The sequence below is a fragment of the Anomaloglossus baeobatrachus genome, chromosome 1, assembly GCF_048569485.1.
Source record: "Anomaloglossus baeobatrachus isolate aAnoBae1 chromosome 1, aAnoBae1.hap1, whole genome shotgun sequence".
Lineage (NCBI taxonomy): Eukaryota > Metazoa > Chordata > Amphibia > Anura > Aromobatidae > Anomaloglossus > Anomaloglossus baeobatrachus.
Window position 1 is genome coordinate 758,444,622 of NC_134353.1, and position 288,358 is coordinate 758,732,979.

The window sequence follows — 288,358 nt, forward strand, 5'->3', positions numbered from 1 at the left end:
TTAACTTTCCAAAAACAATCCAACTTTCCTAATACCCACTGGTATAATACACAATCCTAGCAGAAAATTGAGACTACTTACATACCTTCACAGCACTAATATTCTACTGAAAGGAAAAAAATTACTTTGCTATAAAACCTTCGTCTCCATTTGGAGGGGAAGAAATATATGATATCTCACTATAAGGACAGATCCCAGGACCACTTGTCCACTTATTCATTAATTCCAGAAACATATGTAACAATACACCTTCCAAGGATCAGTGAACCTCACATGTAAATAAAATTATCTAAACCGCTCTTGACACTGATGGGAAAAAAATTCATATGTCAGGTATCCACTCAAATACTCTATATGGCTATGCCCTGTGACATTTCACAACCAGAACATTTTTTCACAGTCCACAGTATGACCTATAACCATTAACTTATACATACATATTATTTCACCAAGTCTCTTATCTCAATTACTCGTCACTTTTATGTTGTTCAGAGGCTTCTATCAACAACTTACTGCCTGCCTACTTTATCTAGGCATTAGTATGAAACCACTTATGAACACATACCCCTAGACCAGTGTATTGACGAGTGTATTGCCCATAAAAGATGCAAAGATGGCCAAAGCAAAACACAGCAAATGTAATTATACAGAGACTGTCCCAATTCCGTACTATGCAATCTATGCAATCAGTTAATGGACGGACAACAGATTATCTTATTACTCTATATTTTAACTCACATTCAGACATGCATGAAAAAACAATACTCACTGGTGATGCCAGAGTTCTTGAACCGTGTGTACAGCCTTACCCAGAATATTCGGGAAGTCAGAGAGAGTGAAATAAAGTGTAAGAATAAAGCTTCTCACCTTGCTGTAGCTGAAATTTCACTGTCTCAAGAGTCCCCAAACCTACTTCCGAATAGGCTTCTTCCAAATAGGCCCACGGCTCCACGTTGGGCACCAGAAACTGTTGTAGCTGTTCTGTTTTGTCGCAAAAGTCAGCTAATGGGATCACCAGTGAGGTCCTGCTGACGTAGGCCTCTTTGACTACGTCAATATCGAGCGCTCGGAGAAAAGACCTGCATTCAAGTGAGCATGATCAGTTTTTCTGTTTATTCAGCCAAGGTATAGATTATTTATACCATTTACAGATCAATGTGATATTGCAAAAAAGGCTTCTAGCTGGAAATTTACAAGTTGATCACATGACCTTTAAGTTTGAGGAAAACAAAAATGTAGAGTCATGCATATGAGATAAGAAGAACATTTAGCAGACAATAATAATCCTTGAGCATATTTCTTATTATGAAGGCTACACAATAACTACGAACTTACACCAGATATACTAATGGAACAATGAGATATTTAAAATGAAGAAATATAGAAACTATTAACCCTTCTATATCAGGGACATGTCCAGGCATGTATGGCCAAATCAGCTTACAGTTGGTACTTTGCAGAGTATACATCTTCAGTTTACCCCATGCAACAATGAGGAGAAGATTAGATGCAAGCCAAATTCTGGATTATATCTTGGATGATAATGAATCAGAGGACACACAGCAGCAAACTGATACAGATGAACAGGTTTCTGGGGAGGAAGATGATGTGGAGTATCAACCTGAAGACACAGACAGTTCTGATCAGTCTGATGAGGAGGTCACCGGTGCTGAAGCTGCTCCCGCTGAAAGATTCAAATCCAAAAGTGGCAAGATCAGTTGGAGCTCAGTACCTTCAGATGTACATGGCAGGGCAGATGCTGCAAATGTCATAAAAATGACACCTGGGATCACAAGGTTTGCTGTGACAAGAGTAAGTGACATCAAGACATGTTTTGATCTGTTTATGCCATTGTCAATAAAAAAAGTCATTATTGATATGACAAACCTTGAAGGAAGTCCACGGCAACATGTGGAATGACCTTCATGATGATGACCTGGATGCCTACATTGGTGTTCTTCTCCTTGCTGGAGTGTACAAATCCTGCAATGAGGCCACTGATAGTCTCTGGGATGCATCGACAGGCAGGAATATTTTCCGGGCAACAATGTCACTTCAAAAGTTTCAAATGATATCAAGAGTCCTCAGATTTGACAACAGAGACACCAGAACCAAATCTGACAAACTTGCTCCAATCAGGGATGTTTGGGAGAAATGGGTACAGCTCCTTCCACTAATGTTCAACCCAGGGCCAGAGGTGACAGTAGACGAACGTTTTCTCCCTTTCCGCAGAAAATGCCCCTTCCGACAATACATGCCAAGTAAGCCAGACAATATGGCATAAAAATCTGGGCAGCCTGTGATGCAAAAACTAGCTATGCATGGAATCTACAGATTTACACAGGCAAGTCTGCAAGCGGCATCCCTGAAAAAAAACAAGGAAAACGTGTAGTCCTCGATATGACTACTGGACGGCAGGGTCACAACATTACTTGTGACAATTTTTTTACCAGCTATGACCTTGGACAAGAACTTCTCAGGAGGAAAATCACCATGGTGGGCACAGTGAAAAAAACCAAACCTGAGCTGCCCGCTGAATTGTTGCAGATGAAGGACAGGGCTCCACTTTCCTCAAAGTTTGCTTTTACAGACACCACCACTGCTGTTTCATACTGCCCCAAAAAATGACAGAATGTGGTACTGATGTCCACACTTCACAAGATGCAGCTGTGTCATCAGGAAGTGACAAAAAGCCCAGAATCATCCTGGACTATAACAAAAACAAAGGAGGAGTGGACAACCTGGACAAGCTGACTGCCACCTACACTTGCCAGCGAATGACTAGGAGATGGCCAATGTTGTATTCAAACATCCTTGATGTGTCAGCATACAATGCATTTGTGTTGTGGACCCACATTCACCAAGGATGGAATTCAAAGAAAAAAAAACAAGCGGAGGATGTTTCTTGAGGAACTAGAAAGATCCCTTGTCAAGGGACACATTGACCAAAGAGAACGAGTGCCCGAGACCCAGCCGCTGCAGCCTTGTTCCGACAACTCCTGAGCTCAACAAGTGCTTCGCCCACACCCACAGCAACACAAAGAGCATCATGACCAGCATCCTCCTCAACCAGCCCTGCCTCAACATTAACCACAACAGCCACAACCCCAGTGAGACCACCTGATTCTAAAAGAAAGAGGTGTCAGGTCTGCCCTAGCAATAAGGACAGAAAGACAAACACATCGTGCTTCGTCTGCAAAAAATATCTCTGCAAAGAACACACAAAAAGTGTCACTTTTTGCCACACATGCATCTAAATACTAATGCATCTAAAAACTAGTACTTGATTTCTGTTGATTTGATTTGCTTGATTGATTGTTGTTTGTTTGTTTGACCTGGAAAAGCTACTTTTTATTATTATTGCTATTAATGTTAAAATAATTTTCATCTTTTATTTGTATTAAAGTTCTATAAAAAAAATCTGTTTCTTGCCTTGTTCATAAAGTAGTTAGATATGGGTCAAAATTGACCTGTAACACCATAGATGTTACTAGAGTTAATAATATAAAATATATATATTTTTTTTACATTTAAGAAATGTGTTCTAAAACCCTTCAGTAATAGTCAGATAATATAACAAACTTTTTTAAGTTTATATTATTCTCTTGAGGTTCATTTGACAATATTTTTATATTGAAAATGAAGGGTATGCTCTTAAATGAAAGGCCCAGGGGGCCACAACAAAAATATTAAAATCAATCCTTCCATGGATGAGAAACCCTAACAAGGTAACTAAGAGGTAAGAAACAAATTGGATCATAAATAACTGTTTTTAGGGTATTCTAGGGGTGATTTAAGACACGGGTCAAAACCGACCCGTTAACATAAGAAAGAGTAACAGAAAGCTAACACAAGAGGAAGGTTAAGTCAAATCTAATGGGCTCAAAATCGAAGGGCTCAAAAACACTGAAAAAAACGCAAAAAGAATTGACATGCTGCATCTTCAAAAACGCAGCCAAGATGTAGTCAACAAAAGATGCCCAGTGTGGACAGCAACATAGAAATCTCATAGACTTTGTGGGGAAGGAAATGCATGCATTTTGGTGCATCTTTGTGACCTCAAAAATGCACCAAAAACGCAGAAAAAGTTGCTCGGTGTGAACTTAGCCTAAAGGCGACTTTACACACAGAGATAAATCTGCGGCAGATCTGTGGTTGCAGTGAAATTGTGGACAATCAGTGCCAGGTTTGTGGCTGTGTACAAATGGAACAATATGTCCATGATTTCACTGCAACCACAGATCTGCCAAAGATTTATCTCTATGTGTAAAGTAGCCTTAAGGGTTTGTGCACAAGTTAAGTAATTGGTGCAGAAAATTGTACACCATTTCTGCCTCTCTTGGTAAAAAAAAAAATGCAGCACAAAATACTTGCGTTTTTGACGTGCATTTTTGGTGCAGATTTTTTACCTGTCTGAAATTTTAAGCAAAAATGCTGAAAGAATTAACATGCTGCAGATTTAAATGTGCACCAAATCTTCAAGGAAAAAATAGTCAACGTCATGAGATTTCAGGATTCTTATTCATTTTGCTTACATCAGGAAACCTTTTGGGTTTTGTGACAAATCTGCACTGAAAAAAACGCATAAAAAACTAGTCAAACACAATTTGTGCATACAGCCTTAGGCCTCTTTCACACGTCCGTGTAAAACCACGCACGTTTTTCACGGAGGTGTCAAAGGTGCGTTTTTCCCTCCGTGACCTGTGTTTATGGGCTACGTGTGTTCTCCGTGTGTTATCCGTGATAACACATGGAGAACGGGAACTTTCTGCTCACCTGTCCCTGGCGTCGCTGTCCGTGGTGCTAATCTTCGGTCTCCAGCCCTGCAGACTTCTCGCTGCTGCTGCTGCTGTGAAGTGAATATTCAATTAGCATAATGAGCGGCGGTCAGCAGCAAGTGACAGCAGCAGCAGAGACTGCAGGGCTGGAGAAGGTGAGTAATGTTTTGTTTTTTTTCTCACAGACACATGTCTTCTCTCCGGTGCGTGTCACATGGAACACATCCGTGTGGTCTGTGTGTGTTACGTGTGGCACATTTGCGTTCTGTGTGACACCCGTGATGCTGGAGAGAAAACGGACATGTCGGTGTGAGAAACATACGTACACACGTAAGTATGGAATGGACACACGTTCCGTTCGCAAATACTTACGTGTGTCCGCCACCATAGGAATATCTAGGTTTATGTGTGTACATTTCTCCGATACGTGAGAAAACTGTCAAACACGTACCGGAGGTAGGTGCGTATGAAGAGGGCCTTAGGCTGGTTTCAGATGTCCGTGTTTAATTAGGTAGCAGCCACACGCATGGTTATGGTCATACGTGTGTTATACATGTATCACACGTGGGACATCTGTGTTTGCATATGTGTGACACATACCAGAGAAAACACAGGTCTTTTAACTAAAAAGATTTTCTATATTCACCTGTATCCAGCGCTGTTTTCTTCGGCTCTGCTGTCTTCCGCTCCTGACCGCCGCTCATTATATTCATTGATCATTCACTGCACTGAGGACCTGGAAGCCGGAGCATTGCAGGGACAGCGCTGAGTACAGCACCGCTGAGGACAGCATCGTGGAGACAGGTGAGTATTCAGCAAGCAGTGTGTGTGCAGTGACGTCCAGGAGGTCATTGGAGTTCCCAATTAACTCTAATGATATCCTGATGACACCCCCGTGACACCCGCGCTAAAGCGGGTGTCACCATGGTGACTTCATGGGTTCAAAAGAGTTCATTGGGACCTCCTGGATGTCCCTGCACACACGCTGCTTGCTGAATACTCACCTGTCACTGGCGATGGCGATGCTGTCCTCTGGGATGCTGTCCCTGGCACTGTCCTTGGCATGCTCCGGCTTCTAGCTTCTCACCACACACACACACAGACACACACACACACAGACACACACACAGACACGCACACACACACTGCTGGATACTCACCTGTCCCCGCGGTGCTGTCCTGGCACTGAAGTCCCCAGCACTGCTCCTGCTTCCAGGTCCTCAGTGCAGTGAATATTTACTGAGTATAAATAGCGGCGGTCACTAGTGGAAGGAAGCAGAGCTGGAGACATCAGTGCTGGATACAGGTGAATATAGAAAAACTTTTTATTTAAGAGACCCGTGTTTTCTCTGGTACATGTCACACGAATGCAAACACAGATCACATCAGTGTGCGATCGGTATGACACCCGTGCTGCCAGAGAAAAAACGGACATGTCTTTGTGTGTGCGTGCGGGGCCACGAGCGGTCACACGGTCCGTGTAACAATACGGCCGTGTGAGTAACTCCAGAGAATAACATGGGTACGTGTGGCATCCGTGTTAAAAACGGATGTCACACGTACAGTACAGACCAAAACTTTGGACACATCGTTACATTCAAAGAATTTTCTTTATTTTCATGACTCTGAAAATTGTAGATTCACATTGAAGGCATCAAAACTATGAATTAACACATGTGGAATACTTAACAAAAAAGTGTGAAACAACTGAAAATACTCGTATGTCTTATATTCTAGGTTCTTCAAAGTAGCCACCTTTTGCTTTGATTACTGCTTTGCACACTCTTGGCATTCTATTGATGAGCTTCAAAAGGTAGTCACCGGAAATGGTCTTCCAACAGTCTTGAAGGAGTTCCCAGAGATGCTTAGCACTTGTTCCCACTTTTGCCTTCACTCTGCGGTCCAGCTCACCCGAAACCATCTTGATTGGGTTCAGGTCTGGTGACTGTGGAGGCCAGGTCATCTGGCGTGGTACTTCATCACTCTCCTTCTTATTCAAATAGCCCTTACACAGCCTGGAGGTGTGTTTGGGGTCATTGTCCTGTTGAAAAATAAATAATAGTCCAACTAAACGCAAACTGGATTAAATAGCATGCTGCTGCAAGATGTTGTGGTAGCCATGCTGGTTCAATATGCCTTCAATTTTGAATAAATCCCCAACAGTGTCATCAGCAAAGCACCCCCACACCATCACACTTCTTCCTCCATGCTTCACGGTGGGAACCAGGCATGTAGAGTCAATCCGTTCACTTCTCTGTGTTGCACAAAGACACGGTGGTTGGATCCAAAGATCTTAAATTTGGACTCATCAGACCAAACCACAGATTTCCACTGCTCTAATGTCCATTCCTTGTGTTCTTTAGCCCAAACAAGTCTCTTCTGCTTGTTGCCTGTCCTTAGCAGTGGTTTCCTAGCAGATATTTTACCATGAAGGCCTGCTGCACAAAGTCTCCTCTTAACAGTTGTTCTAGAGATGTGTCTGCTGCTAGAACTCTGTGTGGCATTGACCTGGTCTCTAATCTGAGCTGCTCTTAACCTGTATTTTCTGAGGCTGGTGACTCGGATAAACGTATCCTCTGCAGCAGAGGTGACTCTTGGGCTTTCTATCCTGAGGCGGTCCTCATGTGAACCAGTTTCTTGGTAGCATTTGATGGTTTTTGCCACTGCACTTGGGGACACTTTTAAAGTTTTCCCAATTTTTCGGACTGACTGACCTTCATTTCTTAAAGTAATGATGGCCACTCGTTTTTCTTTACTTAGCTGCTTTTTTCTTGCCAAAATACAAATTCTAACAGTCTATTCAGTAGGACTATCAGCTGTGTATCCACCAGACTTCTGCACAACACAACTGATGATCGCAACCCCATTTATAAGGCAAGAAATCCCACTTATTAAACCTGACAGGGCACACCTGTGAAGTGAAAACCATTTCCGGTGACTACCTCTTGACTCTCATCAAGAGAATGCCAAGAGTGTGCAAAGCAGTAATCAAAGCAAAAGGTGGCTACATTGAAGAACCTAGAATAGAAGACATATTTTCAGTTGTTTCACACTTTTTTGTTAAGTATTTCATTCCACCTGTGTTAATTCATAGTTTTGATGCCTTCAATGTGAATCTACAATTTTCAGAGTCATGAAAATAAAGAAAACTCTTTGAATGAGAAGGTGTGTCCAAACTTTTGGTCTGTACTGTACCTGAAACACGGATGTCTGAAACCAGCCTTATACTCACCTCCTGTGCCAGCACTGTTCTCAGTGGCGTTGGCGCTCACTTTCCTGCGGCTCTTGTTAGATTGGGCGCAGGACTCACATGACATAACAATCAGCGCTGATTTCACTTTTCCCGCTTTATGGACATAACAAACATCAATAGGAAGTGACCGGCTGCAGCTCTGACTGCCTCTTGATTTTCGATTTGTCTGAAGACGGAAAGAGGGAAACCAGTGGTGAATGAGCACAGGGATCGTCTGACAGACTCACACGTCTGGACCTCGAGAGCATCATAGGCTATGTTGTGAGCCGAAATTTTAACCCCGCGCGTTCCAATTTACCAATCAATTTTACCCCTATCTACATAATGGGGGAAAAGTGAAATGAAAAGTGTATCCACAACGTCACATTTACAATCACAAAATTTTGCACACTCACACGTCTGGACCCCGAGAGCATCATAGGCTATGTTGTGAGGCAACATTAGAACCCCGCGCGTTCCAATTTACCAATCAATTTTGCCCCTATCTACATAATGGGGAAAAAGTGAAACGAAAAGTGTATCCGGACTGTCACATTTACAATCACGAAATTTTGTACAGACACCACATGTGACCCAGGGAATGTCGTAGACTATGTTTTGACAGGAAAATTTAACCCCGCGCTTTACAGTACCTCTCCAAAAAAACTTGCCTCCACTAAAGTAAATAGAGCCTGGAACTACAGGTTATCAGTAGGAGCTGTGATTGGTTGCTATAGGAACAAAGGACATTCATAGTATAAGAAGCTTATATGTGAGGTAATAAGATGTTGATGGGGAGACGGATATAGAGAGACAGAGAGAGACAGACAGAGAGAGACAGAGAGAGACAGACAGAGACAGACAGGGAAAGAGAAAGACAGACAAACAGTGAAAGAGACAGAAAGAGACAGACCTGGAAAGAGACAGACCTGGAAAGAGACAGATGGGGAAAGAGACAGATGGGGAAAGAGACAGGCAGACAGGGAAGGAGACAGCCAGAGAGACAGACAAAGACAGATGGGGAAAGACACAGACCTTAATAGAGAAAGACGGGGAAAGAGACAGAGAAATAGAGACAGAAAAGGAAACAGACAGATTGAGATAGGCAGACAGGGAAAGAGAAAGACAGGAAAAGACACAGACAAAGAGACGGGGAGACAGACGGGGAAAGAGACAGACCTGGGAAAGAGACAGACCTGGAAAGAGACAGATGGGGAAAGAAACAGAGAGATACAGACAAAGAAAAGACAGACAGAGACAGGCAGACAGGGAAAGAGACAGACGGAGAAAGAGACAGATGGGGAAGGAGACAGATGGGGAAAGAGACAGATGGGGAAAGAGACAGATGGGGAAATAGACAGACAGGGAAAGAGGCAGACCTGGAAAGTGGCAGACCTGGAAAGAGACACCTGAAAAGAGACAGACGGGGAAAGAGACAGATGGGGAAAGAGACAGACAAGGAAAGAGACAGACGGGGAAAGAGACAGACAGGGAAAGAGACAGACGAGGAAAGAGACAGACCGGGAAAGAGACAGACCGGGAAAGAGACAGACGGAGCACATTACTTGGCCAATTTAGTTAAATCTGTGTGGAATATCTGTAATGTTGAAATATATGTTGTGAAATGCTTCTTTAAGCTTAGTTTTTGCCTTTTAATAATTACATTTCTATTTATTTGTTTTGTGGTTTTTGTGTGCAGAATACATTTTTGTTAAAACATTCTATTTTGTTAACAGAAGTTATTAACCCGGGCGAAGCCGGGTAGTACAACTAGTATATATATAATAGATATATCTGTAAACCATTAGGCTGCATGATCACGTCGCTATTGAAAGTGCATTGTTGGTTGCAGCATGTTTCCTCATATCCTCGTTTTGTATAGTAACATATACTGTATATTTTGAGTGGGAAGGAACACATATTTTAGCCTGTGCTGTCCTGCAGCTGGGCCATATCAGTGCCTCATTGATCCTGTCCAGTCCTGTGTGTGATTCTGAGGCATAAGAAGATTTATGACAGCTGCTGGAAGTCTCATACAGATCGGGTGATGCTCGGATGATTTGCACTTAGTGTGACCAGATTGTTTGAAAGTTCAAGCAGCCGCCATAAATCTCATCCTACTGCAGACACCTCCTGACTGGCCACAATAGAAGCCCCTCCCACCTCCCCACCCCGGCCCTAGGTACAGGCACAAATCTTGCTTGCAGTTGATGAAGTGTCCGTTCCCGCCTACAAGCTCCTCTCTAGTGGGTAGAAGAAAGGCCAAGAGCTCTGCTTGACAGCAGGCTGTTTGTACATTACAGTGCATGGATCTAAATAGGACGCCAGGGCAGGGAGCTGCATGTGCCTCCTTGGAGTGAGCGAGCGGCCCACTGTAGGCACCGGCACCTCTGGCATTTGCCAGAACTGCCCTATAGCCAATCCGGCCCTGTCCTCCTGTGATCCTACAGTAATCCACCACAAGCACTCCCAGGAGGTTATTGTGTGCTTCACAGTGGTTATACCCTGATTCCAGTTAGCACTCACTCACACACACATCAGATCGCAGTAACATCACACATGCACAAACATCCGGTGGTACTGTACTGCTTGCTGTCTGCAGGGGTGACCTGGGATGCTGTGCAACGCGAGAAGCTGTAATGGAACTCACCGATGGGTTCCACCTCAGGTCCTCGATGCGATTCACCTTAGGTCCTCATTAGAGTTGAGCGCGGTTCGTGGTTCTCCAGTTCGCGGTTCGAGTGATTTTGGGGGATGTTCTAGATCGAACTAGAACTCGAGCTTTTTGCTAAAGCTTGATAGTTCTAGTTACGTTCGAGAACGGATCTAGCAGCAAAAAGCCAAGCTAATTACTAGCTGGCTTTCCGCTGTAATAGTGTAAGTCACTCTGTGACTCACACTATTATGAAATTTCAGCGTATAGTCTGCAGGAACAGCGCGTTCAGATCACCGCTGCTGGGATAATGGTGATCGCCATTTTGTTTTGTTTTTTCTGTTCTTCCTTCCCTCCCTAAGCACGCGTGTAGTGAGGCGGGCCAGCATGTCAGCCAATCCCAGACACACACACAGCTAAGTGGACTTTTAGCCAGAGAAGCAACGACATGTGTGATAGGATGTCCATGTTACATGTCCCTGCATTATAAAAACGGGTATCTGCCCGTCTGGACGCCATTATCTGCCTTCTGCGTTTGGGTGTCAGTCACTGCAGGTGCAGCTCCTGTCTCCAATACTGCTGTGTACGCTCTACACACAGCGCTATACAGAATAGGGATAGAAGTTTCTTTCAGCCCTTGTAAGGGCTAATAACAGCAGGCTCAGAGCCATAGGTGACAGTCAGGTCTGTGGAAAGAGTTTTTAACAGCTACAGATAAGAGCGTCTGTGTAGCTAAGGTCAGGGAGTTCCTTGCTGCATTTCACCACTAGGAGGGATAGAAAGTGAGGCTTCCTTTCCTCTACACTGACCCACAACCCGGTCACTGTACCCTCCTGCCCTTTGCACACTCAAGCTCAATGTTACTAATCCATTATAATAGCAAACACTGAGGAAACGTAGTGGCATCCTAAAAGTGGCTGTTGGACTTCCATTAGTGTCCCACTAGTGCAAATCTATTTGCAGCACCTCTGCATTGCACACTCAAGCTCATTGTTACTAAGCCATTATACTAGCAAACACTGAGGAAACTTAGTGGCATCCTAAAAGTGGCTGTTGGACTTCCATTAGTGTCCCACTAGTGCAAATCTATTTGCAGCACCTCTGCATTGCACACTCAAGCTCATTGTTACTAAGCCATTATACTAGCAAACACTGAGGAAACTTAGTGGCATCCTAAAAGTGGCTGTTGGACTTCCATTAGTGTCCCACTAGTGCAAAGCTATTTGCAGCAAATCTGCATTGCACACTCAAGCTCATTGTTACTAAGCTATTATACTAGCAAACACTGAGGAAACTTAGTGGCATCCTAAAAGTGTCTGTTGGACTTCCATTAGTGTTCCACTAGTGCAAATCTATTTGCAGCACCTCTGCATTCCACACTCAACCTCATTGTTACTAAGCCAGTATACTAGCAAACACTGAGGAAACTTAGTGGCATCCTAAAAGTGGATGTTGGACTTCCATTAGTGTCCCACTAGTGCAAATCTATTTGCAGCACCTCTGCATTGCACACTCAAGCTCATTGTTACTAAGCCATTATACTAGCAAACACTGAGGAAACTTAGTGGCCTCCTAAAAGTGGCTGTTGGACTTCCATTAGTGTCCCACTAGTGCAAATCTATTTGCAGCACCTCTGCATTGCACACTCAAGCTCATTGTTACTAAGCCATTATAATACCAAACACTGAGGAAACTTAGTGGCATCCTAAAAGTGGCTGTCGGACTTCATTAGTGTCCCACTGGTGCAAATCTATTTGCAGCACTTCTGCATTGCACACTCAAACTCATTTTTACTAAGCTATTATACTAGCAAACTGTGCTGCCATTTTAAGGGCCATTGTTTCATTGTCCGGGATAGTTATTGTTGTTTATTCTGCTGTCAATAAAGGTAGACAACCGCTGCAATCTACACCACCTCTCAATTTTTATTACCACATTTTAAGTGGACATTCTTGTCGCTAGCAAAATGAGTGGCAAAATGACAGATGCTGGTGGAAAGGGGAACAGGCGTGTTGGAAAAGGAAAAAAAGTTTGTGTCCGTGGAGAAGGTGGCAAAGCTCCATTAACATCTGCTGAAGATAGGCCATCTTCCAGCAAAAGTAAGATGTCTACTACTTTCCATGGACAATCGGATGTGCTCCCTTTTTTACGAACACGAACAACTGGAACAAAGATAGATGTTGCCCAAAAAAAGAAAATGCTTGAATGGAACTCAAGTGGTCCAACAAGTGCCCTCTCCTCCACCTCAACTACCGCATCCAAAAAACACCAGTCCTCTGAGTTGTCATACCAATCACACTTGCTTTCTCCCAGCTCTCAAGTCTCCATCCGCCCTGCACAGTATGGTGGACCAGAGATGGCTGAGTCTGCCGAGCTGTTCAGTCACACTGTAGCCTGGGAATCAGAGGTCTGCTCCCAAGCTACAGTGAGTACAGACCAGAAAATGGTCTGCAGTGATGCCCAGAACCTTTGTGACTTAGATTCAGGCCGTGATGACCAAGTTCATGAGCATAATGTTGACCCTTATTCACAAACTGAAACACCTGTTGTAATAGACAATGAGGAACATACTGATGATGATGAGACGCAGATACCAGATTGGGATGACAACTTAAATATTCGTTCAGGGCAGGAAGAGGCTCAGTCTAAGGGGGAGGGGAGTGCAAACACAACGCTTGATGAGGAACTTCTAGATCCCACCTACTGTCAACCCACAGTCAGGCACTCGAGGAGGTCAACAGAGGCGGTGGAGGAGGATGCTACTGATGACGAAGTTACCTTGTGCCTTCCTGGACAGAGGAGGAGTACTGGTAGCACGTCTACAACTGCATCCTCAGCCACCACTCTGCCTCTGAGCACTAGTCGGGGTGGCTCAGCAGGTCACATGCCCTCTAAGCCTTGCCTAGCCTGGTCCTTTTTTGACATAGAAAAAGATCGCCCAAATCATGTGATATGTAAAATTTGTCATGATTCTGTTAGTAGAGGGCAAAACCTGAGCAGTTTGGCAACTTCTTCCATGAATCGTCACATGAATAAATATCATATGTCCCAGTGGGAAGCTCACCGTGCTGCAATGCGGCCTAGCGGAGCGGACAATCCACCGCCTGCCCCTTCCAGTGCATCCGCGCGCTCTTCATCTTCTAGGACTGTGGGGACAGCTGTCACACCTGGTTTTCCACGCACAACTTCCACCAGTGTAACCAAAACATGCAGTTTGCTTGGTAGGTCGTCAGTTGGTTTGGAAGGGGAAACAAGTGCGTGTGTACAGGTCTCTCAGACATCAATAGCATTAACGTTGGATGAAGGCAACATCATGTCTACGCCTGCACTTTCCTCACAAACCTGCATTTTTTCAGGGACACCCTACTCGCCAATGTCCACACACAGCAGCCAGATCTCTGTCCCTCAGATGTAGACAAATAAAAGGCCATTTCCTGCGACCCATGACAAAGAGGTTGACTTTATCCCTCTGTAAGCTCTGGCCACCAAAATGCTGCTTTTCCGCCTGGTGGACACACAGGATTTTAGAGACCTTATGTCTGTTGCTGTGCCCCAGTACCAGATGTCCAGTCGCCACTACTTCTCTAAGAAAGGTGTGCCTGCGCTACACCAGCATATCGCACACAACATCACCGCTTCCTTGAGAAACTCTGTGTGTGAACGGGTGCATTTCACCACAGATACTTGGACCAGTAAGCATGGACAGGGACGTTACATGTCGCTGACTGGGCACTGGGTAACTATGGTGATAGATGGTGAAGGGTCTGCTGCACAAGTCTTGCCATCCCCACGACTTGTGTGTCAATCCTCTGTCTGTCCAAGTTCCTTCACTGCTTCTGCCTCCTCAACCTCATCTGGGTCCTCCACCTCTGCCCCAAGCCTGCCTGGTCAGGCCACCAGCGTTGTAACTGCGCAGAAGGAATCACGCACACCTCATTACTATGCTGGCAGCAGAGCGCAATGGCATCAGGCGGTCTTTCTCTTGAAATGTCTTGGAACAAAGAGTCACACAGCGGGTGAGTTGCGGGCAGCTCTGGAGACTGAGTTTGGTAAATGGTTGTCTCCACTCAACCTGCAGACTGGTAAGGCCGTGTGTGACAATGCTGCAAACCTGGGTGCGGCCCTTCGCCTGGGCAAGGTAACACACGTGCCTTGTATGGCTCACGTGTTGAGCCTTGTTGTCCAGCAATTTTTAACACACTATCCCGGCCTAGATGGCCTTCCGAACAGGGCTCGAAAACACTCTGCTCACTTCCGCCGTTCAACCGCCGCAGCTGAGCGACTTGCATCGCTCCAGAAGTATTTCGGCCTGCCGGTTTTTCGCCTGAAATGCGATGTGCCGACACGCTGGAATTCGACTCTCCACATGTTACAGCGACTGTGGCAGCACCGCCGAGCCCTGGTGCAATACGTCATGACGTATAGCCTGGGCCAACAAGATGCAGAGGTGGGGCAGATCACCCTGATGGAGTGGTCTCAGATCAAGGACCTATGCACCCTTCTGCACAGTTTCAACATGGCGACGAATATGTTTAGCGCTGACAATGCCATTATTAGCATGACAATTCCAGTCATTTACATGCTGGAGCACATGCTAAACACTATTCGGTGTCAGGGGGTGGGACAACAGGAAGGGGAGGAACTACAGGAGGATTCATATGCGCAAAAGACAACAACATCACCAAGGTCCAGACGTTCATCATCACCAAGGCGGCAGGCATGGGACCATGGGGGACAGGGATCAACAAGGGCACATGGTAGCAGGCGAAATGTTGAGGAAGGTGCAGGAGAACATGAAGAAATGGAGGACGAACTGTCCATGGAAATGGAAGACTCAGCGGATGAGGGAGACCTTGGTCAAATTTCAGTTGAAAGAGGTTGGGGGGAGATGTCAGAGGAAGAAAGAACGGTTAGCACCTCTATGCCACAAACACAGCGTGGACTTGGTCCGCATGGCTGCGCCGGACATATGAGCGCCTTCTTGCTGCACTACCTCCAATATGACCCTCGTATTGTCAAAATTAGAAGTGATGAGTAGTACTGGCTTGCCACACTATTAGATCCCCGGTACAAGTCCAAATTTTGTGACATAATTCCAGCCATAGAAAGGGACGCAGGTATGCAGGAGTATCAGCAAAAGCTGTTACTCGATCTTAACTCGGCTTTTCCACAAAACACCTGTGGTGCACAGTGTGAATCTCCTAGGAGTATCTCCAAATGAACATCGATGCCATGACTTTGCAACTGGAGCCTTGCTCATTTTGGGCTTCAAATCTTGAAAAATGGCCAGAGCTCTCCACTTACGCCTTGGAGATCTTGTCGTGTCCAGCTGCCAGCGTTGTCTCTGAACATGTCTTCAGTGCTGCTGGGTGTGTGCTGAAAGATAAGCGCACGCGTCTCTCCAGTGACAATGTGGACAGACTAACGTTCATCAAAATGAACAATTCATGGATCCACAAGGAATTTACTACCCCTGTGTCATCCTGGGGAGCGTAAATGCTTGTGTATTTTGAATGTGCTTGATGCAAATCTACCTGTGAAGTGTACAACTTGGGCACAAGTGCTGCCACTGCAGGGGTGGGTGTCTGTGTGGCCCAATTTTTGGAAAAAAGGGAGACTTCGCTTGGAGTAACCCTTGCTTGCAGTGTTTCTAAAAATGATCCAAGATGAACAGATCTGGGATCAGCAAAAACTTTGCTACCTACCCCAGGGTCATCATGGGAAGAGTTATCGATGGCGTAATTTTGAATGTTGTTGATGCAAATCTACCTGTCAAGTGTACAACTAGGGCACAAGTGCTGCCACTGAAGGGTTGGGTGTCTGTGTGGCCCAATTTTTGGAAAAAAGGGAGACTCCGCTTGGAGTAACCCTTGCTTACAGTGATTTTTAAAAGGAGCCAAGATGAACAAGTCATGGTTCAGCAAAGACTTAGCTACCTGCCCCGGTGCAATCCTGGGGACGGTTAAGGATGGCGTATTTTTAAATATGCTTGATGCAAATCTACCTGTGAAGTGTACAACTAGGGCACAAGTGCTGCCACTGATGGGGTGTCTGTGTGGCCTAATTTTTGGAAAAAAGGGAGACTCCGCTTGGAGTAACCCTTGCTTACAGTGTTTCTAAAAATGATCCAAGATGAACAGAGCTGGGATCAGCAAAGACTTTGCTACCTACCCCGGGGTGATCCTGGGAAGGGTTAAGGATGGCGTCATTTTGAATGTTGTTGATGCAAATCTACCTGTGAAGTGTACAACTAGGGCACAAATCCTGCCACTTATGGGGTAGGTGTCTGTGTGGCCCAATTTATGGAAAAAAGGGAGACTCCGCTTGGAGTAACCCTTGCTTACAGTGTTTTTTAAAAGGAGCCAAGATTAACAAGTCATGGTTCAGCAAAGACTTAGCTACCTGCCCCGGTGCAATCCTGGGGACGGTTAAGGATGGCGTATTTTTGAATGTGCTTGATGCAAATCTACCTGTCCAGTTTGCAACTGGGGCACAAGTGCTGCTACTGAAGTGGTGTCTGTGGGGCCCAATTTTTGGAAAAAAGGGAGACTCTGCTTGGAGTCCCCTTGCGGTGTTATACATGATTTTAGAAGGGCATGCCATGCCTATATCTGTGTCTCGTCCTCTTTTTCCTCGTAACGCTGTTTTGTTTTCGCATGAGAATTTGTTCTTGTCACTTTCCCATGTGTTTGTGTTGTGTTGTGAGTTGTTTGTCACCTTTTGGACACCTTTGAGGTTGTTTTCTAGGTGTTTTTATGTGTTTGTGATTGCCTCCCATTGTTTCCTATGCGGTTCGAGTGGTTCGCCGAACCAGTTCGCCGAACCGAACTCGAACGAGCCCTCGGTTCGGCGAACCGAACTCGAGCCGAACCACGACCGGTTCGCTCATCTCTAGTCCTCATGTTACATTTTGTCCCAGGTCCTTGGAGCAATACGCTATCATCAAATGTGTATGTTTGCTTGCGTTTCACTGGAGGTGCTTGATGCATTCCACCACAGGTTCTCGCATTCCAAAGCATCCAGCTCAGGGTTTGGTGAGTATGATTCCAGGATCTGTCTTCTCTCTTTTGGGAGTGTCTGCTTTCTTTAATCAAGTGTCCTGCAATATTCTTTATCTTTTTAACTGCAGAAACACTTCATTATTGAACTGCAACTGGGGCTTATTTTTGGGGTAAAGGCTGCTTTACACACTGCGATATCGGTACCGACATCGCCATCGTGCGTACCCACCCCCATCGGTTGTGCGACACGGGCAAATCTCTGCCCGTGTCACACAACATTGCCCGGACCCGTCACACGGATTTACTTTCCTGCGACGTCGCTGTGACCAGCGAACTGCCTCTTTTCTAAGGGGGCGGTTCGTTCAGCGTCACAGCGACGTCACAGCAGCGTCACTGAACCGCCGCCCAATAGAAGTGGAGGGGCGGAGATGAGCGGGACGAACATCCCGCCCACCTCCTTCCTTCCGACAGTGGCCGGGAGGCAGGTAAGGAGAGCTTCCTCGTTCCTGCGGTGTCACACGGAGTGATGTGTGCTGCCACAGGAACGAGGAGCAACTTTGTTACTGCTGCAGTAACGATATTTGAGAATGGACCCCCATGTCACCGATGAGCGATTTTGCACGTTTTTGCGACGATGCAAAATCGCTCATAGGTGTCACATGCAACGGCATCGCTACAGCGGCCGGATGTGCGTCACAAAATCCGTGACCCTAACGAGATCGCTGTAGTGATCTCGTATCGTTTAAAGCCCGCTTAAGGCTTATATTTAATCCTTAATCCAAAAGGCCAAAAAATCCTGCTAGGGCTTATTTTCAGAGTAGAGCTTATTTTCGGAGTAGAGCTTATTTTCGGGGAAACACAGTAACATAATGTGTTGTAAGAACTCCAAGGAAGCAAAATGAACAATAAACAGCCAGATTCTGGGGGGGGCGCCATCTACAGCAGCAACCTCTTAAATGTGGGTGTTTTTGCAGGCCACTGTTGCAGGATCATATTATAATATGTAAGCATGTATAAGCATATTTTAATTATGTGAAAACATTTCAACTAAAAATAGTGCATGCAATCTTTATCTATATAAAATGCGAAAACAATGTATTTTCTGCTGGGTATTAGCTTGAGGAAAATGTGCTAAATTTTTCCATGCCATGAGCATACTAGTAATTCATATCAGATGGTGATAAAACATAACTAGGGCAATTAAACTCCATAAGTATATTGCAACAAAAGACAGTAGTGCCAGCAAAAGCAGCCTAAACTAATATTATGCCCATATATGTAAATCTTTATTAATCATAAAGTATGGACAGTACAAAACAACTTATTCAAAGGTGTTTAATTCATAATAGAAAGTGCTAAAGCTACTGTATATATCAGTGGACACTACAGCATACACTCTCACTAATCACAGGTAGCCAATGAATCACAGTAAATTATACTATGCTTGAAAGTTTGAATGTTTTAAACTAAACATACAGTAATAAAAATGTGTATCTGGCAAAAATATATATTGAATTGATATGTAGCTTACCAGGATAGGAGTGTTCTGCGTATCCCACTCGCCCCAATGCACATTTCGCCCTTCTTCATCAGGGGTCAAACATAGTCCCAGCATAGTGCCAGCTTAATGTATGAGAGTTTAAAAATCTTGTATACATTCATTATACATTTACAGAAGCTGCAGCTGCATACCAATTTTTGCAGTGAACATAACATTTTCTAATGCAGAAGGTGAAATATGTAGCTATCCTGTTCTTTTTGTTCTTTTTTCAATGATATCCAAAGCTGACAATGCTACTGGAGATATTTCTGTGACTGCTCCATGGAGAGTGGAGTCTGTAGTCAGCTTGCTCATGTTGGCTGTAAACAGCCCTGACATGCTAAACACACATTTTAACATTATACTTGCCGCAGGGCAGGCCAGCCCCTCAAAGGTGTAAAAGTTAAGCTCAGGCCATGTGTGCAATTTGGATACCCAGAAATTGAATGGAGCAGACCCATCACTCAGTACGTGTGGATGAGTGGACACATACTCTTCTGCCATGTTGTTGAAGCGCTGCCTCCTGTTAATATGGACCGTATTGGATGATGGTGTCAGATGCTGTGGCGTGCGGAGGAAGGTTTTCTTCATTACGGCAAAGCTATCCCTTCCTTACAAGGTGGTACTGGTTCCCTAGCTGCGTTCGTGGCTTCCTCCTTCTCTTCCACCTTTGGCTTCCACTAAGCCCCCGTTGCCAGGTAGGAATGTTATCAGTAGTGTGTTTACAAGCATGCTCATATATTATAACATTTTAAAATCATGGTCTAGAGATGTAAGTAAAGATGGCACATTGTCCTTGTATCAGAGATCCAGTAGGGTGGCCATCCAGTAATCAGCACTTGTAAGAATGTGAGCAACTCAGATGTCGTTGCATAGGCACTGCAGGATGTATTTACTCATATGTGCCAGGCTTCCCAGAGGCAACAACAATTTGTCCTTAGTGGGAAGTGTATCTTCTGTGTCTCTTCCCCCCCCCCCAGCCATACTCTAGTGATACCCATGAGTTGATTTGGGTGCCACCCTGCTGTGAACACAGCACCTCTCTTCAATTCCCTTCTCCTCATCCTCAAAAACTGTTCCCTGCTGTGTACCTGTTCACTGTTGGCACAGGAATTAACCAAACCATGTGCGGATGGCTGGCCTAATAATTATTTGAATGGTCCCTGTTCCTCCTCCTATTCCACCTGTGCCACAACCTCATTCATCATCCCCTGAAGCATTTTTTTGAGGAGGCATATAAATGGGATAGTAACGCCGATGAAGAAGTAATCAGCACTGGCCATGTTCTTGGAGTACTCAAAGCAGTGCAACATGGCACACAAAGCCCTCAAGGAGGCCAACTTATTCTTGAAGTGTTGTTGTTCTGCTGAACGACTAACCCATGAGTGCTGTAGCTGAAACTCTACTATCACCTGCTGCTGCTCACACAGTTTCTACAGCATATGCAAGGTGGAGTTCCATGTTGTGAGTACGTCGCATATAAGGCGGTGAGTGTGAAGGCAGTGCATGCAGGCGAGCACCAGTAGTGTGGAAATGCCAAAAGCACATAGACAGCCTGCACTTTCTGCAGCAGCTCTGACATCTCGGAGTAATTTTTTAGGAACCTCTGTACCACCAAATTCAGCACATGTACCAGATAAGGGATGTGCTTCAAACCGGCTAGGCCAGAGCTGCTATGAGATTTTGCCCATTATTGCACACCACCAGGATGGTTTGTTTGTCTGTTATTTGATCCCCATCCACAGCTCCTGGACGGTGTGGGATTTTTCCCCAAATAAAAGAGTTTCAGGACAGCCTGCTGTCGTTTTCCTCTGGTTGTGCTCAAGTTAGTGGTGCAGGTGTTACGCTTCCCACATGAGGAGGCAGCAGAAGTGGAGTTGGAGTAGGCAACATGGACAGAGAAACATCCATTGGTGGTGACAGGATATGCTCCTGAAAAGAATAATAAGAAACAACCAAAAAGAGGGACAGAGTATATGTAGATGAATATGAAAACAATAATACAATCTGAAATAATTTTTAATAAGTAAGACCATATGTTAGGTTGAATCCACACATCGGTAGCAGTATAACCGATTACTAGTTACATATATCTATTGCATTGATCTCCTAAGAGGGCCCAAAGCTGCTAATGAGAATATTTCAGAGCAAGCTTTAAATGTCGGAATAATGTTATGAATAAGTCCAATCTGTATATAATGTAATAGCTGTAGATTTTACTAGGAGACTATCTCTTGCCCAAAAGAAATGTAGGCGGAATAAGTCAAGGCTAGATAAAGCATTATATTGAATGCAAAATTCTGTGGTTAATTATCTGACTGTCCTGTTTATGAAGGGCTAAAAGCCAGGAGGGGTAATTAGATACAATATCCCAAAACCGGTCATCTGACAGGTGGTATGGTTGAAACATCGGAAGAACTCAAAATGTTATATAAAAAGATTCCTGTGAAACCATAATAAAGAATGAGTACGTTTTAGAAAAACTTCATAATTGAAAAATCAGAGCATTTAGCAGCCATCCTTAAATATAGAGCACAGTCGTAAGATTGTGCATAAATTTGTGTTCTTGCTTTGCCCCAGGCTTATTCTATGTTTAATCCTAATTTCCATTTTGCTAATTCAAACCCTAAATCCACTTATCAAGTTTAGCGTATATACAGTCCAATCAACTTTTGAAAATTCATTAAATACCATCTCTCAATAGAGGCTTGCCCTTGAGTTACGTCCAGCCTTCTTCATTTTTCAATCCACCTCTGTCAAAGTGTGCATGCATAGCAGGCACCTTGAGCACCCCTTCATGATTTATGGCGGAGGGGAGAACACGCGCATGCGCCAACACCCCAGCATTCAAGTGCCATGGTATGTACGCCTGCCTCCCGTTCCATGGCCCAGAAACTGGAAGCGATCATTTCACCTCTCTGTGTTTTAGGTTTGCTAAGAGCCAAATATGTGACTGTAGATTTTGTGCCACACCTACTAGAGGTGATTAAATTATCACAGTTCCATACTGTGCATACACCCTATTGGGCACCAGCAATTGCAAAAGACTACATGGTGTTTTTTCCCCCCAGAGAAATAGCGCTGTGAAGAAATGTGACCTACGTGGCTGTGAGGCTGAGTGCACAGCCTCACAGAAACACAGGACGCATGTCTCCACAGCGCTATTTACAATATCCTCTCCCAGACATGGTTCGTCTCCAGGAGTATGTTTGATAAAGGTCTATATCTGAAATATCACATCTCAACACATTTTCTATTTGAACCACTATTAAAAATTCACCATCGCAACATATCAAGAGAGCCGGTTTCTCTTTTATATTAGTATACAGAGTGGGATCCTATCCGGGGACCTATATTTGACAGGAGTGCTACATTTCAATTCTTTATTTTCTTTTTTCCCCAAATCCCTGAGGAACTAGGATGAAACACGCTTTGGGACATAGGCCAACACCATTCAGATCATCAGAGTGCAGGTATATTTATGTTTCTTTACTCTTCTTACTTGCTAATAGTCTTTTAGGTAATGTGCAGTAGTCATTCCTTATATTACTGCACCATGCTAAGACTCTGAAGTGCATTGTGGTTATTTTTTTTAATCTATCATATTATGTTACTTGTGTATATTCGTACTGTTTCTAAACATAACAAACTGTAATTGATACTAAGTGCATCAGCAAACCTGAATATACATATTTTGTGCTACTTATTATAAGAACCTCAGTATTTTTTGCCAATTAAGAATCATTTTCTTACCTGATATGGTTATACCTTCTCTTTGGATAGCTTTGCTTTTTAGATATTGTATTTTAATATATTTAATAAAACTAATTTTTATCATAATTGTGATTTATTGCAATAAACTTAATGTCTCGGGTCTCCACCCTTGAGTTTTTGTTTTATAAGATCATTAGAGAGTGTGTTGAGTTTTTCCAAAAATTCAACACTAAAGGATATATGAAAAATGAGGAAATATTTAATATTGGGAGTCAAACCCATGGTTAGATATGGATGCACAAATACACCCTCTACAATCACCTACAGTAACATTGACCATACACCTCAAGAGAGCTGTAGGCTGACAGTTCTGTCTCCCAACTTCCCTGAAAATTTAGGTGTTTTCAATGGGGAGAGAGGATAAAAATGATGACAGAAAGCTATGGCAGTGATGTATCTTCCGTAGAACAAAAGTAGTTAATCCTGTAGAATAAAATTCAGATTTCAGTAATAAAATATTTAGACACTTCTATCAGACATGTGATGAGTGAGGATAACCATCTACTGTAACTGTCAAGCTATCATGGTAATTGAGACAGCCTAGAGCCCTAATATGTTTAGTAATAATGTCCAATGACAATGCTGCTACGGCTTAGCTTAGGTATAATACTATGCATATGAATATGTAAAATTGAAGAAAAAAACATACAGATTAGAAAAAAAAAAGTTAAAACCAGCATATAAAAAAAAAATCGCTAATTCTTTCTTCAAGCAAAACAGCAGTCAAGACTATAGAATCTGCAAAAGAATACGAAAAACCAAATTGACACTATAAGATAATACCACTCATCGCTTTGTACCCAGGTGCTCATCATTCCTTGTTCTACTTAGAAAAATGATTACACCAATACAATTTCCGGTATAGACTCAGCAAACTGAGAATTTCTATCATGTTTGCCTGAGATAAATATTCCAGAATGATTTTAATAATGGAATCCAAGCATTGTCTGATTGTGTGTAAATGGAAGTAATAAAAGATTGGAGCCAATTTGAGGCAATGGACTTTTTTTTCTCCTTTTAGAATGATCTTGTTAGTACATTGTTTAGGTGGTTACATATTAATGCAGTAGTGAAAAATCATCATCTTTATATTCATGGGGTAATTATTAGTGATGAGCGAACCCGTGGATATTAAGCAGTAGGGGGCTGTGGTGGAAGTTAAATGGTAGTAATAGTTATGCATACTGTGTTTCTTGGTGTTTCCAGGAGGATCAGCTGCAGTCAGACTCTCTTCCAGACCCGCTAATTAACGTTCATCAATACACACTGCTTCCCCCACCCTCTGTGTTAGTGTTCTTGATTGGTTGCAGACTGTTATCAATGCCTCCCACTTTGTGTCCACATCTGTGATTGGTTACGGTCAGTTTGCTGTATAGTGGTGTAAAAAGTAATAAATGAATAAATAAATAAAATGTATGCTCCCACCATATTTTGATAGCTAGGGATACTGATAATACCAGGCCCCCACCTGTGAACTTTACTGTGGCCTGATGTCAAAATACAGGGTATAACAACATAATTAAAACAACGTAGGGTCGTCCCCAGTTTTGATATCCAGCCACAGTAAAGCAGACAGGTGGGGACTGGTATTATCAGGATGGGAGGCACCATGGATATTCCCCCCCAGCCTACAAATACCAGCCCCCAGCTGCTCAGAATTGGCACATCACATTAACTGTGCCAATCATAGTGCTTTACCCGGCTCATCCTGATTGCCCTATTGCAGAGGCAATTGGGGTAATATAAGAAGTTAATGGCAGCTGTGATTTGTCAGCTGGCATCAAGTGGTAGATTAGTAATGGGGGGCATCTATAAGACCCCTCCATTACTAATCCCGTAAGTAAAAAGAAATAATTACACAAACATCAAGAAAATCCTTTATTTGGAATATAATAAACACACCCTCTTTCACCCCTTTACTAACTCCAAAAACTACCTTGAAGATCTAATGTGATCTATACAAGGTCCCCCGACGATCCCAGCACTGCTACATCTAGAGCCTGTAGAGACCAAAAACACATCTGCTCTCAACAGGCTCTAGGAATTAATGAAACGGGAGCACAGCTGTGAGCAGTGACGTCACTGAGTTCACTGGAGGTCATACCCAGTTTCTTCATTCAAATAACAGCTAGTTCTGCAGAAAAGAAAACAGTGATTGTTCCTCTCAGTTTTCAACAAAAGGCTTAAAACTGGCACATCAGGAGGCATTGCACAATCATCCAACAAAACAATCTAATTTTGCTAATTTCTTGTGCATTAAAATCTATGTAAATACTTTTAAGCCCCAAACAGATAAAAGTATTCATGTGGTTCAAAAAAGCTTTGCATTTAAATCTGGCTTTTATGCCCCTTTCACATTCCACACATTTTCATAACAAATTAATTCAAGACAATGTTGCTAGAATGAATGCACCCCAATGAAAGTCTTAGGCCCGTTTCACACGTCAGTGAAAAACACTGACGTTTTTCACTGGCGTGTAAAACACACACATGTCCCTCCGTGTGCCGTGAATCACGGCACACGTGGGTTGTCTAAGTGCAATCCGGGCTCCGTTCTCCGTGGCCCGTGATTGCACTAAGAGATTAACTCACCTGTGCGCGCTCCTGCTCTCCATGGTGCTGATCGCTCCCGCGGTGCAGCATCCGGCCGGCGCTGACCCCCACAACAGCTGCTTCCGGGTCGGCTGTGTCGTGCATCATGAATATGCGCGACAGTAATGAGCCGGCTCAGAAGCAGCAGGCTGCACGGGCTGCAGAGGACATCGCTGGAGCCGGGTGAGTAAAAATGATTTTTATTTTAAAAGCACGTTTTTTTCTGCCATGTGTTTTACGGACCACACCACTGCGTGGTCCGTGGGACATCAGTGATGCCAGAAAAAAATGGACATGTCTCCGTGCGGCAATCATGGACACGCGGGTACGCCGCACGGAGACACGTGCAGTGAAAAATCACTGATGTGTGAGCAGACCCATTCATTATAATGGATCTGCGTATGTCAGTGATTCTGGTACGTTTAAAAAAATGCACAAACATACCAGAATCACTGACGTGTGAAACAGGCCTTAGGTGTACTTTACACGCTGCGACATCGCTGCCGATATATCGTCGGGGTCACGTCGTTAGTGACGCACATCCAGTGCTGGTAGCGACATTGCTGCGTGTAACACAAATGACGTTGTTGATTTAAATAATATCGGTGCTGCTGCAGGTAGGATGTTGTTTATCGTTCCTGCGGCAGCACACATTGCTATGTGTGATGCCGCTGGAACGACAAACATCTCCTTACCACCAGAAAAGGAGGAAGGAAGGAGGTGGGCAACATGTTCCAGCCGCTCATCTCCTCCCCTCCTTTTCTATTGCGTGGCGGTTCAGTGACGCTGTTGTGATGTCGCTGTGATGCTGAACGAACTGCCCCCTTAGAAAGGAGGCGGTTCGCCGGTCACAGCGATGTTGCAGAGCAGGAATGTGCGTGTGACGCTGCCGTACCGCCAACATTTGCTACGGCAGCAATCACCACATATCGGCCGTGCGACAGGGGCAGGTGCAATCGCGCTCGACATTGCTAGCAAATGCTAGCGATGTCGCAGTGTGTAAAGTACCCCTTAGGCTATGTTCACATTTCCGTTTTTTTGCATCAGTCACCTGCGTTGTTTGAGGCTTGTGACTGATGCGCTGTACAACAGGTGACAAGAATTGTCATAAGAAAGCGGATTCCGTTGGTGAAATGCTTTCAGTATAAAAAAAGAGCCGGCCGCTGGGAGATCAGCTGATCTCAAAGCCGGCGGACAGCTATTGTGAACGATCAGCTGATCTCCTGGTGGCCGGCGGCCAGCTTTTCAGAGCGATCAGCTGATCTTCCGGCAGCCGGCTTTTGAGAGCGATCAACTGATCTCCCATCAGACGGCTTTTATAAGAGCAATCGTTCACAATAGCCGGCCACCGGGTGATCAGCTGATCATTCACAGAAGCCGGCCACCGGGTGATCAGCTGATCGCTCACAGAAGCCGGCCGCCGGACGATCAGCTGATCATTCGGCTGTCGAGAGAGAGAGAGAGACATTGATTTGAATGATTAAACACAAGATCTGAGCACGCGCAGTGAAAAGAAAAGGATTCCGCTGCTCAAAAAATGTTACATGCTGCATTCCTGCCGCCCGACAGTCAGTCGTTCCACGACTGATCAGTCGGGTGGTGAATGCAACGCAAGGGCATCAGTCGCAATCCGCTGCTCATACAAGTCTATGGGAACAACAGAATCCGCTAAACAGATTGCGTTGTTTATCAGAGCGGCGGATTGTGACTGATCCTAAACAACGGAAATGTGAACATAGCCTTACGAGTACAGCTAGAGTTACATAGTTACATAGGTTGAAAAAACACCTAGGTCCATCTAGTTCAACCTTCCTCAACCAATTATACATTTTGTCACTAAGTCACTTATAACCAACAATGTTGTGTGTACTGAGGAAATTATCCAGCCCTTTTTTATAAGTTGTTATAGTATCTGCCATTACTACCTCTTGTGGTAGGGCATTCCACAGTCTGGCTGCTCTAACTGTAAAGAACCCTTTCCTATTTAGCTGCCGGAATTGCTTTTCTTCCACTCGCAGTGAATGCCCCCTGGTCCTTAGTATTGTCTTTAGAAGGAATAAGTCATGTGCCAGTCCTTTCTATTGACCACACATGTATTTGTACATATAAATGAGATCTCCTCTGAGATGTCTGTTTTCTAAGCTAAACATATCTAACTTTTCAACCTCTCATCATATGGGAGGCCTTCCATTCCTTGTAGTAGTCTAGTTAGACGCCTTTGAACTGACTCTAACTTCTGAATGTCCTTTCTAAAATGGGGAGCCCAAAACTGGAATCCATATTCTAAATGTGGCTTTACAATTAATCTATGGTGGAGTAACAATACGTTGTGATCCCGGGATCTAATCTCTCTTTTTATACACCTTAAAATCTTGTTTTCTTTAGCAGCTGCTGCTTGACATTGCGTACTGCTGCTCAGCTTATTTGTAATTGTAGCACCCCTGAAGTATCAGGTGCCACAAAATATGTAACCTGTGGACAACCCAAACCTTGGAATACCAGTGCCGGTGACAACTCAATACACAAACACACAACCCCTTTTTCCTGCCTGGAGACAGCTTGGAGACGGGCCTGATGGAAGCCGCCTATTGGAAGGGGGCTCATCCAATCGGTAAGCTAGAAACTCGGGAAGGGGAAGGGCTGAACTTAAACAGAGAGCGGGAACTGAAGTCAGTTAAGAGCGAGGAGGACGTCAGTTAGGAATGAGGAGGACGTGAGAGAAAGTGAGGAGAAAGGTGTTAAAACCTGAAAAAAGAACTGGAGCTGAAAGGAGGAGAGTTGCTGTGGAGTAAGGAACCAGTGCTTAAGGAACACAAGGTTGCCAGAGGAGTGCGGGACCAGGAATCACAGCATCCAGCACAGGCGGGGTGCAAAACACTTGAATGGTAGTACACTTCAAGCTACCTGTTAAATCTGCCAGGTGAGGAGATCATCAGGGTCCCTCACCATCCTGAGTGTCCAGAGCAAAGCAGCAAAGAGGGGACCTGGGGACCAGGACAGGAGTCCAACCCATTAAAATTGTCCAGGCCGCCTGCTATACAGGCCAAGACTATGAAACGGTGGGGATCCTAAGATGCTTTAGGCCACGGGGACTGCTTAAAAACTAAAGTTTGCACAGAGGACAGCTCACCAGGTCGCCAACTGGCACTAGGAATAAAGGGTGAGGGAACACCTGAAAACCAGCACCACTAGGGCACTGGTACCAGAACAGTGAGTAAAAACCAGTTTAAACTGCAGTCCCTGTGTGGCTTGAATCCTTTCTACATTAATACATCATCAGCTCACACTGCACACTACAACCACCATCATCCTCTTCCGGGGCCTAGCCCTACTTGCGGAGGGCCAGAACACCTGAGCTGCATTATACTACCCGCCCCAGGAAGATCACGCAGCGGCGGCTCCTACAAAATAGCCGCAACCCGCAAGTGGCGTAGTCAAAAACTCTTTTATTTATTTTACTTTTACTTTTCCACTTTTTCACCCTTTTTCCAGATAAACCCCCGGGGTCACGGAATCAGGCATCGGCCACGACCACGACTTCCCTGTTCACCACACGCCTGGGACAGAGTATCCCACTGCCCTGGGGCGTCACATAATCAGAATCACCAAGTCCTTCTCCTGTTCTGTAGTCCCGAGTTTACTTCCATTTAATGTATACGCAGCTATAGGATTACTCTGTCCTAGGTGCATTACTTTACATTTATCAACATTAAATCTCATTTGTCAAGTATCTGCCCATTCTAACATCTTATCCAGATCGTTTTGTAATATTGTACTATCAAAGTCAGTTTTTAATATCCTACATAGTTTGGTGTCATCAGCAAAGACTGCCACTTTACTATCTATCCCACCCACAAGGTCATTAATAAAGAGATTAAAAAGAATCAGTTATAGCATAGATCCTGCGGTATCCGACTGCTGACTATAGCCCATTTAGAAAATGTACCATTTATGACAACTTTGTTTCCTATTTTTTAGCCAATTCCTTAACCAGCTGCATATAGTTTCCCCTAGTCCTTGCTTCTGGAGCTTTAGTATAAGGCTAATATGTGGTACAGTATCAAATGCCTTTGCAAAGTTTAGACTATAAAATTCTAATTAACAGAATTTAACCACTATTAAGTCTATTTGTTGTGCCCCTGGGCTTCAGGCACCCCAGGGTATTACACTATTGTTCAGGGGTAATATCTATCCCGGGTCAGGAGGGGGTTAACTGCCGGTGTCTTCACAAAACACGCACAAATAACAGTAAGGTGCTCTCCCACAGGGGGTTGGACTAGGGCAGACAGGGTAGCTAGCCATCACGAAATATGGTACTTTCCCCAGTCGCTAGGACAACCACCGGGGGTGGGCACCATATGGGGTAGAAGTAGGCGCAACCCTCACACTTACAGCAGACCTTTCCTGGGCACAGCTTGGGATAACATCTAGCACTGATGACTGGAGTTAATGTTTTTCTCTCTTTGTGGGCCCATGGCTTGGAGCAGGAGGCTTGGCCTGGGTTCCAAATAGCAACTGAGGAACACTTCACTAAAAGACTTACACGGGCACCAGCGGTGACCGACAACTATCCGGGATCGGCTGGAGCCCATTGTGGCAGAGACCAGTACACTGGGGCAGTGCCTGAACTACTTGTGAGTAAAAGACCTGGAACCAGAGCCCCTGCCTCTGCCTCTCATTTGCTGCCGCCATGGCCCAGCGCTGCGGCGCCAACGCGGACTACCATCACCTCTGTCCATCCTCTATCATCCACCCCGGGGTAATCACGCTCCGCCTGTGGGGAGCGACACCATCCCGGATGTGACCCTCACCATCATCCCCGGAGAGCAGCACCCGCAGCGAAGGCCCATTCCTGTCCGCGTACCACAGGTGGCGCCACAATCGTAAAAAGACTTTCCTAACTGTCACTACCACCTCCATCCTTCATCCAGCCTCCCGTCCACTGCCTTCCTTCCCTTCTGTATGTCTCAGAGTCATGAAACCGGACCAGGCCAGCCCATGACGACACAGAGGATCTGCACCCCCGGCTCAGCAACGTGTTGCGTGAAAACCCCCTTGACCCCGGGGTGGTACATATTCATTAATGAAGTGTCTAGCAAACAGTTGAATATACAAGCATGTCACTTAATAAAGACCCCTTCCTATTACATTCTGTCAGAAATGACACCATATGGAAGAGAAATGTCACAAAAACTGTTATACAAGAAAGGTGAAAGATACAAGAAGGTGAGCAAAGTTTTACTTATCAGCCAGAATAATGTAGCAAAAGTGATACAAAAATGTAACAAAGATGAAACTGCAACCATCTTGTAGGAGGGGGGCTAATAGCGCCCACTCCTACGAGATAGTGCTATTATATGGTAATTATACTCTATGTCAAATGGGTGCGGAATTTGGTTCCACTTAGCACACGCATGATATATATGTGTTGTAGCAGAGAAATGTATTTGCTTATAAACTGTAAATAATGTGTAATGTGGAGTACTGGCCCCTTGTGCTGTGTTAGGCAGGAGACATAGTGTGAGGTGTCAGGAGTGCTATAGATATATGGGGTAAGGATAGATAGCATGTTTTAGTTGTAACTAGGGAAAGAAGCAGAGCAGGAGTTGGAAGTCAGTGATAGCTAGTTAGTTAATAGAAAAGAACAGGAAGAGGGGTGAGCAGCAGATTGGTTACTGGGGAGATGAAGACAGGTTAGAGGAGTGAATAGAGAGGGTTTTAGAAACTCAGAGGAAAGACTTCAGTGAGTGGCTAAAGCATACAGGCAGGACCCAGAGATAGGGCATGTGTAGGAAGGGAGGAATCCTCCCGCGTACCAAGAACTCACCATGTGGATGGGCAGTGGAGTGTCCTGAGACTGGTGGGACGTTGGGGTACAAAGACTGCCAGCGTGGCCCTGAACTGGTCAGAAGCTGTCACATGTCTGAGAGCCCGAGTGAGGTATGGCAGCAACACGGAAAGGATACCGGGGGAGAAAGTTTGCATAGGACTGGGCACTATCCTCCAGCAGCCTACATAGGTAAGGATGGTTGACCTCGGGGAGATCAACATCCAACACCGCGGAGACACCATCGTGTTTCTCAACGCAGTGACACTAGAACAAGGCCCCCTGGGAAAATATGGAAACACACACTGATGAGGGGCAAATACCCCGAAAAAGCTTTCTGTGGATGGATACCATGTGGTTGTTCCTTCCCAGTGAAAGACCTGGCTAGTTTCCTGCCAGTGTTGAGAAACATGTGATGGTGTCTCCGCGGCATTCTTATTTTGCATATTTTCCCAGGGGGCCTTGTTCTAGTGTCACTGCGTTGAGAAACACGTGATGGTTTCTCCGCGGCGTTGGATGTTGATCTCCCCAAGGTCAACCATCCTTACCTATATAGTCTTCTACTAGGCATTGCTCCCACTAGCCAGTTTCTTACTCCACACTGATGAGGGGCAAATACCCCGAAACAGCTGTCTGTGGATGGATACCATGTTTGGCATAGGTGGTCTCCTTGACTGGAGACTGCCCTTCCCGTGGTTGTTCCTTCCCGGGGAAAGACCTGGCTAGTTTCCTGCCAGCGTTGAGAAACATGTGATGGTGTCTCCACGGCATTTTCCTTTAGTTATATGCAGCTCTCAGATTAAAAAATACAGATTCTCTTTAAATGTTAAGTGAGCACTTAAGAGAAATTATTACTTTATAGACTCAGAGTATTAAAATTATAAAAGATGTGCATAAGATGATTATTACTTTTAGGAGGCAAAATTTGGGCAATATTACTTTCTAAGGTACTTACAATATGCATCAATGTTTTCTAAGGGACAGTTTATCATCTTACTGTGTGAGGAGCTGTGAGGACTATCATACTGTTGAGGGTCTGTGGGGGCATTATACTTCGTGGGGGGTATCATAATGTGTGGGGTTGTGAGGCTCATAATATTATGTGGGTTCCTGTCGGGGCATCAGAAGACATTATTACTTTTTATGCGCACTCATTACACAATATTAAATGCTAATTGGGCATTTAGGAGGTATTATTACATTTTAGGTGTACTTAGGATTAGAGATGAGCGAACCGGTCGTGGTTCGGCTCGAGTTCGGTTCGCCGAACAGAGGTCTCGTTCGAGTTCAAACCGCATAGGAAACAATGGGAGGCAATCACAAACACATAAAAACACCTAGAAAACACCCTCAAAGGTGTCCAAAAGGTGACAAAAAACTCACAACACAACACAAACACATGGGAAAGTGACAAGAACAAATTCTCATGCTTAAACAAAACAGCGTTACAAGGAAAAGAGGATGAGACACAGATATAGGCATGGCATGCCCTTCTAAAATCATGTAAAACACCGCAAGGTGACTCCAAGCGGAGTCTCCCTTTTTTCCAAAAATTGGGCCACGCAGACACCCACCCCTTTAGTGGCAGCACTTGTGCCCCAGTTGTACACTTCACAGCTAGATTTTCATCAACCACATTCAAAATTACGCCATCCTTAACCGTTCCCAGGATTACCCCGGGGTAGGTAGCAAAGTCTTTCCTGATCCCAGCTTTGTTCATCTTGGATGTAGGTAGCAAAGTCTTTGCTGAACCATGAATTGTTCATCTTGGCTCCTTTTAAAAAACACAGCAAGCAAGGGTTACTCCAAGCGGAGTCTCCCTTTTTTCCAAAAATTGGGCAACACAGACACACACCCCTTCAGTGGCAGCACTTGTGCCCCAGTTGTACACGTCACAGGTAGATTTGCATCAAGCAAATTCAAAAATACGCCATACTTAACCGTCCCCAGGATGACACCGGGGAAGATAGCAAAGTCTTTGCTGAACCATGAATTGTTCATCTTGGCTCCTTTTAAAAAACACAGCAAGCAAGGGTTACTCCAAGCGGAGTCTCCCTTTTTTCCAAAAATTGGGTCACACAGACACCCCATCAGTGGCAGCACTTGTGCCCCAGTTGTACACTTCACAGGTAGATTTGCATCAAGCACATTCAAAAATACACCATACTTAACCGTCCCCAGGATGACACCAGGGTAGGTAGCAAAGTCTTTGCTGAACCATGAATTGTTCATCTTGGCTGCTTTTAAAAAACACAGCAAGCAAGGGTTACTCCAAGCGGAGTCTCCTTTTTTTCCAAAAATTTGGCCACACAGACACCCCATCAGTGGCAGCACTTGTGCTCCAGTTGTACACTTCACAGGTAGATTTGCATCAAGCACATTCAAAAATACGCCATACTTAACTGTCCCCAGGATGACAACAGGGTAGGTAGCAAAGTCTTTGCTGAACCATGAATTGTTCATTTTGGCTCCTTTTAAAAAACACAGCAAGCAAGGGTTACTCCAAGCGGAGTCTCCCTTTTTTCCAAAAATTGGGCCACACAGACACTTACCCTTTCAGTGGCAGCACTTGTGCCCTAGTTGCAAACAGTATGTTTTGATTTGCATCAAGCACATTCCAAATCCACAAGCATTTACTCTCCCCAGGATGACACAGGGGTAGTAAATTCCTTGTGGATCCATGACTTGTTCATTTTGATGAACGTTAGTCTGTCCACATTGTCACTGGACAGACGCGTGCGCTTATCTGTCAGCACACACCCAGCAGCACTGAAGACACGTTCAGAGACAACGCTGGCAGCTGGACACGACAAAATCTCCAAGGCGTAAGTGGAGAGCTCTGGCCATTTTTCAAGATTTGAAGTCCAAAATGAGCAAGGCTCCAGTTGCAAAGTCATGGCATCGATGTTCATTTGGAGATACTCCTGTATCATCCTCTCCAGCCGTTGACTATGTGTCAGACTTGTTGTCTCTGGTGGCCTTGCAAAGGATAGTCTACAAAAATTATGAAAAGATTCAATAAAATTGCTGTTACCAGCAACAGATACGGTGCTACTGGTACGGGTAGACTGTTGAAGATGACGAGACCGTCCCATGTTTTTCAAGTTACAACTGGGAGATTCACTCCCTGCACCACGGTTGCTTGGTGGAAAAGCCGAGTTAAGATTGAGTAACAGCTTTTGCTGATACTCCTGCATATGTGCGTCTCTTACTATGGCTGGAATTATGTCACAAAATTTGGACTTGTACCGGGGATCTAATAGTGTGTCCAGCCAGTACTCATCATCACTTCTAATTTTGACAATACGAGGGTCATGTTGGAGGTAGTGCAGCAAGAAGGCACTCATGTGCCTTGCGCAGCCATGCGGACCAAGTTTACGCTGTGTTTGTGGCATAGAGGTGCTAACCGTTCTTTCTTCCTCTGACATCTCCCCCCAACCTCTTTCAACTGAAATTTGACCAAGGTCTCCCTCATCCGCTGAGTCTTCTATGTCCATGGACAGTTTGTACTCCATTTCTTCATGTTCTCCTGCACCTTCCTCAACATTTCGGCTTCTACCATGTGCCCTTGTTGATCCCTGTCCCCCATGGTCCCATGCCTTCCGCCTTGGTCATGATGAATGTCTGGACCTTGGTGATGTTGTTAACTCTTGCGCATATGAATCCTCCTGTAGTTCTTCCCCTTCCTGTTGTCCCACCCCCTGACTCCGAATAGAGTTTAGCGTGTGCTCCAGTATGTAAATGACTGGAATTGTCATGCTGATAATGGCATTGTCAGCGCTAAACATATTCGTTGCCTTGTCGAAACTGTGCAGAACGGTGCATAGGTCCTTGATCTGAGACCACTCCATCAGGGTGATCTGCCCCACCTCTGCATCTCGTTGGCCCAGTCTATACATCATGACGTATTGCACCAGGGCTCGACGGGGCTGCCACAGTCACTGTAACATGTGGAGAGTTGAATTCCAGCATGTCGGCACATCGCATTTCAGGCGATGAACCGCAGGCCGAAAGACTTCTGGAGCGATGCAAGTCGCTCAGCTGCGGTGGTTGAACGGCGGAAGTGAGCAGACAGTTTTCATGCCCTGTTCAGAAAGCTATCTAGGCCGGGATAGTGTGTTAAAAATTGCTGTATAACAAGGTTCAACACGTGAGCCATACAAGGCACGTGTGTCTCTTTGCCCAGGCAAAGGCCGCACCCAGGTTTGCAGCATTGTCGCACACGGCCTTACCAGGCTGCAGGTTGAGTGGAGACAACCATTTACCAAACTCAGTCTCCAGAGGTGCCCACAACTCAGCCGCTGTGTGACTCTTATTTCCAAGACATTTCAAGCTAAAGACCGCCTGATGCCATTGCGCTCTGCTGTCAGCATAGTAATGAGGGGTGCATGATTCCTTCTGCATAGTTAGAACGCTGGTGGCCTGACCAGGCAGGCGTGGGGTGGAGTTGGAGGACCCAGACGAGGTGGAGGAGGCAGAAGCAGTGGCGGAACTTGTACAGACAGAGGATTGACACACAAGTTGTGGGGACGACAAGACTTGTGCAGCAGACCCTTCACCATCTATCACCATAGTTACCCAGTGCCCAGTCAGCGACATGTAACTTCCCTGTCCATGCTTACTGGTCCAAGTATCGGTGGTGAAATGCACCCGTTCACACACAGACTTTCTCAAACAAGCGGTGATGTGTGCGATATGCTGGTGTAGCGCAAGCACGCCTTTCTTAGAGAGGTAGTGGCGACTGGGCATCTGGTACTGGGGCACAGCAACAGACATAAGGTCTCTAAAATCCTGTGTGTCCACCAGGCGGAAAGGCAGCATTTCGGTAGCCAAGAGCTTACAGAGGGATAAAGTCAACCTCTTAGCTTTGTCATGGGTTGCAGGAAATGGCCTTTTATTTGACCACATCTGAGGGACAGAGATCTGGCTGCTGTGTGTAGATGGTGGTGAGTAGAGTGTCCCTGAAAAAATGTAGGTTTGTGAGAAAAGTGCAGGCATAGACATGATGTTGCCTTCATCCAACGTTGATGCTATCGATGTCTGAGAGAGCTGTACACACGCACTTGTTTCCCCTTCCAAACCAACTGACGACCTACCAAGCAAACTGCCTGTTGCGGTTACAGTGGTGGAAGTTGTGCGTGGAAAACCAGGTGTGACAGCTGTCCCCACAGTCCTAGAAGATGAAGAGCGTGCGGATGCACTGGAAGGGGCAGGCGGTGGATGGTCCGCTCCGCTAGGCCGCATTGCAGCACGGTGAGCTTCCCACTGGGACATATGATATTTAGTCATGTGACGATTCATGGAAGAAGTTGTCAAACTGCTGAGGTTTTGCCCTCTACTAACAGAATCATGACAAATTTTACTTATCACATGATTTGGGCGATCTTTTACTATGTCAAAAAAGGACCAGGCTAGGCAAGGCTTAGAGGGCATGCGACCTGCTGAGCCACCCCGACTAGTGCTCAGAGGCAGAGTGGTGGCTGAGGATGCAGTTGTAGACGTGCTACCAGTACTCCTCCTCTGTCCAGGAAGGCGCAAGGTAACTTCGTTGTCAGTAGCATCCTCCTCCACCGCCTCTGTTGACCTCCTCGAGTGCCTGACTGTGGGTTGACAGTAGGTGGGATCTAGAAGTACCTCATCAAGTGTTCTGTTTGCACTCCCCTCCCCCTCAGACCGAGCCTCTTCCTGCCCTGAATGAATATTTAAGTTGTCATCCCAATCTGGTATCTGCGTCTCATCATCATCAGTATGTTCCTCATTGTCTATTACAACAGGTGTTTCAGTTTGTGAATAAGGGTCAACATTATGCTCATGAACTTGGTCATCACGGCCTGAATCTGAGTCACAAAGGTTCTGGGCATCACTGCAGACCATTTCCTGGTCTGTACTCACTGTAGCTTGGGAGCAGACCTCTGATTCCCAGGCTACAGTGTGACTGAACAGCTCTGCAGACTCAGCCATCTCTGTTCCACCATACTGTTCAGGGCGGATGGAGACTTGAGAGCTGGGAGAAAGCAAGTGTGATTGGGATGACAACTCAGAGGACTGGTCTTTTTTGGATGCGGTAGTTGAGGTGGCGGAGAGGGCACTTGTTGGACCACTTGAGACCCATTCAAGCATTTTCTTTTTTTGGCCATCATCTACCTTTGTTCCAGTTGTTCGTGTCCGTAAAAAAGGGAGCACATCGGATTGTCCACGGTAAGTAGTAGACATCTTACTTTTGCTGGAAGATGGGCTATCTTCTGCAGATGTTAATGGAGCTTTGCCAACTTCCCCACGGACAAACCCTTTTTTTCCTTTTCCAACATGCCTGTTCCCCTTTCCACCAGCATCTGTCATTTTGCCACTCATTTTGATTGCGACAAGATTGTGCACTTAAAATGTGGTAGTAAAAATTGAGAGGTGGTGTAGATTGCAGCGGTGGTCTAGCTTTATTGACAGCAGAATAAACAACAATAACTATCCCTGACAATGCAACTACAGCCCTTAAACTGGCAGCACAGTTTGCTATTAGAATGGCTTAGTAACAATGAGCTTGAGCGTGCAATGCAGAGGTGCTGCAATAATGAAGTCCAACAGCCACTTTTAAGATGCCTCTAAGTTTCCTCAGTGTTTGCTAGTATAATAGCTTAGTAAAAATGAGTTTGAGTGTGCAATGCAGAGGTGCCGCAAATATCTTTGCACCAGTGGGACAATAATGAAGTCCAACAGCCACTTTTAGGATGCCACTAAGTTTCCTCAGTGTTTGCTAGTATAATAGCTTAGTAACAATGAGCTTGAGTGTGCAATGCAGAGGTGCTGCAAATAGATTTGCACTAGTATGACACTAATGGAAGTCCAACAGCCACTTTTAGGATGCCACTAAGTTTCCTCAGTGTTTGCTAGTATAATGGCTTAGTAACAATGAGCTTGAGTGTGCAATGCAGAGGTGCTGCAAATAGATTTGCACTAGTGGGACACTAATGGAAGTCCAACAGCCACTTTTAGGATGCCACTAAGTTTCCTCAGTGTTTGCTAGTATAATGGCTTAGTAACAATGAGCTTGAGTGTGCAATGCAGAGGTGCTGCAAATATCTTTGCACTAGTGGGACACTAATGGAAGTCCAACAGCCACTTTTAGGATGCCACTAAGTTTCCTCAGTGTTTGCTAGTATAATGGCTTAGTAACAATGAGCTTGAGTGTGCAAAGGGCAGGAGGGTACAGTGGCCGGGTTGTGGGTCAGTGTAGAGGAAAGGAAGCCTCACTTTCTATCCCTTCAAATGGTGAAATGCAGCAAAGAACTCCCTGACCTTAGGTACACAGACGCTCTTATCTGTAGCTGTTAAAACCTCTTTCCACGGATCTGACTGTCACCTATGGCTCTGAGCCTGCTGTTATTAGCCCTTACAAGGGCTGAAAGAAACTTCTATCCCTATTCTGTATAGCGCTGTGTGTTGAGCGTACACAGCAGTATCGGAGACAGGAGCTGCACCTGCGGTGACTGACACCCAAACGCAGAAGGCAGATAATGGCGTCCAGACGGGCAGATGCCCGTATTGATAATGCAGGGACATGTGACATGGACATTCTATCACACATGCCGTTGCTTCTCTGGCTAAAAGTCCACTTAGCTGTGTGTGTGTCTGGGATTGGTTGACATGCTGGCCCGCCCCACTACGCGCGCGCTTAGGGAAGGAAGACAAGGGAAAAAAAAAAATGGCGATCGCCATTATCCCAGCAGCAGTGATCTGAATGTGCAGTCCCCGCACACTATACGCTGAAATTTCATAACAGTGTGAGTCACAGAGTGACTTACACTATTACAGCGAAGAGCCAGCTAGTAATTAGCTTGGCTTTTTGCTGCTAGAACCGTTCTCGAACGTAACTAGAACTATCGAGCTTTTAGCAAAAAGCTCGAGTTCTAGTTCGATCTAGAACAGCCCCCAAAATCACTTGAACCGCGAACTGGAGAACCACAAACCGCGCTCAACTCTACTTAGGATATTATAACTCAAAGAGGCAAATAGGAGGCAATATTACTTTTTAGCAAGCAAAATACAGGCATAGAGGGGGCATTTTAATATTTACAGGGAACAGTAGCATACATTATTATGTGAGGCTCTAAGGGGAGTACTGTTACCTTGCCACTAGAGATGAGCGAACCGGTCCCGGTTCGGCTCGAGGCGGTTCGCCGAACGGGGGGTCTGGCTCGAGTTCGGCTCGTCGAACGTTCGACGAACCGAACTCGAGCCCATAGGAAACAATGGCAGGCAATCACAAACACAGTAAAACACCTAGAAAACACCCTCAAAGGTGTCCAAAAGGTGACAAACAACTCACAACACAACACAAACACATGGGAAAGTGACAAGGACATGTACTCATGCGAAAACAAAACAGCTGGACAAGGAAAAAGAGGAGGACACACAGATATAGGCATGGCACGCCCTTCTAAAGTCATGTAAAACACCGCAAGGTGACTCCAAGCGGAGTCTCCCTTTTTTCCAAAAATTGGGCCCCACACACCCACCCCTTCAGTGGCAGCAGTTGTGCCCCAGTTGTACACTTCACAGCTAGATTTGCATCAAGCACATTCAAAAATACGCCATTCTTATCCGTCCCCAGGATGACACCGGGGTAGGTAGCAAAGTCTTTCCTGATCCCAGCTCTGTTCATCTTGGCTTCTTTTAAAAACACAGCAAGCAAGGGTTACTCCAAGCGGAGTCTCCCTTTTTTCCAAAAATTGGGCCCCACACACACCCACCCCTTCAGTGGCAGCACTTGGGCCCCAGTTGTACACTTCACAGCTAGATTTGCATCAAGCACATTCAAAAATACGCTATTCTTAACCGTCCCCAGGATGACACCGGGGTAGGTAGCAAAGTCTTTCCTGATCCCAGCTCTGTTCATCTTGGCTTCTTTTAAAAACACAGCAAGCAAGGGTTACTCCAAGCGGAGTCTCCCTTTTTTCCAAAAATTGGGCCACACAGACACCCACCCCATCAGTGGCAGCACTTGGGCCCTAGTTGCAAACAGGATGTTTTGATTTGCATCAAGCACATTCAAAAATACGCTATTCTTAGCCGTCCCCAGGATGACACCGGGGTAGGTAGCAAAGTCTTTGCTGACCCATGACTTGTTCATCTTGGCTTCTTTTAAAAACAATGTAAGCAAGGGTTACTCCAAGCGGAGTCTCCCTTTTTTCCAAAAATTGGGCCACACAGACACCCACCCCATCAGTGGCAGCACTTGGGCCCTAGTTGCAAACAGGATGTTTTGATTTGCATCAAGCACATTCAAAAATACGCTATTCTTAGCCGTCCACAGGATGACACCGGGGTAGGTAGCAAAGTCTTTCCTGATCCCAGCTCTGTTCATCTTGGCTTCTTTTAAAAACACAGCAAGCAAGGGTTACTCCAAGCGGAGTCTCCCTTTTTTCCAAAAATTGGGCCACACAGACACCCACCACATCAGTGGCAGCACTTGGGCCCTAGTTGCAAACAGGATGTTTTGATTTGCATCAAGCACATTCAAAAATACGCTATTCTTAGCCGTCCCCAGGATGACACCGGGGTAGGTAGCAAAGTCTTTGCTGACCCATGACTTGTTCATCTTGGCTTCTTTTAAAAACAATGTAAGCAAGGGTTACTCCAAGCGGAGTCTCCCTTTTTTCCAAAAATTGGGCCACACAGACACCCACCCCATCAGTGGCAGCACTTGGGCCCTAGTTGCAAACAGGATGTTTTGATTTGCATCAAGCACATTCAAAAATACGCTATTCTTAGCCGTCCCCAGGATGACACCGGGGTAGGTAGCAAAGTCTTTCCTGATCCCAGCTCTGTTCATCTTGGCTTCTTTTAAAAACACAGCAAGCAAGGGTTACTCCAAGCGGAGTCTCCCTTTTTTCCAAAAATTGGGCCACACAGACACCCACCCCATCAGTGGCAGCACTTGGGCCCTAGTTGCAAACAGGATGTTTTGATTTGCATCAAGCACATTCAAAAATACGCTATTCTTAGCCGTCCCCAGGATGACACCGGGGTAGGTAGCAAAGTCTTTCCTGATCCCAGCTCTGTTCATCTTGGCTTCTTTTAAAAACACAGCAAGCAAGGGTTACTCCAAGCGGAGTCTCCCTTTTTTCCAAAAATTGGGCCACACAGACACCCACCCCATCAGTGGCAGCACTTGGGCCCTAGTTGCAAACAGGATGTTTTGATTTGCATCAAGCACATTCAAAAATACGCTATTCTTAGCCGTCCCCAGGATGACACCGGGGTAGGTAGCAAAGTCTTTGCTGACCCATGACTTGTTCATCTTGGCTTCTTTTAAAAACAATGTAAGCAAGGGTTACTCCAAGCGGAGTCTCCCTTTTTTCCAAAAATTGGGCCACACAGACACCCACCCCATCAGTGGCAGCACTTGGGCCCTAGTTGCAAACAGGATGTTTTGATTTGCATCAAGCACATTCAAAAATACGCTATTCTTAGCCGTCCACAGGATGACACCGGGGTAGGTAGCAAAGTCTTTCCTGATCCCAGCTCTGTTCATCTTGGCTTCTTTTAAAAACACAGCAAGCAAGGGTTACTCCAAGCGGAGTCTCCCTTTTTTCCAAAAATTGGGCCACACAGACACCCACCCCATCAGTGGCAGCACTTGGGCCCTAGTTGCAAACAGGATGTTTTGATTTGCATCAAGCACATTCAAAAATACGCTATTCTTAGCCGTCCCCAGGATGACACTGGGGTAGGTAGCAAAGTCTTTGCTGACCCATGACTTGTTCATCTTGGCTTCTTTTAAAAACAATGTAAGCAAGGGTTACTCCAAGCGGAGTCTCCCCTTTTTTCCAAAAATTGGGCCCCACACACACCCACCCATTCAGTGGCAGCAGTTGTGCCCCAGTTGTACACTTCACAGCTAGATTTGCATCAAGCACATTCAAAAATACGCCATTCTTATCCGTCCCCAGGATGACACCGGGGTAGGTAGCAAAGTCTTTCCTGATCCCAGCTCTGTTCATCTTGGCTTCTTTTAAAAACACAGCAAGCAAGGGTTACTCCAAGCGGAGTCTCCCTTTTTTCCAAAAATTGGGCCACACAGACACCCACCCCATCAGTGGCAGCACTTGGGCCCTAGTTGCAAACAGGATGTTTTGATTTGCATCAAGCACATTCAAAAATACGCTATTCTTAGCCGTCCCCAGGATGACACCGGGGTAGGTAGCAAAGTCTTTCCTGATCCCAGCTCTGTTCATCTTGGCTTCTTTTAAAAACACAGCAAGCAAGGGTTACTCCAAGCGGAGTCTCCCTTTTTTCCAAAAATTGGGCCACACAGACACCCACCCCATCAGTGGCAGCACTTGGGCCCTAGTTGCAAACAGGATGTTTTGATTTGCATCAAGCACATTCAAAAATACGCTATTCTTAGCCGTCCCCAGGATGACACTGGGGTAGGTAGCAAAGTCTTTGCTGACCCATGACTTGTTCATCTTGGCTTCTTTTAAAAACAATGTAAGCAAGGGTTACTCCAAGCGGAGTCTCCCCTTTTTTCCAAAAATTGGGCCCCACACACACCCACCCATTCAGTGGCAGCAGTTGTGCCCCAGTTGTACACTTCACAGCTAGATTTGCATCAAGCACATTCAAAAATACGCCATTCTTATCCGTCCCCAGGATGACACCGGGGTAGGTAGCAAAGTCTTTCCTGATCCCAGCTCTGTTCATCTTGGCTTCTTTTAAAAACACAGCAAGCAAGGGTTACTCCAAGCGGAGTCTCCCTTTTTTCCAAAAATTGGGCCACACAGACACCCACCACATCAGTGGCAGCACTTGGGCCCTAGTTGCAAACAGGATGTTTTGATTTGCATCAAGCACATTCAAAAATACGCTATTCTTAGCCGTCCCCAGGATGACACCGGGGTAGGTAGCAAAGTCTTTCCTGATCCCAGCTCTGTTCATCTTGGCTTCTTTTAAAAACACAGCAAGCAAGGGTTACTCCAAGCGGAGTCTCCCTTTTTTCCAAAAATTGGGCCACACAGACACCCACCCCATCAGTGGCAGCACTTGGGCCCTAGTTGCAAACAGGATGTTTTGATTTGCATCAAGCACATTCAAAAATACGCTATTCTTAGCCGTCCCCAGGATGACACCGGGGTAGGTAGCAAAGTCTTTCCTGATCCCAGCTCTGTTCATCTTGGCTTCTTTTAAAAACACAGCAAGCAAGGGTTACTCCAAGCGGAGTCTCCCTTTTTTCCAAAAATTGGGCCACACAGACACCCACCCCATCAGTGGCAGCACTTGGGCCCTAGTTGCAAACAGGATGTTTTGATTTGCATCAAGCACATTCAAAAATACGCTATTCTTAGCCGTCCACAGGATGACACCGGGGTAGGTAGCAAAGTCTTTCCTGATCCCAGCTCTGTTCATCTTGGCTTCTTTTAAAAACACAGCAAGCAAGGGTTACTCCAAGCGGAGTCTCCCTTTTTTCCAAAAATTGGGCCACACAGACACCCACCCCATCAGTGGCAGCACTTGGGCCCTAGTTGCAAACAGGATGTTTTGATTTGCATCAAGCACATTCCAAATCCACAAGCATTTACTCTCCCCAGGATGACACAGGGGTAGTAAATTCCTTCTGGATCCATGACTTGTTCATTTTGATGAACGTCAGTCTGTCCACATTGTCACTGGACAGACGCGTGCGCTTATCTGTCAGCACACACCCAGCAGCACTGAATACACGTTCAGAGACAACGCTGGCAGCTGGACACGACAAAATCTCCAAGGCGTAAGTTGCGAGCTCTGGCCATTTTTGTAGGTTTGAAGCCCAAAAGGAGCAAGGCTCCAGTTGCACAGTCATGGCATCGATGTTCATTTGGAGATACTCCTGTATCATCCTCTCCAGCCGTTGACTATGTGTCAGACTTGTTGTCTCTGGTGGCCTTGCAAAAGAGGGTCTAAAAAAATTATGAAAAGATTCCATAAAATTGCTGTTACCGGCACCAGAAAAGGTCCTACTGGTACGGGTAGACTGTTGAAGATGACGAGACCGTCCCATGTTTGTCAAGTTACAACTGGGAGCTTCACTCCCTGCACCTGCACGGTTGTTTGGTGGAAAAGCCGAGCTAAGATCTAGTAACAGCTTCTGCTGATACTCCTGCATACGTGCGTCCCTTTCTATGGCTGGAATTATGTCACAAAATTTGGACTTGTACCGGGGATCTAATAGTGTGGCAATCCAGTAGTCATCATCACTTCTAATTTTGACAATACGACTGTCATGTTGGAGGTAGTGCAACAAAAAGGCACTCATGTGTCTTGCGCAGCCATGCGGACCAAGTCCATGCTGTGTTTGTGGCATAGAGGTGCTACCCGTTCTTTCTTCCTCTGACATCTGACCCCAACCTCTTTCAACTGAAATTTGACCAAGGTCTCCCTCATCCGCTGAGTCTTCCATGTCCATGGACAGTTCGTCCTCCATTTCTTCATGTTCTCCTGCACCTTGCTCAACATTTCGCCTGCTACTATGCGCCCTTGTCGATCCCTGTCCCCCATGGTCCCATGCCTGCTGCGTTGGTGATGATGAACGTCTGGACCTTCGTGATGTTGTTGTCCCTTGCGCATATGAATCCTCCTGTAGTTCCTCCCCTTCATGTTGTCCCACCCCCTGACTCCGAATAGTGTTTAGCGTGTGCTCCAGCATGTAAATGACTGGAATCGTCATGCTGATAATGGCATTGTCGGAGCTAAACATATTCGTCGCCATGTCGAAACTGTGCAGAAGGGTGCATAGGTCCTTGATCTGAGACCACTCCATCAGGGTGATCTGCCCCACCTCTGCATCTCGTTGGCCCAGGCTATACGTCATGACGTATTGCACCAGGGCTCTGCGGTGCTGCCACAGCCGCTGTAACATGTGGAGAGTTGAATTCCAGCGTGTCGCCACATCGCATTTCAGGCGATGAACCGGCAGGCCGAAAGACTTCTGGAGCGATGCAAGTCGCTCTGCTGCGGCGCTTGAACGGCGGAAGTGAGCTGACAGTTTTCGTGCCCTGTTCAGAAGGCCATCTAGGCCGGGATAGTGTGTTAAAAATTGCTGCACGACAAGGTTCAACACGTGAGCCATACAAGGTACGTGTGTCACCTTGCCCAGGCGAAGTGCCGCACCCAGGTTTGCAGCATTGTCGCACACGGCCTTACCAGGCTGCAGTTTGAGTGGAGACAACCATTTATTAAACTCGGACCGCAAAGCTGACCACAACTCCTCAGCTGTGTGACTCTTATTACCAAGACATGTCAAGCTAAAGACCGCCTGATGCCGTTGCGCTCTGCTGCCAGCATAGTAATGAGGGGTGCGTGATTCCTTCTGCGCAGTGAGAACGCTGGTGGCCTGACCAGGCAGGCTTGGGGCGGAGGTGGAGGACCCAGATGAGGTGGAGGATGCAGAAGCAGTGGCGGAACTTGGACAGACAGAGGATTGACACACAAGTCGTGGGGACGGCAAGACTTGTGCAGCAGACCCTTCACCATCTATCACCATAGTTACCCAGTGCCCAGTCAGCGACATGTAACGTCCCTGTCCATGCTTACTGGTCCAAGTATCGGTGGTGAAATGCACCCGTTCACACACAGAGTTTCTCAAGGAAGCGGTGATGTTGTGTGCGACATGCTGGTGTAGCGCGGGCACACCTTTCTTAGAGAAGTAGTGGCGACTAGGCATCTGGTACTGGGGCACAGCGACAGACATAAGGTCTCTAAAATCCTGTGTGTCCACTAGGCGGAAAGGCAGCATTTCGGTAGCCAACAGCTTACAGAGGGATAGAGTCAACCTCTTAGCTTTGTCATGGGTCGGAGGAAGTGGCCTTTTATTTGACCACATCTGAGGGACAGAGATCTGGCTGCTGTGTGTAGACGGTGTTGAGTAGGGTGTCCCTTGAAAAATGCAGGTTTGTGAGGAAAGTGCAGGCGGAGACATGATGTTGCCTTCATCCAACGTTGGTGCTATCGATGTCTGAGAGAGCTGTACACACTCACTTGTTTCCCCTTCCAAACCAACTGACGACCTTACAAGCAAACTGCCTGTTGCGGTTACAGTGGTGGAAGTTTTGCGTGGAAAAACAGGTGTGGCAGCTGTCCCCACAGTCCTAGAAGATGAAGAGCGCGCGGATGCAGTGGAAGGGGCGGGCGGTGGATGGTTCGCTCCACTAGGCCGCATTGCAGCACGGTGAGCTTCCCACCGGGACTTATGATATTTAGTCATGTGACGATTCATGGAAGAAGTTGTCAAACTGCTGAGGTTTTGACCTCTACTAACAGAATCATGACAAATGTTACATATCACATGAGTTGGGCGATCTTTTTCGATGTGAAAAAAGGACCAGGCTAGGCAAGGCTTAGAGGCCATGCGACCTGTTGATCCACCCCGAATAATGCTCATAGGCAGAGTGGTGGCTGAGGATGCAGTTGTAGACGTGCTACCAGTGCTCCGACTCTGTCCAGGAAGGCGCAAGGTAACTTCGTCGTCGGTTGCATCCTCCTCCACCGCCTCTGTTGACCTCCTCGAGTGCCTGACTGGGGGTTGACAGTAGGTGGGATCTAGAACGTCATCATCAATTGTTGTGTTTGCACTCCCCTCCCCCTCAGACCGAGCCTCTTCTTGCCCTGACGGAATATTTAAGTTGTCATCCCAATCGGGTATCTGCGTCTCATCTTCATCAGTATGTTCCTCATTGTCTATAACCACAGGTGTTACAGTTTGTGACAAAGGGTCAACATTATGCTCAGAAACTTGGTCCTCACGGCCTGAATCTGAGTCACAAAGGTTCTGGGCATCACTGCAGACCATTTCCTGTTCTGTACTCACTGTAGCTTGGGAGCAGACCTCTGATTCCCAGGCTATAGTGTGACTGAACAGCTCTGCAGACTCAGCCATCTCAGTTCCACCATACTGTGCAGGGCTGATGGAGACTTCAGAGCTGGGAGAAAGCAAGTTTGATTGGGATGACAACTCAGAGGACTGGTGTTTTTTGGATGCGGTACTTGAAGTGGCAGAGAGGGCACTTGTTGGACCACTTGAGATCCATTCAAGCATTTTCCTTTTTTGCCCATCATCTACCTTTGTTCCTGTTGTTCGTGTCCGTAACAAAGGGAGCACATCGGATTGTCCACGGTAAGTAGTAGACATCTTACTTTTGCTGGTAGATGGTCTATCTTCAGCAGATGATAATGGAGCTTTGCCACCTTCCCCACGGACAAAACCTTTTTTGCCTTTTCCACCACGCCTCTTCCCCTTTCCACCAGCATCTGTCATTTTGCCACTCATGTTGATTGCGACAAGATTGTGGACTGAAAATGTGGTAGTAAAAATTGAGAGGTGGTGAAGATTGCAGTGGTGGTCTAGCTTTATTAACAGCAGAATAATAAAGAATAAATATCCCTGACAATGCAACTTAGTTATAATTAGTTGGAGTGTGCAACGCAGGCAGACGTGCTGCAAATGTCTTTGCACTAGTGGGACTATAGCAAAGTCCAATAGCCACGTATAGGATGCCACTAGGTACACTGAGTGTTTGCTAGTATAATGGCTTGGTTAGAATGAGTTGTAGTGTGCAACGCAGGCAGACGCGCTCTGCAAATGTCTTTGCACTAGTGGGACTATAGCAAAGTCCAATAGCCACGTATAGGATGCCACTAGGTACACTGAGTGTTTGCTAGTATAATGGCTTGGTTAGAATGAGTTGTAGTGTGCAACGCAGGCAGACGCGCTCTGCAAATGTCTTTGCACTAGTGGGACTATAGCAAAGTCCAATAGCCACGTATAGGATGCCACTAGGTACACTGAGTGTTTGCTAGTATAATGGCTTGGTTAGAATGAGTTGTAGTGTGCAACGCAGGCAGACGCGCTCTGCAAATGTCTTTGCACTAGTGGGACTATAGCAAAGTCCAATAGCCACGTATAGGATGCCACTAGGTACACTGAGTGTTTGCTAGTATAATGGCTTGGTTAGAATGAGTTGTAGTGTGCAACGCAGGCAGACGCGCTCTGCAAATGTCTTTGCACTAGTGGGACTATAGCAAAGTCCAATAGCCACGTATAGGATGCCACTAGGTACACTGAGTGTTTGCTAGTATAATGGCTTGGTTAGAATGAGTTGTAGTGTGCAACGCAGGCAGACGCGCTCTGCAAATGTCTTTGCACTAGTGGGACTATAGCAAAGTCCAATAGCCACGTATAGGATGCCACTAGGTACACTGAGTGTTTGCTAGTATAATGGCTTGGTTAGAATGAGTTGTAGTGTGCAACGCAGGCAGACGCGCTCTGCAAATGTCTTTGCACTAGTGGGACTATAGCAAAGTCCAATAGCCACGTATAGGATGCCACTAGGTACACTGAGTGTTTGCTAGTATAATGGCTTGGTTAGAATGAGTTGTAGTGTGCAACGCAGGCAGACGCGCTCTGCAAATGTCTTTGCACTAGTGGGACTATAGCAAAGTCCAATAGCCACGTATAGGATGCCACTAGGTACACTGAGTGTTTGCTAGTATAATGGCTTGGTTAGAATGAGTTGTAGTGTGCAACGCAGGCAGACGCGCTCTGCAAATGTCTTTGCACTAGTGGGACTATAGCAAAGTCCAATAGCCACGTATAGGATGCCACTAGGTACACTGAGTGTTTGCTAGTATAATGGCTTGGTTAGAATGAGTTGTAGTGTGCAACGCAGGCAGACGCGCTCTGCAAATGTCTTTGCACTAGTGGGACTATAGCAAAGTCCAATAGCCACGTATAGGATGCCACTAGGTACACTGAGTGTTTGCTAGTATAATGGCTTGGTTAGAATGAGTTGTAGTGTGCAACGCAGGCAGACGCGCTCTGCAAATGTCTTTGCACTAGTGGGACTATAGCAAAGTCCAATAGCCACGTATAGGATGCCACTAGGTACACTGAGTGTTTGCTAGTATAATGGCTTGGTTAGAATGAGTTGTAGTGTGCAACGCAGGCAGACGCGCTCTGCAAATGTCTTTGCACTAGTGGGACTATAGCAAAGTCCAATAGCCACGTATAGGATGCCACTAGGTACACTGAGTGTTTGCTAGTATAATGGCTTGGTTAGAATGAGTTGTAGTGTGCAACGCAGGCAGACGCGCTCTGCAAATGTCTTTGCACTAGTGGGACTATAGCAAAGTCCAATAGCCACGTATAGGATGCCACTAGGTACACTGAGTGTTTGCTAGTATAATGGCTTGGTTAGAATGAGTTGTAGTGTGCAACGCAGGCAGACGCGCTCTGCAAATGTCTTTGCACTAGTGGGACTATAGCAAAGTCCAATAGCCACGTATAGGATGCCACTAGGTACACTGAGTGTTTGCTAGTATAATGGCTTGGTTAGAATGAGTTGTAGTGTGCAACGCAGGCAGACGCGCTCTGCAAATGTCTTTGCACTAGTGGGACTATAGCAAAGTCCAATAGCCACGTATAGGATGCCACTAGGTACACTGAGTGTTTGCTAGTATAATGGCTTGGTTAGAATGAGTTGTAGTGTGCAACGCAGGCAGACGCGCTCTGCAAATGTCTTTGCACTAGTGGGACTATAGCAAAGTCCAATAGCCACGTATAGGATGCCACTAGGTACACTGAGTGTTTGCTAGTATAATGGCTTGGTTAGAATGAGTTGTAGTGTGCAACGCAGGCAGACGCGCTCTGCAAATGTCTTTGCACTAGTGGGACTATAGCAAAGTCCAATAGCCACGTATAGGATGCCACTAGGTACACTGAGTGTTTGCTAGTATAATGGCTTGGTTAGAATGAGTTGTAGTGTGCAACGCAGGCAGACGCGCTCTGCAAATGTCTTTGCACTAGTGGGACTATAGCAAAGTCCAATAGCCACGTATAGGATGCCACTAGGTACACTGAGTGTTTGCTAGTATAATGGCTTGGTTAGAATGAGTTGTAGTGTGCAACGCAGGCAGACGCGCTCTGCAAATGTCTTTGCACTAGTGGGACTATAGCAAAGTCCAATAGCCACGTATAGGATGCCACTAGGTACACTGAGTGTTTGCTAGTATAATGGCTTGGTTAGAATGAGTTGTAGTGTGCAACGCAGGCAGACGCGCTCTGCAAATGTCTTTGCACTAGTGGGACTATAGCAAAGTCCAATAGCCACGTATAGGATGCCACTAGGTACACTGAGTGTTTGCTAGTATAATGGCTTGGTTAGAATGAGTTGTAGTGTGCAACGCAGGCAGACGCGCTCTGCAAATGTCTTTGCACTAGTGGGACTATAGCAAAGTCCAATAGCCACGTATAGGATGCCACTAGGTACACTGAGTGTTTGCTAGTATAATGGCTTGGTTAGAATGAGTTGTAGTGTGCAACGCAGGCAGACGCGCTCTGCAAATGTCTTTGCACTAGTGGGACTATAGCAAAGTCCAATAGCCACGTATAGGATGCCACTAGGTACACTGAGTGTTTGCTAGTATAATGGCTTGGTTAGAATGAGTTGTAGTGTGCAATGCAGGCAGACGCGCTCTGCAAATGTCTTTGCACTAGTGGGACTATAGCAAAGTCCAATAGCCACGTATAGGATGCCACTAGGTACACTGTGTGTTTGCTAGTATAATGGCTGAGTTTAAAAAACTTGGAGTGTGCAATGCAGGCAGATGTGCTCTGCTAATGTCTTTGCACTAGTGGGACTATAGCAAAGTCCAATAGCCACGTATAGGATGCCACTAGGTACACTGAATGTTTGCTAGTATAATGGCTTACTTAGAATGAGTTGGAGTGTGCAGAGGACAAGAGGGTACAGTGGCAGGATTGTGGTGCTCTGGGTAGAGGAATGGAAGCCTGCCTTTCTATTCCCTCATAATGGTGAAATGCAGGTAGGAAATCCCTGACCTGGGCTACACAGACGCTGTTGCTGTTTGCAGGACCTGTCACCTATGGCTCTCTGACCCTGCCGGTTGGAGCCCTTAAAAGGACTGCTATAAAGTGCTCTCCCTAAGCTGTCTAACGCTGTGTATGCAGCGCATACAGCTGTATCGGCTATAGGACTCAGGAAGACGGAGCTGCGACAGTGATGTCTGACACCAAAGACGCAGAAGGCAGATAATGGCGTCCGTGAAGAAAATGTCCGGTTTTATAATGCAGGGACATGTGACATGCAGATCCTATCACACATGCCGTTGCTTCTCTGGCTCAAAGTCCACTTAGCTGTGTGTGTGTCTGGGATTGGCTGACATGCTGGCCCGCCCCACAAGACGCGCGCGCTTAGGGAAGGAAGACAAGAAAAAAAAAAAAAAAAAATGGCGATCGCCATTATAGAAACAGCAGTGATCTGAAGGCGCTGTTCACGCACACTATACACTGAAATGTGATAATAGTTTGATTCACAGAGTGACTTACACTATTACAGCAGAAACCAAGCTATGATTTAGCTGTTTTTTGGCTGCTAGAACCGTTCTCGAACGTTTCTAGAACTACCGAGCTTTTGCAAAAAGCTCGAGTTCTAGTTCGATCTAGAACATGCCCCAAAATCACTCGAGCCGCGAACTGGAGAACCACGAACCACGAACCGCGCTCAACTCTACTTGCCACACAGCAGGGCAAATAATAGGGACAAATATAACAGGAGCCGGCTTAACATTGAGGTATAAGAAGAATGGGGATTTCTTGTAGACTGGGAATAAGATGGGGACAGTGTTGGAAATATGAAAATTCAAATGTGCCTTTATTTTTTTTTTGTAAATTCTACAGACTCATTGGAGAAGTTTTCATGGCAGTCTGGGCCCACCAGAAGAAAAAGAATATTCTGTGTTGCTGGTGACGATGCCACAAACCGCTTGCTCCAATTACTGGCTTCAGCTGCATAAGTTATGAGACTGCTGAGACAAGAGATTGGCTGTATCATGTATCAGTCATGTGGGGTATATGGGATTTGATGTCTGTAGCAAAAATAAATGGAAGACCAGCAGGAATCATCATAGTTATGGAGATGGAACATGGAGTACAGATGAGAGGAATAAAAGAATTGAATGACAATGTGGCTAATTCATGTACTGATCCACTGACACATCCACTGCCGAAAGCCATGCTGGGGACCTTCCTTTATGATGTCCATTTGCACTAACAGGGTGTAAGCAACAATATTTAATCTCTAGGGATGATCAAATACATCGATTATTTGGCTTCGCGAATATTTTCCGAATACCTCGCCGCTATTTGACTATTCGATGCACAATGTAAGTCTATGGGAAGCCCGAATAGTTCCGAATAGTTGTTATTCAGGTTTCCTATAGACTTACATTGCGCATCGAATATTCGTGAATAGTCGAATAGCGGGGAGGTATTCGGAAAATATTCGCAAAGCCGAATAATCGAAGTATTCTATCATCTCTAGTCATCTCTTTTTCTTATACATAATTAGGACAAACTTTATTACACCACAATCCTTCACAACTTTCTTACTTTATGAATTCTTCAAACTCAAAGATTTTTTACAGTTCCCTGACGATTTTACAGTCAGAGGAGCTTTTAGTATCACATTTACTTTTCCCCTTATTTTTATGTTCTCCTTTCTTTGTTGACACAGCTGTTGTTTGTCCGCTATTACATCCTTTTATAAAATAAGAATACAAAAGGAAATGGCATTGATACATACAGCCGGCTGCATGGCTTCCTTTAAGCACCCCAGGGCAAACATCTTTCCTTTCCAACCTGTGACTAGATTTGGCTAAATCTATACTCTGTACAAAATCTGGTCCAATCCTGCAAAATTCTTGGCCAGCTGATGTACAGTATATAATGTGCAGTTACACAAAGAACTCAAAGAACTTAACAACTAATAGCCAAGATAAATGATTTCTGTCTCCAAATGACTTACACTCTGGAGTCCTACAGAGAACTTCACAACCTTTGAATATCCAGTGGAGAATTCATTACAAGCAGCAGGCTTCTTAATTGGCTTTATGAACGAGCTGATCAAGAGATAAAATGACCTTCTTTTTGGGAAGCAGACTAGTTACAATCTGAATTTCAGCATTTAGATGCTGAGAATGTGGCAATATGGCTACAAGACTGACAAGATATGCAATCAACTTAACTATACAACTACATGCTAATTGGATAGAAGCACATGCAGCTTATATGCCACAAGCATAATGAACTTTATGGGGCCGATTCATTAAGTCTTGCTTTGCGCATGCCAGGCTTAAAGAGCAACCATCGTTAAAATTTATTTTTCATAACTCAATAGTATAGGTGAAAATATGAAACTTGGCAACATATCTTATTAGAGAAATGTGTATCTTTTCATCCCACTGTGATCAATCTCAAGTTCTTGCAGCAGAATGTGGATCACGCAGTAGTCCTCTGCTTCTATTTCCTTCCTTTCCCATCTCCTAGCTCATTAATGGGAAAATCTGTCTTCACTGAATACAGATTTTTCCCATGAATTAAGAGTACATCATCAATCCAGGAGAAGAAAGAAGCGTATTTCTCTGAAAAGATATAATACAAAGTTGCTTCTTTTCATGTAGGGGCCTTTTAGAAATGTGTTGCTCTGTGGGGGAACTCGGCCAATCTTGGCAGTGTGCATAGTCTGAAAACAGGCACTGTAGGTGCCATTTTGAAAATGATTGCTCTATGGAAGAACTATTTCAATCTTGGCTGTGTGGGTCAACTCTGAAAACATGCTCTTTATGGGTCTTTATTTCATTGTTGCTCTGTGGAACAATGTGACGGGATATGCAACAGAGCAGTAAGGGATGCTAGGCCAAGGAACAATCCAAAGGGCTTTATTGGAACCACAAAGATAAAGCACCAAAAATGAATAAAAAACCTTAAAGTCTGCAAGGAGTCCACAACAAAACGACAGATCCGGGGGCGCCTCCCGGTATTGAGACGCCAGGGAAAATATGGCAATGGTCCTTATATGAGTTCCTTGAGCAACAGGGTGAACAATAAAACACAATCCCACGTGGCCACTGATCTCCAATCTGTAACAGTCCATACACAGGCAATAGGATCCAGCCTCAGCCATAGATCCTAATACTTCTCCAGCCGAGATCCAACTAACTAACTAACATTTGTCTCCTCTCATGGGATCATCCCCTTAGGTGGGCAGAAGGGCACACCTCCCTGGACATTTGATACATGAAAGGATTCTAGATGTCCTGGCTCTGTTCTGTTTACCAAGTTGTGGATTGAAGGTGTCCCATGCTGAGAAGAACAAACAATCTCCCACCAGAAGCAGTACATACAGGACAGTCAAGGAGGGACAGACTATTACACCATAAGCACAGGCAGGGGAGTGACACGCTGTTACAACCCCTTCCCCCTTCAATTTGTGTACGGACTAGTGACCTCTACAGGTCGCTTGTCCAGTACACAATCATGGCTGACCAGAGTCAGGGCTCCTCCTGCCTGGACAATCCATTGGTATTTTGTGTTGCCTCCATCTTCTTCAGTGTATGGTGGAGGTGTGAAGTTGAAGGGTCGAGCTCCACTTTGTATCCTCCTTGACTTAAACTCTGTTTTCTGCACCCACAAATCAGCATTGTAGACTTCCCACATAATTGCCTAGGAGAATATGTGCAGGCAGGCCGCTCATCACCCCAACCACACAGTGCTTGACCCCAAAGCCAAAGTCCAGTTCTATACTTGCTTTTGGGATATTTCTCCTTTGTCCTCCAGCCAAATCAATAACAATCCCTGGTCCATGATGTATCGCCTCTGGCCGAACCACTCGGGGATCAACTATTGTGAGAAATGCCCCAGAATCACAAAATCCAATAACTCTCTGTCGATCCAGCATAACCTCTGGTAAGTGCTTACTTTGATGGTAAGATGACCTCGAGGCTCTGGCTCACACCCCATAAACACCTAGTGGTCGAACATGAGTGTCTGAGTCATTAGGCAAGTCAACTTGAAGGGGTGACACCCCTTCCCTCATTGTACTTGGCTGTAGATAGTTAACAGGTCAATTTGGTACAGGGTCATTCCTCAGTTAACTAGCCAGGCAAGTGTCTTGTAGATGGACAGGCTGCCCACATCGATAACATCTGCGCTGCGTCTTACTCCTTCTAGTTTGCATTCTAGAGAAGTAGGTAGGAGAACTTGGTGACTGATATGGATGTGCAGGTGCTGGAGGTGGTTGTCGATTTGGAGGATGACTCCACTGGATAGATGGCATGTGGCCTGCAGATGCCCTGGATGCCCACAGTTATAACATCTTCACTCTTCTACTTTCTTTCCTCATCGCATTCCAGAAAATGTGATAGCAGCAACTGGAGGCACAGTCACACGGGTATCCGCATGAGGTGGTGACCTAGGAGGTCGAGGAATATTGGATACTGAAGGACATGGAACCTCTGATGTTGGAGTGCTGGTCATTTTTTCTCCCTCCATTAGCAGCTTCTTCCACTGAGGCTTGATAGTGAGAACCTCAGCACCTAGAGCAGCAGCTTGTTCCACTGTCTCTGGTCTCCTCTCACGCACCCATTCTGGATCTCAGCAGGGCACTTGGCATAGAACTGTTCTTTTAGGATGACCTGGAAGAAGGTCTCCCAAGTTAAGGCCCCTTCTCCCTCCAGCCAGCGATTACATACTTGTTTGAGTCTATGGGCACACATTTTGAAAGACCCTTCCCCATCACAGGCTAAAGTATGGAACTGAGTCCTGTATGTATCTGGGGTCACAGTATAATGTTCTAATATGGTTTCTTTAATGGTTTCATAATCGCAGTTCCACCAAGGGTCTATAGTTCTATAAGCTTCAGCAGCTTCACCCTCTAAGAGCCCAACCAGGTGTCTAACCCGCTCCCTTTCTGGGACTTCCATTAATCGGCATTGATGCTCAAAGTCCTGTAAGAAGCCCTCAATGTCACCTACAGCCTCATTAAATGGTTTAAAGTCATTACGGGACACTCTGGGGAATTAACTCACAGTGGGTGCTGTGAGTACAGTCTGTCTTGAGATTCTAGCTGCTTCCACAGCAAGCCTTCTTTCCAGCAATGCCCTCTCCTTAGCTCCACGAATAGCCTCCCTCTTATCTTCTATGGTGGCCTCATCTCCCAGCAGTGCCATCTTCTCCTCATACCACACAACCCACTGACTTTTTTGGGTATTTACCTCCAGCTCCCGTCTTTCCTCCCCTTGCTGTGGAAATCCTTCCTCGGTGCCATCTTGCAGGCAAGCTCCTTCCAAAGCCTCAATTAGTTGCTCCTTGGAGAGTCCTTTGAAGCCAACTCCTAATTCACAGGCCTTTGTTTTGAGGTTCAACATAGTCCAGTTCCTGTATCCTGAGATTCTGGTTTCAGACGTTGATGGGCTGTTGTCCTCTATTTCTTTTGCTCTGATCCCACCGCTGCCACCAGTTTGTGATGGGGTATGCAACAGAGCAGTAAGGGATGCTAGGCCAAGGAACAATCCAAAGGGCTTTATTGGAACCACAAAGATAAAGCACCAAAAATGAATATAAATCCTTAAAGTCTGCAAGGAGTCCACAACAAAACAACAGATCCGGGAGGGCCTCCCGGTATTGCGACGCCAGGGAAAATATGGCAATGGTCCTTATTTGAGTTCCTTGAGCAACAGGGTGAACAACAAAATACGATCCTAAGTGGCCACTGATCTCCAATCTGTAACAGTCCATACACAGGCAATAGGATCCACCCTCAGCCATAGATCCTAATACGTCTCCATCCGAGATCAAACTAACTAACTAACATTTGTCTCATTGTTCTCCTCTCATGGGATCATCCCCTTAGGTGGGCAGAAGGGCACACCTCCCCTAGACATTTGATACATGAAAGGATTCTAGATGTCCTGGCTCTGATCTGTTTACCAAGTTGTGGATCGGAGGAGTCCCATGCTGAGAAGAACAAACAATCTCCCACCAGAAGCAGTACATACAGGACAGTCAAGGAGAGACGGACTATTACACCGTGAGCACAGGCGGGGGAGGGACACGCTGTTACAAACAACTCTGCCACTCTTGGCTATGTGGGTCAACTGGGAAAACAGGCAATGTAATGGCCTTTTTGAAAGTTGTTGCTTTGTGGGGAAACTCTGCCAATCTTGGTTATGTGGGTCAACTCTGAAAACAAGCTTGGAAGTGACATTTTTAAAAATTGTTGCTCCCTGGGGGAACTTTGGACATCTTGGCTGTGTGGGTCAACTGAGAAAATAGGCTATTTAGAGGCCTTTTAGAAAATTGCTGTATTGTGGGGAACTTGGCTAATCTTGGCTGTGTGGGTCAATGATAAAAACAGGCTATAAAGAGGCCGTTTTTAAAAGTTGTTGCTCTGTGGGGGCACTCTGCCAAACTTGGTTATATGGGTCAACTCTGAAAACAAGCTTGGGAGGGAGATTGTTAAAAAATTGTTGCTCCTCGGGGGAACTTTTGACATCTTGGATGTGTGGGTCAATGATTAAAACAGGCTATATAGAGGCATTTTTTGAAAGTTGTTGCTCTGTGGGGGAACTCTGGCAATCTTGGCTGTGTGGGTCAACTCTGAAAACAAACTATGTAGGGGATTTTTTGAAAATTGTTGCTCTGGGGGCATGGCTGGACATGGCTGAATGAGTACGTACTTCTCTCGAGCTCTGTAGCACTATCAGTGATTCCACCAACATCCGAATCTCACCATGGGCTGGTTCACCTCCAAGAAGACCAGGGCTCGCTTCACCTACTGCCTTGCATCACCACTGGGCAGCATAGACACCTACCTCTCTGGCTCTCGGAGGATGCCGCTGGCGGCCTCCATGCAGTTTGTACAGGAGGCAGAGGGTGCTGCTTCGGATCTCGCGGCGGGAAGAACAGGAGATGGCCACCCACCGGAAAGAGCGCAAGACACGTGCTGCAGGCTCCAATGGGTGAGTGCCGGCCTGTCGCGCCAGATGCTCCAGCCTCAGGTCCTGAGAAGTGCTGTGGCTCTGCAGCGCCATTCCAAGATAAGTGCCGTGTCGGGCTGCAGCATAGACTCCCGAAGATGCGGGGACCCCACTGAGTGGCCTGACTGTTGCTTCTCCCCTGCCGCTGCTGACCTGTACTGGTGAGGCTCTGCACAGGGAAGGAGGGAGCTCGCCTGGAGTGTCACACCCCTGGCAATCCCCGGAGCCGACCCCGGAGCTGCGGATTAGGGGAGAATGGGGACTCCCTGGGCCTCCTCCTGCCCCTGATTTTGGCTGGCCCCATGATGACCTGGACTGACAATGGTGCCCCCCTGTGAGGACATAGAGGCAGCATCCTGGGTATTACCAAGAAGGACCCCCACATCCAGCCCTCCACCGCAGTGCTCCTTGGGCTCCCCCTGGGCAAATAGCCCCCTCTTTGGTTCTTCTGCAGTGCCAGAAGCACTGCAGCCTCCTAAACAGGCAAGCACCAGTGCTCAGGTGATCCTTTCCCCAGTAGTCTGCTGTTGTTCCTCTGGGGAAAGGGATTCTGCTATCCTGCAGACTGCAATGGACTTATCATGCAACTTTATATTGGTCAAATTAGGTGCCCCCCCTTCCCTGCCTCTCCCTGCTGCTTTGGTGGGGAATGACAGGCCAGCCTCTCTTCGCACTGTCCTCCAGGCGATACCTACCAAAAGTGATATAATGGCCTTGGCAAATCAGGTCGTTGCAGAGTGCAAGCAAGAATATGCTCAATTCAAATCAGATCTCCCCTCCCTCACCTACAGAGTTGACGGTATCTCCACTGTTCAAGCCACCAGTCCCACAACAAATCCAGCTTGTGATGTCTAGCTTAATTGTTAGTAGAGTAGGGCTTCATGAGCATAGTCATGTGCCGCCACCGCGTCAGCAGCCTGCCGCTGCCGCTCGGATCCAGATCCGCAGTGGCTCGAGAGCTCTCCGGACCTGGGGGTCGGAGTCGCGCGGCCACTCGGAATAAAAGGGGGGAATATTTACAAAAGAAGATGTGGAAAGTTCGTGACGCCACCCGTGGTGTGTGGTAAGGTGGAGTACCACCGCTGCAGTTGGGAGTACCCGGTGGCGATGGTGGGGTCAGCCTGGTGTTTAACCCCTCCACGGGTAGGGGGAATGCCCCGGGACTCGATGAGGACTGCAGGGAGGTGCTGTTGGGGACGGTAAGGATCACTTCTGTACTCACTCAGTCCAATAACGCTGAAACCGACAACTGTGGTAAATCGAAGTTCTTGACACCGCTGACGCTTGGAGGGAGCACGCCTGGATCCCGTGCCCGTTGGTGTTGCCTGTTAGTCTGTGACCTTTTACTTGGAACCTTTTCTTCTAACTGGTCCATTTAGCATAAAACTAGTCAGGTCCTGCTCACCAGTAGGCTAATTGGTTGCCCTTGCTCTCAGGGTTCACGCTTGGGATTTTCTGGACTATGCATTGGGAAAGTCCTATCCCACTCTTTGCGCTAGTACCCCGATTTTGGAGTGGGTGGAGAACGGATCTTGAAGGCTCCATCCTCGTTGGGTAAATTACCAGGACGCCTGAAGCTACTTCCTGGCCTAGGGTCCACGTACCCCGTCGTGCCCTGGCCCCTGCCCGGTGATGGCACAAGGCCACCGGCTGTCCTCCTCAACTGTCTGTGTCCCTTGTCACAATCCCCTGCGACCGGGGTCCAGCTCCTAGCAGGCCCAGACCAATGTCTGACATCTAGTAGACTCAAGGAATCCAGCTCCTGACTTCTCCTCTCGAGAGTCACTTCTCAACTGCCTACTCCTGACACTCCTGACCTCCCCTCAACCAACCCCCCAGTAGGTGACCCTATTCCCTTCAGGCTGTCCACTGGTGTGTCTGGTGCAGAGTGTTCCAAGGATTTTGATTAGCTTGTTCTTTGCAACACCAAAGGCCAGGAACCCATAACCACGGAGGAGGTGGATATTGTGCAGAAGGGCAGATTGCACAATATCCTTTGATGACCTGATAGGCCAGGGCGTCACATTCCCCGTTGGTTAAACGTAGCTCGTCCCCGAGCTACAGGATATCAGAGGTTTATTTTTTTTTTTTTCAAAACTGCAGAAAAAAGGTAAGAAAAGATTAACATTTTTATTTGCATTTTCATCCCACGCAAGGGAGGCTTGTCACTTAAATGTTACTAAATTTTTTAAAGAGTTCATCTCCTCAATGATGGGACACTACCGGTTTCAATGGTAGCGGAGACTCAACCTGCTCCGTTGCAGCCTTACCTACGACAGTCCAGTCCCAGATCCCGTTGACGCGCCACCCAAACAACCTGACCCGCTGCATACCTATGATGGGTCCGTGACCAGGTTAAGGTCTCGGGCGTTGTGTTAGACGACTCAGGTGGGCACAGGAGGTGCAACTATGTACAATACACAAGTTCATGTTGGTCACACCAGTCCTGTGACCGTGGTCCATTTTTATTAAATATAAAATTTAACGGAGTCCATGTACCATGTGTACACATCTTAGCAATTTTCTAGCAAATCTGGTAACTGCAGTCTGTTCATTAAAATTGGTTAATTAAGCACTTATTTACTAACATTTTCTATATGGAAAATAACAAACTATTAAAAATAATGAACGAAAACACCGATACCTAACAATTCTATGGCATCATTAAACCTCTGGAATTTTCAACATTTTTCAACACTTTTTTCAAACTACTGGTACCGCTCACTGGGAGGCTGGTAGTCAACAGTGGCAGCTGGCACAACTTGCTCATTCACCATAGCGAGCCGTTTCACATCTAGGGCGTACCAGCCCTGCTCGCTCCAGTGCCGTGTGTAAGTGACCACCTCCCTTGGCTCCAGATTACGTCCAGGGTGATCCCTCGGGAGATGCTGCTTGATATCTCTTCGGGCTACAAAGACTTCATCGGGGAGACTTTCTTCCCAGAGGAAACCCCACCACTTCTCATGGTTGAAGCGCCACACGAGGCCCCTTCGTTGCGGCCCTCGAACACGAATGGTGGTTTTCCTCAGATTTTCTTTCTCCCTCCGTTTACAGGCAACGATCTCCCGTTGCTGCTGGTCTGGAGTTGTCATCGCTGGTGTCAGCTTTCGCTGGTTTCAGGTTGCTATTTCTGCTTGCAACTGCTGGTGATGTCATTCCCAGTAGGGGACATCAGCATCCGTCCTCAGCTCCCTAGCTGGCTCTGGTTTCATGTGGACTCTTGCGGCCCCAACAGCCGTCGGGATGCCGAGCGGCAGTGGAACCGGTGGATCTTTAGGTTTCACTATCACATCTGCAGATGGAAAGACCGACTGCTCCGCCTCTGAGGATGGGACCAGCGATGCGGCCGGGTCTGGTCTGTCCGGATGACTGCTGTCCAGATTTTCCTGCACAGACCCTTCCTGGCCTAGGGTCCACGTACCCCGTTGTGCCCTGGCCCCTGCCCGGTGATGACACAAGGCCGCCGGCTGTCCTCCTCGACAGTCCGTGCCCCTTGTCACGATCCCCGGTGACTGGGGTCCAGCTCCTACCAGGCCCAGACCAAAATCTGCCACCTAGTAGTCTAAAGGAGCCCAGCTCCTGACCTCTCCTCTCGAGAGTGACTTCTCAACTGCCTAATCCTGACACTCCTGACCTCCCCTCAACCAACCCCGCAATGGGCGACCCTATTCCCTTCAGGCTATCCACTGGTGACTGGTGTGTCTGGTGGGTGTGGTGCAGAGTGTTCCTAGGATTTTGATTAGCTTGTTTTTGGCAACACCAAAGGTCAGGGACCCATAACTAAGGAGGAAGTGGATACTGTGCAGAAGGGCAGATTGCACAATATCCTGTGATGACCTGATAGGCCAGGGCATCACAGTCATATTCCACACTCATATTGCATGGATCCCAAACATGGCACCAATTTGTATGTTACAGTATATAAATCAATGTCTTAGGAAACTGCTCCTTTATCCATCATTGGAATATCTTTAAAATAGTACCACTTTTGAAAAATTGTTAGCCATCTCTATGGTTGATCTATTTATTTTTACCAATGTCATTTTGTATTATAGAGGTATTCAAATATACCTTAAATATATACAAAGGAGGAGAAGAAACGAGTATATATGCAATACAAAAACTTTATTGATCACACGCAAAGACAGCACAAAGTTAAAAAGCTACCGAAATATCAATACATCAAGGGGAGTGCATGGTGTATAATTAATAATGTAATATCAAAATTTCCTATTAATCTCAGATAGCTGTGGGAGAGGCGAATTTGATCAAAACAAATCAATTTCAAATAGCCGTGAGAGAGGTAACCTTGATCAACTAAGTCAATCTCAAATAGCCGTGGGAGAGGTAATATTGATCAGGAAACACACTCTCAGATAGCCGTGGGAGAGGTAGTTTTGCTCAAATAGGCAGAACAATGTAGGACAGTATAGAGAAAACAATAATAATAGTAGCATGAGTCAAACTTCATAATATAGTTCGATGGAGCTGCTAACATCAACTACGCAGTACCGAGGGGAGTATGACCCACGCTACAGGTAACATGAGATGGATTTAAGATAATAACAGAAATACACTATTTAAAATACTTATCAGTCTACCTGGCCCAAGGTGTACCACAGGGGGCAGGGGAAAGAAAGCCTGGAGGAGTCACAATGCAATTGAAATAGATAAAGTGCAAGTGCACATACCCATATTAACATCACAAATGCGATAAAACACTATGAAAGGTTAAAAGGCATTACCCCAAACATCAAGGAGATTGAGATAGGAAAAAGAAAATGCTGAAGTCCTAAGCCAGGGAAGCACCTATGCACACATACCCAATGAATAGGGATCACCGCCGACGCGCGTTTCGCCGAGGTACTCTTGCTTTCTCAAGGAGGAAGACCCTAATGGGGGTATAGACCCAGTGAGTATAAATAGTCACTCCATTAAATGCCATGACCGTCAGGTGTGAAAGAATGTGTGATGCAACAGACAACAACGCCCATATGTCAGCTGATAGGATGTTAGTAAAAAAGTGGGCAGGTGCCAAAGGACGTAAGTTACAATATGATCACATATAGAAAAGAATAACAGTGAAAAAATAGTATGTCCTATTCACAGATGTTGCTATTAGAAGTGGTAGCCTCAGCGGTGAAATGCACCGCTAATAATAGAGAGCAGAAGGTCTAAAAAAAAACCCTGAATGTTTATTATAAGATAAAAAGCCAGGAAGTGTCCCACAGTGCCCGGATGTCCCGCCCTCTAGTCAAGCCAGGGAGGTATGCACGGTGTCTGGGACGCGTTACCCCGGCAACAATGCGATCCAGCCCGGCATTGAACATAACAGGGCGGGGGACATCACGTGGAAGGCACGGAGTCGGAAGTCCAACCCCCACTCATCACTGTGTGAGGATGAAAAGCATCAGCAGCGCGTTACCACAGTGACAGCTCAACCAATCACAATTGGACAACAGGTAAGGGAGGTGTATATGGATACCGGTGAATGCATTATACATCAGCGAATAAAATCGCAAGATAAAGACCTCTGCCCCCAAAAGCGCATCATTGCCAAGGCTAACACACTGGAGCGTAAATTCAAAGCAGTATGCTAAGGACAGTCGCACATATATTATAAAAGCATTGGGATAGGACCGCATGATTGCTACACAGGATGATAATATAACCAAGGAAGATCATAAGACAAAGATGTCAAGGGATGTGCCACATATCCAAAACAGAGGCCCGCCCTCCAGTCTAATCAGGATGCAAGTATGGTGCCACAGACGCATAACCCCGGCAACCATGCAGTTGAACCCGGCATCAGTCATAACAGGGCACGGGACAAGGTTTGAACGACACATCCCTGACCATTCAAGTCTTTCAAAAAGCAATCAAATGTAAAGCCTGAAAGGTTTTTTTTATCAAGATGGACCAGAAAAGGACATTAAAAGTAGTATAAATAGATAAGAAAAAAGAATTAACTACAGGCTAATCATTTAGGTCTCATATAATCATTGCAACATTGTGAGTCAAAGAGTGTGATGATCATGATTTATGCCAAGTACAAATCATACATTAACAACAAGTATATATATATATATATATATATATATATATATATATCAAGAAATATATAAGAAACAAAAAGCAAAAAGCAAAAAACAAAAAATGTCCAATAAAGTAGCATGAAGTCGAGTCCGGTGATGTCAGCACAGGTGTGTATAATAGCCGAAAAACTAGGATTACATGTAAAACGTCCGAGGAGAAGATGGCACATAGGGTTGCATCAGAAACGGTTCTAAATAAAAAGTGTAAAAAGGAGAGCAATGAATAGACATGACAAATAACACTAGGAAAGATATTGCCAAGAATACAAGGTTGATGAACGATAGAAATTTAAAAACAAAATTAAAAACAACTTGATAAAAGGAAAGACCAGGTGATAAACACTGGAGGGGGGAAAAAATATGCTGGAAAAGATGACAAAGGGCCCTATAAAAAGAACATGAAACTGATGTTTTCATTAAGCCCTCCCAGTGTGAGGGTTCCAAGAGTGGTGATCCAACGAGCCTCAACTTGGGCTAGTCGTTTCTTAAGGTCACCACCCCTAGAGCCCCCACGAACAACGTCTATACCTCGTACCTTGAGGCCAAGAGGGTCACATCCGTGAAACCTTCTGAAATGCCGTGGTAATGTTTTGAGTAGAGTAATATCCATAACATCGGAGGCAGCACGGATATCTTGTACATGCTCCCTGGTACGTACCCGCAACTCTCGCGATGTGAGACCAACATATACCAGGGAGCATGGACAAGTAGCATAATAAATCACGTGCGTAGTTGCACATTTAATATGATATCGTATATTCATTGTCCGCGTGCCATCCGATGATGAAAAAGTCGTGGCACGGAGGATGTTGGGATACGTGACACACCGCCCACAGGGAAAACATCCTTGTGTCGGGCGACGTGTACCAAACTGGTTGGAGGGTGGAGGTATATAATGACTCCTTACCAGGATGTCACGGAGATTTTTTGCATGACGGGCCGTCATGAGGGGGCCAGGAGGGAGTATGTCTGCCAGTATTAGATCAGTGCATAGAACAGGCCAGTGTCTATCAAGGATGCTCCGCATCATCTGCCATTGATTGTTAAAGGTTCCTATAAAACGAATAGGAGAATCAGCATATGTTTGTTGTTGCTTACGGTTATATTGAAGCAGTTGTATACGTGGAGTTCTTTTAGCCCGTAGATATCCCTTCTTGATACAGCGAGTGCTATATCCGCGATCCTGGAAGCAGCACCTGAGCCCGGCAGCCTGTTTCTCAAATGAGTGATCCGAGGAGCAGATCCGCCTGATCCTCAAAAATTGGCCGGTCGGGATGACGCGTATAGTGGCGGGAGTGTGAGCTGAAGATGCATGCAGCAGGGCATTGACAGAGGTGGATTTCCGATACATACTAGTTTGTATAAACAATAAAGGATCCACCTCGATGTTAATATCCAGAAAGTCAATGCTCCTGCTGCTATGCTTGTATGTCAGCTATGTATTAAGCTCATTGACATTCAATTGACCCATAAAAGCGTCAAGCTGCTCCACTGTGCCCTGCCAAAAAAATAAAACATCGTCAATATATCTGAGCCAGCACTGCACATGGGAGCTGGCACTGATGCCCCCGTCGCCAAATGCCAACCTCTCCCACATGCCGAGGAAGAGATTGGCATACGAAGGAGCACAGGCTGCCCCCATAGCAGTGCTACGCCGTAGCAGATAGAAAAGATCTTTAAAAGTAAAAAAATGATGCGTAAGGGCAAAGTGGAGCAGCTCAAGGATGAATAGGTTCAATTCGCCATAACGACCGCCCATCTCAAGGAAAAGGCGGACCGCCCTCAGACCATCAGAATGTGATATGCATGTATAGAGGCTCTCCATATCTGCTGTTACAATCAACATATCCTGATCCATAAAGATGCCATCAATCCTCCCGAGGACGTCCGTCGTGTCCCGGACATAAGAGGGCAGGGTTTCCACCAAAGGTTTTAAATGGTAATCGATAAATTTACAAATTGGATTACACATGCCCTCCATGCCGGACACAATGGGGCGTCCCTGGGGACTGAGGGCATCTTTATGGATCTTTGGCAATAGATAGAATGTTGGCACCTTTGGATATTTAGTGGAGAGCCCCTCCATCATTTTTTTATCAATAATGCCGCTCTCACAAGCCGCCTCCAGGATCACCATGAGATCAGAAGAGAACCGCTGTAAGGGATTAGAGGGCAGCCTCATATAGGTGTCCTTATCACGGAGCTGCTGCAATGCCTCTTTCTCGTAATTGTCCACTGCCCAGATCACTATATTACCCCCCTTGTCCGCTGGTTTTATAACGATGTCATTATAATTGCTCAGTTCAACAAGAGCAGTTCTTTGTGAGTTAGATTGTCATGATGTCGCTTGACCGTAATATGTTTAAACTCATCCACCACCAATTTGGTGAAAACCTCAACAGCAGGGCAAAGGGACAAGGGGGGAAATCTAGTAGATCTGGGCAGTAGCGATTTTGGAAACACACCTGTAGAGACACTGGCCTGTTCAAGCAAAAGGTCCTCAAGGGTCTGTAACGCCTCCCTCTCAGCCGGGCTATCCAATCCACAACTGTCTCGTTTATGATGAAGTTTTTTCAGGACTATCTTGCGCGCAAAAAGATGCATGTCCTTTAGTGCTGAAAAAAAGTCAAAAGGGTTAGTTGGTGAAAATGTTAAGCCTCTGGATAGCACGTCCAACTGAGCGTCAGAGAGGGTGTGTTGGGAGAGGTTAATCCCCTGTAGTTTATTTTTGCCTTGTTTATCATTATATTTGGCTTGTGCTTGCTTATTTCGAATAGACTTAATGTGAGCCCTCACACTTTGTTCGGACTCGCATGCTCCACTAGACGCCCTGGAGGATGAACTGCCAACAGAGACCAATGAAGATATAGAAACTGATTGACCGCGAGACAAAGTTTTAGTTCGGTAGCCCGGACGAGACCTGGACTGCCATCTATACACCGTCATGTTGGTATAATCCAGCTGGTCCCTATTATATTTTTTTAGTTTTAGACCGCTGATCTCCTTTTCAAGTTTGGAGAGGTCTTTTTCAATCTCCGTATCCATCCTGGTGAGCCGCTCAGCTGAGCAGTTGTTTTTGATAGATTTCTACAATTCCTCCAATTCCGTTTCCATCATGGCAAGGGAGGCACTATTATGATCCCTGAGAAGGGACAGGAAACCCCTAGAGCAGGCGTGAGCCAGAGACTCCCACTTCTCCCGGAAGGAGGTGTCCTCCACCGGGAACGAGGGGAGTATCTGAACACGCAGTCCACGGGGGATCATGTCCCTCTCAAGGTATCGGGTTAGAAGGGCACGGTTCCAGCATATTTTCAACCTTTTTTTAAGGAATTCTTTATATTTTAAAATGGTAGCTTCGTAATTAAAAGGATCAGCATCACTGGTCGTGCTGTTGCGGTGATCGTTCAATACATCGTCAAAACGTGCGTGCCACGCCCGGTCATGGGCACGGAAGTCCATACTCAATTGAGAAAACTCTGTGAACAACACAGAAAAACATATTATGAATACAATTCCCAATAGACGAGCCATAGGGTGGACACGCTGCCAGCATAATATACTGGCAACGCGTCTGCACTACTCAAATTGATTCAAAGGAGGAGAAGAAACGAGTATATATGCAATTCAAAAACTTTATTGATCACACGCAAAGACAGCACAAAGTTAAAAAACTACCGAAATATCAATACATCAAGGGGAGTGCATGGTGTATAATTAATAATGTAATATCAAAATTTCCTATTAATCTCAGATAGCCGTGGGAGAGGCGAATTTGATCAAAACAAATCAGTCTCAAATTGCCGTGAGAGAGGTAACCTTGATCAAATAAGTCAATCTCAAATAGCCATGGGAGACATAACCTTTATCAACTAAGTTAATCTCAAATAGCCATGGGAGAGGTAATATTGATCAGGAAACACACTCTAAGATAGCCGTGGGAGAGGTAGTTTTGCTCAAATAGGCAGATATAGGACAGTATAGAGAAAACAATAATAATAGTAGCATGAGTCAAACTCCATAATATAGTTCGATGGAGCTGCTAACATCAACTACGCAGTACCGAGGGGAGTATGACCCACGCTACAGGTAAACATAGCCTCTCCCACGGCTATCTGAGATTAATAGGAAATTTTGATATTACATTATTAATTATACACCATGCACTCCCCTTGATGTATTGATATTTCGGTAGTTTTTTAACTTTGTGCTGTCTTTGCGTGTGATCAATAAAGTTTTTGTATTGCATATATACTCGTTTCTTCTCCTCCTTTGAATCAATTTGAGTAGTGCAGACGCGGTGCCAGTATATTATGCTGGCACCGTGTCCACCCTATGGCTCGTCTATTGGGATTTGTATTCTTAAATATATACAGTAATAGATGAACGCTTTAGAATGGGGTCCCTTGACCCATGGTAATATAAAGATGGGATAAAGCTTTCGGTAGCCAGACATGTTGAGTATGTCCACATGAGACATAGATCAAGTAAAAAAATCTGCAATGGATCTCAAAAAGATTTCTTACGGATGTTTAAAGCAGCTTTCATCTTATGCATTGCAAAGGATGAAATATCAGGTGAAAATCTGCAGCATAGACTGAGAAATAATAAACTAGGTAAAAGGTCCTTTATAATTTTTTATTAATGTAGATGTCTGGTGTAAAACTTACTGTATGTGTTAGATACATAGGCAAGTTGAATTGCTCCATAAAATGTATGCATACTTAAAGTATTTTAAAAATAACAATACATGTTATTGACTAGAGAAACGCATATCTGACCAGTCTCGAGTCGTGTGTATTTTACTGGGAAATTCGATTTGCAGTGAATACATTTTTTTATGCCCTGAAGTCTGGAGAGACTCTGGGTTATAATAAATATAAAATGAAGAAAAGATCAACTAATACCCATCTCATAGCTCACCTCCACGGCTCACTGTCACGAGAACTGTCATGGGCGCCTCTTCTATCCACCACCATGTGCTCAAACTCTCTTAACAAAACAAGGAAAGGTTACCATATTTTTCACATAGTCTTAAGGTATGTGCACACTTTGTTTTTTTATCTGCTTCTTTTCTGCACACTGAAAAGTATATTTTGGCAGGAAAAATGCAGCAGAAAAAAACTCGTTTTTTTATTGCATTTGCGCGTTTTTTCATATGAGTATTTCCATGCGTCTTTTTTGCTTTTTTAAGCCATGGCGACCACGTGGGTTCAGGGGCTATACCCCCGCAATCGCTGCAGGGTCTCCAGCTAATGTTACAGCCATACCAGTCTCACACTGCCTAGAGCAGTGCAGGTGCTGCTTCCGGCAATTTGACCCCCTGAATGCTGCAATCAATGCGATCTCAGAATTTAGAAGGCAGGGAGAGGGATCGCTTACCTCTCCCTGGTGATCGAGTGCCTGTAGTGCCATCACAGGGACATGAATTCTGCCATAGTAACCCTGGGTCGTCCCCATGACGACACCAGGTTACTAAGCTACGGAAAGCCTCGCACACCATGCTGTATGCTTTCTGCGATATAATCCACTGTAGTGATAAAGCATTGCAGGGGATTATAGAACCACAGGAAATAAACGCAGAAACAATTGACATGCTGCTTCTTTTTTTAGCAACAAAATCTGCAAGGAAAAAAGAAGCAGCATGTGCACAGCAAGTCACGATTCTCATAGACTTTGCTGGAATGATTTTTCCGTGCTTTTATTGATTCTGCAAAGAAAAACACAAACAAACACCACATGGGCACATAGCCTTATAGTCTATCCTTTCTACAGATTTTAAGTCTCCGATCCCTTCTTATACAAATCAGCCTTCATCTCTCCCTTCATAATGCATTACACACCACCAAGCTATTTTCCCACTCCTGGTCCCTATGAACTCCGATAAACTCTTCACCTTTGTATACAATACATTGCACTTATTGCTACCAGTACAGTTTTTTGCCCTTTACAGCCTGTGGGCCTGGTGTCAGTATAATAAAGTGGCCTCCGCACTAGTTTCTTCCCTATATTAGAGACAGTGGTGTTTTATCAGCTCTTTTTATATCGTATACTCCATCAGTAACTTTACACTCGGCTAGTTTTTTCCCACCCATTTTATTTCTTACACACACAATTTATCTTCATAACCATGCAATTATATGCAGCTCTTTGTTGCATATACATGTTACTTTTTAGTTTATTTTTACTTTTATTTTCCCACAAATATGAATTAATAATATACAAATATTACATTTCATCATCATACTATTTATTTTGTTTTGTTATAAACTTATTTCCTCTTTCTTGTCAAGATCTCACATACCTTATTTTACAACATTTTTTAATGTTCTATGTTAACACACATAATAAAATATTACTAAAATCTAGGGTATCGCATTAGCAACACTGCTAATTCCTCAACAACTAGACAACTCATTGTGTGCCGCCCCCGGGGAAGCAGCCGAACTGCTCAGATCCGGGTTCGCTGTGGCTCGAAGGTCTCTGGACCCTCGGAACGCACTTTCCGTTTTTGCGTTTTTGTTTTTTGCTCCCCTTCTTTCGAGAGCCGTAACTTTTATATTTTTCCGTCAATCTTGTCATATGAGGGCTTGTTTTTTGCGGGACAAGTTGTACTTTTAAATGAAACCATAAGTTTTACCATATGGTGTACTGGAAAATAGCAAAAAAATTCCAAATTCGGAAAAATTGCAAAAAAAGTGTGATGGCACAATAGTTTTTGGGATGTTTTCTTCACGGTGTTCACTATATGGTAAAACTGATGTGTGGGTATGATGCCTGAGGTCGGTGCGAGTTTGTAAACACCAAACATGTATAGGTTTACTTGTATCTAAGTGGTTAATTTTTTTTTACAAGTTTGTCCAATAAAAGTGGCACACGTTTTGCGCCATTTTCCGAAACACGTAGCGTTCTTACTTTTTGGGATCTATGGCTCAGTGATGGCTTATTTTTTGCGTCTCGAGCTGACGTTTCTAATGGTACCATTTTTGCACAGATGCTACATTTTGATCGCCTGTTATTGCATTTTGCGTAAAACTTGCGACGACCAAAAAACGTAATTTTGGCGTTTGGAATTTTTTTGCCACTATGCTGTTTACCAATCAGATTAATTGATTTTATATTTTAATAGATCGGGCATTTCTGAACGCGTCGATACCAAATATGTGTATATTTATTTATTTTTTAACCCTTTAATTTTCAATGGGGGGAAAGGGGGTGATTTGAACTTTTAGGTTTTTTTTTTTTATTTTTATTTTTTAAAACTTTTTTTTTACTTTTTTTTATTTTACTAGTCCCCCTAGGGGGCTATAACAATCAGCAATCCGATTGCTCTTATCTATCTGCTGATCACAGCTATACAGCTGTAAACAGCAGATTCAGTCACTTTCTGTTTCTCTCTGCTCGCGGCCGAGGGAAAACGAAAGTGAAACTTCATAGCTGCAGGCGTCATCACATGACCCTGTCCTACGATGGCAATCACCGATAGTAACGTCATCACGCACGTGACTTTTGGTGGGTGCGGCGGTAAGTAAAAAACATGGCCGCGCGCATATAGATCTTGCTGCCAGACTTTGGCAGCAAGATTTAAGGGGTTAATGGCCGCGGGTGGAAGCGATTCCACCCGTGGCTAGCAGGCACACATGTCAGCTGTTGAAAATAGCTGATATGTGTGCCGACCGCCGCCGCCTGCCCGCGGCAGGGGGAGGGGCTTAACGGGACACGCTCCATGACGGATATATCCGTCCATGGTCGTGAAGGGGTTAAACGTAGCTCGTCCTCGAGCTACAGGACATCCAGAGGTTTATTTTTGTAACTGAAAGGAAAAAGGGATAACATTTTATTTACAGTTTACGTCCCATATTAGGGAGGCACATTACTTAAACGTTACTTTAAACTTTTGGAGTTCCTCTTTTACCATTGAACGCTACCAGTTATGCTGGGTCTGTTACCAGGTTAAGGTCCTGGGTGTTGAAAAGACAACGCTGTTGGACACAGGAGGTGCAACTATTTACAATAACACAAGTCCGTGCTGGCCGCAACCAGTCCCGCAGCCATGGTCCATTTTTACTGCTAAAATATATATTAATGAAACGAGGTCCATGCACCTGGTGCAAACATTATATAAACTTTTTCTTAATCTGGTGAGATTCTCTGTTGATTAAACCCGGTATGATTATTCAGCATTTTTTTTCTTTTTTAACCTCATAACGACGGCCGTACGACTTAAAGCGGCGGCAAAACAGGGTACTTATTCTGTTCCGCCGCTTTAAAGCGGCGGCCCAAAAAAAACCCTGTAGCGCCCCCCAGCGACCGAAAATCTCGGGGGTTTCAGCTACCGGGGGTAGCTGAGACCCCCCAGATTATGAATCGGGGTGTTTTTTTTGGACCCCGATAATGTGATCGCCGGTATATACCGTATACCGACGGTCACATAAAAAAAAAAGAAATGGCCGGTAAAACTGATTTCTTTTTCATCTGACATAATCAAGCATGTCAGATGAGAAAGAAATCTAAACCCCTAGTGCCCCCAAAGCCCCCGGTACCGGAGAGTCCCCACCCCCACCCCTACCCCCCTCCGGAGCAGTCAAAATGGCGCCGAAGCGCACAGAAAACTGCCGCCGCCGCCGGCTCTGCATTCATTTCCCTCCGATCTGAAATGATCAAACATTTCAGATCGGAGGGAAATGTCCTCCCCCTGACCTCTCCTCCGGTACACCGGAGCTCTCTGGTCACCGGAGCCCCCTCCGGTTCTCCAGAGCCTCCCCCCCACCCCACTCCGGAGCGTGGAAGATGGCGGCGCGCAGCGCACAGTAGCGCACGGCCGCATTCATCCTGCTCTTTCTGCCGCATTTGACACGTCACATGCGACAGAAAGTTGTCCCCAGGTCCCGCTAGGTCTCCCGCTGTCCCCCCGCGTCCGCCCCCGGTCTTACGTTACCTGGCTGGTGATCCGTCCCGCGATCACGCCGCCTCCTTCTTGAATGCTGGCGGCGCATGCGCAGACAGCGGCTGTTAGCTGGATCCCTGCAAGCAGGGACGCTGACGTCGCTGCTGCACAGGCTGCTCCACTGTGGACCGGGGGAGAGTGAGTGCAGTAATCTGCAGCCACACTCCTCACATGGAGAGACTGCTGTTCCAGAAAATGGGGGGTACGTTCTGTGAGCGTGCCCCTCATATTCTGGAATGAGGTTACTGCAGGTCACTCTGCCCTAAGTTGGATCAGGGCAGTGTGAGTGCAGTATTCTCAGATTACTGCACCCACACTGCTCATGGAGAGCTTGCTCTTCCAGAAAATGGGGGATACATTCCCTGAACGTGCCCCCCATATTCTAGAAGGGCCAGAGTCGGCCTGGGACCTCCAAAATAGATTACAGCGGCGACCGAAATTTGTTTATTTTCAATAAATTGGTGAAAGAGGAATGTTTCGGGGAGTGTTTTTTCAAATAAATTTTTTTTTTGTCTTTATTTTTTTCTATTACTGACTGGGTTAGTAATGTCGGGTATCTGTTCAGATGCCGTGACATCACTAACCCCAGGGCTTGATGCCAGGTGATATTACAGCTGGTATCAACCCCATATATTACCCCGTCTGCCACCGCACCAGGGCGCGGGATGAGCTGGGGCGAAGCGCCAGGATTGGCGCATCTAATGGATGCGCCACTTCTGGGGCGGCTGCGGCCTGCTATTTTTAGGCTGGGAAGAGTCCAATAACCATGGCTCTTCCCACCCTAAGAATACCAGACCCCAGCTGTCCGCTTCACCTTGGCTGGTGATCTAATTTGGGGGGACCCCACATTTTTTTTTTTTTTTTAAAAAAACGCCTGGGGAGCCCTCCAAATTGATCACCAGACAAGGTGAAGCTGTCAGCTGTGGTTTGCAAGCTAAAGCTGTCTGCTTTACCCTAGCTGGCTATCAAAAATAGGGGGGACCCCACGTCGTTTATTTTAATTATTAATTTTTTGGGGGGCTAAATACAAGGCTAGGCACCCTTTAGTGCCACATGAAAAGCACTAAAGGGCGCCAGCTTAGAATATGCAGGGGGTGGGACGTTATATATGTTTGACATCTATCCATTCATCCACTGTAGCATTTTAGGCTGTGCGCCCACAATCGGGATTTGCAGCGTTTTGGGCGCAGAGTGTTTTCCCTGCGTCCATAGCGCTGCATTGTGCAGTAGAAGCACAGTGGAAGGATTCTTAGAAATCCCATGCCCAATGTGCTTGCCCAATGTGCTTCTTTTCTCCGCAGCATACACTGACCTGTGGTGCAGCTTCCCGAGCCTCAGCATGTCAATTTATGCTGCGGAGACAAGAGTGTTCTCTGCAGGTAGCATAGAGCTCCACAGTGGCCTGAACCCAAATCGTGGGCATGGGCAGCTGTGTTCTCCCGTGGACAACACTCACATCTCTGCAGGAGGCTGACACTGTGTACTAGACGCCGGATCATGGCCACATAGCCTAACAGTGAGACATTTGCTGCTACAGCAACATTTTTGTGAAGTACCTGTGGATTCAAAATGCTTACTATACTCCTGAATAAAATCCAGTTTCCAAAATGGGGTCACTTGTGGGGGGTTTCTGCTGTATAGGTACCCAAGGGGCCCTGCAAATGTGACATGGTGCCCGAAATTTATTTCAACTTTTCCAGAATTCAAATGGTGCTCCTTCCATTCCAAGCCCTCCCATTTATCCAAACAGAGGTTTTTGGCCACATGTGGGGTATCCCTGTGCTCATAAGACATTGGATAACAACCTGTTGGGTCCACGGTTTGTTGTTGTCTCTTGAAAAAGTAAGAAATTTGATGCTGAAGCAACATTTTTGTGAAAAAAATGAACATTTTCAATATGGCAACCTAAGCTTATCAAATTCTGTGAAGTACTCGTGGATTCAAACTGCTCACTATACATCTAGATAAAAGCCTTGAGGTGTCTTGTTTCCAGAATGGAGTCACTTGTGGGGGACCGCCACTGTTGAGGCACCTCAGGGGCTCTCCAAATGCAACCTGGCGTCCGCTATTGATTCCAGCCAATTTTGCAGTCAAATGGCACTCCTTCCCTTCCGAGCCCTGTCATGCGCCCAAACAGTTGATTTCCACCACATATAAGGTATCGCCAAACTCAGGAGAAATTGGACAATAAATGTTATGCTGATTTTTTTCCTTTTACTCTTGTAAAAAAAAAAGCTACCTGGTTGAAATAACAATTTTGTGGTAAAATTTTATTTTTTGTTTTCATGGCTCAACGTTATAAAATTCTGTGAAGCACCTGGGGGTTCAGGGTACTCACCAAACATCTAGATAAATTCCTTGAGGGGCCTAGTTTCCAAAATGGGGTCACTTGTGCGGGGTTTCTGCTGTTTAGGTACCTTAGGGGTCCTCCAAATGTGACATGGTGCCCGCAATCTTTTTCAGCCAAATTTCCTTTCCAAAATTCAAATATTGCTCCTTTCGTTCCAAGCCCTCCCATTTGTCCAAACAAAGGTTTCAGACCACATGTGAGGTATCACCGCGCTCATAAAAAAGTGGTTAACAAACCTTGAGGTCAAATTTTTGGAATTACCTCTTGAAAAAGTGAGAAAATTGATGCTAAAGCAACATTTTTGAGAAAATTATTAAAATTTTCAATATGACAACGTAACGTTAACAAAATCTGTGAAGTACCTGTGGATCTAAAATGCTCACTATACCCCTAGATAGAAGCCTTGAGGAGTCTAGTTTCCAAAATGGTGTCACTTGTGAGGGGTTTCTTCTGTTTAGGTACCTTAGCGGACCTGTAAATGCAACATGGTGCTCGCAATCTATTTCAGCCAAATTTGCTTTCCAAAATTCAAATATTGCTCCTTCTGTTCCGAGCCCTCCCATTTGTCCAAACAGAGGTTTCTGACCACATGTGGGGTATCGGCATGCTCATAAGAAAGTGGGGAACAAGTTTTGGGGTCCATTTTGTTGTGTTATTTCTTCTAAAAGTGAATACATTTGGGTTAGAGCAACATTTTTAGGTAAAATTTAATTTTTGCTTTTTTTCATTCCACATTGCTTTTGTTCATGTGAAGCACCTGAAGGGTTAATAAACTTCTTGAATGTGGTTTTGAGTACTTTGGGGGGTGCAGTTTTTAGAATGGTGTCACTTTTGGGTATTTTCTGTCATCTAGGCCTAATGAAGTCACTTCAAATGTGATGTGGTCCCTAAAAAAATGGTTTTGTAAATTTTGATGTAAAAATGAGAAATCGCTGATAAACTTTGAACCCCTCTAACTTCCTAACAAAAAAAAATGTTGTTTCCAAAATTGTGCTTATGTAAATTAGACATGTGGGAAATGTTATTTATTAACTATTTTGTGTCACAGAAATCTCTGGTTTAACGGGTATAAAAATTCAAAAGTTGAAAATTGCTAAATTTTCAAAATTTTTGCCAATATTACATTTTTTCCATAAATAAACGCAAAAAATATTGTCCTAAATTTGGTACGAACATGAAGTCCAATATGTGATGAAAAAACAATCTCAGAATCACCAGGATCCGTTGAAGCGTTCCAGAGTTATAACCTCATGAAGTGACACTGGTCAGAATTGCAAAATTTGGTCTGGTCATTAAGGTGAAAATTAGCTCCGTCACTAAGGGGTTAAACACCACTATTTATTATTATTCAAGAAAAATAGCAAACTAGGGAAAATAATAAAGGAAAACACAGATTTTTCTTAACATTCCTAACTTTAAATAGCAAGGTTCTGTTAACATTCTTCCCTATATCTCAGTGGGGGCTGACCAAAATTAACCTGGTTCAACCTTCTCAATGCTGGACCCTCTTCCTCCCCCTGTGATATGGCAATGCTTCCTACAGGTCCCTCAACCTCAGTGGCAGGTGTGGCTGGTAGGACTCTGTGTGTGCATGGTAAGGGTATAGGTGCTACTCTAGGTGCTGGAGTGGGTGAAGTGTCAGTAAGCCTTTCCTGTTCTGGTTCTGGTTCCGGATCATCCTCTTCTTTCTTTCCACTACTTGAGGTTGGGGCTGGGGTTCATCTGCCACTCTTAAGGGCTCTGGACATTTCTTCAGGTGGTCTCGGGAGACAGTAGCCGTGGTTCTCCCCTGATCCTTGCTGATAAGGCAAGTCTTTTGGTTGTCGAAGTTGGATGGTTGCCCCACATAAGGGGTACTTTGCACACTACGACATCGCAAGCCGATGCTGCGATTCCAAGCGCGATAGTCCCCGCCCCCGTGGCAGCTGCGATATCATTGTGATAGCTGCCGTAGCGAATATTATCGCTACGCCAGCTTCACATACACTCACCTGCCGTGCGATGTCACTCTGGCCGGCGAACCGCCTCCTTATTAAAGGGGCGGGTCGTGCGGCGTCACTGCGACGTCACACGGCAGGCGGCCAATAGGAGCAGAGGGGCAGATATGAGCGGGACATAAACATCCCGCCCACCTCCTTCCTTCCGCATTGCAGCCGGGATGCAGGTAGGAGATGTTCCTCGCTCCTGCGACTTCACACACAGCGATGTGTGCTGCCGCAGGAACGAGGAACAATATCGTACCGTCGCTGCAGCATAATTATGGAATTCGCCGACGCTACACCGATGATACGATTACGACGCTTTTGCGCTCGTTAATCGTATCATCTAGGATTTACACACTACGATGTCGAGAGCGACGCAGGAAGTGCGTCACTTTCGACATGACCCCACCGACATCGCAACTGCGATGTCGTAGTGTGCAAAGTACCCCTAAGGCTCCTTTTCCCATTGATCGTCCAATTTGTGCAGCTTCCTCTTCCTCTTCAGTACCACCTCACCTGGTGAGAAAGGGACTGCTTTTGCCTGCTTGTTAACGTTTCTCTCTTGCCTTTCTCTATTCTGATTCAAATTCTCTTCAACACATTTTTGAATCTGCTTATACTGGATCTGGCGACATCAGTCCCAATCCGCCTCGGGCAAGTAGGCTTCAGGCAATTTGACCTCCATCTCTAAGTCCACTGGGAGTCTTCTAGGTCTGGCTCTCATCAGGTAAGCGGACTTGGTGGATCCCACAGGAATATTGTTGTAGATATCTACAAGGTCTGGAAGTTTTTCAGGCCACTGGTTTTGCTCCTCAAGTGGAAGAGTCTTCATCAGATTGATCCCCAAATGGTTCATCTTCTCGCACATCTCATTCGTCTGCGCATGGTAGGGTGTAGTGCGTATCTTCTTGCACCCGTAGAGACTACAGAATTCCTGGAAGATTTCAGCCTCAAACGCTGGACCTTGATCAGTGAGGACTCGATCAGGATATCCATGCGGCCTGCAGAAGTGCGCTTGTAACACCTTCGCCGCTGTGCTGGCAGTTAAATCCTTGACGGGTACCCCCACCAGGAATCGAGAGTAGTGGTCTACCATCGTGAGTGCATAAGTATAACCACTTCTGCTGGGGGTTAGCTTGACGTGATCCAAAGCTACAATCTCCAGGGGCTGCTTAGTGATTATCGGTTGGAGTGGTGCCCGTTGACTGGTTTCATCTTGCCTCCTCAAGGCGCAGTGATCGCAGTTCCTACACCAGGCTTCTATGGAATCTCTAATCCCTATCCAGTAAAAGCAACTTCTCAGAAGCATCTCCAACTTCTTCCATCCAAAGTGCCCTGCTCCATCGTGGTACGCTTCCAGGACCAGCTTGGGGTATCACAATCTGGCAGATTCTTTCATGTGTCTTGGGATTGGTTAGACTCCTGCACAATTTGCCTCGGTGAAGATATAGCTGACTCCTGTCCTGCCAAAGCATCTTTGCTTCTGCTGGGGCTCCCGGCTCGAGGCGGGAACCGGCCCGGGCTAGCAATGCTTTAACCAGCCCTATTGCAGGGTCACCATCCTGGGCCTCTTGCCATCCGTGATGGGGCAATGGATCAAAGGCTGCTTCTTGCTGATGGCTCCAGGGCCGAGACCGTTCCATGTGAGTGGGCCGGTGAAAAGCAGGCAATTCAATTTCCTCCAGGTCATCCTCATCCCTCCCATCGTCAGACAAATGGGGCATCCTGGACAGGGCATCTGCATTAGTGTTCTTGCTTCCAGCCCTGTATTTTATGATGAAATAATAGTTCGCCAACCTTGCAACCCAGCATTGTTCCAATGTTCCAAGCTTCGCCAAGTCCAGATGGGTCAATGGATTATTATCCATGTACACGTTAAACTTCGTGGCAGCAAGGTAGTGCTTAAACCTCTCCGTCACGGCCCATACAAGTGCCGGGAACTCCAGCTTGAAAAAACTATAGTTCTCTGGGTTCCTTTCGGTGGGCCTCAGCTTCCAGCTGGCGTAGGCGATTACCTTTTCTTTGCCTTTTTCACTTATGACAGGGCTGCTCCCAGTCCTACATTGCTAGCATCCGTATACAGTATAAACGGGAGACCGTAGTCGGGATATGCAAGGATCTCATACCCCGTCAGAACTGGCTTCACCTGCTCAAAGGAATCTTCCTGTTCCTTACCTCACTTAAACGGAGGGCCAGAGGACTTGCCGTGCATGGGTTGTCCCACCAGGAGGTCTTGTAAGGGGGCCGCCATCTGATTGTAAGCCTTGTCAAACCTTCGGTAGTACCCCATCAGGCCTAGGAACTGCCGCACTTCCCTGACAGTATTGGGCCTTGGCCAGTTCTGGATGGTGGTGATCTTCTCAGGATCTGGTGCCACACCCTCAGCGCTGACCACATGTCCCAGATACTGCACCTTAGGCTTCAGTAGATGACACTTGGATGGTTTGAGCTTCATCCCGTACTTGGATCCCTCCATGAGCCTCTGGAACGTCCCCGGTGCATTGCACAGCCCGAATGGCATGCTATTGAATTCACACAATCCCATCGGGGTAGCAAACACGGTCTTCTCACGGTCCTCTTCAGCAACAGCCACTTGCCAGTATCCACTAGTGAGATCAAAAGTAGAGAAATAAGTAGCAGACTTTAGGGCAGCCAATGATTCCTCAATGCGAGGTAAGGGGTAGACATCTTTATGTGTGATCTTATTGATTTGTCTGTAATCCACACACATCCTCAAAGTGCCATCCTTCTTCTTCCCCAGTACCAGAGGGGCTGCCCAGGGGCAGCAACTATCATGGATTACCCTAGCTTCCTTCATGCTTCTGAGCATATCCTTAGTAGAGATGAGCGAACTGGTCCCGGTTCGGCTCGAGGCGGTTCGCCGAACGGAGGTCCCGTTCGAGTTCAGTTCGTCGAACGTTCGACGAACCGAACTCGAACGTATAGGCTATAATGGGAGGCAATAACAAACACATAAAAATGCATGATAAATGTACACAAACAGGTAATAAACATTGCCATAACACTTACCGGTCCCCGCGATCCCTTCTGCACTCTGTCTCCTGCCGCTATTCCATCCGATGATCGCTGAATCCTCCCGGCGACCGGCACTGCCAGCAGAGATGCAGGACCTATCGTGACGTCAAAATAGCCATGTGACCAGTCACGTGGCTATTATCTCATTGGCTACAGACTGGTCACATGACTATGACACGTCATGTAGGACCTGCGAGTGCATCTCTCCGGTACACGGTGCACATATGTGTATCGCCGTGTACCGGCGACATGCTCTACCACACGGTCGACTCCCCATTCCGTTAGGGACCGGCTGACAGAGCCGGTCATTAACGGAGATCACCGTTGCCATAGCAATGCAGTTAGCGGTGACGTCACCGCTAACCGCGGCTCCGAGAGCACCATTGCTATGGTAACGCGTCTGTCAGCGGTACCGCTGTTACCGCTGACAGCCAGCACTGTTCACTCACGGAGTGAAGGCTGCACGATTGTAGTGAGCATTGTAGTGAGGATGAGGTTCCCCAGCCCCAAGTGATGAGCTGGTGAACCTCATCCTTCCTCACTACAATCGTCACTACTACTACACTAGAAAGAAGACAGAAGAGCAGGATCGTGGAGGGCTGACAGGGGGTAATAAAGATGGAGTCTCTAATGTGTCTGTGTATTTATTTCTATTAAAGTATTTTTTCTCTGTGTGGTGTTTTTTTTTAACCCTTTATTGGAGATTCTTAATGGCCGGGTCAAACGTGCCTGACATTAAGAATCTCTGGCTTAATACTGGCTAGTAAAACAAAGCCAGTATTAACTCATGATTACCCAACAAGCCACCCGGCTCCAGGGCTGTTGGAAAAGTTGGATACAGCGCCAGATGATGGCGCTTCTATGAGAGCGCCATTTTCTGGGACGGCTGCGGACTGAAATCCGCAGCAGAGGCGCCCAGAAACCTCGGGTTAGCCTGTGCTGCGGATTCCAATCCCCAGCTGCCTAGTTGTACCCGGCTGGACACAAAAATGGGGCGAAGCCCACGTCATTTTGTTTTTTAATTATTTCATGAAATAAGTGAAATAATTAAAAAAAAACGGGTTTCCCTATATTTTTGGTTCCCAGCCGGGTACAAATAGGCAACTTGGGGTTGGAGGCAGCCCGTGGCTGCCTGCTGTACCTGGCTAGCATACAAAAATATGGCGAAGCCCACTTCATTTTTTTGTAGTTTTTTGGCAAAAAAAATAAAAAATGCTTCCCTGGATTTTCCATTGCCAGTGAAGGTAACACCAAGCAGTGGGGGTTAGCAGCCAGTAGCTGCTTGGATTACCCTTAGCTAGCAATACAAAAAATGCAGCAGGAGCCCATATATATTTTTTTTAATTATTTATTTAAATAACTAAAAACAAAATGGGCTTCCCTGTATTTTGATTGCTGGACATCACAGTGCTGTAAAAATAAATCTTTAAAAAAATGACGTAGCGCTCCGCGGTATTTTTGATTCTCAGCGCAGATAAAGCAGACAGCTATGGGTTGCCACCCACATCTGCCTGCTGTTACCTTGGTTGGCAATCAAAATACAGGGAAGCCCATTAATTTTTTCTATTTAAAAAATAGTAAAAAAAAAAAATGACGTTGGGTCCCCCCATTTTTGATAGCCAGCTAGGGTAAAGCAGACGGCTGTAGCCTGAAAACCACAGCTGGCAGCTTTACCGTGGTTGGGGATCCAATGTGGAGGTCCCCTCAGGCTCTTTTTTATAATTATTTTATAAATATTAATAATTACACAATAAAAGTAGGGTCCCCCCCAAATTGGATCACCAGCCAAGGTAAAGCGGACAGCTGTGGTCTGGTATTCTCAGGGTGGGAAGGTCCATAGTTATTGGGCCTTCACAGCCTAAAAATAGCAGGCCGCAGGCACCCCAGACGTGGCGCATCCACTAGATGCGCCAATCCTGGCGCTTCACCCCAGCTCATCCCGTGCCCTGGTGCAGTGGCAAACGGGGTAATAAATCGGGTTGATACTAGCTGTAAAGTCACCTGAGATCAAGCCCAGCAGTTTGTGATGTCATGGCGTCTATTAGATACCCAACATCATAAACTGTCAGTACTAACAAAAAAAAAAAAATCGACAAAAGAAATTTATTTGAAAAAACAGTCCCCAAAACATTTCCTCTCTCACCAATTTATTGTAAGAAAAAAAATAAAGGGGTCCCACGACGACTCTGGACCGTCTAGAATATGGGGGGGAGACACTCAGGGAACGTATCCCCCATTTTCTAGGAGTGCGGACCCTTCATGTGAGGAGTGTGGGTGCAATGAATCTGCACTCACTCTTCTCGGGTCCACAGCAGCAGAGTCCATGTCGTAATGGTTGCCACCAAAGCTGCAATGCCCTGCTCATGAGGTAAGGGCATGCCTAATCAGGAGAACTACTGTAGAGGAAGCTCTGCTCACTGGTATATAGGTGCTCAGAGGTAATAATAGATAAAATTAGTGAGTAACCTCGGCACTCTAAATCTCCCAGACTAAGTCAGTAAGTCACAACGGATAGTAATGCAAAATCACTCTTTATTGGTCCGTATTAAGAAAAACATTTTTTTTCATAAGCATATATGTTTTTGTCCAAAACAAGTTACAAATGACGTTTCGGCCTGAGCCTTCGTCAGATTGGACTTATCTGCATGTAATCATGAAAAATGACAATAATCAGTATCACATAAGAGTGAGAGAACAATAACATAAACTCGAACAATGTAGAGGTACAATTGGGATGCAGCAAAAAAATTGCAACACAGCAAGAAATGAAACACATGATACAAATGTCATAATACAGTACAAGGACAATATAGTAATGACAAATATGGGGTCAGAGTAGGCTTAGACAGCTCTGGTACAAAAGAGATGTCAATCATAAAGTAACATGTGCAGTAGGTGTAGAGCTACACTATGCATGGCAGAGCTAATGGGTAGACCGACCATAGAAAAAGTAGAGAAAAAGTGGAGAAAAAATGTAGAAAAAGTGGAGAAAAAGTGGAGAAAAAATGGAGAAAAAGTGGAGAAAAAATGGAGAAAAAGTGGAGAAAAAGTGGAGAAAAAGTGGAGAATAAGTGGAGAAAAAATGGAGAAAAAGTGGAGAAAAAGTGGAGAAAAAGTGGAGAATAAGTGGAGAAAAAATGGAGAAAAAATGGAGAAAAAGTGGAGAAAAAATGAAGAAAAAGTGGAGAAAAAGTGGAGAAAAAGTGGAGAATAAGTGGAGAAAAAATGTAGAAAAAGTGGAGAAAAAGTGGAGAAAAAGTGGAGTAAAAATGTAGAAAAAGTGGAGACAAAATGTAGAAAAAGTGGAGAAAAAGTGGAGAAAAAGTGGAGAATAAGTGGAGAAAAAATGGAGGAAAAAGTGGAGAAAAAGTGGAGGAAAAAGTGGAGAATAAGTGGAGAAAAAGTGGAGAAAAAGTGGAGAATAAGTGGAGAAAAAATGGAGGAAAAAGTGGAGAAAAAGTGGAGGAAAAAGTGGAGAATAAGTGGAGAATAAGTGGAGAAAAAGTGGAGAATAAGTGGAGAAAAGATGGAGGAAAAAGTGGAGAAAAAGTGGAGGAAAAAGTGGAGAATAAGTGGAGAATAAGTGGAGAAAAAGTGGAGAATAAGTGGAGAAAAAGTGGAGAATAAGTGGAGAAAAAGTGGAGAAAAAGTGGAGAAAAAATGGAGAAAAAAATGAAGAAAAAGTGGAGAAAAAGTGGAGAAAAAGTGGAGAAAAAGTGGAGAATAAGTGGAGAAAAAATGGAGAAAAAGTGGAGAAAAAATGTAGAAAAAGTGGAGAAAAAGTGGAGAAAAAATGTAGAAAAAGTGGAGAAAAAGTGGAGAAAAAAATGTAGAAAAAGTGGAGAAAAAGTGGAGAAAAAGTGGAGAAAAAATGGATAAAAAGTGGAGAATAAGTGGAGAATAAGTGGAGAAAAAATGGAGAAAAAGTGGAGAAAAAGTGGAGAAAAAGTGGAGAATAAGTGGAGAAAAAAATGGAGAAAAAAATGAAGAAAAAGTGGAGAAAAAGTGGAGAAAAAGTGGAGAATAAGTGGAGAAAAAAATGTAGAAAAAGTGGAGAAAAAGTGGAGAAAAAGTGGAGTAAAAATGTAGAAAAAGTGGAGAAAAAATGTAGAAAAAGTGGAGAAAAAGTGGAGAAAAAGTGGAGAATAAGTGGAGAAAAAATGGAGAAAAAAATGGAGAAAGAGTGGAGAAAAAGTGGAGGAAAAAGTGGAGAATAAGTGGAGAAAAAGTGGAGAAAAAGTGGAGAAAAAGTGGAGTAAAAATGTAGAAAAAGTGGAGAAAAAATGTAGAAAAAGTGGAGAAAAAGTGGAGAAAAAGTGGAGAAAAAGTGGAGAATAAGTGGAGAAAAAATGGAGAAAAAAATGGAGAAAAAGTGGAGAAAAAGTGGAGGAAAAAGTGGAGAATAAGTGGAGAAAAAGTGGAGAAAAAGTGGAGAATAAGTGGAGAAAAAGTGGAGAAAAAGTGGAGAAAAAGTGGAGAAAAAATGGAGAAAAAGTGGAGAAAAAAATGTAGAAAAAGTGGAGAAAAAGTGGAGAAAAAATGTAGAAAAAGTGGAGAAAAAGTGGAGAAAAAGTGGTGAAAAAGTGGAGAAAAAATGTAGAAAAAGTGGAGAAAAAGTGGAGAAAAAGTGGAGAAAAAAATGTAGAAAAAGTGGAGAAAAAGTGGAGAAAAAGTGGAGAAGAAGTGGAGAAAAAATGGAGAAAAAAATGGAGAAAAAGTGGAGAAAAAGTGGAGAGAAAGTGGAGAATAAGTGGAGAAAAAATGTAGAAAAAGTGGAGAAAAAGTGGAGAAAAAGTGGAGTAAAAATGTAGAAAAAGTGGAGAAAAAATGTAGAAAAAGTGGAGAAAAAGTGGAGAAAAAGTGGAGAAAAAATGGAGAAAAAATGGAGAAAAAGTGGAGAAAAAGTGGAGGAAAAAGTGGAGAATAAGTGGAGAATAAGTGGAGAAAAAGTGGAGAAAAAGTGGAGAAAAAGTGGAGAAAAAGTGGAGTAAAAATGTAGAAAAAGTGGAGAAAAAAATGTAGAAAAAGTGGAGAAAAAGTGGAGAAAAAGTGGAGAAAAAATGGAGGAAAAAGTGGAGAAAAAGTGGAGAATAAGTGGAGAAAAAGTGGAGAATAAGTGGAGAAAAAGTGGAGAATAAGTGGAGAAAAAGTGGAGAATAAGTGGAGAAAAAGTGGAGAAAAAGTGGAGAAAAAGTGGAGAAAAAATGGAGAAAAAATGGAGAAAAAAATGAAGAAAAAGTGGAGAAAAAGTGGAGAAAAGTGGAGAAAAGTGGAGAATAAGTGGAGAAAAAATGGAGAAAAAGTGGAGTAAAAATGTAGAAAAAGTGGAGAAAAATGTAGAAAAAGTGGAGAAAAAGTGGAGAAAAAGTGGAGAATAAGTGGAGAAAAAATGGAGAAAAAAATGGAGAAAAAGTGGAGAAAAAGTGGAGAAAAAGTGGAGAAGAAGTGGAGAAAAAGTGGAGAAAAAAATGGAGAAAAAGTGGAGAATAAGTGGAGAAAAAGTGGAGAAAAAGTGGAGAATAAGTGGAGAAAAAATGGAGAAAAAAGTGGAGAAAAAGTGGAGAAAAAGTGGAGGAAAAAGTGGAGAATAAGTGGAGAAAAAGTGGAGAATAAGTGGAGAAAAAGTGGAGAATAAGTGGAGAAAAAGTGGAGAAAAAGTGGAGAATAAGTGGAGAAAAAATGGAGAAAAAATGGAGAAAAAAATGGAGAAAAAGTGGAGAAAAAGTGGAGAAAAAGTGGAGAAGAAGTGGAGAAAAAATGGAGAAAAAAATGGAGAAAAAGTGGAGAAAAAGTGGAGAAAAAAATGGAGAAAAAGTGGAGAATAAGTGGAGAATAAGTGGAGAATAAGTGGAGAATAAGTGGAGAAAAAGTGGAGAAAAAGTGGAGAAAAAGTGGAGAATAAGTGGAGAAAAAATGGAGAATAAGTGGAGAAAAAATGGAGAAAAAAATGGAGAAAAAGTGGAGAATAAGTGGAGAAAAAGTGGAGAAAAAGTGGAGAAAAAGTGGAGAATAAGTGGAGAAAAAATGGAGAATAAGTGGAGAAAAAATGGAGAAAAAAATGGAGAAAAAGTGGAGAATAAGTGGAGAATAAGTGGAGAATAAGTGGAGAAAAAGTGGAGAAAAAAATGGAGAAAAAGTGGAGAAAAAGTGGAGCATCCTTTGGTGCCTTTCATGTGACACTAAGGGGTGCTTAGCTTTGTATTTAGCCAAAAAAAAATGAAAAAAAAAATGACGTAGGATTCCCCCTAGTTTTGTAGCCAGCTAGGGTAAAGCAGACGGCTGCAGCCTGCAGACCACAGCTGGCAACCTCACCTTGGCTGGTAATCCAAAACTGAGGGCACCCCACGCTTTTATTTTAAATTAAATAAATAATTTTAAAAAAAAACACGTAGGGGTCCCCCCAAAATTGGATCACCAGCCAAGGTAAAGCAGACAGCTGGGGCCTGATATTCTCAGACTAGGGAGGTCCATGGTTATTGGACTCTCCCCAGCCTAAAAATAGCAGGCCGCAGCCGCCCCAGAAGTGGCGCATCCATTAGATGCGCCAATCCTGGTGCTTCGCCCCAGCTCATCCCGCGCCCTGGTGCGGTGGCAAACGGGGTAATATATGGGGTTAATACCAGATGTGTAAGTCACCTGGCATCAAGCCCTGGGGTTGGTGAGGTCAGTCGTCTATCAGATACCCGACATCACCAACCCAGTCAGTAATAAAAAAAAATAGACGACAAACACATTTTTATTTGAAAAAACACTCCCCAAAACATTCCCTCTTTAACCAATTTATTAGAAAAAAAAACAAATCCAGGTCTGGTGTAATCCAAGGGGTTGCCATGACGATCCACACTGTCCCAGTCAATGAAGAGCAGGATGTTCCCCATTGGCTGGGAGAGCAGTGCAGTGACCTGAGCTAACATCAATGGGTCAGCCCAGGTCACTGCAGGGGATGACAAGTGCTGCTGTCAGCGAGGTACATTACCTGCGCTGATCTCCAGCACTGCCGACAGCCCCTGTCACTGAGTTCAATGACCGGAGCCTTCACACCAAGTCTCGCGAGAGGCCCGTGACGTCACCGCTAGTCAGTCTCGGGTCGGAAGCGAGAGGTGGTGTGACAAGCGGCGGCCATGGAGGACAGTGACAGCGCTGAGGTCGGGATGGCGGGACTTCATCACCGCAGGTAAGCCAAGCGGGACCATGTGTGCAGAGTGTGTGTGTGTGTGTATGTATGTGTACAATACATGCCGCAGGCAGGAGGGGGCGGAGCGAGCTGAGCGGGGAAGTGTGGGCTTCCTGCACGTAACTAGGATAAACATCGGGTTACTAACCAAAGCGCTTTGGTTGGATACCCGATGTTTATCTTGGTTACCAGCTTCTGGCAGGCTGCCAGCGATGGCTCCTGCACACTGTAGCTGTAAAAAGCCCTGCTTTTTGCTGCTAGAACCGTTCTCGAACGTTTCTAGAACTATCGAGCTCTTGCAAAAAAGCTCGAGTTCTAGTTCGATCTAGAACACCCCCAAAAATCACTCGAGCCTCGAACTGGAGAACCACGAACCGCGAACCGCGCTCAACTCTAATCCTTAGCACACTGATAATGAGCAGGTGGTATGGGCCTATACCTCTCTTTGATAGGTGGGTGAGCGCCTGTGGGTATGTGATGTTGTACTCCCCTTATCCGCCCGAAATCCAGTGGATGCTTACTAAAGACCTGATCGTTCTCTTGTACAACCCTATAAACCCCTTGTTTGTGGTGTGCAGGTGTAGAGTCAGTGCCCACATGTAACTCCTGGCACCACTTTTCTAATGGTCCCTGGGGCTGTCGCTGGGGGACTGATCTGACAGGTTTGGGGAACTTGCCACCTGGATGGCATCTGTGTTTACTACAAACAGCTTGGCAATGGTGGCATACCTGGGCAACGTAATTTCCTCTTTCCCACAATTCAACACTCTTACGGGCACCCTCCGCTTCCGGACATCGACTACCCCTCTGGCCGTTAACACTGTGGGCCAATGCTCTGAAGGCAGGGGCACCATATCATCATCATCACTTCACGGGGACACTATTAGAGGGGCCACATCCATAACCCGCACACCACCTATTTCACCTCCAGAAAGATTTACCTGTTGCCGCTGCAGGAGATCTCGGATTTCACGTTGCAGGACTCTCTGCTGCCCTGCCCCTGCAGTTTCAGATAGCTGTTGACGCAAAAACAACACTTCCCCCATACAGTTTTCAATAACATTTGTGCCTAAAATGATCTTAGGGTTCCGATCACTAGGATCATTCTGTACAACTATGAGGCCTTGCCTTGCCAACTCTACCCGGCCCATCTTAATGGTCACCTCTTTGAACCCAATTTGAGTCACTGGTAACCCGTTGACGGCGTAGATGGTAATGCTGTCATCTGGTGGGGTGAGTTCATCATTCAGCCAAAACTTCTTATACAGTACAGGAGTGCAGAGGTCGGGATACCATCCAGGGTGAGGGAAACGATGGGCCGTCCCCCTACATACCGCTCTCGCCAGTCTGCTGGGCCTTGAGAGTTTATTACTGGGGATTGGCCCTTGGCCCCAGGTGTTGCCTGTTTAAAGGACAGCTCCGTGCATAATGGCCAGTCTTGTTACACTTATAACAAACAGGATGTCCATACCGGTCGCTGTTCCGTCCTTTATACGCCAGGGTCTTTTTCCTCATCCAGGGGACATCCTCCGGGCAGTCAGCTAGTTGGATCTCTCTTGATGGGGTGACCTTTGACTTGTGTTGCATCACCTCTAAGATCCTTGCGATGTCACTACTCAGCTGCTGTACCTGTGAAGACAAATCTCTGGTTCCGCCTACGGGCACCACCGGAGGGGTTGGCTCCGGCAGTGCTAAGTCAGGGGGCTTTACATGCAACGGAGAGGTGCCAGCTTGCCAGGACAGGAGTGGAGAGTCAGGAGTCTCTGAGGGCTGCAGGGCTTTGATCGCCCGCTCCTTCAGAATAGCAAAGTCTAAGGTAGGATGTTTCAGGGCCCACAGCCGGAGCTGCTTACGGTCTTCCACTGATCCCAGGCCCTGCAGGAACTGCTCCAAAAGCATCTTGTTCCCCTCTCGCTCACTGATGTCATTGACCAGTTTTAGAGTCCGTAACGCCGCTTGCAGGCTCAGGGCATAATCTCTAATGCTGTCTTGGGGGCACTGTTTACAGCTGTAGAATCTCATCCTCAGCTCAGCTTCGGTGCGGGTCTCAAATGCAGCTCCCAGCCGTTTAAAGATGGTGGGTATCGAGACCTGGTCCTCTTCAGTCCAGTCTTTACTTCTAACTCAGCAGCGCCTGTCAGCTGACCGAGTACCCCAGACGCCCGTTGCCAACCGGTCAGGGCGTACATGTCAAGGATGTTGCAGATGTTCTGCTTGAACCCCTGTAGCGCATCGGGTTGGCCATAATACTGTGGGAGCCAGGCAGCGCCAGGCATGTAAGGTAAGGTGATCGGCAGGATGGGTGCGACTGCATCAGACCCAGGTGCCGCCGCTCCTGTGGCCGGAGCAGGGCCCGCCACACCTGCATTACCCTGGTCGGGTGGAGGTAGCGCCACAACGCTTCTATCGTCTGGCGCGGACATTCTCGCGTTTCCCCTTGGATTTCGCCCACCACTCACGGCTGTGCTTTGGCCCTCTGAGAACTTCCGGTTCTGGGCTGACTCTCAGGACAAAGGGCGGGGCTTCTGCTTCGAGCGCTTTTGGTCGAAAAGACAGTATTTTTGGCGCTAAAGATGGCGGAAGATGGCGGAAATGGCGGGAAACGGGATTTTTGACTCGTGGTTTGGACTTTCAAGGCGCAATGTCACCCAGGTAAGTGGGTCCTGCTCGTATCCTGTTCGTGATGCCAGGAAATTGAGGTGTGCCACCCCCGGGGAAGCAGCCGAGCTGCTTGAATCTGGGTAGGCTGTGGCTCGAGGGTCATTGGACCCGGGGTCGTGCGGCAACTCAAATGAAAAGTGAGTATGTACAAGGGAATTTAGATATAGTTTGTGACGCCACCCGTGGTGTACGGTAATTGGGAGTACCACCGCTGCCGTTGGGAGTACCCGGGGTGATGAAGTGGGGCAGCAAGGTGTCATAGCCCTCCACGGGTAGGGGGTGTGCCCCGGGACTCAGTGTGGGATGCCGTGAGATGCAGGGGTCACTCTCGTACTCACTCAGTCCATAAGCAGACGCTGTGCCTTTCGGTCCTGGACCGGTGACAATGCTAGGCTGCTGGCCGTCCTCCTCGACAGGTCCAGGCACCTTGCCGCAATCAAGAAAAAACAAAAAGCCAGCACCAAATGTGCACTTCAGCACTAAACATTCCAAACTGTACTTATTATAAAAAAAATTTGAGATTTTTGGCAAAAAATTGCAATTTCTTGAGCTGCCTCGCCACGTCACGGCAAATCTCATTTGAGGCAGTCCTACACTAAAATATTTTTATAAAATGTGCCATACGGCCTCACATATGAATAGTAGAACTGCTCTTAGCAGCACTCACCTGGTCTATTTCAATCCCGTACCCATGACTGAGTCATGGCTGTGGGCGGGACAGGTCCAAGCAAATGCTGCATGAAGTGAATAGCCCGTGGGCAAAGCCTGATGACTCAATGTGAACAGTCACCAACCGCCAAAATCTAGACAGATGGAATACATCCCAAATTGGGGTGCATAGCAAGGTGGAGGTCAACCAACGACCAATTCAATGCAGAAAAAACAAAAAGCCAGCACCAAATGTGCACTTCAGCACTAAACATTCCAAACTGTACTTATTATAAAAAAAATTTGAGATTTTTGGCAAAAAATTGCAATTTCTTGAGCTGCCTCGCCACGTCACGGCAAATCTCATTTGAGGCAGTCCTACACTAAAATATTTTTATAAAATGTGCCATACGGCCTCACATATGAATAGTAGAACTGCTCTTAGCAGCACTCACCTGGTCTATTTCAATCCCGTACCCATGACTGAGTCATGGCTGTGGGCGGGACAGGTCCAAGCAAATGCTGCATGAAGTGAATAGCCCGTGGGCAAAGCCTGATGACTCAATGTGAACAGTCACCAACCGCCAAAATCTAGACAGATGGAATACATCCCAAATTGGGGTGCATAGCAAGGTGGAGGTCAACCAACGACCAATTCAATGCAGAAAAAACAAAAAGCCAGCACCAAATGTGCACTTCAGCACTAAACATTCCAAACTGTACTTATTATAAAAAAATTTTGAGATTTTTGGCAAAAAATTGCAATTTCTTGAGCTGCCTCGCCACGTCACGGCAAATCTCATTTGAGGCAGTCCTACACTAAAATATTTTTATAAAATGTGCCATACGGCCTCACATATGAATAGTAGAACTGCTCTTAGCAGCACTCACCTGGTCTATTTCAATCCCGTACCCATGACTGAGTCATGGCTGTGGGCGGGACAGGTCCAAGCAAATGCTGCATGAAGTAAATAGCCCGTGGACAAAGCCTGATGACTCAATGTGAACAGTCACCAACCGCCAAAATCTAGACAGATGGAATACATCCCAAATTGGGGTGCATAGCAAGGTGGAGGTCAACCACCGACCAATTCAATGAAGAAAAAACAAAAAGCCAGCACCAAATGTGCACTTCAGCACTAAACATTCCAAACTGTACTTATTATAAAAAAATTTTGAGATTTTTGGCAAAAAATTGCAATTTCTTGAGCTGCCTCGCCACGTCACGGCAAATCTCATTTGAGGCAGTCCTACACTAAAATATTTTTATAAAATGTGCCATACGGCCTCAAATATGAATAGTAGAACTGCTCTTAGCAGCACTCACCTGGTCTATTTCAATCCCGTACCCATGACTGAGTCATGGCTGTGGGCGGGACAGGTCCAAGCAAATGCTGCATGAAGTAAATAACCCGTGGACAAAGCCTGATGACTCAATGTGAACAGTCACCAACTGCCAAAATCTAGACAGATGGAATACATCCCAAATTGGGGTGCATAGCAAGGTGGAGGTCAACCACCGACCAATTCAATGAAGAAAAAACAAAAAGCCAGCACCAAATGTGCACTTCAGCACTAAACATTCCAAACTGTACTTATTATAAAAAAAATTTGAGATTTTTGGCAAAAAATTGCAATTTCTTGAGCTGCCTCGCCACGTCACGGCAAATCTCATTTGAGGCAGTCCTACACTAAAATATTTTTATAAAATGTGCCATACGGCCTCACATATGAATAGTAGAACTGCTCTTAGCAGCACTCACCTGGTCTATTTCAATCACGTACCCATGACTGAGTCATGGCTGTGGGCGGGACAGGTCCAAGCAAATGCTGCATGAAGTAAATAGCCCGTGGACAAAGCCTGATGACTCAATGTGAACAGTCACCAACCGCCAAAATCTAGACAGATGGAATACATCCCAAATTGGGGTGCATAGCAAGGTGGAGGTCAACCACCGACCAATTCAATGAAGAAAAAACAAAAAGCCAGCAACAAATGTGCACTTCAGCACTAAACATTCCAAACTGTACTTATTATAAAAAAAATTTGAGATTTTTGGCAAAAAATTGCAATTTCTTGAGCTGCCTCGCCACGTCACGGCAAATCTCATTTGAGGCAGTCCTACACTAAAATATTTTTATAAAATGTGCCATACGGCCTCACATATGAATAGTAGAACTGCTCTTAGCAGCACTCACCTGGTCTATTTCAATCCCGTACCCATGACTGAGTCATGGCTGTGGGCGGGACAGGTCCAAGCTAATGCTGCATGAAGTAAATAGCCCGTGGACAAAGCCTGATGACTCAATGTGAACAGTCACCAACCGCCAAAATCTAGACAGATGGAATACATCCCAAATTGGGGTGCATAGCAAGGTGGAGGTCAACCACCGACCAATTCAATGAAGAAAAAACAAAAAGCCAGCACCAAATGTGCACTTCAGCACTAAACATTCCAAACTGTACTTATTATAAAAAAAATTTGAGATTTTTGGCAAAAAATTGCAATTTCTTGAGCTGCCTCGCCACGTCACGGCAAATCTCATTTGAGGCAGTCCTACACTAAAATATTTTTATAAAATGTGCCATACGGCCTCACATATGAATAGTAGAACTGCTCTTAGCAGCACTCACCTGGTCTATTTCAATCCCGTACCCATGACTGAGTCATGGCTGTGGGCGGGACAGGTCCAAGCAAATGCTGCATGAAGTAAATAGCCCGTGGACAAAGCCTGATGACTCAATGTGAACAGTCACCAACCGCCAAAATCTAGACAGATGGAATACATCCCAAATTGGGGTGCATAGCAAGGTGGAGGTCAACCACCGACCAATTCAATGAAGAAAAAACAAAAAGCCAGCACCAAATGTGCACTTCAGCACTAAACATTCCAAACTGTACTTATTATAAAAAAAATTTGAGATTTTTGGCAAAAAATTGCAATTTCTTGAGCTGCCTCGCCACGTCACGGCAAATCTCATTTGAGGCAGTCCTACACTAAAATATTTTTATAAAATGTGCCATACGGCCTCACATATGAATAGTAGAACTGCTCTTAGCAGCACTCACCTGGTCTATTTCAATCCCGTACCCATGACTGAGTCATGGCTGTGGGCGGGACAGGTCCAAGCAAATGCTGCATGAAGTAAATAGCCCGTGGACAAAGCCTGATGACTCAATGTGAACAGTCACCAACCGCCAAAATCTAGACAAATGGAAAATATCCCAAATTGGGGTGCATAGCAAGGTGGAGGTCAACCACCGACCAATTCAATGAAGAAAAAACAAAAAGCCAGCACAATTTTTTGCCAAAAATCTCAAAATTTTTTATAATAAGTACAGTTTGGAATTTTTAGTGCTGAAGTGCACATTTAGTGCTGGCTTTTTGTTTTTCTTCATTGAATTGGTCGGTGGCTGACCCCCACCAAGCTATGCACCCCAATTTGGGATGTATTCCATCTGTCTAGATTTTGGCGGTTGGTGACTGTTCACATTGTCATCAGGCCTTGTCCACAGGCTATTTACTTCATGCAGCATTTGCTTGGACCTGTCCCGCCCACAGCCATGACTCAGTCATGGGTACGGGATTGAAATAGACCAGGTGAGTGCTGCTAAGAGCAGTTCTACTATTCATATGTGAGGCCGTATGGCACATTTTCTAAAAATATTTTAGTGTAGGACTGCCTCAAATGAGATTTGCCGTGACGTGGCGAGGCAGCTCAAGAAATTGCAATTTTTTGCCAAAAATCTCAAAATTTTTTATAATAAGTACAGTTTGGAATTTTTAGTGCTGAAGTGCACATTTAGTGCTGGCTTTTTGTTTTTCTTCATTGAATTGGTCGGTGGCTGACCCCCACCAAGCTATGCACCCCAATTTGGGATGTATTCCATCTGTCTAGATATTGGCGGTTGGTGACTGTTCACATTGTCATCAGGCCTTGTCCACAGGCTATTTACTTCATGCAGCATTTGCTTGGACCTGTCCCGCCCACAGCCATGACTCAGTCATGGGTACGGGATTGAAATAGACCAGGTGAGTGCTGCTAAGAGCAGTTCTACTATTCATATGTGAGGCCGTATGGCACATTTTCTAAAAATATTTTAGTGTAGGACTGCCTCAAATGAGATTTGCCGTGACGTGGCGAGGCAGCTCAAGAAATTGCAATTTTTTGCCAAAAATCTCAAAATTTTTTATAATAAGTACAGTTTGGAATTTTTAGTGCTGAAGTGCACATTTAGTGCTGGCTTTTTGTTTTTCTTCATTGAATTGGTCGGTGGCTGACCCCCACCAAGCTATGCACCCCAATTTGGGATGTATTCCATCTGTCTAGATTTTGGCGGTTGGTGACTGTTCACATTGTCATCAGGCCTTGTCCACAGTCTATTTACTTCATGCAGCATTTGCTTGGACCTGTCCCGCCCACAGCCATGACTCAGTCATGGGTACGGGATTGAAATAGACCAGGTGAGTGCTGCTAAGAGCAGTTCTACTATTCATATGTGAGGCCGTATGGCACATTTTCTAAAAATATTTTAGTGTAGGACTGCCTCAAATGAGATTTGCCATGACGTGGCGAGGCAGCTCAAGAAATTGCAATTTTTTGCCAAAAATCTCAAAATTTTTTATAATAAGTACAGTTTGGAATTTTTAGTGCTGAAGTGCACATTTAGTGCTGGCTTTTTGTTTTTCTTCATTGAATTGGTCGGTGGCTGACCCCCACCAAGCTATGCACCCCAATTTGGGATGTATTCCATCTGTCTAGATTTTGGCGGTTGGTGACTGTTCACATTGTCATCAGGCCTTGTCCACAGGCTATTTACTTCATGCAGCATTTGCTTGGACCTGTCCCGCCCACAGCCATGACTCAGTCATGGGTACGGGATTGAAATAGACCAGGTGAGTGCTGCTAAGAGCAGTTCTACTATTCATATGTGAGGCCGTATGGCACATTTTCTAAAAATATTTTAGTGTAGGACTGCCTCAAATGAGATTTGCCGTGACGTGGCGAGGCAGCTCAAGAAATTGCAATTTTTTGCCAAAAATCTCAAAATTTTTTATAATAAGTACAGTTTGGAATTTTTAGTGCTGAAGTGCACATTTAGTGCTGGCTTTTTGTTTTTCTTCATTGAATTGGTCGGTGGCTGACCCCCACCAAGCTATGCACCCCAATTTGGGATGTATTCCATCTGTCTAGATTTTGGCGGTTGGTGACTGTTCACATTGTCATCAGGCCTTGTCCACAGGCTATTTACTTCATGCAGCATTTGCTTGGACCTGTCCCGCCCACAGCCATGACTCAGTCATGGGTACGGGATTGAAATAGACCAGGTGAGTGCTGCTAAGAGCAGTTCTACTATTCATATGTGAGGCCGTATGGCACATTTTCTAAAAATATTTTAGTGTAGGACTGCCTCAAATGAGATTTGCCGTGACGTGGCGAGGCAGCTCAAGAAATTGCAATTTTTTGCCAAAAATCTCAAAATTTTTTATAATAAGTACAGTTTGGAATTTTTAGTGCTGAAGTGCACATTTAGTGCTGGCTTTTTGTTTTTCTTCATTGAATTGGTCGGTGGCTGACCCCCACCAAGCTATGCACCCCAATTTGGGATGTATTCCATCTGTCTAGATTTTGGCGGTTGGTGACTGTTCACATTGTCATCAGGCCTTGTCCACAGGCTATTTACTTCATGCAGCATTTGCTTGGACCTGTCCCGCCCACAGCCATGACTCAGTCATGGGTACGGGATTGAAATAGACCAGGTGAGTGCTGCTAAGAGCAGTTCTACTATTCATATGTGAGGCCGTATGGCACATTTTCTAAAAATATTTTAGTGTAGGACTGCCTCAAATGAGATTTGCCGTGACGTGGCGAGGCAGCTCAAGAAATTGCAATTTTTTGCCAAAAATCTCAAAATTTTTTATAATAAGTACAGTTTGGAATTTTTAGTGCTGAAGTGCACATTTAGTGCTGGCTTTTTGTTTTTCTTCATTGAATTGGTCGGTGGCTGACCCCCACCAAGCTATGCACCCCAATTTGGGATGTATTCCATCTGTCTAGATTTTGGCGGTTGGTGACTGTTCACATTGTCATCAGGCCTTGTCCACAGGCTATTTACTTCATGCAGCATTTGCTTGGACCTGTCCCGCCCACAGCCATGACTCAGTCATGGGTACGGGATTGAAATAGACCAGGTGAGTGCTGCTAAGAGCAGTTCTACTATTCATATGTGAGGCCGTATGGCACATTTTCTAAAAATATTTTAGTGTAGGACTGCCTCAAATGAGATTTGCCGTGACGTGGCGAGGCAGCTCAAGAAATTGCAATTTTTTGCCAAAAATCTCAAAATTTTTTATAATAAGTACAGTTTGGAATTTTTAGTGCTGAAGTGCACATTTAGTGCTGGCTTTTTGTTTTTCTTCATTGAATTGGTCGGTGGCTGACCCCCACCAAGCTATGCACCCCAATTTGGGATGTATTCCATCTGTCTAGATTTTGGCGGTTGGTGACTGTTCACATTGTCATCAGGCCTTGTCCACAGGCTATTTACTTCATGCAGCATTTGCTTGGACCTGTCCCGCCCACAGCCATAACTCAGTCATGGGTACGGGATTGAAATAGACCAGGTGAGTGCTGCTAAGAGCAGTTCTACTATTCATATGTGAGGCCGTATGGCACATTTTCTAAAAATATTTTAGTGTAGGACTGCCTCAAATGAGATTTGCCGTGACGTGGCGAGGCAGCTCAAGAAATTGCAATTTTTTGCCAAAAATCTCAAAATTTTTTATAATAAGTACAGTTTGGAATTTTTAGTGCTGAAGTGCACATTTGGTGCTGGCTTTTTGTTTTTCTTCATTGAATTGGTCGGTGGCTGACTCCCACCAAGCTATGCACCCCAATTTGGGATGTATTCCATCTGTCTAGATTTTGGCGGTTGGTGACTGTTCACATTGTCATCAGGCCTTGTCCACAGGCTATTTACTTCATGCAGCATTTGCTTGGACCTGTCCCGCCCACAGCCATGACTCAGTCATGGGTACGGGATTGAAATAGACCAGGTGAGTGCTGCTAAGAGCAGTTCTACTATTCATATGTGAGGCCGTATGGCACATTTTCTAAAAATATTTTAGTGTAGGACTGCCTCAAATGAGATTTGCCGTGACGTGGCGAGGCAGCTCAAGAAATTGCAATTTTTTGCCAAAAATCTCAAAATTTTTTATAATAAGTACAGTTTGGAATTTTTAGTGCTGAAGTGCACATTTGGTGCTGGCTTTTTGTTTTTCTTCATTGAATTGGTCGGTGGCTGACTCCCACCAAGCTATGCACCCCAATTTGGGATGTATTCCATCTGTCTAGATTTTGGCGGTTGGTGACTGTTCACATTGTCATCAGGCCTTGTCCACAGGCTATTTACTTCATGCAGCATTTGCTTGGACCTGTCCCGCCCACAGCCATGACTCAGTCATGGGTACGGGATTGAAATAGACCAGGTGAGTGCTGCTAAGAGCAGTTCTACTATTCATATGTGAGGCCGTATGGCACATTTTCTAAAAATATTTTAGTGTAGGACTGCCTCAAATGAGATTTGCCGTGACGTGGCGAGGCAGCTCAAGAAATTGCAATTTTTTGCCAAAAATCTCAAAATTTTTTATAATAAGTACAGTTTGGAATTTTTAGTGCTGAAGTGCACATTTGGTGCTGGCTTTTTGTTTTTCTTCATTGAATTGGTCGGTGGCTGACTCCCACCAAGCTATGCACCCCAATTTGGGATGTATTCCATCTGTCTAGATTTTGGCGGTTGGTGACTGTTCACATTGTCATCAGGCCTTGTCCACAGGCTATTTACTTCATGCAGCATTTGCTTGGACCTGTCCCGCCCACAGCCATGACTCAGTCATGGGTACGGGATTGAAATAGACCAGGTGAGTGCTGCTAAGAGCAGTTCTACTATTCATATGTGAGGCCGTATGGCACATTTTCTAAAAATATTTTAGTGTAGGACTGCCTCAAATGAGATTTGCCGTGACGTGGCGAGGCAGCTCAAGAAATTGCAATTTTTTGCCAAAAATCTCAAAATTTTTTATAATAAGTACAGTTTGGAATTTTTAGTGCTGAAGTGCACATTTAGTGCTGGCTTTTTGTTTTTCTTCATTGAATTGGTCGGTGGCTGACCCCCACCAAGCTATGCACCCCAATTTGGGATGTATTCCATCTGTCTAGATTTTGGCGGTTGGTGACTGTTCACATTGTCATCAGGCCTTGTCCACAGGCTATTTACTTCATGCAGCATTTGCTTGGACCTGTCCCGCCCACAGCCATGACTCAGTCATGGGTACGGGATTGAAATAGACCAGGTGAGTGCTGCTAAGAGCAGTTCTACTATTCATATGTGAGGCCGTATGGCACATTTTCTAAAAATATTTTAGTGTAGGACTGCCTCAAATGAGATTTGCCGTGACGTGGCGAGGCAGCTCAAGAAATTGCAATTTTTTGCCAAAAATCTCAAAATTTTTTATAATAAGTACAGTTTGGAATTTTTAGTGCTGAAGTGCACATTTAGTGCTGGCTTTTTGTTTTTCTTCATTGAATTGGTCGGTGGCTGACCCCCACCAAGCTATGCACCCCAATTTGGGATGTATTCCATCTGTCTAGATTTTGGCGGTTGGTGACTGTTCACATTGTCATCAGGCCTTGTCCACAGGCTATTTACTTCATGCAGCATTTGCTTGGACCTGTCCCGCCCACAGCCATAACTCAGTCATGGGTACGGGATTGAAATAGACCAGGTGAGTGCTGCTAAGAGCAGTTCTACTATTCATATGTGAGGCCGTATGGCACATTTTCTAAAAATATTTTAGTGTAGGACTGCCTCAAATGAGATTTGCCGTGACGTGGCGAGGCAGCTCAAGAAATTGCAATTTTTTGCCAAAAATCTCAAAATTTTTTATAATAAGTACAGTTTGGAATTTTTAGTGCTGAAGTGCACATTTGGTGCTGGCTTTTTGTTTTTCTTCATTGAATTGGTCGGTGGCTGACTCCCACCAAGCTATGCACCCCAATTTGGGATGTATTCCATCTGTCTAGATTTTGGCGGTTGGTGACTGTTCACATTGTCATCAGGCCTTGTCCACAGGCTATTTACTTCATGCAGCATTTGCTTGGACCTGTCCCGCCCACAGCCATGACTCAGTCATGGGTACGGGATTGAAATAGACCAGGTGAGTGCTGCTAAGAGCAGTTCTACTATTCATATGTGAGGCCGTATGGCACATTTTCTAAAAATATTTTAGTGTAGGACTGCCTCAAATGAGATTTGCCGTGACGTGGCGAGGCAGCTCAAGAAATTGCAATTTTTTGCCAAAAATCTCAAAATTTTTTATAATAAGTACAGTTTGGAATTTTTAGTGCTGAAGTGCACATTTAGTGCTGGCTTTTTGTTTTTCTTCATTGAATTGGTCGGTGGCTGACCCCCACCAAGCTATGCACCCCAATTTGGGATGTATTCCATCTGTCTAGATTTTGGCGGTTGGTGACTGTTCACATTGTCATCAGGCCTTGTCCACAGTCTATTTACTTCATGCAGCATTTGCTTGGACCTGTCCCGCCCACAGCCATGACTCAGTCATGGGTACGGGATTGAAATAGACCAGGTGAGTGCTGCTAAGAGCAGTTCTACTATTCATATGTGAGGCCGTATGGCACATTTTCTAAAAATATTTTAGTGTAGGACTGCCTCAAATGAGATTTGCCATGACGTGGCGAGGCAGCTCAAGAAATTGCAATTTTTTGCCAAAAATCTCAAAATTTTTTATAATAAGTACAGTTTGGAATTTTTAGTGCTGAAGTGCACATTTAGTGCTGGCTTTTTGTTTTTCTTCATTGAATTGGTCGGTGGCTGACCCCCACCAAGCTATGCACCCCAATTTGGGATGTATTCCATCTGTCTAGATTTTGGCGGTTGGTGACTGTTCACATTGTCATCAGGCCTTGTCCACAGGCTATTTACTTCATGCAGCATTTGCTTGGACCTGTCCCGCCCACAGCCATGACTCAGTCATGGGTACGGGATTGAAATAGACCAGGTGAGTGCTGCTAAGAGCAGTTCTACTATTCATATGTGAGGCCGTATGGCACATTTTCTAAAAATATTTTAGTGTAGGACTGCCTCAAATGAGATTTGCCGTGACGTGGCGAGGCAGCTCAAGAAATTGCAATTTTTTGCCAAAAATCTCAAAATTTTTTATAATAAGTACAGTTTGGAATTTTTAGTGCTGAAGTGCACATTTAGTGCTGGCTTTTTGTTTTTCTTCATTGAATTGGTCGGTGGCTGACCCCCACCAAGCTATGCACCCCAATTTGGGATGTATTCCATCTGTCTAGATTTTGGCGGTTGGTGACTGTTCACATTGTCATCAGGCCTTGTCCACAGGCTATTTACTTCATGCAGCATTTGCTTGGACCTGTCCCGCCCACAGCCATAACTCAGTCATGGGTACGGGATTGAAATAGACCAGGTGAGTGCTGCTAAGAGCAGTTCTACTATTCATATGTGAGGCCGTATGGCACATTTTCTAAAAATATTTTAGTGTAGGACTGCCTCAAATGAGATTTGCCGTGACGTGGCGAGGCAGCTCAAGAAATTGCAATTTTTTGCCAAAAATCTCAAAATTTTTTATAATAAGTACAGTTTGGAATTTTTAGTGCTGAAGTGCACATTTAGTGCTGGCTTTTTGTTTTTCTTCATTGAATTGGTCGGTGGCTGACCCCCACCAAGCTATGCACCCCAATTTGGGATGTATTCCATCTGTCTAGATTTTGGCGGTTGGTGACTGTTCACATTGTCATCAGGCCTTGTCCACAGGCTATTTACTTCATGCAGCATTTGCTTGGACCTGTCCCGCCCACAGCCATGACTCAGTCATGGGTACGGGATTGAAATAGACCAGGTGAGTGCTGCTAAGAGCAGTTCTACTATTCATATGTGAGGCCGTATGGCACATTTTCTAAAAATATTTTAGTGTAGGACTGCCTCAAATGAGATTTGCCGTGACGTGGCGAGGCAGCTCAAGAAATTGCAATTTTTTGCCAAAAATCTCAAAATTTTTTATAATAAGTACAGTTTGGAATTTTTAGTGCTGAAGTGCACATTTAGTGCTGGCTTTTTGTTTTTCTTCATTGAATTGGTCGGTGGCTGACCCCCACCAAGCTATGCACCCCAATTTGGGATGTATTCCATCTGTCTAGATTTTGGCGGTTGGTGACTGTTCACATTGTCATCAGGCCTTGTCCACAGGCTATTTACTTCATGCAGCATTTGCTTGGACCTGTCCCGCCCACAGCCATGACTCAGTCATGGGTACGGGATTGAAATAGACCAGGTGAGTGCTGCTAAGAGCAGTTCTACTATTCATATGTGAGGCCGTATGGCACATTTTCTAAAAATATTTTAGTGTAGGACTGCCTCAAATGAGATTTGCCGTGACGTGGCGAGGCAGCTCAAGAAATTGCAATTTTTTGCCAAAAATCTCAAAATTTTTTATAATAAGTACAGTTTGGAATTTTTAGTGCTGAAGTGCACATTTAGTGCTGGCTTTTTGTTTTTCTACCTTGCCGCAATCCCCTGAGACCGGGGGTCCGACTCCTCCAGGTCTAGACCACCGTCTGCAACCTAGACAGCTTCTCTTGAGAGCCACTACTCCCAGCCTCCTCTGAGCTCCTCACAGTTCAAGTCGAGGGGTTCCTCATTCCTCACTCCTCACTCTTCACTTCTCACTGACCACACTCCTCTCCTCACCTCCCCTCCCTGACCCCCCAGGGTGGCCACTCTATTCCACTCAAGCCGTCCACTTGTGTGCCTGATGGGTGTGGTGCAGTGTATCTAAGATTTGACTTGCTGTTGGAGGCAACACTATTAAGATAGGGACCCAGAACCAAGAGGGAGGTGGAATACTGCACGAGATGATAGATTGTGCAGTACCCTGTGACGACCTGATAGTCCAGGGGCGTCACAATTGCATTCAACACTTCCCACCACAAGTTCTAATCCGATCCTTATGTATTCATAAACACTTTTACATAAAAATGTCCTTTTCTCCGCATTATATCACCCACGGCAGTAACTTGCACATCATAAGTAGAAATAGTAACATGGTTTTGGCACCTGTCTTCCAGACATTTATACATCCATTATCATGAGTTTGCATACCGGTGTGTCCAATTATTTTTTAGATATACTTCTCCTTTCTCGACTCCTACCACAACTTTTATTACTATTTTGTTTTCATCCTTTTCTTACTTTTTGAGTTTTTTTAAGCAATAAATTGTTTATTAGTTTATTTTAGCATTTTTTTTTCATATGTTTTTTCCTTAAACTTTGACACAGCAAGTCATGTGTTTCTTTGGCATTACTGTTTTAAAAATCTTTGTAGTGTATAAGCTGTGAAACTGACACCACATTGTAACCTGGTGGCTTTACTGAACAAGAAGTGAGGATCACTTTGAAACGCATTGAGAAATAATCCATCTTTCATCTACATCCAAGTTTGGCTATTTCATCACTCTCCAGAAGCGCAGAGATAACCACATTGCTTTCTTTGTCCATTTGGATCTTTCTCAGCCTTAGAGCTTGTGACTTCGGCAATATATTTTCCTAGGCTTTATAATATCCCATTACTAATACATGGCTTAGTAGCAGCTGTGAGCTGACATTAACCCCCTTATACTACCTTGATTGCCACCTCTCCAGGGGAATCGGCAACAGCCGGGTAAAGTGCTGGGATTGTAAGCATCTAATGAGTGCGAGAATTCTGGGCAGCTGCAGGCTGCTATTTCTAGTCGGGAGGGGGCAATAAGAATGGGTCTCAGCAGCTTGAGAATAACAGTCCCCAACTGTCGGGCTTTATCCGTGCATATGCATGAGCCTAATGCGTGGCCCCGGAGGAGAATGTGCAGCCGTGGAAGCAGTTACAGCTGTGCCGGAGGCTCAGTACATTTAGCACCGCTTGCTTTATTATTTTTTCCTTATTTTTCCTTTACTTTTTGTATTACCCAAGAGCCAGACCCGGATCATTAGCCGGAGTTCCCTGAGAACTCCGGGTCTGGCACCAAAATACTTTTGAAATTGTGCCAATACAGACTTTTACAGTTCGGATCTGCCCATCACTATTTCTAACATGTTGTGTTAGGCACGACCACATAAGGTGAGTGACCCTCATATTTTATTGCTTCATAATTTTCATCAAGTAAGACCATCTTATGCTCATTTTGTCCACAGCTCACTCTCTTCTGAACTATTCTTAGCATATTCATGTTAAGGCTGCCAGTAGCCCTGGAATGCATGTGCAGAAATATCCCAAACCTAGTTACGGCTGGAAAATGCCAGGGGTTTTAGCACAGATCAAAGGTAAGAAAGGGCTCTGAGGATCATAAGAGAAAAGCAAGCAGTGGAGGTTACTGAAGATGTGAGCAGTGATGTATTAGATTTTTTTTTGCTTTTTTAATATTTTTCCAGTCGTGTAGGGTTCATCAAAATGGAAGCTAGTTGACTGGGATTTTGCTGAATTCTCACATAGCGAATTACTAAAAATCTGCATCTGGAGAATAGAGATTTTTCTAAAAAAAAATTCAAGTAGAATTCAATGCCACTCGAATAATTTCATCCAACTCTACTACTAGCATATCTGAAATTTAAAGGGCACTGTACTTTCAAAATTCTTTGCATAAATCAAAATTACTGGCACATCTGAAATTTTGTAATATATCTTAATAGAGTACTCTGCTTCCTTCTCTCTTTAAAAACAACTTCTTCCCTTCAACCCATCTTCCTGAACTTATCATGCACTCTTAAAAAGTGGCAGTACACCATCATGCTCAACACTGTCAAGGTAACGAGATGTCAGATTGCACCTCTAATTCTACTCAATGGAGGGAGGAGTCGTGAGGAACAGAGTGAAAAAAGAATCAAAGGGAGACACAGAAAGATCATAATGACTGCTCTAACAAGCTGGATTGACAGCTACACTGTTCAGCACTGCTGTATAGTTCCCTCTGTATTGCTACTTCTTCTGTCTTTGTGCTAACTATGGAATAAAATGCAGGAATCCATCTCTGTATGCTGTGTATGGGAAACTTAATAGAAGGCAGTCTCATCCCACCAGCTTAGCGTCAATTGAAAATTAGAAAAGTAACAACAAACAATGAAATAATGAGAAAAAAAAATTACTTGCTTTCCGAATTTACTTGTTATTTGTCAGGTTACAAAAACTTTTTTGTGAAGTAAAGTATAATTATACATGGAAATTACTTACAGCAACAAGAGACAACAGTTTGTACCTGCCCTGGCCAAAGAATCTAATGCACTAACAGGATGCAGAAAAGCCCTCCAATAAAGATGGTGGCAACACAGGTGCAAACCACGGATGGAGCAACAACTCACAGACTGTCAATCCATAGAGAAGAAGTGGTGTTAATGCTGTGCGATCACCAAAAAGGAGGAAAATTGTTGATTCAATAAATAAAAGTATTTTATTTCAAAGGCTAATGCGTTTCAGGGATCGTGTCCCCTTCTTCAGGACCAAAAGAAGAAGAGGACATGATCCCTGAAATGCATTGAACTATGAGATAAAACACTTTTATTTATTGAATCAACAATTTTCCTCCTTTTTGGTGACAGCACAGCATAAACCCCACTTCTCCTTCCCAACACTGAAGATCTCTTCACGTGGGGCTGCGACAGCTGCCATTATCTTTATACATGCTTGGTGGTTGTGACTTACACAACACTATAAGGTGAATGTAATCTCTTGCACACCGCATTTTTAATATCTGGTAAGACCTTATTTGTGCTCTTTGTCCTCAGCTTTTAAATCCATAGAGGAGGTGATTGCTTAGTATTAAAATTACACACAAGAAGACTGTATGGAGGCCATTCACAAATGTAGATGCACAGTGTCTGGCTTACAGCCTATTGATGACACCCATACTATTAGACTAGATGGGTTGGCTAGCGCTATATACGTGCACCACAGAGGAACAGAGACTCCAGTTTACAAGGCCTACATTAAAGGGCCTGGCTGAATCCTTTAAAAAAATATAATGAGCAGAAAAATATATCTAAAATATATATAAGGTCTTGGTTAATATTTTGGCCAAAATGCACAATTTTGCAACCCGAAATGTCAAGGGTCCTCAAATCGATTTTTTGGGGGAAATTATATCCCTCTTTTTGTTGCTTTTTATATATCAGTATAGGGACTCACAAGACATGAGGACCTTTGACAGTCTGGACATGGTGATCCATACTTGAACTGTAAAAGGAGAATGTATGAAACTGGTTTTTACTAGTAAGAAATACAGTGGGTATGGAAAGTATTCAGACCCCTTCAAACTTTTCACTTTTTGTTTCATTGCAGCCATTTGGTAAATTCAAAAAAGTTCATTTTATTCTCATTAATGTACACTCTGCACCCCATATTGATGGAAAAAAACAAAAATGTAGACATTTTTTCAAATTTTTTAAACAAGAAAAACTGAAATATCCCATGGTCATAAGTATTCAGACCCTTTGCTCAGTATTGAGTAGAAGCACCCTTTTGAGCTAGTACATCCATGAGCCTTCTTAGGAATGATGCAACAAGTTTTTCACACCTGGATTTGGGGATCATCTGCCATTCTTCCTTGCAGATCCTCTCCAGTTCTGTCAGGTTGGATGGTGAACATTGGTGGACAGCCATTTCCAGGTGTCTCCAAAGATGCTCAATTGGGTTTAGGTCAGGGCTCTGGCCGGGCCAGTCAAGAATACTCAAAGTTGTTCTGAAGCCACTCCTTTGTTATTTTAGCTGTATGCTTAGGGTCATTGTCTTGTTGGAAGGTGAACTTTCAGCCAGGTCAAGAGCACTCTGGAAAAGATTTTCTTCCAGGACATCTCTGTAGTTGGCTCCATTCATCTTTCCTTCAATTGCAACCAGTCGTCCTGTCCCTGCAGCTGAAAAACACCCCATAGCAAGATGCTGCCACCACCATGTTTCACTGTTGGAATTGTATTGGGTAGGTGATGAGCAGTGCCTGGTTTTCTCCACACATACCACTTAGAATTATCGCCAAAAAGTTCTATCTTCGTCTCATCAGACCAGAGAATCTTATTTCTCATAGTCTGGGAGTCCTTCATGTGTGTTTTTGCAAACTCTATGCCGCCTTTGATATGTCTTGCACTGAGGAGAGCTTTTCTTGGGGCCATTCTGCCATAAAGGCCCAACTGGTGGAGGGCTACAGTGATAGTTTACTTTGTGGAACTTTCTCCCATCTCCCTACTGCATCTCTTGAGCTCAGCCACAGTGATCTTGGGGTTCTTCTTTGCCTCTCTCACCAAAGCTCTTCTACCACAATTGTTCAGTTTGGCTGGACAGCCAGGTCTAGTTAGAGTTCTGGTGCTCCCAAACTTCTTCCATTTAAGGACTATGGAGGTCACTGTGCCCTTAAAAATCTTGAGTACTGCAGAAATTAATTTGTAACCTTGGCCATATCTGTACCTTAACACAATTCTGTCTCTGAGCTCTTTGGGTAGTTCCTTTGACCTCATGATTCTCATTTGGTCTGACATGCACTGTGAGCTGTGATGTCTTATATAGATAGGTGCGTGCCTTTCCAAATCAAGTCCTAGTAGTTTAATTAAACACAGCTGGACTCTAATGAAGGAGTAAAACCATCTCAAAGAGGATTACAAGGAAATGGACAGCATGTGACTTAAATATGAGTGTCTGAGCAAAGGGTCTGAATACTTATGACCATGTGATATTTCAGTTTTTCTTGCTTAAAAACATTGAAAAAAATTCTACATTTCTGTTTTTTTCTGTCAAGATGAGGTGCAGAGTGTACGTTAATGAGAAAAAAATGAACTTTTTTGAATTTACCAAATGGCTGCAATGAAACAAAGTGAAAAATTTAAAGGGGTCTAATTACTTTCCATACCCACTGTATATTCATGTGCTTTATCTTAAAGTTGACTTTTTAGGTTCAAAAGCATTTATTATATTTTGGAAGATGGAAATGGAAAAAAATATCAAATATATTCCTCACACAATACAATATAACTGGGAAACAAAAAATGAACAAAGGTTATTAAGACTTTCTGCTTAGTCCTTTGTTACTTCTAATAAACATCAAAAATGTTTCTGGTCATTGTGATCAGTCATCATTTATCCATCCGTCCATAGAGTAAAATTATCAGAACCTTATGCTCATATGAATAAAACAGAAAAACATAAAGTAATAATCATGTGAACAAGCATCCAGGTGTCTGTTGACTAAAACAGAAATTGTTTTTTCTTATAATCATTTGCAGGACATTAGACTATAATCAGAGAGTTTGTCGGAGATTAGTTTTCTAACTCTCAATGCAATAAACAAGAATAAAAAAAGTCACATTATCAAAGTTTTGAGTGTCAATAAAATTACGATCGATGAACAGAAATGTATTGAAAGCTTAGCAGCCACAGCCTTGATTAAGGATAGATTGCTGAAGAGGAAACAGTCCTGCATCCCACAGACTAGACACATATTTATGACTCTATTGAGACACACAGCACTTCATTAATCCACATTTCTTCCATTAAATATTAATAGACTTGTGGGTTTTCAAAGTGGAAATACGAGATATTAAACCTAAATTAAATTAAAATATATGAACAGGCAGAGAATCAGCTGGGTTATATAGAAGACATACAATACACAATAATGGAGCCCGTCCATACAAACAACTGCAGATAATGGAAAAAATTACAATAGGAATTGTAGATACCGCTACGCCCACTAGAAGCAAACTAAGACTAAATAAACTAAACAGGTATAAAAACAATAAATGTAAGCTGTATGTTAACAAACCAAAATAATCTTGCGAAGATCACCTGGTTGTGGCCGATTTATGGGGAAATTATGTTTTTTCCACTTCTGGATTATTGTACTAACAGTACTCACTAGAAGGTTCAGTAGTTTAGAAATTCTATTAAATCAGTGATGTTTTCAATACTTATTTCATCCTCTCTATATATAAAGGATAGGCTATTGCAGCTCTATCTGTAGAGTGAAATGGGAAGTGTAAAAGAAAAATATTTAAAATAAAAATAAAAAAATTGGAATCAGCTCGAATTTAACACTTTCACAACTGCAGGACGTGACGGTACCTGCTATTTTATCGTGACTTAACGACCAAGGGACAGCCGAGCCCCTGCCCCCGCAGCCGGGCCTGTGATATGGGCGAGTGCAAGCTTTTTCTGACGAGCTGCGATCATGTGATATGGGTGGCGCGAGAGGTCTCTTAACATGACGTTGCCTCTGACATGTCATGATCACATGACCAAGTGTTTACACAATGCACCCCGCAGTCAGCTTGTTGAGGATGAACTCTTACAAATGTTCACAAGTTGCCTGCCCCCTATGTCAAGAGGTTAATTAAGTATTTGATGAAATGCCCTTCACAACAAGTTGACTATTATGATTTAATATGGGCACAGTAGCTCTATATATGATTATGAAACTGCCATTATTAGATAGTTCCTATATGGAATCTACGCTATGATTGGCTGGTAGTGAAGGGGTGGTATAGAAGCCTGAGGTTTTTCTAATGTCCTATACAGCTACTAATGAGATCACATGGTACAATACTCTGTAAGAGGACTCCTCCCCAAAGATTTGTCCATATGGGTTAGAAATTGTTTGAGGCCATGGATGTGAGAATGATGTAATGTCTGATTGATTTGACACTATTATCCAGGTTGGATTTATGATAACAAGATGAATTAAGTGATACAGGTTACATAATTTATATGTTTTTATTAAAATACTTAATGTGATGTTATGTTCAATGTCTAATGTTGTGTGTTTTTACTTTAATTTGTATATAGTGTTGCTATGGTTGCAGATACCAACCCTGTGGGAGGAAGGAAGGTAGTGGTCTGCAATCAAACCTCCATATAAGAACACCAAGTTTTGTAATATGTGTGTATGTAATTTTTATGGCTTGAAAAAGACCCTTTGTCAACCGAAACTTTGTTTTTTTCACTTTTTCCATTTGTATGCTGGGACAAATAAAGATTTGTAAATGGAGAGGAGCTTCTCAGTGCCATGGAATTTTTTGGATTCTCTACAAAATTACAGCTGGTGGAGTTGTGGATGGGGTACTGTTGATTCAAGTTTGATAAAATCACTGTTATCAGCAGGAGATTAGTACAAGTTGTCTAGTAAATCTGCTGCCAGGTAGTCCTGCATATTCATCATTTCTGTATAACCCTGACCCCACCACTGGCTGGCATCTTTCTGTGTTCACAGTACAGGGTGGGCCATTTATATGTATACACCTAAGTAAAATAGGAATGGTTGGTGATATCAACTTCCTGTTTGTTGCTAATTAGTATATGGGAGGGGAGAAACTTTTCAAGATGGGTAGTGACATGGTAGCCGTTTTGAAGTTGGCCATTTTGGATCCAACTTTATTTTTTCCAATGGGAAGAGGGTCATATAACACATCAAACTTATTGCGAATTTCACAAGAAAAACAATGGTTTTAATGTATCTTTATTCGTTCATTAGTTATTTACAATTTTATGATCATTTATAAAATGTGTTCAAAGTGCTGCCCATTGTATTGGATTATCAATGCAACCCACTTCTCCCACTCTTGAAATACTGATAGCAACACTGCAGAAGAAATGCTAGCACAGGCTCCCAGTATCCGTTGTTTCAAATGCTGCACAATGTGTATCTTCACAGCATAGAAAATTGCTTTCAGATGACCCCAAAGATAAAAGTCTAAGGGGTTCAGATCAGGAGACCTTGGTGGCCATTCAAATGGCCCATGATGACAATCTACTTTCCAGGACACTTTTCATGTAGAAATGCTCGGACCTCACACCCATAATGTGGAGGTTCATCTTGTCCAACAAAAACCAAGCTGCCATACAGCTCTGTCAGCCAAAAAATAAAAAGGTTATAGCTGTTAAAATGCAACAATGCAAAAATTGTTTTTTATTCTATAAAATTGTTTTTATGATGTAAATGCGGCCAAACAAAGAATCTATATATATAATTGCCTTATTCTGTCTGTCTGTCTGTCTTGCTCCAAAATTGTGTCCTTACCGTGACATGTCCTTACGGTGACAAACAGCGGATTGGCCGCTGGCCTCGCCATGTCCCCGCCCCCCCGCACGGATTGGCCGCTCGCCTCGCCCGGCTCCTCCCCCCGCACGGATTGGACGCTCGCCTCGCCTCGGGTCCGCCCCCCCCCGCACGGATTGGCCATGTCCTTACGGTGACAAACAGCGTATTGGCCGCTGGGCTCGCCATGGCCCCGCCCCCCCCGCACGGATTGGCCGCTTGGCTTCACGGATTCACCATGGCCCCGCCCCCCCGCATGGATTGGCCACTCGCCTCGGCTCCTCCCCCTGCACAGATTGGCCGCTCGCCCAGGCTCCGCCCCCCACACGGAATGGCCTCTCGCCCCGAGGTGAGTGCATCAAGGTCCTGCAGCGGCGGAACACACACACACGCACACACATAAGAACAGATACACACACACACATTAGATCACACTCACTCTCACACACACCTCACACACACATCAGATCGCATCCACGTCCTGCAGCGGCGGAACACACACACACGCACACACATAAGAACAGACACACACACATCAGATCACACTCACTCTCACACACACCTCACACACACATCAGATCGCATCCACATACTCACAACATCCCGTGATATCGCTTGCTTCTCGGCGGCGATACTGTGCAGTGACCTTCCAGGCCCTGCCGGAGGATCACATGGCCGGAAGCATGTGGTATCTCCGGATGTTGTGATTGTGTCAGTGATATCGTCAGTGTGTGTGTGTGTGTGTGTGTGTATGCGATCGGATGTGCGTGAGTGTGTTCTGATGTGTGAGTGTGTGTGTGTGAGTGTATGCGATCGGATCTGTGAGTGTCGGCAGAGGAGCACGGTGTGCAGCACAGCTGCTAGGACCGCACACCGGTGGGCACAGGGAGAAGTGGGGTGTGTGTGTGTGTATGCGATCAGATGTGTGCGTGTTTACTGTCTGATGTGTGACTGTGGAGCACGATGGGGGGTGCGCAGCATGGGGGATGGAGCACGATGGGGGGTGCGCAGCATGGGGGATGGAGCACGATGGGGATGGAGCACGATGGGGGGTGCGCAGCATGGGGGATGGAGCACGATTGGGAGTGTGCAGCATGGGGGATGGAGCACGATGGGGGGTGCGCAGCATGGGGGATGGAGCACGATGGGGGGTGCGCAGCATGGGGGATGGAGCACGATGGGGAGTGCGCAGCATGGGTGATGGAGCACGTTTGGGAGTGCGCAGCATGGGTGATAGAGCACGATGGGGAGTGTGCAGCATGGGGGATGGAGCATGTTTGGGACTGCGCAGCATGGGGGATGGAGCACGATGGGGAATGCGCAGCATGGGGGATGGAGCACAATGGGGAGTGCGCAGCATGGGGGATGGAGCACGATGGGGGGTGCGCAGCATGGGGGATGGAGCACAATGGGGAGTGCGCAGCATGGGGGATGGAGCACGTTTGAGAGTGCGCAGCTTGGGGGAGAGAGCACGATGGGGAGTGTGCAGCATGGGGGATGGAGCACGATGGGGAGTTCGCAGCATGGGGGATGGAACACATTTGGGAGTGCGCAGCATGGGGGATGGAGCACGATGGGGAATGCGCAGCATGGGGGATGGAGCACGATGGGGAGTACGCAGCATGGGGGATGGAGCACAATGGGGAGTGGGGATGGAGCACGATGGGAGGTGCACACCTCCCCCCAAAACACACACACACACTGCCACACACGTACTGCACCGCACACCACACACACACGGGGAACCACAAACACTGCCCTACACAGACACCCACACACACAGACAACGCCGCACACACACAACACCTAACACACAAACACCGCGGCACACACAAATATACGCACATACCGCACAACACACACATTGCACAAAACATACCTCCCCCCAAAACACACACCCCACACCCACACAAACCGCGCAACACACATACACAACGATACAGACACACAGCGCTCCACAAATAACGACACACAACGCAACACACAAACACCGCTCTCACCCCCCGCCACACCCAGACAACACCCAGAACATGTACAGCCCCTACACAAACACTTGGTAACTACAGACAACAACATCTATATATATATATATAACAAAAATCATACATTAACTACACAATACGTAAATTCTAGAATACCCGATGCGTAGAATCGGGCCACCTTCTAGTAAACTATATAAATGTGGTATTGCTGTAATCTTACTGACCTGAATAAGACAACTATCATCATTTCTATGTCATGGTTAATGGTGTAAAAAAAACTATTCCTAAATTGCTGTTTCTTCTCGATTCTGCCTCACAAAAAGTGAAATAGAAAGCGATCACAAATTATTATGTGACCAAAAATGGTACATATAAAACTCCAACTTATCCCACGAAAAAAAAAGGCCTCACATGACTCTTTTGGCAAAAAAATAAAAAAACTATAATCCTGTGATGCAAAAAACCTTTATTTTGTAAAAAGTGTTTTTAGTGTAATAAGCACGAAACCTAAAAAAATATATAACCCTGGAATCGCTGTAATCATACTGACCAGAGGAACAAGCCCACCTAATCACTTATACTGCAAGATGAATGGCATAATAAATAAATAAATAAATAAAGCCAAATCTTCAACCGCTATTGAATTGTTTATTCTGCCTCTAAAATCTGTGCGTCACGGCTCATATTTATCCTGCGCTCCACGCTGATTACATGTAAGGGTGCATGCCCACAATCAGTAATAGCAGCACACTGGACTCAGCATCTTTTTGCTGCATCCAAATCGCTGCATTGCGCGGTACAAGCACAGTGAAAGGATTGATAGAGATCACATGCCCTCTGTGCTTCATTTCTCCTCAGCGTAAACTGACATGCAGTGCGACTACCCTACATGCAGCATGTCAATTTATGCTGCAGAAATGTACAGGGTGCAGGTACAGAAGCATGAGCTGGGCACAATGTACGGGCACTACAATGTACTAGGCACAAAGGCTTATTTGAAATGATTATTTATGCAACATTCACTGTGTTTGACACCATGGGTGTTTTCCAGAGATGAAATACTCACTACACCCATAGATTAATTCCCAGAGGAGTGTAATTTCCAAAATTTGGTCACTTGAGACGGATTTCTTCTGTTCTGACACTTAAGGGCTCTGCAAATGGAGTCCGGAAACTATTCTAGGAAAATCCCAAATGACACTCCTTCCCTTCCAAGCCCTATGGTGTGGCCAAACAGTACTGTATGGTCACATGTGGGGTATTGCCATGTTCAAGAGAAACTGTGTAATTCATTATGGGGCCTTTTTTACCTACTTCCCTTGTGAACATTGAAAAACATGTGTTAAAACAATATTTTAGTGGGAAAAATGTAATTATTTTTTGTTCACCACCCATAATAGTATAACATTTTGTGACACACTTGTAGTGTTAATATGCTCACTGCACCACTGAATGAAATCATTGAAGGGTGCAGTTTGTAAAATGGGCTCACTTGTGGGGGTTTCTGCTGTTCTGGCACCTCAGGGGCTCTGCCAATGTGACAAGGCACGCCCACACCTTTCCAACTAAATCTGCACTCCCATATGGCGCTCTTTTCCTTCATTACTGTACTGTGCCTCAAAAGTAGTTTTCGACCACAAATGGGGTACTGGTGTACTCAGGAGAAATTGCACAGAAAATTGTATGGTTCATTATCACCTTTTTGGCAGTAACACAACATTTTTGTGGTTAAAAATTTATTTTTTCATTTTCACAGCAGAAGGAAATCCAGCGGTGTTCCTCAGTAACCAGAAGATGTGAGTAAAATCATGTAATTTTTATTGAAAAAATATAAAAAAAAATCCAGCAAGAATAGCAGTGACAAAACGGGAGATTAGTCAGAGACTAGTTTCGGCATACAAGCCTTCGTCCTGTCTGACAGTATACCTATACTATCTGACAGTATATGACCAAAAATGGACCAAAAATGGAATGAAAGTTGGAAATAAGAAAATCGTAAATTATGGATCATGCTGATTTCCTTGGATCTGTCCAGTTTTCTGGACCTTCAGAAACAAAGAAACTTTAGACAAAGACCTCTTTAAAGATTTCAAGAAACACCCAGTGTTATTGCTTTTATGAATAACACTTTTAAAGCTAATCCAAAAATATCTAACTTAATTATATATATATGTGTGTGTATATATATATATATATATATATATATATATATATATACACACATATATATAATTAATTTAGATATTTTTGGATTTATTATTTAAGCAATTTATCTCTCTCTCTCTCTCTCTCTATATATATATATATAGAGAGAGAGAGAGAGAGAGAGTGTGAGAGAGAGAGAGAGAGAGATAAATTGCTTAAATAATAAACAACATAAGGTGTAAAATATTTACCATGACAATGACAAATAGAATAATATTCAATATATATGCTACTGCAATGCAATATGAGAGTGATCTACACTGTTATCATGTGGAAAAGTTCAAGGGGTTGTCAGGCCAATCTCTTTTTTGTTTAGGAGTCTGATTGGCATAAAAACAAAAATTTAGAGACACCATACTGACGTGTACTGATCACTCCATGTCCGAACTGTGATACTTCTTCGATCGCTGCTCTTTTCTACTATCTGGTCTCTCTCAACACATGAAATGCCAATCAACTCATAAAACTCTGTTCACCAGAAATTATAGTGATCAGCTATATGGTGTTTCATAGCATTTTCTATGTGTTGAAATGAGGTAAAGAATCAGGGTAGTTGGTCATTAAACTATGGATCAGTGAAGTTGAATATTCTTGTAAAATTTAACAGCTGGAAAATTCCTTTAATTTTTCCATTAACATTCTTATTTTTCTTGTTTGTGCACATGCACTGCAAAAAAATATGATTTACCAAACATAAAGTATCAGCAATAAAAGAACAGTACAAGACTGCATTTTGTGACCCCAGCAAGCCCTTATATCTCAAGTTATAGCGCAGGATTTATGAACAGTCATTAGAGCCATTGGTTCAGCGTCCCAGACATTGCGCACAGTGAAGAATTGTCACTCCGGTGCATGGTAAGCCAGAACTTCGATAAGCATTGACAGTGATTGGTGGTCACTATAAAACGTGATTTAACCTTTTGGCACCTGATAATGTGTGATATTCTTCTTTTTAGTGATATTGGTACATTAAAAAGAACAACCATGCTTTATTTTTATATTGTGAGCTTTTAGTGCAAGGATTTTAGAGAGAAAATTTAACACATTCTTCAAGAAGCCCTGCTACTCACCCAGAACATTAACATAGAGATTTATTGAGCATTTAACAATCAGTCGATCCACAGCTTTAGACACAGGAGTGACAGAGTCATAAGGAAAGCTCTTTCCTCCATTAACACCGGAGGCTTATAGTAGGATAAATGTGATTGTTCGCACATGACATATGGTAGCCATTACTTCTTATAGTGGTAAGTACAACTAATAGTACACTGTAATTGATTGGCAGACTACAGTGGAAATAAGGGATTTCTTGACTGAATGTGGCAAGTGAGATTCACACATCCATATAAGCTATATGATTCACAGTGAGAAATACTAGCTATCAGAGACTTTGCTTAAGAAGTTTTGCCACTTACATCAAGGGATTTGGTTAGAAAAACTTTATACACTATTTTTACTATGGTGCTGATATAAGATCTTACAGTAAATGAAAAACTATATTGATATACATAGAGACTATCCACTGTTATATATTTAAAGAAGATCTTTCACAAAATTTTACATGCTGAACTAGACACACAATATAATAGTGGCTACAGAGTGAAGTAAAACATTATATTTTCTCACCTCTCCATACAAAGATATTAGCAATCAAAATATTTGCCACGTATAAAGTTAATTTTTGTTAACTCCTTCAGATAGTTTTCAGTTGGGTCCTGTACTTTCCCCCCTGTATGATACTGACCAATCATAAGCAGGCAGCAACACTAAAAGGAAGAAGAGCATACCTTACCATAACTTAGAGTAAGTTTGCCAGTATGTTAGATGTAACCACACTTAGGTGGGCTTTACACGTTGCGACATCGCCACCGATATATCGTCCAGGTCACGTCGTTAGTGACGCACATCCGGCACCGGTAGCAACATCACAACGTGTAATTCCTAGGTGCGACGATGAACGAGCACAGAAGCGTACAATATCGCTGATCTGTGTAACGTCGTTCATTTCCATAATGTTGGTTCGACCGCAGGTACGATGTTGTTTGTCGCTCCTGCAGCTCAACACATCGCGCTGTGTGTAAACCCGCAGGAGCGACAAACATCTCCTTACCTGCGTCCCGACAGCCATGGGGAAGGGAGAAGGTGGGCGGGATGTTATGTTTCGCTCATCTCCGCCCCTCCACTTCTATTGGCCGGCCAATTAGTGACGTTGCGGTGACGTCGCTGTGAGGCCGAATGCATCTCCCCCTTGAAGAAGGGATTGTTCAGCAGTCACAGCGACGTTGTGCGTGTAAGGCTGCCGTCGCGATAATGTTTGCTACGGCAGCAATCACCACATATTGCATGTGCGACGGGGGCGGGTGCTATCGCGCTGGACATCGCTAGAAATGGCTAGCAATGTCGCAACGTGTAAAGCACCCTTACAGTTAGGTCCAGAAATATTTGAACATTGACCAAATATTTGTAATTTGAACTTGAATTGAACTTGATTTGAAAAAATTTTTTTTGAAATGTTTAGAAATTGCAAACATTTTTCTACAAAGCCTCCTCATTTCAATAGCTCAAAAGTAATTGGACAAATAAACTTCACTATAAATAAAATGTTCATTTTTAATATTTTTCAAGAATCCTTTACAAGGACTTTGGCGTGTGGGACTGGAGGACACTGGAGTACCCAGAGAAAACCCCCACAAACATGAGGAGAACATACACACTCCTTGCAGATATTGTCCTTGGTGAGATATATTTTCTTATGGCATTAAGAGAAAAAAAAACAATACACAGAGCAGATTTATTTCAATAATATCTAAACCAGTGTTGACTTTAAGGTTGTGTGCGCACGTTGCGTTTTTTTCCCCGTTAATGCTACGTTTTCCACTGCAGCGTTTCAGTGCCAAATTGCACGCGTTCTTCTGCCCCAGCAAAGTCAATGAGAAGTCCGAAAACTCAATGCACACGCTGCATTTAAACGCAGCATTTTGGATGCCAAAAATCGCTGCGGAAAAAAAAGCAGCATGTCACTTCTTTTGTGCGTTGTAGCTGTGTTCTCCACCCATTGAAATTAATGATGTGGGTCAAAATGCATCCAAAATGCACTTGGACTGCATTTTTGTTGCGTTCCGCATGCTTTTTTGACAAACAAAGGGCAGTTCTTTCAGTCTCTCCCTGTCGATGTCGGTCAATCTCTCTCTGTCTGTCGATGTCAGTCAATCTCTCTCTATCTGTCGGTCAGTCTCTTTCTGTCAGTTGGTTGCTCTGTCTCTCCCTCTCTCTTTCATACTCACTGTTCACCGATCACCAGCATGGCGCTGCACAGCTGTCACACTGCTCCAGTGGCATTTCCTCTTTTGAAAATGACGGTCGCTCATTATTCTATCTCATATTCACTGCTTTCCTCGCCCACTGACGCCTATGATTGGTTGCAGTCAGACACGTCCCCACGCTGAGTAACAGCTGTCTCACTGCAACCAATCACAGCCGCCAGCGGGCGGGTCTATATCGTGCAGTAAAATAAATAAATAAATAATTAACAAAAAATGTGCGGTTCCCCCCAATTTTGATACTAACCAAGATAAAGCAACATGGCTGAAGGCTGGTATTCTCAGGATGGGGACTCCCACGTTATGGGAAGCCCCCCAGCCTAACAATATCAGCCATCAGCCACCCGGAATAGCCGCATCCATTAGATGCAACAGGCCCGGGACTCTACCTGGCTTATTCTGAATTGGCCTGGTGCGGTGGCAATTGAGGTAATAAGGAGTTAATGGCAGCCCATAGCTGTCACTAAGTTCTAAGTTAATCATGGCAGGGGTCTCCCCGAGATACCTTCCATGATTAATCTGTAAGTTAAAGAAGATAAACACACACATCCAAAAAATCCTTTATTTGGAATAAAAAACAAAAAAATCACCCTCTTTCACCACTTTATTAAATTCCCCAAACAGCCCTTCAGGTCCGGCGTAATCCACATGAGGTTCCCCAACACTTTCAGCTCTGCTACATGAAGCTGACAGGAGTGGCCATAGAACACCGCCGCTCACTGTCAGCTTTACACAACAACTGAAGTGATTCACGCTATCAGCGATGACGTCAGTCAGGTTACCCATGGCCACCGCTGGATCCTCCAACTGTGACAGCAAGTCGCCCGAGTGACTGAAGTGAGCTGCGCGATCAGCGATGACGTCACTCAGGTTACCCGTGGCCACTGCTCTCAGGTGGAGGACTTCAGCTGTGGCCGCGGGTAACCTGAGTGATGGCACCGCTGATCACGCTGCTCACTTCAGTCACTCAGGGGATTAGCGGTCACCGGTGAGTCCTTCACGGGTGACCTCTAATCAAGATGCGACACACAGACAGAGCTGCGGGATAACAATGAAGTCGGGTGAAGTTCATCCGAGTTCATTCTCATCACGTAACTGTCTGTGTCTGCTGACAGCGGGCATGTAGCAGAGCTGAATTGCTGTGGGACCGCACTATCAAAAAATGCATGAAAAACGTATCCAAAATGTATACAAAACGCATGCAAAATGCATGCATTTTGGATGCATTTTTTTGACAAATGCAGTGTTTACAGTTGTCCAGTCTGCCAGAGGGTGCGTTTTTTTCTGCACTTGACAGAACGCAGCGTGCGCACATACCCTAATAAGAATGTCTTAAATTGTGATAAATTTATCGGAGTGGTTTACAATGAATGATAAATTTGTCATGTGTTTAAACACAAGTTTTCACCACCTCTAGGTTGACTTACTTTTAGGTTAATTTGCTTCCAAAAAGGTTGGCATAAGTTTGTGCATCTTACAGTGCCCCCTGTCCAGTAAAGCCAAGTCAACTTCCTGAGAAGTCATTCTCCTGATCTACTGTTTAAAACAATTAAAGGGAATTGGGGGCAGCATGAATCAGAGACCAACTTTATCCTTCTAAACATCTATGTTCACTCTGTTGTGGTTCAGCAAAAAAATATAGTTGAAAGTGCAGTCGCCGATGATATGACAAAAGCTGGCTTTACACGCTGCAATGTATCTTACGATGTGTCGGCGGGGTCACGTCGTAAGTGATGCACATCCGGCATCGTAAGGTACATTGAAGTGTGTGACAGGTACGTGCGATTGAACGGTAAAACAATCATCGCACGCACGTCGTTCATTCCTCATGGATTGAACGTCAGGTTGTTCAATGTTCCCGAGGTAGCACACATTGCAGTGTGTGACACCCCAGGAATGATGAACAGATCTTACCTGCGTCCTGCGGCTCCCAGCCGGTAATGCAGAAGGAAGGAGGTGGGCGGTATGTTTACGTCCCGCTCAGCTCCGCCCCTCCACATCTATTGGCCGCCTGCCGCATGACGTCGATGTGACGCCGAATGTCCCTCCCACTCCAGGAAGTGGACTTTCCCCGCCCACATCGAGGTCGCATGGAAGGTAAGTATTAGTGATGAGCGAGTACTAAAAAGCTCGGGTGCTCGAAGCTCGGGCCGAGCCTCCCAAGATACTCGTGTACTCGGCCCGAGCAACGAGCCCAATATTATCCTATGGGAGACCCGAGTATTTTTGTGAAATGACCCCCCAGCAGCATGGAGAAACCCTAAAAATGTCACAAAAGTCTCAGAAGAGTGCTCAAATGACATGGCAACAGCATGGGGAAGACCCCTTGAAGCATTTATCACTCAAAAGTCACAGCTGTGAACAATTTTGTCCGCGTTTCACGCCATTTTTACGGACTCACCAGAAAACCTTCCAAAATGACCCCAAAATGATTTTTCATGGCAGAAATGTTAAGGGCACATACCCAACAGTGAGATAGAGCTGGTGTATGTTACTTTTTGAGATTAATACATGAAAGATTTTACGTGAAAACATTGTGTGGCACTCCGATGTCCCTGAGAAGAGACGTACATGAAGGCCTCTTGAGTCTAATGTGCCCATTTTGAGGAAGTGAGTCTTTGTAGTATTTTCCTTTGCCAGGGCAGTCCAAAATTGTGAGGTTCACCAATGCCCCTGCATACAGACGTGCATGAGGGCCTGTAAACCTGAAGTGCCCATTGTAAGGAAGTGGGTCTATTGTAGTATAGCCCTTAGGCAGGGCAGCCAAAAATTGGGAGGCTCCACGTTGTCCCTGGATAGAGACGTGCATGAGGGCCTCAAAACATTAAGTGTCCATTGTCAGGAAGTTTGTGTATTATATAGTATAGCCCTTAGGCAGGGCAGCCAAAAATTGGGAGGCTCCACATTGTCCCTGGATAGAGACGTGCATGATGGCCTGTAAACCTGAAGTGCCCATTGTAAGGAAGTGGGTCTATTTCAGTATAGCCCTTTGCCAGGGCAGCCAAAAATTGGGAGGCTCCACGTTGTCCCTGGGTAGAGACGTGCATGAGGGCCTCAAAACATTAAGTGTCCATTTTAAGGAAGTGGGTGTATTATAGTATAGCCCTTAGGCAGGGCAGCCAAAAATTGGGAGGCTCCACGTTGTCCCTGGGTAGAGACGTGCATGAGGGCCTCAAAACATTAAGTGTCCATTTTAAGGAAGTGGGTGTATTATAGTATAGCCCTTAGGCAGGGCAGCCAAAAATTGGGAGGCTCCACGTTGTCCCTGGGTAGAGACGTGCATGAGGGCCTCAAAACATTAAGTGTCCATTTTAAGGAAGTGGGTGTATTATAGTATAGCCCTTAGGCAGGGCAGCCAAAAATTGGGAGGCTCCACGTTGTCCCTGGGTAGAGACGTGCATGAGGGCCTCAAAACATTAAGTGTCCATTTTAAGGAAGTGGGTGTATTATAGTATAGCCCTTAGGCAGGGCAGCCAAAAATTGGGAGGCTCCACGTTGTCCCTGGGTAGAGACGTGCATGAGGGCCTCAAAACATTGTTCCCATTGCAAAGGAGCGGGTCTCCTGTCGTTGTAATGTCCATTCTGCAAAGAATGGGCGAAAAAATTTACCACTGGGGGTATACCTGAAACAAAGGCCTAAGTATTGCAATTTGTAACGGTCATCATCATGGTAGCGCATGAGGAGAAGGAGGAGCAGTCCAGCGATTATCCAAAGTCCAGAAGTGTGTACCCATGGGTGAGTAGAGGTACATGGCAAACTTTAAATTCCGCTCTCATTTGCTGGTGGTGTGGTGAAGTCTGGCCCAATCCAACCCTTGTTCATCTTGATCAGAGTCAGCCTGTCAGCATTTTCAGTTGACAGGCGGGTGCGTTTATCTGTAATGATTCCACCTGCGGCACTAAAAACACGCTCTGACAAAACGCTAGCAGCAGGGCAGGCCAGGACTTCCAAGGCGTAGAGAGCCAATTCATGCCACGTGTCCAGCTTGGATACCCAATAATTGTAAGGCACAGAGGAATGTCGGAGTACAGTTGTTCGATCTGCAAGGTACTCCTTCAGCATCTGGGCAAACTTAGGATTTCTTGTGGCACTACCCCGCACCTCAGGGGCTGTGGTACGTGAGGGGCTGAGAAAACTGTCCCACATCTTAAAGACTGTTCCCCTACCTCTGGCGGATTGGACTTGTGCCTCTCTCGGCTGTACGCCTCGGTTGTCCACTGATTCCTGACCTATGCCGCTAGCGTTTTGTGAGGGGAATGCTTTGCCTACTTCCGTGAGTATGGCCTTCCGGAACTGCTGCATTTTGGTTGACCTCTCCTCCACGGGAATAAGAGACAAAAAGTTCTCCTTGTAGCGTGGGTCTAACAGTGTTACCAACCAGTAATGATTGTCGGCCAAGATGTTCTTAACGCGAGGGTCACGAGACAGGCAGCTTACCATAAAGTCAGCCATGTGCGCCAGACTCTTAACAGCCAGGACTTCAGTAGCCTGACCAACAAGATGACTGAACATGCTGTCCTCCTCCTCCTCCTCCTCCTCCTCCTCCTCATCTACCCTGTCCTCTGGCCAGCCACGCTGAACCAAGGATATGACTGGTGTGCATGTCATATCCTCAATTTGGCCGGAGAGTTGCTCCATGTCTTCATCCTCCTCCTCGTCATAGTCCTCCACTGCACGTTGTGATAAGACGAGGCTGGGCTGTGTGTTATCACCCACACCCACTACTGTTTCTTGCTGCAACTCATCGCGCTCCGCCTGCAATGCATCATGTTTGTTTTTCAGCAGAGACCGTTTTAGAAGGCAGAGTAGCGGTATGGTGACGCTAATAATGGCGTCATCACCACTCACCATCTTGGTGGAGTCCTCAAAGTTTTGGAGGATGGTACATAGGTCTGACATCCATCTCCACTCCTCAGGTGTTATGTGTGGAGTTTGACCCATTTCCCGACGGCTTAGGTGATGCAGGTACTCAACAACTGCCCTCTTCTGCTCACATATCCTGACCAACATGTGCAGAGTTGAATTCCAACGCGTGGGGACATCACACACCAGTCTGTGAGCCGGAAGATGCAAACGGCGCTGAAAGCCGGCAAGGCCGGCTGAAGCAGTAGGTGACTTTCGAAAATGTGCAGACAGGCGGCGAACTTTTACCAGCAGATCAGACAGCTCTGGGTATGACTTTATAAACCGCTGAACCACGAGGTTGAGCACATGGGCCACGCATGGAACATGTGTCAGCTGGCCTCGCCTCAAAGCCGCCACCAGGTTCCGGCCATTGTCACACACGACCTTTCCTGGCTTTAGGTTCAGAGGTGTGAGCCAGTGATCTGCCTGCTGTTTCAGAGCTGTCCACAGCTCTTCTGCATTGTGGGGTTTGTCACCTATGCAGATTAGCTTCAGCACAGCCTGTTGCCGCTTCGCCGAGGCAGTGCTGCAGTGCTTCCAGCTTGTGACTGGTGTGGAGGGCACAGTGGATGAGGATGCGCAGAAGGAGGAGGAGGCTGAAGAGCATGACATTCCGGAGCTGTAGAGTGTGGGTGACACACTGACTGAGGTAGGGCCTGCAAACCTTGGTGTGGGAAGGACGTGTTCCGTCCCTTGCTCAGACTGGGTCCCAGCTTCCACAATATTAACCCAGTGTGCCGTCAACGAGATGTAGCGGCCTTGCCCACAAGCACTTGTCCACGTGTCTGTGGTTAGGTGGACCTTGGGTGAAACAGCGTTGTTCAGGGCACGTGTGATGTTTTGTGACACGTGGTTATGCAACGCGGGGACGGCACACCGGGAGAAATAGTGGCGGCTGGGGACCGAGTAACATGGGACAGCTGCCGCCATCAGGTCACGGAATGCTTCTGTCTCCACCAGCCTAAAAGGCAACATTTCCAGCGCAAGCAGTCGCGAAATGTTAGCATTTAGAACTGTGGCATGTGGGGTGTTGGCAGTGTATTTGCGCCTGCGTTCAAAGGTTTGCTGAATGGATAACTGAACGCTGCGCTGGGACAAGGACGTGCTTGATGATGGTGTTCTTTCTGCGTAGGCAACTGCAGGTGCAGGAGTGGAGGAGGCTTGTTCGCAGGCAGCATGGACAGAGGATTGGCTCGCATGCACAACCAGCGAAGACGTAGCAGTGACATCAGCAAGCACTGCTCCTCGACTCTGTTGTACATCCCACAAAGTCGGGTGCTTGGCTGACATGTGCCTGATCATGCTGGTGGTGGTCAGGCTGCTAGTTTTGGTACCCCTGCTGATGCTGGCACGGCAGGTGTTGCAAATGGCCTTTTTTGAATCATCTGGATCCAACTTAAAAAAACTGCCAGACTCGGGAAGACCTAACATTTGTACAGGCACCTTGTGTCGTCGTGTTGTTCCGGGGAACGGTTGCCTGACTTCTGCCTGGGGCCACCACCCTGCTTCTTACTGCCTGTTGTGATGCTACGCCTCCCTCCCCCTGTGCACTGCTGTCCTCGCTCTGCATATCCTCCTGCCAGGTTGGGTCAGTTACTGGATCATCCACCACGTCGTCTTCCTCTTCCGCACCCTGCTCCTCCTCCTGACTTGCTGACAATTGTGTCTCATCATCGTCCACCACTTGTTGAGACACGTTGCCAACTTCGTGAGAACGTGGCTGCTCAAATATTTGGCCATCTGTACAGACGATCTCCTCATGACCCACTTCAATATGAGCTGGCGAGAGGCCAGAATGTGTGAATGGAAACGTGAACAGCTCTTCCGAGTGTCCAAGTGTGGGATCATTAATGTCCGAGGAGGACGTGTACTCAGCCTGGTGGTAGGAAGGAGGATCAGGCTCAGAAATGTGCGGTGCAGTATCACGGCTACTGACACTTGACCGTGTGGAAGACAGAGTGTTTGTGGTGGTGCCAATCTGACTGGAAGCATTATCTGCTATCCAACTAACAACCTGTTGACACTGGTCTTGGTTCAAGAGCGGTGTACTGCTGCGGTCCCCAAGAATTTGGGACAGGACGTGCGAGCGACTAGATGTGGCCCTTTGTTGTGGCGAAATTAGAGCTTGCCCACGACCTCGGCCTCTGCCTGCACCACCATCACGTCCACTTCCTTGTTCCTTGCCAATGCCCTTGCGCATTTTGCAATGCTGTGCACTGCTGACGTGTATATTCACTACTTGTGCGTTATATCAAAGTTTGTGGAAATTGCACACAAGTGCACCTGTACGCTGCCACCAACAGGCACACACGTGCGGTTTTAAAAACCAAGCACGGACGCAATAAGAACCTAACAGGTTTTTTTGGGGAGCGACAATTACAGACAAGTCAGACACTATCTGGACTGTTTTACACTGTGTACACCAGCCCCAGATATGATGAAGGCTGGTATACGGTCACCACTACCCTGCCTGCCTGCCTGCCTGTATACTGGTACAATAGTCCTGACAAGGACTCTTCTGGTCACTAGCCTGTATTCAGACCTGGCTATACCCTGCCTGTATATAGCAACAATAGTCCTGAGAAGGACTCTGCTACTGTACTCCGACCTGGCTATACCCTGCCTGCCTGTATACAACTAGAATAGTCCTGAGAAGGACTTTTGGTCACACTGTTTGCAGCCCTGCAACTGAAAAAGCTATAAAGGGCCGCAAAGCTTTCCCTGAATCAGCGACACTCTCCCTGCACTCACTGTCTGGATAGCTGTGAGCAGAGCACAGCGCGCCGGCCGATATAAAGGCTCGGTCACGCTGTGCAGGCCGGCCAATCACTGCAATTCCACAACTAACAGGGCTGTGGCATTGCAGTGGTCTGCCAGCCAATCCCTGCATGAGGGCTGGCTCTCAAAAGAGCGCCAACATGCAGAAATGAAGACCACGAGTACAGCACGAGTATCGCGAGATTACTCGGTCCCCGCCGAGCAGCCCGAGTACAGCGATACTCGTGCGAGTACCGAGTAGTGACAAGCATGCTCGCTCATCACTAGTAAGTATGTGTGACGGGGGTTAATCGTTTGTGCGGCATGTTCAACAAATTGAACGTGCTGCACATACGATTGGGGCGTTGCAAATCGCATACGATATCGGATGCGAAATTGCAACATGTAAAGCTGGCTTTAGCCAAGAAGCATGTCCCTGCAGGCTTCTATTTATGCCTCGCTGAAACAACACTTCAGTAGTGATATGTGTGGGTTCTTACTAAGTCTCTCTCCTCCACTTTCTTTCCCACCATGCAGGTTGTGTGTATAGGCTTTGATATATTTTCTCTACCACAAACGTGATTGATTCTATCTTTGAATATGTTGTTCATATTGACACAAGGCAGTGCAATTGTAAAAATAATGATTTATTGAGAATCCAGACTATATACAGCACAGACGTTTTGGTCCAATATGGATCTTCATCAGGGCTTTCATTACAGTGGTGGACACCGGGATTGCTACAGAGTGCCCGCTTTCCCTGAAACATTATCAGACTTGAACAGTGCGCAGTGATGAAGGTCCATACCAGACTAAAATGTCTGTGCTGTATATAGTTTGGATTTTCAATAAATCATTCTTTCTACAATTGGAGTGCCAAGTGTCAATATTAACTATTCATGGGATTGGATCCTACTTGAGCACCTTCTAGAGAAATGCCGTACTTACCTACAAAACTGAATATCTTGTTCAGACGTATTTGTCTCTTGTTTTCACCTTATACACCAAATATTAATTTGATCTGTTCATCTTAATTTTCTTGTTGGGTTGCCCTTAATAATGAGGCATTTTAGAAAACTTACCGGCAAGCTCCTTTCTTGTCACTCACTTAGGTTGACAGATGTGTGAAGGAGTAAATCTTTCAGACTAAGAAAATGCGTGCAGGGAGAAGCAGGTGGGGATCTGCCTCTTGGACTAGTTACCTGGTCAACAACATTTTAGAGTAAGAAATGTTTAGAATCCAGGAGCCAGTCTTTGAGTCATGTTGCCAATAGTTTAGGCACCATGAGTCAACCGGTATGTTCCAGTTAGTAAATAATGCCCACATTGTCACCTGAATTCTGGTGCATTTTGAAAAGTAACTGCGAATTTCAGCAACTGACACGGGTAGAAAGTTTATGGCAAAAGTTATGTGTCAAAAAGTAAATAATAATTGTGCATCCATTATAGACTGAAAAAATTGCTGTAAAAAAATATTTCAAATGGGTTGTCTTATGAATCCAACATTTTCATATGCCACAATAGGGTATTTAAATGCCATTGAGGGGAATTCCCACTTGGAAACCACCTCTATAGTTGAGAGTATAGTTGACAGGTTGTTTAAGTGGCTTCAGCAGATTCAAACCATCTATAAATTTAATTTACAGTAATTTATCTGATTGGATTCCATATTCTCTTGTACTATATTTCCATGCAGCAGCCACCGTGGGGAAAATGTCTGTCTGCTGTGTGACGACCTGGGCCCTGAACGTCTTGGGGCACACGTCTGGCAGCGGGCTCAAGACACACACAAGCACTTTGTCACTTAAACAATCTCGGTGATTTATTCACATCCTCATAAACCACGCAGTGTAATGGGCCACAGCCACTTTCCCGCAGGACAACGTCTCACTGTCTGTTTAAACTGCCGATTGTTCATACAGTTCATTCTCTGGCATCAGCCAGTAAAGTCCCCCTTTCTGGGGTGTTACCTGCCAGTAGGTTTGCAGGCTGTCAGTCTGCCTCCATCCAGTCCAGGGAGACTCTCACACTGGGCTCACCATCCCGGCCCTTGTACACATTCCAATTCCTCAAAGCCTCAGTGGATTCTGCAGCTACCTTACATTTCAGAGCCCTCACCAGCTCTGTATGCACAGGATACAGTCTATTGTCTCCTGCACATGTGCTCCAACCAAGGTGGCTCCCACTAGCACACAGAGATCATGTGACAAACGACAACTCCATTAAATCCCATGAGACACAAGAACATTGAACCAAGGCACATCTCGCATCAAAAAATCAACGCCACTCCATATGGCACATAAACATAGAAAGAAAGATGGAGCTTGCAAGGCAGTTAGTGTAAAAATATCCAAAATTTTATTATACAAATTTCTTATTATATTAAAATAGTTTCAATCCATATAGAAAAAGTACATATGCAGTGCTAATAAAGAACAAGGTGAATTACCACACATAAGTGGGAAAGCAGAAGTGATAACACCCCAAGTAGACATAAATAACTAGCAAGGGCAAAGGGTCATAAATAAGCGTAAGTGGCTGGCTAATACCTATGGCGTCTCTGTCCTGGCGGGAAACGTAATTATATATAGCCAAATCAGCATAGATCCCTAAGGCAGGACAGAGATTCCAAGAATCAAGCCAATCATGAAAAAAGTCACAAAACAATGACTAAAAAATGTGGCGCCTCCACCCTGACCGGGCACATAAAGTTGTGCAGCCAAATCGGCACAAGTCCGTTTAAACAGGGCAGGGGTCACCAGTAACCAGCCAGTCACATACAAAAGACCCTAAGAACCCATAACTTACACATAGTTAAGAAGGGGGGGTGAACACCAGAGCGTCCCACGACAGTGCAAGGAGCCTTCCTACGCGCGTTTCGCACGGATTACATCTGCTGGCTTCATCAGGGAATCAGTGGATTCTGCAGCTACCTTACATTTCAGAGCCCTCACCAGCTCTGTATGCACAGGATACAGTCTATTGTCTCCTGCACATGTGCTCCAACCAAGGTGGCTCCCACTAGCACACAGAGATCATGTGACAAACGACAACTCCATTAAATCCCATGAGACACACCTACGTATGGGAGGTATGGGGATGGTCAGTCCCGCCCATCACTTCTGAACATCCCATGAACACAGCCCTGAATGTGTACAACAATCCTCATGGAACTACAAGTTCCAGAGAAACATTCCGAGTTCAGATCGCAGAGGATTTCCACCTCTGTGACACATACCGGCCATCTGCCACATTGCCGGTTGCATCCTTACATATCCCCTCTGTTCCAACTTGTAGGGTAGAACAATCGACAACCTACAGGGACCCTGAGACAGGGCATTAGGGAAACCATACCCTACCAGTCGAATGGGCCCTCTATGACAACTTTGAGTTTCTGCTCCTGACATACCATCCGCCACTGTCACCAAACTCTCCTCAGTGAACCCTCTTCTCAGACACGTCCACCGGTCCGACATATCGTTCCATAACTGTCTCCAACGGTCAGTGTGGTAGCGAGACACTCCTTTAGTCGAAACTACCGTGCGGCCTGACTCTGCGCTATCCAGTCCACTAGAGGGGCTATTGTCCAGGTACCCCACCACTGAGCTGACAGGAGATCTCCCCTAACTAGACCCTGCGCACTCTCTGTTTGTCAATCTACTATGTCCTCTTCTCTCATGATGTCTCAGGTCACCTTTCCATCTCCGCCTTTTCCCACCACCACTTTTGGCTATGGACCAGTCACTCCCTCCATCTTTTCTTTGAGATTTTGTCTTCGAGGGCTTGAATCCTTCAGAGTCCGTGCCATAGCCTGATGTATAAGTAGGTCTTCTATGACCTAGGCTCCTTTCCCTACAGGACCTACTTCCCTTGCCAGTCAAGGCAACACATTCATCAGGTGGACCACAATTCTTCTCTGGGCCCTGGCCCGAAAGCGGTCGCGACCTTACACTAACTTAACAAAGTTTCTCTGCAATCTTCTGTCTTTCAAGATCCATTTGCTTTAGTTCTTCCAGGTATCCCAGGTGGTATTCTAGGACAACTCGTACGTTTTCAACACACTCCTTTGTTCCTACCATGACACATGGAACCATACTAACTTCACAGGGTAACCTGGCTTTATGATGAACCTCAAGTCTTACTCTCGTCACACCGGACGTATCAACCATCTCCTGCATGACTCTTCCATTTCTGCCAATCAGTTTCTTGACAAGTTCTCTGGGCACTTGTGTGACCTCTTCCACAAAGTCCAACAGCTTTCGAGCTGTTTTCACTGCTTCTTCAGTTTTCCCATAGATTTGGAATGTTCCACTGTGTTCTTCTAATTCAACAGCTGTAATACCTGGAACCTTCCTGGCTTGCTGAATGTTTCTTCTCAGCGCTCTTAATGCGAGGCCAATTAATGATTTCTTCACCACCACAAATTCCTGAAATTCTGCATTGAGCTGCTTCATACACTCCAAGCGTCTGGTGTCTTCTTCCATCTGTGCCGAGATAAGCCATTTCGTACGAGGACACTGCAGGTGCATGTCACTCAGGATAGCCACCCGCTTCTTTGTGACATTCCTTGCAGAGCATACCACCAACCGACAAGTCTCTGGGGCACAGTACACTTCACAGGCCCCTACGGCCTTCTTAAACTTCTCATGCATCGACTTATGGGCACAGGCTTCTCTTAGGTCTTCGGGCACATCTACCATGCACTTAAAGAATGGACAGGTTTCTTTACCTTCAAGGATATTAGACCATTCCTTTGGTCTCTTGCATCTATCTTTTTCTCTCATCAACAGCTCCACCTCTTGAGTTACACACTCCTCCGGTTCAGCTCCAGCCTCAGAGCCTTTAGGTTTGCTACTCTTCTTAACCAAGACAATCTCTATGTCTTACATCTTGGTCTTACCAGGCAGGTCACTCAGGCTCTCAGTTCCTGATGAGACCTCTGGTCCAGACTTCACCTCCTCAGAGGCTCTTTTCACTTCTACAGCACCAGCTGTCTCTTGGGTCTTCACTGCATTACCGTCAACTTCCTTGCGGGTCTCTGCAGTGTCACCTTCAGTCTTCTTTTTTCCTGCCAGGGTGTCACACGCTTCAGCGTGGTACTCTGTTCCTCTTAGAACTTTGGCACCATTTCACCCTTCATCACCCCAACACTGGGTAATTTACTGGTCAGCTCACCATGACCTCCATGGATTTGTACTTTACCAACACTCTCCAGGATTCCTTGTCCTGTATTACCCTCTAGGATTTCACCTCCTACAGCGCTCTCGTCCGACAGACCTTCTGCTTCATGCTTGGAATTTATGGGAGACACCACCATTACTGCTTTGGTTGGCTCATTTTTTGACATGTCACCCTGCTGATGTCTGTCGTTACAATGTGTCAGTTCAGTTTCTGATTCCTCTTTCTTGTGTAGGATATCGCTGTCTGACTCTACTTTAGCAGTTGCTACTGGCAACGTGTTTTCCTCGACCAGGTACTTCACTTTCTCTGCACCCTCAGATGGTATACCTTGCACTACCTTTCGGCGCTTATTACGTCTCCGGCATCTGGAGGATGTTTTACCCTTCTCAATTGTCTGTACCTCACTGCACTCTCTTGTCCTTTTATAAGAGTCAGTGTCCAATCTGGAGTCATCGTCACTCCCCCTGGCATCCTGGACTATCATGTCCCCACTTAACCAGATATCTGCCTCCCTTTCTGGAGCTACCCCGTTTTTAACGGTCACACCATCGGTTATTCCCTTAGTCCTTATGTCACTAAGTTGAGTCCGTCCATCATTTTCTTTGGTCACCCCTAACTTAGGACAGTCAATTTTAGGAGGTGCTATCTCCTCCTTACCACACATAACTCCACAACAAGGACCCCTTTTCACCTCTCAATGTGGTGGGGTTTCCTTTGGGCTGTTCCGGCTCTTACACAAGCAACCGGATACGTCTCCCTGCTTCCACAAGTACACAAATAATTTAGAGTCCCAACCTATAATAATTAGGTGCAGTAAATTTGAGACTACACCAACATCATGAGAACCACTGTCCCTGGCTGTCTTAATGACCACGCTGGATACCGGGTATTCTGTCTCATTATTGTGGGTGCAGACGGCGTGGATCTTCCTTCCTGGAATCAAGTGGACATCAGAGGTGGCCCTCACCAGGGTCACCAAGCTCCTTGAGTCTACGACTCCTGTTACAGATTCCCCATCCACTTCCACGGAACACAGACGTGGCTTCTCGTCGGATGGGTGGTCTATACTGCAAACCGGACACTTGCAGCATGAACACTATTGTCCCTGGCTACAGTCCATCTGCGCCACCTCACCCTTGAATTTGGGATGCTCCGCACCATTTTGGGGGACCACCGCTTTCTGAGACTTCTCCCCCGTTTGTGCATCCACCACTTTATGGGACTCCATCCCCTTATGGGCAACCACCCCTTTATGAGCATCCACCCCTTTCTGAGACTCCACCCCCTTTTGGGCTTTCTTAGACTCCGCCCCCTTTTGGGCTTTCTGTGGCTTCCTTGCAGTGTCTTTAGATCCCAGTTCACACTGTTCCCCTTTATCTCCCTGGGTACCTTGTGCCCGTACTGGCCCCAGAAAGGAACTCACAAACTGGTCCACTGCTGCCACATCCCTGCGCACTGACAGCTCCTGCTGTCCATGCACAAGGAACTGGTACAGCTCCTCCATAACGTCCAGGCTTGCTGCTCCACTCATGTTCGCTCAGCTTTCCAGGAACTTTGTGGACCCGCCGATCCACCACAAGCCGCTTGAATGCGCCGTCAATTTTCGTGGACCCGCCGATCCACAGCAAACCTTTTCAAAAAATTTTCATGGACCCGCCGATCCACAACAAGCAGTCCATATCCACAGGAATATGTCCTAGGCTGTTGCCCTTAGCATCCAGGCTGCGTTGCCCCTAGCAACCAGGCCATATGCCCGCATTCTCCACCATAATGTGACGACCTGGGCCCTGAACGTCTTGGGGCACACGTCTGGCAGCGGGATCAAGACACACTGGTACGGGTAGACTGTTGAAGATGACAAGACCGTCCCATGTTTGTCAAGTTACAACTGGGAGATTCACTCCCTGCACCTGCACGGTTGTTTGGTGGAAAAGCCGAGCTAAGATCGAGTAACAGCTGATACTCCTGCATACGTGCGTCCCTTTCTATGGCTGGAATTATGTCACAAAATTTGGACTTCTACCGGGGATCTAATAGTGTGGCAAGCCAGTAGTCATCATCACTTCTAATTTTAACAATACGAGGGTCATGTTGGAGGTAGTGCAACAAGAAGGCACTCATGTGTCTTGCGCAGCCATGCGGACCAAGTCCACGCTGTGTTTGTGGCATAGAGGTGCTAACCGTTCTTTTTTCCTCTGACATCTCCCCCCAACCTCTTTCAACTGAAATTTGACCAACGTCTCCCTCATCCGCTGAGTCTTCCATGTCCATGAACAGTTCATCCTCCATTTCTTCATGTTCTCCTGCACCTTCCTCAATATTTCGCCTGCTACCATGCGCCCTTGTTGATCCCTGTCCCCCATGGTCCCATGCCTGCCGCGTTGGTGATGATGAACGTCTGGACCTTGGTGATGTTGTTGTGTCTTGCGCATATGAATCCTCCTGTAGTTCCTCCCCTTCCTGTTGTCCCACCCCCTGACTCCAAATAGTGTTTAGCGTGTGCTCCAGCATGTGAATGACTGGAATTGTCATGCTGATAATGGCATCGTCAGCGCTAAACATATTCGTCGCCATGTCGAAACTGTGCAGAAGGGTGCATAGGTCCTTGATCTGAGACCACTCCATGAGGGTGATCTGCCCCACCTCTGCATCTCGTTGGCCCAGGCTATACGTCATGACGTATTGCACCAGGGCTCGGCGGTGCTGCCACAGTCGCTGTACCATGTGGAGAGTCGAATTCCAGCGTGTTGCCACATCGCATTTCAGGCGATGAACCGGCAGGCCGAAAGACTTCTGGAGCGATGCAAGTCACTCAGCTGCGGCGGTTGAAAGGCGGAAGTGAGCAGACAGTTTTCGTGCCCTGGTCAGAAGGCCATCTAGGCCGGGATAGTGTGTTAAAAATTGCTGGATAAAAAGGTTCAACACGTGAGCCATACAAGGCACGTGTGTCACCTTGCCCAGGCGAAGGGCCGCACCCAGGTTTGCAACATTGTCGCACACGGCCTTACCAGGCTGCAGGTTGAGTGGAGACAACCATTTATTAAACTCAGTCTCCAGAGTTGCCCACAACTCTGCCGCTGTGTGACTCCTATTTCCAAGACATGTCAAGCTAAAGACCGCCTGATGCCGTTGCGCTCTGCTGCCAGCATAGTAATGAGGGGTGCGTGATTCCTTCTGCGCAGTGAGAACGCTGGTGGCCTGACCAGGCAGGCTTGGGGCGGCGGTGGAGGACACAGATGAGGTGGAGGAGGCAGAAGCAGTGGCGGAACTTGGACAGACAGAGGATTGACACACAAGTCGTGGGGACGGCAAGACTTGTGCAGCAGACCCTTCACCATCTATCACCATAGTTACCCAGTGCCCAGTCAGCGACATGTAACGTCCCTGTCCATGCTTACTGGTCCAAGTATCGGTGGTGAAATGCACCCGTTCACACACAGAGTTTCTCAAGGAAGCAGTGATGTTGTGTGCGACATGCTGGTGTAGCGCGGGCACACCTTTCTTAGAGAAGTAGTGGCGACTAGGCATCTGGTACTGGGCACAGCGACAGACATAAGGTCTCTAAAATCCTGTGTGTCCACTAGGCGGAAAGGCAGCATTTCGGTAGCCAAGAGCTTACAGAGGGATAGAGTCAACCTCTTAGCTTTGTCATGGGTCGCAGGAAATGGCCTTTTATTTGACCACATCTGAGGGACAAAGATCTGGCTGCTGTGTGTAGACGGTGTTGAGTAGGGTGTCCCTGGAAAAATGCAGGTTTGTGAGGAAAGTGCAGGCGGAGACATGATGTTGCCTTCATCCAACGTTGGTGCTATCGATGTCTGAGAGAGCTGTACAACTCACTTGTTTCCCCTTCCAAACCAACTGACAACCTACCAAGCAAACTGCCTGTTGCGGTTAAAGTGGTGGAAGTTGTGCGTGGAAAACCAGGTGTGACAGCTGTCCCCACAGTCCTAGAAGATGAAGAGCGCGCGGATGCACTGGAAGGGGCAGGCCGTGAATGGTTCGCTCTGCTAGGCCGCATTGCAGCACGGTGAACTTCCCACTGGGACCTATGATATTTATTCATGTGACGATTCATGGAAGAAGTTGTCAAACTGCTGAGGTTTTGACCTCTACTAACAGAATCACGACAAATTTTACACATCACATAATTTGGGCGATCTTTTTCTATGTCAAAAAAGGACCAGGCTAGGCAAGGCTTAGAGGGCATGCGACCTGCTGAGCCCCCCCGACTAGTGCTCAGAGGCAGAGTGGTGGCTGATGATGCAGTTGTAGACGTGCTACCAGTGCTCCGACTCTGTCCAGGAAGGCGCAAGGTAACTTCGTCGTCGGTTGCATCCTCCTCCACCGCCTCTGTTGACCTCCTCGAGTGCCTGACTGGGGGTTGACAGTAGGTGGGATCTAGAACTTCATCATCAATTGTTGTGTTTGCACTGCCCTCCCCCTCAGACCGAGCCTCTTCTTGCCCTGACCGAATATTTAAGTTGTCATCCCAATCTGGTATCTGCGTCTCATCGTCATCAGTATGTTCCTCATTGTCTATAACCACAGGTGTTACAGTTTGTGACAAAGGGTCAACATTATGCTCAGAAACTTGGTCCTTACGGCCTGAATCAGAGTCACAAAGGTTCTGGGCATCACTGCAGACCATTTCCTGGTCTGTACTCACTGTAGCTTGGGAGCAGACCTCTGATTCCCAGGCTATAGTGTGACTGAACAGCTCTGCAAACTCAGCCATCTCAGTTCCACCATACTGTGCAGGGCTGATGGAGACTTCAGAGCTGGGAGAAAGCAAGTTTGATTGGGATGACAACTCAGAGGACTGGTGTTTTTTGGATGCGGTACTTGAGGTGTCTGAGAGGGCACTTGTTGGACCACTTGAGATCCATTCAAGCATTTTCCTTTTTTGGCCATCATCTACCTTTGTTCCTGTTGTTTGTGTCCGTAAAAAAGGGAGCACATCGGATTGTCCACGGTAAGTAGTAGACATCTTACTTTTGCTGGTAGATGGTCTATCTTCAGCAGATGATAATGGAGCTTTGCCACCTTCCCCACGGACAAACCCTTTTTTTCTTTTTCCACCACGCCTCTTCGCCTTTCCACCAGCATCTGTCATTTTGCCACTCATGTTGATTGCGACAAGATTGTGCACTGAAAATGTGGTATTTAAAATTGAGAGGTGGTGTAGATTGCAGCGGTGGTCTAGCTTTATTAACAGCAGAATAATAAAGAATAAATATCCCTGACGATGCAACTACGGCCCTTAAACTGGCAACATAAATTGCTAGTATAATGGCTTAGTAACAATGAGTAGGAGTGTGCAATGCAGCCAGACGTGCTGCAAATATCTTTGCACTACTGGGACTATACAGAAGTCCAATAGCCACGTTTAGGATGCCACTAAGTTCACTGAGTGTTTGCTAGTATAATGGCTTAGTTATAATGAGTTTGAGTGTGCAATGCAGCCAGACGTGCTGCAAATATCTTTGCACTACTGGGACTATACAGAAGTCCAATAGCCACGTTTAGGATGCCACTAAGTTCACTGAGTGTTTGCTAGTATAATGGCTTAGTTATAATGAGTTTGAGTGTGCAATGCAGCCAGACGTGCTGCAAATATCTTTGCACTACTGGGACTATACAGAAGTCCAATAGCCACGTTTAGGATGCCACTAGGTACACTCAGTGTTTGCTAGTATAATGGTTTAGTTATAATGAGTTGGAGTGTGCAATGCAGGCAGACGTGCTGCAAATATCTGTGCACTACTGGGACTATACAGAAGTCCAATAGCTACGTTTAGGATGCCACTAAGTTCACTCAGTGTTTGCTAGTATAATGGCTTAGTTATAATGAGTTTGAGTGTGCAATGTAGGCAGACGTGCTGCAAATATCTTTGCACTACTGGGACTATACAGAAGTCCAATAGCCACGTTTAGGATGCCACTAAGTTCACTCAGTGTTTGCTAGTATAATGGCTTAGTTATAATGAGTTTGAGTGTGCAATGCAGCCAGACGTGCTGCAAATATCTTTGCACTACTGGGACTATACAGAAGTCCAATAGCCACGTTTAGGATGCCACTAAGTTCACTGAGTGTTTGCTAGTATAATGGCTTAGTTATAATGAGTTTGAGTGTGCAATGCAGCCAGACGTGCTGCAAATATCTTTGCACTACTGGGACTATACAGAAGTCCAATAGCCACGTTTAGGATGCCACTAAGTTCACTGAGTGTTTGCTAGTAGTGATGAGCGAGCATGCTTGTTACTACTCGGTACTCGCACGAGTATCACTGTACTCGGGCTACTCGGCGGGTACCGAGTAATTTTGCAATACTCGTGCTTTACTCGTGGTCTTCATCCCTGCATGTTGGCGCTCTTTTGAGAGCCAGCCCTCATGGAGGGATTGGCTGGCAGACCACTGCAATGCCACAGCCCTGTTAGTTGTGGAATTGCAGTGATTGGCTGGCCTGCACAGCGTGACCGAGCCTTTATACCGGCCGGCGCGCTGTGCTCTGTACACAGCCATCTCATATTCCCTGCTTTCCACGCCCACAGGCGCCTATGATTGGTTGCAGTGAGACACGCCCCCACGCTGAGTGACAGGTGTCACACTGCACCCAATCACAGCAGCCGGTGGGCGGGTCTATACTGTGCAGTAAAATAAATAAATAAATAATTAAAAAAAACGGCGTGCGGTCCCCCCAATTTTAATACCAGCCAGATAAAGCCATACAGCTGAAGGCTGGTATTCTCAGGATGGGGAGCTCCACGTTATGGGGAGCCCCCCACCCTAACAATATCAGTCAGCAGCTGCCCAGAATTGCCGCATACATTATATGCGACAGTTCTGGGGCTGTACCCGGCTCTTCCCGATTTACCCTAGTGCGTTGGCAAATCGGGGTAATAAGGAGTTAATGGCAGCCCATAGCTGCCACTAAATCCTAGATTAATCATGTCAGGCGTCTCCCCGAGATTCCTTCCATGATTAATCTGTAAATTACAGTTAAAAAACACACACACCCGAAAAATCCTTTATTAGAAATAAAAAACACTAACAAAGTCCCTCATTACCAATTTATTAACCCCGACAAACCCTCCATGTCCGGCGTACTCCACGGACTCCGGCGTCGCGTCCAGCTCTGCTGCATGGAAGTGACAGGAGCTGCAGAAGACACCGACGCTCCGGTCACCTCCACGCAGCTAATGAAGGGAATAGCGCGATCAGCTGCTGTCAGTCAGGTAACTCCCGGCCACCGCTGGATCCAGCGGTGGCCGCGATTAACCTCAGTGACAGCAGCTGATCGCTATACTCACCTCAGTTGCTGCATGGAGCTGACTGGAGCGGCGGTGAGTAGCGCGATCAGCTGAGCTGTCACTGAGGTTACCCGCGGCCACCGCTGCATCCACCGCTGGATCCAGGTAACCTCAGTGACAGCTCAGCTGATCGCTATACTCATCTCATTAGCTGCGTGGAGGTGACCGGAGCGGCGGTGTATTCTGCAGCTCCTGTCACTTCCATGCAGCAGAGCTGGACGCGACGCTGGAGGACTGTGGAGTACGCCGGACATGGAGGGTTTGTCGGGGTTAATCAATTGGTAATGAGGGACTTTGTTAGTGTTTTTTATTTCTAATAAAGGATTTTTCGTGTGTGTGTGTTTTTTAACTGTAATTTACAGATTAATCATGGAAGGAATCTCGGGGAGACACCTGACATGATTAATCTAGGATTTAGTGGCAGCTATGGGCTGCCATTAACTCCTTATTACCCCGATTTGCCAACGCACTAGGGTAAATCGGGAAGAGCCGGGTACAGCCCCAGAACTGTCGCATCTAATGTATGCGGCAATTCTGGGCGGCTGCTGACTGATATTGTTAGGGTGGGGGGCTCCCCATAACATGGAGCTCCCCATCCTGAGAATACCAGCCTTCAGCCGTATGGCTTTATCTGGCTGGTATTAAAATTGGGGGGACCGCACGCCGTTTTTTTTAATTATTTAATTATTTATTTCACTGCACAGTATACACACACCGGCTGCTGTGATTGGGTGCAGTGAGACAGCTGTCACTCAGTGTGGGAGCGTGTCTCACTGCAACCAATCATAGGCGCCGAAAAGCAGGAAAGCAGGGAATAGGAGATTGATTAATGAGCGGCCGGCTTTTTCAAAAGAGGAAAAGCCACCGGAGTTTGAACAGCTGTGCAGCGCCGCGGCAGTGATCGGGGAACGGTAAGTAAGAGAGAGGGGGGTAACTGACCGACAGACTGTGAGAGGGGGACAGACAAGACAGAGAGAGACAGACCGACGGACTGAGGGAGATAGAATAAAAAAAAAAAAATGACCGACATCGCTAGTAAAAAGCACAAAACGTGCGTTTTGGACATCGGAGTGCCACACAAGGTTTTCATGTAAAATCTTTCATGTATTAATCTCAAAAAGTAACATACACCAGCTCTATCTCACTATTGGGTATGTGCCCTTAACATTTCCGCCATGAAAATTCATTTTGGTGTCATTTTGGAAGGTTTTCTGGTGAGTCCGTAAAAATGGCGTAAAACTTGGACAAAATTGTTCACAGCTGTGACTTTTGAGTGATAAATGCTTCAAGGGGTCTTCCCCATGCTGATGCCATGTCATTTGAGCACTCTTCTGAGACTTTTGTGACATTTTTAGGGTTTCTACATGCTGCCGGGGGGTCATTTCACAAAAATACTCAGGTCTCCCATAGGATAACATTGGGCTCGGTGCTCGGGCCGAGTACACGAGTATCTTGGGAGGCTCGGCCCGAGCTTCGAGCACCCGAGCTTTTTAGTACTCGCTCATCACTATTTGCTAGTATAATGGCTTACTTATAATGAGTTTGAGTGTGCAATGCAGCCAGACATGCTGCAAATATCTTTGCACTACTGGGACTATACAGAAGTCCAATAGCCACGTTTAGGATGCCACTAAGTTCACTCAGTGTTTGCTAGTATAATGGCTTAGTTATAATGAGTTTGAGTGTGCAATGCAGCCAGACGTGCTGAAAATATCTTTGCACTACTGGGACTATACAGAAGTCCAATAGCCACGTTTAGGATGCCACTAAGTTCACTCAGTGTTTGCTAGTATAATGGCTTAGCTATAATGAGTTTGAGTGTGCAATGCAGCCAGACGTGCTGCAAATATCTTTGCACTACTGGGACTATACAGAAGTCCAATAGCCACGTTTAGGATGCCACTAAGTTCACTCAGTGTTTGCTAGTATAATGGCTTAGTTATAATGAGTTTGAGTGTGCAATGCAGCCAGACGTGCTGCAAATATCTTTGCACTACTGGGACTATACAGAAGTCCAATAGCCACGTTTAGGATGCCACTAAGTTCACTCAGTGTTTGCTAGTATAATGGCTTAGTTATAATGAGTTTGAGTGTGCAATGCAGGCAGACGTGCTGCAAATATCTTTGCACTAGTGGGACTATACAGAAGTCCAATAGCCACGTTTAGGATGACACTAAGTTCACTCAGTGTTTGCTAGTATAATGGCTTAGTTATAATGAGTTTGAGTGTGCAATGCAGGCAGACGTGCTGCAAATATCTGTGCACTACTGGGACTATTCAGAAGTCCAATAGCCACGTTTAGGATGCCACTAAGTTCACTCAGTGTTTGCTAGTATAATGGCTTAGTAACAATGAGTTGGAGTGTGCAAAGGGCAGGAGGGTACAGTGGCAGGGTTGTGGGTCTCTGGGTAGAGGAAAGGAAGCCTGCCTTTCTATCCCTCCTAATGGGGAAATGCAGCGAGGAACTCCCTGACCTTAGCTACACAGACGCTGTCATCTTGTGTAGCTGTTAAACTCTGTTTTCAGGACCTGTCATCTATGGCTCTGACCCTGCCGTTATGAGCCCTTAAAAGGACTGATAGAAAGTGCTATCCCTATGCTGTCCAGCGCTGTGTATGGAGCGTATACAGCAGTATCGGCGATAGGAGCTGCGCCAGTGATGTCTGACACCAAGGAAGCAGAAGAGATAATGGCGTCCGGACGGGCAGATACTCGTTTTTATAATGCAGGGAAATGTGACATGGACATCCTATCACACATGCCGTTGCTTCTCTGGCTAAAAGTCCACTTAGCTGTGTGTGTGTCTGGGATTGGCTGACATGCTGGCCCTCCCCACTACACGCGCGCGCTTAGGGAAGGAAGACAAGGAAAAACAAAAAAAATGGCGATCGCCATTATCCAAACAGCAGTGATCTGAATGCGCTGTTCCCGCACACTATACACTGAAATGTCATAATAGTGTAAGTCACAGAGTGACTTACACTATTACAGCGGAAAGCCAGCTAGGAATTAGCTGGTTTTTTTGCTGCTAGAACCGTTCTCGAACGTATCTAGAACTATCGAGCTTTTGCAAAAAAGCTCGAGTTCTAGTTCGATCTAGAACAGCCCCCAAAATCACTCGAGCCGCGAACTGGAGAACCACGAACCGCGAACCGCGCTCAACTCTACTCAACACATATAAATGCAACCTAAATGTTTGTGTGCTATGGTGTAATATGTGAGCACTTAGGACCCAACTTTTAAACTTTTGCCCAGGGCCCTACTTTATCTAAAACTGGCCTTGATTACCTTACCTGATGGCCTTGATTACAAGCCAATATCCTACACAAGCATTTTCATAGACAAAGTTACCCCAAAGAGCTCATAAAGAATGCTTATCAGAAAACTAAGATCTTATCACAAAAGCACTGCATCCCACCCAAAACTGCCCCAAAGGTTAATGCAGCTTATGATTATAATTATAATTTCATCACAACTTTTATTTTTGCAAGTTAGTCCATTTGTAACCCACTCCATAGACAATGGCACATACTTTTAAAAGATCTGTTTTTCTGTTCTGTAATTTGTAAGCAGCATAAAGTTACCTTCAGGCGAGCCCCTACATTTTGACATATCCTAGCTCCTAGCCTACTAAAATATACTGGTACACGCATTAATAAGCTTTCGTATAAAAATGGGATTTTAACTGCTTTTATCGTGGCTCCAATGATCTGTTTGTGTGATCAGTTTCCCTCTCTGTTGTCAGACAGCCTGTTTTGTCATGGTCCAACTGCTATGAGTTTTCTTGTCTTTCTTTTCTTGTGCCGTGCCTTTTTGTTTTATTTCTATTCAGATGAATTCACTTCCTCATTTTGTTTGCCGTATCACATTTTGGGAGGGTCTATATATACTAACCATGCTCATGCCTTCAGTGCTGACTATATTCCAGTGCCTCAGTTTATGATAATCTTGCCAGGCTATCACTTTTGCTTTTGCCAGCAGTTTGTTTGTGCGTTTCCTTTCCCAGCATTCGCTCATTCTGTGTCATTTGGAGGGGTTCCATTTATTTTGGAAGGCTTTTTCAGTTATTTTCAGTTTTCTCAATCATCTCTATGGAACTGTGTGAACTCATCTTTAGCCATTTGTTTCACCCTTTGCTTTTGTACACTTCTTTTATTTTTATTGATGTTTTATGTTACACTTGGATTATAGTTTTTATACACACAGGGTCAGCTGATGATGAGTGGGGGTACCAATGCGTAACTTTAGGGAGCCAACCTCAGCGTTCAGGCAGAGACAAAACAGTATGAGGTTAAGAGTATAAGTAAGAGAAAATCCAGCCCTGAAGCTCCACAAAAATTCAAACTTTAATCAAATGCTTCTAAGCATAGTAAAATTACATCAGTCACATCAATAGAATCGGATAGAAAAATTAAAATTAAACAAGTTTCATTGTTGCCACCTTATTCATTGACTACAACAAAAAGCAAAGTGAAGAGATATAATAAACCTACTGATGTTACACCCACTACGGGAGGTCCGGTGCATGGCAGCTCCAGTTGGTGTATGTAATCATGCAGCTATTCTACTATTAACCCTTAACAAATCAATATAGAATTATTTCATAGTAATAAATTAAATTTTTATTTATTACTATACCGAATTCTTACCATTCAGGTAAACTTTTTCAAATCAAAACTGCCAATCTTGCTTTATTATTTACTTTCTAGAATGCCAATGTGGCCTACAGAACTCCCAGACACTACAACAAAGGTTAAATTCTAAGGCCTCTTTCACTCATCAGTTTTTTGCCATCATTCACAATCCGTCTTGTGACTGATGGAACGGATCCGTCACAGATTGTGGTAAAACTGATGCGAAAGATGCTTTAAAAAAAAATTGCCATGTGAAAGGTTATTTGCTAGTAAAAACCTATATATGAACCCCGGGGGAGAGAGAGAGAAAAAGAGAGAGAGAGAGCGAGAGAGAGTGAGAAAGAGAGAGAGAGAGGGAGAGAGAAGAGAGAGAGAGAAAGAGAGAGAAAGAGAGAGAGGAGAGAGAAAGAGAGAGAGAGAGGTCATAGGCTTCCATTCTAAAAGACGACGGATGGCGATGGATCCAGCGCCGTCCGTTTATTCGACGGTGACAAAAATCATTCATCTGGACGTCGCTTCCGTCGTCTGCACAGAGATTTTTAGACGGATCTGTTGTACGATGGATGCAACGTCAGGCCATCCGTCGCAATCCGTCGGTAATACAAGTCAATAAGTCTGGTTTTTTTCATATTTTGACTGATTCCAACTGATGGAAAAAAACTAATGTGTGAAAGGGGCCTAACCGGTCCAAAACTGTAAAAGGTTTTATGAAGGATGGTTTGCCCGGCATTGCGCATTGGTACACTGTATGAGCAATACAGGTATCATCATTATACCTATTGAATTAACTTCCTTTGAAATGCCAAACCCTATGGAAACCTTGAAGAGAAAAGAAATATATGGGATCTACAGGATCAGCAAACTTAAGCCCTATAGACTCATGAAATTAATTTCTAATTATTTACTTTATTTCATTATTTTATTTATATACACACAATATTTTATCTCTTCTACTCCATAGGGTTACAAATTCCTTTTCTTATATCTTTTAATACTTTGCTAATCATTATTTCAATATTAATTTGTATTATATCCGTTTTATCTCCATACATGCAGATATGTTTTATCCCAATTAATCGACATATGCATGGTCTAGCATCCAGGTTATCTATTCTTTTAATTTTCCTTGATTTTAATCTATTTATTACTTATTATTGTCTTATTATTGGTGTACATGATTTTGTATTTATGCCGTTTTTATCCCCATTTTTTTTCGTCTGGCCTTCCCTTTTTCAGTATAAAATGTATATACCTCTGCAAAATAGATTTTTCTTCCTTACTGTATCTCACCCACTAGCAAATCGTCACTCCTTTTTAGTTATTTTCTATTCTCAGCCTCACTGCACTTTACAATGCATTCTATTGTTTTAAGCACAGAACCGTAACTTTTTCCATTCTGAGCCAAAACAACACACCAATCTAACAGCTCCGTTCATCTTTTTCTCTCTAAAATCTTTCTACTCTTATAATTTCTAGACTACACATTAAAAACCCAACTGTTCTCATATTTTGCAAATCAGCTTTTTTCCACTTGATAAAAGCGTCGATATGACTTTGAAAAACGTTGCGAATTAAAAAATCTTTTCATAATTTTCGAAGAATCAATTTTCTCCAGCATCGCACCCCACCTAACATGGGGAAATGTTTGTCTGTCGTGGATTTGTTCTGCAAAATCAGCTGTTTGCTATATTTGGTCAAATCTTACAAAAAGGTTAACCAGTAACACAGATGTCACACGTATGCAAACCTGGACGTCACATGGATGTCACACTGATGACCATACTGGTACGTGTGGTTGTACCTGTTTAAACATGGACGTCTAAAAGGGGCCTTATTTATGTGATAATGACTATGAAACATTTCAACAGATCTCAGTGATTCTTTGATTCTTTCTTATGAAATATTGTACTTTATGTTACTGGTAAATTGAGGTTGAAACTTTTTACGTTTGTTTGTGAAAATATCAGAATTTTGGCAAAAATGTTGAAACTTTTACAATTTTTAAACTTTTGATTTTTATGGCCTTATGTCACACAAAATAATTAATAAATAACATTTTCCCTTGTCTACTTTACACCAGTACAATTTTGGAAGCATAATTTTTTTTTTGTTAGGAAGATAGAAGGCTTAAAAGATTATCAAGAATTTCTCATTTTTCCAGAAAAATTTACAAAACCATTTTTTTAGGGACCACATCACATTTGAAGTGATTTTCAGAGGCCTATATGCCAGAACATACCCGAAGTGACATAATTTGAAAAACTGCACCTCTCAAAGTGCTCAAAAGCGCATTCAAGAATTTTATTAATCCTTTAGGTCCTTCACAGGAATTAAAGCAGTGAGCATGGAAAAATTAAAATGAAACTTTTTCCCATAGAACTAACAAGAGAAAATGGACCATACAATTTGTTGACCAATTTCACCTGAGTGCATGGATACCCCATATGTCGTGGAAAACTACTGTTTGGGCTAATCGCAGGGCTCAGAAGGGAAGGGACACCATTCGACTTTTGGAGCACAAAATAGGCTGAAATAGATAAAAGATGCAATGTCGCATTTGCCAATCCCTAGATGTACCTAAACAGTGGAAACTCCCCATTTGTGACCCCATTTTGGAAACTGGACTTCTCAAGGAATTTATGTAGAGGTATAGTGAGCACCTTGAACCCCCAGGTGTTTCACAGAATTTTAAAACTCTGAGCCATGAAAATGGAGAAATAGATTTTTCCAATAAAAATGTTTCTTTATCCCCAACTTTTTTAATTTTTCCAAGGGTAACAGAAGAAAAATGGACCACTAAATTAATTGTGCAAATTCTCCTGAGTATACCGTTGCATCATATGTAGTGAAAAATGACTCTTTGGGTGCACATCAGGCTTCAGAAGGGAAAACTTGCCTATTGTCATGGTGGTATCAGATGCTGTTCACACTACAAATTCTGACACTAAAACATATAATTTCACTAGTGTTTCTGAGTTACACAGGCAGGCTTGAGCATCAACAATTTGTGTGCTCATTCATGGTCAAGCTAGCAAGAGTTAACATATGCTAGCCTTCTGGTTACCTCCGGATCAAATGCTGTTTGAAACCTATCACATTTGCTCCCCCCCCTTTTTAACATGGCGGAATCTGTCTTCCCACACTGACTATAGTTTATTGCTATGTTGGTCTGTGTGCTGTTGTGTCCCAGTCTTATTGGAGACTATATTCTCACGTTGTCTTGTTGTTTCCTGCTGGTCTTATTTTCCTCCTTACCTCTTATAGTCTTAGGGGTACTTTACACGTTACGACATTGCTAGCATCGGCTAGCGATGCCGAGCGCGATAGTAACCACCCCTGTCGCAAATGTGATATGTGGTGATTGCTGCCATAGCGATCATTATCGCTACGGCAACTTCACACGCACATACCTGCTCAGCGACCTTGCTGTGACTGCCGAACCATCCCTCCTTCAAGGGGGAGGTGCGTTTGGCGTCACAGCGACGTCACCACAAAGTCACTAATCGGTCGGACAATAGAAGCGGAGGGGCGGAGATGAGCGGGAGATAACATCCTGCCCACCTTCTTCCTTCCGCATTGCCGTCGGGACGCAGGTAAGGAGATGTTTGTCGCTCCTGCGGGTTTACACACAGCGATGTGTGGAGCTGCAGGGACGACAAACAACATCGTACCTGCGGTCGAGCCGACATTATGAAAATAAACAACGCTACACAGATCACCGATTTTCGACGCTTTTGCACTCGTTTATCGTCGCACCTAAGAATTATACGTTGCAATGTCGCTACCGGCGCTGGATGTGCGTCTCTAACGACGTGACCCCGACGATATTTCGGAAGCAATGTCGCAACGTGTAAAGCCCCCTTAGCCTGCTGTGATTTCCCCTGCTTGTCTATCTCTGTTGGTTTATCACACTCCTGTTCTAGCTCTCCCCTGGGGTGGGCGGAGAGGGTATAGGATCAGGTTTAGTGAGGAGCATAGCCAGGAAGGCGACTCAGACATCCTCATCTTCAGAGTTAACACTGCGATCAGGGATAGCAAGGGTCCCCCTAGACTGAGGGTCAATCTAGGGGCTCCTGTCCCCTGCTTTGTCCTTAACATCTGTGACAGCATCATTTGACTTTTGAAGTGCAAAATTGGCTGAAATAGATGCCTTGACTAGAGATGAGCCACCCCCTAGTGTTTGAGTTCGGTTCAGTTCGTCGAACGGCGGCTCAGTTCAGCGAACGTTCGACGAACGTTAGACGAACACCTTCAAACCCCATTGAAAACAATGGGAGGCAAACACAAACACATACAAACACATTATATATGTACACATACAGTTAATAAACATTGCCATTAGACTTACAGGTCCCCGCGACGCGTTCTGCACTCTGTCTCCCGCCGCTTTTCCTTCCAATCATTGCTGCGCCCTCCCGGTAACAAGCACTGATGATAGGACCTTCCGTGATGTCGTCATAGCATATGACCAGTCATGTGTGTATTATCTCATTGGCTACAGACTGGTCACATGGCTAGACATCATGCTAGGTCCTATCAGTGCATCTCTCCGGTATGCGGTGCGGTGTTTGAGCATCCCCGTGTACCGGCGAAATGCTTGGGCACATGCTTGGCTCCCCGTTCCTGCATGTGGGCGCTCTTTACAGAGTCAGCCCACATGCAAGGACTGAATGCCACAGCCATTGAATAACAGAGATCCTCGTTGCTATAGTAACCCACCTGTCAGATTACTTTAGCAACGGTGGCAGCGGTGATGTCACCGCTTACAACCCGCAGCCTCTGCTCACTCACTGAGTGATTAGACTACACGGGAGCAGCGGCATCTTCCTCCCATGCAGTGCAGTCTGATGTATCAGAGCTGCATGGGTTGAAGGAGAAAGAAGACAGAAGACCAGAATCGTGGAGGGGTCAGAGGGAGTAATAAACATGGAGTCTTTAAGTGTGTCTGTGTATTTATTTCTATTAAAGTATTTTTTCTCTGTGTGGTGTCTTTTTTTTTAACCCTTTATTGGAGATTCTTAATGGCCATGTCAAACTTGCCTGACATTAAGAATCTCTGGATTAATACTAGCTAGTAAAACAAAGCTAGTATTAACCCATTATTACCCAGCAAGCCACCCGGCTTCAGGGCTGCTGGAAGAGTTGGATACAGTGCTAGATGATGGTGCTTCTATGAAAGTGCCATTTTCTGGGGTGGCTGCGGACTGCAATTCACAGCAGAGGGGCCCAGAATGCTCGGGCTAACCTGTGCGGATTCCAATCCCCAGCTGCCTAGTTGTACCTGGATGGACACAAAATGGGGCGAAGCCCATGTTATTTTTTTTTTTTAATCATTTCATGAAATTCATGAAATAATTAAAAAAAGGGCTTCTCTATATTTTTAGTTCCCAGCCGGGTACAAATAGGCAGATGGGGGTTGGGGGCAGCCGTACCTGCCTGCTGTACCTGGCTAGCATACAAAAATATGACGGAGCCCACGTCTTTTTTTGCTGGGCAAAAAACTCCGGCATAAAGTCCTGGATGGAGTATGTTGAGCCTTCTAGTTCTGCAGCTTCTGTCTGCTCTCCTGTATACACTAGTGAATGGAGCATGTTGAGCCTTGTAGTTCTGATCCCCCTGTCTCTCCCTCCAGCACACAGTCCTGGATGCAGAATGCTGAGACTTGTAGTTCTGCAGCTGCTGTCTGCTCTCCTGCATACACTAGTGGATGAAGTATGTTGATCCTTGCAGTTCTGCTCCCCCTGCCTCTCCCTCCAGCATACAGTTCTGGATGGAGGATGCTGAGCCTTGTAGTTCTGCAGCTGCTGTCTGCTCTCCTCCATACAGACAGCATACAGCAGCTGCAAAACTACAAGGCTCAGCATACTCCATCCAGGACTGTATGCAGGAGTTTTTTGCCTCCCAAAAATATTACGTTGGCTTCGCCATGTTTTAATAGCTAGCCAGGTACAGCAGGCAGCAAAAGGCTTCCCCCAACCCCCAGCTGCCTATTTGTACCTGGCTGGGAACAAAAAATATAGGGAAGCCCTTATTTTTTTTAATTATTTCATGAAATAATTTAAAAAAAAAATGACATGGGCTTCGCACAATTTTTGTGTCCAGCCAGATACAACTAGGCAGCTGGGGATTGGAATCATCAGCGCAGGGGGCCCAAGCTTTCTGGGCACCCCTGCTGCGAATTGCAGTCCGCAGCTGCCCCAGAAAATAGCGCTTTCATAGAAGCACCATCTTCTGGCCCTGTATCCAACTCTTCCAGCTGCCCTGGTGACGGGTGGCTTGCTGGGTAATAATAGGGTTAGGGCTAGCTGTATATTATCAACTGGCCCTAAACCCGAAATTCATGGTGTCACACCAATATTAAACATGGCCACCATGAATTTCTAGTACAGATAAAAAAAACACAACACACAGAAAAATATTTTTATTACAAATAAAACACAACACAATTAGTGACTCCATCTTTATTAAAATAAAGAATCCCCACCCCTCCGGAGTAATGACCCTCCTGGGTCAAGGGTCCCGCGCCGTCCAATCCGGATCCAATATCATCTGATCGGTTTGATGGAAGGCAAAGCGATCAGATGATGTGTCAGGTTGAAGGGCCTGAATCACATGACACAGCAGCTGAATTTATAAATGGCTTTTATACAATCAGCTGATGCATCAGTGCAAAAAAAAAAAAAACTACACACTTCAGTGCAGACTCCTGTCCGACAGCAGCAGCTGAAAGTTTAGCTGGCCGGGCGGTAAAAAGCCGGCCTCACCGCTCGACTTATAGTGTCAGCTGATTCCGTCAGGTGACCGCATCAGCTGATCATCGCCAGGTCTGAGAGAGAGAAAAGAGAGAGAAAAGATAGAGAAAAGAGAGAGAAAAGAGAGGGAGAGAGAGAGGAAGAGAGAGAGAGGGAGAGAGATAGGGAGAGAGAGACAGTGGGGGAGAGAGAGAGGGGGAGAGAGAGGGGGAGAGAGGGAGAGAGAGAGGGAGAGAGAGAAAAGAGAGAAAAAGAGAGAGAGAGAGAAAAAAAAAGAGAGAAAGATAGAAAGAGAAAGAGCGAGAAAAAGAGAGAGAGAAAGAGAGAAAAAGAGAGAGAAAGAGAGAGAGAAGAGAGAGATGAGAGAGAAGAGAGAGAAGAGAGAGAAGAGAGAAGAGAGAGAGAAAAGAGAGAAGAGAGAGAGAGGAGAGAGAGCAGAGAGCAATGCAGCCTCATCCTGTGATGAACTGCTCCGATTTTAGAGGCGTGTCCCGCGGCTCAGAGCTGATGTCCGGCTCCTCACTTCAGTGCATAATTAAATTAAATTATAATTATAAATAATAATTATAATTTAAAATTAAATTCTTTACCGGGACGGCCGGGATTCGAACTCGTGTAATTCTTCTTAGGCAGTAGCTCTACCCATTGAGCCACTGTCTGTAATGAAAAGCATAGGAAGATTTGGTTAGATTAGTAGAAAATCCAGAATTAGGTTATTCAGCTACAAGAATGGATGGAGGGATGGATGGATGGATGGATGGATGGAGAGAGGGGTGGATGGTGGGATAGAGGGATGGATGGAGGGTGGGATGAAGGGAGGGATGAATAGATGGAGACATGGAGGGAGGGATGGATGGAGGGATGGATGGAGGGATGGATGGAGGGATGGAAGGATGGATGGAGGGATGGATGAATGGATGGAGGGATGGATGGATGGAGGGATGGATGGATGCATGGAGAGAGGGATGGATGGAGGGATAGAGGGATGGATAGAGTGATGGAGGGAGGGATGAAGGGAGGGATAAATGGATGGAGAGATGGAGGGAGGGATGGAGGGAGGGATGAATGGATGGATGATGGATGGATGGAGGGATGGAGGAATAGAGGGATGGATGAATGGATGGATGGATGGATAGAGGGATGGATGGAGGGATAGAGGGATGGATGGAGGGATGGAGGGAGGGATGAAGGGAGGGATGAATGGATGGAGAGATGGAGGGAGGGATGAAAGGAGGGATGGAGGTAGGGATGAATGGATGGAGGGAGGGATGGATGGATGGATGGAGGGAGGGATAGAGAGATGGATGGAGGGATGGAGGGAGGGATGAAGGGAGGGATGAATGGATGGAGAGATGGAGGGAGGGATGGAGGGAGGGATGAATGGATGGAGGGAGGGATGGAGGGATGGATGGATAAATGGATAGATGGAGGGAGGGATAGAAGGATCGCTGGATGGATGGATGGATGGAGGGAGGGATGAAGGGAGGGATGAATGGATGGAGAGATTGAGGGAGGGATGGAGGGAGGGATGGAGGGATGAATGAATGGAGGGAGGGATGGAGGGATGGATGGATGGATGGATGGGAGGGCAAACACCAGCACTACCGCACTCATCACCACACACACGCAGGCACTACAACCCCCATCATCACCGCACACGCAGGCATTACCTCAGTGATGTCCCCGCTGACAGCACGGCTCACGTCAGTTGCTGCGTGGATATGAGACAGAGCGCTCCTGTTCTATGGCGCTCCCTGTCAGATTCATGTAGCTGAGCTCGATGTGTCGCAGGACCTCTGTGGATTACGTCGAGGGGTATTTGGGGATTTTAATAAAATGGTGAAAGAGGGTGTTTTTTTGTCTTTTATTCCAAATAAAGGATTTTTCGTTGTGTGTGTTTATTTACTTTCACTTACAGGTTAATCATGGAAGGTATCTCAGGGACACGCCTGCCATGATTAACTCCTTATTACCCCGATTGCCACCACACCAGGTAAATTCGGGATGAGCCGGGTTGTAATACTATTGTATGAACTGAGGATTTCGATTGCGTTAGAGCAATGACAACCAGAGACGGGTACTTGGTGCAAAGACGTTTATAATATGCAACCAACAATATGTACACAGAACAGAACATAAACACAGTAGAACATAAACACAGTAAATACCTGCCAGGTTCAGAGCAAAGGGGAATTCCTGGGGCCGCGCACCGGACTCCCCCAGGGAGACCACCAGGAGCGAACCCCTATACAGGGACTGTCTGGCGATCACCCCAGAAAGCCTAAATGCGCAGCAGCCGGGACACGAAAGGGCAACAAGTATAGTCCAAAAATGTCCGTACGTGATGTGAGTCCTAGGGTGGATATGAAACGGAAGGAACCGGGCAGAAGTGCCGACCAGAGACGGCAGACGGAGTCCGGGCACAGCTTGATGAGACCAGGTGAAGTCCAGAGCCGGTGTCGGGTGTTTCAACAGGATCCAAATAGCAATCAGGAACCAAGAGCAGCAGGGCAGGAGTAGACAGGAAGCAGTATACTCAGGCAACTAGACTAAGCTTAGGGGTGGGCTTTTAAACAGATGAACAGGAAGCAGGGCAACAGAACAGAAAACTCCATGTTAACAAAGGGCAAGATCCTTCAGAAGAAAACCTGGAACTCTGACACGGGCAGAGTCCCGGGACTGCCGCATCTAATGGATGCGGCAATTCCGGGTGGCTCCTGGGTGATATTGTTAGGGTGGTGGGCTCCCCATAACGTGGCGCTCCCCATCCTGACAATACCAGCCTCCAGCCATGTGGCTTTATCCTAGCTGGTATCAAAATTGGGGGGAACCGCAGTTTGTTTGTTTTTTTTGTTTTTTTACTATTTATTTATTTTTTTACTGCACGATATAGACCCGCCCACCGTCGGCTGTGATTGGTTGCAGTGAGACAGCTGTCACTCATCGTGGGGGCATGTCTGACTGCAACCAATCATGGGCGCCGGTGGGTGGGGAAAGCAGGGAATACCAGATTGAATAATGAGCGGTAGCTATTTTCAAAAGAGGAATAGCCGCCGGAGCCCAAGATCAGTGAGTAGGAAAGAGAGAGGGATTGTGCTGGGGACGCAGGAGGCATGCAGATACACAAAGTGCGCACATAGCCTTACTGTGAAAAGCCACGCTTTTGGTGATCGAACGGTAACTCGAACTGGTGAGCTTTAAGCAAATCATTCGAGTTCATCGAACGACTCGAACACCGACCAAAATCACTCGAATTTGAAATTGGCGAACCGTTTAAATCGAACATCGCTCAACTCTAGCTTTGACACATTTGCTGAGCCACTGATGTACGTAAACAGTGGAAACTGCCCAAAAGTGACCACAGCTTTGAAACTACACCCCTCAAGGAATGTATTTAGAGGTATGGTGAGTATCTTGAACCCGCAGGTGTTTCACAGAATTTCTTAACATTCAGCAGCGAAAATTAAAAAAAAAGGTTTTCTCACAAACATGTTGCTTTGGCCCCAAATTTTATATCTTCATAAGGGTAAAAGGAGAAAATGGATCATACAATTTGTTGTGCAATTTTTCCTGTGTACACAGATATGCCATATGTGGTGGAAAACTACTTTTTGGGCGTAGAGCAGTGTGCAGAAGGGAAAGAGTGCTATTTGAATTTTGGAGCTACATTTGTTTCTGGAATACATTGCAGATGCCATGTCACATTTGAAGAAACTTTAGGCTGCTTTACATGTGTCGATTTCTCGTGCGTTCGCATTTGCGATCGCACCCGCCCCCATCGTTTGTGTGGCATGGGCAATTTGTGGCCCGTGTCACACAATGCTGTAACCCCCGTTACACGTACTTACCTTCAAAACGACCTTGCTGTGGGCGGTAAACATCCACTTCCTGAAGGGGGAGGGACGTTCAGCGTCTCAGCGACGTCATACAGTGGCCGGCCAATAGAAGCGGAAGGGCGGAGATGAGCGGGACATAAACATCCCGCCCACCTCCTTCCTTCCGCATTGCCGGCGGGACGCAGGTAAGCTGTGTTCATCGTTCCCGGGGTGTCACACGGAGCGATGTGTGCTGCCTCGGGAACAATGAACAACTGGACGTTCGATTTTTTGAAAATGAGCAACGTGTCAACGATGAACGAGAAGGTGAGTATTTCTGCTCGTTCACCATCGCACGTAGCTGTCACACGCTACGATATGACTAACGATGCCGGATGTGCGTCACTTACGACGTGACCCCGCCGACATCTCGTTAGATATATCGTAGCATGTAAAGCCCGCTTTTGACATGGCAAAACAGCAGAAACTCCAACAAGTACACCAATTTTGGAAGCTACACCTCTTGAGGAATTTATCTAGGGGTATAGAGAGCATTTTCACTTTCAGGCGAGTCACAGAATTGTATAACATTGGGCTGAGTAAATGAAAATTTCCCATTTTTTCCCAATACAGTGCTGCTTTCAAAAGGGTAATGTGGAAAAACAAATGGTAAAATCTCTTGCACAATTTCTCTTGAGTTCGCCAATCTGGTTGAAAACTACTTTTAAGGCATAATGCAAAGCTTGGAAGGGAAGGAGCGCCATATTGCAGTGCAGATTTTTGTGGAATTGTTTGAGTGTGCGATGTCACATTGACAGAGTCCCTGAAGGGAAGCAGACCCAAATAAGTGACCATGGTTTACAAAGTATACACCTTAATGAATTCATCTAGGTGTGCAGTGAGCGTGTTAATCTCACAAAATTTTATACCATTGGGTGGTGGAAAAAAATTACATTTTTATTGTTAAAATGTTTTTAGCCCAAAGTTTAATTTTTATAATTATTAATAGGAATGTGTCACACAATTACTTGTGAGAGGGACAATACCCCATATGTGGCAGTGCAGTACAGTTTAGCCACAGAGAAAAACTTACAAGGGAGGGAAGGAGCACTATTTGACCTTTGGAGCACAAATTTTCCTAGAAAAGTTTGCATACTTCATATACAGAGCCCCTAAGTGCTAGAAGAGCATACACTCCCCTTAAGTGTCCCCATTTTGGAAATGATGCCCAGCTGTGAATGTATCCACTAGTGTAGTGACTATTTTGACTGCATAGGTGTTTTCCACAAATATGCAGCAACGCATGTTGCTGACTGAAAATTGTAAATCTGCCATTGTAGTGCTCATACATAGATTGTGCCCAGCTCAGGCTTCTGGAGACACACACCGGTAAATTAAGCGGACTCTCCTCATTATTGAACTGCAAAGCATGTGAACGCTAGATGTGGTTTAGGCACATTATGGGGCTCAGAAGGGATGGGGTATTTTGATTTGGGAGTGCAGATTTTGCTGGATTTCTTTTTGGGGAAAGCCATAGTGCTTTTCCAGAGCCTTTGGGTTACCAGTAGCATGTAAGGCCCCCTATATTTACATGGACAGATGGATCTAAGTGGGGGCTTGTTTTTTGTAGAATGGATTGAAGCTTTTATTGGGAAAATTTTACATTACATTTTGAATAACATTTATCCTGTGCTCTACACTGAGCACTTACATCTAAATTTCCAAATGACATGATTCAGATGACACCCCCAAAAGATCCATTCATCATATTGAGGCAGCAGAGGTACTGAGTACTTCATCTGGTCTCTGTTCAGTGGTGTCTGTCTCTTCACAGTCCACAAAACTGTGGCCAATTGCGCTTTTTGGAACTTTTAAAAACATGGACATCCCTGGATTGTAGGCCAGAGACAGTGCACAGTGTATCCATCTGCCTCATTATAGTAAACGTTCTGTTGGGCGTTCCATCTGATTCCCATATTTCAGAGATTTACACGTAACACCAGTATAAGCACTCTTAATGCAGATTGCAAGATGAGTGTGAACCGAATCTTGCCATGATCTTTGGGAGGCAGAGTAAACAAACCAACAGCAGATCAAGAATTTCTTTAATTTATTTTTTATGCCATTCACCATGAGGTACAAGTGATAAGATGATTCTTCAGGGCAGTGCGATTACAGGTTCATATTCAACTTTTACATTTGGCTACCATTACACAGTAAAACAATGCTTTAAAAAAGTTTTTCAGAGCTTTAATTTTTTCATTTTTCTGCCAACTAAGTCATGTGAGGGCTTGCCTTTTGTGGGATGAGTTGACATTTTTATTGGTACAATTTTTAGGCACAACATTTTTTGATCCCTTTTTATTCCAATTTTTGGGAAGCAGAATGAATGAAAACCAGCAATTCAGATTTTTTTTTTTAATGTTATTCACTGGTAAAAGTGATAACATGGCATTATTTCTCGGGTAAGTACAATTACAGCAATACCACATTTACACTCCCTGACAGAAGTTCTATCGCTTATCCATGTTATGTAAATAAAAGCTTATAACCTGACTTTAAATTCATCCATTGGTTTTATAAATTACTCTTTTGAAAGCTGAAACCCTCTCAAATTTGGTTTAGGTTATGAAACTAAAGTTGCTGCAAAGCTGAAATATTGATCATTTAATGAACATAGAAAGGTCAGATTTTGGTAAGACATAAAGTTTTGTCGCCCAGAGAAAGTAATGTGAAATTCAAACAAATAATTAACTTTTAATACAAAGATATGTTACATATCATTGGTGAATGAAGTTGTATTGCTATTAGAGCCATATTTAATATTTTGTGTGACTTTCATGAGCTTGAAGGACTGCATCCATGTAGTTCAACAATGATTCATACAATTTATTGATGAAATCATCATGAATAGCAAAGAATGCAGTCTTACATGCCTCCCAGAGTTAATCTAGATTCTTTGGTTTTCTCCTCCAAGCTTCCTCTTTCATCCTACCCCAAACATGCTCAATGATGTTCATGTCTGGTGACTGGGCTGGCCAGTCCTTGAGCACCTTGATCTTCTTTGTCAGGAGGAACTTTGTTGTAGAGATGGATGTATGAGATGGAGCACCATCTTGCTGCAGAATTTGATTGGAAATGTAAGAGGTAGCTAATACTTCTTGATATCATTGGGCTATTGATATTGCCTTCCACCTTGCAAATGTTTTGCACACCCCCATACTGAATGAAACCCCAGACCATGATCTTTCCACCACCAAACTTTACTGTTTTCTGGGTTTATTTTGGATCCATACGGGCTCCAGTAGATCTCCTGCAGTATTTGCGATGGCTGTGGTATAATTCAACTGAAGATTCATAAGAGAAATCTATCTTCTGCCACTTTTCCAGCATCCATCTGTTTAGCAGGCTGTGGAACTTTGGAAATGGCACATGGTTTTTATTGCCTTTTGTTTAGTGCTGGATTCTGGGCACTGATTCGACCATGGAGGCCATTTCGAGACAGAATCCTAAAAAGTGTTCTAGTTGACACAGGGACTTGAGGTGACCAGGCCTGTTGGAGCTCTGCTGCAGTGGACGAGAGGCTGGCTTTTGATTTTCTAACCAACAAATGTTCCTCCTCAGCAGTTGTCTTGCGGGGTCTGCCGGACCTATGCTTGTCAAAAACATCTCCAGTGTCCTCAAATCTTTTTTTATTCTTTTTACTTGATGCTGAGACACATTAAAGGTGCCAGACACATCTGCAGTGAATCTGGTCTTCAATCTCTTGATAATAAAGGCTTTGGTCGCAGGTTGAATTTTTGGCATGTTGTCAGAGGTCAAGTTGCAGTTCAAGTGAAGGTCTGGGGTGCAGGATTTCTTTTTATACACACCCAGTAATTAACCGATCATTTAGTGAGCACAGATCAGGATGTAAACTAGGACTGGGTGCATTATATGGCAAGGTGACAAAACTTTTGTCTTGCCAAAATCTGACCTTTCTGTGTTCATTAAATCATCAATATTTCAGATTTGAAGCAACTTTATTTTCATAACTTAAACCAAATTTGGGAGGGTTTCAGTTTCAAAAGAGTAATTTATAAAACCAATGGATGAATTTAAAGTCAGGTTATAAGCTTTTATTTATATAACATGCATAAGCGACAGAATGTCTGTCAGGGAGTGTATATCTTTTTTATGTTTTGCCTCCTTCACAAAATAAAAACAATGATTGCATTGCTATATTCTGACAAGTATAGCTTTTTTACTTTTCTTCTGACAAAGCTGTACGGCAGCTTGTGCAAGACAAGATGACCTTTTCAGGGATACCATATTTAGTTATATTGAACTTTTGTATCTCGTTTTATTCCACTTTTTTCTGTCAGTTTCATGAAAAAGCCTAAGTTTTGGCATTAAGTATTTTTTATGGTATGGTATTCACTGAAAGGGTTAACTATTATGAAAGATTCAGGATGTGGCGAAACCAAATATGTATACTTTTTGGTTTATCTTTTATTGTAAATATATTTACTTGCTTATTGATAAAAAAATAATAATTTTGTCATTTATTTTGGGATGTTTTTAAAATATATTTATAATTTGTTATAACTTTTTCTAACTTTTTTTAGTCTCCTTATGGGACATTAACTTATATTAGTTTGATCTCTCTGGTTTAATGCATTGGCGTGCAATGCATTACATCTGTCAGTGTGAAACTGACAAAATGGCTTTTTGACCATGCTCTTATCATGGTCTAACAGGCCAACATAGCCAGCAAACCCATTATGCGACCTCGGGTTGTTATGGAAATTAAAGGGAGTCCTGTGATCACGTCAGTCTAGTGTTGAGCAAGTATGCTTGTCACTACTCGGTACTCGCACGAGTATCACTGTACTCGGGCTACTCGGCGGGGACCGAGTAATCTCGCGATACTCGTGCTGTACTCGTGGTCTTCATCCCTGCATGTTGGCGCTCTTTTGAGAGCCAGCCCTCATGCAGGGATTGGCTGGCAGACCACTGCAATGCCACAGCCCTGTTAGTTGTGGAATTGCAGTGATTGGCCGGCCTGCACAGCGTGACCGAGCCTTTATACCGGCGGGCGCGCTGTGCTTTGCACACAGCCATCCAGACAGTCAGTGCAGGGAGAGTGTTGCTGCTTCAGGGAAAGGTTTGCGGCCCTTTATAGTTATTTCCGTAGCAGGACTGCAAACAGTGTGACCAGAAGTCCTTCTCAGGACTATTGTAGTTGTATACAGGCAGGCAGGGTATAGCCAGGTCGGAGTACAGTAGCAGAGTCCTTCTCAGGACTATTGTTGCTGTATACAGGCAGGGCAGGCAGGGTATAGCCAGGTCGGAATACAGGCTAGTGACCAGAAGAGTCCTTCTCTTGACTATTGTAGCTGTATACAGGCAGGCAGGCAGGGTATATAGCCATTCCTACTGGTGACCGTATACCAGCCTTCATCATATCTGGGGCTGGTGTACACAGTCTAAAACAGTCCTTATAGTGTCAGACTCCTCAGTAATTGTCGCTCCTAAAAAGCTGTTAGGTTCTAAGTGCGTCCGTGCGTGCATTTAAAAACCGCACGTGTGTGCCTGTCGGTGGCAGCGTACAGGTGCACTTGTGTGCGTTTTGCACAAACTAGTATATAACACACAAGTGTAGTGTATAATACACGTCAGTCAGCAGTGTCTGATAGTGTCAAACTTCTCAGTAATTGTCGCTCCTAAAAACCTGTTAGGTTCTCAGTGCGTCCGTGCTTGCATTTAAAAACCGCACGTGTGTGCCTGTCGGTGGCAGCGTACAGGTGCACGTTTTGCACAAACTAGTATATAACGCACAAGTCTAGTGAATAATACACGTCAGTCAGCAGTGTCTGATAGTGTCAAACTTCTCAGTAATTGTCGCTCCTAAAAACCTGTTAGGTTCTTAGTGCGTCCGTGCTTGCATTTAAAAACCGCACGTGTGTGGCAGTCGGTGGCAGCGTACAGGTGCACTTGTGTGCGTTTTGCACAAACTAGTATATAACACACAAGTGTAGTGTATAATACACGTCAGTCAGCAGTGTCTGATAGTGTCAAACTTCTCAGTAATTGTCGCTCCTAAAAACCTGTTAGGTTCTCAGTGCGTCCGTGCTTGCATTTAAAAACCGCACGTGTGTGCCTGTCGGTGGCAGCGTACAGGTGCACGTTTTGCACAAACTAGTATATAACGCACAAGTCTAGTGAATAATACACGTCAGTCAGCAGTGTCTGATAGTGTCAAACTTCTCAGTAATTGTCGCTCCTAAAAACCTGTTAGGTTCTTATTGCGTCCGTGCTTGCATTTAAAAACCGCACGTGTGTGGCAGTCGATGGCAGCGTACAGGTGCACGTTTTGCACAAACTAGTATATAACGCACAAGTCTAGTGAATAATACACGTCAGCAGTGTCTGATAGTGTCAAACTTCTCAGTAATTGTCGCTCCTAAAAAGCTGTTAGGTTCTTATTGCGTCCATGCTTGCATTTAAAAACCGCACGTGTGTGGCAGTCGGTGGCAGCGTACAGGTGCACTTGTGTGCGTTTTTGACAAACTAGTATATAACGCACAAGTCTAGTGAATAATACACGTCAGCAGTGTCTGATAGTGTCAAACTTCTCAGTAATTGTCGCTCCTAAAAACCTGTTAGGTTCTTATTGCGTCCGTGCTTGCATTTAAAAACCGCACGTGTGTGGCTGTCGGTGGCAGCGTCAGGCTCCACATTGTCCCTGGCTAGAGACGTGCATGATGGCCTGTAAACCTGAAGTGCCCATTGTAAGGAAGTGGGTCTACTGTAGTATAGCCCTTAGGCAGGGCAGCCAAAAATTTGGAGGCTCCACATTGTCCCTGGATAGAGATGTGCATGAGGGCCTCAAAACATTGTTCCCATTGCAAAGGAGCGGGTCTCCTGTCGTTGTAATGCCCATTCTGAAAGAAAAATTTACCACTGGGGGTATACCTGAAACAACGGCCTAACTATTGTAACGGTCATCATGGTGGCGCATGAGGAGAAGCAGGAGCAGACAAGCGATTAGCCAAAGTCCAGAAGTGTGTACCCATGGGTGAGTGGAGGTACATGGTAAATTCCCGTTACAAACTTTAAATTCCGCTGTCATTTTCTGGTGGTGTGGAGAAGTCTGGCCCAATCCAACCCTTGTTCATCTTGATCAGAGTCAGCCTGTCAGCATTTTCAGTTGACAGGCGGGTGCGTTTATCTGTAATGATTCCACCTGCGGCACTAAAAACACGCTCTGACAAAACGCTAGCGGCAGGGCAGGCCAGGACTTCCAAGGCGTAGAGAGCCAATTCATGCCACGTGTCCAGCTTGGATACCCAATAATTGTAAGGCACAGAGGAATGTCGGAGTACAGTTGTTCGATCTGCAAGGTACTCCTTGAGCATCTGGGCAAACTTAGGATTTCTTGTAGCACTACCCCGCACCTCAGGGGCTGTGGTACGTGAGGGGCTGAGAAAACTGTCCCACATCTTAAAGACTGTTCCCCTACCTCTGGCGGATTGGACTTGTGCCCCCTCTCGGCTGTACGCCTTGGTTGTCCACTGATTCCTGACCTATGCCGCTAGCGTTTTGTGAAGGGAATGCTTTGCCTACTTCCGTGACTATGGCCTTCCGGAACTGCTGCATTTTGCCTGACCTCTCCGCCTCGGGAATAAGAGACATAAAGTTCTCCTTTTAGCGTGGGTCTAACAGTGTTACCAACCAGTAATGATTGTCGGCCAAGATGTTCTTAACACGAGGGTCACGAGACAGGCAGCTTACCATAAAGTCAGCCATGTGCGCCAGACTCTTAACAGCCATCACTTCAGTATCCTGACCAACACGATGACTGAACATGCTGTCCTCCTCCTCCTCCTCCTCATCATCATCTACCCTGTCCTCTGGCCAGCCACGCTGAACCGAGGATATGACTGCATGTCATATCCTCAATTTGGCCGGAGAGTTGCTCCATGTCTTCATCCTCCTCCTCGTCATAGTACTCCACTGCACGTTGTGATGAGACGAGGCTGGGCTGTGTGTTATCACCCACACCCACTACTGTTTCTTGCTCCAACTCATCGCGCTCCGCCTGTAATGCATCATGTTTGGTTTTGAGCAGAGACCATTTTAGAAGGCAGAGAAGCGGTATGGTGATGCTAATAATGTCGTCATCGCCGCTCACCATCTTGGTGGAGTCCTCAAAGTTTTGGCGGATGGTACATAGGTCGGACATCCATCTCCACTCCTCAGGTGTTATGTGTGGAATTTGACCCATTTCCCGACGGCTTACGTGATGCAGGTACTCAACAACTGCCCTCTTCTGCTCACATATCCTGACCAACATGTGCAGAGTTGAATTCCAACACGTGGGGACATCACACACCAGTCTGTGAGCCGGAAGATGCAAACGGCGCTGAAAGCCGGCAAGGCCGGCTGAAGCAGTAGGTGACTTTCGAAAATGTGCAGACAGGTAGCGAACTTTTACCAGCAGATCAGACAGCTCTGGGTATGACTTTAGAAACCGCTGAACCACGAGGTTGAGCACATGGGCCACGCATGGAACATGTGTCAGCTGGCCTCGCCTCAAAGCCACCACCAGGCTCCGGCCATTGTCACACACGACCTTTCCTGGCTTTAGGTTCAGAGGTGTGAGCCAGTGATCTGCCTGCTGTTTCAGAGCTGTCCACACCTCTTCTGCATTGTGGGGTTTGTCACCTATGCAGATTAGCTTCAGCACAGCCTGTTGCCGCTTCGCCGAGGCAGTGCTGCAGTGCTTCCAGCTTGGGACTGGTGTGGAGGGTAAAGTGGATGAGGATGCGCAGGAGGAGGAGGAGGCTAAGGAGCATGACATTCCGGAGCTGTAGAGTGTGGGTGAAACCCTGACTGAGGTAGGACCTGCAAACCTTGGTGTGGGAAGGACGTGTTCCGTCCCTCGCTCAGACTGGGTCCCAGCTTCCACAATATTAACCCAGTGTGCCGTCAATGAGATGTAGCGGCCTTGCCCACAAGCACTTGTCCACGTGTCTGTGGTTAGGTGGACTTTGGCTGAAACAGCGTTGTTCAGGGCACGTGTGATGTTTTGTGACACGTGGTTATGCAATGCGGGGACGGCACACCGGGAGAAATAGTGGTGGCTGGGGACCGAGTAACGTGGGACAGCTGCTGCCATCAGGTCGCGGAATGCTTCTGTCTCCACCAGCCTAAAAGGCAACATTTCCAGCGCAGGCAGTCGCGAAATGTTAGCATTTAGAAGTGTGGCATGTGGGGCGTTTGCAGTGTATTTGCTCCTGCATTCAAAGGTTTTCTGAATGGATAACTGAACGCTGCGCTGGGACAAGGACGTGCTTGATGATGGTGTTATTTCTGCGTGGGCAACTGCAGGTGCAGGGCCGGAGGAGGCTTGTTCGCGGGCAGCATGGATAGGGGATTGGCTCGCATGCACAACAAGCGAAGACGTAACAGTGACATCAGCAAGCACTGCTCCTCGACTCTGTTGTACATCCCACAAAGTCGGGTGCTTGGCTGACATGTGCCTGATCATGCTGGTGGTGGTCAGGCTGCTAGTTTTGGTACCCCTGCTGATGCTGGCATGGCAGGTGTTGCAAATGGCTTTTTTAGAATCATCTGGAGCCAACTTAAAAAACTGCCAGACTCGGGAAGACCTAACATTTGTACAGGCACCTTGTGTCGTGTTGTTGTTCCGGGGAACGGTTGCCTGACGTCTGCCTGGGGCCACCACCCTGCTTCTTACTGCCTGTTGGGATGCTACGCCTCCCTCCCCCTGTGCACTGCTGTCCTCACTCTGCATATCCTCCTGCCAGGTTGGGTCAGTTACTGGATCATCCACCACGTCGTCTTCCTCTTCCGCACCCTGCTCCTCCTCCTGACTTCCTGACAATTGTGTCTCATCATCGTCCACCCCTTGTTGAGACACGTTGCCAACTTCGTGAGAACGTGGCTGCTCAAATATTTGGGCATCTGTACATACAATCTCGTCATGGCCCACTTCAACAGGAGCTGGCGAGAGGCCAGAATGTGTGAATGGAAACGTGAACAGCTCTTCCGAGTGTCCAAGTGTGGGATCAGTAATGTCCGTGGACGTGTACTCGGCCTGGTAGTAGGAAGGAGGATCAGGTTCTGAAATGTGCGGTGCAGTATCACGGCTACTGACACTTGACCGTGTGGAAGACAGAGTGTTTGTGGTGGTGCCAATCTGACTGGAAGCATTATCCGCTATCCAACTAACAACCTGTTGACACTGGTCTTGGTTCAAGAGCAGTGTACTGCTGCGGTTCCCAAGAATTTGGGACAGGACGTGCGAGCGAGTAGATGTGGCCCTTTGTTGTGGCGAAATTAGAGCTTGCACACGACCTCGGTCTCTGCCTGCACCACCATCACGTCCACTTCCTTGTTCGTTGCCAACGCCCTTGCACATTTTGCAATGCTGTGCTGATGTGTATTCACTAGACTTGTGCAAAACGCACATAAGTGCACCTGAACGCTGCCACCAACAGGCCCACACGTGCGGTTTTTAAATGCAAGCACGGACGCACTAAGAACCTAACAGGTCTCTATCCAGGGACAATGTGGAGCCTCCCAATTTTTGGCTGCCCTGCCTAAGGGCTATACTACAATAGACCCACTTCCTTACAATGGGCACTTCAGGTTTACAGGCCCTCATGCACGTCTCTATCCAGGGACAATGTGGAGCCTCCCAATTTTTGGCTGCCCTGGCAAAGGAAAATACTACAAAGACTCACTTCCTCAAAATGGGCACATTAGACTCAAGAGGCCTTCATGTACGTCTCTTCTCAGGGACATCGGAGTGCCACACAATGTTTTCACGTAAAATCTTTCATGTAATCTCCAAAAGTAACATACACCAGCTCTATCTCACTATTGGGTATGTGCCCTTAACATTTCCGCCATGAAAATTCATTTTGGTGTCATTTTGGAAGGTTTTCTGGTGAGTCCGTAAAAATGGCGTAAAACGCGGACAAAATTGTTCACAGCTGTGACTTTTGAGTGATAAATGCTTCAAGGGGTCTTCCCCATGCTGTTGCCATGTCATTTGAGCACTCTTCTGAGACTTTTGTGACATTTTTAGGGTTTCTACATGCTGCCGGGGGTCATTTCATAAAAATACTCGGGTCTCCCATAGGATAACATTGGGCTCGGTGCTCGGGCCGAGTACACGAGTATCTTGGGATGCTCGGCCCGAGCCTCGAGCACCCGAGCTTTTTAGTACTCGCTCATCACTACACGTCACACCTCCTAAATGCTGTAATCGCTGATGATCGTGGCATTTAGGGGGTTAAACTGTGAGGGCCGGTGCAGGCAAAAGCTGTAGCTGTGACAGCTATGTCTCGGTTATCGCTTAAGCTGAGCTCTCGGAGATGATAGCGTGTGCACAGCTCCTGTGACTGCACAGTCGCCAGGATATACCGGCATGTCCATTTGCGAGAACACACCGCAATATTGGACTTAGTATTTTAATCATTTCCTGACATTGGATTTACTGCTAATTCAGAACAGTTCAATTAATTGTTTTAGAAAAAAAATTGTCATATACCACACAAAATGTTGCATTTATGGACATCATTGTAAGCAATTTTAATGGGTAATAAACTTTTACATGCAGAAAAGAATATATATTTCTCCAAGCCAATAATGAAAACAATGTCACTGCTAACTCACAGTAACTTATGAAACTTTCCTGTTTCATGAATCAACAGTCGTGCAAGTATAAGATGTGTATAAATTAGATGTAGTGACATTCCAACAAACATTTCGCCTTGTAAACTGTTGTCAAGCTGATGGATGGGTTATTATACATTTAGCACGAATGGGAACAATTTTCTGCATGCCATGCGTTTTTGGATTTTTATTCCGTAATTATTATTGAATTTGATCCAGGGGCCTCATTTTTTATAGAAAGTGTCATATTCTCTGCAGAAATGTATCATTATTGGTGGGGTAGGCTCCATATGATACATCACTCTCAAAGCTCATTAAAGAAGGCGCTAGGTATCATGATGGATTACAGTAATGAGACATATGTAGCCTGCGGCAAGAGTACTCAATCACTAATGAGGTGAAGGGAGAATGAAAGAAGCCCTGAAATATTCGGCATACCTGTTGAACAGGAGAAAGTTAGTTGGAGGGAAATAATTATATCAGTACTATATAGTATGGTTTTAGAGTTTCAGAGTTTTTAAGGTTAATAACAGACATACGTCCTTCGAGTTCATTTTGTAGCCTAACGTGTTGATCCAGAGGAAGGTAAAAACCCCATGAGACAGATGTTATATTGGTACTGTATGACCATTAATAGAATAATTGTAAATTTTAATGTACAGTGGCACTGATCATATAATGTTCTATAGATAGGAATGACACTCCGATGGATGTAATATGCCAAAAGTAAAGACAAATGTCCAAGAGGGCAGCAGCAAGAAACACATATGGAGGAACATTATGAATAGAGTTGAGCGTGGTTCGCGGTTCGAGGTTCTCCAGTTCTAAGCTCGAGTGATTTTGGGGGCTGTTCGAGATCGAACTAGAACTCGAGCTTTTTGCAAAAGCTCGATAGTTCTAGATACGTTCGAGAACGGTTCTAGCAGCAAAAAGCAAGGCTTTTTACAGCTACAGTGTGCAGGAGCCATCGCTGGCAGCCTGCCAGAAGCTGGTAACCAAGATAAACATCGGGTATCCAACCAAAGCGCTTTGGTTAGTAACCCGATGTTTATCCTAGTTACGTGCAGGAAGCCCACACTTCCCCGCTCAGCTCGCTCCGCCCCCTCCTGCCCGCGGCATGTACACATACATACACACACACACACACACACACACACACGGTCCTGCTCGGCTTACCTGCGGTGATGAAGTCCCGACCTCAGCGCTGTCACTGTCCTCCATGGCCGCCGCTTGTCACATCACCTTCTCTCGCTTCCGACCCGAGACTGACTAGCGGTGACGTCACGGACCTCTCGCGATACTTGGTGTGAAGGCGCCGGTCATTGAACTCAGTGACAGGTCGGCAGTGCTGGAGATTAGCGCAGGTAATGTACCTCGCTGACAGCAGCACTTGTCATGCCCTGCAGTGACCTGGGCTGACCCATTGATGTTAGCTCAGGTCACTGCACTGCTCTCCCAGCCAATGGGGAACATCCTGCTCTTCATTGACTGGGACAGTGTGGATCGTCATGGCAACCCCTTGGATTACACCAGACCTGGATTTGTTTTTCATTCTAATAAATTGGTTAAAGAGGGAATGTTTTGGGGAGTGTTTTTTCAAATAAAAATGTGTTTGTCGTCTATTTTTTTTTTATTACTGACTGGGTTGGTGATGTCGGGTATCTGATAGACGCCTGACCTCACCAACCCCAGGGCTTGATGCCAGGTGACATTACACATCTGGTATTAACCCCATATATTGCCCCGTTTGCCACCGCACCAGGGCGCGGGATGAGCTGGGGCGAAGCACCAGGATTGGCGCATCTAATGGATGCGCCACTTCTGGGGCGGCTGCGGCCTGCTATTTTTAGGCTGGGGAGAGTCCAATAACCATGGACCTCCCTAGTCTGAGAATATCAGGCCCCAGCTGTCTGCTTTACCTTGGCTGGTGATCCAATTTTGGGGGACCCCTACGTGTTGTTTTTTTTTAATTATTTATTTAATTTAAAATAACAGCGTGGGGTGCCCTCAGTTTTGGATTACCAGCCAAGGTGAGGTTGCCAGCTGTGGTCTGCAGGCTGCAGCCGTCTGCTTTACCCTAGCTGGCTACAAAACTAGGGGGAACCCTACGTCATTTTTTTTTTTCATTTTTTGGCTAAATACAAAGCTAAGCACCCCTTAGTGCCACATGGAAGGCACCAAAGGGTGCTCCACTTTTTCTCCACTTTTTCTCCACTTTTTCTCCTTTTTTTCTCCACTTATTCTCCTTTTTTTCTCCACTTATTCTCCATTTTTTCTCCACTTTTTCTCCACTTTTTCTCCATTTTTTCTCCACTTTTTCTCCATTTTTTCTCCACTTATTCTCCACTTATTCTCCACTTTTACTCCACTTTTACTCCACTTTTACTCCACTTTTACTCCATTTTTTTCTCCACTTTTTCTCCACTTTTTCTCCACTTTTTCCCCATTTTTTCTCCACTTATTCTCCATTTTTTCTCCACTTTTTCTCCATTTTTTCTCCACTTTTTCTCCATTTTATCTCCACTTTTTCTCCATTTTTTTCTCCATTTTTTCTCCACTTATTCTCCATTTTTTCTCCACTTATTCTCCATTTTTTCTCCACTTTTTCTCCATTTTATCTCCACTTTTTCTCCATTTTTTTCTCCATTTTTTCTCCACTTATTCTCCATTTTTTCTCCACTTTTTCTCCACTTTTTCTCCATTTTTTCTCCACTTTTTCTCCACTTTTTCTCCACTTTTTCTCCACTTTTTCTCAACTTTTTCCCCTCTTTTTCTCCACTTTTTCTCCATTTTTTCTCCACTTATTCTCCACTTATTCTCCACTTTTTCTCCACTTTTTCTCCATTTTTTCTCCACTTATTCTCCACTTTTTCTCCACTTTTTCTCAACTTTTTCCCCTCTTTTTCTCCACTTTTTCTCCACTTTTTCTCCATTTTTTCTCCACTTTTTCTCCACTTTTTCTCCACTTATTCTCCACTTTTTCTCCACTTTTTCTCCATTTTTTCTCCACTTATTCTCCATTTTTTTCTCCACTTTTTCTCCATTTTTTCTCCATTTTTTTCTCCACTTTTTCTCCACTTTTTCTCCACTTTTTCTCCACTTTTTCTCCATTTTTTCTCCACTTTTTCTCCATTTTTTTCTCCATTTTTTCTCCACTTTTTCTCCACTTTTTCTCCGTTCTTTTTCTATGGTCGGTCTACCCATTAGCTCTGCCATGCATACTGTAGCTCTACACCTACTGCACATGTTACTTTATGATTGACATCTCTTTCGTACCAGAGCTGTCTAAGCCTACTCTGACCCCATATTTTTCATTACTATATTGTCCTTGTACTGTATTATGACATTTGTATCATGTGTTTCATTTCTTGCTGTGTTGCAATTTTTTTGCTGCATCCCAATTGTACCTCTACATTGTTCGAGTTTATGTTATTGTTCTCTCACTCTTATGTGATACTGATTATTGTCATTTTTCATGATTACATGCAGATAAGTCCAATCTGACGAAGGCTCAGGCCGAAACGTCATTTGTAACTTGTTTTGGACAAAAACATACAGTTAGGTCCAGAAATATTTGGACAGTGACACAATTTTCGCGAGTTGGGCTCTGCATGCCACCACATTGGATTTGAAATGAAACCTCTACAACAGAATTCAAGTGCAGATTGTAACGTTTAATTTGAAGGTTTGAACAAAAATATCTGATAGAAATTGTAGGAATTGTACACATTTCTTTACAAACACTCCACATTTTAGGAGGTCAAAAGTAATTGGACAAATAAACCAAACCCAAACAAAATATTTTTATTTTCAATATTTTGTTGTGAATCCTTTGGAGGCAATCACTGCCTTAAGTCTGGAACCCATGGACATCACCAAACGCTGGGTTTCCTCCTTCTTAATGCTTTGCCAGGCTTTTACAGCCGCAGCCTTCAGGTCTTGCTTGTTTGTGGGTCTTTCCGTCTTAAGTCTGGATTTGAGCAAGTGAAATGCATGCTCAATTGGGTTAAGATCTGGTGATTGACTTGGCCATTGCAGAATGTTCCACTTTTTGCACTCATGAACTCCTGGGTAGCTTTGGCTGTATGCTTGGGGTCATTGTCCATCTGTACTATGAAGCGCCGTCCGATCAACTTTGCGGCATTTGGCTGAATCTGGGCTGAAAGTATATCCCGGTACACTTCAGAATTCATCCGGCTACTCTTGTCTGCTGTTATGTCATCAATAAACACAAGTGACCCAGTGCCATTGAAAGCCATGCATGCCCATGCCATCACGTTGCCTCCACCATGTTTTACAGAGGATGTGGTGTGCCTTGGATCATGTGCCGTTCCCTTTCTTCTCCAAACTTTTTTCTTCCCATCATTCTGGTACAGGTTGATCTTTGTCTCATCTGTCCATAGAATACTTTTCCAGAACTGAGCTGGCTTCATGAGGTGTTTTTCAGCAAATTTAACTCTGGCCTGTCTATTTTTGGAATTGATGAATGGTTTGCATCTAGATGTGAACCCTTTGTATTTACTTTCATGGAGTCTTCTCTTTACTGTTGACTTAGAGACAGATACACCTACTTCACTGAGAGTGTTCTGGACTTCAGTTGATGTTGTGAACGGGTTCTTCTTCACCAAAGAAAGTATGCGGCGATCATCCACCACTGTTGTCATCCGTGGACGCCCAGGCCTTTTTGAGTTCCCAAGCTCACCAGTCAATTCCTTTTTTCTCAGAATGTACCCGACTGTTGATTTTGCTACTCCAAGCATGTCTGCTATCTCTCTGATGGATTTTTTCTTTTTTTTCAGCCTCAGGATGTTCTGCTTCACCTCAATTGAGAGTTCCTTAGACCGCATGTTGTCTGGTCACAGCAACAGCTTCCTAATGCAAAACCACACACCTGTAATCAACCCCAGACCTTTTAACTACTTCATTGATTACAGGTTAACGAGGGAGACGCCTTCAGAGTTAATTGCAGCCCTTAGAGTCCCTTGTCCAATTACTTTTGGTCCCTTTAAAAAGAGGAGGCTATGCATTACATAGCTATGATTCCTAAACCCTTTCTCCGATTTGGATATGAAAACTCTCATATTGCAGCTGGGAGTGTGCACTTTCAGCCCATATTATATATATAATTGTATTTCTGAACATGTTTTTGTAAACAGCTAAAATAACAAAACTTGTGTCACTGTCCAAATATTTCTGGACCTAACTGTATATGCTTATGAAAAATTTTTTTTTCTTAATACGGACCAATAAAGAGTGATTTTGCATTACTATCCGTTGTGACTTACTGACTTAGTCTGGGAGATTTAGAGTGCCGAGGTTACTCACTAATTTTATCTATTATTACCTCTGAGCACCTATATACCAGTGAGCAGAGCTTCCTCTACAGTAGTTCTCCTGATTAGGCATGCCCTTACCTCATGAGCAGGGCATTGCAGCTTTGGTAGCAACCATTACGACATGGACTCTGCTGCTGTGGACCCGAGAAGAGTGAGTGCAGATTCATTGCACCCACACTCCTCACATGAAGGGTCCGCACTCCTAGAAAATGGGGGATACGTTCCCTGAGTGTCTCCCCCCCATATTCTAGATGGTCCAGAGTCGTTGTGGGACCCCTTTATTTTTTTTCTTACAATAAATTGGTGAAAGAGGAAATGTTTTGGGGACTGTTTTTTCAAATAAATTTCTTTTGTCAATTTTTTTTTTGTTAGTACTGACAGTTTATGATGTTGGGTATCTAATAGACGCCATGACATCACAAACTGCTGGGCTTGATCTCAGGTTACTTTACAGCTAGTATCAACCCGATTTATTACCCAGTTTGCCACTGCACCAGGGCACGGGATGAGCTGGGGTGAAGCGCCAGGATTGGCGCATCTAGTGGATGCTCCACGTCTGGGGTGCCTGCGGCCTGCTATTTTTAGGCTGTGAAGGCCCAATAACTATGGACCTTCCCACCCTGGGAATACCAGACCACAGCTGTCCGCTTTACCTTGGCTGGTGATCCAATTTGGGGGGGACCCTACTTTTATTGTGTAATTATTAATATTTATACAATAATTATAAAAAAGAGCCTGAGGGGACCTCCACATTGGATCCCCAACCACGGTAAAGCTGCCAGCTGTGGTTTTCAGGCTACAGCCATCTGCTTTACCCTAGCTGGCTATCAAAAATGGGGGGACCCAACGTCATTTTTTTTTTTAACTATTTTTTAAATAGAAAAAATTAATGGGCTTCCCTGTATTTTGATTGCCAACCAAGGTAACGGCAGGCAGATGGGGGTGGCAACCCATAGCTGTCTGCTTTATCTGTGCTGAGAATCAAAAATACCGCGGAGCGCTACGTCATTTTTTTAAAGATTTATTTTTACAGCACTGTGATGTCCAGCAATCAAAATACAGGGAAGCCCATTTTATTTTTAGTTATTTAAATAAATAATTAAAAAAAATATATATGGGCTCCCGCTGCATTTTTTGTATTGCTAGCTAAGGGTAATACAAGCAGCTACTGGCTGCTAACCCCCACTGCTTGGTGTTACCTTCACTGGCAATGGAAAATCCAGGGAAGCATTTTTTATTTTTTTTGCCAAAAAACTACAAAAAAAGGACGTGAGCTTCGCCATTTTTTTGTATGCTAGCCAGGTATAGCAGGCAGGTGCTGGAAGAGATGGATACAGCGCCAGAAGATGGCGCTTCTATGAAAATGCCATTTTCTGAGGCGGCTGCAGACTGCAATTCGCAGCAGTGGGGCCCAGAAAGCTCAGGCCAACCTGTGCTGCGGATTCTAATCTCCAGCTGCCTAGTTGTACCTGGCTGGACACAAAAATGGGGCGAAGCCTACGTCATTTGTTTTCTAATTATTTCATGAAATTCATGAAATAATAAAAAAAGGGCTTCCCTTTATTTTTGGTTCCCAGCCGGGTACAAATAGGCAACTGGGGGTTGGGGGCAGCCGTACCTGCCTGCTGTACCTGGCTAGCATACAAAAATATGGCGAAGCCCACATAATTTTTTCAGGGGGCAAAAAACTTCTGCATACAGTCCTGGATGGAGTATGCTGAGCCTTGTAGTTCTGCAGCTGCTGTCTGTCTGTATGGAGAACAGCAGACAGCAGCTGCAGAACTACAAGGCTCAGCATACTCCATCCAGGACTGTATGCAGAATTTTTTTGCCCACCAAAAAAATGACGTGGGCTTCGCCATATTTTTGTATGCTAGCCAGGTACAGCAGGCAGCCACGGGCTGCCTCCAACCCCCAGTTGCCTATTTGTACCCGGCTGGGAACCAAAAATATAGGAAGCCCGTTTTTTTTTAATTATTGCACTTATTTCATGAAATAATTAAAAAACAAATGACGTGGGCTTCGCCCCATTTTTGTGTCCAGCCGGGTACAACTAGGCAGCTGGGGATTGGAATCCGCAGCACAGGTTAGCCCGAGGTTTCTGGGCGCCTCTGCAGCGGATTTCAGTCCGCAGCCGTCCCAGAAAATGGCGCTCTCATAGAAGCGCCATCATCTGGCGCTGTATCCAACTCTTCCAACAGCCCTGGAGCCGGGTGGCTTGTTGGGTAATCATGAGTTAATACTGGCTTTGTTTTACTAGCCAGTATTAAGCCAGAGATTCTTAATGTCAGGCACGTTTGCCCGGCCATTAAGAATCTCCAATAAAGGGTTAAAAAAAAACACCACACAGAGAAAAAATACTTTAATAGAAATAAATACACAGACACATTAGAGACTCCATCTTTATTACCCCCTGTCAGCCCTCCACGATCCTGCTCTTCTGTCTTCTTTCTTTCTAGTGTAGTAGTAGTGACGATTGTAGTGAGGATGAGGTTCACCAGCTCATCACTTGGGGCTGGGGAACCTCATCCTCAGTACAATCCTCACTACAATCGGGAAGCAGCGTGCAGCCTTCACTCCGTGAGTGATCAGTGCTGGCTGTCAGCGGTAACAGCGGTAACGCTGACAGACACGTTACCATAGCAACGGTGCTCTCGGAGCCGCGGTTAGCGGTGACGTCACCGCTAACTGCGTTGCTATGGCAACGGTGATCTCCGTTAATGACCGGCTGTGTCAGCCGGTCCCTAACGGAACGGGGAGTCGACCGTGTGCTAGAGCATGTCACCGGTACACGGCGATACACATATGTGCACCGTGTACCGGAGAGATGCACTCGCAGGTCCTACATGACGTGTCATAGTCATGTGACCAGTCTGTAGCCAATGAGATAATAGCCACGTGACTGGTCACATGGCTATTTTGACGTCACGATAGGTCCTGCATCTCTGCTGGCAGTGCCGTCACCGGGAGGATTCAGCGATCATCGGATGGAATAGCGGCAGGAGACAGAGTGCAGAAGGGATCGCGAGGACCGGTAAGTGTTATGGCAATGTTTATTAACTGTTTGTGTACATTTATAATGCATTTTTATGTGTTTGTGATTGCCTCCCATTATAGCCTATTGGCTCGAGTTCGGTTCGTCGAACGTTCGACGAGCCGAACTCGAACGGGACCTCCGTTCGGCGAACCGACCTCGAGCCGAACTGGGACCGGTTCGCTCATCTCTAATTATGAATACTGAATCTATGCTGCCAACTACCTAGCTTCTTTAGGATCAGAAGTAAGTCTCTTTGTAACTATTCATATTTGTATATTGTTACTAGCCAAGTTATACCAAGGCAGCCAAATTTGAGCATTTTCTCAGGGTATAGTAAACAGGTTAAAGTATAATGGTTCTGGGTGCAGAATTTGGACCTGGGCCCCCACCTTTATATTAATTAGATGTATGAGCCTTTTAGCATTCTAAATCCTAAAACATATGTTTTGTCCCCTATAATGTAATACTGTTCCTCATCTTGCACTAATGTTACCTATTCTGTGCCCCTACCTCAAATAATATCCTCCTTCGGGGGCCCCTTCTGGTAATAATGTCCCCCATCCTGTTCCACTTTGTGTAATAATGTTCCTCATCCTAGGCCCCTTCCAGTATTAATGTCATACTTCCTGGGCCACAACCTGGTATAATATTCTCCATCCTGGTCCTGTCCTGTAATAATGTCCCCATTCTGGCACCTTCTCCCTTTCCTGTTATATTGTCCCCCCTCATGGTCCCCTTCCAGGTAAAAAGTCTCCCACCCTGAGCCCCTTTCAGTAATAATGTCCCCAACTTGGCCCTTTGTTGACATAATGTTCCCTATCCTGTGCCCCTTCCAATATTAATGTCCCCATCCTGATCACTTCTAGTAATATTTGTCCTCCATTCTGTGCTACTTCTAATAATAATGTTACCCATTCTGCCACTGTTCTATAACACTTTAAAAATAAACAAATGATTCTTCCTACAGTCCTCCACTCCCAAGACACGCATCATCCTCTTCTATAGCCAGTGTAGGGCAGGCAGCTGACCTTGGCAGTCCTACTGTGGGTGACACATGACATCACTGCTATGTGCTGCCTGTGAGTGGCATGCCAACATCAGCTGCCAGGCTGTGATTGGATGGCAAAGTTTATCATGCTGCAGGTACCTGGTGAATCTTTGCAACACAATACAGTTCAGCTGAATGTGCCTCCTTGGATGCACATCCAACTCAAATAGACTCTGGCATCAGTGGGCGCCCTTCAACATGGATCTGGTCACAGTTGCAAACTCTGAGACCACGATTGTTACATCCCTGGGTAAACCTCTTGTGTCTTCAGGCTAGCTTTCTTTTTAACCCTTTCACAACCGAGGACGTAACGGTACATCCTAAATCATGAAGGGATGATCACCGCCGGCTGAGATCCCTGCACATATCTGCTAGTTTGAACAGCAGACATGTGCAGTTATCAGGCGTGGGTGAATCTGCCATCCTCTCACTCCTGTTAACCCCTAAATAGTGCTGTCAGGTCTAAGAAATCTGGTAATATATGTACAGTAGTTTTCATTGAAAAATCTGCTGACATATTCTCTTTAACGTTAGCGATTGCTACCGATGTCATGCGTGATAGCACCCGCCCCTGTCGTATGTGCGACATTTGGTGATCGCTGCCGTAGCAAACATTATCACTATGGCAGCGTCACATGCACATACCTTGTCAGCGACGTCGCTGTGACCGCTGAACAATCCCTCCTTTAAGGGAGAGGTGCGTGCGGTGTCACAGCGACGTCACTAAGCGGCTGGCCAATAGATGCGGGGGGGCGGAGATGAGCAGGACGTTACATCCTGCCCACCTCCTTCCTTCTGCATTGCCGGTGGATGCAGGTAAGGAGATGTTTGTCGTTCCTGCAGTGTCACACACAGCGATGTGTGCTGCCGCAGGAACGGCAAACAACATCGTACCTGCAGCAGCAATGATATTAAGGAAAGGAGCGACGTGTCAACGATCTCCGTTTTTGGACGATTTTGCGATCGTTGATCGTTGCTCCTTTGTGTCACACGCTGCGATGTCGCTACCAGAGCCGGATGTGCGTCACTAACGACGTGACCCCGTGACCCCGACGATATATCGATAGTGATGTCACAGCATGTAAAGTACCCTTAAGAATCATAACACATGCAGAAGATTTTCCAAATTTTAGCCTCTGGAATAATTTACCTGAGAAGCTAGAGGTTACATTTTACGTGAACATAATTTTAAGAATCACACAGTTTGTTTTTCAGACTACAGCATGCTGATTGCAGTGTTGGTGTCATTTGCCAAATTATATGGGAGATACTGAGATATTGAAACATTGATGTCATTGAGATCCTAAAGAGTTTGAGCCCCTACAATTGGGGTTTCCATTGGTTGCCTCATCTTGATAAAAGAGAACAAGTAACTTCACAATCTACCTTTGATTAAAAATCCTCTCTCCATTCTCAAGAATGGAGGTATTTTATATATATACTAGCTGTAGTACCCGGGCGTTGCTCCGGATAGTAACTGTCTCTCTGTCTCTCTCCCAGTCTCTGTCTGTGTGTCGCTGTCTATCTGTCTCTTTGTCTGTGTATTTCTTTGTCTGTCTGTGTCTATGTCTCTGTCTGTATTTGTATCAATCTATCTATCTCCATCTCTGTGTCTGTCTGTCTCTCTTTATCTCTGTCTCTATATGTGTGTTTGTCTGTCTCTCTTTTTCCCCGTCTGTCTCTATCCCCATCTGTCTTTGTCTGTCTCTTTCCCCATCTGTCTCTTTCCCCATCTATCTCTTTCCCCATCTGTCTCTTTCCCAGTCTGTCTCTTTGCCCATCTGTCTCTTTCCAGAGCTGTCTCTTTCCCTGTCTGTCTCTTTCCAGGTCTGTCTCTTTCCAGGTCTGTCTCTTTGCCCATCTGTCTCTTTTCCCATCTGTCTCTTTGTCTGTCTGTCTCTTTGCCCGTCTGTCTCTTTGCCCGGCTGTCTCTTTGCCCGGCTGTCTCTTTCCAGGTCTGTCTCTTTGCCCGGCTGCACTTTCCAGATCTGTCTCTTTCCAGGGCTGTCTCTTTCCCCGTCTGTCTCTTTCCAGGGCTGTCTCTTCCCAGGTCTGTCTCTTTCCTGGTCTGTCTCTTTCCCCGTCTGTCTCTTTCCAGGTCTGTCTCTTTTCCCGTCTGTCTCTTTCTAGGGCTGTCTCTTTCCAGGGCTATCTCTTTCCCCGTCTCTCTTTCCCCGTCTGTCTCTTTCCAGGTCTGTCTCTTTGCCCATCTGTCTCTTTGCTTGTCTGTCTCTTTGCCCGTCTGTCTCTGTCCCTTTCTATCTCTATCCGTCTCACCACAGACATCATATTACCTCACACATAAGCTTCTTATACTAACAGTTTATTTTGTTCCTATAGCAACCCCTGACAGTTGCTATTAATAGCTTGCAGCTCCCACCTCCATTCAGTTTAATAGAAGCAGGATTTTGGAGAGCAACTGTAAAGCGCGGGGTTCAATTTTCCCGTCAAAACATAGTATATGATGTTCCCTGAGTCACATGGAGTGTCTGTGCAAAATTTCGTGATTGTAAATGGGACGGTGCGAATTCCTTTAGCAGACATACAGACACACATACATACAAACATACACACATACATACACTGAGATTTATATATATTATGTATACCGTATTTTTCGCTTTATAAGACGCACTTTTGTTCCCCCAAATTTTGGGGGAAAGTAGGGGGTGCGTCTTATAATCCGAATATACGGGGGGGGGTGTATATATATATATATACACACACTACAGAGTCCAGGGGAGGTGCGGGCAGCTCTGGAGCTCTGCTGGGGGACTTGTGAAAGCTGGGAGCAGCAGACTTTGATCTCCTGCACCCGCTCATATAATATGCACAGCTGCTGTCCACCACCATGGTGCTGAAAGTGCACCGCGGCGATAGGCTGGGGCAGCAGTGTATATTATATCTTCCTGCCCCTTCTTTGATTGCACATGCCCCCTCCCCCGTGTTAGCCATGTCCCCTATGCTGCTGCAAACAGTAAAATAATAAACTTTTTACTCACCTCCTCCAGCGTGTCTGCCAGGCCTCCCTCCTGCTGCTGTGATAAGGCACAAGAGATTTCACTCTGCCGTGCCGATCACATGACCGGCCGAGAACCAGGAAATGCAGGAGGCCGGAGATCAACCCCGAGGAGGGGGACACAGACAGGACAATGCTGGAGAAGGTAAGGAAAGTTTATTTTCCTAAAAGCAGCAGCATGGGGCGATATATAACACAGGGAGCTGTGTGCCAGCAATAGTGGGCCATGTGCCAGCAATAGTGGGCCATGTGCCGCTACATGGGGCCGTGTGCCGCCACATGGGGCCATGTGCCAGCAATAGTGGGCCGTGTGCCGCCACATGGGGCCATGTGCCAGCAATAGTGGGCCGTGTGCCGCCACATGGGGCCGTGTGCCGCCACATGGGGCCGTGTGCCGCCACATGGGGCCGGGTGCCGCCACATGGGGCCATGTGCCAGCAATAGTGGGCTGTGTGCAGCCACATGGGGCCATGTGCCGCCACATGGGGCCATGTGCCAGCAATAGTGGGCTGTGTGCAGCCACATGGGGCCGTGTGCCACCACATGGGGCCGGGTGCCGCCACATGGGGCCATGTGCCAGCAATAGTGGGCTGTGTGCAGCCACATGGGGCCATGTGCCGCCACATGGGGCCATGTGCCAGCAATAGTGGGCTGTGTGCAGCCACATGGGGCCGTGTGCCGCCACATGGGGCCGTGTGCCGCCACATGGGGCCGTGTGCCGCCACATGGGGCCATGTGCCAGCAATAGTGGGCTGTGTGCAGCCACATGGGGCCGTGTGCCACCACATGGGGCCGTGTGCAGCCACATGGGGCCGTGTGCCGCCACATGGGGCCGGGTGCCGCCACATGGGGCCGGGTGCCGCCACATGGGGCCGGGTGCCGCCACATGGGGCCATGTGCCAGCAATAGTGGGCTGTGTGCAGCCACATGGGGCCGTGTGCAGCCACATGGGGCCATGTGCCAGCAATAGTGGGCTGTGTGCAGCCACATGGGGCCGTGTGCCGCCACATGGGGCCGGGTGCCGCCACATGGGGCCGGGTGCCGCCACATGGGGCCGGGTGCCGCCACATGGGGCCATGTGCCAGCAATAGTGGGCTGTGTGCAGCCACATGGGGCCGTGTGCAGCCACATGGGGCCATGTGCCAGCAATAGTGGGCTGTGTGCAGCCACATGGGGCCGTGTGCCGCCACATGGGGCCATGTGCCAGCAATAGTGGGCCGTGTGCAGCCACATGGGGCCGTGTGCCGCCACATGGGGCCGTGTGCCGCCACATGGGGCCGTGTGCCGCCACATGGGGCCGGGTGCCGCCACATGGGGCCGTGTGCCTCCACATGGGGCCATGTGCCGCCACATGGGGCCATGTGCCAGCAATAGTGGGCTGTGTGCAGCCACATGGGGCCGTGTGCAGCCACATGGGGCCGTGTGCCGCCACATGGGGCCGTGTGCCGCCACATGGGGCCGGGTGCCGCCACATGGGGCCGGGTGCCGCCACATGGGGCCGGGTGCCGCCACATGGGGCCATGTGCCAGCAATAGTGGGCTGTGTGCAGCCACATGGGGCCGTGTGCCGCCACATGGGGCCGTGTGCCACCACATGGGGCCGTGTGCCGCCACATGGGGCCGGGTGCCGCCACATGGGGCTATGTGCCAGCAATAGTGGGCTGTGTGCAGCCACATGGGGCCGTGTGCCGCCACATGGGGCCATGTGCCAGCAATAGTGGGCTGTGTGCAGCCACATGGGGCCGTGTGCAGCCACATGGGGCCGTGTGCAGCCACATGGGGCCGTGTGCAGCCACATGGGGCCGTGTGCAGCCACATGGGGCCATGTGCCAGCAATAGTGGGCCATGTGCCGCCACATGGGGCCGTGTGCCGCCACATGGGGCCGTATGCCGCCACATGGGGCCATGTGCCAGCAATAGTGGGCTGTGTGCAGCCACATGGGGCCGTGTGCAGCCACATGGGGCCGTGTGCAGCCACATGGGGCCGTGTGCCGCCACAGTGGGCCGTGTGCCGCCACAGTGGGCCGTGTGCCGCCACAGTGGGCCGTGTGCCAGCCACAGTGGGCTGTGTGCCAGCCATAGAGGATGTGTGCCAGGCATAGGGGACATGTGGCATCACTGGGCCATATCCAGATTCAGAGGGCTAATTTTAGGATGGGGGGGGATATGAGGGACATATACCCTATATGATTTGTGTGTGCCGCCACATGGGGCCGGGTGCCGCCACATGGGGCCGGGTGCCGCCACATGGGGCCGGGTGCCGCCACATGGGGCCATGTGCCAGCAATAGTGGGCTGTGTGCAGCCCACATGGGGCCGTGTGCAGCCACATGGGGCCATGTGCCAGCAATAGTGGGCTGTGTGCAGCCACATGGGGCCATGTGCCAGCAATAGTGGGCTGTGTGCAGCCACATGGGGCCGTGTGCAGCCACATGGGGCCGTGTGCAGCCACATGGGGCCGTGTGCAGCCACATGGGGCCGTGTGCAGCCACATGGGGCCATGTGCCAGCAATAGTGGGCCGTGTGCAGCCACATGAGGCCATGTGCCAGCAATAGTGGGCCATGTGCCGCCACATGGGGCCGTGTGCCGCCACATGGGGCCGTATGCCGCCACATGGGGCCATGTGCCAGCAATAGTGGGCCGTGTGCAGCCACATGGGGCCGTGTGCAGCCACATGGGGCCGTGTGCAGCCACATGGGGCCGTGTGCCGCCACAGTGGGCCGTGTGCCGCCACAGTGGGCCGTGTGCCGCCACAGTGGGCCGTGTGCCAGCCACAGTGGGCTGTGTGCCAGCCATAGAGGATGTGTGCCAGGCATAGGGGACATGTGGCATCACTGGGCCATATCCAGATTCAGAGGGCTAATTTTAGGATGGGGGGGGCTATGAGGGACATATACCCTATATGATTTGTCAGACGGACACTGGCATTATAAGACGGACCCCATTTATTAAAAAATTCTCTATTCCTTCACCAAATTTGGGGGTGCGTCTTATAATCAGGTGCGTCTTATAAAGCGAAAAATACGGTATATATATATATATAATATATATATATATATATATATATATATATATACACACACACAGACAAAGAAATGGATCCAGCAATAAGGTCCGAAGTCCAGGTGGCAGTAATATTATTAAAAATATTCCCGAGCTCCTGTCATATTAAAGTGCAGGACACATGCAGAAGCGGACGACGCGTTACGGTGGTACTAGTCGCCTTCCTCACAGTCCAAGGAACCCGTGATTGCAAGTTGTTCTCTTTTAAGCTTCCAAGTGTTGCTATGAAGCTGTCCAGATCGATGGATTCAGTCCCTCAGCATTTTCCGATGCTGCAGGGACAAAGCCGCCTCTTTTGGCACCTTAGAAGAAAGCAGAATACAAACCATGCCACCAGCCCAATCTGTCAGTCATGAGCGCTCCTGAACAAAGAACATCACACAAACCTCAACAACTTTCAAACAGCATCCGCCAACGAAAGCAAAAATGGCAATCATTACCAAGAAGTTCATTAGGAGATGATGTAATGTACAGGACCTATACACAATGCAATATTTATATACACCAAAATATGGTGTAAGAAGAAGGAAGGTGTCATCCCCAGAAGAGTTAATCTAATGTTGTGTATTTTACTGTCATTTTTCAATCATTTCAGGAAAGATAATTATGGGAATCTTAGTTAAAACCAGACAAGAATCTTGATTAACTAATTTATTCTTTTTGACACTAATGGAAGGCAGAAGAATAAGAATAGAAGTGCGCATTTCAAGGATAAAACGCACGACAACGGCGCTCCTGCTGGGAATTTAAATAAATAAATATGTACATTGAAAAATGATCCTGCTGAGAGCTTCAATCATCTCTCTCCTAGCTGCATGCAAAAGTGACTTCAATTAGTAACATTACATATTTTATGGGGAGAAAAACAGATGATATTCTTTTGTATAAGGAATCAGGCCTCATAGTTCACCGGTACTTGTAAAAAGAGGTCAATCTTTATTTCTTTCTAGTAAACACATTTTGTAATTGTGATTCCTCCAATAAACTGGTATATAGGGCGTTCTGGCTTCTGCTGATGTTTGTGGCAGTACAGGTGCACAATTAGAGATGCCACCTGTGGATTTTAATAGAAGTCCCAAACTTTAGATTTACTGATTCAATGTAATCTCATCTGGAAAACGGTGGGAGCTGAATATACAATACGGGTTTGTGTTTTATGGCACAGAAGCAAAGCAAGAATGACTATTCACAAGCGAACTAACACTGAGATCACACCCCATTCTCCTAACTACCATCGACATGCTCAGCCTTGTGCGAGCCGCGTGCGTGTTTGAACGGCGCACATTTGGGGTAAAATCAGTGTGATCAGATGCCGTGTGCACACAGAAACAAAAAATAAATAATTTTGAAAATACCCTGAGCACCCTCCCTCAGAAGTGTTTTGCTTATGGCTGCATGTGGGCGGAGACACAAATTGCCCAATTACTGACTTCCATTGAGGTTTGGTTCAAGTCAGGGTCGCAAACCGAACCTTATTTAAGGTTCAAATGTACCTGGTGAACCAAACTTCCAAAGGTTCTCTCATCTCCAGTTACGATGATGAAAAAAATGGAAAGTGCAGAAGACGGACTTAAACTGATGGTGGGAAAAGTTACATCATCTTGCCGTGACTGAGACAAGTTATGTGTCTTAGGCCGCTTTCACACATCCGGCTTTTCGCCGGTTTGCGGATTCGGCGCACGCCAGTACAGTGTATACAGTACAATGGCAGCGCCTCAACCTCCGGGTCACATGCTCCGGTCACACGACAGCATGTGACCAGCGCTTGTCTCGCTGCCATTGTGCTGTATACACTGTACTGGCGTGCACCAAATTAGGCAAACCGGCGAAAAGCCAGATGTGTGAAACTAGCCTTAGGACTCACTCACATCGAGTGCAATCAAAATATTTGATCACACTCAGACCAATGTTTTTCTATGAGGCCATCCACAAGTCTGATTTCTTTTCCTCGGACCAAGTCTATCTGAGGAAAATATATTGTCCCAGAGTTGCCTTTGTAAATTGGATCACATTCAGCCATGCAAGTCAATGGGTCCACGAAAAAAAAATCAGACGGCACTCGAGGGCCGTCTGATATTTTCCGTGGATTCACTGACTGGCATGGCCACATTTTCCCAATCCGGCAGAATGGAGAAGATAGAAAAAGAGAAGCCAAAGAAGGACAAACGTGATCTGCGTGTGGTAATGCTATTGTCTAGAAGGCTGGTGCCAATAGTGGTGGTGCTGCTGCAGCTTCTTCCAGCTCCCATATTCTTATTGCCAGATGTCATGCTGTAGGGTTTTTTCATTACAATACCCCATTTATTACCAGTGCCACTTTTTTCAGACACACTTTTTTACTATATTAGAATCCATTTTTTTCTTTGTTTTATTGACCAACCAAGAAATGCTAGAAACAGTATTCCCCCAAAAAACAACAGTGGCAGCACAGTATTGTTGTGGCTTGTATGTATTTTTTACCTTGTTTTTTATTTTTTAACACAATTCCCCCTTTTCCAAAATGGACCAATCAAAAAAGTAAGTATATGACCAAAAATACAGCAGTAGCACAGTATTGGTTTGGTATGCTTGCACGTTAAGTTTGACTAATAAAATGGATGTGCAAAAATAATCTGTGGTTTATAATATGTACACTTTGTGTCACAAACAGTCACATAGTTAAATGTTGTTTTTTTTTTTTTTACTTCTGTTTTGTATTTTAACACAATACCCTCCTACCTAAAAATAACCAACAAAGAAATGTTATGTATATGCCCAAAAACAGCAGTGGTAGTAGGCCACAGACTTTGCATGGCATGTTTGTAGGTCAAATGTCAGCAATGTAACAGAAATGCAAAAAAATAAAAATAAATAAGTAGTAGCAAAAATAAATAAATAGTTTGTGACACGCACACTTTTTGGGATATCCAAATGTTTGTTAAATGTTTGTTTTCTTTCAGTAATAGTGATTTTGTGCTTCTGCATGAATGCAAAAAAATGTTCAATTAAAATTCAGCAGCACTATATGTATTCTGATCAATCACCGCCAGTTTTCCTATATCTCAATCCTATCAACTGAATCTTTGCTTTATTTTCTTTCCTTCACAAACTAATCTTCATCACTGTTATATTGTAACTGACACTGACAACTAGAGTTGAGCAATGTTCGAGGTTCGAGATTCGCCAATTTCATGTTCGAGTGATTTTGGGGGGTGATCGAACTCGAACTCGAGCTTTTTGCTAAAAGCTCGACAGTTCGAGAACGGTTCAATTACCATAAACGTGGCTTTTCACAGTAAGGCTATATGCACATGTTGCTATCTGCATGCGTCCTGCTTAACCAGCACAATCCCTCTCTCTTTCCTACTCACCGATCACAGGCGCCTCGCTCCACGTCTGTCACAAATCTGCGGTGTCTTTTCCTCTTTAGAAAATGACTGCCGCTTCATTATTCAATTAGTTATTCCGTACTTTCCCCACCCTCCGGCGCCCGTGATTGGTTGCAGTCAGACACGTCCCCAAGCTGAGTGACAGCTGTCTCACTGTAACCAATCACAGCCGCCGGCAGGCGGGTCTATATCGTGCAGTAAAATAAATAAATAATAAAAAAAAAAAAAATGCGGTTCCCCCCATATTTGATACCAGCCAGGATAAAGCCACACGGCTGGAGGCTGGTATTGTCAGGATGGAGCGCACCACGTTATGGGGAGCCCACCACCCTAACAATATCACCCAGCAGCCGCCCGGAATTGCCGCATCCATTAAATGCGACAGTCCCGGGGGACTCTACCCAGCTCATCCCGAATTGCTCTGGTGCGGTGGCAATCGAGATAATAATGAGTTAATCATGCCAGGCATCTTCCCGAGATACCGTCCATGATTAAACTGAAAGTGAAAGTAAATAAACACACACAGCGAAAAATCCTTTATTTGGAATAAAAGACAAAAAAACACCCTGTTTCACCCCTTTATTAATCCCCAAATACCCCTCCAGGTCCGACGTAATCCACACGACACTGTCAGCTCTGCTCCCTGAAGATGCAACAGCACCGTAGAACACCATCGCTGTATCAGCTCCATGTAGCAATGAAGTGAATCGCGCGGTCAGCAGAGACTTCAACAATGCAGACTTCAAGATTACCAAATGTGCTTATCTTCATCAATAGAGTCAGTAGTTCAGTGGATAAAGCGCTTGCCTCAGAAGCATCAGGTCGCGAGTTCTAATCCCAGTCAAGAATTCAATTTTTTTTTATTATTTTTAATTTTAAATTATAATTATTAGATATTTATAATTATAATTTAATTTAATTATGCAATGAGGGGAGGAGCTGGACATCAGCTGTGAGCCGCGGGACACACCTCTAAAATAGAGCAGTTCATGGAATGAGAATGCATTGCTCTCTCCTCTCTCTTCTCTCTCTTTTCTCTCTCTCTCTCTTCTCTCTCTCCTCTCTCTCTGTCTCTCTGTCTCTCTCTCTCCCCCTCTCTCTCTCTCTTTCTCTCTCCCTCTCGCTAACTCTCTCTCCTCTCTCTCTCTTTTTCTATCTCTCTCTTTTTCTCAGTCTCTCTTTTTCTCTTTTTCTCTGTCTCGCTTTCTCTTTCTCCTCTCTCCCTTCTCTCTCTCTTCTCCCTCTCTCTCTCTGTCTCTCTCCCTCCCTCTCTCTCCTCTCTCTCCTTTCTCTCTCTTTTTCTCTCTTTTTCTCTCTCTCTCTTTTTCTCAGTCTCTCTCAGTCTCTCTTTTTCTCTTTTTCCCTCTCTCTCTCCTCTCTCTCTTATCTCTCCCTCCCTCTCTCTCTCCTCTCTCTCTTTTTCTCTCTCTCTCTTTTACTCAGTCTCTCTTTTTCTCTTTTTCCCTCTCTCTCCTCTCTTCTCTCTCTTCTCTCTCCTATCTCTCCTCTCTCTTCTCTCTCCTCTCTCTCTTTTCTCTCTCCTCTCTCTCACCTCTCTCTTTTCTCTATCTTCTCTCTCTCTTCTTTCTCTCTCTCTCCTTCTCAGACCTGGTGATGATCAGCTGATGCGGTCACCTGACGGAATAAGCTGGCACTATAGGTCGAGCGGTGAGACCGGCTTTTTACCGCCCGGCCGGCTAAACTATCAGCTGATGCTGTCGGACAGGAGTCTGCACTGAAGTGTGTAGTTTGTTTTTTATTTGTGCACTGATGCATCAGCTGATTGTATAAAAGCCGTTTATACAATCAGCTGCTGTGTCATGTGATTCAGGCCCTTTGAACCTGACACATCATCTGATCGCTTTGCCTTCCAGCAAACCGATCAGATCATATTGGATCCGGATTGGACGGCGCGGGATCCTTGACCCAGCATTACTGCGGAGGGGGGGTTCTTTATTTCAATAAAGATGGAGTCACTAATTGTGTTGTGTTTTATTTGTAATAAAAATATTTTTCTGTGTGTTGTGTTTTTTTTATCTGTACTAGAAATTCATTGTGGCCATGTTTAATATTGGCGTGACACCATGAATTTCGGGCTTAGGGCCAGTTGATAATATACAGCTAGCCCTAGCCCCATTATTACCCAGCGAGCCATCCATCACCAGGGCAGCTGAAAGAGTTGGATACAGCGCCAGAAGATGGCGCTTCTATGAAAGCACCATTTTATGGGGCGGCTACGGGCTGCAATTCGCAGCAGGGGTGCCCAGAAAGCTTGGGCACCCTGAGCTGCGGATTCCAATCCCCAGCTGCCTAGTTGTACCTGGATGGACACAAAAATTAGGCGAAGCCCACGTCGGGTTTTTTTTTTAATTATTTCATGAAATTCATGAAATAACTAAAAAAAGGGCTTCCCTATATTTTTGGATCCCAGACGGGTACAAATAGGCAGCTGGGGGTTGGGGGCAGCCCGTAGCTGTCTGCTGTACCTGGCTAGCATACAAAAACATGGCGAAGCCCATGGGCAAAAAACTCCTGCATACAGTCCTGGATGGAGTATGCTGAGCCTTGTAGTTCTGCAGCTGCTGTCTGTCTGTATGGAGGAGAGCAGACAGCAGCTGCAGAACGACAAGGCTCAGCATGCTCCATTCACTAGTGTATGCAGGAGAGCAGACTGCAGCTGCAGAACTACAAGGCTCAGCATACTCCATCCAGGACTGTATGCAGGAGTTTTTTGGCCACCCAAAAATGACGTGGGCTTCACCATATTTTTGTATGCTAGCCAGGTACAGCAGGCAGGTACGGCTGCCCCCAACCCCCAGCTGCCTATTTGTACCCGGCTGGGAACAAAAAAAATAGGGAAGCCCTTTTTTTAATTATTTCATAAATTTCATGAAATAATTAAAAAAAATCGACATGAGCTTCGCCCCATTTTTGTGTCCAGCCAGGTACAACTAGGTAGCTGGGGATTGGAATCCTCAGCACAGGTTGGCCTGAGCTTTCTGGGCCCCTCTGCTGCGAATTGCAGTCCGCAGCCGCCCCAGAAAATGACGCTTTCATAGATGCGCCATCATCTGGCGCTGTATCCAACTCTTCAGCTGCCCTGGTGATGGGTGGCTTGCTGGGTAATAATGAGTTAATACTAGCTTTGTTTTACTAGCTAGTATTAAGCCAGAGATTCTTAATGTCAGGCAAGTTTGACCCGGCCATTAAGAATCTCCAATAAAGGGTTAAAAAAAAACACCACACAGAGAAAAAATACTTTAATAGAAATAAATAAACAGACACACTTAGAGACTCCATGTTTATTACTCCCTCTTATCCCTCCACGATCCATGGTTTTCTGTCTTCTTTCTCCTTCAACCCATGTAGCTCTGCTACATCAGCAGTGCTGCATGGGAGGAAGACAATGCTGCTTCCCGTGCAGTCTTTTCACTCCATGAGTGAGCTGAGGCTGCTGGCTGTAAGTGGTGACGTCACCGCTGACAGGCACATTGCTATAGCAACGGTGATCTCCTTTATTGACCGGCTGTGGCAGCCGGTGAATAACGGAACGGGGAAGCAGAAAGGGGAAGCCGACCGTGTGCCAGAGCATCTCGATGATACACGGGGACCTAGCATGACATCTAGCCATGTGACCAGTCTGTAGCCAATAAGATAATAGACACGTGACTGGTCACATGCTATTTTGACATCACGATAGGTCCTATCATCAGTGCTGGTTACCGAGAGGACGCAGCGATTATTGGAAGGAAAAGCGGCGGGAGACAGAGTGCAGGACGCATCGCGGGGACCTGTAAGTGTTATGGCAATGTTTATTAACTGTATGTGTACATTTATAATGTGTTTTTATGTGTTTGTGATTGCCTCCCATTGTTTTCAATGGGGCTCAAGAGGTTCGTCGAACGGCTAGCCGAACCGAACTCGAACGCAGCCTCCGTTCGACAAACCAAACCGAACTCGAGCCTCTAGAGGCTCGCTCATCTCTACTGACAACACACGTAATTTGTTCAGTAATTTATGGCTTTGCTCACTGTCTTGATATCTAAAGGCCGCTTTACACGCTACGATATTTCTAACAATATGTCGTCGGGGTCACGTCGTTAGTGACGCACATCCGGCATCGTTTCACATATCGTAGCGTGTGACAGCTACGAGCGACTGTGAACAAGCAAATATACTCACCTTATCATTGCTCGTTGACACGTCGCTCATTTTCAAAAAATCGAACGTCCTTCTGCCCGCCGGTTGTTCATCGTTCCCTAGGCAGCACACATCGCTGTGTGTGACACCCCGGGAATGACGAACACAGCTTACCTGCAACCCGCTGGCAATGCGGAAGGAAGGATGTGGGCGGGATGCTTACGTCCCGCTCATCTCCGCCCCTCCACTTCTATTGGCCGGCCACTGTGGGACGTCGCTGTGACGCTGAACGTCCCTCCCCCTTCAGGAAGTGGATGTTCGCCGCCCACAGCGAGGTCATTTGGAAGGTAAGTACGTGTGACGGGGGTTTACGACTTTGTGCGACACGGGCAACAAATTGCCCGTGTTGCACAAACGATGGGGGCGATCGCAAATGCGATTGCACGATAAATCGCCGCGTATAAAGCTGCTTTAACCCCTTCAGCCCCCGGGCACTTTACGTTTTTGCGTTTTTGTTTTTTGCTCCCCTTCTTCCGAGAGACGTAACTTTTTTATTTTTCCATCAATCTTGCCATATGAGGGCTTGTTTTTTGCGAGACGAGTTGTACTTTTAAATGAAACCATAAGTTTTACCATATAGTGTACTGGAAAATGGCAAAAAAATTCCAAGTGCGGAAAAATTGCAAAAAAAGTGTGATCGAACAATAGTTTTTGGGATATTTTATTCAATGTGTTTACTATATGGTAAAACTGAGGTATCTATGTGATGCCTCAGGTCGGTGCGAGTTTGTAGACACCAAACATGTATAGGTTTACTTGTATCTAAGGGGTTAAAAAAAATTCACAAGCTTGTCCAAAAAACGTGGCGCACGTTTTGCGCCATTTTCCAAAACCTGTAGCGTTCTCATTTTTCAGGATCTGAGGCTCAGTGATGGCTTATTTTTTGCGTCTCGACCTGACGTTTTTAACGGTACCATTTTTGCGCAGATGCTACGTTTTGATCGCTTGTTATTGCATTTTGCGCAAAATTTGCGGCGACCAAAAAACGTAATTTTGGTGTTTGGAATTTTTTTGCCGCTACGCCGTTTACTGATCAGATTCATTGATTTTATATTTTGATAGATCAGGCATTTCTGAACGTGGCGATATCAAATATGTATGTATTTTTTTTTTAACCCTTTAATTTTCAATGGGGTGAAAGGAGGGTGATTTGAACTTTTATGTTTTTTTATTTTTTTTAAATTTTTTAAAACTTTTTTTTTTACTTTTTTTTTATTTTACTAGTCCCCTTAGGGGGCTATAGCGATCAGCAATCCGATCGCTTTGCACTATCTGCAGATCTCAGCTACAGAGCTGAGAACTGCAGATTTGCTGCTTCACTTTCAATGCCGGCTGTATTCCGGCATTGAGAGGAAGTGAGTCATGTTAGCTACAGGCGTCATCACATGACCCTGTGCTACCATGGCAACCGCTGAAAGTCATGTGATCATGTCACGTGACTTCCGGTGGGGGCGGGGTAAGTGACTGTCATGGCGGCGCCCATATACATATCGCTGCCAGATTTTGGCAGCGAAATGTAAGGAGTTAATGGCCGCGGGTGGAAGCGATTCCACCCGCGGCTAGCAGGTACACATGTCAGCTGTTGATAACAGCTGATATGTGCGCGGATCATGGCCGCCTGCCGGCGGCAGGGGGCGGGGCTTACCGGCACACGATCCATGACGTACCCAGTACGTCATGGGTCGTTAAGGGGTTAAGCTGTGACATCCACTCACTATCCAGATTCACCACAAAATGGCTGCTGTATTCTCTGCTTCTGCTTTTATACAGGTTATTATAATCCTTCCTGATTGTATGTGCTATAATATGTATATTTATTTTACTCACTTTTATAGTGTGATTAACTCCACAGCACTTTACAGACATCATCATCACTTTCCAGAAGAAACCCAGACAAACACGGGGAGAACATACAAACTCCATCCAGATGAACCCAGAGCTGCGAGACTACAGTTCTAACCACTTACAACTGAGCCATGAAGCTGTTCAATGTGCCAGGCATCAAACTGAAGTCCGACTCATCTGTGATGGAAGTCAGGTAGTCATGTCAGCCTTCTCTGACTTAAGCATTCTCCTGAAATTTGAAAAATAATATGGCCATCTTCGGCAATTCACATGAAGCACAACAAATTCTCTGGGTTGACCACATTTAGGAAAGTTCAGCTTACATCAAATTAATTTTCTCCTAATTAGAGATGAGCGGACCCGTGGAAATTCGGTTCTGCGGGTTCAGCCAAACTTTAAATTAAGATCGGTTTGGGACCTAATCTTGACCCTAATGGAAGTCACTAATGGGGCAGTTAAGGTCTCTCTCCACATGCAACCAACCATAAACAGATCACTTCTGGGGCACATGGGAGGGGTTTTTCAATTTATTTTTTTCGGTGCACACTACATTACATCTGATCACACTGTTGTTATTCCAGTGTGAGTCATCCAAACACTGCAAGTGGCCCACACTGGGTCGAGCACTGAGTGTACCCGAGCACAGTGATCCTTGCGCGAGTGGTGTTCATACGTTAAGTACCTGAACTCTGAATCAGAACTCTGTTTCTTTGTGTAAAGTTTGTGTTTGGAACAAACACCAAACATCGAACCTCGGGTTTACTCATCTCTACTCCCAATACATTTATGAAGCATATTTAAAAGCTTGAGATTCACTTTTGTGTTGTAACATGGCAATTTACCCTCCAGTCCTACAGCCCATATTGTCAAAGCATACTGTATTTTTCCCATGCTTGCATGTGGCACACAAGTCTAACAGAATTATACTCGTAAAGATCAGATATGACTTCCTGCTTGGTTATATTATAGGTTTGAGATCTATTATGAACACAGACAATATGGATTGTAAATGATTGACTTCAGCTCAGCAATTAGACAACCAGCATGTGTCAATCATTTGTTCTATCATTACCCTGCTGGAGGTACAGTTCCTCCAATTGTGCCTTAACCAGATGTTAGAGGTGTGAGCTCTGCCTCCCACTGCCGCTCTGTATGTAAACAGGTAAAATATCTGTAATGCGCTCCCCCAATGCAATTATATTTGATTGTCTTTTAATGATTGGATGGTATTAAAATATAAGGAGCAATTTATCTGTTTCTGAAGGACTGAAGTCATTACCAAAGACGGCAGAAACTGAGTGTAACTGTTAACTCACAGTTTGGAATCATAATGATTAAAACATTATACTATACTTTGAGAGAAATTAGCGCGTGTGACAAAGGGATTGTGGAAGGAACAATATGGTATAATAGTGCACAATTATACTTTCCCTGCCGAGTTGACAGCAAGGAATGCCTTATGGTGTAAAGTGTAATAGTAAGGATGACACAAGAGAATGAGTCAAGCCAATTTGATATAACTGTTGCCTTTACGTCCATATGACTGATATCTGAATCACCCTTGTTAAACATTTTTGGCTTGATTTATACCATATCTGTGGTGCCTTGTTGGAATATACAGTGGGAGCATTTTCCAATCTATATGATAGGTTAATGCAAAACGTGTCCTGCTCACAGATGTTTGGAAAGAGATCCCGAAGTCCCAACTACAGGGTGAGCTATTTATATGGAAGCACCTACATAAAATGAGAATGGTTGGTGATATCAACCTCCTGTTTGTGGCTAATTAGTATATGGGAGGGGGGAAACTTTTCAAGATGGGTGGTGACCATGGCGGCCATTTTGAAGTCGGGCATTTTGGATCCAACTTTATTTTTACCAATGTGAAGAAAGTCATGTAACACATCGAACTTATCGATAATTTCACAAGAAAAACAATGGTGTGCTTGGTTTTAAAATAGCTTTATTCATTCATTAGTTATTTACAGTTTTATGACCACTTATAAAATGTGTTCAAAGTGCTGCCCATTGTGTTGAATTGTCAATGCAACCCTCTTCTCCCACTCTTGACACACTGATAGCAACACTGCAGAAGAAATGCTAGCATAGGCTTACGGTATCCGTTGTTTCAGATTCTGCACATCTTGTAACTTCACAGCATAGACAATTGCCTTCAGATGACCCCAAAGATAAAAGTCTAAGGGGGTCAGATCAGGAGACCTTGGTGGCCATTCAACTGGCCCACAATGACAAATCCACTTTCCAGGACACTGTTCATGTAGGAATGCTCGGACCTGACACCCATAATAGGATGGTGCACCATCATAGGGTGCCAACCCTCCTCCCTTTTTCTTCCTTTATAATTGCACAGGGTTTGTGGATATTTTTAAGTAAAAACCAATACATTTTGTATTTTTAAGGGTTATATATTTTTGTTGAGAAAAATAATCAAACAACTTAAAATGTACAAAAATAAATTTCTGACATATAAAAGATTATCAGTACCTGATATAGCCGCTCTTCTTTTCAGTAGCAGCCATAAGGCTTCGAACCATGGAGTCTGTGAGTTTCTTAATCTGAGTAAGAGTGTTATGGGTCTTTTTGGTTGTTTATATAGGATACTGCCGTCTGGTTGTCTGAACTCATTCACTGTTTTTTTATAAAAATAAAACCAATATAAAATAAATATATTACACACACAACTTTTACACTATTAGTGTTTTTCACAAATACATTTATTTATTGATTTATTTTATGTTCCTCATTTATATGAGAGCCAAAAGATGAAGAAAGTTTAAAGGAATGGTGTATGACAACAGTCTACAGAAGAATATCATGGGACTTTTTGCATATCCATATTACATATTTATATATAAATATTTTTATATATTTTCTATGGACAAAAATCTAATTTTCTTTTTGGCTATATAGTTATTTATTTAATAGTATCTCCAATATCTATTTATGTGAACCACTTTGCATAATCATACTTATATGTATATTTTATATTTTCTATGTATACATTTCCTCTTAGTATATATGGATATTTATTCTTATATGCATATGCATTTATTATGATCACATTTTTGTGTCACATTTTAGCTTTTTAGCACCAAACACTTTCACCCATCACACTCAGTTTACTTTGATAATATATCTACTGTGTGATGGAGACTTTATAGTCTCTAATATGCGGTGGTTTATTTATACTTTTGCACTCACATTTTCACTTGGTTGCCTTAATATTTCTTATTCTCAGTGACTATATTTCTATTTATCCACAGTGTATTCCAGTTTGAAACACAATTGAATATAATATAGTGCCATTCTTGAGGGCCACCACAAATTCCTTCTATTGCCTATCACTGTGACACACAACTTGTCAATTCTCTTAATCCCTCCTCTATGCTGGCGGTGCAGTCCAGCATGACACACACACCATTGTGGTTTCCAGCCCTAATCTGGGCAATCTCCAATACTGCTACCCACAGTCACTTTACTTCCAGCCTTATTCCCAATCATGCTTCAGCAATGCAGTCCAATGGGACACGCACACAGCCATCATTTCCAGTGTCCATGTTAGCAGATTTGAGTTAAACGGAGGATATAACATACGTAATCTTGCACTTGCATTTTAATTATTCTAGCAATGCGCTCCACTTTGAAGAACACACCATGTTCCTCAGTGATGAGGCTTATCATGATCAGTACACATATCACCTGAACTCCTCTTCATGCAAGCAAGCAAAGTACAGTTATTTCACTTTTCACTTTTTTTTTCCTTAATTATTGGACATATAAATCTCTACACCTGTGCAGATTAATATATATATATATATATATATATATTAATATAATATAATATATTTTATATATATATATATATATATACTTAAAATCATTAACTTATTACTTATTGAAATGATTATAAATACTGATCAATTTGTACCTCCTATACCCCTGATAAAGCCAATCGTTTTGGTATAATGCATGGGGGCACACACGTCATCCACTTGCTTATTGGGTTGCATCACTCACATGTAGGATTACATGAAGGTCATCATACTGGAGGTTTCCATCCAACTCCCTCAATCTTTTTGTTTCGGATTCCAAGTGTCATCTTGAGGCTATTTTTCATACATATAATGTCTCCTTATTATTGTATAAATTGACCCATTTTTAATTGTTATAGTGGATTAAGGTAGTTTTTCTATATGTATTATCTTGTAGATATCTGATCATGCACTGTTGTCTTTTAAATATTGTTTATACATCTTGTGTTCAATAAAATTTAGATTCTTTGATTTTGCCTTATAGTACCCTCTTTTCTCTTTGTCTTCTACATGGCTGTCAAACATTTCAATCTAGTCCCTGAGCAGAAAAAAGGCCGGTGCCACTTTAAGTGAGAGTGTTAAGGATCTTGTTTTTGGCGCTTTACATAGGATAGTGTTGTCTCGTTGTCTGACTTGATCCTTACGGCTTTCCCCTACATGGATGGATAGAAATGGAAAAATGAACCATCTGAAGTTGGACGACAAGAGTTTCTCTCTTCTGGACCATGCCCCATTCACTCTCCCCTACATGTTGGGCACCTCATCCTGTTAGAGATTCATCCATTGCGATCTCTGTCCATATAGGGGGAGAAAAGGACTTTCCGTTCCTGAAGAGAAGTTACCCAATGTCCTCATCATCTGCCGAAGAGACACTGGTCTGGGTTGTCTCAGCAATTTGATTGGGTTTCATGAGTGCTCAAAATCTTTGTATTTGTAGCAGCGTCGGACTGGCTACCGGAGGAATCTCCTGTAAGGCCAGGCCTTGATTCAGTTACCTGCTTTGCACTCCGGAGCTCTCACCTGCAGCCTGGTCTGATCTCAGAGTTTGGAGGACTGCACCGCGAGCGCCGAGTGATTGATTCCCCTGCGATTGCGGTTCAGTTCATAACAGCTGCGGACAGGCCGGGCTGCATTCCGGAGTTCAGGTGAGAGTACCGGAGATCAGCCCGGGATGTCTGCAGCTGTCATGAACTGAACCGCAATCACCGGAGAATCAATGACTCGGCGCTCGCGGTGCAGTCTAGGCTGCACTCCGGAGCTCAGGTGAGAGCTCCGGAGTGCAATGCAGGTAACTGAATCCAGGCCTGGAATTACAGGAGATTCCTCCGGTAGCCAGTCCGACGCTGATTGGTAGAGATAGGAACATGCTTCTGGTGCCCAGAAGGAAGCCAATCAGTGACTTCCATCAGGGTTCAGGTCAAGTACAGGTCCCAAACTGAACTTTATCTAAAGTCAAGCTGAACCCGCTGAACCGACCTTCCACAAATTTGGTCATCTCCAATTAGCACATACGGTGACACTGGTCAGATTTGAAAATATGAGACTCTGTCAGGAAAAATAGAAGAAAAAAGGCTTTGGTCATCAGTAGTTAAAGTGTAACCATTGTCTTAATGTTCATTTCTTTTTATTTCATAAATAAATCGCACACATGAAAATAAGAAACATAATAATATATTTTATCAACAAAATCCGCTTCTTTCTCCACCAGAACTAATATTTCAGTTCCAAAATTTTAAAACCTGTTTTCTCTGAAAAATGTACCATTAATAAGATAGGACCGTTTGTACTGATGAGAGTGTATGTAGAGGGGGGAGGGAGGAGCTACAGGAAGGATATGGAGGTGGAGGAATAGAAGGAGGAGCTAGAGACATGGCTCCACCCACTCATCTCTATATTTGATCTTATAGGTAGTAACTGCCACCTCCTATCTTAGTGATGTAAAATTCTGTATTTGAATATAGCTTTTATTTCAGGATTGAAAATTTTAAAAATTAATGAGTAGTCTTGATGGAGAAAAAGCAGATTTCTCTGATAAAATATATTACAAAGTTGCTTAGTTCCATGTGTAGTATTGATTTATGAAGTAAATAGCAAAATAACTGTTATTCTTTAAATATGTTACATATGTAGGTGTTACATTTCCTTTAGATCAAATTCACATATTGGTGTTTTGCAGTTTGATGTGCAGACCCGCCACAGGTCTCCCAACTTGAACTCAAAATACTCATAGGCATATAAGATCCGTTGCCGGTTTCTGCATTGTAGCCCGAATACAGATCAAGGAACACTAATATTTGAATCTGGCCTTAGGCAAGATGCCATTTATCTTACCTTAAAATAGTTTTATGATTTATTTTTACCTGGCTATATTTGGTGCCATGAGCAGACATAGATTAATGTATTTATTATATAAAGTAAATTTCTGACACTGGAAAAAGGGTTTCATAGTGTGCGGCTGAGCTGATATCAGCAAACAGGTAGAAAAAAGATTATGTTTGAATAGCAAGAACAAGGTCATTTATCAAAAGCCAGACTGCACACCGTTAAACGTCTGGTAAAGGTAGTGTTACTCAAAGTAACTCTTTCATTAACATTGTGGTCTTTTTCATAGTATAGTTACTTCTTCTGCATTAGCTGTGATCATGGCTGTTACAAGGTATTTTGGTACCCTTGGTAGATGAAGACAATGGTGCCCCTTCTTCCCCAACCTCCCCCAGTCTCCGATGGATTAGGTAACAAGCTCCAATGACCACTTCCACTTGTATTGTTATCTTTTTAGAAACAAAATATCAGCAAAAGTTAAAAAAGTGGTGTATTTTAGGGAAGAGACTTAACAGGGAATGTCACTTCAAAGTTAGACATAGATTAATTTATTGTTTGCAGACCATTTGCACAATACAACGGACAACTAGCAATATTCATCCTTGATGTCTTATATTGTAATGTCAGACCCAAAGATAGCAATGAAACACTAATATCGCTTAAATATAATAGGGGCCGTTTGATTCAATTAAGGTGTCAAGTATTTGGCGGATACACTAATGGAAACTAAAGAGTCCCCATTATAAATAAAGTGATGTATTTGATGGTTTTTGTATCCATCCTGCAACAGATATAGCTTGAAATAAAACTGAAGATGATTCTGGGGCCATATTCCTGTACTGATAGTGGTTCTGGGGTTGTATTCTATTTCAGATTCTAGTGACATAGTCATGTAATGATGGTTGTTCTGGTTCTGTATTCATGCATTACTGATGCCCTCATACTGCCCACCATGCTGCCCTCTCCAAACTAAATACTAAAATAATAATTTTCAAATATATCACATGTTTACACAAGCTAATTTAGCCAAGGATATAAATATGGGTGCTGTCCTCTGTTGCAGCAAGGCTAAGACAGTGTTCACTTCTGCAGCTGGCATTCTCTGTCCAGTAGTCTGGCTACCGGTTGGACTCCCCAGGCTTCGACATTGAACGTGACATTGATTATATCCTACCCATAGAGGACTGGATTACATACAGAACTAAAGCAATGCAAATGTTTCTGCTCAAATTTAGAAAGCATACATTATTAGATCACTTCCATTAAATTGTTGTGTGTCTTGGCAATGGATTCTGTAACATATAGGCAACAAACTTTCTCAATTAAAACCATATTTTACAATTTCGTAAACTAACAATCAAATCAATGTGACATTTGCAGCATCTGTTTGAAATAACTGCGTTTTTTAAGTTTATTAGCATATTTTAATAATTTTCCAAACATTGCATTCAACTTTGACATTTATCAGAAATGTATAATATAATAATGTTTTTTCAGCAGGCAACTTTCTTCTTCCAGATATGTCCCAGCAGATCCACCCTGCAAGCATTCTAATTATAAAATATGTGCTCTGTGCAGTGGGAACACCAAAGCACCTGCTGCTTCCAAAATTAGTCCAAGAAGTTATTTTTGTCCTCAATAGATTACCCAGAAAAATGTGACTGCACCTCTGCAAGTTTCTTTCATCACAAGTTGTTTCATGGTACATCCACCATAGGAGGTTGTTGTTAAGCGATATAATTGCTACTTTCCAAGCCCTAATTAGGATTCTAACACATTTCACTCATCTGATACCTAGAGTGACGAGGATGATATGTAATTTCATTTTATGTACTTTCTGATTAAAGGAAAACTCACAAGACGACATGATTTTCTGGGTGTACATGCTGAGCAGGAATAAATTGATAAGAAAAAAAAAGGAAGGCACCTGAAAAATCAGTATATTTGCTGTAATGCAATGGTGTCATTCTGAAGACAGACAGATACAATTGGCAATTGAACTGGAATTCTAATTGACACCACAGATGACAGTAAGGGTAGAGTCACACTGGCGTATGACTCCCACAAGTGCAATGCAAGAAAATCTTGCATTAAACTCGGCCCCATGTAGGACAATACAGCAGCCCACATCTGCAAGTTTTTCCTCAGCCTTAATCGGATTGAGGAAAAAAATCCCAGCATGCTGCGATTGTCTGCGAGTCTTGGCTCACTTGCACCCATAGAAGTCTATGGGTGCAAGTGAAATATCAGACTGCACTCGAATGACATCAAAGTTCAGTGAAATATAGGCACAGGCTAACAATGGAGGATATGGAGAGATTAATCTCTCCAAAGCCTCCACAGCTGTGGCCTGATCGCAAGATCGAATCGCAGTTGCATGATACTCGGCTCTTGCTCACAGCAGAACAGGAGCCGAAGGTCATTAACATATTGGAGCTGATGCTCTCGCATCAAATGCCATACGCTACTGTGACTTCAGCCTAATTGCTTTCTACAGAGTCGACTTGGGGCCCCTGTGCAAGAAGTGTGGCCAGACCCCTCTCCTTTTATGGTGAAACCTATAGATTATATATACCGTGTGTGGGGGGTGTATGTATACACTGGAGATCAAAATTAGAGAATAACACACAATTTACTAAATGCTAAGGCCATTGTGTAGTCTTATGTGATTATATCCTAGCATGAGTAAACGAGCAGTATTTTAAGCTTATTTCATAAATTGGATTTATTCTAAAGCACATAATAAAACTGTAAATGAGATCAATGAAAAAGAGCACTGGTCAAAATTAGAGAACACTTTCAGATACCTGCAAGTTATTGGTGTTATTCTGGCACCTGGTGCTAATTCCTTAATTATCTGAAAAACCCAATTTAACTGGCAGCCTAACTTTCCAGTTTGCACTGACTTTGCAAAAAGTCCCAAAGTAACTGAAACACTCCGGCAGCAGATTGTTCAGATGAAGGTCAAAGGGATGACCCTATCAGCCATAGCAAGAGAAGTTGATTGTTCCAAGTCTATAATTTTGAGAATATTGCATCTTTACAGCATCACAAACTCTCTCAAGTACCCCAAGAAGGCTGGTCGCCCTCCAAAGACAAATGCAAGAGAGGACAGGATAATGTGGAGAATTTCCATGGATAATCATTTCAACACTTCAGCCGGAATTGCTCACCAGTACAGCACTGAACAGGGTAAGGATCTGTCTTGTCATACAGTGTCACAATGTTTAAGAGCATTTGGACTGAAAGCAAACTCTGCAGTGACCAAACCTCTCAGTAGCAGAAAGAATCAAATGGCTAAGCTCACTTTCGGTGAGGAGCATGTTGTTTGTACAGAGGAGAAATGGTCCACACTTCATTTTAGTGATGAAAGCAAGTTTAATTTATTTGGGTCTGATGGGAAACATTATGTCTTTTCAACAAACTGGGGAAAGACTGAACCCAAAGTGAGTTAAGAAATCAGTGAAAGGTAATGGAGAAAGTGTCATGGTTTGGGGAAGGTTTTCTGCAGCAGCAGTTGGACCTCTCCTACAGCTACATGGCAGAGTGAATGTACGTGTGCATCAAAACCTTCTTCAACAACACGGAATTCCTTACTTGTGTTCATCACATGAGCCAGCAATTTTCATGCAGGACAATGCCCCCTGTCATACAGCAAAATGGGTAAAGTAGTTCTTTGAAACACAAAACATTGAAGCAATGAAATGACCAGTCCAGAGTCCTGATCTAAACCCAATAGAAAATCTCTGGAAAATCCTTGGTGATAAAGTTATGGCTGAGAAACCCACAACAGTCAAAGAACTGTGGAAGAGACTGGAAGAAAAGTGGACCAAAATCCCACCAGAACAGTGTGAGAGACTAGTGATGTCCTGTTGCTGCAGATGTGCTGCAGTCATTTAAAGCAAAGGCCTGTACACTTCTACTGATTGGTGACTGTTGTTACCTTCAGAAAATGTACTTATAATCTTTCTCTGTGCTAGAGTCATTGTTGTTCTCTTATTAGGATCATCACGTTTTGGGTAAAATAAAAGTTTTATGTTGATAAATTTTGGATCTTTTGTAAAACACTGTTCTAGTGGCATGGTGTACCCCTTACAAAAGAAAACTTCAAATGTTGATTAATGCAGAGTACATAATTACTGAAAAAAGAAATTGATCATACATTCTATCGATTCACAGAGAATTGAGTTGGAGTAGAATTTTCTGAAATTCACGGTTTCATGAGATTCGAACATTTTGATATATGACTTGTGGGTTGCAAAAAAGAAAAAGCTTGGTCCACACGATTTCCCACAGTGAGCAAGTATAAGAGAGCAGGCAAATGTAATTTTCTTTTGAACCACGTGCTTCCCCATAATGCCCTGCAGCTATGATATTTTAGGGACTACCATATCTTCTACAGTAGTGGTCAGTACATGGACCATCACAGATCACCAATTCTCAATGGAGCACAGTTGGTATGGTAGAGATATTTTCCATCTCCAGAGTCACTGGGTAAGTTTCCCTTTTCTGTAGTGTGCAATTTCTTATGGTCAGGAGGGTTCTCTCTTTCTCACCCGTAGAGTATAAACTCTTATGGTTAGCAAGGTGCGCTTTCTCTCCTCTCCGGCATGTGTATTGTATGAGCAATTACAAGCTTTACAGTATTGAAATTTGTGAGAATCTACTCACTACAAAATACATTTTGATGGAAAAGTTAGTAAACTTGGTATATATATTTTTATATATACTATATATATATATATATATATATATATATATATATATATATAAACACAGTAGATCACAAATGTAAGTACACCCTCTCACATTATTGTAAAGACTTTATTATATCTTTCAGATCAGTGAAGATATGACACTTTAATCAAATGTAAAGTAGTCATTGTAATATCAGTGTAAATTAACAGCTATTAATATCTAAATTTTTGGCAACAAAAGTGAGTACACCTTTAACTGCAAATAGTCAAATTATGCCCAATTAGCCATTTTCCCTCTTAGTGTCATGTGACTCATTAGTGTTACAAGGTCTTAGGTGTGAATGGGGAGCAGGTATGGTAAATTTGTTAGCACTCACACACTCTCATACTGTTCACTGGAAGTTCAATATGGAACCTCATGGCAAAGAATTCTCTAAAGATCTGAAAAATTGTTGCGCTATACAAATCAATAAACATTATATCATCGCAGTAAGCACATCACAAATTTTGGTATCCCTCAGGGTAGTAGATTTAAACTGTCACACTGTACTAAGGGAGACGCTGAGGCTACAAGCAGAGCAGCTTCAGAGTGCAGTTAGCAGGCAAACCATCAGAGGTCAGTGGAGTAGAATGTCACACTGTACTAAGGGAGAGGCTGAAGCACTATGTACCCCATCTTGATAGAAAAAAAACAGAAATGTAGACATTTTTGCATTTTTTAAACAGGAAAAACTGAAATATCACATGGTCATAAGTATTCAGACCCTTTGCTCAGACACTCATATTTAAGTCACATGCTGTCCATTTCCCTGTGATCCTCCTTGAGATGGTTCTACTCCTTCATTGGAGTCCAGCTGTGTTTAATTACACTGATAGGACTTGATTTGGAAAGGCACACACCTGTCTATATAAGCCCTCACAGCTCACAGTGTATGTAAGACCAAATGAGAATCATGAGGTCAAAGGAACTACCCAAGGAGCTCAGAGACAGAATTGTGGCAAGGCACAGATCTGGCCAAGATTACAAAAGAATTTCTGCAGTACTCAAGGTTCCTACAGCACAGAGGCCTCCATAATCCTTAAAGGGAAGACGTTTGGAACCACCAGAATGCTTTCTAGACCTGGCTGTCCAGCCAAATTGAGCAATTGTGGGAGAAGAGCCTTGGTGACAGAGGTAAAGAAGAACCCCAAGATCACTGTGGCTGAGCTAATGAGATGCAGTAGGGAGATAGGAGAAAGTTCCACAAAGTCAACTATCACTGCAGGCCTCCACCAGTCTGGCCTTTATGGAAGAGTGGCCCAACGGAAACCTTTCCTCAGTGTTAGTGGTACTTTGCACGTTGCGACATCGCTAGCATCGGCTAGCGATGCTGAGCGAGATAGTACCCGCCCCCGTCGCAAATGTGATATCTTGTGATAGCTGCCGTAGTGAACATTATTGCTACGGCAGCTTCACATGCACTTACCTGCCCTGCGACGTTGCTCTGGCCGGCAACCCGCCTCCTTCCTAAGGGGGCAGGTCGTGAGGCGTCACAGCGACGTCACATGGCAGGCGGCCAATTGAAGCGGAGAGGCGGAGATGAGCGGACGTAAACATCCCGCCCACCTCCTTCCTTCTGCATAGCCGGTGGAGGCAGGTAAGGAGATGTTCCTCGCTCCTCCGGCTTCACACACAGCGATGTGTGCTGCCGCAGGAACGAGGAACAACATCATATCTTCTATTGGTGCGACATTATGAAAATGACCGACGCTACACAGATCACCGATTTCCGACGCTTTTGCGATCGTTTATAGGCGCATCTAGGCTTTACACGTTGCCACGTCGTTACCGGCGCCGGATGTGCGTCACTCTAGATTTGACCCCGCCGATATCACAGTAGCGATGTCGCAGCATGCAAAATACCCCTAAGACATATAAAAGCCCCCATAGAATTTGCAACAAAACACATGAAGGACTACCAGACTATGAAAAGTAAAATTCTCTGGTCTGATGAGACAAAGATAGACATTGGTGCTAATTCTAAGGCGGGCTTTGCACACTACGACATCGCAGGTGCGATGTCGGTGGGGTCAAATTGAGAATGACGTACTTCCGGCATCGCATGCGACATCGTAGTGTGTAAAGGCTCGATGATACGATTAACGAGCGCAAAAGCGTCGTAATCGTATCATCGGTGCAGCGTCGGCAAAATCCATAATTACGCTGACGCAACGGTCCGATGTTGTTCCTCGCTCCTGCAGCAGCACACATCGCTGTGTGTGAAGTCGCAGGAGCGAGGAACATCTCCTACCGGCGTCACCGCGGCTTCCATAGGATATGCGGAAGGAAGGAGGTCGGCGGGATGTTTACATCCCGCTCATCTCCGCCCCTCCGCTCCTATTGGCCGCCTGCCGTGTGACATCGCAGTGACGCTGCACGACCCGCCCCCTTAATAAGGAGGCGGGTCGCCGGCCAGAGCGACGGTCGCAGGACGGGTGAGTCCATGTGAAGCTGCCATAGCGATAATGTTCGCTACAGCAGCTATCACAAGGATATCGCAGTTGCGACGGGGGCGGGGACTATCGCGCTCGGCATCGCAGCATCGGCTTGCGATGTCGTAGTGTGCAAAGTGCCCCTAAGGACGTCACACGGCAGGCGGCCAATAGGAGCGGAGGGGCGGAGATGAGCGGGATGTAAACATCCTGCCCACCTCCTTCCTTCCGCATATCCTACGGAAGCCGCGGTGACGCCGGTAGGAGATGTTCCTCGCTCCTGCGACTTCACACACAGCGATGTGTGCTGCCGCAGGAGCGAGGAACAACATTGGACCGTTGCGTCAGCGTAATTATGGATTTCGCTGACGCTGCACCGATGATACGATTACGACGCTTTTGCACTCGTTAATCGTATCATCGAGCCTTTACACACTACGATGTCGCATGCGATGCCGGAAGTACGTCATTTATAATTTGACCCCACCGACATCGCACCTGCGATGTCGTAGTGTGCAAAGCCCACCTAAGTGTTATGTGTGGAGAAAACCAGGCACTGCTCATCACCTGTCCAATACAATCCCAACAGTGAAACATGGTGGTGGCAGCATAATGTATGGCAGTGTTTTTCAGCTGCAGGGACAGGACGACTGGTTGCAATTGCAGGACAGATGAATGTGGCAAAGTACAGAGATATCCTGGAAGAAAAGATGGGGTGCAGAGTGTACATTAATGAGATAAAAATGAACTTTTTTGAATTTACCAAATGGCTGCAATGAAACAAAGAGTGAAAAATTTAAAGGAATCTGAATACTTTCCGTACCCACCATATCTAAGTGAGTCCACCAGTAAGCACCAACATTGGAAATGTGTAAAAGAGAACTGGGATCAGATTTCGGTAGAGACATGCTTGAATCTGCTCCAGAGCACGCCCAGAAGGATTCAGGCAGTGTTGAAAGCCAAAGGTGATTTTACAAAATACTAACAAAATAATAAAAATTTAAATTGAGCTTTTTAGGAGCAAAACAGTAATAATGTAGTGACATGGCAAGAATCTGCATAACTAATCATATGCTCAATAGTTACAACTCAAATTTATGCAAGAACTAGCCAAGATGATCATCTATGAAATGAAGGTTGTAGTAGATGGTGAGACAAAACATTTTGACTGTCATTGTATTTGATTCATTCTTTGATTGAGGCTTCCAACATTGTGGTGACTCCAGCTATAAAATATCAAGTGATAAACTCCAATAAAGACTGAAAAAAGGGACACTATGACATGAAAATCATAAATATAGTCAGGATGCGTAATTCAAAAAGGTGCACTATTAGTGGGGAGAACTGGGAGGATATCTTGGAATCCCCTTTAGGTCTCCCCTTCAGTCAACAATAAATTGATTTAATTACACATTATTCACCAAGCCTACCTAACCCCATCAAGGTTGCACCGAATGGTTAGATTACCCTGATCGTATTATTTGTGGTGTTACACATTAAAAGCAGATTTCTGGCTCATGTTTTGTGCTTGTTTAATTATTCTTTCCTTCTGGCAAAGTATAGTCACCTTCCTATCCTCCCTGATATCCAGTCCCTTTCCACTATATCCTAACATGTTTATTTGGGCTACTGGAGAAAAAAATATGAAGTTATCATACCAAAATCTTTCTTAGAGAAATTGTATTTCTTGCCAAGAAATTGATAGCTACTAGATGGCTGGGAAATTCATTTTCCAACATTCAGGGCTTGGGTTGATTCCATAAACACAATAATCACATATGAGAAAACAGTGCATCAAAGTAGAGTATACGATATGGGACATATGGAACTCATCGGCGCACACGGTCTTTCACAATTGAGGTGTCATTTATACTGCCAGTTAAAGTTTGCATATGGTTTGGAGATGTAGGTGGGAATCTTACAATGGGCAGCAAAAGGTTTTATGGTTTTATTGTAAAGTCTGAACAGTTTAAATTCTGAGCTTGTACTTCAGGATTGATGACAGAAGAAGAACATGTACTGCATATTGTTTCTATGCTTCTTCAACACAACATGGATTTTAATTGACTTGTTATTATGAAACTAACATATTTTTCGGATTATAAGACGCTCTTTTCCTCCCAAAAAATGTGGAGGAAAATGAGGGGTTCTGTGACGACATGGACTCTCATGGGTTAAAGTTTCTTAAAATCCAGCCAGACAGCATGATAGATTGTCTATAGATGGGGGAGAAGTCCCTCATTGTTTTTACAAGACTCTTGTTGACTCAATGTAATTATGTTGGCCACTGAAAGCCAAACGTATTATTCTCCAGACATTTCCAGTAACCATTGTATTGTAGTTGTGTATTGCTAATGTAATTACCTTAGTAGCCATTGTCTAGTCGGTGACTTGCCGACTCCATGTAGATATACTGAGTCTTTCTATGCACATCATTTAAATGAACATTATCCATGCAGCTTGAAATTCATCCAATGGGAGAAGCAATCTTGACCAACCAATCGATGAGGATGCAGTGTATCCTAAGGGAAGGTTATGGCTATAAAAGGGACTTCTTTAAGCCACCAGGGTGGATGAAGGTTGATGGATGCTAATGGATCCAGTCTAAGCTCTTTGGAGCTGACTAGAGGATCAGGATATCTTATGGCTTCAATCTAGGGACTCCGGATCCGGTTGGAGACCATATCCACAGCCTAGGGATTTCGACTCCGGCTGCCAGGATTGTAACATCATACCAGGACTACCTAAGGAGGACACTCAGGTTGGGACAGTTCAGTCACCTGTTACAGACTTTGCAGACCTCACACAGCTTCCTAAATCTGGCGTTATTCCTTCCTCGGTGGGTGCCCGCCAAAAGCGGGGTGCTGCTGGACTGGAGTAAGTGGCCCTGGAAGCTCTGAGGCATGGACATTCTAAATCCCTGGTGAGCCGGCGGAAGGGTGAGACTCTGTTGCCTGTTACATTTGTGTGTTTTGCTGGTTATGTGTTATGTGCCGTTAATTGTTTGGGGATCCAATAAAGTCTAATTATTGTGGTTCCCTCACCCTGTGTTGTCTGAGTAGTGTTACGCCCACGGTTAAGGAGGCCGGCGTTCAGTTGGGATGAGCCCTGAGCCACGCTGTCTTTCTAAAGGCGGCGGGTTTTAGTGGACGAGAGCACCCACTGAGCCCCGTGTCTCCACAATTGGTGGCAGCAGTGGGATACTACTCAGCCTGGTTTACCCAGGGGAGCTGCAGCGGACTGGTGTTCGTGGACACCGTCCAGGGCTCAACAACCAGGGAGGCACATAAGCATACCCAGCAGGCCATAGGGGAGGCATTCAGGTTTCGGACGCTGCCATGTCCAACCCCACCAGCTCAGCCATGGGACAAGGACAAGAGAGGAGTTACGACCGCTGCAGTAAATGGATGCTACAGGATCTGTGCCAGAGGCGAAAGATTATCTACTGAAACCCTGAGACTCGGTCAGGCTTGATCCAGAAATTAGTCCGTTGGGATGCCCAGAATGATGCAGAGGACGATGAGGATCCCGCCGATATTGACCCAGAGGATTTAAACTATGTGCCACATCATGGATCTAGTGACAATCGGGAATCAACTTTGTCCAAAATGGCCCAAGCCACAGCGTTGTTGGATGCATTGGGGCCTAGATCATCAAGAGAAGAGAGGGCTTATGTTCTGGAATATGTTTATGGGATTCCAGCTGCAGTACTGCTAACACCAGCCGGTCGAGAAGGATGGTCCCACTACCCAGCAGAAGCTGCACCAAAACAAAGGACTACAAACAGGGCCTGTGACTCGCCCAATCTATGGCGCTGTAATACATGTGGACGCAATGGACATATAGATAAAGATTGTCTCCAAAACCGAGGCCGCATGCTTGGAGCCCGTCTGCCACTCCAACCAGTCAACATATGCCGAGATGAACCAACGAGACCTGAGGAATGCTACTCCCAAGGAACACCAATAGCTGAGGAAGTGGTTTATCCAGTCCACACCCTACGGCAGGCTGGTCACCGTACACCAGCCAACCTCCATCCCCACATCTAGACGGTCAAGGTCGGTGATATACAGGCTCAGGGACTTCGAGACATTAGATCTTCCATCACTCTGGTAAGCCCAGTTATTGTTTCCCCAGAAGACCCTTTACCAGATTCCCAATTATCCATCCCCCTGGCTGAGGGCCAGTGCTCAGACGTCCCTCTGGCATGTGTGCAGTTGGACCTAAGGACCGACCAGGGAGAGGTCGAGGTGGAGCTTGTGGACAGCCTCCCCACACCTGGTATGTGGGGACCAACCAGGAAGTGATCGATGTGGGGATTGTGAACAGCCTCCCCATACCTGTCATTGTGGAGACTGACCAGAGCAAGGCTGATGTGGAGCTTATGGACACCGTCCCCACACCAGTTATTTCGGGAAAGGACCAGGGAGAGGTTGATGTGAGACTTGTGAACAGCCTCCCCACACCTGTCATTGTGGAGACTAATCAGAGCAAGGCTGATGTGGAGCTTATGGACACCGTCCCCACACCAGTTACTTTGGGGTCTGACCAGGAAGAGGTCCATATGGAGTTTATGGACAGCCTCCCCACACCTGTTGTTTCAGGGTCTAGCCAGGAGGAAGTTGAAGTGGGGTTCATAGATGGCCCCACCAAGCCTGTTGTTTTGGATACCACTCAAAGGGAAGTGAAAGTGGGGCTTGTGAATTACCTGCTCACACCAGTCATTTTGGAGAATGACCTAGGACAAGGACTATCCAGTCAGTTTGAAGCAGCCATCACCCACCTCAAAGACAAGCAGGACCCTGATGTGGATCTTTCTAACATCTTTTCCAGGGATGGTTTGCATTCCCGGTCTCCATCATCCACTTCTGAGCCAAGAACCGTGAGTAAGCCTAACCACACTGTGGCTATTGACTGAGGGAGGATTGATAGTGGGAGATTTGTGCAGGCCCAACTAATGGACCCCACCTTAGTGCTTGTCCACAATATGGCTGCTCAACTTGGGGGAGGTAATCAGGGGGAGGTATATAGATGCAAGCCTCTGTTGCTGACCTCACCATTAAGAAGGACAATGCCGTCAAGAGGAGAAGGATGATCGGAGGCCTATCATGTCTGGCTAATATTAAGAAGGGGGAGGAATGTGACGACATGGACTCTCATGGGTTAAAGTTTCTTAAAATTCAGCCATACAGCATGATAGATTGTCTATAGATGGGGGAGAAGTCCCTCATTGTTTTTACAAGACTCTTGTTGACTCAATGTAATTGTGTTGGCCACTGAAAGCCAAACGTATTGTTCTCCAGACATTTCCAGTAACCATTGTATTGTAGTTGTGTATTGCTAATGTAATTACCTTAGTAGCCATTGTCTAGTCGGTGACTTGCCGACTCCATGTAGATATACTGAGTCTTTCTATGCACATCATTTAAATGAACATTATCCATGCAGCTTGAAATTCATCCAATGGGAGAAGCAATCTTGTCCAACCAATCGATGAGGACGCAGTGTATCCTAAGGGAAGGTTATGGCTATAAAAGGGACTTCTTTAAGCCACCAGGGTGGATGAAGGTTGATGGATGCTGATGGATCCAGTCTAAGCTCTTTGGAGCTGACTAGATGTAACATCATACCAGGACTACCTAAGGAGGACACTCAGGTTGGGACAGTTCAGTCACCTGTTACAGACTTTGCAGACCTCACACAGCTTCCTAAATCTGGCGTTATTCCTTTCTCGGTGGGTGCCTGCCAAAAGCGGGGTGCTGCTGGACTAGAGTAAGCGGCCCTGGAAGCTCTGAGGCATGGACATTCTAAATCCCTGGTGAGCCAGCGGAAGGGTGAGACTCTGTTGCCTGTTACATTTGTGTGTTTTGCTGGTTATGTGTTATGTGCCGTTAATTGTTTGGGGATCCAATAAAGTCTAATTATTGTGGTTTCCTCACCCTGTGTTGTCTGAATAGTGTTACGCCCACGGTTAAGGAGGCCGGCGTTCAGTTGGGATGAGCCCTGAGCCACGCTGTCTTTCTAAAGGCGGCGGGTTTTAGTGGACGAGAGCACCCACTGAGCCCCGTGTCTCCACAGGTTTATCTTAAAATCCAAATATAGCTTACCTGGGGTTGGTGGAGAGGGGTCACAGGAGGCTAGGGCAATGGTGTGCACTGTGCTGCGGGCTGAAGGCACTGTTCTGTACCAGAACTTCAAGCGGTGGACTGTCCCGGGGCTGTGAGTGCTGCTCTGTGTTGGGGCTGCGGGCAGTAATCACGGGCCATTCTGAAGATATCGGTGGTGCAGGCTTCAAGTAATGGCGCCCTGAGTCTGTGCATGCTAAGATGGAGCTCTTCACTCAAGATCTCATCTGCGCATGCGCCACCTCTGACCTATTGATGTTCCAGCAGCGGACTTAAGGAAAATGGTGCCCGGAGGTGGCGCATGCGCAAACGAGATCTCGGTTTGTCATTGAGCCAATAACTTAATCTGTGCATGTGCCGACTCCAGTAACTATTTCTTTGAGGCCTGCACCACCTACATTTTCAGAATGGCCCATGCCTCACCACCCGCAGCGAGCACCAGCACAGAGCAGTGCCCTTTGCACCAGCACAGAGCAGCACCTGTAGCCCCAGCACATAGCAGTGCCCGAAGCCCCAGGAAAGAGCAGCGTCAGTAACCCCAGGACAGAGCAGCGCCCGTAGCCCTAGCACAGTGCCTCCGCCCGCAGCAAGCATCTGGGCCCCCCTCTGCACCACCCACAGCATCGCCGTACTCCAGCACCACCACTGCCTCCTGTGACCATCGCTCCACCACCGCTGCCACCCCCTCCCGGTAAGATACGACAGGATTATAAAACGAATCCCATATTTTTTCTTACCTTTTTTTTTCTAAATTTTGGGTGCAGCTCATAATCTGGTGCGTCTTATACAACGAAAAATAAGGTATGTAATAACACGCATACCTGAGAAGCCCCTTTTTATATACCTCTTGAAGAACAATGCATACTATTGTAGTTTTGTTTCCTATTTCTGAAGAAGTCTTTTTGGAGTACAGGTATTATTTTTGTGTAACAGTTTTCAATAGAACAAAATGTAAAAAATATATATATATCTCAAAGGTGCTCTTGTTGAGAAGCTTTAGAAGAAATTTGTGGTCACGGTTTAATTCTAATATTAATATTTATTTGGATTTCAAAATATGTCCCTTTGTTGGCTATAGTTCCATTTATATGTTGACAAGACATTATCTGAGTATTACTGAATTTGAACGGAAATTGAATTCTGCTCTGATGCACAATTAGCAATTGACTCATTAAATAACTATCTGTCATTAAAATATGCATATCATATATCCTTCATAATTATTTATGGTGTGAATGCCATATGCTTCTGTAATATTCACTCTATTACTATTGAAGAAAAGACTTAGGAATATTTTCACTATTTAAAAAAATCATTTTATATGATGTTAGAAAATCTAGACGATAATTGTCCTGTTGATCAAAGGTAGGTAAACAGATGAATGCTAATAGACACCAGACCATAGGGTTCCTCAGAAATTCTTGGCATGCTAAGCTTCAATGTTTTATGCTCACTTAGGACACTAAAATCAAAGCAGGGGAAAACCAATCTCTTTGCAAAAATGTAAATGTTAATTAAAACTCATCAATTATACATGGGGCAAAAAACTGTAATGTGAACAGTAAACAAATGTGGCCTAAACACTATGAAGAAATGACTGTAAGATTCTGCTTGAAATGTCTTAGTACAGATTATTCCCAGCAATTTGTAAAAAATGTTAGCAATTTATTTCCTACATTTAAACCATGTATTACATAATACTACAAATGTAAAAGTACTACTTGTCCAGCAAAAAACAAGCCCTCGTATGGCAAGATTTAGGGAAAAATAAAAAAGTTAACGTAAAATCGGCTGGAGGTGAAGGGGTTAATAAGGGCCAAGGCGACAGGGATAGGTCCTACAACATGTGACTCAAGCAGCAATCCGCAGGTTAGCAGAAATTAACTCCTGAAAGTCCAATTGCTAACAAGAACATACAGTAGCTGATCAACGCCCAAACTTGTTTGTGCGACTGAAAAGCAGCATCATCTGGAGTGTCCAACTCTGCTGTGTGAACAGGGTCAGATGTAGTCCTGACACTTGGTGAGTTTTGAGCCAGACATCGTGTGATGAGTAGGTCATGAATAGAGATGAGCGAACCGGTCGCGGTTCGGCTCGAGTTCGGTTCACTTGAACCGCATAGGAAACAATGGGAGGCAATCACAAACACATAAAAACACCTAGAAAACACCCTCAAAGGTGTCCAAAAGGTGACAAACAACTCACAACACAACACAAATACATGGGAAAGTGACAAGGACATATACTCATGCGAAAACAAAAGAACTGGACAAGGAAAAAGAGGAGGAGACACAGATATAGGCATGGCATGCCCTTCTAAAACCATGTAAAACACCGCAAGGTTACTCCAAGCGGAGGCTCCCTTTTTTCCAAATATTGGGCCACACACACACCCACCCCTTCAGTGGCAGCACTTGTGCCCCAGTTGTACACTTCACAAGTAGATTTGCATCAAGCACATTCAAAAATACGCCATCCTTAATCGTCCCCAGGATGACACCGGGGTAGGTAGCAAAGTCTTTCCTGATCCCAGCTCTGTTCATCTTGGATCATTTTAAAAACAATGTAAGCAAGGGTTACTCCAAGCGGAGTCTCCCTTTTTTCCAAAAATTGGGCCCCACACACACCCACCCCTTCAGTGGCAGCACTTGTGCCCCAGTTGTACACTTCACAGGTAGATTTGCATCAAGCATATTCAAAAATACGCGATCCTTAGCCGTCCCCAGGATGACACCGGGGTAGGTAGCTAAGTCTTTCCTGATCCCAGCTCTGTTCATCTTGGATCATTTTTAAAAACAATGTAAGTAAGGGTTACTCCAAGCGGAGTCTCCCTTTTTTCCAAAAATTGGGCCCCACACACACCCACTCCTTCAGTGGCAGCACTTGTGCCCCAGTTGTACACTTCACAGGTAGATTTGCATCAAGCACATTCAAAATCCACAAGCATTTACTCTCCACAGGATGACACAGGGGTAGTAAATTCCTTGTGGATCCATGACTTGTTCATTTTGATGAACGTTAGTCTGTCTCACATTGTCACTGGACAGACGCGTGCGCTTATCTGTCAGCACACACCCAGCAGTACTGAAGACACATTCAGAGACAACGCTGGCAGCTGGACACGACAAAATCTCCAAGGCGTAAGTGGAGAGCTCTGGCCATTTTTCAAGATTTGAAGCCCAAAATGAGCAAGGTTCCATTTGCAAAGTCATGGTATCAATGTTCATTTGGAGATACTCCTGTATCATCCTCTCCAGCCGTTGACTATGTGTCAGACTTGTTGTCTCTGGTGGCCTTGCAAAGGATGGTCTAAAAAAATTATGAAAAGATTCAATAAAATTGCTGTTACCAGCCCCATATACGGTGCTACTGGTACGGGTAGACTGTTGAAGATGACGAGACCGTCCCATGTTTGTCAAGTTACAACTGGGAGATTCACTCCCTGCACCATGGTTGTTTGGTGGAAAAGCCGAGCTAAGATCGAGTAACAGCTTCTGCTGATACTCCTGCATACGTGCGTCCCTTTCTATGGCTGGAATTATGTCACAAAATTTGGACTTGTACCGGGGATCTAATAGTGTGGCAAGCCAGTAGTCATCATCACTTCTAATTTTGACAATACGAGGGTCATGTTGGAGGTAGTGCAGCAAGAAGGCGCTCATGTGTCTTGCGCAGCCATGCGGACCAAGTCCACGCTGTGTTTGTGGCATAGAGGTGCTAACCGTTCTTTCTTCCTCTGACATCTCCCCCCAACCTCTTTCAACAGAAATTTGACCAAGGTCTCACTTATCCGCTGAGTCTTCCATGTCCATGGACAGTTCGTCCTCCATTTCTTCATGTTCTCCTGCACCTTCCTCAACATTTCGCCTGCTGCTATGCGCCCTTGTTGATCCCTGTCCCCCATGGTCCCATGCCTGCCGCGTTGGTGATGATGAACGTCTGGACCTTGGTGATGTTGTTGTGTCTTGCGCATATGAATCCTCCTGTAGTTCCTCCCCTTCCTGTTGTCCCACCCCCTGACTCCGAATAGTGTTTAGCGTGTGCTCCAGCATGTAAATGACTGGAATTGTCATGCTGATAATGGCATTGTCAGCGCTAAACATATTCGTCGCCATGTCGAAACTGTGCAGAAGGGTGCATAGGTCCTTGATCTGAGACCACTCCATCAGGGTGATCTGCCCCACCTCTGCATCTTGTTGGCCCAGGCTATACGTCATGACGTATTGCACCAGGGCTCGACGGTGCTGCCACAGTTGCTGTAACATGTGGAGAGTCGAATTCCAGCGTGTCGGCACATCGCATTTCAGGCGATGAACCAGCAGGCCGAAAGACTTCTGGAGCGATGCAAGTCGCTCAGGAGCGGTGGTTGAACGGCGGAAGTGAGCAGACAGTTTTCGTGCCCTGTTCAGAAGGCCATCTAGGCCGGGATAGTGTGTTAAAAATTGCTGGACAACAAGGTTCAACACGTGAGCCATACAAGGCACGTGTGTCACCTTGCCAAGGCGAAGGGCCGCACCCAGGTTTGCAGCATTGTCGCACACGGCCATACCAGGCTGCAGGTTGAGCGGAGACAACCATTTATTAAACTCAGTCTAGAGAGCTGCCCACAACTCAGCCGCTGTGTGACTCTTATTTCCAAGACATTTCAAGCTAAAGACCGCCTGATTCCGTTGCGCTCTGCTGCCAGCATAGTAATGAGGGGTGCGTGATTCCTTCTGCGCAGTTACAACGCTGGTGGCCTGACCAGGCAGGCTTGGGGCGGAGGTGGAGGACCCAGACGAGGTGGAGGAGGCAGAAGCAGTGGCGGAACTTGGACAGACAGAGGATTGACACACAAGTTGTGGGGATGGCAAGACTTGTGCAGCAGACCCTTCACCATCTATCACCATAGTTACCCAGTGCCCAGTCAGCGACATGTAACGTCCCTGTCCATGCTTACTGGTCCAAGTATCGGTGGTGAAATGCACCCGTTCACACACAGAGTTTCTCAAGGAAGCGGTGATGTTGTGTGCGACATCCTGGTGTAGCACAGGCACACCTTTCTTAGAGAAGTAGTGGCGACTGAGCATCTGGTACTGGGGAACAGCGACAGACATAAGGTCTCTAAAATCCTGTGTGTCCACCAGGCGGAAAGGCAGCATTTCGGTAGCCAAGAGCTTACAGAGGGATAAAGTCAACCTCTTAGCTTTGTCATAGGCCGCAGGAAATGGCCTTTTATTTGTCCACATCTGAGGGACAGAGATCTGGCTGCTGTGTGTAGACGATGGTGAGTAGGGTGTCCGTGAAAAATGCAGGTTTGTGAGGAAAGTGCAGGCGTAGACATGATGTTGCCTTCATCCAACGTTGATGCTATCGATGTCTGAGAGAGCTGTACACACGCACTTGTTTCCCCTTCCAAACCAAATGACGACCTACCAAGCAAGCTGCCTGTTGCGATTACAGTGGTGGAAGTTGTGCGTGGAAAACCAGGTGTGACAGCTGTCCCCACAGTCCTAGAAGATGAAGAGCGCGCCGATGCACTTGAAGGGGCAGGCGGTGGATGGTTCGCTCCGCTAGACCGCATTGCAGCACGGTGAGCTTCCCACTGGTTCATATGATATTTATTCATGTGACGATTCATGGAAGAAGTTGTCAAACTCCTGAGGTTTTGCCCTCTACTAACAGAATCACGACAAAGGCTTAGAGGGCATGCGACCTGCTGAGCCCCCCCGACTAGTGTCAGAGGCAGAGTGGTGGCTGAGGATGCAGTTGTAGTGCTACCAGTACTACTCCTCTGTCCAGGAAGGCGCAAGGTAACTTCGTCGTCAGTAGCATCCTCCTCCACCGCCTCAGTTGACCTCCTCGAGGGCCTGACTGTGGGTTGACAGTAGGTGGGATCTAGAACTTCCTCATCAAGCGTTGTGTTTGCACTCCCCTCACCCTCAGACCGAGCCTCTTCCTGACGTGAACCAATATTTAAGTTGTCATCCCAATCTGGTATCTGCGTCTCATCATCATCAGTATGTTCCTCATTGTCTATAACAACAGGTGTTACAGTTTGTGAATAAGGGTCAACATTATGCTCAGAAACCTGGTCCTCATGGCCTGAATCAGAGTCACAAAGGTTCTAGGCATCACTGCAGACCATTTCCTGGTTTGTACTCACTGTAGCTTGGGAGCAGACCTCTGATTCCCAGGCTATAGTGTGACTGAACAGCTCTGCAGACTCAGTCATCTCAGTTCCACCATACTGTGCAGGGCGGATGGAGACTTCAGAGCTGGGAGAAAGCAAGTGTGATTGGGATGACAACTCAGAGGACTGGTATTTTTTGGATGCGGTAGTTGATGTGGCGGAGAGGGCACTTGTTGGACAACTTGAGATCCATTCAAGCATTTTCTTTTTTTGGCCATCGTCTACCTTTGTTCCAGTTGTTTGTGTCCGTAAAAAAGGGAGCACATCGGATTGTCCAAGGTAAGTAGTAGACATCTTACTTTTGCTGGAAGATGGTCTATCTTCAGCAGATGTTAATGGAGCTTTGCCACCTTCCCCACGGACAAACCCTTTTTTTCCTTTTCCAACACGCCTCTTCCCTTTCCACCAGCATCTGTCTTTTTGCCACTCATTTTGATTGCGACAAGATTGTGCACTTAAAATGTGGTAGTAAAAATTGAGAGGTGGTGTAGATTGCAGCGATGGTCTATCTTTATTAACAGCAGAATAAACAACAATAACTATCCCTGACAATGCAACTACGGCCCTTAAACTGGCAGCATAGTTTGCTAGTATAATGGCTTAGTAACAATGAGTTTGAGTGTGCAATGCAGAGGTACTGCAAATAGATTTGCACTAGTGGGACACTAATGAAGTCCAACAGCCACTTTTAGGATGCCACTAAGTTTACTCAGTGTTTGCTAGTATAATGGCTTAGTAACAATGAGTTTGAGTGTGCAATGCAGAAGTGCTGCAAATAGATTTGCACTAGTGGAACACTAATGGAAGTCCAACAGCCACTTTTAGGATGCCACTAAGTTTACTCAGTGTGTGCTAGTATAATGGCTTAGTAACAATGAGTTTGAGTGTGCAATGCAGAGGTGCTGCAAATAGATTTGCACTAGTGGGACACTAATGGAAGTCCAACAGCCACTTTTAGGATGCCACTAAGTTTACTCAGTGTTTGCTAGTATAATGGCTTAGTAACAATGAGCTTGAGTGTGCAATTCAGTGGTGCTGCAAATAGCTTTGCACCAGTGGGACAATAATGGAAGTCCAACAGCCACTTTTAGGATGCCACTAAGTTTACTCAGTGTTTGCTAGTATAATGGCTTAGTAACAATGAGTTTGAGTGTGCAATGCAGAGGTGCTGCAAATAGATTTGCACTAGTGGGACACTAATGGAAGTCCAACAGCCATTTTTAGGATGCCACTAAGTTTACTCAGTGTTTGCTAGTATAATGGCTTAGTAATAATGAGTTTGAGTGTGCAATGCAGAGGTGCTGCAAATAGATTTGCACTAGTGGGACACTAATGGAAGTCCAACAGCCACTTTTAGGATTCCACTAAGTTTACTCAGTGTTTGCTAGTATAATTGCTTAGTAACAATGAGTTTTAGTGTGCAATGCAGAGGTGCTGCAAATAGATTTGCACTAGTGGGACACTAATGGAAGTCCAACAGCCACTTTTAGGATGCCACTAAGTTTACTCAGTGTTTGCTAGTATAATGGCTTAGAAACAATGAGCTTGAGTGTGCAAAGGGCAGGAGGGTTAAGTGGCAGGTTTGTGGGTTAGTGTACAGGAAAGGAAGCCTCATTTTCTATCCCTCCTAATGGGGAAATGCAGCGAGGAAGTCCCTGACCTTAGCTACACAGACGCTGTTATCTATAGCTGTTAAAATCTGTTTCCACGGACCTGACTGTCACCTATGGCTGTGAGCCTGCTGTTATTAGCCCTTACAAGGGCTAATAGAAACTTCTATCCCTATTCTGCATAGCGCTTTGTGTAGAGCGTACACAGCAGTATTGGAGACACGAGCTACGCCATCGGTGACTGACATCCAGACGCAGAAGAGATAATGGCGTCCGGATGGGGAGATACCCGTTTTTATAATGCAGGGACATGTGACATGGATATCCTATCACACATGCCGTTGCTTCTCTGGCTAAAAGTCCACTTAGCTGTGTGTGTGTCTGGGATTGGCTGACATGCTGGCCCGCCCCACTAAACGCGCGCGCTTAGGGATGGAAGACAAGGAAAAAAAAAAATGGCGATCGCCATTATCCTAGCAGCAGTGATCTGAATGCGCTGTTCCCGCACACTATACACTGAAATTTCATAATAGTGTGAGTCACAGAGTGACTTACACTATTACAGCGGAAAGCCAGTTAGTAATTAGCTTGGCTTTTTGCTGCTAGAACCATTCTCGAACGTAACTAGAACTATCGAGCTTTAGCAAAAAGCTCGAGTTCTAGTTCGATCTAGAACAGCCCCCAAAATCACTCGAACCGCGAACTGGAGAACCACGAACCGCGCTCAACTCTAGTCATGATTACACAGCAGTTCTAATAACATACATAAATCTCGTTTAGTCAAGTGTGGGAGAATTTTAAAGCAAAAATTGGTCAAGTTTGTTAACAAAGTTCATAAACAAATTAAACGTTATATTTATGTCTAACATGTAGAGTACAGACCAAAAGTTTGTACACACCTTCTCATTCAAAGAGCTTTCTTTATTTTCATGACTCTGAAAATTGTAGATTCATATTCAAGGCATCAAAACTATGAATTAACACATGTGGAATGAAATACTAAACAAAAAATTGTGAAACAACTGAAAATATGTCTTATATTGTAGGTTCTTCAAAGTAGCCACCTTTTGCTTTGATTACTGCTTTGCACACTCTTGGCATTCTCTTGATGAGCTTCAAGAGGTAGTTGCTTTTGGCAATCTTTACTCACTATTTTTGGAAAAGCATCAATTCTCTTATACAAAACATCTTCATTAGCTTCTATTGAACCATAACACTCATCAACTCTTTCCCATACCATGCAAAGACCAGTGTTTGGATAATTTATGTTAGTGTCTCAGATTCACTTCCGAGCCACTTTACAAGGAAATTTAACGCCTCACTAGGAGAAAGACCCAAGTCTTTCATGGCATTCTGGAAGGAAGCTCGCAATGTCCTGTAGCTTTCAGCATGATCCGTGAACTTTACAAGTCCCTTGGTGACCAGCTCTCGTTGAGCAACGCGGAAGGGTCTGTTTTGCACTTGTGGGGGGCTGTACGCTTTACTTGTGGCTGTATGGCGCCACTGCTAGACCCGTACGCTGCACCGTGTGGGGGGTAGCGGCTCCATATAGTCCAATCCACTATTTCTTGCGAATAGCATCTGTTTTACTGTTCTGTCTTCATGCATGGAGAAAAGGTGCTGTGATCAGATCAGATCAGACAAAAATGTAGCTCCTTTGGCATTAACTCAACTCGCCGTGTTTGGAGGAAGAGAATTGCTGCCTATGACCAATGAACACCGCCCCCACTGTCAAACATGGTGGTGGAAACATTATGCTTTGGGGTCGTTTCTCTGCTAAGAGCACAGGACTACTTCACCGCATCAATGGTACAATGGATGGAGCCATGTACCGTAAAATCCTAAGTGACAACATCCTTACCTCTGCCAGGACATTAAAAATGGGTTATGGCCAGGTCTTCCAGCACAACAATGACCCAAAAATATACAAATAAAATAAATTTATATAGTTTTTACAATGTAATTTTTTGGATCTGTATTTAAGGGCTTACTGGTGGTAGCCGCAGCTTGTAGGAGACAAATCTGATGACAGGTCCCGTTTTAACCCCTTTACCACCCAGCGATTTTCCATTTTTTGATTTTTCCTCCCCTTTTTCCAAGAGCCATTTTTCCATAATTATAGTCATGTGAGAGCTTGTTTTGTGCAGTACGAGGTGTGCTTTTGAAACACACCATTCATTCTGCCCCATCATATTGTACTGGACACCGAGAAAAATTTCCAAATGCGATGAAATTGCTTAAAAATTGCTTTTGTTTTTTTTTTTTTATTTACCATGTCTATTATATGGTTAACTGACAAATCAGTATGATGGCTCAGGTCAGTATGAGTTCATAGATACCAAACATGTATAGTTTTACTGTTATCTATTTAGTGAAAACAAATTCCGAAATGTGTAAAAAAAAAATAAATAAAAGAATATTGCTTTTGTTACCATTTTCTGATGCCTGTAGAGATCAAATTTTCCAGGATTTGGGGCTCAGTGATGACTTATCTTTTGTGCCTTGAACAGACATTTTTACTTTCATACATTTTGGGCAGATGCGATGTTTTGATCGCTTGTTGCATTTTAATGCAATGTTGCAGCGACCCATAACACGTAATTCTGGCGTTTTGTTTTTTTCTTACTATATCCTTCACCGATCAGATTACTTGATTTTATATTTTAATAGATCAGGCATTTCTAAATTCAACGATACAAAATATATTTTGTTTGTTGTTTTTTTTTACTGTGAATGGGGCAAAGGAAGGGTGATTTGAACTTTTAGGTTTTTAACCTTTTCAAATTTTGTAAAACTTTTTTCACATTTTTTTTATTGATTTTACTACCTCCCTCAGTGAAGTTTATGCCTGCACTATCCAAGCTCTTCTTCTGTTCAGCATTGCTCTGAACAGAAATGCTGTTGTCCTGTGAATTCCGGCGCCCTGTATTGTATTCTTTAAGGCCTGAAACACACGTCCGCAGAAAACACGTGCATGTCTCGCTGTCCGTTTTTCGGGTCCTTGTTCCGTTTTGGATGTCCATTTCTCCAGTATGTGTTACATCAGTGTGATGGCGTATGGTTGCCGTGCGTGCGTGTAGAATGTCCGTGTATGTGTGAGATACGTACGTGTCATGTCCGTGTGCCTTGAGCCATTTCACCATTAAAAAAATAAAAAAAGAACACGGACGGTACAGATAGCACACGTACATGCTACGTATCACGTATGTGCCAGCACGGACCCATTGACTTTAGCGGGTCCGTGTCTGCGTGATGCCGGCGAAACGCGGACATGTAATCCATGTTAAAAACCGCACACACGTACAAACCACACGGACACACGTTCCGTGTGGCTTTACATGTGTGTGCCTTTTACCATAGGGTAACATTGGTGCACGTGTATTCGTGCCGCCGGTACGTGTCAAAAAGTCCCAAACACGTACCGGCGGCACGGATGTGTGTTGCAGAGGTAGCTTATATAAACCTACAGCTTCCCTTGAAGAGAGGGTCTCGATTAGAACAGCAAAACCAAAAAAGATCCCAGTGGCCAGAAGCACCAAAGGTTAATGTCAAAAACTCAGAAGCCAGAAGATGGGGAGATCATGTAGTAGATAATAAACTAATTATGGTCACCCATGTGTTTCTCACCCTAGATGAGCCAAAGGAACATTTCACTAAATGAGCATATGAAAGGAAATACCTTGAGACATGTTGAGACATGTTGGCAGTGCTAGCAGGCAAAGCAGGTGGCGATGGGCGGGGAATCGACGCGCGTTTCACTGGGCGTAGCTTCGTCAGGAGCCTGACGAAGCCACGCCCATTTCTCTCATATAGGGAGAGAAACACATGGGTGACCATAATTAGCTTATTATCTACTACATGATCTCCCCATCTTCTGGCTTTTGGGTTTTTGACATTAACCCTTTTATGTCTAGCAGCTCTATTACATCTGTAGGTGGTGTTTGTGCAATTTTGTGTCTGGCGATTTTTAGATCTTATTCGTCACTCCTGTCTGTCCTTATGTCATGTATATTTCATTAAAATGGATTTAGTATTTCACTAAGAACTTGTTTCTGGTCTCTATTCTACCAGTGGTCTTCCCTTTTACCTTGTTTATTGGTGCTTCTGGCCACTGGGATCTTTTTTGGTTTTGCTAAGAAGTAGCTTTCCTGCTCCGAAACATGTAGAATAAAAATAATTTTTTTATCTTCAATGAGCGTTTGGAGTTTTGTTCATGGGTGGCATCATGGTGTTTAACCCTTTCATTTCCATAAGTTATCCTGTTTATCTGGTATAGGGACTGCTGCAGCCGGAATCTTTCCATCCATACGCATATAGTAATCGTGACTCTCACAACTACCTCAGGTGACTGACACTTGCCCTGACTTCATTTTACCCCCACCTGGGTGAAACCCTATCTATGCCTTTTGTCTTTACAGTTCCCACAATCTGGCATTCACAGGAAGTGAGTCATTATAGCGACAGAGTTCATCAGCTGACCCCATGATCGTGATTGGAAATGGCACAATCCCTGCCGCAGCGTGTTAGTTCATGCTGTCAATCAACACGTGCCTGTTAGCTGCACATGTTTGTTGATCAAATCAGCAGACATGTTCAGTGAATAATGCAGGCTTGCATTAAATGGAGGGACGCCACCTGGGACGTATAGGTACGTCCTAGGTCATAAAGGGGTTTATGAATCAGGATTATCTGACAATGGAGTGTGCCTCAATGTGAGTCACCACAAATCTTACTCCAGTCCTATTTTGGGAGAGCTGTGAGAAACATTCATGAAAAGGCCAAAAGTCGCTAAATTTTTGCACAAGTTGCATCAATTTTTTCAAAGTAATTTACTTCAGAATTTTGCCTAAATTGCTTTGATGAATTGGGACCTAAGACTATGTGCTCACTTTGCGTCGAGGTAGTTGCAGTTCTAAACGCATCCTCTGGCAGAAATGTTTTTTGCCAAAGTTGGTTTTGACCACAAAAACGCGATAAATACGAGTGCGTTTTTACCGCGATTTACATGCTTTTTCATTGCCTAAAGTCAGATGCATTTTCAATACAAAGACACTACTAAATAAAGTTTAAACGTTCAAACACTATGAAAAAAACAGGAAAAAATGCTATTAAATATATGATTAAAATTATACACAAAATAAATATTTTTAATAAATATATAACTATTTTTTAATATATATGCATAAAATAACATTAAATTATGGTATTTCATTAATTTGATTGTCAGACTCTGTGTGTGTGTAAAGGGACATATTATTCCAATATTATAAAGTCAAACACGCATGGGTTTATTATGTCCAAAAAGCAAGCGTTCTGCAGCTAAAAAGCATGTAAAATGCTGGCATTTTAATTGTGTGTGCGTTTTGACATTTCCCATTGCCTCTAATGATAGCAAAACACTGCCCAAATGGCAAAAACAATTGACATGCTGCTTTTTTAAACGCTGAGTTTTTGCCCAAAAATATGCAAATTAAACGCAGCGTTTTGAACTGCAAAGAGCGCACAAGAAATCCCTATTTCCCATAGGCATTGTTGGAAAAGCAGAACGCATGCATTTTGGTACTAAAACGCTGCAGTTCAAAATGCTGCGGAAACGCAGGTAAAAACGCAAAGTGCGCACATAGCCTAAAAGTTTTAAGTGTTTTGTCCATCAAAATCTTTACTCTTACATAAAATGATCTGTGGCAGCTAATATAAATATATAGGTCTGTTGCTTTGTTTTTGTATTTTTACTGAATTAGCAGGTTTTTATCTAAATATACACTGCACTTAGTGTGCTGTACTATGAAGTGGAAAACTAGGCCCAATTATCTATTAATGTCAAGATGACCAGGAAATTTAGAGTATATAGAAAGAAGAGAAAATCAGCTGCATATTCACTGCACAGCACTGGAAAAGGCCTGATATATAGGCCAGATAATCATGATGCCTTCAATATGGAGAGTGGGGGAAATGTCGTACAACCTGCTGTTATGTGACAAACTGCAGAGTCTATAAATCAGCTCTCTTGTCTATAGCCATATTTCACATAGCAGAAATCAACTATGTATAGAAGAAACGTAAAAGTACAACATGATGGCTAGTGTAGCTCATATCAACTAAACTCTTGCATTGAAAAATGTTTCTTTTTGATAATGTGTAAGGTTAGTATATTATTTAGCAATATGACATGGGCATTCTGTTAGGGAATTTGGCACACGCTGCATCTGGTAATAGTAATTTATCTTGCATCCAGAGTATGTACATAGAGAGATTTTGCATATATTTTATCGCAATGGGTTACATCTCCCAACCCAAAATTAATTAACATACATTAACTTATAGTAATTAAAAGGTAACTTTTATTTCTTGCCTCCTGAACCCTGAGATCAAGCTCACTCCGTTAGCCATGTGGGTGAACGGGACCTGAAGAGTTTTATACCCACGGGTCCAACGGAGACAAAGGTGCCAAGGACAGGGCCACAGGCTAACAGCAACACCAAGGGCACGGACCCAAGCGTGCTCCCTACAAGCTGCAGTGGTGCTCAGAATTTTGGTTTACAAGCTGTCGGTGTTGTTATTCCGGGACTGAGTACATTGAAAACCCCTGTTCCTATACCCAATGACACCCAAACACCATCCATCCAACGGGCCCCGGGACACAAACCCCCTACCCACAGAGGGGTTAAACATCAGGCTGCTACACCATCGTCACCGGGCTCCCCAACGGCAGTGGTGGTCCCTCACATTACCACGCACCCTGGGTGGCGTCAAGAACTTTCTAGTCCCCCTGTACATATCCCCCTTTTATCGAGTGGCCGCATGACCCCCGGGTCCAGAGACCCCTCGAGCCACCGCGGATCCAGATCCGAGCAGCCCAGCTTCTGGCACGGGGGCGGCACACCCTGAATTTCTGGTGTCACGAACAGGATACGAGCAGGATCCACTTACCAGGGTGACATGGGCCTTGAAAACCGAAGACCGCAAGTCAAAATTCTGTTTCCCGCCAAGTCCGCCATTTTCCATCATTTTTTCGCGACAAAACCCCGTCTTCTCTGAGAAAGCATGCAAAGCCTAAGCCCTGCCCCTCGTCTTCCCACTGAGGGCGAAACCGGAAGTTCCTAGAGGGCCACGGTCAGCGAGAGAGTGCTGCGAAAATACCGAGGGGGCGGGCCAGAATGTGTTACTAGCGGAAGTGGAGCAGGGATGCCAGGACTCTGTGACAACATTCCTGGAAGACGCAGTGGCAAGATGGCGGAGTAAGACTGGTCCCCAGAATGTGCTGTCCCTGGGACCGCGGCATGGATAGAGGAGGAAACAGAGCAGGTGTGTCGGAGGATGCGGACGCAATTCCTCTTCATTCTGAACCACTGGAGGGAAGAGATGAGGAGCTTGGCGGTGGCGGTGCGAGCCGTGAGAACGAAATCCCACGTGAAGAGAGGGTAAGCGGTTACCCAGTCCCTATAGATTGCCCAAATCCGGCCACAGCGGCTGAGGGATCTGGACCGCCACCGCTCACGGTGAGCACTCCACTAACACCTACCCCATTCTCGGCGGATGAAGAGCTGCCCCCACCAATCCCGGCAGCGGAACCTTCAGTATGTCTATCAGATTCCCCGGCTGCAGAGATCCAGACCAAGGCCCTCATTCCAGCCACGGCAGTAGTCACCCAGACACCGGCCAGACCAGACCCGGCCGCATCACCGGGCCCATCCTCAGAGGCGGAGCATCCAGGCCTTGCAACCCCGGCTGCGGAGCAGTCGGTTCGTCACTCTACACCAGCAGCAGCGGAACCAAGATGTCTGCCTGTTCCGTTACCCCGCGGCATCCCGACGGCTGTTGGGGACGCCAGAGTTCAAGTAAAGCCAGAGCCAGATAGGGAGCGGAGGCCGGACGCTGATGCCCCCTACTGGGAACGATAGCAATACCAGCTACAATCAGAAATTGCAACCCGAGACCGGCGATGATGGGAGCTTGCTGCCCATGATTGAGAAGAAAAGGAGCAGATAAGAAGTGCTGCTTCCCGAGTAAGAGGGCCACGGTGCCGTGGCCTTGTGGAGTGGTTTGACCCCGAGCAAGGATGGGAGTTTATTCGCGAAGCAGGTCTCACAACAGGGGTGTATGTGTCCCGACGAGATGTGGCGCAGCACCTTCCTTGGGGCCACCCAGAGCATAATCTCCAGCTGGAGGAGATGGTTACCTACACCCGGTATTGTGGAAAGCGGGGCTGGTATGCCCTAGAGATAACCAAACATGTGATGTTTGAGGAAGGGTATGTGTCGGCGTCAGTAGCACGTTGTTGCTAAGAAGCATGGCTACGGGAACCGACAGTCTATTATTAGAGTGTTAAAAATATACAGTACCAGTAGTTGCGATGCCATAGAATTGTTAGGTATCGGTGTTTTCGTTTCTTATTTTCCATAGTTTATTATTTTTCATATAGAAAATGTTAGTGAATAAGTGAATAATCAACCAGTTTTAATGAAACGAGTGAAAGTTACCAGATTTGCTAGAAGATTGTCAAAATGTGTACACCTGGTACATGGAATCCGTTAAAGTTTTTATTTATATAAGTAAAAAATGGACCACGGTCACAGGACTGGCGTGACCAACACAAACTTGTGTCTTGTATAATAGTTGCACCTCCTGTGCCAACCAGTGTAATCTAAAATACAACACTCGGGACCTTAACCCGGTCAAGGACCCACCTTAGGTTTCCAGGGGAAACAGGTTGTTTGGGTGGCGGGTTAATGAGATCCGGGACGTTGGGACTGGACTGTCGCAGGAAGGGGCTGCAACGGAGTAGGTTGAGCCTCCGTTACCATGGAAACTGGTAGCGTCCCACCGTTGGGTGACGAACTCTTAACAAAATTTTAGTAACGTTTAAGTGAATTGCCTCCCCTGTGTGGGATGGACCCGTTAATAAAAATGTGTTAATCTTTATACTTTTCCCCTTTACAGTTAAAAGCAAAACAAAAATAAACCTCTGGTGACCTGTAGCTTGCGGACGAGCTACGTTTAACCAAGGGGGAATGTGACGCCCTGGCCTTTCAGGTCGTCACACGGTATTGTGCAACCTGCCCTTCTGCACAGTATCTACCCTCCTTGGTTACGGGTTCTGGTCATTTTTGTGTTCCTAACAGCTTAGCCAATCAAAACCCTAGGAACACTTTGCACTGAACCTACCAGACACACCATGGGGGGGCCTGAAGGGAATAGGGCCACCCACATGGGGGGTTGGTAAGGGTAAAGTGAGGAAAGTGACAGTTGAGCTGAATTTGAGCTAGAGGAGAGGTGGAGAGTGGTGACCCTCATGAGGAGACGTCACGGAGCAGGGCTCCTGTGGTTACTAGGTGGCAGACGTTGGTCTGGGAATGGTAGGAGCTGGAACCCCGGTCACAGGGGACAGTGTCAAGGGGCACGGACTGCCGAAGAGGGCAGCCGGCGGCCTTGACCTATCACTGGGCAGGGACCAGGGCAGGACGGGGTACATGGACCCCAGGCCGGAAAGTAGCTTCACGCATTCTGGTAATTTACCCGACGGGGGTGAAGACTTCAAGTGTCATCCCCAACCCGCTCCAAAGTCGGGGTATTAGCGCATCAATGGGATAGGACTTTCCCAATACAGTCCAAAGAAATCCTACGCGTGAACCCTGAAAGCAAGCTCACTACATTAGCCATACGGGTGAGCGGGACCCGAAGAGTTTTATACCCACAGGTCCAATGGAGACAAAGGTGTCAAGGACAGGGCCACAGGCTAACAGCAACACCAAGGGCACGGACCCAAGCGTGCTCCCTACAAGCTGCAGTGGTGCTCAGAATTCTGGTTTACAAGCTGTCGGTGTTGTTATTCCGGGACTGAGTGAGTAAATTGAAAACCCCTGTTCCTATCCCTAATGGCATCCAAACACCATCCATCCAACGGGCCGAGGGACACAAACCCCCTACCCACGGAGGGGTTAAACATCAGGCTGCCACACCATCGTCACCGGGCTCCCCAACGGCAGCAGTGGTCCCTCACATTACCACACACCGTGGGTGGCATCACAAATGTTCTAGTCCCCCTGTACATAGCCCCCTTTTATCGAGTGGCCGCACGACCCCCGGGTTCGGAGACCCCCTCAAGCCACCGCGGATCCGGATCCAAGCAGCCCGGCTGCTGGCACGGGGGCCGCACAGTCAGCACTATTTCTAATCCTAATAACTTGGGAATCATGTTGCAGATAGTGCAGCAAGAAGGCCCTCATGTGTCAAACGCTTCCTTCAAGTCCAAGTCCATGGTGTATTGGTGGTAGGGTAACAGCTTCCTCTGTTTCCTGCTACCAATTATGGACAACAGAAAGGGGATCAATATCTCCTTCATCTCCTGACTGTTGCAGGCCCATTACCTCTTTCTCCTCATCCTCCACCATTTTTTCCTCGGCTCCTGCACCTTCACAACAGTTTTCCAGGCACAATGAGCTCCCTTCGATCACTGTACTACAGCCTCCCATGCCAACTGCCTGTTGACGACAGACTGGACCTTAGAGATATTGATCTCCCATCTGCATCATTTTCTGCTTCCTCCTCTTCCTCTGGGACCACCATCTCCTCTCGCAGACTATTGAAAGTTTGCTCCAGCATGTAGATAACCGGAATAGTGATGCTGATGCCAGCATCGTAAGTGCTAACCATCTTAGTAGCCATTTCGAAACTCTTCAGAAGGGTCGAAATGGACCTTATCTGTGCCCATTCCATTGCGGTGATTTGCCCCCTGTCCTGACTGCGTTGTCCCAGGCTGTGTGTCATGACATACTGAAACAGGGCTTGTCGCTGCAGCCACATTCTATGCAACTCGTGTAGAGTGGAATTCCACTGTGTCAGTGTGTCAGCACATTGCATATCAACCGGTTAACCGTTAGGCTAAAAGACCTCTGTAGTGGTACAAGTCGATTAGCTGTGAGATCCGAACGGCGAAAGTAAGCACACAGCTACCATGCCTTCTGCAGTAATACATCCAAGCCGGTATAGTGGCCTAGATATTGCTGAACAACCTGGTTGAGGACGTCAGCTATGCAATGCACGTGTGTGAGGATACTCAGTGGGAGGTAACCACCAGAATCATACTGTTATTGCACACGGCCTTCCCTGGCATCAGGTTCAGTGGAGACAGCCATTGCTCAAACTCAGCCTGGATAGCTATTCACAACTCTTCAGCTGTGTGACTGTGTTCTCCGAAGCATTTTAATTTCAACACTGCCTGATTGTGGTGAGCCATGGCTGCGCTGTACAGAGGTGGTGGGGATTTTCTCTGAACTGTTGTAACTCATGTTACATTAAGAGTAGAGATGAGCGAACTGGTCGCGGTTCGGCTCGAGCTCGGTTCGCCGAACCGAGGTCTGGTTCTAGTTCGGTTCGGCGAACCACTCGAACCCATAGGAAACAATGGGAAGCAATCACAAACACATAAAAATGCATTATAAATGTACACATACAGTTAATAAACATTGGCATAACACTTACCTGTCCCCGGGACGCGTCCTGCACTCTGTCTCCCGCAGCTTTTCCATCGGTAATCGTTGCGTCCTCCGGGAACACCAGCAGTGATGCAGGACCTATCGTGACGTCAAAATAGCCATGTGACCAGTCACGTGTCTATTATCTCATTGGCTACAGACTGGTCACATGACTATGACGCGTCATGTAGGCCCTGTCATTGCATGTACCGGCGACATGCTCTAGCACACGGTCGACTCCCCGCTCTGCTTCCCCGTTCCCTTAAGGTACCGTCACACTAAGCGACGCTCCAGCGATCCCACCAGCAACTTGACCTGGGAGGGATCGCTGGAGCGTCGCTACATGGGTTGCTGGTGAGCTGTCAAACAGGCAGATCTCACCAGCAACCAGCCCCCAGCCAGCAGCATGCATGGAAGCAATGCTGCGCCTGGTAACTAAGGTAAATATCGGGTAACCAACCCAATATTTACCTTGGTTACCAGCGCACACCGCTTAGCGCTGGCTCCCTGCACTCCTAGCCAGAGTACACATTGGGTTAATTTAACCCGATGTGTAGTCTGGCTATGTGTGCAGGGAGACGGCACTGACAGCATGAGAGCGGCGGACGCTGGTAACGAAGGTAAACATCGGGTAACCAAGGAAAGGGCTTCTTGGTTACCTGATGTTTACCGTAGTTACCAGCGTCCGCAGAAGCCGGCTCCTGACCGGCTGACACAGCCGGTCAATAACGGAGATCACGTTGCCATAGCAATGTGCTTGGTAGCGGTGACAGGGACGTCCCGCTACCAGCACGCAGCGGCACCGGAATCACGTAATCGGCGCAGCATTGCTATGGCAACCCGTGCCACCGCTTCCAGCCGGGAGCCTCACAGAGTGATTTCTGCACGGAGCACAGCGTCTTCCCCCATGCAGCTGTGCTGTCTGATGGAGCAGACAGAGCTGCATGTGTTGAAGGGGAAAGAAGACAGAAGAGCAGGATCGTGGAGGGCTGACAGGGGGTAATAAAGATGGAGTCTCTAAGTGTGTCTGTGTATTTATTTCTATTAAAGTATTTTTTTTATGTGTGGTGTTTTTTTTAACCCTTTATTGGAGATTCTTAATGGCCGGGTCAAACGTGCCTGACATTAAGAATCTCTGACTTAATACTAGCTAGTAAAACAAAGGCAGTATTAACTCATTATTACCCAGCAAAGCCACCGTCACCAGGGCTGTTGAAAGAGTTGGATACAGCGCCAGATGATGGCGCTTCTATGAATGCACCATTTTCTTTGGCGGCTGCGGATTGCAATTCGCAGCAGAGGCGCCCAGAAACCTCGGCCTAACCTGTGCTGCGGATTCCAATCCCCAGCTGAGTAGCTGTACCCGGCTGGACACAAAAATGGGGCGAAGCCCATGTCATTTGTTTTTTAATTATTTCATGAAATAAGTGAAATAATTTAAAAAAACGGGCTTCCCTACATTTTTGGTTCCCAGCCGGGTACAAATAGGCAGCTGGGGATTGGGGGCAGCCGTACCTGCTTGCTGTACCTGGCTAGCATACAAAAATATGGCGAAGCCCACGTCATTTTTTTGGTGGGCAAAAAACTCCTGCATACAGTCCTGGATGGAGGATACTGAGCCTTGTAGTTCTGCAGCTGCTGTCTACTCTCCTGCATACACTAGTGAATGGAGCATGCTGAGCCTTGTCGTTCTGCAGCTGCTGTCTGCTCTCCTCCATACAGACAGCAGCTGCAGAACGACAAGGCTCAGCATACTCCATCCAGGACTGTATGCAGGAGTTTTTTGCCCCCTGAAAAAATGATGTGGGCTTCGCCATATTTTTGTATGCTAGCCAGCTACAGCAGGCAGCTACGGGCTGCCCTCAACCCCCAGCTGCCTATTTGTATCCGGCTGGGAACCAAAAATAAAGGGAAGCCCTTTTTTTATTATTTCATGAATTTCATGAAATAATTAGAAAACAAATGACGTGGGCTTCGCCATATTTTTGTGTCTAGCCAGGTACAACTAGGCAGCTGGGAATTGGAATCTGCAGCACAGGTTGGCCTGAGCTTTCTGGGCCCCTCTGCTGCGAATTGCAGTCTGCAGCCACCTCAGAAAATGGCACTTTCATAACACGTCATTTGTTTTCTAATTATTTCATGAAATTCATGAAATAATTAAAAAAAGGGCTTCCCTATATTTTTAGTTCCCAACTGGGTAGAAATAGGCAGCTGGGGGTTGGGGGCAGCCCGTAACTGCCTGCTGTACCTGGCTAGCATATAAAAATATGGCGAAGCTCACTTCATTTTTTTTTTTGTAGTTTTTTGGCAAAAAAAATAAAAAATGATTCCCTGGCTTTTCCATTGCCAGTGAAGGTAACACCAAGCAGTGGCGGTTAACAGCCAGTAGCTGCTTGGATTACCCTTAGTTAGCAATACAAAAAATGCAGCGGGAGCCCATATATATTTTTTTTAATTATTTATTTAAATAACTAAAAACAAAATGTGCTTCCCTGTATTTTGATTGCTGGTCATCACAGTGCTGTAAAAATAAATCTTTAAAAAAAAATGACGTAGCGCTCCACGGTATTTTTGATTCTCAGTGCAGATAAAGCAGACAGCTATGGGTTGCCACCCCCATCTGCCTGGCGTTACCTTGGCTGGCAACCAAAATACAGGGAAGCCCATTAATTTTTTTTATTTAAAAAAATAGTTAAAAAAAAATGACGTTGGGTCCCCCCATTTTTGATAGCCAGCTAGGGTAAAGCAGATGGCTGTATCCTGAAAACCACAGCTGGCAGCTTTACCGTGGTTGGGGATCCAATGTAGAGGTCACCCCAGGCTCTTTTTTTATAATTATTTTATAAATATTAATAATTACAAAAAAAATGTAGGGTCCCCCCCAAATTGGATCACCAGCCAAGGTAAAGCGGACAGCTGTGGTCTGGTATTCTCAGGGTGGGAAGGTCCATAGTTATTGGCCCTTCACAGCCTAAAAATAGCAGGCCGCAGGTGCCCCAGAAGTGGCGCATGCACTAGATGCGCCACTCCTGGCGCTTCACCCCAGCTCATCCCGTGCCCTGGTGCAGTGGCAAACGGGGTAATAAATGGGGTTGATACTAGCTATAAGGTCACCTGACATCAAGCCCAGCAGTTTGTGATGTCATGGCGTCTATCAGATACCCGACATCACAAACTGTCAGTACTAACAAAACAAATAGACGAAAAAAAATGTATTTGAAAAAACACTCCCCAAAACATTCCCTCTTTCACCAATTTATTATAAGGAAAAAAGTAAGGGGGTCCCACGATGACTCTGGACCGTCTAGAATATGGGGGGACACGCTCAGGGAACGTATCCCCCATTTTCTAGGAGTGCAGACCCTCCATGTGAGGAGTGTGGGTGCAATGAATCTGCACCCACTTTCCCTGGGTCCACAGCAGCAGAGTCCATGTCATAACTGTTGCTACCAAAGCTGCAATGCCCTGCTCATGAGGTAAGGGCATGCCTAATCAGGAGAACTATTCTACATTTCCAAATATTGGTATTTGCTGATATTATTGCTATTCCACCTACTATATATTGGCGATAGGATCTTGGAGATGGAATACCCCTTTAAGTCCAGTTATCCAGCTGAATGAATATTAAACAGAGCTCGCTATTTAGCCTTTTTTTCTTGTGGCATATAACGGACTCTCATGTTTGGTAGTCGTTCAGCAGGGCAACAGAAATAGTAAATCCCTCCATTTGGAAATGTAGTATAGCTCTCCTGATCAACTATGTCCCTTACCTCATGAGCAGGGCATTGCAGTAGCTTACAGATGCATGGTTACCACCACTCACTGTGTCTGAACACAGGAAGCTGAGCTGACAGCCGCTCTGTGCATGCGGCAGCATCTGTTGTGAAGGAGGGGGCCACAGGGGATCAATGCTGCACAGGTACCGTGGGACACCGGGAACACCGGTGGGGTTATAGGGGGTGACCTGGCAGGGCCTGGGGAGGAGTCTTCTGTCGCATGTGTCATGGCACATGCTACAGAAATCAGAGGAGTAGGGTGAATGTGGCCGGCGCCCTGCTGTGCGAGCGGCCATCTTGGATTTCCGGGAGGGGGTCGGGGGGGCACTTTGGCGACACCGGGGGACCGGAGGGGACCGGGGAGGAGATTTATCTCCCATCTGACATGTTTGTTCATGCCAGATGGGAGATAAATAATTTTTTACCGGCGCTGTCATTTACTGTAACATGATCACCGGTATACGGTGTATACCGGTGATCACGTGAGCGGGGATCGGAAAAATCGGCCTGAATCATGATCTCCAGGATCTCAGCTACCCCTAAAACCCCGGAGATTTTCTGACGCTGGGGGACACTGTTCACTTATTTCTGCCTGCTGTTTATAAATGGCAGATCAGAATAAGGCTACATTCACACAACCAATCCGTTTTTGCGGTCCGCAAAAAACGGTCTGTTTTTTTCACGGGTGCATCCGTGTGGCATCCGTTTCCGTTCCGTATTGTTAGGTCCGGGTGGTGGATCCACTGGGCCGTGCACCCCACCGGAGGCCTACTGCACGGTAGCCGGAGCACTAGCGTGGCAGGGACTGCGTCCCACAGGGGATGGGTAGAACAGTAACTGGGGCTTCAGAGTTCCTGGAGACAGTGCAGGAATCTGGCACAGGTGCCGGGTAGGAATGTCAGGCAATAGTATTGATCACAGGACACGGCACAAGGGGGACCTGAGCACCTAGCTTTCAAGACAAGGCTTACAAGACACGTTGATCAGGCCCCGCCCACATGGCAAGGCCAGTCTTATATACCCAGCACAGCCTCATGTCATATCCTGCTGCAGCAGTGCTGGGCCCATAAGACCAGGTGAGTGGGAGCGGCCCGACCCTATACAGAAGCATGAGTCAGACACATGAGACTGGGGACAGGACACAGGAAAGCCCGAGCGGGAGCGGCAGCCGTGACCGGTGGACACGTGGACCGGATCAGTGGGTAAGGAGCGGTGCTGTGCAGGTGTGACTGGATCAGTGGATAAGGAGCGGTGCCGAGGCATCGGGAGTGTGACACGTATACGGTCCGTATGTCATCCGTTTGTCATCCGTGCGCCTTCCGTTTTTTTGGCGTACTGCCAAAAAACTGAAGGAGGGAAAATACATAAATTTGTACACTTCATATCAGTCTTTTCTGTCATTATAATGGCAGAAAGACACATAATGTCCCACTCTCCTGTATTTTGTAATTTTGCACCCTTTGGTGCCTTTCATGTGGCACTAAGGGGTGCTTAGCCTTGTATTTACCAAAAAAATAAATACATTTTAAAAAAAAAATGACGTGGGGTTCCCCCTATTTTTGTAGCCAGCTAGGGTAAAGCAGACAGCTGCAGCCTGCAGACCACAGCTGGCAGCTTCACCTTGGCTGGTAATCCAAAACTGAGGGCACCCCACGCTGTTATTTTAAATTAAATAAATAATAAAAAAAAAACACGTTGGGGTCCCACCAACATTGGATTACCAGCCAAGCTAAAGCGGACAGCTGGGGTCTGATATTCTCAGACTAGGGAGGTCCATGGTTATTGGACTCTCCCCAGCCTAAAAATAGCAGGTCGCAGCCGCCCCAGAAGTGGCGCATCCATTAGATGCGCCAATCCTGGTGCTTTGCCCCAGCTCATCCCGTGCCCTTGTGCGGTGGCAAACGGGGTAATATATGGGGTTAATACCAGATGTGTAATGTCACCTGGCAGCAAGCCCTGGGGTTAGTGATGTCAGGCGTCTATCGGATACCCGACATCACCAACCCAGTCAGTAATAATAAAAAAAAATAGATGGCAAACACATTTTTATTTGAAAAAACACTGACCAATACATTTCCTCTTTCACCAATTTATTAGAAAGAAAAACAAATCAAGGTCTGCTGTAATCCAAGTGGTTACCATGACGATCCACACTGTCCCAGTCAATGAAGAACAGAATGTTCCCCATTGGCTGGGAGAGCAATGCACTGACTTGAGCTAACATCAATAGGTCAGCCCAGGTCACTGCAGGGCATGACAAGTGCTGCTGTCAGCGAGGTACATTACCTGCGGTGACGATCTCCTGCACTGCTGACAGCCGACCTGTCACTGAGTTCAATGACCTTCACAGCCAAGTATCGCGAGAGCCTGTGATGTCACCGCTAGTGACAGTCTCGGGCCGCAGTGACAGATGTGAAGCAGCGGCCATGGAAGACAGTGTCAGCGCTGAGGTCGGGAGGGCGGGACTTCATCACCGCAGATAAGCCGAGTGGGGTAATGTGTGCGGAGTGCGAGGTGGGCGGAGCCTAGCGGGGTAATGTGTGCAGAGTGCCAGGTGGGCGGAGCCTAGCGGGGCCATGTGTGCAGAGTGCCAGGTGGGCGGAGCCTAGCAGGGTAATGTGTGCAGAGTGCCAGGTGGGCGGAGTCTAGTGGGGTAATGTGTGCAGAGTGCCAGGTGGGCGGAGCCTAGCGGGGTAAGGTGTGCAGAGTGCCAGGTGGGTGGAGCCTAGCGGGGCCATGTGTGCAGAGTGCCAGGTGGGCGGAGCCTAGCAGGGTAATGTGTGCAGAGTGCCAGGTGGGCTAAGCCTAGCGGGGCCATGTGTGCAGAGTGCCAGGTAGGTGGAGCCTAACGGGGTAATGTGTGCAGAGTGCCAGGTGGGCGGAGCCTAGCGGGGCCATGTGTGCAGAGTGCCAGGTGGGCAGAGCCTAGCGGGGCCATGTGTGCAGAGTGCCAGGTGGGCGGAGCCTAGCGGGGCCATGTGTGCAGAGTGCCAGGTGGGCGGAGCCTAGCGGGGTAATGTGTGCAGAGTGCCAGGTGGGCGGAGCCTAGCAAGGCCATGTGTGCAGAGTGCAGGTGGGCGGAGCCTAGTGGGGCCATGTGTGCGGGCAGCGGAGTGCAAAGTGGGTGGAGCCTAGAGGGGCCATGTGGCGCTGAGGACGTCAGTGTCGTGGACTGCATGGCTGGAGACAGGTGAGTGTGTGTGTGTGTGTGTGTGAGTGTGTGTGTGTGAGTGTGTGTGTCCATGCCGCGTGCAGGAGGGGGCGGAGTGAGCTGAGCGGGGTAGTGTCGACTTCCTGCACACGTAACTAGGATAAATATCGGGTTACTAAACAAAGCACTTTGCTTGGATACCCGTTGTTTATCTTGGTTACCAGCTTACCACAGGCTGACAGCGATAGCTCCCTGCACACTGTAGCTATAAAAAGCCCTGCTTTTGCTGATAGAACCGTTCTCAAACGTAACTCGAACTGTCGAGCTTTTAGTAAAAAGCTCGAGTTCGAGTTCGATCTAGAACACCCCCCAAAAATCACTCGAACCGCGATCTGGAGAACCGCGAACTGCGCTCAACTCTAATTAAGAGGGCAGTTAAGGGCGCAGATAGATGCCCTAGAGGAGGTGGAGGAAGATGCAGTGGAGAAAGTGGTAGATATACAGCCTTGGGGATCTATAGACGTGTGGATGTGCCGCCCCAGGGCTATGGGGTACTCGGTCCCGGGTGGTGTACTACTGGGATGTGTCACTAGGTGGCCATTGCCGCCCATTTCCGAGACCCTGGGGGTCGCTCTAAAGGGGGTTATGTACAAGGGAATAGTTAATAGAGTTTATGTTGTGATGCCATTTGCGGGTTGCTGTTATAGTGATGGAACCATGGCTGCACAGTCTCTCCACTGGGACTGATGTTGACTGCAGCCTGGATGTTGGGCCCTCCGCAAGTAGGGCCGGGGCCCCAGGGGGGTAGGAGATAGAGTTGGGCATGGAAAGAATGTAGGCCACACCAGGGGTTGCAGTGTAACTGGTTTTCTTTACTCACAGTGGATGGTAACTGGTACCCGTGTAACGAGGCGAGCAGCTCTGACTGTTTTGTGATTAAAATGGACATGGAGACTGACATTACACAGGATGGTGCTGCCACCTTGTGGACAAGTGCTGAAACTGCTCGAGGGGTGGACGCTGTAAAATCTAATCCCCTCCCTCAGGCACTTGTTGTACAGGAAGTAAAAGTGCGGGAAAAGGACACTGAGCTACTTTAGCTGGACCTGAACAGACCTGCCTCGGACTGCCCTCATCGCTGAAGTGTGAGGGATTGCCAGAACTGCTGCAGACGTGATACTGGACTCAAGGTACCTCCGGACCGTCTCCTTCCTCCATACCAAGAGACTGTAAGCTAGTCCTCTGTTGAGAGGGCTGAAGATCTTCCATCTCTCTCCCTTGGAGTCGCCGCTGTTTACCGGGAGTCCAGGCCTGCTACGTGGGAGCCCTCCCTCCTTGTGTTTTGGACTGGTAATATAACCCATAGGGCAAGTCAGGGACAGAATTATTGTTTACCATTGCTGTTTTTTTGTGTTCTGTGCCATGTGTCCCAAGTTAGAGACCCGGATAGCAAACCCTGGTTATGTGTGCTGCTAAGCCAGCTGCGTGTGTCATTGAGATGTTTACCAGTAAAGAAATGTACCCTTGCATAAAATCTGAGCGTGGGGATTTTGTTGGCACAGATTATGGGAACTCAGCCGCGGTCTTACCCGCGGCCACTTCACCTGGAGGAAGGCTGGTGTTCAACTCTGGTTCCCTTAATCCTAGTGCCGGTTGGTGACCTGGTGGCTTCTTTCCCCTGCACCTTTCTCAAGTTGATGGGTCCCCATGGCTTGGAGCATCTGGGGTCCCCTCCTGTTTGTCTCTCAGTCTCTGGTCCGTACGGCAGCAGTGTGAACCCTGTAGGGTCGGTGTTCAGTTCCGGTCCCTGGTTCTCCCGTTACTGCTGGTGCCCCCAGACTTCTAAGGTCAGTGAGGTCCTGGATGGTCCCCTCACTGTGCAGATTTTATCAGGTCTGCCTGGAGCGTTTGCCTGACCTAGGGCTCTGTACCCCGTCGGTGCTATGGTTCCGGGAGTACTTTGCCGTACTCCACCGTCAACCACACGCCTGGTCCCTCAGGTCGCTGTTACACTCCCGTGTTAGTGCAGTTACGTCCGTCTCCTCTCACTTCCACTTACTAACTGTCTAACTGTCCGTTTCCCTCCCACCTGGTTGTCGTCTAGTGGACTGGATCGGCTCTACCCCTGGGTGGCCATCCATTAGGTCGAACTTTAGTCTGTTACCAGTCTGTGGATGGGGGAAAAACTGGGATTATAATGTGTTTTGCTGTTCCCGGCACTGGTCTTCCAGGTTCTTGGGGCTAGGCCCTGCATCTATGACAGGATGATGTACCTTGTAATGCCCTGATGGGTTCAGGGGTGCTACATGGAGCAGCCCCTTCCTCGCCTGCCCCTGCAGCCACCAGAGTTACCCAGTGCCCAGTCAGTGAGATGTAACATCCCTGGCCATGCTTGCTCGTCCAGGTGTCAGTGGTGAAATGCATCGTGTTAGACACAAGTTACAGGTGATAATGTCTGCGATATTCTGGTGTAGCGCAGGCACAGTTTTATTAGAGAACTAATGGTGACTGGGATACCTAAGGTTCTGCAATGCCCTGAACATTACATAAGTGACATAATGAATCAGGGAAAGTATACTCCTTTTATAATTGGAGGTATTTCCTAATATTCATATTATTATTGCATCTACTACATATTGAGATAGGATCTTGGAGATGGGAATACCTTTTTAAAAGTGTGCAGAGATAGATGATAGAGCATAAATAGATAGATAGATAGATAGATAGATAGATAGATAGATAGACAGATAATGTGGATAGATAGACAGATAGATAGATAGATAGATAGATAGATAGATAGATAATGTGGATAGCTAGATAGATAGATAGATAGATAGATAGAGGGATAGCTAGATAGATAGATAGATAGATAGATAGATAGATAGATAGATAGATAGATAGATAGATAGATAGATAGATAGATAGAGGGATAGATAGAGGGATAGATAATGGATAGATAGATAGATAGATTTTGGACAACCCCTTTTAATTGCTAAAGCTATAAAATTAATTTAAAAAAAAAACAGAAGGAATTCGTTTTTTTTACTATGTTGGTGCTCTCTCTCCTGGCAGTCATGTGAACACTGCAACCAATCAATTTAATTTAAGCTATTGTCCAGTCGTGGTCCGCCCCTTTAAACATTGAGCCAATTTTTTTAAACAACCCCTTATTACTGTATTAAAAGTGCTTTATCTCATTGTCATCACCATTATTTCCTTCTGTCTCACACAATGTATAAACATTATGTATTTGACTCATCTGCAATGTGGCATACAGCACAATTACTGATAAACAATAAGCTGAAAACTAATGGTAGGACACATAGTACATTTATGGCCCCGACCTTCTGATTTCCTTAATGATTTGTTGTTGCCAAGTCACTGACGTAAGTCTAGGGAAGTACCGTACTATCATCTAGAACAATAGCAGCAGTTCTGATATACTGTCACGCTCCCCGGGTCCTCACCCCCGTTCCCCGGCTCACCTGCCACGCTCTCCGCTCCCCAGTCACCGGATTCCGTCCGTCCCAGGGCTCCGGGCCCCCGATCCCGGCGCCCGACAGCTTCCCTGGACCTGGCCGGCTCCCCTGCGTCCTCCTCGCAGCCTCCTTCCCTGGCTTCTGGCACCCGGGCGGCGCGCATGCGCATTAGGGCGCGCGCGCGGTCACTGACCCTTTCTTAAAGGGCCAGCGTCCATTAACAGGAAATGAGGTTGCACAGGTACAGGGTATATAGGGGGTCATTGTCCAAGGGGGCGGGGCCTGATCTTCGTGTTCCCTGAGCTAGGAGTCAGGTCTCTTGGTGTTTATGTGCCTGTACTCACCTATCTGTCTTTGTAGAGCCGTACCTGCCTCGCCATCCAGTCTGCCGTGTCCTGATCCCCGCACGCTGTCCGTCTGCCATCTGACAGTCCGTACCATCCCGGATCCCTGCGGTGACCCGTCATCTTGCTCCAGAGGTTCCGGACCCCGCCTGATATCACCTCGGCCTCCGAACCTGAGCTACGTCACCAAGACCACCTTCTGTGACTCCGTGGTCCCTGGGACTCCTCCGCTGCCTTCTCTTGCACGGACTGTTCTACTGCCCATCAGTGCTTCAGCTGCCGGACTCCCTACCACCATCTCAGAGAGTTCGGTCCAGTGGATCCACCTCCTGGGTCTGCCCGACCGCCCGGCCGTGACATATACTGAGTCGAAAACAACAAAGCAAATGCATTTTTAACAAATCGCTGTTTTCTCGCCAAGGCAGACAACAGAATATTTAATTGTATCATACTTTTTATAAAGGGGACAAAATCCTTGATGTAGGATCATGATAAAAAAAAAAGGATTGAACAGGAGAGGTATACAAAACCAAGAGGAAAGGGTTTGTTTTTTTTTCAACACCAATATGTTCCGCACCACTCAGATAGAGATCTGTGCAGAACATGCAGTCGGTTGAGAATTCTATCTTCAGGCACTAATACATTATTCATCTTCTACAATGACATATTTTAGAGGTGAAACAGAACAGAGGAAATGTGTATATATCGCTTCTCCTTTGTGTTTGCACGGTGGCTTAGTACGGTAGAATGTTTCTCTTAAATGGTGCAGGCGGCCTCTGTACAATTGATGCTTTGTTCGGAAATGAATTCTATACATGTTAAGGGAGCAAAGTACAAAGTATGGAATGTCTGCATTGTATCTGGAACATGTGTCAAAGGACTACTAATTCCGTGCTGTTCAATTACGCCAATTAAAGGGTAATACATGTTTTGCACCTTCACAAGTGAGCCATAAATGGTCTATTTATGCCAAAGAGGAAAACTGTACGTTTTCTATGGAACCAGTATGCTAAAGAATAACATTTACTGGAATACACTCATTATTCTTTATAATGAGTCATCAACTGCATATTTAGAAAGCTGTTTAAGCCCCATGGAGCTATTTATTATAGCAGAAAAATCTAAAGTTCAGCTGCGTTGACATTTAAATGGCTTCTTCTTTTCTAAACCAAGGACCTAATGGCAGTGACATTTTAATAAATGAAATGTGGGTGATTGGCACCTACTATTATAGAGACTTTGTTCAAACTTTTCAGTTTTCAGAAAACAAGTGAATCATGGTTTGTACGAAGGTATGGTTGTGACTTGTATATGTCTCAAGAGGCATAAGGTGTTTGACTGCTGAAAATATTTTCAGGGTCAATAACAGTCACAAAAATATTGTTAGTGTTGACCCTGGCAATTGGCCAGTATAAAAATGTATGAAAATGCTTTTTGGAGTGTAGACAGTGTAGTGCCTGCTATAAGGACATTTTGTTTGTTTGTCTGAACGTTTTCGAAATTCAAATGTATCCTGTACCAACCAAACAATCGGGTAAATTTCAATCTAGACCCTGATTTTCTATACAACAGACAAATGTTGGTTGCCACATTGCTCTGCTCTAATGCCCCCTTTACACCTAAGTGAAAAACACACACGTGATAACACTGACGTGATAAAGGTGCGTATATCCCTCCATGAGCTGTGATTTTGGCACTCGTGTGATCTCCGTGTGCTATCTGTGATAATACATGGAGATCAGGCACTCCTTTACTCAACTGTCCGCACTTCTGCTGTCCGTGGTCCTGAAGTCTCCCACGATGCTGTGTCCAGCCACCGCTGTCTCACCTCTGCTGTTAAGCGGGCTTTACACGCTACGAGATCGCTACAGCGATCTCGTTGGGGTCACGGATTTTGTGACGCACATCCGGCCGCTGTAGCGATCTTGTTGTGTGTGACTCCTAAGAGCGATTTTGGATCATTGCAAAAACGTCCAAAATCGCTCCTCGTTGACATGGGGGTCCATTCTCAAATATCGCTGCTGTCGCGTGGGCGAAGTTGATCCTCGTCCCTGCGGCAGCACACATCGCTACGTGTGACGCCGCAGGAACGAGGAACCTCTCCTTACCTGCCACATGTCAGCAATGAGGAAGGAAGGAGGTGGGCTCATCTCTGCCCCTCCGCTTTGATTGGCCGGCCGCTTAGTGACGTCGCGGGGACGTCGCTGTGATGCCGAACGTCCCACCCCCTTGAGGGAGGGATTGTTCTGCAGTCACAGCGACGCTGCCGTAGCGATAATGTTTGCTACGGCAGCGATCTTCACATATCGGCATAACGATAGGGGAGGGTGCTATCACGCTCGCCATCGCTAGCATCGGCTAGCTATGTTGCAGCGTGTAAAGCCCGCTGTTAGTTCCTGGTCGGCTGTGCACTGAATATGTATGAGCATAATTAGCCAGCCTGGAAGCAGGAGACAGCAGCGGCTGAAGACAGCATCGCTGGAGACGGGTGAGTTTAAAAAGCTTTTTATTTTAAATGCACGTGTTTTTTCTGATACGTGTTGTGACATCAGTGATGCCAGAAAATAACAGACATGTCTCCATGTGGAAATCACGGACATGCATGTACGCTGCACGGAGACACAGTCAGTGAAAAATCACTTGATTTTAATGTGCCTGCATATGTCCGTGATTCTGGTACGTATAAAAACTGCAACTTACGTACCAGATTCACTGACGTTTGAAGGGGGCCTAAAACAGAGTATCTTATGGAGAAAAAAAAAAAGTCAAAGGCTCCATTTCATCAACACCAGCAATTTTCTCTTTGGTCTTGATGAGGGGACATGGTGGAGTCAGATGCTCCTGATGTCTGCCTCATCATGAATCGGGAGTGTCTGAGGAGTGGCCTGAATCTCCATGCCCTACGTCAGGAATCTTACTCCAGTCAGAAACTGGAGTGAGAATTCTGAAGTACGGAACTCCATAACCTTTAGTGATTTGGACAAACTGTGTTGTTGAGCGAACGCCCTCTTCCATTTTGGCAAACAGGTAGAAACTTGTGTGAAGATGCCAAAAGTTGCTAACATTTTAGAATACTCAGCCAAAGATTAGAAACTTTCTTTAGCTTTTTGTCCAAAATTCTTGAATGTAACCTTTGATGAATAGGTCCCAAGATATATAATTTTCATTAAAGAGTTCATTAATAAGTGTAAAAGCAAATGGTTGAAGGATACTTTAATGAACAGTGTGAGGACTTATGGCTGTCTGCTGTGAATCTAGGATAAACAACCTGTTCCATCCTATCATTTGCAATAAAAAAATAAAAATTACCTAGTGTAAATCATGCTTTCTCCTAAATCTAACATTTGTAATTGTTTGTTCCTGCACCTCCCTATTGCAGAGGTATGGCCCCTCTTCCCTGTATATAAATATATGGGTTTTTTTGTTGTTTTTTGGGTGGGGTTGTGTTTTTTTTGTTTTTTTAAAAAGCTAATATGGGCGTGGTCTCAGGAAGACTGCCATAGAGAGCAGTTGAGTCCACACCTACTTGGCTAATAAAAGTAGATTTACATGAAGGGAAGAGGTGACCATATCTCAGGAACAAAGTGGAGCAGGAACAAAAGAAAAACTGCACCAGATTCAGGAGAACAACGCCAATTACAACAGGTTAAAAAATACATCATTATGTCAAGTGACAGATCATCTCTAAACATGAGATATGATATGATGCCTCAATGGAATACACAATTAGATACCAGTGATTTCTTCTTTTCTTTTTCATTTACACATTTACATTTTACTATCAAAATAAATAAAACAGATGACACTACAGTAAGAAATAAAGTCAATACTCTACAAGAATAGTAATTATTACCGAGCAGCTTCCTATACATTTCCCCACAGATCTATCTTTCATCTGTCTTGTGCGACAACAGATATTTCAATGTAGTGTAGAATTGCTTCAGTCACGGTTATTCAATCAATAACACATATAGGTTGTAGTGTAATTGTCTTGAGGGTGAAGTACAGGAAAAGTATACAAGTCATTGAACAAGGAAAAGGCATGACTGCCATGGTAGTAGGCACAAGAGCTGTTATAGGGTTTATCTTCACTCTGAGACAAAATGTAGATACTAGTCATTGGTTCTACATAAAATAAGGTGAAACAAGAATGCAAAACATGGAAAATAAGAGAAGGTGAAAACAACATAGGACAGAATGGTGACCAAAAAAATCATGTTTGATATTTTCCGTAATAAAACATGCTTTATTAAAGGGAACCTGTCAACAGGTTTTTCCTGCAGCCACCACCAGTGAGCTCTTATATACAGCTTTCTAGAATACTGTATATAAGAGTCCATGCCACACTGTATAACATAAAAAAGACCTTTATTATAATCACCTAGGGGGCAGTCCGGTCCGATGTGGGTCTCTGGTCTTGGTCCAGCGCCTCCTCCATCTTGTGCAGTCACCATTCTCCTCAGCTCCGTGTGGATGATACGTCCTACGTCATCTATACAGAGCCCTCCGTTGTGCTCCTGCGCATGCGCACTTTGATTTCCCTGCTGAGAGCAGATCAAAGTATTGTCGTGCGCATGTGCGGGCATTCTTTGACCTTTCCTCATGCCTGCGCATTACAGTACTTTGCTCTGCTCTAAGCAGGGCAGATCAAAGTGACACATCATCCACGCGGATCTGGGAAGGACGATGGCGATCGTAAGAATAGAGGACGCACTGGACTCTAGACCAGCGATGCCTATTAGATCCGACCGCCCCCAGGTGAGAATAATAAAGGTGTTTTTTACGTTATACAGTGGCCTGGGCTCTTATACACAGTATTCTGGGTCTCACTAGTGGTGGCCGCAGCTTATAAGAGAAAAACCTGGTGACAAGTTCCCTTAAAGGAATCCCATGGTTTCATGTTACACTACTAAACGATGTCCTTTATGATATATACTCTTAATAAAGCAGATATTACAGAAATTCTTATATTTGTTCCATCTTTACTTTTTAAATTGTTACTGAATATTAAAGAAGTTGTCCAGTTAGCAAAACTGATTTTTTTTTCTCAAATCTTGCTAATATGTGCCTCTCCACACATCTATTATGTTTTTTCAGCAATATTACCTTTTATCGTCCTCTAGCAGCACATCCTCATTTCTGGCTCCAGCTCTGATGGGGTTAATCTCTCTTCTAACTTACTGGGTTCAGTTACTACAACTCCCATAATTCTTTGTCACTCTAGGGCTGTATCTAACGTATCTAACACACCCACTCAGCTCTCCTCTCCACCCAAAGTCTCCTCCCTGCCTCTTCCCTGTGGATGCACTGAGAGCAATCCCAATAGAGACAGCAGAATGAAGGGGTCATGAGATTGCTTTTTCCCGTCTTGCCTAGTCTGTGTGTCGTCTGTATCATTCGTGTGGCATGAATTTTGAAGGCTACTCTCACATGAGCGGTTTTTTGCCTGTAGGCAAAAAAACGCAAACCGCATATGACCGGATCCTGTGGATTAAATGTGCATTGCATGCAACCGTTATTTTACCGGATCCTTCTGCAGCGGGACACATAATTTATCGGCCGGCACAGGAGTCAGCTGACTCCTGATCTCACAGCCTTCACACGCTGCAATGGATGCAGGTTAACAGCAGTCACTGCCTGCTGCCGATCACATGTGACCGTGTGCGGGCTGTGTGTACAGGAGCTCAGCTGAGTTCAGATCAGCAGACTCCAGTGTCGGCCGATCAGGCTGGGGCCACACGGGGATTACTGCAATCCCCTCGCATGACACTCGGCTCACACTGACAGTACAGCAGAGCCGAGTGTCATGCGTGTATCCCTGCGACTGAGGTCCGACTGTGCGAGCGGAATTCAGCTGTGGGGGGCGGTCCGGCACTCAGGAGGGGCGGGCCTGTGCTGCGGAGGGGTGAGCGGGCCTGCATTGAGGAGGGGTGGGAGGGATTTATCTCCCTCTCTCCTCCGTAGTTGGGTATTGCGATTCTCGCTCTGCACTCGCGGTACACCGATGTACCGCAAGTGCAGTGCGATTTTTCTCTCACCCCATACACTTAAATGGGTAAAAGAGAAAGAGTCTTGCATTACAATTGCAGCATGCTGCAATTGTTTTCTCGGTCCGATTAGGGCTGAGAAAATAATCGTTCATGTGCGCTGGCACATAGGCTAATATTGGTCCGAATGGAATGCGATGTTTTATCGCACTCCACTCGCACCGATTTTCGATTTTTAGGCCTTACTTGTTCTGTGTCCCCGTGCATCCATCATAGCGTGTGTGGGCTGGAGTTCAGATCAGCTGACTCCAGTGCTGGACTGAACTCAGGTGACCTCACAGCCCGCACACGCTGCGATGGATGCAGGGGGACACAGAACAAGTAATCGGCCGACACTGGAGTCATATGATTACTTGTTCTGCAGGCGCTGTGGTCAAAAGTAGGCATGAGTGAACAGTAAAATGTTCTGGTGGTCGATGAGCGAAGCCCATGACAATTTTTTTTTTTTTTTAAATTCATTAAAAATAAAAAAAAAACAAAAACAAAACACATAACCCTAACCCTAGGGTTAGGGGTAAAAAAAACAGTGTGGACTCCCGCTGCATTTTCTATTGCTAAGAGTAACCCAAGCAGCTACTGGCTGCTAACCCCTGCTGTTTGGTGTTACCTCCACCGGCAATGGAAAATCCAGGGAAACTTTTTTTTTTTTCTAAAGTTTTTGCCTAAAAACTTATTAAACAAAATGAAGTGGGCTTTGCCATATTTTTTGTACCCTAGCCAGGTACAGCAGGCATGTACGGGCTGCCCCCAACCCACAGCTGCCTATCTGTACCCGGCTGGGAAACAAAAATATAGGAAAGCCCTTTTTTTTTTTTTAATTATTTCATGAATTTTATGAAATAATTTAAAAAAAAAAAAATGACATGGGCTTTGCTCATTTTTTTGTGTCCAGCCAGGTACAACTAGGCAGCTGGGGATTGGAATCCACAGCGCAGGGTGGCCCAAGCTTTCTGGGCTCCCCCGCTGCAAATTGCAGTCTACAGCCGCCCCAGAAAATGGCGCTTTCATAGAAGCGCCATCTTCTGGCGCTGTATCCAACTCTTCAGTGGCCCTAGTGCCAGGTGGCACACTGGGTAATAAGGAGATAATACTAGCTATGTTTTACCAGCTGGTAGAAAGCCCAAGATTCTTAATGTCAGGCCAAGTTTTACCCGGCCATTAAGAATCTTCAATAAAGGGTTAAAAAAAAAAAAAAGACATCACACAGAGAAAAATACTTTATTAGAAATAAATACAGACACATTAGGGACTACATGTTTATTACTCCCTCTCACCCCTCCACGATCAAGAGATTTCTGTACTGACCATGCCAGGAGAGAGAGGGAAAAGAGAGAGAGAGAGGGAAAAAAAGAGGGAAAAGAGAGAGAGGGAAAAGAGAGAGGGGGAAAAGCGAGATAGGGGGAAAAGAGAGAGAGGGAGAGGCAAAAGAGAGAGGCAAAAGAGAGAGAGAGGCAAAAGAGAGAGAAAGGGAAAAGAAAGAGGGAAAAGAGAGAGAGGGAAAAGAGAGAGAGGGAAAAGAGAGAGAGGGAAAAGAGAGAGAGGGAAAAGAGAGAGAAAGAGGGAAAAGAGAGATAGAGAGAAGAGAGAGAGGGAAAAGAGGGGGAGAGGGGGTGGAAGAGTGGAGGTGGAGAAGAGAGGGGAGAGAGAGAAGAGAGGCGGGAGAGAGAAGAGAGGGGAGGGAGAGAAGAGAGGTGGGGAGAGAAAAGAGGGGGGAGAGAAGAGAGGGGGGGAAAGAGGTGCTCTGTCACCAACTTGCTCCACTCTGTGACTTGTGGTGCAGGTGACAGAGTGGAGACAGTTGGTCCCATGCAGCAGGACAGGTGACAGAGCAGAGCAGTGACATTCTCTGCTCTGACACATGCAGTGCTGCATGTCACCAGCTTGTCAGTGTCTTGCTGCATCCGGTACTGCTGGTGGGTGTATATGATCACACCGCCCGCTCTCCTGACATCGGAGCAGAGCGGGCGGGTGGAGAGTGAGATCAGATACTTACGTGACGGGGGGGATTTAGCTGAAGAACCCCCCCCTGTACTCCACACTGGCGCCCCGTGCCTTACACTTCTGCCGGATGCTCAGCTCAGCCCTCTTCACCGCTCCACACTGGCGCCCTCCGGATCCTCCCTTCGATGCTGGGCTGTGACATGTGGTAGTCACCGCCCACAGCCCTGTCAATCACTGTGAGTGGCGCCAGCATCCTCTGACGTAACCGTCCAGTTTGAGAGCCCGGAACTTGATGGGACGTAAGAGGATACTAGCAGCCGCAGCACCAGGGGGTCATGTGACCGGCACTGAGCGTGCAGGATAGCGCCGCTCAGTGCCAGAACTGCAAATAGAAGCCAATGAAGAAAACAGCTAAAATGGTAAGTTACACTCATATAGAAAATAAAAAAATGGGTGAACCACCCCTTTAAATTCAATACCTAGAATAAAACCAATGAATAGATAAAATGCAGTAATTAATTAAATAAGCACAAATATAAAAAGTAGTAATATATAAAAAAAATACACAAGGTACTTAGCTACCACTATTTTGATCAAAAGTGCATAAAAGCCATCCACCAAGACCAAGGTGTACACAATCAGGATGGTCCCTAAGGGCTACTTTGCACGTTGTGACATCGCTACTGCAATATCGTCGGGGTCAAATCGAAAGTGACGCACATCCGGCGCCGGTAACGACGTCGCAACGTGTAAAGCCTAGATGTGCCGATAAACGATCGCAAAAGCATCATAAATCGGTGATCTGTGTAGCGTCGGACATTTCCATAATGTCGCACCAATAAGAGATACGATGTTGTTCCTCATTCCTGCGGCAGCACACATTGGTGTGTGTGAAGCCGCAGGAGCAAGGAACATCTCCTTACCTGCCTCCACCGCAAATGCGGAAGGAAGGAGGTGGACGGGATGTTTACGTCCCGCTCATCTCCGCCCCTCTGCTTCTATTGGCCGCCTGCCGTGTGACGTCGCTGTGACGCCGCACGACCAGCCCCCTTAGGAAGGAGGCGAGTCACCAGCCAGAGTGACGTCGCAGGGCAGGTAAGTGCGTGTGAAGCTGCCATAGCGATAATGTTTGCTACGGCAGCTATCACAAGATATCGCATGTGCGACAGGGGCGGGTATTATCGCGCTCGGCATCGCTAGCATTGGCTAGCAATGTCGCAGTGTGCAAAGTACCCCTAACTCTCAGTACTAACTGCGCAATGTGCAATCAGGTCTCAAAATAATCGAGGGGGAAGAGCAGGGCCTGGACCTGACTGTGTTTTGCACGAATCTAGCTATATAAACAAAGTGCACAGCCAAAGGGGAGTGATCTCTCCATCAAATGTACCAAGTCCAAAAAATAAAGCTAAATCCATACCATGGGCCAGCATTCCTGCGACCATTAACAGACAAAACCTAGAATAAAAACAATGTTTTTGGTTTAGCTAATTGTTGAATGTGTGGCGCCCCTCAGGCTTCAGTCGCCATAGAGGTACTGCACCTCAGCCAGAGGTGTTGTATCCTATCTTGGGTAAGGAAGACATCAACACCGGTTCACACAGAGCATGACACCCAGGCTCAGAAACACCTCATTAGACGTGGCAAAGGGCATGATTATACTCGGAGCCAGGCTAGGGGGCTGGAATCTTAGGAGTGGGAACAAATAGTACAAAGTGGGAACACAGTGTGAAGTGTTTTAGTTCAGTCAGAGGAGCAGTGGAAGAGCTAAGAACCGTGCCCTGGAGCACTGAAGCAGGTACCGCTTGGCCCGGGCACAGACTGAAGGAGTCCAAGAGACTGCGGGAGCTAAACCTCCGTGGCCTTGTTCCACATATAATCTTCGGGTGGAAATGTGGCACCCCTGAGGCTCGGGTCGCCACAGGGTACTGCACTTCAATTAAGGTGCGGTAGCTATCTCGGGTAAGGGGGGGAGTTAATCATCGGTGTTCCACATTCACACACTACATACAGTATAGGAGCCTTCACACAGGGTGGGATGGCTCAGGGTGGCCATCACATTCATGGGACTTCCCCGGTCACTGAAGTCAGCCACCTGGGGGGTGGGTCCTGTGGAGACACGGGGCTCAGTGGGTGCTCTCGTCCACTAAAACCCGCCGCCTTTAGAAAGACAGCGTGGCTCAGGGCTCATCCCAACTGAACGCCGGCCTCCTTCACCGTGGGCGTAACACTACTCATACAACACAGGGTGAGGGAACCACAATAATTAGACTTTATTGGATCCCCAAACAATTAACAGCACATAACACATAACCAGCAAAACACACAAATGTAACAGGCAACAGAGTCTCACCCTTCCGCTGGCTCACCAGGGATTAGAATGTCCATGCCTCACAGGTTCCAAGCTGTCTGAGGTCTGCAAAGTCTGTAACAGGTGACTGAACTGTCCCAACCTGCGTGTCCTCCTTAGGTAGTCCTGGTTTGATGATAAAATCCTGGCAGCCGGAGTCGAAATCCCTAGGCTGTGGATATGGTCTCCAACCGGGTCCGGAGTCCCTAGATTGAAGCCATAAGATATCCTGATCCTCTAGTCAGCTCCAAAGAGCTTAGACTGGATCCATCAGCATCCATCAACAACCCCTGGTGGCTTAAAGAAGTCCTTTTATAGCCACAACCTTCCACTTGGATACACTGCGTCCTCATCGATTGGTTGGACAAGATTGCTTCTCCCATTGGAGGAATTTCAAGCTGTATGGATAATGTTCATTTAAATGATGTGCATAGAAAGACTGAGGGTGTACATGTAAACTGGGAGTCACCGACTAGACAATGGCTACTAAGGTAATTACATTATCAATACACAACTACAATACAATGGTTACTGGAAATGTCTGGAGAAACAATACGTTTGGCTTTCAGTGGCCAACACAATTACATTGAGTCAACAAGAGTCTTGTAAAAACAATGAGGGACTTCTCCCCCGTCTATAGACAATCTATCATGCTGTCTGGCTGGATTTTAAGAAACTTTAACCCATGAGAGTCCATGTCGTCACATTCCTCCCCCTTCTTAATATTAGCAAGACATGATAGGCTTCCGATCATCCTTCTCCTCTTGACGGCATTGTCCTTTTTAATGGTGAGGTCAGCAACAGAGGCTCGCATCTATACACCTCCCCCTGATTACCTCCCCCAAGTTGAGCAGCCATATGGTGGACAAGCACTAAGGTGGGGTCCATGAGTTGGGCCTGCACAAATCTGCCACTATCAATCCTCCCCCAGTCAATAGCCACAGTGTGGTTAGGGTTACTCACGGTTCTTGGCTCAGAAGTGGATGATGGAGACCGGGAATGCAAACCATCCTTGGAAAAGATGTTAGAAAGATCCACATCAGGGTCCTGCTTGGCTTGGAGGTGGGTGATGGCTTCTTCAAACTGACTGGCTAGTCCTTGTCCTAGGTCATTCTCCAAAATGACTGGTGTGAGCAGGTAATTCACAAGCCCCACTTTCACTTCCCTTTGAGTGGTATCCGAAACAACAGTCTTGGTGGGGCCATCTATGAACCCCACTTCAACTTCCTCCTGGCTAGTCCCCGAAACAACAGGTGTGTGGACGGTGTTCATAAGCTCCACATCAGCCTTGCTCTGGTCAGTCTCCACAATGTCAGGAATGGGGAGGCTGTTCACAATCCCCACATCGATCACTTCCTGGATGGTCCCCAAAATACCAGGTGTGGGGAGGCTATCCACAAGCTCCACCTCGACCTCTCCCTGGTCGGTTTTTAGGTCCAACTGCACACATGCCAGAGGGACGTCTGAGCGCTGGCCCTCAGCCAGGGAGATGGATAATTGGGAATCTGGTACAGGGTCTTCTGGAGAAACAATAACTGGGCTTACCAGAGTGATGGAAGATCCAATGTCTCGAAGTCCCTGAGCCTGTATATCACCGACCTTGACCGTCTGGATGTGGGGATGGAGGTTGGCTGGTGTACGGTGTCCGGCCTGCCATAGGGTGTGGACTGGATAAACCACTTCCTCAACTATTGGTGTTTCTTGGGAGTAGCATTCCTCAGGTCTCGTTGGTTCATCTCGGCATATGTTGACTGGTTGCAGACGGGCTCCAAGCATGCGGCCTCGGTTTTGGAGACAATCTTTATCTAGATGTCCATAGCGCCCATATGTATAACAGCGCCATAGATTGGGCGAGTCACAGGCCCTGTTTGTAGTCCTTCGTTTTGGCGCAGCTTCTGCTGGGTAGCGGGACCATCCTTCTAGACCGGCTGGTGTTAGCAGTACTGCAGCTGGAATCCCATAAACATATTCCAGAACATAAGCCCTCTCTTCTCTTGAGGATCTAGGTCCCAATGCATCCAACAACGCTGTGGCTTGGGCCATTTTGGACAAAGTTGATTTCCGATTGTCACTAGATCCATGATGTGGCACATAGTTTAAATCCTCTGGGTCAATATCGATGGGATCCTCATCGTCCTCTGCATCATTCCGGGCATCCCAACGGACTAATTTCTGGATCAAGTCTGACCGAGTCTCAGCGTTCCAGTAGATAATCTTTCGCCTCTGGCACAGATCCTGTAGCATCCATTTACTGCAGCGGTCGTAACTCCTCTCTTGTCCTTGTCCCATGGCTGAGCTGGTGGGGTTTGACATTGCAGCGTCCGAAACCTGAATGCCTCCCCTATGGCCTGCTGGGTATGCTTATGTGCCTCCCTGGTTGTTGAGCCCTGGACGGTGTCCGAAAACACCAGTCCGCTGCAGCTCCCCTGGGTAAACCAGGCTGAGTAGTATCCCACCGCTGCCACCAATTGTGGAGACACGGGGCTCAGTGGGTGCTCTCGTCCACTAAAACCCGCCGCCTTTAGAAAGACAGCGTGACTCAGGGCTCATCCCACCTGAACGCCGGCCTCCTTAACCGTGGGCGTAACACTACTCAGACAACACAGGGTGAGGGAACCACAATAATTAGACTTTATTGGATCCCCAAAATATTAACGGCACATACCACATAACCAGCAAAACACACAAATGTAACAGGCAACAGAGTCTCACCCTTCCGTTGGCTCACCAGGGATTAGAATGTCCATGCCTCACAGGTTCCAAGCTGTCTGAGGTCTGCAAAGTCTGTAACAGGTGACTGAACTGTCCCAACCTGCGTGTCCTCCTTATGTAGTCCTGGTTTGATGATAAAATCCTGGCAGCCGGAGTCGAAATCCCTAGGCTGTGGATATGGTCTCCAACCGGGTCCGGAGTCCCTAGATTGAAGCCATAAGATATCCTGATCCTCTAGTCAGCTCCAAAGAGCTTAGACTGGATCCATCAGCATCCATCAACAACCCCTGGTGGCTTAAAGAAGTCCTTTTATAGCCACAACCTTCCACTTGGATACACTGCGTCCTCATCGATTGGTTGGACAAGATTGCTTCTTCCATTGGAGGAATTTCAAGCTGCATGGATAATGTTCATTTAAATGATGTGCATAGAAAGACTGAGGGTGTACATGTAAATTGGGAGTCACCAACTAGACAATAGCTACCAAGGTAATTACATTATCAATACACAACTACAATACAATGGTTACTGGAAATGTCTGGAGAAAGAATACGTTTGGCTTTCAGTGGCCAACACAATTACATTGAGTCAACAAGAGTCTTGTAAAAACAATGAGGGACTTCTCCCCCGTCTATAGACAGACTATCATGATGTCTGGCTGGATTTTAAGAAACTTTAATCCATGAGAGTCCATGTCGTCACAGGTCCCACCTGGGGTAGAAAGAGGCGCAACATACGCACATCAAAAAACATCCATCAGGACCATAGTTCTGACAACACATCTCTCGGAAATTTGGAATTTGCTAGGCCCGGGGCTTGGAGCAGGAGCTCAGCCAGCGTACCTGACTGCTGAGGGGGTCACCCTAGAAATAGGACTTTCTCTCTCCTCTCTTAAAACACCGGTGGTGGCCCCTTACTTGCCTGGGATTGACCGGAGCCCACGACGGCAGAGACCAGCACCTGGGTGCAGCCTTTAACCTGTGAGTAAAAAGAACCAGTTGCCGACTGAGACTCTGATTAGCAATGCCGTCGCCCCGCGCTCTGGCACTCCCAAGGGAATGCACACCCACTGATACCCACCCGGGGCACGCTCCGCCTGTGGGGGGCGACACTATCCCAGCTGCCATAACACCTGCCCCAGCGAGGAATTCTGCAGCGGAGGCTACTCTCTGGTTGCATACCACAGGTGGCGTCACAACAAACTTTCCCCAAACACCCCGCTTCCCCACCATTTACTGTACGCCTTGGGGCAACGGAACCGGGCAAGGCCACCTGTCACATCGCCTGACCGGATCCGAAATGGCCCGGCAACGAGTAGGTTAACCACCTGCCCTGTGGGGCGCTACGGAAGGACTTGGCTGCAACATGGGGACTGGTCCCTAGACTAGGGGAGTATAACCTAGGGGCTCAAGTTGAAAAAACAGCGTCTGAGGTGGCTGTACTCACCAAAGCTACTACCAACCACGAATTCACTGGAAAGTGACCCTCAAAGACCAAAGGGATAGAGCTTCACGCCACCCCACAGGGTTCACGGGCACTGATACAGGGTTCAGTGAGCGAAGGCGCAATGCAGGAGGGAGGAGCAAACGCAGGAGTCGGCCAGGAAAGGGAACACTTTAGAAAGGTGCACCGGACTCGACCTCCTAACTACCTCGGATCGGCTGGAGCCCATCACGCTGAATCCCGGCATTCCAAAGGTGGTCCCTGGCATGTGTGTAACCGGCTACAGTGAGTAAACACATATTGACTGCACCCCTGAGTTGCTCCGCTATTCGCCTGCGCCCGCCTTCATAGACTACTACTACCTCCACCCTCCGCTCTGGGGTCCAGCTCTACCTGTGGAGAGCTACGCCATTTAAGCTGCATCATTATCTGCCCCAGAGGTCCCTATCTCGCAGCGGTGGGCACCAAACCTTCCTCATACCACAGGTGGCGTCAGGAATTAACCATCATGCCCTTTATCTTTATTAACGACACCACCGAGGTCACCAAATCGGACCCAGCAGCAGCAGAACTGCGGCCCGGTAACGATTCTCCCCAGGCCCTGGTGGGCGCGTCAAATGTGTGAACTACCTGAGATTTTCTGTATAAATACTGCACCCATATTGTGCTAATTTTGGTCTGGTTATTATTTGCATTTTAAGGCTATGTGCACACGTTGCTTTTTTGTGTGCTTCTTTTCTGCACATAAAAAGCATGTTTTGGCAGGAAAACAGCAGCTGAAATAAGTGCATTGTTTATTGCATCTGTGCGTTTTTTCACGTGTTTTTTTTCCTACATTTTTGTGCTTTTTTTTATTCATGGCGATTGCAGGGATTCAGGCATTGTACTTCCCCCAACCCCCCCCCATTCTGAATCGACGCCGGGTCTCCGGGTGAAGTTACAGCCTGGACCCAGCTCTCATTGCCCGGAGCAGTGCTCGTGCCACTCCCAGCAGTTTAACCTTCCTGAATACTGTGATCAGTGCGATCGCAGCATGCATAAGGCAGGGAGAGGCAATCGAGTCCCAGGAATGCGCTCACAGGGACCCGATCGCTCAGTAGGTTACTGAGTTACAGAGAGCCTCACACACCATGCTATAAACACAATGTGTGAGGCAAAAGCTGGTGTCACACACAGCGACAACGACAACGACGTTGCTGCTACGTCACCATTTTCTGTGACGTTGCAGCGACGTCCCGTCGCTGTCGCTGTGTGTGACAGCCAGCAACGACCTGGCCCCTGCTGTGAGGTCGCCGGTCGTTGCTGAATGTCCAGCTTCATTTTTTGGTCGTCACTCTCCCGCTGTGACACACACATCGCTGTGTGTGACAGCGAGAGAGCGACGAAATGAAGCGAGCAGGGAGCAGGAGCCGGCGTCTGGCAGCTGCGGTAAGCTGTAACCAGCGTAAACATTGGGTAACCAAGGGAAGACCTTTCCCTGGTTACCCGATATTTACCTTCGTTACCAGCCTCCGCCCTTGCTGCCAGTGCCAGCTCCTGCTCTGTGCACATGTGGCTGCAGTACGCATCGGGTAATTAACCCGATGTATACTGTAGCAAGGAGAGCAAGGAGCCAGTGCTAAGCAGTGCGTGCAGCTCCCTGCTCTCTGCACTGTGACATGTAGCTGCAGCACACATCGGGTTAATTAACCCGATGTGTACTGTAGCTAGGAGAGCAAGGAGCCAGCGCTAAGCGCGGCTCCCTGCTCTCTGCACATGTAGCACAGCGACGTTATGATCGCTGCTTCTGCTGTGTTTGACAGCTAAGCAGCGATCATAACAGCGACTTACAAGGTCGCTGTTACGTCACCGAAAATGGTGACGTAACAGCGACGTCGTTGTCGCTGTCGCTTAGTGTGAACCCAGCTAAAGTGCTGAGCTATAATCCCCTGTAGTGATCAAGCACTGCAGTGGATTATAGAAATGCAGGAAATAAAAACAGAACAAATTTACATGCTGCTTCTTTTTTCAGCAACAAAATCACAGGAAGTCACAATTCTCATAGACTTTGCTGGGATGTGTTTTTCCTTGCAGTATTGAATAGCATCTGCAAGGATAAATCATACCTCCCAACCATCCCGGATACAGCGGGACAGTCCCTCTTTTGAGCCTTTGCTCCCGAGTGCCGCCCGTGAGCTATGCATCTGTGACGCCCTGGACTAGCCAGGTAGTCACAGACATAACAACATACACACACCCCCCACCCTAGACAGTTACACCAGTCAACCAAAAACCCTTGTTGCCTCCCTCCAGGGTCTGATGTCCACACCAGGTGGGGCGGAGCCAGGCAGTTGGCCCCACCCACCAAGGAATTCACAGGCCTGGAGGCGGTAAAAGCAGTGAGTCTAGTTTGGGAGGTGAAAGTGAGAGGACAGAAACTGGAAGTGTCTGGGTCAGAGCACAGGCACTGACAGCAAGGTTGGCAGATGGTGGTGGCCGTCTGCAGGAGTTAGCGGAACTCTGCAGAGCCGTAGGACCGGGGTCGGGCGTTGGCCCGCCGGTACCGAACCGGGGAGCGGAGTGAAGCTAAGCACACAGGCAGGGCCATCGGACCCCGACCAGGCTTGGAGCCGCCGACAATAGTCAAATCCGAGTGTGACAGGAACCCCAGGGGTTTCCCAACAACCAAGACCCGACAGAAGGCAACAGTCCACACCGAGATGATATACAGCCACCACCACAGGCTAGAGATCCAAGGGCCAGCGCCTGCGGGCAAAACGGGCTCCTACAGCACCTATATGCCGGGGAGCGGACTACCAGTGGGCAACCACAGGAGTCAGAACATTCTAACAGGTGCAGGGAAAGACAGCCATCATCACACCGTCCGGGGAGAGCACAACAACACTGCAGCCGGCTGCGGGACCCGTCCATCCGGCCGTTTGGTTTACCAGAGACTCTGTCATTGACTGTCTGAGTGAGTACACCAGTGCCGTCCGGCACCGTGCCACGCTGACCCTGCAACCCTGCACCCCAGCCATCCAGCCTCCCCGTATCACCACCGGGCCCCGGGATCACCAACCCCTACCCACGAAGGGGACAACATCCCAGCTGCTCCCTACCATCTCTCCCGGGATCCCAGTCCCCAGGAGTGGTGGTGCTCTCATCACCACGTCTCGTGGGTGGTGTCACAAACTCTCTCCCTAAACAAACTATCAATTTTCACTCACGGGTGAGGAGCGCTGCTCGAGTCCCCGGGTCCGGCCCACCGCTCGAGCCACCGAGCAGCAGCAGCAGAAGCCCCGGATCCGAGCGTGGCGAGCGCATCCCCTCCGCCCGCGACAACTTGGCGTCACGAACAGGATAGAACCGATCTACCTACCGGAAGAAGTGCACCTTGCAGTCCCCGCCGGTGGCGTCTGGCCGAAAAATTGGAAGTTCCGCCATCTTTTGGCGCGAAGATTTCCCGCTCGAGCGTCTTCCCCGAGCAGGGAAGGCATGAAAGTGAGGCCCCGCCCCCAAAGAGGAAGTGCTAGAAAAAACCAAGGGGGGACGGGAAAAAGATGTCTGCGCCCGACGGAGCTGTTGGAGGAGTGGCGGTCGCAGCCGCAGCGGCGCCCGCAGATGGAACGGGAAACGGGGTAGCCCGTGCTCCGGCCGCAAGAGCGGGGCAGGCCGCGGGTCCAGCGGTCGCCCAGGTAATGCCATTCTCCCTGCCCTATGTGCCTGGTGCTACCTGGCTGCCGCAGTACGATGGGAAGCCTGATGCTTTGCAGGTATTCCGGAAAAAGATTAGCCCGGTCCTCGATTTATATCCCTTGACTGACAGACAACGGGCAGCGGTAGTGCTAGGGCAGCTAACTGGCGCGGCTGAGCAGGAGATGGAGACCTGGACCGACGCGGACCGGGCCTCAGTGACTACCATTTATGAGAAACTCCAAATCGCTTTTGAGACCCGCATGGAAGCAGAATTCGGATGCAGTTTTATCAGTGTCGACAGCGGCCTGCGGATAGTATAAGAGACTATGCCCTGCGCCTGCAAACAGCCCTCCGTACGCTGAAGCGGGTGGACACTATTAACGATGCGGACAGCAATAAGATGCTAGTGGAACAATTCTTGCAAGGGCTAAGGTCTGTGGAAGACCGCAAGCAGCTGCGGCTGTCGGCCCTGGAGCACCCCAATCTGGACTTTGCAATATTGAAGGAGCGGGCCATCAAGGCCCTGCAGGCCCCAACGCCAGACGCTCCTGAGGCGGTCCCATGGCCGACAGAAACTGCTCCCATCTCGGTGGCACCTCCTCTCCCGGCTCTCCCGGCCCCTGCAGCGCCCGTTGGGATGTTGGAGGAGCTAGCTGCCCAGGTCCGCCACATGGATGGAGACCTAGCCAAGATCCTCGCCGCACTCCAGCTTCCGACGAGAGTCAAGCCACCAGGGAGGATCCAGCTCGCCAACAGCCCGGAGCACGTCCCCTGAAAGCAGCGGAGAAGGACCAATGACTCGCGGTATGGGCCTCCTATTTGTTACAGGTGCAGCAAGCTGGCCACTACTGTAGGTGATGCCCGTTAAACGAGCAACCCCTGGGGCCAAGGGCCAATCCTCAGGAGTAGACACCAATGGCCCCCCCGACTGGCGAGACCGGTATGTCGGAGCTCGCCCCATCATCCCTCTGGCAGTGGACGGCATCCCGCTCATGGCCCTATTGGACACAGGATCACAGGTAACCACTATACCATATACACTGTACCAGCAATATTAAGGGACTGACGAACTTGCCCCCTCTGATGATAGCCTGACTCTTGTCGTGGCCAATGTACTCCCTCTAACCCAAGTGGGATAAAAACAAGTGACCCTGACCGTGGGACGTGCGGAGTTAAAGCACCAAGGCATGATTGTGGTGATGAATGAACCCAGTGACCATAACCCAAAAGTAATTCTAGGGACCAATGTGATGGAGCATTGTATGAGTGAGGTGCTGAGTTTGTTGCAACAGTTGGTCGCCACAGCAGAAGGAGGCCGATAGAGGTCTGTGCAGCGTGATATCCGGGCCCTCCTATATCGGCAACAAGTGAATTCGACGGGTGGAGAGATTGGTGGAGTAAGGGTGATGGATGTGGCCCCCTTGGTAGTGCCACCCAGAAGCGAGATAATGATTTGGTGCAGGGCAGCAGTAGGCCCCCAGGGGCGTGACTACCCGGCGATGGTGGAACCCACGCCTTCTGAACACTGGCCCACAGTGATGGCGGCCAGAGGGGTGGTTGACGTCAAAAAGGGGAGAGTGCCTGTGAGAGTGCTGAATTGTGTGGAGGAAGAAGTTAGTCTTTCCCGTTACGCTACCCTTGCCAAGCTGCTTACCCTAGACCCTCACACCATTCATGTAGCTGCCCCTCCTGCATTTGCACCCCCTGCCAGTATCCATATACCCCCCGAACAGTTAGAGCCGTGGTGCCAGGAACTGCATGTAGGCACTGAAGCTACACCCATGAATCACAGAGAGGGGGTATACAGGGTGATACAGGAGTATGAACAGGTTTTCAGCAAGCACCCATTAGATTTCGGGAGAGTTAAAGGGGTTAGGGAAGATCAACCAGATAACGCATAAAGATGCCTATCCTCTCCCCCGTATTGAAGAGTCGCTAGCTGCGCTGAGAACTGCTAACTTCTTCTCTATCCTTGATCTTACCAGCGGATACTGGCAGGTGGTGGTCGCACCAGAGGACCATGAGAAGACTGCATTCGCCACTCCCATGGGACTCCGTTTGGGCTGTGCAATGCCCCTGGAAACTTCCAACGGTTCATGGAGTGTTGCCTGGGACATCTCAATTTCGAAACTGTCTTGCTGTATCTAGATGATGTGATCGTATACTCCCAGACGTACGAGGCCCACCTGGAGCACCTGGCCGAAGTGTTCACATCCCTTGCCAAGTATGAGATGAAGCTGAAGCCCTCCAAGTGCCATCTACTGAAGCCTAGGGTACAGTACCTCGGACATGTGGTGAGCGCAGAAGGTGTCGCCCCAGATCCTGAGAAGATCACCGCTATCCAGGACTGGCCGAGACCGACCACAGTGAGAGAGGTGAGACAGTTCCTGGGCCTGGTGGGCTATTATCGCCGCTTCATCAAGGGGTATACGAAGATGGCTGCACCTATGCAGGACCTCCTCGTGGGACACACCAAGGGTGGCAGGGCCCCTGGGCCCCCGTTTGTGTGGGAGGAGAAGCATGAAGAGTCCTTTCACCAGCTAAAGACGGCCTTGACAGGAGAAGAAGTCCTGGCGTACACCGACTACAGCCTCCCGTTCGTCCTCTACACTGATGCCAGCAATGTGGGCTTGGGAGCAGTTCTGTCCCAGGTCCAGGACGGGAGGGAAAAGGTGATCGCCTATGCCAGCAGAAAGCTCCGGCCCATGGAAAGGAACCCCGAAAATTACAGCTCCTTCAAGCTTGAGTTCCTGGCCCTGGTGTGGGCAATCACCGAGAGGTTCCGACATTACCTCGCAGCGGCAAAATTCACTGCCTACACAGACAATAATCCATTGACCCATCTGGACACGGCCAAACTGGGCGCTCTGGAACAGCGATGGGTGGCCAGGCTGTCTAAAAATCGCATCACATCTACTTTGTTTGGACAGTTAAGTCGTGTTTATATGTAGCATAAATGCTGCATTTTTTCTCCTGCTTTATTTGTATAAAAGTACTGCTGTGTTTTACTTTCCAAGCAAAATGGATCTGATTTCATGAAAACTTCACCCACAGTGCATCGAAAGACTGTGCTGAAGTGTTTGGTTTTGGTGCTTTTTTTCACCAGAGGCTTCTATGTGGAGCCTAAAAAATACAATCAAAGCTTTTCTGTACTATAAAAATCACTTAAAAGGGTTACTTCACATCTGCATCAAAGCACTTCAAATACTGGAAAAAAAGATCTAAAAAATGCAGTAAAAAATGCAATAATCAGAGGAGGTTGGTGTTGTGTAATTTGGTGCAGACACCTGCAGAAAACAAAAAACACAGTATTTATGTGTAGCACCCACGGGCAGGGGTTAAACGTTACTTGTCGCCGGGCCGGTGTTGTCGGGTCTGAGGATGTCATAGGTGGCCCTGCCCAGCTTCGTGGCCACGAGGTATACAATAAAAGGGGGTGGATGATGGAGGATGGAGAGGATGAGGGTAGTAGTGGATGAAGGTGAGGAGGATTGTAGTTGTCTTGTGACGTCAACTGCGGTATGCGGCCAGGGATTAGCTGCCATTGCTCGCTGTCCTCTGGGGCAGATGGTCAAAGCAGTAAGGATGACTTTGCTCCCCACAAGTGGACCGGCCCCAAGGAGGATGATGAGGGGAGTAGTGTCCGTTGGCGCCAAAGCGCGGGGCAGTGGCGCCGGCAATCAAAAGGCTGAGTCGTTGCTGCGGTTCCAGGTCTTTTACTCACTGTCTTTAGATTGACCGGTAGGTACCGGTCACTGCCGTGATGGGCCCCAGTCGTTTCTGGATCCGTTGGAGGTCGGACCCAGTATGGTGGTCAGTGGGACCTTCCTTCTTGTGCCTTTAAAGATGGATCCCCTTGGGCTGAAGCTGCTTGGGGACCCCAGTTGTTGAAGTATTAGCTCCCGTCCCGTAAGCAGGTGCCACAGATCCGCAGTGGAGCCTGACTTAGATTACGATTCCGGACACTATGTAGCACTGCGCTCCGGGAACTGTGGCAGCCAGAGGGACATACAATCCCCCTGTCCTGCAGATTCTGGTGGTACAACGTGAAGTCTGTTCCACTCTAGGGCTCTGCACCCTGCACTGCGCCAGTCCCGAGGAAGTAATTAAGCTCTCCCCACGGCGACCGCATTGACTCCTTCGTCCCACTAGAGCCACCGGTAAAGCTCGTCTGCTCCTGTCGTCTCCTGATGGGGAACTCTCTATCTGTCGTTCCCTGTCACTAGTGGGTGGCAGCCCCCCATGTTTGGTGACTACCTTAAGACTCGACCTTAGTCCGGTCCCTATTGGAGAGGGCAACCTGTTGGTGTGTATGAGTTTGTGTGTTGTGGAATCGGTACCAACCTCCTGTGGATCCAGGATGAGTATCACACCTTAAGTGAGGTGCAGTACCCTGTGGCGACTGAAGCCTCAGGGGTGCCACATATGCAACTGTGAATATGGCCTCACAAACAAAAAAAGACATCATGGTGTGTTGCTGTTTCTCAGCATACAGTACTGACAAACTTAATGTCATTGAAGAAAGTGAATGAAATTGAATGAAGGATGTACAAATCAACATGTTTTAAAAAATATCTGCTGCCATCATACTATCATAATGATGAAGATGAATTGAGGGTGGACATTTCAGCAAGACAATGATCCCAAACACACAGCCAAGGAATCTCTCAATTGGTTTCAGAGAAGGAAAATAAAGCTGCTAGAATGGCCCAGCCAATCACCTGACCTGAATCCAATAGAAAATTTATGGAAGGAACAACAACTCAGGAGTTCATAGAAGGATCTCGCTGAACTTTCAGGATTTGAAGAGTGTTTGTGTGGAAAAATGGTCTAAATCACACCTGACCAATGCACGCAACTAGCTTCTACAAAAAGGAGGTGTCTTAATGCTGTTATCACCAACAAAGGCTTTTTTACAAAGTATTAAATATATTTCCGTAAGTGTGTTGAATACAAAATTTGTGTCAATAGCATCTTTAGAAATATTTACTTGCCAAATTGGTGACATGTTCAGTACTTATTTCATCTGTTGTATGTTTATATATATTCATCACTATGAAACAGTTTTGAGCAGGTGTGGAAATAAGAATGATTTCTAAAATAGAAGTTTTAAAAGCCTTGTTTTAGTGATCAAGATATAAAGTGAATTATCAAGAGAGAAATCTAAATCAAATTCAGTATTTGGATTGACCACTCTTTGTCTTCAAAACAGCATGATTCCTATTAGGTACAATTGCATACAGGTTTTGAAAAAAAAAAAAAACGCAGCAATGAGATTGCGCCAAACATTTTGGAGAACAAAGCCCAGATCTTCTGTGCATGTTGGTTGTGCAAATGTAGCACCCAGGGATATGGGGTACTTGGTCCCGGGCAGTGTCTCCATTGGGAATATTACGGTGGTGGCCATTGCCCGGTTCCGTGCCCTGGACCCTTTTTGTGATGGGGGATATTTACAGGGGATTTGTCAATAAAGTTATTTGTGACACCACTTAAGAAGGAGTCCAGTGCCACTTGCGGTGTTGCGTCTAAGTGTTAGGAAGCCGCCGCTGTAGAATGTCTCTACTAGGGCTGATGGTATGAGCAGCTAGTATGGTAGTCCCTCTGCAAGTAGGGTATTCCCCCAGTGTGTGTATGGTGCGATGGACGTCGGAAGAAGGAGTCCAGACAGGTATTCAGTGCAACTGGTTTACTCACTTTTCGGGTGTTAATTGGTTGTCCGAGGCAGGCTGGTTTCGCCTCCAGGTCCCCTTCGTCCCAGTGCCAGTCTGGTTCTCTGGTACCTTCTTCCCCTGCACTAGTCTCTGGTAAGTGGGTCCCCATGGTATGGAACACTGGGGGTCCCCGGTCTGTGGTTTGTCCACCTCTGTTCGCCTGATGATAGTGTGAACCCTGTGGGGTTGGAGTCTCTGGTCCTGACCCCGATTCTCCATTTGCTACTGAGTCTTCGGATTATTTAGGTTCAGCAAGGTCCTTGATGGTCCCCTTTGCTGTGCAGGTGTTAACAGGTCGGTTTGAAGCTCTTTCGTGCCCTAGGGTCCTGTACCCCGTCGGTGCGTAGTTCTGTGAGTACTCCACCGGCAACCACCTCTCCTGGGTACCAGGTCACCATCAACCCGAGTCAGGACGTTGCTCAGTCACACCTTTACACTCCTGCTGTCAACACTGTTCTTCGACTTAGTTGGACTGACTACTGACTTCCTGTGTTCCCAACTACTCTCCACAGTCTACCCCTCCCACCTGGTCAACTAATGGACTGGAGCGGCTGCACCTCTAGGCGGCAATCCATGATCCCACCCTAGCTAGGTACCATTGTATGGAGGATTGTTGGGGAAAATTGGGATTACCTGGGTTTTTGGTGTTACCGGCACTGGGGTTCTGGGTCCCTAAGGGGGTAGGTCCTGCATCCTGGTTGGGATGCAGAACCTTGTAGCACCCTGAGGTGTTCAAGGGCGCTACACAAATTCTTCATGTAATCCAAGAAAGATTGATGATGTTTAGATCACGGCTCAGTCATCACTTCAGGGACTCATTCTTCTTTATGTTGAAAATAGTTCTTAATGACATTGGTTTTATGTTTGGGGTCATTGTCCTGCTACAGCATGAATTTGGAGCAAAACAAACGCCTCCCTGATGTGTTGTATGATGGATAAGTATCTGTCTGTATTTCTCACCTTTCAGAAACCATTAATCCTAACTGAATCCCCAAATTCATTTGCTGAAATGCAACACCAAACTTGCAAGGAACGTCCAATATTCTTCACTTTTACCTGCAGACACTCATTACTGTACCACTCTCCAGACCTTCTGCAAGCAAACTGACTTGTGTTACAGCAAATCCAGTTCCTATGTTTTCATACACATTGAAGGTATGGCTTTTTGACCGCAATATTTCACTAAAGACTACTTCTGGCCAGACTTTTCCGAATAGTTGATAAATGTAGCTGAGTCACATTGGTTGTTAGCTGATGGCACTGCTGGACATTTTCTGATCTATAAGCATGATGTGTCTTTCATCTGTTGCCTGAAGTTTCCTTGGCCAACTACTACATCTACAATCCTCAACATTGCCCATTTCTTGAATCTTGAAACTCCAGTCTGCTTTGAAATATTTGTCTAGGAGACACCTAGCTGATGCAGTCTATCTTTTGTCCAGTTGCTGTGTTCAGTCATGCCAAGAAGTGTGACCTGTAACATGAAACTATCTTCCTCAACCTCACCTTTGTGGCTTGACTGGACCTCACCAAGTCTTAGGGGTGCTTCACACACAGCGAGCTCACTGCCGAGATCGCTGCTGAGTCACGCTTTTTGTGACGCAGCAGTGACCTCATTAGCGATCTCGCTGTGTGTGACAATGAGCAGCGATCTGGCCCCTGCTGCGAGATCGCTGCTCGTTACACACAGCCCTGGTTCGTTTTCTTCAAAGCCGCTCTCCTGCTGTGACACACAGATCGCTGTGTGTGACAGCGAGAGAGCGACAAATGAAGCGAGCAGGGAGCAGGAGCCGGCGTCTGACAGCTGAGGTAAGCTGTATCCAAGATAAACATCGGGTAACCAAGGTGGTTACCCGATATTTACCTTAGTTACCAGCCTCTGCAGCTCTCACGCTGCCTGTGCTGCCGGCTCCGGCTCTCTGCACATGTAGCTGCTGTACACATCGGGTTAATTAACCCGATGTGTACAGCAGCTAGGAGAGCAAGGAGCCAGCGCTAAGCAGTGTGCGCGGCTCCCTGCTCTCTGCACATGTAGCTGCATTACACATCGGGTTAATTAACCCGATGTGTACTGTAGCTAGGAGAGCAAGGAGCCAGCGCTCAGTGTGCGCGGCTCCCTGCTCCCTGCTCACACTGGTAACTAATGTAAACATCGGGTAACCATACCCGATGTTTACCTTAGTTACCAGTCTCCGCAGCTTCCAGACGGCGGCTCCGTGCAAGCGCAGCGTCGCTTGCACGTCGCTGCTGGCTGGGGGCGGTTCACTGGTCGCTGGTGAGATCTGCCTGTTTGACAGCTCACCAGCGACCATGTAGCGATGCAGCAGCGATCCTGACCAGGTCAGATCGCTGGTCGGATCGCTGCTGCATCGCTAAGTGTGAAGGTACCCTTAAGCCTCCTACACAGCTGTTTCAATAAATGACTGTGTTTCAATCTACATATGAAAATAATGATATTTATCATTTGTTTGTTATAATTGGTTACTCATGCACCTGACTATAATCCTACAAAATCAATTGTACAAGTGTACTAGAAGAACTGATGATATTTTGAACGCCAAAGGTGGTTATACAAATTTGATTTAACTTACATTTCTCTTTTGATCATTCACTTTGCATTTCTTAATTGCTAAAAATCAGCTATTTACATGTTTCTATTTTTTTTAAAACTATTCTTATTTTGCTACTTTTTTCCACACCTGCCTAAAATCAGTACTGTAGCTTTGAATAGCAGCGATAGCCTACTTGAACTTTCTTAACTTTATACTATGGGTTGTGCTAGCCATATACTATATATTCTACTCATATCTAGTAACAATCAGTTATCAATTTCAGTGAGGAATTGTTGTGCAGTCTTCAGTGTTGCACTCGTTGGGTATAATGGTGGCTTTGGACTCAGCTCACACTGCAGAGTCTGGCAAGCAGCCTGGGATCACTTAGTTGCACAGCCTGTCATGGGCATTGGCTGTCTATGGCTTCACTGCTTTCTAGTACAGCAGGAGTTAATTCCTGCTTGCTTGTGATCATCTACTGGGAGCTCAGGTTGCTGTTCACAAGCGGCCTTCACCTTTTATAAGGTTCTGATTCCTGTGGCTGATGACAGATATAGCTATGCTTCCTCGGTTCCTGTGGTTATCCTCTTAAAAGGTGATATACAAGTTGAGCTTTTGTGTGGTGTGTGAGTCCTCCTGTTGTGCATTAATACCCTACCCCTTTGCTTTACTTCTCTGATCACATACTTTCCCCCCTTCGTGTTTAAGTGCAGTATGTGAGCTTTTGTTTACCGTTGTCTGTGCCTATTTGTGGGGTTTTGGTTACTGGGTTTCCGTCCCGCTCTCAGGGTGGGGGAGAGTAGTATCAGGGCTCGGACAGGATACAGGGTCACACTGGGGGCTCGAACCTGGCTACCATTGAGCCCACCTTTGAGATAAGGGATAGTACAGGGGCCCCAACCTTAGGGTCAGCCTAAGAGCCACTGTTCCATCTGTACATATCCCGAGACAGGAATCACTGACAAATAGCACTAGGTGGAGTTCTATGAATGAAAGATGATCCATCATTTTTTATCGTTTTTTATTTCATGTAGACGGAGAATACAAATATTTCCAAACACAGGCAAATCAGGGGAGGTGACGGGTTCTTTTTTAAAGCAAGATCATTACAGATTTGCAGAAAATTATATAGCTCACCAAACCTGGTATAACCATAACTATAAAAATCTATAAAACACAAAACTTGTAAAGCCCAGCAGAAAGTAAAATGCTCTGAACTTTGTTTTTCTTCAGGAGATTGTTGAAAATACTTTACGCAGATCAGGATCTAGGGCTGGAAAAGAAATGGATGTTTGAATAGGTTGCCTGCTGGGCTATAAAATGTATGTGCTTAAAGTCCTCGGGAATAGAACTAACTATCTGTAACAATGCAGGGCAAAGAACAAAAATACAAATAAAAAAGTTCTAGCGTATGTGACTTATCTGAAGTGCAGCACAGTTCAAGCATGATAAATGAGAATCATGAGGTTTACCATGCAGAAAACTGTCAGTGATAGACCAGAAGAGTAGGCAGGCTAAGCTGATTAAGACAGATACCCAAGGAACAAAATAATTAGTTTTTGATTCTGCCTGCCAGACGAGTAAAACCTATGATAATGAAAAAATAAATTGAGTATCAGCAACCATCTGTACTTTCTGAACATTTTTAGAAACTCATCTACTTAGGATGGACACGTTTTATGGTGTTGAAATGTCATTCAAAAATGATGGCTAACAGAATATGGCCTTTCTACAAGTGTGCGGAGATTTACATTAGATTGGATTAACATGTTTGACATTACACAAACTGCAGCTCATCCGAAATAATTTTCTTCTGAACCCTTCACTTCCAGCATACCTTACGCTTCAGTTACTGTCTAGACTTAAAAAGAATATTTTTTCAAATTCACTTGAACACTATTATATTCCAAAAAACATGCAAATGACTGGAAAATTATTTACTTTTCTTTTTGTATGTCATATATTGTATAATGTTACGTCCGGGTGGTGGAAACTCTGGACCGTACACCGGTTTCCCTTGAGAAGGCAGCCAGGCCGGTCACCTCGCCAGAGGGTCTGGATGCACGGCAGCCGAAGCACTGTTGGTAGTCAGGCAGTCCGTAGGAGAGCTGGAAAGGTGGATGTCGTGGAACAAACGGAGATCTGGACGGTAGTCCGGGTGACGAGGCTCAGGGTCCGAGGCCGGGTAGTAGGGTCAGGCGAGATCCAGAACCTGCTGAGCGATGGGACGGGTCACCAAACGGAGCCAGGGACTGGAGACTGGCGGAGCTGCAGAGGTGGTGTAACATCCGCCGAAGTCACCGTCAGGGTACTGTAGTGGACGTGGTTCGGGGCGGCTGGCGTGGCAGAACAGGCTCTACGAGACAGGACAGGGTTAATACAGAGCAAACAATACGGGGACCTGAACTCCTAGTCTATCAAACACGTAGAACAGGCCCCGCCCACCAGGAAAGTGAATCTTAATATACCCTGTACCTGTCTAAGCAATTTCCTGTTTCTAGGTGCTGGCCCTTTAAGAAATGGTCAATGACCGCGCGCGCGCCCTAATGCGCATGCGCGAGGCCCGAGTACCAGAAGCCAGACCAGGGAGCGGTGCAGAGGAAGCAGGAGTGCCCGGCTGGGTGTCCCACGTCGCAGAGGAGCGCCGGGAGCGGGGAGCTGGACGCATGGAGGGCGCAGGCGGGGAAGAGGAGGCCGGGACCGGAGTCGTGAGCAGGGGACGCCGCCGGGGAGCGGGGAGCAGGCCACGGGGACTGGAGAGTGGTGCCAGGGGACCGGGAAGCGTGACAGTACCCCCTCCCCCACGCCCCCCTCCCCGCAACCGGGACAGGAAGGCACGAATCAGAGGAATGCCAACATTCTCCCGGGGCTCCCAGGACCTATCCTCGGGTCCATAACCCGCCTAGTCCATCAGGAAGTATTGCCGACCTCGCATGGTCTTCATGGCCACGATATCCCTTACCGCATAGATGTCATCGTCAGCAATAGGAGCAGCAGCAGTACCGGCATCAGCGGAGAAGGGACCAAGGACAACAGGCTTGAGCAAGGAGACATGGAAGGAGTTGGGTATCCGCATCGTGGCCAGGAGCTGCAGCTTGTAGGAGACTGCATTGATCTTGCTGATGACTTTAAACGGCCCGATGTAGCGAGGACCCAACTTGTACGAGGGTAACTTCAATCGAACATATCTGGATGCAAGCCAGACCAGATCACCTGGGGAGAAACACGGGGGGTCCAGGCGTCTCTTGTCCGCATGTCTCTTCATCCGCAAAGAAGAACGTGCTAGGGAAGACTTGACAGAGTCCCATATAGCTGAGAAGTCCCGAACCAGAGCATCTGCTGCAGGGACATCGGAAGCCGAGGATACTGGCAATGGGACAGAAGGCTGCAGTCCGTAAACGACCTGAAAGGGAGAGCTGGAGGTGGACTCACTGATGTGCTGGTTATGGGAGAATTCAGCCCAAGGTAGGCGCGTGGACCAATCGTCATGATGGATGTTGACGTAGTGGCGCAGGAAGGAGGTCAGGATCTGATTGACCCGTTCCACTTGGCCATTCGACTGAGGATGGTAGGCCGAAGAAAAGTCCAAGGACACTCCCAGATGTTTGCAGAGAGCCCTCCAGAAGCGCGAGGTAAACTGAGTTCCTCTGTCGGACACAATGTGTGCGGGGAAGCCATGTAATCGGAATATGTGCTGTATGAAGGAGTCAGCTAGCTCCTGGGCAGAGGGCAGCCCTGCCATGGGAACGAAGTGAGCCATCTTTGAGAAGCGATCCACCACAACCCATATGACCGTATGTCCGGAGGATAAGGGTAAGTCCGTAATGAAGTCCATTGCAATATGTTGCCACAGAACGGAAGGAATGGGCAAAGGCAGAAGACGTCCATATGGTAGGTGCTTGGGTGTCTTGTTCCGGGCACAGGATGGACAGGCTGAGACGAAGGTTGCGACGTCTTTGCGAAGGGACGGCCACCAGTAGTGACGGACAATCGTACTCCAAGTCTTCTTCTGACCAGCATGGCCGGCGATCTTCGAGGCATGGCCCCAGTGCAGGACTCTCTGTCTGTCATTATCTGAGACATAGGTTTTCCCAGGGGGTATCTGAGTTAGAGCGACAGGATTCACCGGAATGACTTTACTGGGGTTGATGATGGGCTGGAATGTCTCCTCCTCCCACTCTACGGGCACAAAGGACCTGGACAAAGCGTCTGCCCGCACGTTCTTATCCGCAGGCCGAAAATGGAGTTGGAAATCAAATCGAGCAAAAAACAAGGACCAGCGGGCTTGTCGTGGGTTCAGTCTTTGGGCAGACCGCAAGTACTCCAGATTCTTGTGGTCCGTGTATATGATCACAGGGTATACTGCTCCCTCCAAGAGGTAGCGCCATTCCTCCAAGGCCAGCTTCACGGCCAGTAGCTCCCGATCCCCGATGGTGTAGTTAGTTGCGTTCGGGTGCCGAGAAGCTCTTGGAGAAGAATCCACAAGTGACCATCTTCCCGGAGGGGGAGTTCTGCATCAACACTGCCCCGGCTCCTGAGGAGGAGGCATCCACCTCTAAGGTGAACTGTCGGTTCAATTCAGGGCGATGGAGAACCGGTGAAGAAGCAAACGCCTGTTTCAAGGAGCAGAACGCGGCATCGGCCGCCGGTGGCCAGTCCTTAGGATTAGCTCCTTTCTTAGTCAAGGCAGAGAGAGGCGCAGTCAAGGCAGAGAAATGCGGGATGAATTGACGATAATAGTTCGCAAAGCCGAGAAAGCATTGGATAGCCTTCAGTCCGGAAGGAGGAGGCCAGTTGATGATGGCAGACACTTTCTCTGGGTTCATCTGCAGGCCAGTGTCCGAGATTACATAACCCAGGAAGGGAAGAGACGACTTTTCAAAGATGCATTTCTCGTACTTGGCGTACAGACGGTTCTCTCTAAGCCTCTGGAGAACTAGCTGCACGTTCTCTCTGTGGGTCTGTAGATCCGGAGAGAAGACCAGGATGTCATCCAGATATACCACGATACAGACATAGAGGAGATCTCTGAACACGTCGTTCACCAATTCTTGGAAGACTGCCGGAGCATTACACAGACCAAAGGGCATGACACAATACTCGTAGTGCCCATCCCGAGTGTTGAATGCGGTTTTCCATTCGTCTCCAGAGCGAATGCGAACCAGGTTATAGGCCCCACGGAGGTCCAACTTGGTGAATACACGGGCTCCTCGGAGCCGATCGAATAGTTCGGGGATAAGCGGCAGAGGGTATTTGTTTTTTACGGTGATCTGGTTTAATCCCCGGTAGTCAATGCAAGGGCGCAGATCACCTTCCTTCTTCTTGACGAAAAAAAAACCTGCTCCGGCAGGGGACGAGGATCTCCGAATGAACCCCTTAGCCAGGCTCTCGGTGATATAGGCAGACATAGCCCGTGTTTCAGCAGGGGACAAGGGGTATATCCTTCCTCTAGGAGGCGTAGTTCCTGGCAGTAAATCGATGGCACAGTCGTAGGGACGATGAGGCGGTAGTACCTCTGACTCTTTTTTATCAAAAACGTCCGAGAAGGACCAGTAGGCAGAAGGCAGTCCTGGTAGAGACTCTGGAACCGGAGGGCGTCGGACGGGCTGGATGGATTTCAGACATCTCTCGTGACACGAGGAGCCCCATCGGGTGATTTCACCTGTACTCCAGCTGACCGACGGTTTGTGTGTCCGTAACCATGGCAGTCTCAGCAGGATCTGATGAGACATGCGCGGGAGGACGTAGAAGGTGATCTTCTCGGTGTGCAGAGCACCGATCCGCACTTCCACAGGCTTGGTGATCAGTGAGACGGTGTCAGAGAGGGGTCTCCCATCTACAGAGGCGATCACCAGCGGTTTCTCTAGTGGGAGGACAGGCACCTGGTACTTTTCCACCGTGGCCTGCTGGATGAAGTTGCCTGCTGCTCCGGAATCGAGATACGCCTCTGCCGTGAACCGGGTCTCTTCTGTAGTGACTTGAATAGTCCAGGTAACGGAGTCTGAGAGAGTCCCAGCACCTAGGGTGGCCTCTCCTACCAAGCCTAGGCTTTGGAGTTTCCCGGCTTCTCGGGACAAGAGCGTAGCAGGTGTGTGCCATCACCGCAGTAGAAGCAGAGACCCTTTGCTAGTCGTTCTGCTCGGCGTTGCTCCTACTGCCTCAGGCGGTCAATCTGCATGGGCTCGTAGGTAGACGCGCCAGGTGACGCCAACTGGGGAGCGATGGACTTCTGGGGTGGGGAGGAGTGCCGTATCGGACGCCTCTCGCGGGACACCTCTTTGGATCGTTCCTGAAAGCGAAGATCCACTCGAGTCGCTAGAGCAATCAGGGCATCCAGGGTGGAAGGCATGTCACGACCAGCCAGCTCATCTTTAATGCGACCCGAGAGTCCCTCCCAGAAGGCGGCGGTTAGGGCCTCATTGTTCCACCCGAGTTCCGAGGCCAAGGTGCGAAAACGAATAGCATATTGGCCCACCATCAGAGTCCCCTGACGTAGCCGGAGGAGGGATGAGGCAGACGCGGAGGCGCGTCCGGGCTCGTCAAAGGTGCTACGAAATGCCTGCAGGAACTCCTGGATGTTGGTGGTTACCGGATCCTCCTTCTCCCACAAGGGGTTCATCCAGGCCAGTGCCTCTCCCTCTAGATGGGACATCATGAACGCGACCTTGGCTTGGTCAGAGGCAAAAAGGTGCGGCAGCAGCTTGAAATGGAGGGAGCATTGATTTATGAATCCCCTGCAGGTCTTGGGATCTCCGGCGTACTGGGGTGGTGAGGCCAAACGAAGCTTGGAAGCATCCGAGGAGGCTGCCACGGGAGCTGCGGCCGTGGATTGTGCAGTGGAAACCTGAGATGCCAAGGACGTGGCCGTTGCTTGCAGCGTGTTCAGGCGGGTATCCACAGAAGACATGAAAGCCAGCATGCGGGTCTGGGTCTCGCGCTGCCGTGTGAGTTCCTGCTGCAAGGCCGCTAGTGCTTCGGCGGGATCCATGGCCTGTTCTAGCTGTTACGTCCGGGTGGTGGAAACTCTGGACCGTACACCGGTTTCCCTTGAGGAGGCAGCCAGGCCGGTCACCTCGCCAGAGGGTCTGGATGCACGGCAGCCGAAGCACTGTTGGTAGTCAGGCAGTCCGTAGGAGAGCTGGAAAGGTGGATGTCGTGGAACAAACGGAGATCTGGACGGTAGTCCGGGTGACGAGGCTCATGGTCCGAGGCCGGGTAGTAGGGTCAGGCGAGATCCGGAACCTGCTGAGCGATGGGACGGGTCACCAAACGGAGCCAGGGACTGGAGACTGGCGGAGCTGCAGAGGTGGTGTAACATCCGCCGAAGTCACCGTCAGGGTACTGTAGTGGACGTGGTTCGGGGCGGCTGGCGTGGCAGAACAGGCTCTACGAGACAGGACAGGGTTAATACAGAGCAAACAATACGGGGACCTGAACTCCTAGTCTATCAAACACGTAGAACAGGCCCCGCCCACCAGGAAAGTGAATCTTAATATACCCTGTACCTGTCTAAGCAATTTCCTGTTTCTAGGTGCTGGCCCTTTAAGAAAGGGTCAATGACCGCGCGTGCGCCCTAATGCGCATGCGCGAGGCCCGAGTACCAGAAGCCAGACCAGGGAGCGGTGCAGAGGAAGCAGGAGTGCCCGGCTGGGTGTCCCACGTCGCAGAGGAGCGCCGGGAGCGGGGAGCTGGACGCATGGAGGGCGCAGGCGGGGAAGAGGAGGCCGGGACCGGAGTGGTGAGCAGGGGACGCCGCCGGGGAGCGGGGAGCAGGCCACGGGGACCGGAGAGCGGTGCCAGGGGACCAGGAAGCGTGACATATAAAGTAAATGGATATTTTATTCCCGAGTGCTGAAAATATTAGTGAAATAATAGCGTACCTTCCAACTCTTGAAGAAAGGAAAGAGGGTCAAAGTCTGCGTCACGCTGCAAATTTTTACCCCCTAGCCACACCCATTTGGCAGTAAGGGTCATTCAGCAGATGCCCCGGACTATTCATTCATAGTCATAGCAGCCAGAATTTTCTTATATTTATGCGCAGTGGCGTAACTAGAGTTTGATGGGCCCCGGTGCAAAGTTTGGATCTGGACCCCCCCCAACCGTACACGACACTCGGGGTATGGGATAATGTCGCTGACACTTGGCTCTTTCCTTCAGCACTCATGTTTCCCATGATCTGAAATCCCTCTATCAGCAGCTTTCCTATGTTCTGATATCCATTTTGTCCTCATCATGTACCTTCCCCCTGCTCTGCTATACATCTTTCCCTCAGCACCCAGCTTTCCCATATCAGAGCATGAGAAAGCTGTGTGCTGAGGGAAAGAGCCTCTTTTCCTTAGCACAAAACTTTCCCATGCCATGCTTTATCTTTGTCCCCCTCGTATATAGTTATCCAAATACTATAATGACCTCCACATAGCCTTCCATATAGTATAATGGGTCCCATATAACCCTTCATATATTATAATGCACCTCCCATAGTCCTCCATGTATTATAATACACTTCACATAGCCCTCCATATAATATAATGTAGAGCATAGTCCTCCATATAATATAATACACATTCCACAGTCCTCGATTTAAGATAATGCACATCCCATAGTCCATATAAGGCACACCCAATAATCCTCAATATAGTATAATGCACACGCTATAATCCTCCATATAAATGCACACACAATAATCAGGTAAACATTTTTACAACTATGGTGTCTCACCATAAGAGCTTGTGTAGATACCCGTATTTTTGGTCCGCTACATGTAAGTCAATCTAAAGCCTCATGCCGATGTGGCTAGAAGTATGTAAATCGCACACTTGTGGTCACATGACGGTCCCCTCTCACCACCGGTACTGGAAAACCCTGACAGCTCGCTGTGCGCATGCAATGAAGATTCACTAGTCTGCAGTCACAGGCCATTAAACAACTGTCAATCGGCTTCATATAACCAAACGGGGTCAACAATCATTTAAAGGGAATCTGTCAGCAGGTTTTTGCCCTCTAATCTGAGAGCAGCATAACATAGTGGCAGAGATCCTGATTCCAGCGATGTGTCACTTACTGGGCTGCTTAGTGAAGTTTTAATAAACTCACTGATTAATCAGGAGCAGATTATCATTACAGGACTACTTGGCCTGTTGCCAGGTAGTCCAGCATATTCAAGAGCTTTTATCTGCAGTAGAGAAAACATTGATTTTATCAAAAGGACAGCAAACAGTTCAGTAAGTGACACATCACTGGAAGCAGGGTCTCTGTCTCTACATTATGCAGCTCTCACATGGGGGAGCAAATCCTGGGGACAGATTCCCTTTAAAGGAGGAGATTGTCCAGTATAAATGCTCCCTTACATCCAGGTACCTTATTGGTGGCTTCTCAGATTGTAATGGTCTCATCCCATTCTTCTTCATCTGGTCCAAATGCCATAATGACCTTGGACATTCACTCGTCTCCCCAGACTTCCATCTTCTCTGGTTTTCCACAATATATCCTAACACGATGCCCTAAAAAATAACAGTATCATTATTACATCTGAATAAAAAATATCCATACATGCTGTGCACTAAATAACCCGTATACTGTGCACTAAATAACCCCTATACTGTGCACCTGAAAAAAATAATTCCCCCACTATGCACCTGACAAGAAAGTGACCCCATTGTCCCCCTTATGATACATGGCCTCCACAGACCTCCACTGTCCCACTCATATACTACGACCACTGCACCATTCCTCCAAATGAATTATGACTGCCACATTGTCTCTCCTTATGAAAAATATCCGTAAAACTATCCCATCTCATTAACCCCTTCACCCCCGGGCAATTTTCCGTTTTTGTTTTTTGCACCCATTCTTTGAAGAGCCGTAACTTATTTATTTTTCTGTCAATTTGCCATATGAAGGCTTATTTTTTGCAGAACGTATTGTACTTTTAAATGAAACCATAAGTTTTACCATATAGCGTGCTGGAAAATGGCAAAAAAAATTCCAAGTGTGGAAAAATTGCAAAAGAAAGTGTGATTGCACGATTGTTGTTAGGATATTTCATTCAGTGTTCACTATATAGTAAAACTGATGTGTTGGTGTGATTCCTTAGGTCAGTACGAGTTTGTTGACACCAAACATGCATAGGTTTACTGTTATCGAATGGGTTAAAAAAATCGGACGTTTGTCCAAAAAAAGTTGCGCATTTTTTGCGCCATTTTCCAAAAACCGTAGCGTTCTCACTTTTTAGGATCTATAGCTCAGTGATAGCTTAATTTTTGCGTCTCGAGCTGATGTTTTTAATGGTACAATTTTTGGACAGATACTATGTTTTTATCGCCTGTTATTGCATTTTGCACAAAATTTGTGGTGACCTAAAAATGTAATTTGGCATTTGGATTTTTTTCGCCGCTACACCGTTTACCAGAATAATTGATTTTACATTTTGATGGATCAGGAATTTCTGAAAGCGGCAATACCAAATCTGTGTATTTTTTTTTAACCCTTTAATTTTTAATGGGGCGAATGATAAGGTGATTTGAAGTTTTAGGTTTTTTATTTTTTGAAAACTTTGTTTTTGAACTTTTTTTTATATAAATATTTCACTAGTCCCCCTGCTGCATTGCTCTGATCTGCAGAAAAGCTGCTCTCCTCTTACACACAGCGGTCTACCAAGTGTAAGAGGAACTGACTCATGATAGCTATAGGAGTCATCACATGACTCTGTGCTACCATGGCAACCATCGGTTCTATGTGATCATGTCACGTGACTTCCGATTGTGCCGGGTAAGTGAGAGCTTACCGTGGCTGGGATGTACAGCGCGCTGTGATATTGACAGCACGGTGTAAGGGGTTAACAGGCACGGGTAGAGAGCGGATCCACTCATGCCTGATAGCCGCACATGTCAGCTGTTAAAATCAGCTGACAAGTGCAGAAATCCCCACTGGCTGCCCGCAGCAGCCACCAGTGAGTATACCGACATGAGGCAAGAAAAAATGCAGCATTTATAACGCGCCCACGGGGCCTTGGGCTACTCGTTACCGAGCCGCGGTTCTTCTTCTGGGACGCCATGGTGGCCTGGCCCAGTTCCGTGACTCCGGCAGTGTCAATAAAGATGGGGATGAGGATGATGGGAGTAGTTATTCGTGATGCCACCTATGCTATGCGGCCAGTTATCAGCCGCCGCTGCCGGAAGTCTCTCTTCTTTGTGACGCAGCTCGGGTGTTGCAGCTCTCCACAGGTAGAGCTCAGGCCCCAGGGAAGATGTTGGGAGCAGTAGTCGCCTATGGCGCAGGGGCGTGATGGTGAGGGCACTGAAAATGATGGGACGACACGGAGGGCACAGTTCAGGTTCTTTTTACTCACTGAAGTCACTCTGCCGAGGGCCGGCTCCAGGTTTTTGTGGGCCTGTAACGGGGGCAGGGGGCGCCTCAGGGGGTGTAGTCGGGTCCCCTCGCCTTGTGGGCTGCAGGCTGAACCCCGGCCCGGCCGTTACTTGCAAAACAGGTGTGTTGTTGGGGCAGAGTGCGGATGCATGGGGCCCATTCATGACAGCGTTCTTTCTCAGCTCTCCAGCTCCTTTTTCACTTTCAGGAAAGAGACAATTGCAGGCAGCGGATAAACCAAACACCGATTTATTAAACCAAGCTTCCATCTTTTTGTTTGCAGCAGGTTTACTTTAGTACGTTACAAGTTACAGGTCCTTTTCTACAAAAACGGTTTCCTTTTTCTCTACGGGCACTTTCCTTTGCCTGCAGGGGACATACGTTAACCCCCTAGTAGCTGCGCTCTAACCCGGATTTACTGTAGGGCAGATCCAGCACACACTACCAGCTCTGGATAAGTTCTCACCTCTGAACTTCTTTGTCAGGGCACTAACCTTCGCCTGCAGGGGCCACTTGTTATCCCCCTGATAGCTGCACTCCACTCTAGTACACACCACCGGCTCCGGACTAGTCCCAACTCTTCCACCGTTTCTCATGGGTTTCCTCTGCTTTCTAGCCAAGAGTACTCACTCAGGCTGACTGCCTCGTCTCACTCCCACACTCTGCCCCGTCACCTCAGACCGAGCTTGCTCGCCTCTCACATCTCACTGCACACTGGACTCTGCATTCAGAACCCTTCCTTCCCCACCTAGGCTGCCCTGCCCCTTCCTTCCCTGCCACTGTTACCAGGGGAACCACTGCTCTACACTGGCACCTAGTGGGGAAATAGTTTATGACAGGTAACATTTTACCATCAACATTTACAATTTGCCACCATACTACTGTGGCGTCTTCAGGGGGGGGGAAACCACTCCTTCACTACCAGGGGTCCGACTACCCCTTACAGGCCCTGGACGAAAGAGTCTCAGTGGGCCCCATCCACACATAGACATACACAGATACATACACATACAGGCATACGTACACATATATATTTAAAGGGAGATTCACAAAAACACATATAAATAGACAAAACTCTATACACTGCCATATACACTGACATACATAGATACAGATCATACATGCACACACTGACACATTAGAGATATTTCTAATATGTAGTATTTCTGATATGTAGTATACATCCCCCATATAGCACAATGCAGACCCAGATAGCATTAGGCACCCTCATGTAGTATACAGGCTGCATATAGCACAATGCAGACTCACATAGCATTAGGCACCCTTGTGGCACCCCAGGGTTGCCACAGTAACAACACAAAGGGTTAACTCCCCACACACAACACCAAGACCTCCTGGCCAGAAGGGGGAGACCAAGATGCTTCCCTGTACATTCTGCTAGGGGGGAGGAAATGGTCAGTAGTTTCAGTTTGTTTGTTTGTGCAGAGAGTGCAGTTCAGTGGAGCTGCAGCTCGGTGCAGAGCAGAGCACTGAGGAGAAAGGATCTGCAGGTTGGAAGCTGGCTTTAGCTCACCTCAGGATCCACTGACCAATTCCAGGCCTAGCTGAGGGTCTGAGGGAAGGAGACAGAGTACACAGAGGAACATTCCTGGGAGACAGAGCATTGCTGAGTTCATCCCAGTGGAGCACACAGAACGGATGCTGGATCCGAGACTGCAGGTTACATACTGCACAGTTACCACCAGAGAAGTGAAGATTCCAGATCTTTCACCTGTACCACAGACACAAGCAACAAGCGCAGAGTTCAGGAACATACTAGTAAGGACTCGAGTTGCCTGTCAGGTCGGTACCGAGGAGCACAGAGCCAGCTGCATAGTTCATACCGCAGCAGGGCCACAGACACACAGTGCAGGCAAGGAAGCCAAAACGGCCCGGCTGGGCGGGAGAAACCCTGAACCCCTCACAGACTCCGTGGACAGTACTTTGCTGAATACCATCACCAGTAAAAGACAAAGAAACTGCAAAACCGTGAGTCTGCCTGTTTATTGTGCTCGTGTCCTGCACTCCCCCCATAGACTAACATACTGTCCCGGGGAAAAGGCTCTACCCGTGGGGAGCCGTCCCATCTCAAGCTGCCTTCCATCACCCCGGAGGTTCTGCAGCAGCGGTGGTCATCTCTGATCACATTCCACGGGTGGCGTCACGAACATAACCCCCCCCTTTTATTGTGGAACCAGGGAGCACAGACCGGGTCACGACACCGTGATCCCCTTTCCAGAAGCGACCCCTTGGCCCGGTTCTGGGTATCTCCTTAACCCCTGGCGACACAGCTTTGGCGTCACGAACAGGATGCGGACTGGACCCGGCTGCAACCCGGGTGACGTGCGCCTGTAAAGACTTATTGCATCGCATAAAAGACTTGCACTGTGAATTGTTGCAACAAAGAACGGACTTTAAACTTTGCAAAGATACCTGGAAAAATCCAAAAACATCATTGGTAAAATTTTCCAGGCGCCATCTTTAATCACGCCATTACCTGCTACGCGCGGGAAAACATCGCGCCTAAACTAAGACTCCGCCCACTGCTTGCAGAGGAAGTGCGCTCGGTGCTGCGACTCGAACGAAAACGCAGAAAAGTGTCCCAGGCTTACTGTCAAGAAGACTGGTGAAATTAACTAAGGGGGCGCAAAGATGTCGCAGCAGGGAGATGCTGTTGTACCCGGAGGTGCAGCGGCACCTATCATGCCGTTCCTGATGCCGTACACCCCGGGTGCAGTGTGGCTGCCGCAGTACTCAGGTGAGCCCAACACACTTAATGACTTTATCGGAAAGCTAAAAATCTACTACAGCATGTACCCCCTGACAGAAGCTCAGCGTGTTGGTATGCTTATGGGACAGTTAACTGGCAATGCCCAGCGGGAGGCTACATCCTGGCCGGACGATGCAAAAGACACTGTAGAGCATATAATAGCTGGACTAAAAGCAGCTTTTGAATCCACTGCTGGCAGCCGGGCTAAAATGAGGTTCTTTGGATGCAAGCAAAAACCTAGAGAGAGCGCAAGAGACTTTGCCTTAAACTTGCAGGAGGCGCTCAGAGCACTTAAATTAGCAGAACCTGCCTTAGCCCCTGGAGCAGATAAGCTGCTGATAGACCAATTCCTGGATGGACTCTCATCCCCTTCCCACCGGGGACAACTGAGCATGATGGTGATCCAGGATCCAGGACTAACATTTGCCCAGCTAAAGGATAGAGCCATCCGCCTCCAGCAGGTGGAGGAGCCGCAGGATATAGACTCTGTTCAACACCTTACAGTGGCACCCCAGCAGCCAGTAGTGCCAGTGACATCGGCCATGTCAGCCGCTGCTGCTAACCACCTGGAGCCGATCACTAATGAGGCTCTACATCAAAAGCTTGAAGCCCTTACAGACACTGTTGCTTCCATGGCTAGAATCGTCCAGGAGCTGCGTGGATCCAAGTCTGCACCCAAGATTGAGCTGGCGACCAGCAAGGAGGATGTCCCATGGATGAGGCCTACGAGATACCAAGCGACGAGAGGACGACCCAGCGACCGCTACCAGCCGGATGGACAGCCCATTTGCCGCCGTTGCAATGAGCCAGGTCACTTTGCCCGTGAATGTGCTTTAAATGGGGATCCCCTGGGGAGGCGGGCCGCTCCTCAGGAATGAACTCTCAAGGTCCTTCACCCTGGCACGACAAGTATGTGGGGGGACGTCCAGTCATCCCCATCGTGCTGGATGGCATTCCGCTCAACGCCTTGCTGGACACTGGTTCCCAAATATCATCAATTCCGCATGTCCTTTATAAGAGGTACTGGGCTGATTCAGACGTTAGCAGTGGTCCATCTAATGTTGCATTGAATATATGGGCTAGCAATGGTGAATTAGTACCACAAGTTGGTTTCAGAGAAATGGCCATTAAGATTGGGAGAGTAGAATTGCAGAATCAGGGTATTATCATTGTTGATGTTGACCGACGAGAACGTGAACCAACTATGCTGCTAGGAATGAATGTAATTGAAAATTGTTTTGCAGAGGTAATTACTGTCTTGCAGCAGATCGTCGAGACTGCCAAACCTGGGCAACAGAGACTCCTGCAGAAGGAAATTAAAGCCTTGATGCTGAAGCAGCAGGTAGAAATGTCAGGAGGTGAAATTGGCAGTGCAAGGGTAAGTGACCCAATACCTATTGTAATTCCTCCCAAAACAGAAATGCTGGTCTGGTGTAGAGCCGCAATAGGCATCAGAGGGCGAGACTATCAGGCCCTGGTAGAACCCGTGTACTCAGACAGTAGGCCCACTGTACTGACGGCCAGAGGAATAGTTGAGGTACACAGGGGGAGAGTGCCAATACGCCTTCTAAATTGTGGGGAAGATGAGGTCACCCTACCTAAGTATGCTACCATGGCTAAGCTATATACGGTTGATAACAACGCCATCACCACCGTTGAGCCCTTGGAGCCGTCAAGTCAGGCGGAAGACAATGGCTCAGAGGGAAAGCTGGAGGATTGGTGCCAAAAGCTACATGTAGGCACCGATTCTACACCCTCCCATCAAAAGCATGGAGTATACAGGGTAGTGAAAGAATATGAACAAATATTCAGCAAACACCCATTGGACTTTGGGCAGATCAAAGGGGTAGAGCACACTATACCCACAGGTAACCATCCACCCATAAAGGAGAGGTATAGACCAGTACCACCGGCTCACTACCAATGTGCCAAAGACATGCTCAAAGAAATGAAAGGAGCAGGGGTAATAAGAGACAGTTGTAGCCCCTGGGCAGCCCCACTAGTGCTAGTTAAGAAAAAAGATGGGACCATGAGGATGTGTGTAGACTACAGACGGATCAACCGTATTACACACAAGGATGCATACCCATTACCTAGGATAGAAGAGTCATTGGCTGCATTAAAATCCGCTACTTACTTTTCCACCCTAGATCTGACTAGTGGGTATTGGCAAGTTCCTGTGGCAGAGGCTGACAAGGAGAAGACAGCGTTCACCACGCCGATGGGCCTCTGTGAGTTCAATTGTATGCCGTTTGGACTCTGCAATGCACCTGGAACCTTCCAGCGAATGATGGAGTGCTGCCTAGGACATAAGAACTTTGAAACTGTCCTCCTGTACCTGGATGACGTCATAGTCTACTCCAAGACCTATGAACAGCATCTACAAGACCTGGCAGAAGTGTTTGAAGCCTTATCCGGATACGGCATGAAAATCAAGCCATCCAAGTGTCACCTTCTAAAGCCAAGGGTACAGTACCTGGGACATGTCGTGAGCTCAGAAGGGGTAGCACCAGATCCTGAAAAAGTTACCGTGATCAGAGATTGGCCGAGACCCACCAGCGTGAAAGAGGTGAGGCAATTCCTGGGACTGGTGGGCTACTATAGAAGATTTATAAAAGGGTTCACGAAGCTAGCAGCTCCCCTACAAGACATCCTGGTAGGACAGTCAAAGAAGTCTGCAGCCCGAAATCCTCCTTTCCAGTGGAGTGATGAGAGAGAAGAGTCCTTTAAGACGTTGAAGTGGGCACTGACAGGAGAAGAGATCCTGGCATATCCAGATTACCATCAACCCTTCATTTTGTACACGGATGCCAGCAACGTAGGACTGGGAGCAGTATTGTCTCAAAAGCAGGAAGGCAAGGAGAAAGTTATTGCCTTTGCAAGCAGGAAGCTCCGACCTACAGAAAGAAACCCAGAGAATTACAGCTCCTTCAAGTTAGAACTACTGGCAGTAGTTTGGGCTGTAACAGAGCGTTTCAAACACTACCTGGCAGCTGCAGAATTTACCATCTTTACTGACAACAATCCGTTGACCCACCTGGACTCTGCAAAACTAGGTGCGCTGGAACAGCGATGGATAGCCCGACTGTCAAACTACAACTTTGTCATCAAGTACAGGGCAGGCCACAAGAATGGGAATGCAGATGCCTTATCCCGGATGCCACACTCGGGGAACGTGGAAGAGGAACCGGAGGGACTGGAAGAAATTGAGCTGCCGGCCTTTCACCGTCCTAAGGTGGGACAGTATCAACCGAGTGTCTACCAAAAACAACAGCAGGCAACTCTCAACCCATTAGCGCACCACGGATGGGCTGACACACAAGACAGCGATCAAGCTGTGAAGCTAGTGAAAGAACTGCTTACACAACAAGGTGCATACCCTAATCAGAATGCTCCAGCTGAGACACAACATCTCTGGAAAGAGAGAGGTAAATTGTTCCTTGATATAGAAGGGTTAATAGTTTCTCTTTTTCTTTATTAAAGATTTATTGTTATTAGTAAGTATATCTGATGGTAGTTCATAGTCATTATGGAGCCTACGGAATAAGAGACAGACTCAAGGATTATTATGGTTTCTAAATGTTCTTCTTATCTCATATGCATGACTCTACATTTTTGTTTTGCTAAAACTTAAAGGTCATATGAACAATTAGTAAAGTTCAGCTCGAAGTTTTTTTCTTTTTCTTTTGCAATATCACATTGATCTGTAAATGGTATAAATAAACTGTACTTTGATGAAATAAACAGAAGAAATTGATCATGCCCACATGGATGCTGGTCTTTTCTCTCCGAGCGCTCGATCTTGATTAGGTCTGAAGAGGCCTAACTCAAGAGAACCTCACTGGTGATCCCATAAGCTGACTTGTGACAAAACAGAACAGCTACAACAGTTTGGCGCCCAACGTGGGGCCGTGGCCAACCGGCCTATTCGGAAGAAGTTTTGGGGACTCTTGAGACAGTGAAATTTCAGCTGCAGCAAGGTGAGAAGCTTTATTCTTACACTTCATTTCACTCTCTCTGATTTCCCGAATATTCTGGGTAAGGCTGTACACACGGTTCAAGAACTCTGGCATCACCAGTGAGTATTGTTTTTTTCATGCATGTCTGAATGAGAGTTGAAATATAGAGTAATAAGATAATCTGTTGTCCGTCCATTAACTGATTGCATAGAGTGCATAGCACGGAATTTGGGACAGTCTCTGTATAATTGCATTTGCTGTGTTGCTGTGTTTTGTGTTTTTGTGGCAATACTCTGGTCTAGGGATATGTGTTCATAAGTGGTTTCATATTAATGCCTAGATAAAGTAGGGAGGCAATAGGTTGTTGTATATTGATGAGAAGCCTCTGAATAACAAAGTGACAAGTAATTGTGATAAGAGACTTGGTGAAATAATATGTATGTATAAGTCTAATGGTTATATGTCATACTGTGGACTGTGAAAAGATGTTCCGGTTGTGAAATGTCACAGGGCATAGCCATATAGAGTATTTGAGTGGATACCTGACATATGTATTTTTTCCCATCAGTATCAAGAGCGGTTTAGATAATTTTATTTGCATGTGAGGTTAACTGATCCTTGGAAGGTGTATTGTTACCTATGCTTCTGGAATCAATGAATGAGTAAGACAAGTGGTCCTGGGATCTGTCCTTATAGTGAGATATTGTGTGTTTCTTCCCCTCAAAATGGGGATGAAGGTTTTATAGTAAAGTAGAATATTAGTGCTGTGAAGGTATATAAGTGGTCTCAATTTTCTGCAGGGATTGTGTATTATACCAGTGGGTATTAGGATTGTGTTTTGGAAGCTGAATCTGAACGAGATAAGACTCTTGCTAAACAAACTGTGCGCTGGCTGACATTCTTTTGGGAGGGGTCAAGTGAACAGCTGCGCGATTTTCTGCCCTCTGTGAGAAGTCAGCTCTGTTAATTGTTTTGGTTTAACTCTTACGTTTGTTGCTGAAATACTTTGTAAAGGACCAGCATGGAGTAGCCAAACTGCACACATCAGGTCAAGTGGGTTAGAGAGCCGTGTGGCCTTCCCACTTACATGGAGGTGGTCTAGCAGGTGAGAGGACTATCACACCTGGTCCTTCCTGCTTTAGTCATCTGGTCTATTGGGTGAGAGGTGTTTTTTAACCCTTCCCAATACGCCCTACAAGTGTAGCAGGTGAGAGTGAATGCTGATTGAGCCTTCTTGCTACCACTTGAGAGCCCATTCTGACTTGCCAGGAGACGTGTGGCCTGTTAACAAGGTTCAGGGACACTGAGAGGGCATTTGCAGAAAGGTGGGCTGTGTGGGAATAAGTTGAAGCCATGGGCAACTTGTTCAGTGTGCAGCGTGGGGCTCCAGCAGGATCCAAAACAGCCAAACAGATAGTGCAAGAAAGAGAAGGCAAAGAAGCAGTGAAAAATGTCAGACCGATACTCAAAAAGGCAGACATGCCAGAGTACGGATGTTTGGATGTTGAGAAATGGCACAGATTCAGGGAAGAAAAGAGAGGTTGGATAAAAGACAAGAGGGTAGAGCAACAAGTAAATAAATGGTGTCGTGTGGCTGAAGAGGTGCAGCATTGTGGATATAAAGAGACCACAGCGGGAAATAAGGTGTATTATGAATGTTTTAATGCACCAAAAGCAGGAATTGTGACTGCTACCGCCCCCCCTTCTCATAAGCAGAAACCCAGACCAGATGAATGGACTTGTAAACATTGTAGTCAGAAAAACCCAGACTGGAGAGGTACTTGTGCTACATGTAATGTTACTCGCCCTAAGCGGATTGCACTAAATCCTGTTCGAACCAGATCACATGTGATGACAGAGGACGCTGACACTGAGACAGAGGTAGTGAAGGAATTGAGTTTTGCGGAGGAAGCTGACGGTGAGGAAAGGAAAGAACGCGCTGGGACCAGTACAAAAAAATCAGATACATCCCGACCGAGGAAGGTCACAAGAATCAGACAGACACAGGAATATTACCCCTGGAGCCCCTCTGACCAGCTAGCTATGTTGAAACAGTTACCTGACCCTGAAAACCAACCTTTCCCATTTTACAGGCAAATACAGACAATACAGGTGACTTATAAATGCACTTGGGCAGACCTCGAGAGTTTGGTGACTGCAAAAGCAGGTGACGTGCTGGGACACATAATTAAGACGCATACTGATATGATGAAGGAGCAATCATGGGTCATGGACGTTGAGTCTGAGAGGTCTGGAATGACGTACTGTGAGGCATTGAAAGGATGGGCTACAAAGAAACAAACAGAGCAGTCTGTACTGATGACTGACGTGACACAGCAAAAAGGGGAGAGTATAGAGACGTACTTTGGGAGGTTACAGCTGAAGTGGACAGACATGGGGTACAGTGCAAGAAACGACCTTGATATCAAAATATTGGTGAATGCATTCATTGACGGTATGAATAAGTTTTTACGAGAAGCAGTACAGACAGCCAGACCTGAGTGGAGAAACATGGACCCAACAGACCTTCTGCAAGTAGCTAAGGGGGTTGAACTGACAAAATGCAAGCGACCAGTTATGTATGCTAGAGCACAAGGAAGACAGTGGAAACAGAGGGGGGGGGCACCAGGTGACCGAGCGACCGTACAGTGCTGGAATTGTGGACAGAATGGACATTATGCCAGACAGTGCAAAAACTCCAAAAAGGAGAGTGAGCAGACTGATTTCCCTCCTCCCTTGCCTCTGACCTAGGAAACTGGCAACCCAGTGACAAATGTGTACCCTGTTTTCGTTCCCTCAGGACCTGGTCCCACCTTACTTACGACCATAACCATGCCAGGGGGAAAAGAGGCAGAATTTTTAATTGACACTGGGGCAGCCGGCACTGTGGTACATAAAGACCTGATAAAGCCAGATATGATCACTGACGAGACTGTGGAGTGTGTTGGGGTGGAGGGATTGGTGTCTGAAACTCCCTTGACAAAACAGATGAAGCTGAGATTACAAGATAGCCAGGAAATTCTCACAAAGCTTATTGTTAGTGAAAACACTCCTATGAATTTGCTGGGGGCTGATGTGTTAAGTGCTATCCAGGCTACCATACAATACACCCCAGAAGGTATTACAGTCACAAGTCCCCTCTCTGACAAACACTTGTGCAAGATTGCAGCAATGGTGTACATGTCCAAATCTGCGAGAGTGTCCGATACCAGAACTAGTGAAGACATAGCAATGCAACAAGTTCCAGACATTGTATGGGCAAAGGGAAAAACTGATGTTGGTCGGCTTCCTATTCCCCCAGTCATGATAAAATTAAAAGAAGGCTCCACTCCTCCTTGTTTAAAACAGTATCCCTTAAGTCCAGCCAAATCAATGGCCCTGACCAGAGATATAAGAGAATATGTGGAAGCAGGGGCTCTAGTACAAAGGTCCTCCCCCTGTAACACTCCCTTGTATCCAATCAAGAAAAAAGGGCCCAAAGGTTCCCCTGACACGTACAGAATGGTGCATGATTTGAGAGCTGTCAATGCTGTCACTGAGAGTGTAACACCAATTGTTCCAAACCCACATACCTTACTGTCACAAATCCCAGGGACCTCCAAATGTTTTAC

At 46.0% G+C, this 288,358-nt stretch overlaps 1 pseudogene; it reads right to left on the bottom strand.

The window, feature by feature from the left end:
• Positions 1-115,284: 115,284 nt before the first annotated feature.
• LOC142251673 (RNA-binding protein FXR1 pseudogene) lies at positions 115,285-131,249 on the bottom strand (annotated as a pseudogene).
• Between the last annotated feature and the right edge of the window lie 157,109 nt (positions 131,250-288,358).